General features: G+C 39.2%; 2 protein-coding genes across 12 annotated transcripts; both read right to left on the bottom strand.

The window, feature by feature from the left end:
* Nucleotides 1–11,165: 11,165 nt before the first annotated feature.
* Nucleotides 11,166–180,173, bottom strand: SNX24 (sorting nexin 24). 10 transcript variants are annotated; one of them, XR_005057802.2, is made up of 9 exons: nucleotides 179,640–180,153; nucleotides 93,100–93,183; nucleotides 77,152–77,256; nucleotides 19,707–19,801; nucleotides 18,307–18,339; nucleotides 17,727–17,791; nucleotides 17,485–17,516; nucleotides 12,625–12,688; nucleotides 11,166–12,216 (listed from the first exon to the last, which is right to left on the bottom strand). XR_005057802.2 is itself a non-coding variant. In XM_037005241.2 (9 exons), the coding sequence occupies exons 2-9, from the start codon at nucleotides 106,996–106,998 to the stop codon at nucleotides 12,186–12,188; spliced, it is 507 nt and encodes a 168-aa protein (XP_036861136.1). In that variant the 5' UTR covers nucleotides 106,999–107,127; nucleotides 179,640–179,779; the 3' UTR covers nucleotides 11,166–12,185. The 10 variants fall into 10 exon arrangements, 9 of the variants coding, with proteins under 9 accessions (XP_036861136.1, XP_036861133.1, XP_073077175.1 ...); XM_037005241.2 differs by lacking the exon at nucleotides 17,485–17,516 and adding an exon at nucleotides 106,969–107,127 and having other exon boundaries at nucleotides 179,640–179,779; XM_037005238.2 differs by lacking the exon at nucleotides 17,485–17,516 and adding an exon at nucleotides 92,021–92,087 and having other exon boundaries at nucleotides 179,640–179,684.
* A 14,457-nt stretch (nucleotides 180,174–194,630) lies between these two features.
* On the bottom strand, nucleotides 194,631–242,534 carry SNX2 (sorting nexin 2). 2 transcript variants are annotated; one of them, XM_017658179.3, is made up of 15 exons: nucleotides 242,376–242,534; nucleotides 225,391–225,508; nucleotides 220,825–220,988; nucleotides 219,380–219,440; nucleotides 219,006–219,049; nucleotides 217,812–217,953; nucleotides 214,138–214,216; nucleotides 205,840–205,915; nucleotides 204,732–204,845; nucleotides 204,382–204,475; nucleotides 202,862–203,067; nucleotides 197,473–197,616; nucleotides 196,177–196,257; nucleotides 195,985–196,056; nucleotides 194,631–194,794 (listed from the first exon to the last, which is right to left on the bottom strand). In XM_017658179.3, exons 1-15 carry the CDS (start codon nucleotides 242,481–242,483, stop codon nucleotides 194,744–194,746), a joined length of 1,554 nt encoding a protein of 517 aa, XP_017513668.1. In that variant the 5' UTR covers nucleotides 242,484–242,534; the 3' UTR covers nucleotides 194,631–194,743. The 2 variants fall into 2 exon arrangements, with proteins under 2 accessions (XP_017513668.1, XP_036861118.1); XM_037005223.2 differs by lacking the exon at nucleotides 197,473–197,616.
* Between the last annotated feature and the right edge of the window lie 45,824 nt (nucleotides 242,535–288,358).

Here is a 288,358-nt window from a genome sequence, read left to right on the forward strand (position 1 = left end):
CAAACAAAAGGGTGTGAGTCGGGGGAGAAGGCAAGGCCATGTTTGCGGGAGAGTGTGGGAGGAAGTGCTGCCCAAGTGGCCAAGAAGGGCCACCTGAGGGGACGTTCCAGCTGAGGTCCGAGGAAGAAAGAGTAGGTGGCGCTCAAGCAAGACCTGCTAAACTGGCCTTCCAGGCAGAGACGGAAGAGAAGGTACAAGGGTCCTGAGCCCAGCATGAGCGGATTCAAGGCAGGAGAGAGCCTGAGAGGTCAGGAAGGAAGGCTGGCCCAGGGCCATTTCGGGTGGGGCGGGCAGGGGGAGGGGGCTTGGTGCCAGGGTCGGGGGGCCCTTCTCCTTCCACAGTGCCATAGGCAGCTATCAGTTTTAAGCTGGGGAGGGCATGATGTGGTCCATGTTTAAGGAAGATTATTTGGTCTGCTATGAAAAGAATGTTTATGGGGAAGATAACATACGTACTTAAGAACTCAGAACACTCATACCCTGTGCAGTCCCACTGCTGGATGACTGTTTTAGAAAGTGATCTGAAGTTGTAAGGGGTGACACTGTTTTGGCCAGGGCAGCATGTAGGCCCCTGTATGCTGGGAACAGCTGCCCATTTGGGGGAACCACACCATTCCCTCACGTGTTTCTGGTCCTTAGGGTAGGCTGACCCTACAGATGGGAACATATCCGGGCTCATAAACTCATCTGGTGAATACTGAGTGCCTGATAGAGCTGCAAACAGTGTCAGCCCTTGTGGGTCCCATGGAAGGAGACAAGTAATTCAAACATGAATATGCAACAGGACATCAGGTAGTCATGAGTTTCTGAAGAGAAACAGAGCAGGGAGAGAGGGGAGAGAGTGAGGAATGGTCAGGGAAGTCCCTGAGTGTGAACCGAGGGAAGAGGGGGGCCACAGGGATGTCAGGGGGAGAATGTAAGGCAGAGGGGAAAGGAGCAGTGCTCCTGGGTGAAGAGAAGGCTGGTGGGTTCAAGAGACAGCAAAGTTCAGGTGTGCAGAGCAAGGGTGGTTGGGGAGCGAGGTGGGAGAGGGAGCGGGAATGTCCTGTTTGCTTTCCAGACAGACATCCTGTCCTGGCGCAATGACTAGCTTCGGGATAGGTGTTTGACCCCAGTAGTGAGCCCCAGTCGTGGGACTTGTGCTGATAATATTGGAAAAGGATGTCAGGGAGCAGGCCTGAGAATGAAACTGGCAGAGAGAAGTTGTGACAGGAGGTAGAGAGATTTTTCTGAAAATACCATGTAGCCCTTGAGTCCAGCCATGCCTGAAGCCATATCCATCCCCAGCTTCTTAGCTATGCAAGCTAATGTATTTCCTTTTTGCTTTAGCCAGGGTGAACTGACTTCTTTTGACTTGCCATCTAAAGTCTTTCTCTAATACAGCAATACTGAAAAAGTTCTACATATAAAAGATGTGAATTGCAGAATTATTTACAATAGCAAAATATCAGAAGCAACTCAAATGTCCCAAAATGGTTATAAAACATACATCACTCCGTAGAAGAGTATATATTCATTAAGACTCATGCCACAGAACTTAGAGTAACATGGAAGAAATGGTCGTTTTCAAGAAAAAAGTAGACATTTTGCATGTGGCATGATTTCAATTATGTAAATACATTCTCATAAACCAAATGCAACAAAATGTAAATAGACATAAAGCAAAAGCAAATGGAATTTCTTAAAGATTCTTCCATTTATATCTTTTACTTTTTTCAATCTTCCATTTTTTTTCTCTAGAGTGCCTTTCTTTTTAATAATTAGAAAAAGAAAATATTAAAAAATTGTTTTAAAGAGGTAACAGGGGACGAAATTGAAGACAGATGACCTCTTAGAGAGGTCACCTCTTCTTACCTTAGACATATAAAGTGCCTTTGGTCTCAAATGTCAGACAGCACATAAGAGACGCCACTGTTGTCCCCACATAAGGACACATGCTTTCTACTGTATTTGCTATTTAGTTTTTTCACTAGTACAAGCATAATGACATCTCTCTAGTGACAGGGCAAAAAGCTGCATGTTCTCCAAGTGCTGAAATTCTGAGACCACGAAGGCATGGGTAGCCAGTTGTCAGTTCACCTATTAGATCCAGTGACCAGTAAGCTAACGACGCCCCCTGCTAAAAGCAGTGTATTTCTCATACACTCCCAGGCCTTATGCTGAAAACATCAGCAAACTGATGATGATAAACTATTGTGTTACAAAAAGTCTCTGCTTTCTGCAAAAGCTTTTAAAATAAAAGTTCACTCTTTTGCCAGTTGGCTGCTAAAAGGACACATACGTAGCAAAGGGTGCATGCGGAATCAGAGGGAAATCACAATGGCCACCAGTACTATTCCCAAATCATTGCAATTTAGTCATAAATCACTTTAATAAACAACTTAAAACATTTTGGTGTCCTTAGCCATAAATTGTTTTATTCTAAGTGCTCATTAGCAATTTTCTGGGTCATTAGGCTATTAGGTAAGGATTCAGTAACACGTACTCTTGGGTCAGATTAATGCAAATGACACTTTCAACATTATTCACTTTGTTGCTCATGAATTTTTAGGTTTGGAACAGAACTCACCAACCTCATTTTTCAGTGCAGCCGTTTTGAGTTACATAAAGACAAAAACATGGCAAGGATTTTATAGCAGGCAAAGGATTTGTTTTTGTTTTTCAACATTCCTATTATTCAGACAGCTGAAGAAATCTTTGATCTGAAAGGTTTGGAAATTCAAAGCCCCCTCAAGGCACTTAATTAAGAAAGAGTAAAAACAGTATTTGTAATGGAAAATTCTGATGCTGTTAAGCACGTAACAGCTTTTACTTAAGTCTGTAATTCAGCTTGTGGACCTAAGATATTGGCCAAGCCTAAATTCTAGGTGTGTCAGAACATCACCTCCTCGTAGACTTGCTGGTGTCACTGATACTCTTGAGAGATGAGAAAACAACTGGTGCCCATGTGGAAGTGGAGTGACGGGTCACACGAGTCCCGTCTGCAGCAGACAAGACAGGTCCATCTGACAACTGTTAAGAGTTGAAAAAAACTGCACAACAAAATCCGTAAGTGGAATTTCAATCTCATCACCAGTTCCATCAGAATGCTCGGGAGGCACCAATCTGGAGGATTTCGAGAGGACTCAACACACCAATACCCCTTCCACTGCCCACTCCTGAGGTTTTGTTAGGAGCCATGTAAGCTTCCACATCCATTAATTCCTCAGAGGGTGTGAAGAAATTTCTCCCTGAAGCACACACTGGCTTGTTCAAGTCCTATTAAAAACTACAGTCACCTTCTGCCCTGGGTGGTAAGTATTAGGTCCTGTCATTTGGATAGATACTGCAATTAGAGAACTTGGACCTTTTTCTTCCATCCCAGACACAAAAGACAGGTCTGCTTTCCATGTGTCTCCTGGACACCAGTACCTACACTGTGACAGAAGGTCCCGAGGAAAGGAATGAGAACCAGAGCATAGAAATTCATGCCTTTGTTTATCCCTGTTGTCCTGGAAGTAGAGTTCTCCCAGGAAGTCCTCGTAAGTTTGGAATTGCCTCCAAGCCCTGCGAGCTTCCCCCCCACTCTGCTTCCTGCCACCCTTCAGGAGTCAGTACGTGGGCTCCCTCAGCCAGCCCTCCCTGGAAGCTTCCTTGCCCTGTGTTCTCACTCACTTCCCATCTCCCCCTTGGACTGGAAGCTTCTCTGGGGCAAGGATGAGACCTTAGCCCTAACCTGCACCCCAGACAGGGTTTCCTGCATCACTGATGCTCAGTATGTTCAGGATCAGGAAACAAAAAGAATATGCCTATATACTATGAGACACTTAAAATCTCAGGACCATAAAGATTGTTAAACATTGGTATTCATCTTTCAGTTGTTACTACTGTTTCTCAAAGACCATTACCTTAAAAAAACAAGTTTTCCTCTGTGCTTTCTGAGTTGGGGTTGGAGGGGCACGATAGAAGTAGATTGGCAAAAAAGAGATGGGTGTCAAAAAGGGTAAGAGGAAAGGCCTGGCTGTGGTGAGTCCTAAGTGGCAGTGGCTGTGGTGGCTGGTAGCTGGCTTTGGGGTCAGGCATTGGTCGTGAGTGTGTGGCTGGCAGGGAGGAGGCCCAGCCCCAAGTACAACAGTCTGGGTCTCCCTGGGAGGCGATGAGACACCACTCTCTCTAGTTGTAAATGCTGTGGAAGTCATGGCATCCACTTTGGAAAGCTGTACATTTGAATCCCCATTTGTTGGGCAATTATGTAGCTTTCCTGGGGCTCAGTGAGGAACTTGCCCACAGTCACCCCACTCACCACCTGTAAACTCAGGTAGGTGGTGCCAGGATGCCCTCTGTGGTCAAAGCCACGGTTTGCTCTCTGTGCTTTGCTTGTTCGCGGCTATAGAGCATGTCTCTGACCCTGTGAACTGGACAAGGACTTAAGAGATAATCCAGCACAAATCCATCACCACAAAGGGAAAAATCTAGGTGGGTTCCTTCTGCTGGCGGGTCAGTGTTGCACCTGGTTTTCTTGTACAAAGCTGCAGAACTGGAGGAGAGACCAAGGCCCAGGAAAGGACTTAACCCCGCAACCTGGAGCTTACCAGGGACGGCGTCCTGTCTGAGCTCAGGCTGCCAAAACAAAATGTCATAGACTGGTGGCTTATAAACAGCAAAAATCCACTTTTCACTATTTTGGAGGCAGACATTAGCAGATCTGGGGTCTGGTGAGGGTTCCCTGGCTCACAGATTGCCATCTTTTTACTGCACCTTTGCATGGTGGAAGGGGCACAGAATTCTTTGCCCTCATGACCTGATCGCCTCCTAAAGGCCCACCTCCAAACACCACCACAGTGGAGGTTGGATTTCAACATAGGAATTTCAAGGCAAGTCGGGGGGACATAGAGCAGGTCCTAAGCCACTCCTACTCCAGTAAACGAACAGTGCCACCACTCAAACAGGTGTTCAAGCCAAAACCCCATCCTTGAACTCTCTCTCCCTTCCTTTCACCTCCTGCATCCAAGTCCATACTCAAGCTCATTGGTAGGTCTGCAATGCATCTGGAATATCGTCTCCACGGCTACCACCCTCAAGGGTCATCTGTCACTCAAGAGTATTTGAATGGCCTCCTAGCAGTCTCTCTGCTTCATATCCTGTTCAGTCCACCCTCCACAAGCAGCCAGAGAGATCTTTCAGAAACAGATCAAGCGTGATACATGAGATGCATTATCCTAGGTTGCATATTGACCGCTCACACTTCTGAGCTGTTGGGAGGATGTTTTTCTTAACTCATGTTTGAAATTCATAATGAAGAAAAATAAATGAATGTAAAAACATAAAATAATTATTTAATTAAACCTCAGTAGAGCCAAATAAAATGAAGTGGAACAAGTCATGTCCCTCCTGAGTAAAACCCATCAATGCCTTCCCCCTGCACATAGGCTATCGTCCAAACACTTGAGTGCCACCTCCTGAGGCAGGCCCTGTGGGATGTGGGCCCCAGCCTGTCATTAGCTTCCACAGTCACCTGCTCCCTTGGGCACCTTGACCGCAGCTCTCTCCTGATTTGGGGCTTGGGAACTGGCTGCTGTCTCTGCTCCCCTCTCCCCCCACATTCTTTGCCAGGCTGATTCTTTCAACATCCTTTCAGTCTCAGCTTGAATGTTCACTCCCTCAGAGAAGGTTCTGACTTGCCTCAATCTAAATAAGCAGTCTCCTCTGCACATAAACAAACCTTATTTTTCCTTTATAGCACTTAAAACACTTTATTATGACAAATTTGGGGGGTCTTTACCTATCCAATATCACACGACTAATTTGGGGGCCGTTTAAGGATTCTCTGTTTAAGGATTCTCATTTATTCAGATTCAAATTTAGAAAGATACCAAGGATTTAGAAAGACACCTTGTTGCCTTCCGTGATAAGAAAAATGACCACTATCAGCAGATATTTAAAGTTCATATAAAAGAAGTTTCTTCTTACCTTCTGCTACATTTGAAGTACCTTACTGGTTTTGTTGAGTTGCTGATGGGTTGACCTGTTGTTGTCTTAAAGGTATCACCAGCTTTTTGCAGTAGCCATACTGGCTGTGCTTGGTTCTGTGCACACTCCCCCTAGAAGTATTGAGGAATTTTTTTTTTTATTAAAAAAAGCTTAAACCTTTTAGAAATGTGCAACATGGAAATTATTTGTGATGTCCTGTGGCTGTGGTTCCCAAACTTTATCAAGCATCAGGGTCACCTAGAGGGCGTGCCAGATTTCTGGGGCTCAGTCCAAGCATCCCCATCAGGGACAGGGACTTTGAATTTTGTGTCTGACAAGTTCTTGAGTGACACTGCTGAGGCTGGCCCAGGGCCCAAACTTTGAAACCCACTGCCTAGAATGTCACAGAACTGCTCAGGAGGTGGCACTCAAGTGTTTGCCTAGAGTGCTTGGGTGCTCAAACCTATCATCATGTTGTTATTCATTCATTAAGAACAACAGAGATTTAAGAAATGACATAATAACGATGTCGTTAGCCAATCTGTTACCACTCTATGTATCAAACTGGTGCACAAACTGGAGAAAATCACTTGTCTTCAGAACCATCAGGACATAATGAATGAATCGTGGGAATCTGGGAAGATGTTAGGAAATCCTGATTTCAAGGTCCTTTCCTCCACACGCATATAGGAAGCCCCTGCTGTGAAGCTGTAGCCAGCATGGAGCTGGGTGTCGGGCACGGGCTGCTGGACGTCTACTCCTTCAATAGTGATTCCCGAGACCTCCTGGCCCTTCACTGGAGAAAAAGGGTGAACAAGTCAGACGCTGCCCTGCTCTCCTGCAGCTCATATTCTCTGGGCAAAGGAAGACAGCAAATAAACAGGAGAGTTTCAGATGGCAGCAATGGCTATGGTGGAATTAACAGTTTGCTAGGGCAGAATAATGGCGTGGACTGGAAGCTGGGTGCTCAATTAGCTGGGGTGACCGAGGAGGACCTCTTTGAGGAGGTGACACTTAAGCTGAGACCTAACAGGTGACAATGAGCATGTTCTGAAGAGAAGCGGAGAGGGTGTTTCAGGCAGAGACCAGCAGGTACAAAGGGCTTGAGGGGCACCAAGGTTGGCAAGTCCAGGGAACTGAAAGGCCATGTCTCCAGGAAGATGAGTACCGGCAAAGGAACTTGGACACGGTGTCAGGAGCTCTCAGGAGCTGGTTTTAAGTGCGAATGGAAGCTACTGGAGGATTTCCAGCAAGAGGGTGACATGATCTGATGGGACATTTTAAAAAGATGGCTCAGGCTCCTGTGTGGAGAATGGACTACAGTCTAAACGGAAGCAGAAGACATGGGAGGACACTGCAACCAAGAGCACGGAGCTTGGCTTAAACCAGTGAGATGGGAAGCAGTCTGGAATTTAGAGTGTGGAAATACTAGCAACTGCTACAATACCCATTCTTTCAGAGTTGAGCATTTATGTGGGGTTCAAACACACAGAGATACAAATGGTTGTAATGTGAGCTGATGGGGAGTGGATTAGCCTGAGTTTTGTGAGTAAAAAGTTCAAATCCGGATTCCCTTTATTAACTAGTGGCCTTGGTCAAGCCATTTGCCTTTTTAGACTTCATTTTTCTCACCATAAAGTGGAATATGGAGCATACATGCTTTGGAGAGGTGTGTGGTGGGGCTTCAATGGAATAATCTGTAGACAGAATTTAGCTCACTACCTCTTGGCCCCCAAATTAGTGCTCAATCACATAGGCTACTTATTATTAATCTTCAGTTTATTTTTCAATGAAAGTTTGTAAAAACTTTGTAAAGTTGTAATGGGATCAAGTGTGAAAAACCCAAGTCTACCAATGTGTGGGCCTCAGTAGGCGCCCAGCATGGAGGAATATCCACATGAATGGAAGTGCAAAGCTGGAGACACTGCTGATGTCACACGGATGGATGGCACAGAAATGAAGACGGAAAATGTTTCATGTTTTATACATCAGACTTACAATTATACTCCGGGAGATACAACAAAACTTCCTTCCAGTAAATTTTGTACCAGAATTACATGTACTCCAATGGCTTAACAATTTATCAGTTCCCTCCTCTCCCTCTCACACCAAAAGAAACTCTTCCCCCTCATGACTCCTGACTGTCATTATGTATCTGCATGGACAGGAAACACAAATGTTGCAGAAATTTCAGGTGGGGGGTTCGTGTCTGCTACTTACCTGGATTTCTGCGGCTGCATCTGAAACCCAGAATTATCATCAAAGATGAAAGCCAGGGCAAGCCCAGATGCCGAACATTGCTTCCAAGCTGAGTAGAGACTGGAGAGTGAGCCTTAATCCCTGAACTTTATATCCCTTTCCATTAAATGCAAAGCCACTCTCTAGTAAATGGCCAAAAATTCCAGAAAACAAGGATTGTGTCTCTATTCTGTGGACAAGGAACACATGCCTTAATCCAGTGAAGGAACTCAAATGCATTTCACTGAACGAGTGGATGAATAAATGAATACATAGTCATATAGGGTGTTGGATTGAGACCACTGCTCAAACTCATCTGTCATCCTTGCTGCTGCTTCAAGAGGCCTGCTATAGATGGAGCATTTGTGTCCGCTTCAAACTCGTATGTTGAAACCTAATGGCCAATGTGATGGTTTTGGAGGTGGGGGCCTTTGGGACGTGATTAGGGATTAGTGCTCTTGGAGAAGAGGCCAAGAGAGATGGCTCGCTCCTTTTCCACCATGGGAGGACACAGTGAAAAGAGCCCTCACCAGACCCAGAATATGCCAGTGCCCTGATCTTGAACTTCCCAGCCTCCAGAACTGTAATAAATGTTTGTTGTTTAGAAGTCACCCAGCCTATGGTATTTGTTAGAGCAGCGGGAACCAACTAAAGAAGGCCCTTCGTGTGGCCACCTGAGCACCCTGACTTCAGGGTGTTCTTGATAGTGGGCTCTGCAGGAGGCACAAACATCAGTAATCTTTAAAGAAAGGTAGTTCATGAACCATCTTGAGTCTTCACACCCCTCAAACAGTGGTTCCGAACATCGCTATCAGAATCAATAGGCAGTTTTTCTAAGTACCCAAGGACAGGTCCCAGCCCAGATTGACTGATTCAGAGGCTTAGGTGATCTGGTGCATATTTCTGGTTTAGAACAATTGTTTTAGAATCTCAGAGGTCGCCAGGGGTATGAGAATATAGCACCTGCTACATGTACCAAAATTCCTACCCCTGTGGCAAATATCTCTAATTGGTTACTATACCCTTACTAGTTGAGTCTATACTCACTCAAAACCTTTTTTAAAGTATTTTTGATGGTAAAATATACTTGACATGAAATTTCCCATTTTAGCCATTTTTTTTAACAAGGATTTATTTATTTATTTATTTATTTATTTATTTATTTGAGAGGGCATCTCTCATATTTATTGATCAAATGGTTGTTAACAACAATAAAATTCAGTATAGGGGGGTCAATGCTCAATGTACAATCATTAATCCATCTCAAGCCTAATTCTCGTCAGTCTCCAATCTTCTGAAGCATAACGAACAAGTTCTTACATGGTGAACGAATTCTTACATAGTGAATAAATTCTTACATGGTGAACAGTACAAGGGCAGCCATCACAGAAACTTTCGGTTTTGATCACGCATTATGACCTATAAACAATCAGGTCAAATATGAATATTCGTTTGATTTTTGTACTTGATTTATATGTTGATCCCACATTTCTCCCTCTATTATTATTATTATTATTATTAATAAAATGCCATTTTAGCCATTTCTTAAGTGTACAGTTCAGTGGCATTAAATAAATCCACACTGTTGCGTAACCACCCCCATCATCTCCAGAACTTCATCTTCCCCAATTCAGCACTGATTCCCTTTTTCCCCCTCTCCAGCCCCTGGTAACCACCATTCCACTTTTGTTTCTACAGTTTGACGACTAGAGGTACCTCTTCAAAGTGGCATCCTTCGGTAGTTGGCCTTTTGTGACCAGCTTGTATCACTTAGCATAATGACCTCGAGGTTTATGCACATCTTAGCATTTCCTTCCATTTTAAGTCTGAACACTATCCATTGTTTGCATAGAGCACATCTTGTTTATCCATTCACCCATCGATGGACACTAGGGCTGCTTCTACATTTTACCTATTGTAAATAATGCTGCCAAGAAATTGGGTGTACAAATACCTGTTTGAGTCTCTGCCTTCACTTCTTTTGATATGTATCCAGAAGTGGAACTGCCAGGTCATATGGCATTGTTTAATTTTTTTAACAACTGTCGTTCCATTGTCCATGGAAATAGCACCACTGTACATTCCCATCAGCAGTGAGCAGGGATTTCAATGTCTGCACATCCTCACCAACACCTGTAATTTCCTGCTTTTCTGGATGGTACCCACCATAATGGGTGTGTCAGATCCTTAAGAGAGCACTTTAGGCAGCCATATTGTTTGGTCAACATTGACGAACAAGAATAAAGCCACTTGTTATTTATAAATTGTGATCATGTCATTTCCTAACTGTTCATGGGGAAATGATGGGAGGATTCCCAGGTAGTGACAGTTGGTGTTATTGGGGTTGTATAGGGGGTTATGGTGGTGACAGTTACTTCCTCATCCTACCTGCTCATCTCTGGGTCGCAGTGACCTCAATAGCCCCAAGTAGCCAATTTCTGACTCCTTGAATTCCTGCTTAAGGCAGAGGTGGTACCTCTGCTGGCAGGTGGGTGCTGGAAGGTGCTGGAGCATTTCTGGAAGTTGTTCCTGGATACCCACCAGGAGTTCACTCCCCTTATCCTTCCGAAAGTTTCTGTGTGCATTCAGTTTCCTATTAGTCCGTTCTGCTTAAAATACTTAATGTATTTTAAGTATTGCTAATTCCTGCAGTGGAGTTGAAATGGAATATGAAATTACATATTAAAAATTTAAATAAAATAAAAAATGAAATACGTCATTCAGGAAAAATTTAATTCTCAAAGAAGATTTCTTGAGTAGTATACCACCAAAGATGCCTGGTCTTCATTTAAAACAATTTTTAACTATCGTGGTAAATCATCAACTATTTAATGAGCAACTATTGGCTTGATGGTGAGATAATTTAACACTTATTTTGTCAAATTAGAAATGTCTATGTGAATATGTGAGAATTTGTATATGTGTGCATATAAAGAGATAAGACACAATTTGTGTTTCCAATAAAATCCTGAAAGAAAAATGCAAATATTGCTTGTTCTTTATTTTAACTCAAAATAGCTAATAACAAAAACATTTAAAAAATATCTCCAGCACTTGACCATTCAGTTATTTTGACAATTGATTATTTAGTTCTTACTTTGTTTGCAACACGTAGTAACCTACCCATCACAAATGTATCTCTAAAAGTTTACAGCAGGTTCTAAACCTCTATCTTTTAGATCCTAATCAAAACCATAATTTAATTATCCATTTTGAATCTAAAGAATTTTTTCCCAAATAGAAGCTTATATAAAAACCATAAATAGACTATTAGTTTTTAATGAAATTCCCCAATACAGCACATACACACTTTACATCTATGTTTTTTATCCTTTACTATTCACAATTTGAATGTTAGATGTACATGGAGTTACAGCATCAACACTTTTAACTTACATTAATTCAATATATGAGGTCCCTGGAAAGAAACCATAAGGGAAATAACAGTAAGTCCTCTGGCAGCACAACCTATTCAATGAATGGATGCCTTCAAGCAAACCACGATGAGGGTTGTCAATCTGGTGTCCTGTCAGCCATTGTCAGCTCACATCTGTCTCTTAGAGGGCAAGCATCTGGCCGGGCTAAGTGTGATTCTAGTGTTCACAGGTACATGCTGTTTATAAAAATAGCCCTAAACAAACACCAACAACCTCAACTGGTCTTCTGCCCTTAAAGAAATGGTCATTTCTTCCAACACTGGATGAAAAAGAGGCTCTGGTGGATAGACAGATTTCCAGTAGCATGCCTCTCTAAAGGGCTCTCAAGAAGAATCTCGATACCCCATTTTATCTTAGACCTGACATCAGAAGCGAACCCATAGGTCTGATGCAACTCCACTGTTGCATAAATAAAAATGCTATCATTTAAAGAATGCTCTGATATTGTCAGTATGATTTATTTTCCAGGTTTGCTCCTTCCTCCCATTTTGCAGTGTGTTTCTGTGACACTCTCCTGGAGCCAGCACTTGAGAATGTACCTACCACCAGCTGAGAACAATCTCATGAGGAAAAGAGTAGCGTGCCATAACATCTGGAAAGAACAACAAAAAAAGCTACCAAAGTTGATCAGTCTCAGTATGATTCAGGATAAGATTTTCAATTAGCAAATGTGCAACTAAAGCAGAGAGTAACCGTTTTGTCACCCTCGGTGCTCCCAGGATCTTGTACAGCCTTCTCCTCATGGGTTCGTAAATTGGCAGCTGCATTCCATTTTTTAAACACTTGGCCTTAACCTTAGCACTGCTCAGGTTCAGTTTCTATTTTTAAAAGCACCATTCTAATGGAAACATCCTTGCCCTGAATTAAGCTGGGACAGAGAATTTTACCACTCACTAGAGTTGTTATGTCATAGACTTTAGGTTGATTTGGTAGATATCGATTTCCTTGACTACGACTTCGAAACCCACTTCAGCTTCTCCGAGCCACGTAGGATTTCTACCTGGGCTGTAGATGAGGGTAAAATATCCCATGGAGAACTCCTTCAATGACCACGTTTGGAAAATCTGGAAAACAAAGGAAAACTGCTTTTCTCAGGCCCGTCAGTAAAATATAATTGCGCTTTGTAGAATCTACCAAGGGAAGGCATCTGGTAAGTGCGGAATCCACATCACCGTGCAGTTTGCCCTTGTTCCGGGCGTGCTATCAGTCATGCTGCTCCAGCCGGAGCCCCTGCAGTGTACCACCGGGCGCTGCTGGAATGCGCAGCTAGATTTGTAGCTTATTGATTTAAGGGATGTTCTAATGGTTAATGCTGCTAGGCCCCAGCTCTTTATCTGAATGTTTTCTCACAAGGAAGATGGATTACACTGGCAATTCAATTTCTAACAAAATCTCAATATACTTGAAGGAATTCCAAGATTTCTACTGGGAATACTTCGCTGCAGTTTTTCCATTGTGGTTTACAGCAGTGTTCGGTCCAAGTTGTCTTGAGTATATGCTTGCTCTATTATACGTGCTTCCAGTGAGCAGTTCGACAGGGGTCCGTCTTTCTAACTTAAAAGGGCAAATTTCCAACAAAGCCATCCTGTCAAGTTTGAAAAATCTGCTCCATTTTTACAAGAAATACAAGAGAAGCCCAGAGGTGTACGGTATGCTGTACCATATTCCAGTTACCAGGGCAGGCAAAATACGAATGGATATTTAAACAGGGGAACCGATCTATCACGTGGCTCAGATGTTTAATTTCTAAACTTCAATCCGTACATAATTATATCCAGGAATTATGCTAACGTCAACGACTTTAAATAAATAGTTATTATATAAGGAAATTAAGTGGTCCAATACTTGAAGACAAAACACCAGTGTGTTCACTTATTAATCCAGCCTCTATAGAGTACCTATTATATAAAGCCACTTACAAGGGGAGGACCTCACCGGGAGGGTAGGAAAGCTGGCGGAGGGGAGGACTGGCCAGGGGCAAGTCTGCAGCAGGAAGGAGCCTGGCAGCTTCTGAGACCCCAGTGGGGGCTGGGGCGGCAAAGGGGAGCTGAGGTAGGGGGACTCAGGGCAGAGGGCCAATTCCAATCTTGTAAAAATGGGCAGGGGTTGTGGCTTTATTTGAAGAGTGGTGAGAAGCTATTGAAGGATTCTAAGCTGAATGAGACAGAACTGAATTGTGTTTCGAAAAGATGATTCTGGCTGCTGTTCAGAGAGTGGGCTGGAGCAAGTTTGAAGCGATGAAGGATTTGATAGGACTCTTGAGGGATTTCATATAGTATCTACCTAACAGGTCGTTGTAAAAACTGACACGTGGAACAAAGTATTTGGGCCTGAGCTTGGCACATGGTAGGTACCAGCTATTATTACATACCAAGAACAGTCTAATTCTTGGGGATATAAGTAATAACAGTCCCCAGCCATGCCACTGAATTTACATGTGAATCAGCGAGACAAACAAATAAATAAACAGAGTATGTTTTAAAATTATCTCCAATACCTGAGTATTCAGTTACTTTTGGTTGATGACACTAGATTTGTTAGTGTTTGCTTTTACCAACATGAACTACAATTTTTCATAAAATGTATCTTTAAGTTTGCAATAGGACTTAAACTTATATAGATCCCAATCAAAAGCAATAAATTAGCAGAGTTAATTTTAATTCTATATGTCTGCCACACAGTACACTGAAACCAACAGCCACTGAGATGCTTATTTACTAACCCAACCTTTATAGAGTACCTACTATGTGAAAACACTTGCAGGGAGCTGTTAATTTCAATAAAAGACCCCAATGGGACATTTTACATGCATTAGCATATATGCATTTATCTTTTGCCACCCAAAATATAAAAATCTATTTGAAGGCTAGTGAAATTACAACATAAGCATATTTAGCTTAACAGAGTTAAATAAATATGTTCAGCAGAAAAGGACAAATAGGAAAATAACATTAAATACTTTGGCTAATTCTACAGTCTCGTAATACGTCAAGTAGCAGCTTGAAGTCGAGGAAAAAATGGAAGGAAGGCATAGGGCTAGAGTGACAGGGGTCAGAGAGTGAGGGAGGCCTCTGTGGGAAGGTACCACGTGAATGAAGAGGTGCAACAGGCAGCTGAGGTATGTCTGTGGGAAGAGCATTTCCAGCAGAGGGAACAGCGCACGCCAGGGCCCTGCATCTACTGTCCAGCAAGTGCAGAGTATATGCTAGATGCTGAAGGGAGAATGCGACAGAAAGAGGAGGAAGGGAAGGAAGTCTGTGATCACTGCTATGAAGGAAGCAAACAGGGTGCTCTGATAAAACCGAATGGGACCGAGGTGTTTTAGCACAAGGCCCACCAACCAGTAACCAATGATGAGGCCATTTTTTTTCCTTCTCATCTGGTCTACTTGAACCTTGGATTCTGGCTTCATCATACATATAATTAAAAGCAATGTCCGCTATTGCATGAATTACTCAACAACCACCTTTACCTTTGTTTCCCACTGCAAGTTGATGAGCAGGAACATGATTTAGGATAGGTTTTGTCGTTATTTTTGCTGGTCTTCGTTTATTTTATAAACACTTATTGTGAACCTTAGAAAAGATGAATGGGGGCTACTTGAGATGAGAGTCAGCGAAAGCTCTCAGAAGTTATACTTGCAAGATGACAGCACCAACGAGGTGTGGGAACAAGAGGTTGCAGGAGGAAGAAACAGCAAATGCCCCAAGAAGGAAAGGAGTTCAGCACCTCTGAAGTTCTGGAAGAATTCCTGGGAGGCTGGATCAGATGTGGGGGGTCCCAGCAGAAGCACGAGCCAGGGCTGGGCCGCAGAGGGTCCTGGGAACACTGGGACATGGGAGTGTGGAGTCTACCAGGAGGGCTGGGGTGGAAATACCTCATTGGGTCTCAGCTGTACAGGTGCGGTAAGACCACACGCAGGGTGGAGATGATCCAAAAACCAGTCTAATGAGAATAGGGGGCAGCCTTCCAGTGAGCTTCCAGAGACAGGAAGATGCGTAGGAAAGGGGGAAAGCCAAGAGGAGATGGTGCTGGGAAGAGTAGAAAGCTGGTGGTCAACAGGGGCTAAAGCTAGTGGACAGGAAGACTGGAAAATGTCCAGAGTGTAGCCACACTGCAGGGGCTGGGCGCCCGGGCAGGAGTTGTTTTGAACTGTCCACAAAAATCAAAAGCCAAAAAGCACATAGTAAGAGAATCATGTTTGAGCATTAGCCTTTTATGACAGGACAGTGTTTGGCTGTCAGAACTTTAGAAAGACACTCCTTTGATTCTGTGAATGTCAGCGTGTCTGCGAAGGCATTTCCATATTCAGTCACCTCAACATTATGTGAAGAGGCCTAATAGCACAACAATATGCTGCAAGTAAAGTTGATTTTTAACTTAGGTACTAAAGATGTGCAAGAACATATCATTAGTGTAATACTTCTAAGACAATAGGAATCTGATTTATGAAATTGAGTTGGCCAAAATCCCCCTAGAAGAGGTCCAGTAAGTGGCTCTCCCATACCTGTCCATCAAACCCATGATTTTCATTTACCCTCAAACAAGAATCCCGTTTTTGTGCACCTCATTCATCCACACCAAGATTGTACCAAGGATATAAACTTTCTAGCTCCAGACATTTGCCCTGATGTTCTTTCCCAGAAAGTTCCTCCCATTCTCTGCTGTCAAGCCAGGTGCACAGCACATGCTGTTTAATTAGCTGGATGACTCAGAGTTCCAGATCTCAAAATATCTTTACTCTTTCATAAAGCATCCTGGCTATTCTTGTCCACAGGGACCACTCTGCTCTCTCTAGGAATTTCAGTCTAACGCATAAAGTATCTGAGCATAAACACTAACCTGGAAAAAGTATTTTTAAAAGATAATGAGAATGCTTTATAAAACATTGCCCACTTAACCTAGATTAGGTTACATTATGAGTATTTGTTAAATATAGCATTTTGTTTAACCTAATATCAATGAATATAACATGCACATTTGTTAAACGTGGGAAGCAGATGGTAAAGAAAGGCAATTATTCCTCACTGGAAGGCTTTTATAGGAGAAACACTACAAGACTATATTCTCATATAGCAAAGGCAGTTGCCTCTGATCAGGGTGCTAGGAATCGTCTCTCAGCAGAGCGGGGCTGCATCCTGGCCGGCCTTCTTCCAACTGACAGCTAAGTGGGTGATTTGTGTGCACACATTCCTGCTAGAGTGGACAGCCCTGTCTCTCCTGGTGATAAAGTTTTATTTATTTATTTGGAATGCAGGAATGGTTTCAATAGATAATTTATCTATTCTATTTAGTCGTTACACCGTTTAGTTACTTTCAGATACAAAGGCTGAACTTCACTATATGCTAAGAGCAGTGACGGAGAAATGAGGCAGCAGGGGCCCAGCCATCAGCCACAGGAGACTGGCCAAGTCAGGGACCTCCCAGAGCCCCAATTATCTCATTTGCCAATGATGATACCCAGCCTGCCTATTTCATGAGGTTGCTGAGGAAACTGAATGAGATAATGTCTGAGAATGTACTCATGAGGAGCTGCATAATGGAACACTCTGAGAGGGACTCTGAGTAATTTAAATTTCTTGGCACAAAGGACAGACTCAGGCTAAAATACTGAGTCCATTTATACTTAAATTAGTTCATTATATTTAAATATACAACTTGTAAAAATATATATCCGACCCTCAAAGAAGCTATAATCTAACTGGAAATGGAGATATGCGTGCAAGGTATATACACAGCTTTGGGAAAGAGCCCTTTAAAATGGGACCAGAGCCTCACGTTGAAACACTAGCATCTGGATAGAAACAAGCAGAAGCCAAAATATCACCATCAAAAAAAAAAAATTAAAGACAATAAATACCTTTCCCCTTTATTACTCTAATTCAAAGTAGCCTGGAAGAGAGAAAGAAAAATTAAATTTCCTCCTGAAAGGCCTGCCCCAATTAAAATTCTGAATGTCTCGTATACCAAGAGCCCTGGTTTATTGGCAGATTATTAAGCCCAGGACCAATGTCACTCTGTTAGACCTATATTAAAAATGTGGTTTATGTGGTACGGGGTCAGATCAGTAAAGAGCTGTTAGCAGATGACAGGTTTGATTACCGCTGGCTGCAGGCAAGACGTATGGATCCCTGAGGAACAGCAGCACGGGCTGGTGGGATAGTTTGCTGCAAAGGTCAAAAACAGGCATGTCAGCATCAGGGGACGACGGTAAACAGAAAACACTACAAACTAGCTTTGAGGGGATCAAACTGCTGAGCAGGGGCATCTCTAGGCTGGTGTATCTCCCGGTGTGGGCGAGGAACGGCAAGCAGAGGCAGAGGGAGCGAACCACCACTCAGGCCCTCTGCCACCCACTTCTTGGCAGAATTTGAAGCAGATCTGCAATCTGTACAATAAATCATTGCTGAAAAGTGTGGGTTTTTTTTTTAATCTTGTAGTAACAATTATTGATAAAATAGGTTCTTTTTCTTTACCTCCCAGATGGAACTGGTTACTTCAGTAACTTCCTATCAAATATTTATAATCTTAAAATCAACTTCCTAAGGAAGATTTCAAGAAAATCATAACTTGAAACAACACTTGTGCCATGGGAATTAAACATTTAATATTAAACATTTAACAAAACTTCATTGCTCTTCTTGGTTTGTGTAACTCCTGACTGGCTCCGATTGGTTCTTACCTTGATCCCTCAGATTCTGTCTCTTCAAAAGATCTAAAAATTTTTTAAAAGAGAAGAAAAAGACCATATAAGTTGGACCAACGTTTGTGCATGCTAATTATAATGCCTCACAATCTCCTCCTCCCCACCACCAACCCGCCCTCCCCCACCCCTCCCCTTTGGTAACCGCTAGTCCCTTTTTGGATTCTGTGTTTTGTTCCTTCAGTTTTTCTTTGTTCTTATACTCTACAAATAATGAGTGAAATCATTTAGTACTTGTCTTTCTCCACCTGGCTTATTTCACTGAGCGTAATACCCTCTAGCTCCATCCATCCAACATCTTTTCTTAAAAATACACTACACATGAAACCCAACTTCCCAGTAAATGCACACAAGCTGCAACAGGACACATTAACAGTGCGCATTATTTCGTGAGCGGGGTGTAGAACTCTTGCTCTGGAGTGAGTGGAAAGTGGCCCTGAGTAAACTCTGCAGGTGAGGAAGCTGTGGAAGGTGTTTACAGCCTTCTGTCCAGCAGACGGCTGGGGTTTAACACACACCTCCGGGTGTGGTTAGCTTGCACGTCTTGTAGTTGCGATGGGTCCTTTGGGCAGGTGTGGAGATGACAACAAGATAGTTAAAACCCTCTCCCTGCTTGAATTTGCAGAGAGTTTATGGTGTGTTTCTTTGCAAATGGATGGAACATGTCAGGGATACTGCTGACTGCTTTCTGCTCAGCACAGCAGGTGCCCAGAGCTGGGCAAGTGGTTGCTTTGCAGTTAATTCTTCAGAACTCTTCCCAGTGACAGATGGTATCAAATACCTAGTGCCTTGGTGGAGAGAGACCGGGATCTGCAGCCCTGCATTTAGAGGTTCCTACGGGAGAGGCGCGGGGCAGGGGGAAGAGATTACATGGGACGGCTGTGCTCTGCTGGGCCCAAGTTCAGAGATCCTGGGAAAGGCACTAAATTCCTGTGTCTCGTTTGTTCAACTCTACAGTGAAGGCAGTGGGGTAAAACCATCTCTAAGATCATTTATAGCTTTAAGATTTTTGAATATATGCGCCAAGGGAATACAGATTTTCTCAAACATTCACAATAAACATATTAGTTCCTGAACAGGCTATCTAGCTTCACATTTCCCATCATGTAACATCACTCCATGTAACAGCTTAATTTAAGAAGTAAATTCCTTAAATCTATACCTGAGTTACTGGATGTTGGTCATTTGGCAGCAATACGGGGTTGAGGACTCGGGAGAAATTCTTTTGACTATGTGCAGGCGGTGAGGGAGTGCTGTCCCAGGCAAAGGAACGCGAGTGGCCAGGCTGGCCCTGCTGGCCCCACTTGGGTTATTCATTAGGCCAATGAGTGATTGAACAGTACCTTAAGATACATGTGCAATGTGTGAACAGTTCTTACCCACAGCTCTCCGCCTTTGGTAAAGAGGGCAAGTGCCGTACATTTAGGAAGTCAAGGAACAGTTTGGGAAGTTCTTCATTTTCTAAAATGACAGCCTGTGAGAGTAGAAAACAGAATAAGAAACTGAAGTCAGCTGGGCAATCAATTAAATGCACAAATCAAAGAATTCCTAGCCATCCATCAAGATTCTGAACAGCATCGTTCCTCACAGTCCATGTGAGGTGTGGTCCCCACTTTGCCCACTAAGAATGTGGGCCAACACATGCTCTTCATTGTCAGCAAATGCCCCGTTTATCTACTCTTTCAGCCAACCAGCACTTAAGGAGCACCCACTATACTTCAGCTGCTGACGAGGGAGCAAGACCGTGGGTCACTAGGCAGACACAGTTCCTGCCTTTGTGGAGATTCTAATGCAGAAGGAGTGTTTCAAAATCCTGGGAACACCAATAACATTGCTAAGATATGTACACTAAATTTTCCTGAGTGATAAAGTAGTCTGACATGTGTGTGCATGCACGTGTGTATCTATAAGAGACCACTACTGTTTAGGAAATATTATACATGGCTTTTTTAACTGGAAGATTTACTCAAGATCCCTCAGGTATCCCCAGTTTTGGCATTAGGAGCAACTGACATTTATTGCTGTTTAGACAGCTCCACTTAAAGGGTCAGTAACAACTTTACCACTAAGTGTTAATCAGCATATACACTGGAAAAAATCTATAGAGTTCTTCCATTTAGGGAGCTCTGCTAAAGAGCTGGCATAATGGCATAACCATGTTAGTTCTCAAATATCCAAATGATGCAATTTCAAGGAGAAATCTAATGGAGAACTATAGAGTGCATTTTCATACATAGCTGTTTTGTAACAGCATCTGCCAGAGTGTGTGAGCTGATTGCACAGTTGCCCCTCCCTCCCTTCTATTATAAAGTCCATGGAAATAGCATTGAAGATTGTATAATAATCTCTGAAATTAATATAGCTTTTCTCAAGGGTCATTCTTATAATTTACCAAGCACCTCCACCCCCACCCAATAAGTACATGTTGTATAAAGAACTATGAAAACTGATGGTGAAATGCCGTTCACACAGATGATCAGGGACAGAAAAGTACTTGGCATTGTACTTTATTCGCATTGTACTTTATTCATCAAACCAATATTTACTGAGCATCTATGATGTCAGGCACTGGGATATGCAGTGAATACTATGGGTCCAGTAGAGTGTGGGCAGGTGGAGAAAATTAGCCATCACCCAGTAAACAAACACACACAAAACTTAAACTTGCCCTAGAATATACTGACATGGAACTGAAAAATCTATCACTTCCTAAATGTTTTCCCAGTCACCTTCTCATCCATCTATCTATCCATCTAAGATGTTTACTCTTTTCTTGATTACCCAAGTAGAAAAATGAAAAAAATTCATAAAACAGAGAAACTCCTATCCAGAGGCATAATTTCATTAGTACTGTAGTTTATTGCCTTCAAATCATTTGGCTTTCATCTAAATTTTTATCTACCCAAAGCAACTTTTGGGGTACCCAGAAGATCATTATTTAATGCACAGAACTCAAAGGTTCTTGGAATCATCATACATATGAAGCTTCAAGGAATTTTTGCCCTAACATTAGTAGCAATGGTTATCTACCATTCTAGATATCTAAGAGGATGATATAATACTTACTTGAATATTAAAGCTTCATATTATAACAAATACAGAGCTGTTCACCCAGGCAATAGTTTTAATTATGTGTACAAGTGGTAGTTTTCAGATTAAAAAAAATGGGGGGGGGGTAACATTCTTATCTCCACCCCCACCTTTTAAAATAAATTAAATCAATAACAAGTGTGGGACACTTTTAATGACCTGAACTACTTAATTTCCAGGATCTTTAGACATGTCATCCATCACTGCAGTGTGGAGGAAGACATCTCTTGAGTGTTCAGGGGGTTACTTTGGTTTTATTAATGCAAGATTTAGGGAATTTTAACAAGGTGAATTGTTTATTTGCCTTGACAGATTGGCTTACAATGCACTGGCTACATCTATAGCATGATCATTAATGACAAAAGACAGGCAAAAAGCTGTTTACACTGCAACACCAGGACAGGAATTAATCCTGCTCAGCCTCCCCAAGCACAGTACTCCTAATAGATGATCGTGTTGTTTTAGGAAAGAGATACTGGCAAAACAAGGGAATCTAGAAAGCGGGTATTCAATGAGTGTTTTTATTAAATGCCCACTGGATATTCTCAAATAGTGTATTCCACAGAACAATGACCAATATGGATTTCAGGATTTAGTTACAAAGAAAGCAGCATTGGGAAGGGGTTAATTAAGCACTCAGTTACCTGTGGGAGTACTTCCTAAACTCTGCTAAAAAGGCTCATAAGAAAATAATTAATACACAAGCCCAAACAGGGATAGAGTGTAATTTACTTAATTTAATATGTACAAGTGAAATAACTGTCATTAATTAGTACAGAGATCAAAAGAGCAATTAAATTAGTTTAACCAAATCTTTTGATTCCTAACCATGTGCTCTCCTTCCAGGAGGGACCCACTGGTGAAATGGGACCTCATGACAGTTCCACTTACATCTTCTTCAGTGTCTTGAAAAGCTTTTGCTCAAGAAAAACCATTCCTTGAAGTTCTACCCTGGGTCATCCCACATGCTTGGGACTCCCATCTGGTCTAAATCACCCAACCTTATTCAATAGGTAAGCTCTCGATTTACAAAAAGTATAAAACTTACATTTTTGAATATCAAATCATATTTCCCCACTGTTTCAGCTTGCATATCTTTACTTTTGATTGCTCTTCCCTGGTTAGTCATTTGCATTCTTTAGCGAGGTGGTATGGTGTTGTTTGAAGTGTGTGGCTTGATAGCAACACCTGGGTTTGAACAACTCCTATCTCCCTTGTGGGGCCTTGGGGGGATGAGATCTCCCCAAGGGTCTCTGGCACACAGCTGGCATCCCATAAATGCCCACTGTTTCCTTTGGATCTCTTTGTTATATCAATTCTCAACAACCTAATGCATCAGTTTTGGAAGTCTGGATTATTGTCCAGTTAACAAACAGAGCTTCTTAGACCCCTCAGTCATGATCTCTTTGCAGGTTGGATGAAAGCTGAGAATCTTGCATGCTGAAAAATACACATACATTTTTAATTGTGCTGACAGTGGCAGGGGGTTCACAGGCCCCTGGCAGCCAGCCGAGGATGCCTGCTTTCAGCTCTGATGTGGTAGTTTCACTACGCGGCACACTTTTCATCTGGCCTGGCGCCTGAAGCACTGGCGGGCCCGTGCCGTATGCCAGCTTCCCGAAGGAGGCACTGGCTTTCCTGTTTCGGTTTTCTAGTTCTTTGTCAATTAGAAGCCCTGTGGAGCTGCCTCGCTATTGCAATTCATTACTGCTTTCAGGTCTGGGCAACAGCTGAAAATATCTGTTTGGCGGTGAGGCTACCCTGGTGAAGGAGTCTTTCTGACAGACCAAAATCTGCTGCTGCATCGAATTTAGAAAGAAGTTCACGTTCTGTGTCCTTTATGTGACTCCAGAATTCAACAATCTGTGGTGCTGAGGGTTCCCAAAGCCAGCAAACCTGAGTATGATTTACACTCTAATACTCCTAGGTCAGAGGACAGCTGACGAGGCACCAGTCCTCTACACCTGTTACACGAGGGGCATTTTGAGCTGCAGGGCAGTGAAGGGTTCCAGGCCCAGTGCCGTCTGACTGATCAATAATTCTGATGGTAAAGTTTGGACAGTGGATGCAAGTTAGAACGCATGGCTGGGCAACTGATTTATGCAGCAAAACATCAGAATTCACGATGAATGTCACTAGCTGGAGAACAAGTTGGAAATACATTCCATTAAGTTAAATCTTACAGGGTAGAAGTACTGAGTCAAGTAAGAGGCAGAGTGAATTACCCAGACACAAGATGCAGAGGAACTGTTCGTGTACAAATGCTGCTGGTCTCAAGTGGCAGGTCAGCAAGAAGTGCAGACTCCACAAGGTGTGAGAGGAACACAGCAATCCTCTCACTCTGCTTGAGGCAGTATTATCCAGCCCCCACAGAGAGCAACAAAAGAATAAACTTAGGAAGAGCTAGAGGCAAGCAATGAAAATGATTGATTAAAAGATTCCAAACAGTTTCCCTAAGAAGAGGGCACCTGCTAGTGGGGGCCAGGTGTGGAATGAGGCTGTGGAGGGCCAAGGAGATGACACGCTCTTAGAGTAGACTACAATTCTGTTAGGAGGGGTGGCGATTTTCAAAGCTGCTGGAACAAGAAAGGACTGTGCAAACCAGCAGAGAAGGCATCTGCCTCTAACTGAAGCCTGTGTAACGAAACCAGCAGAAGTGGCCCAAGTGTGGGAAGAGTCCGCATGATATGAGCTTCTGAATATCCCAGGCCCGGAATGTCTTTTAGCTGCTCTTTCATACACATGCTGACTGGGGATGCTACAGAGTGAACTGAAGAATGCACTTAAGGAAATTTCCATCCTATTTCTCACTTAGGAGGTCAGTAGACTAAAAATCAGGTTCTGATTTAAGATGCACACAGGAAATAGGGTTGAACAACAGAACGGTGTCAAGTGGATATCCTATGAAACAGACTTTGTTCTTACTATATCCCACTCTGATAAACATTAAAATCAGGGACTTGAGTGTACCTTTTAAGAAGCAAAAACATAATTACTATTTTTTATACCATGTTCTTTACTTGGAGAAGAATAAATGACTTTCCTTAACATAGACCATATGCTCCTTCAAAATTACTGCTCTAAAAGAATGGGGGGAAAAAATCTTATGCTCTGTGAAAACATTTACCAAAACACTGCTTGCATGAGGCAGAAAAACAACAGCATTGCTATCAGCGTCCCCTGCAAGCTCAATGTTTACTCCACGAGAAATGTCTTTTTCGTTGAAAAGAGGCAATTATCATCATGTACCACAAATCACAAAATCCCAATTTTTCTACCTTATCAGCTTTACAAAAACATGTTCCCAAAGGATACCATTGATTAGTTGTACGTGTTCCTTCTCTGACACCCCAAATACTTAATTGTCAGTTATCTTTTCTTCTTCAGGAAGTAAAATGTAGCCACAAAATTAGAGGGCCCTGTTCTGCCTGAACCTTCACTAGATGCCATCATGCAGTAGAAAACACTGGTAAAATATCACAGGATAACACCGTCCGACAAGGGAGACATATAAACATTGTAATGATTTCCCACGAGTTTCCATTTTAGAAAATTGTCACTAAGGCGAGTGTAAATGGTGACACATCCCCACTGAGGACACGGTGAAATCGAACACTGGCATTCTAGTTAGGTCCAAACCTACCCAGCAGCCAATTATAACAGGAACGGAACATCTTGTTGGAAACCTGGACAAGACCACTTTGCTAACCTTCCCAGACTGCTGCACAAGCCGCACTATTTTCACGGATTTGATCCTTTTATTCTCTTTTCAAAACATTAAAAAAGAAAAACCAAACCACGTTTCTTCCCATTTTCTATCAAGGTTTGTTATCAACGTTGCAGAGAGCCCCTCTATCACAAGACCCAGGGTACTGAACTAATAATAAGCCCAGAGGTTTCTAAGGATCTTTAAAGCCCTTTTCCTGGCCCATCTCATTTGGTTTGAAGTGACCGACTGTTGCGGTGACCAAGTTCAAGAGTTTTTCCTCTCCTCCGGAGGAAAGATACTTCAGACCGTACCTACTTCAGAGGTGCAGCTAAGAACAGGCAGGGTGAAAACCAATACCTGCTCACGGCAGTAAGCGGGCTGCAGTGTCACCCTCCTCTGGGACTGAAACCTACCAGCTCACAGAGGCTTTGCAGTCCTCGGCCTCCCACTAAGCTCCTCCCCAGCACTTGCTCACCATTTCACAAAAAAGAGCCACACTAAGGTCATCAAAGGAACGCTATGAAAAAGTCAGCCAGTAAACAGATCTTAAGAAGGCTCGTGACCACTTAAAAAAAAATCAGATATGCTCTGAAGAACGCACTGTACCATGCATCCTTTTCGTGCATGACACCACTCCCAGGACATGTCTGCTCTGTGCCTGGAAAAAATTGCACTATTCATAGAATGCAAGCAGACATCTGCTATGTCTTCACAGGGCTTTAGAGATGTCTTGCAAGGAGTCTGAGGACCTGCACTAAAAGCTGAATGCTGACAAGAGCCTATTTAAAATGGTAAAAAATCTGTGAAGAGAAATCATGTCATTTAGCTTAAGAAAGATTTGAAAGAAGAAATACCATTTCTGACAATATGGCTAAAAAGACAAAACCAACCATGAAACAATAGAAACTAGAAAGCCAACCAATCTTCTGAGCTGTTTTAATATCAAAATATATGTTCTATGTATTCTGTGAATATTTATTCACACATAAATATTCATTTAACACCTACTAAGTACAACCATTGGCACAATGGTTAGCCAACCATACATGGTCCTGCCCTCCCAGGATGTTATATAGATTCACAGGGAGGTGAATGGTGTTCAAAGAGTCACAGTAATGAATATGATGAAACAAGGAGACAGGAGAGGCGTTGCTGGCTGTTTAGGTGTTAGTAACCAGGAGCCCTTACTAGCCTGTTGGGTGGAGGAAAGTGTCCCTGGGAAGGTGATCCTAAGGCTGGGAGCTGAGTGAGCTAATAGGTTAAAGGGAGGTAATTAGCCTATTAGGTCAGCCTCATAGGTGAAGAGGAGCAGGATATTTCACGTGCAGAAGGTAGAAGCACAGCATTAAGAAAATGAAAAGGCAGCCAGTGTGGCTGGGCTGAGGAAACAATGAAGCTGAGCAACAGAGTAGGGAACTCTCAGCTGGAGAGGCTGGGCGGGGTTCCTGGATCAACTGAAGGATTTTGCTCTTTCTCCTCGGTGGATTTGAGGGCCATTGAGCTGTGCTCCCTGGCTGGGTGGTAGGTGGACGCAGGTGCACATGACATACCTGGTTTATATCTTGACTACCTCTGTAACAGCAGTAGTGTTCCTCAGACCCAATGATCACGCATTAAATCCTCTCTTTGGCTCTCTCTAAACTGCTCCTTAATCAAGTCATTGGGCTAATATTAATGACTATATTTTCCTTTCATATTTGGTTGTTTTTTAAATCTGCTTGGTCTCTTTTTCTTAGATTCTTGACCTTCCCTATGCTTCCAATTATTTTGGGCATTAAAATTTTTGGTTTCCATTAAACTGTCCTTTTATTCGAAGTTCTTGGGATTTAATCTGGCTGTTTTGTGTCTGTTGATTCTCACTCATAACTGTTTTACTTTCTTCTGTTTCATAATTTTTGTTCATGAGCTCATCTTCAACAGGGCTTTATCTATAGGAAAGACTCAGGCCAGGTTCAAGGTATGCCCTCCCTGAGTGGCTTTGCATCTGCTCCTAAGAAGCTCATTCCTGACCCAGCATCCTAGTAATCCGTGTGGAGCTGATGATTAAGTTAACTTCTTACAACTGGGGGTTATGAGACCATGCAGAAACTGAAAATATAAACCCTAAACTCACATAAAACATGCCTTGGAGACTTTAAGAAAACTTGTCCATGTTCAGTGTATTTTTTTTATAGGCTAATCACCTCCAAAGGAGGTTATAGACATGTGGGGAGTTAAGCAAGACCATTAACTGTGATTCAGAAAAACAAATACTAGAATTTCTATCTATCTTAAATTAAAAAATCAGGAAATCCACCTTTTCTAATTTTTCAGGTATGGAATAATAGAACACGTATATAACTTGTTATTAAATATGCACCTATTGTAGTGTTATGCTCAAACATTTTTTAAAAATAAGGATAGACAGTCCTAGGCCAGTAGACTGTGCCTCTGACTATAGTGGAATAAAGAAGTGGTAAAGCCAGTAAGACCCAGTCTATCCAAACACCACCACTGACAGGTCTCCCCAAGCCTCACTGACCTGTTCACAAGGGGGGTAACTCTATCACTGCGAACACCCTCCCCAACTCTTTTCAGTTGGCCAACTCCTATGTACCCTTCAAGTCTTAGCTCAAGTGTTACCTCCCTTAGGAACCTTCCGCAAACCCCCAGGTTGGACTAAATTATCTTTTTTGGGGAAATAAAATCAATTCATGCAACATGATGATTAATACTGGATTGAGTTCAATTAACTTTCAACAATTTCAACCTATCAAACATGATGATTTTCAGGTGGTTTATAATAACAACAACACTTATGTGATGCCTACTCTGTGTTAGGTTCTTCAACATTTAATTTTCACAATGCTGCGAGACCCTATCATCTACATTCTATACACGAGGAATTTGAGGTTCAAACATCACCTACCTGTGCGAGGTTTCTCAAGGGGTAAGGGACAGTTGTGATCAGAACCCATGTCTCTCTGACCCCAAAGCTACTGTCAACCAATGCTTTGATTCCCTGAGACACTCCCTTATTCATTCCACAAACATTTATTGACATTTACTGCATGCATAATGGCACTCTGCTACATAGTTTAGCTCTTTTCTCAGTGAATTTTATTGGAATCCTTTATTTTTCCCAATATATATTTTTCCACTATATTTTCAACTTTAATTTATCCCATAGATAAATTTAAGGGAACCACTGAAGTTGGCTCCCTTAAAATACATTTCTGATTTTCCTTGGATTTTAAATTTAACATCTCAACTAATTCTTACAAGAATATAAAGACTCCCAGAAGAAGAAAGGCAATAAATTCCATTCATCTCTGTCCTATATTTAAAAAACTGAAAACAAAACAAAAGCAAAATCCAAAAGGATCTGTCTGGCCTCATATGTTTTTAAGACCTATTTGACAATCTCTGACCAACTCAATTCTTTTTTTTGACTGGGTAAAAATACTTTAAAGCCACATTTTATAGACTCTGGAGCCATTTAAATGACCTAACTGTAGGTTGAATAACAATGTGACTCAATCACACATTTAGAGATAACATCAGAATTTATGAGTCATTTTCTTGATGATCCAGTAGAAAAAAAAAAGAAAAAAAAAACCACATTCCAAAAGCAGTTACACACTGGCTTATAAGTCAAAACGATGATCAGGAGACTCAGACATGTGAATAAAACTTTGTATTACAAACAAACCAAAACTGACTTAGTAATTTAAATAATGGAATAAGACACTAATTTAAATACAAATTATAGAATATGCTTATGGACATGCTATCTTATTACTTTAAAGAAGAAATAGTAATCAGAACTGGGCTTGTAAGATGTTGCCTGGAGAGAGCCTCAGGAGACTGGTTTTTAATGAAAGATTTACAATTAGCAAAGCCTATACATGTTGATGAATTGATGTTTTTTAAGTGTTTAAAGTGCCTGAAAACAATTTGCATTCTCCAGTGCCCTCAACATTCCCTGTGTGGTTTACTCCTCTGATCTATTTAGCATTCTCCTTCTTCACCTACTGTACACTCTGACCCAGCTCCAGCAGAGGTGGGTCTGATGTGGCACAGTTCGGATGGACTAGACCTTCCTCGGTATGCACTCGCACAGCCCTGCCGTTGAGACACAGTATACTGGGTGAGTATCTTTTCTGTTTAAATGAAGGCCTCCAACACCTTGTATCTTGTCTTGTTAAACACACTGTATCGAGGCTCCTATTTAAATGCTACACTTACACAATTAATGCTCTACATGAATTTAAGAACCTTGGATGAGCAACGCTCACAGTGGATGGCATCAGTGGGAACGCTGAGTAGGAAATGGTGAAACAGTGAGACAAAGACTGTTTCAAGATGCAGTAGCAAGTCCTCAGAGAAATGAAACAAAAACTGAGAAGTGGCCTTGTGGAGACCGTTCACAGGTTTAAAGTTGAAGCAAATCTATGTAGGAAATGATAAAGAAAGTGAGGAAGAGGCCCATGACTTCTTGGCTGTGACAAAAAACATAGTTGATGAAATTATTCACATAAAATACACAGGTGGACTGATAGCAGCCCCAGTGGACCACACTGAGGGGTACAGGAAACAACACAGGACAGGTGACAGAGGTGGCCTCTGTGCCCACAGCTGCTAGTCACGGACAGCAGTGTTCTCGGAGTCCACAGAAAGAAGCATATACTCTAGCCCTTCTGTCAAATCTAATGCCAAAATAAATCCACATCTTGGAGTTAAGTTATAGATGTTTATTCGGGGGCTTCCACTCCACAAAGAACATGGATCCCTTCCTGGACGTCTTCCAGATGGTATCAACCTTTTTCTGATGGACTCACAGCCTTCCCCCGGAAATAGTAACAGAAGGACATCACAGAAAGGTATTCTACACATAAGCAAAGTGCCTGAATTCTCTGCCTGCCTTCTGCCACTGGAGGCTGTGGTACATACCATTGGTTGCCTACCAAAACCCATTCCCCCTTCTTCCTCATTAATGGAACATTGATTCTGTCAGAGGGTACAGCAAGCTGCCACACTAAAAAATGCAAACAACGATAACAAAGAGCAGTGATAGTAACACCCACCCCCACTGCATATCCCAAATTCCCTTGCCATGGACACAGATGCAGCCACTAAGATGTCAGTGCAAGTCACTGGGTGTGAACGACTCAAAAAGCTTCTTCTTACAAGTGATGGTTAGGCCCTCATCTTTTTGTCCATCTTTCTAGCACTTTATTCCCTCTTTTTGCCTGGAACATGAGTGTGATTTCTGAGCTCAGCTGCCATCTTATCAACAGGAGGGAGAGGCCAAACGAATCAAAGAGATCCAATGCCTGGTATTCTTGAGTCACTGGGCCAAAACGCACCATCACCTGCCACCATCTCAGGTCCACACCAGAAAGAACAGCTTATGAACAATGAAATGAACAATCAGGTTCACACATGCATTGCGTTGTCTATAAAAAGTAAGAAGAGGACCAATGAATACATGAAAGATGTGTCTGTCTCACACAGCAAGTGCCAAAAGCACATACTGTAGAACAGTAAAGAGATCAAGCATATAGGTAATGAGATGAGACTAAGCAAAGAAAACTGTAAGCTGATTATCTAGAAAAATATCCTACTAAATTGGGTCTATTAAACAAATCATAGACAGTATCCCTATGGAAATGGAGAGTGTTTCATTAAACTTGTTTTTCAAAGGATTGTCCAAATCATTGTAGAATGAGCCATAGGGAATAATTTGGCATTGGCCGATAGACAAAAATACAATTCTCCTTAAATAGGTCCTTTTAATCACAAATTTTATGATCTTTTAACAACTTTCTATTAAGAGCAATTAAAGGGAGAGAGCAAAGTTTCCATTGATACTCTAGCATGTTAAAAGGACTAACTTCATCTTCAAGCAGAAGTTTTCTATCTTAAAGATCTTGGCTAACTTTGAGGGGGAAACACTAATTTACTTAAGAAGAAAAAAGAAGAAGCTGGAAGATGTGCCTCTGGTGTTCAAAGATAACATTTTCAGATTCATATCTGACACCTGCCAAATACAACAGAGTGACCAGCGCATGACAACCCAGACGCCTTGTCAGGCCCACAGGCTATAAGCACACCAGTCGCCCAGACCAGCCATCGGGGCCGTGGTCTGCTCAGCCGCCCTCATGCTCAGTCTGTCCCAACTGTGCCTTGGAGAAAGAGCCACAGAGGTACCAGGGAGCAGCTGATAGGCACGTTCCTATTTTTCTGGAAACAAATCTTTTTCACGTCATGTTCAGCTGGACATGATCACTGGAGGGTGGGTGGGAGGGCAGCCAATAATCAAGTGAAAACTACACCTATTATTTTATAGTTACTGAGAAGTGATAGGCAGTTTCAGTTTATAAGAATTGTGTGCACATCTGAACACTCATTTACTTAAATTGTTTAATCTTAGGCCTAAGTTTCTTAGGTCCTCTGTGCTTCACTAGGGCAATAATAGTATTGACCCTGGAGGTTGTAGTCATGATGAGATTAAGACTCATGCTGATAAAGAGATGGCTACAGTGCCTGGTATAGTGTAAGCACCTAATAAATGTTATTTTTATTATTATTCTCAGTAGCAGTATAGTACGAGAAAAAATAATCAATTACAGACACTGAATAATTTAAATATCTGATTAAAGGTAGTAAACACCTTTCTTATATGATTGTACTTGTGTCATTATCTTTAAGAAAGCTCATGCCTTGTATGTAAGCAAACTATGCCATAATTTCCTGGCCTCTTCATGTATGTACTAATGCATACACACTGGCCGAAGTATGGGTTCTATGGAATTTCTACACAGAATGCATTCAGTCAAGTCTTCAAAGCACCATCTCTGTGGGCCAGCAAGCTCAGACGTGACCCAGCTCTGCTGTACAGAGCCCTTTCCTAAGGCACGGCCCCTCGCTATCAGTGAGGCCGCCAATCCATTGGTCTGGATTTCTCACTTCCCTTCCATCAGCCCCCTCTGACTTTTCTGCTCTACTTGTCCAGCTAAAGATTCCATGATCTTCCATCATAATCGGTTTCCCTGAAAAGCCTCCAGCCCCATCACACCCTCCCATTGTTCTTAGGACACCCTAGTCCCAGTTGAATTCTACTGCCTCTTACCCATGCTCAACCCAAGCGAACACTGAGAAAACCACACCATACAGACCACCTGGTTTCACTTTAAATTCAAGCTCTTCTACACAAGACACTGTCTTGCTACTTTTCTCTAGAACAGTGGTTCTCAAACTTTAGCCAGCATCACAATCATCCAGAGGGTGTGTTAAAATCAGATTGCTGGGTCCCATCTCCAGAGTTGTGATCCAGTAGGTCTGGGGCTGGTCCTCAGCAGCTGCATTTCAAAGAAATTCCCAGGTTCCCAGGTGAGAAGCCGCTGCTGCTGGTCCGGGAACCACACGCTGAGAGCCAGGGCTCCAGAGGGACCACCTTCACCCACTCCACCCCTCCCATCCTTCTCTCTTCGCATGTCCCTTACCCTTTCTCCACCCTCGCGTTCAGCTGACAGCCACTCTTCACAGTTCAGTGAATATGGGAGCCACTGGACTTGCTGTCCCCCGTATTCACTCCACCTGCTCGGCCTGCATGACCCCTCCTTCAACCTCTCCCCCGTCCTCGGCCACCATGGAGGAAGTGGCCTCCTTCCATCAGAGGCCGCCTCCTCCAGGTCTGCTCTGGCTCTCAGCCCACCTCTTGATGCCACCCTCAAATATTTATTTCCTTAGTTACCGTCCTTCTCTCCTCTGCCTGCTCATTGATTCCATCCGCCCACCATCCATTCATCTTTCTATGCTCTCTGCTGAATCGTTCTCATCAGCATATACACGTGCTCCAGTATCTCATTTTAAAACAGCAGAGCAAAATCAACGAACCAAAACTGCCCCTCAGAGGATACAGCTTATTTCTCTGCTTCTTTCCGTGGCAAAGGCTCTTTGCAGTGTTCTCCAGCTGCCGACTCCCATTCTTATCTCCAGGCCATGCCCTACGCCACCCTCCACAAACTGGCCTGGGCTTCCACCCTTCTCAGCCTGGCAAGATCGCACATCTCCTGCGTGTTGCTAAATTCATGACTACTTTTGTCCTCACCTCACTCGGCTTCGGAGCCGCCAGCACTCAAGACGACCCCTTGCATTTAACATCTCCATTTGAATTTCCCATAGACACTGTCAATTCAAACTGTTCAAAGTGGAACTTGGGTGTTTCCTTATAAAACAAACAACCCCCGCGTCCTATGAAAAAAACCTGCCCCCCTTCCTCCATCCCCTTATCTGGGCACTCTCTCACTCCCTGATCACCTTTTCTCACTCACTTGTTTCCTTGAAAGCACTTGGAATGATTTCATTTATACGTTTACTTGGGTTTTGTCCACGCGAATCCAGCCCCAGGGCCTGTCTCCTTTACCTCTTCACAGACAGGACTGTGAAGGCACGCAGTGCTGTCCCAGCAGGAACTGGGGCCAGCAAAGGTAAAAACCGAGAAGGCAAATTCTGGCTTAATGTAAGGAGAAACTTTATAACTGGAGTGTCCCATGGACTGTTATACTTTAGGAGGTAACAGTACCTCCAGCAGGTGTTTTACCAAAAGCAGCTGAGGGCCCAGTGGCTCCAGAATGTTGTAGCAAGGATTTACAGACAAGCAGGAAATTATACAAGGCATGTGCTGAGGAAAACGTATCATGTTTAATACGTACACAGTATTTTATGGCTTGCTGAGAAGCTTCACATATACTGGGCCACTTCATCCTCATAACCACCCCTGAGGTAGGTAAGATCAAGAGTATTCTGTGGATGAGAAAACGGACTCTGAGATGTCAGATGACTTTCTCCCTTCTTAGTAACAGCAAGCCCAGATCCTCCCTGGTGGACTGTCTACCCCTTCACCTTGGTGGTGACGCTGGTGAACTGAGGGCCCAGTCTTGGACTATTTCCCAGCTACACTCTGTCCCTGAAGGCGTCCTGCGGCTCCTTCTGGTCCCTCAAGGGTCAGCTGCTTCCCCTTTACCCTCTGGCTAGAAGTGGACTCCCAGCCCCTCCCACAGGTTCTGGAGCACAGCCCAGGTGTGGCTGAATACAGGGGCAGCCTCAGCCAAGGAGGCGGCGGTGGTGGTGGTGGCGGGGGACAAGAGGGCCACAGAACTGGACGATGTGGCTCACACACTGCCAACAGAATAGGCGACCGCTCATCTAAGTCTTGGGAAAAATGAACTACACAGCACAATGGTGCTACCATTTCGTGTCAGACTTATCCCGCCCCTCCAATGAGACCCTTGCAACCCCTTTATGACAGCTCATTATAAGCGAAAATCAATAAGGATAAAAAGGGAAATTGGAAACAGCCCTGTTCAGTACATTTTTTAGTGAAAAAAAAGTAGGTTGAAATTAACAAGCCTAATTTGTTTTCATGTTTTAGATCTAGCATGAGTGCTAAAAACTGTTGTTAAATTTCAAATGTCTTCTATTTTTTTTTTTTTACACAGCCCACCACATCTTCATTTTGAGAAGAGGAAAACAGCTACTTGCTAGATCAATCTTGATTTTAGCACCACTTTGCAACCAGACAATAACTGAGCTAGAGAGCAAATAGGACTCTTTTAGAACATGCCTCCGAATAGCGAATAACACAGTGAGAAGAAGCTTCCCAACTGTGGTAACTTTTCTTGTTTCGTCTCACTGATATTTTCTTAGGAGGGTTTTTGGGTCAGAGTAAACTCCTGAGGACTGATGTGACATTCCTTCTGAAACTAATTACATTACCCAGCAGGTGCCCACTTCAGTCTGAGCAGCAGAATGCAAGATGTTTGGGGAATTGAGTGCACTGTGGGTTAATGCACTCGTTTTTTAGGAGCTTCTTTAAGCCTCGATATCCTCAGCTCCACTAACCTTGTCATTTGTGTAGAGACAAGAGAAGGATCAGCCTGATATGCCAAAATAAAAAAAGTGACAAAAATGCAATTTTTGTAGTGTGCCTTTATGCTTTTGTTGCTCTTACAATAGACTCTGAAATGTTTAAAATGCTTAGAACAAATTGGCTTCTTCTATTTCTACAGGAAAAACTACCTTTCAAGTTAAGACTTTTCAACAGATTGCCATGATGGTCATACACGTGTAAGGCGGGAACGAGTCACAGAGAGGAGGGTGAATGGATCTGTACCTGTGTTTGAAATCTCAACCAGGAAACCCAGTGTTGATAGAAAAGGCATTTCTTCACTACTTAATGCAAAGTGGGTTACTCTGGAAGGAACAAGTGATGCTGACACTAAATCAAACAATGGGGGCTCAGTGATTTTCCAGTGGCTTTCTATTAATTTAATGAACAATTAATATGTATATGTAGCAAACCCAACAGTGTCTTTTCAAATATACCAATTCACTCTAAATAAAATAGAAGCAATTACAATCGTCATTTTGCTGCTTGTATTTGAAGGACACTGGTGAAGGTGGAGTAACACTGTAGGTATAAGCTAACTCCTGGGCTTGGCCTAAAAGTCTGGCCTGATCAGTGACTCTGATGGATCTGACTTTGAGATGAACCGACTCTAAGGAAAATGGTTTAAGTTTTTTGTGTATGTGGATGGTAGAGCCAAACATTCAACAATGCTTAAAAAAAATCACCCGATCTAACTGCATTAAGGCAGGCAAAGAACAAAAGAGAAGAGAAACTATAAGATGTCCTTCCTTATGTAAAAGTCACCAAGACATGCAAAATTTGAATAGTATTCCATTTAGAAGAAAAAAAGGGCATGGAAATGAAAGAAAAATCAAAATACAACCTAAATTATTACCCCTGCAAACAATAATGTCAGGAAAGCTCACTTGCTCCCCTTATTAAGAAGAGATATGAATTTCATTTACTTCTGAGTTTGGAACTAATTTACTAATTATTCTTTCAACTATTGAGAAAGAAATAATTACTCTTTGCAAATCGACCCTCCATTTTAGTCTGATTTCCTCAATTTCTAGATGAAGCTGACAGGCAGGTTTTGGAATTGAGTATTGAAAAGTTTTATTTAGAGAAATAGATCATTACCTAATGACACCATAACCATGTATTATTATTATCACTAACACTATTATTATTATCGATACAGCTTTTTCAAAAAAGTTAAAGGCTTTCCAAGTTTAAAGATCTAATAAGTAGGCAAATATATTACTTAATGTATTAAATAACATTAATAATTTAATAATGCATTATTCACTGTAGATAACATAAGAAAATCTCCTGTGGATGGACTTAACCTCTGTTACTCTTACTTTTAAATTTAATGCCAGTTCTTATTCTACTAAAACGCTTTGTTGGAAGTTAAATAACTTCTCTGAATCATGCACATAACAAACCAAACTGATCTTCCTTTAGTGTTCGTGTATCACTGCACACATTTCTTCCACACACACACATTACACTGTAGTTATTTGCTTAGGTATCTGAATGGCCAAACCAAACTCCTCAAGGCAAAGATTATGGTTTAGTAATCAGCTCTGCGGTAGGGAGTGCTCACCGAAATGCTCAATAAATATGTATTCAACGCTGGCATCCTCTCCCCAGCTGTTGACAGTATGCTACATATTCTGACAACTATGAAATTTATTCTATGAAAAATGCTTTTGTTATAAATTACCCTTTTAGAGGACCCATAGGTCTTTGACTCCAGTCACACAAATAATAATTAGTTGCCTATAAACCTAAAGTTTTGTAATACATAAAGCAATTAATCTGGGGCAAAATTCTACATTTTACATGCTAAATACAATAGGATCAAACGTGAGCTAAAATAATTGCTTAAAACAAAGAGACTGCAATCTCCACCAGGCGACAGAGAGCCCTGGAATATGACCCACTCGTTCCTTTGGCTCAATCCCACTGCAAGTAGGAGGTAATAGGTCCTCCAAACACAGCAGGTGCTCAGCAAACCTGTCTCCCTTCTTCTTCCCGCCAGCATTCTCTACTGTTGGGGAAGTCAGGGTGAAATTCACATGGAAAAGGTTCCTGTTACCTACCAGCCATTCCTCCCTGGAAAATACATGTATGTGACAAAGGCACAAATAAAATGAGTTAAATTACTTTCTTCCCATCTCTCTGTCTCCAGCTGTCCTCAGTCCCCCTGTCCCTGACTTCTACCTCTTTCTCTTGGTTGTCTGGTGGTGCATGTTCCAAAAGCCACATTTTAAGATACAGCTATAGCCTTTCAAGGCTGTCTACACTGCAGGGACAATCACCTTCCAAACCTGAAGCAGACCAGGGAGGAGAGCATCAAAGATTAATGAGCAAGAAAAGGGGGGTGTGGCCAACTGTTAGTGTGTATTTCATTTTTCAAGGTTAGGATAAAAGTTGCTAGAACTGTCCAGGCAAAAAAGTAGATTCTGTGGGCATGAGAGAAATTTGGGCAATGAGGGAAATCTAAAACTGAATTGTGCTGAAGCTCACACAACTGTATACATTTACTAAAAAATGACTGCACACTTGTAACATGGATTTCCTGGTAAGTTACCTCAGTAAAGCTACAAAAAAAAAGTGCATCCTTCTCTCTTTTCACTCTCCTGTAACTAACATTTAAGAGCCTAATTGTTAGTTGATTTGGCTAGATAAATCCTGTAAGATACTGAGCAAGTTTTTATTGGGTCAGCAAAATGTTTGTTAAGCACGGCTGATACTTGGCGTCAGATGTTGCCAAGATAAAGAGGAGGAATTTTTTTTTCCTAATAAAAGTCTAATTAAACATACCACTTTTTGTATACATAGTTGTACATCAGGTAGAAATAGTACTTATCTGCTAAAAACATACTAAATTGGCCCAAATTACTGAAATTAGGACACATCCCAAATGAGGAATTCAAAATAGGTTTCAATAACTTTACATCTGTCTATCTGAGCCAATCAATCCTGACCATGGTTTAATTTTTTCACAATCAACACATTGGCATGCAAACTGAGTGCTGGTAGCTTGGCTTGGAAGCCTTCTACTCTCTCCTATGATACCATCTGCATCTTCAGCCCGCTGGACCTTGAGCCTACTGGACCTTCAGCTTGCTGATGACCTTTCACCTCACTGACCAGCTCTTGTTTGTTAGAGACAAGGAATGAGCCTGGTCCACCCCTCCTTTTCAGGTTGTCCTGCTCACCTGTCCACAGTGTGCAGGGAAGGAAAGGGCTTCTCTCTTCTCAACCCTCTTTTGAGTTCGGCAAACCTGATGCCAGCTAGTCTTAGTCTTGTCTCCCTACCTTGGAAATGAGAGTGTGCAAATCATAGGAAAAGCCATGATTAGGTATCCCTGCATCCTGCTGCCTGAAGGAAGGGAGGGGGAGAATGCAGAATGTGGGGATGCCCAGTGAGGGTCCGCCATCTGCCCTATACACCTGCATTTCAAGCACACCTCTTTCACTGTAAACCCATTATACTTCCAAGCTTGTCTCTTGTGTGAAAGGCTGGAAAAATGAGTTGGGTTTTCTGGTACTAGAAGAAGAGAAGAAAAGGAAATGCGAAAAGCAACTGCTTTTGTTACAGAAGTAAATTAATACCTCACTTCTTAAAATCTTTATTGCAAGGGTAGGGGTAGAGGAAAGGAAGAGACAGAGCTTAACATTTATTCACAACCCACTTGGGACCCAGCGAACTTGCCCCCACCCAGCCCCGAACAAGCAAAACAGCCTATAATAAACTGTTTCCTTTATAAGGAATAACAGATTTGGGAATGCTTTTAGATCATTTGTAATAACAGCATATTTATGAGACGGACCCGGTCAAGTAGGTCTGCAAAGTTCTGCTATTATAAGCAAGCAGCTTCATCATAAAGGTTTGTTAAAAGAAAATTTTACTTATATTTAAAATTGTAAGTTGCAAAAAAAATTACGCTATTTGGCTGAGCTGACTAATATGTATATACTAAATAATAAATCCATGTTTTCATATGTAAATATATTTACTGTTTGTTCATATGGTTTTTGTTAAGTGGTTTTCAGTATTTAAGCAGTCCAGACAGGGGGAAAAAACCTCACAACTGGTAGGTTGGTTTGTCCTTCGTTTCCGAGACATAAAGTCCAGGACACAGCTTCAAGGAAAATATTTATAAATTCAACATCTGTAACTACCTATTATGGAAAGGCATTTCAAAACCAAATGTAATTGCTGACCAAGGCTCTGGGTGGACTGCTGCATAAATGCAGATGACCGACTGGTAACTAAGAAGTGGGCCATCAGCACAGCTTACATGTCCATGTATGCTTAAGGCCGGAAGGATTAGCTGTGGACATTACCTGATACATCTCAAAATGACCGAATTGTATGCCAAAGGCAGGAGGAAAGATTTCATTTGTTTCTTCAAATACAGCATGCTAAAAATTAGTATTCTGTGATTCTTACTCTATTTGCTATTCCCTGGAAACATCAGCATAAGAGATGACCACAAATGTTCCTTATTTAAAAGCACAGCACACATCTGATTTCATTAATCCAAGTCTCCATTTAAATAAATGATCATGGTTTCCAAGTAAGAGTTCTTTTTTCCTTAGGGTTAAGAAGGTTTAGTCAGTCCTTCCTGGCTTCCATCCTGGTCCCCAAATCTACACCCCTTTTGACAATGCAGTGGGCATGCAGAGCTGCAGGCTGCTCCTTAACTATGGAAGCAAATCAATAGCAGCTGAATGCCATCTGCTTCGGGCCGCAGAACAGAACCAAAGTGTAAGCCATGCATCTTCCCTTATTGAAAGGTTATTTTATGCAAGTAAACAATTCATCGTCTTCTTGCACGCTTGATGCTCATTTACCACTTTGATCAATAAAATATGCAAAACAACAAAAAAATTGAATCCTAAGAGTAGTTCTGATGCCAGTGTGATAGTTAATCAATACCTGGCCTCTGTTCACTAGGGCAAGTGGTGGGGGTACTGTGATTGTGACCTGTGAAATCCAGAGTGCTAGACGTGGCTCTTTCAGAAAAGACTTTCAGAACAGAGATACATTACATTTACCCTGTGCGTTGAACGGGAGAACTCATTTCAGTGAATTAAATCAAAACACTAACATCAACAGGCTTGAATGTTACTGATTCAAGCCAGTCCCTCTCAAAGCTCAAGAAAAAGTAATTTTGGTTTATATGCCTTTCAGAATCCCAAAGACAAATATTGGATGAGATCGCTGACACGGACCTTTGGCAGCAGCCTTTCGGCTCTTTCTATGCTCTGTCTTATTAAGTCTCAGTTTCCAATGTATTCATGTTTCAGGTGAACTCCGTTTTTCTTCTAAAAACAAACTGCTGTGGGAATTTCCTGTGCACGGCATTTCTTTTCATCATACCACAAGCTGCCTTATTATAGTACATCTCTTGACAATTGATTCAGGCAGAATACTTTTCTCCCAACAAAGAGAAGTGCATCATCTCACAATACTACCATGCAAAAAGCCCTCCAATTCAAATCTGTTTCCTAGCAAAATCCAAAGCATGAAAAAAACGGGAATTTGTTTCAGTTTTAACCAGATCTCTGTAGCTGAACTGTGAATTTTAGTGTAGAACAAGAATAGGAAAATAAGATAAGGTAGATATCCTTCTAGAAAATCTACAAAGCAGTTTAATAGAAAGAAAAACACTGCCATGTGGGATAAGAAATACTCAAGAAGATGGCTTTCTTCTAGCATGTCTGAAGATTTTCTGTACACTATAAGAGTGACAAGAATTACATATTCATCAAATACTCTCTAGTTTTTTCAGGTAACTATTACAGCACAGTTTAACACTTAACCATTTTATACTTGACCCTGATCTGAATTCATCTCACACACCTTTCTGATCATTAGATAATTTGTGCTACCCTATACACACATATTTTGTCCTATTTCTTCACATGTATACCTAAGTGCACTTGAAGTATCTTAATGATAAATGGGGAAGTTGAGTAATGCTATTTAATATGTAGAAGGAAGGAGAATAAGTATTAAAAGTCTTAGTGGACTATTTCAAAAAAAGAAAAAGAAAAATCTCACCAAATTTCTGTAAGTACATTTATAGTCATTTCACATCAAAGACTATTATGAACACATTTCTGCACAAAGTATTTAGCTGAGACTAAAATTTCCCCAAAGTGCTGTTATGAAACAAGCTGAATTATATAGCACTGGTGTGGGAAGTAATTTCTTGGTGATATTCCTAGCTTCATACAAGAGAACTTATTTCTAGCTATTAGTTAAAAACCATTATTCTAGAACTGTATCTAATTCATCTGCTCAGATTTCAAAATAAAAAACCACTACATATACATAACAATTTAAATATTTATTTAAGTCACATAACTGTGATGAAATTAATAACAAGAGCTTGACTACAGAAGTGCAGAAGCTTTGAGTCAACAACCCAACCAGCGGCAAGGGGATAATTTAAAGGCAGAAATTTCCAGTGCACGCACTGTTAGCCACAGTGAACCTGTTACTGCTCTAAAGGGAATTGTTTGCCTCTTATTAGATTTTCTACAGCACAGCCATAAGTGATAAATGTACTGCTCTACTCACTGTCAAGTTAATCAATGCTGCCAAAGTTTTGTTGACCTAACAGTAATCCATAAAGTGAGCAGCATTTTCTCTGTCCCTGTGACATCTCGGTCCACAGAAGGGCTACGCATCCAAAAGTAGCTTCGCATGAGGAAGAGTTGCGGTTGGGGGCAGGAGTGAGAAGGGCAGATAGGAGAGACAGATTGGGTGATTTTCAAAATTATCAGGTGTTATGGGCCCCCCCTGTCCTGATTAAAAAAAAAGAAAAAAGCATTATGGTTAGAGCTGCAAAAAAAGCAATTCTGACGTTTAAAATCCTAAGCAATGAATAACTCTTCCTGATGAAAGATGAGTCTTTCCACAACCCCCTGCTCCGACCTTAAAGCAAAACGAGTAAACAAATAAATAAGAAAACACCTAAACCTTTCAGAATCTCCAAGCAAAAGAGCCATTTCTACTGCACGGTCTACACTTGCCTAGAGTTTGAGGCACTGATCAAATCCAGGGCAGAGCACCAGTAATGAGAATGCTAATGTAGAAAGGACAGAAGCCCCAAATTTTGCTTCACTGCTAATCAGAAAGGCACGACCATTAGACACGAGGAAAGAAAGGAGACAACAGGAGAGGAGAAGATGCCCTCCGAACAAACCACTGGCATGCTTTCACAAGCAATTACAGACATATGAAATATGAATCGCAATTGATTTTTCTTCCTGGGGTCACCAGGCTCTGTGTTTTATGCACTCGAGGCATTTATTTGGGCAGTAGACTGACGAGTTTTGTAGAATGACCTGCGCTGTGTCACCTTCGCTCAGTCCCTGGTATTTCACTGCGGCTTCTCATCCCTAACACTTGTCCCTCCCAAAAACTCGCTGGCAAGGGATTCTTTGATAAAGATGTGGAACAATGCAATTACCGGTGTAAAGGGAGGGCAGACCCTGACCAGGGGAAGCTTAGCAACCTTTTGTGTGCCAGGAAAAAATAAATAGCATCAATCTGGAAGAGTGATTTCTACAGCAAATCTTCTCATTTAGCCAGTGATAAGACAGCAGGATTACTAAACTCCTGGGATTTGTCTTGACAACCATAAGGGGAACAAAAGAAAGTTGTGATTATGAGAATAGATAATAACGGTTTCTTATCCTTAAATAAGGCTTTTGAAAACTTCAACCATAAAAGGATAAGATCTTCTATTTGTTTTCTACAACTCTGACTATGAGATTTTTCTGTTTTGGTATTCACAGAGTTTTAAATTGTGATTGTTACTGATCATAAGACAACAAGGCATTATTTAAAATTACTTTTGTCTTGAGAACTGCCCTTATATCTTTCTGTATCGGTTTATAGGTGTTGGATATCTTTCCCTATCAGTATATAGGGAATTACAGCAATTTTTTTTAACTGCTATGGAGTATTTTGTACAGCTTTCCATTGTATGGATATTCCAATATATTGTTAACCAGATCCCCCTGTATTAGGCAGTTTTTAATTATATTGCAATGACATAAATGCCTTACATATAGCATAGCCCAGTTATGCAAGCATAATTGTAGGATAAAACCATAGAAAGGAATGCCAAATTGCTTTTCCAAAAGGTTGCCACCATTGGCAGGTAAGTGGCAATGCTCATTCCTTGTCAACAATGAGTACATATGTTTTGTCTTAATCTTTGTAGGCTACAAATACGTTATCTCATTTTAACTTACTATTTTCTGCTTAACAAAGAAGTTTGCTTTCTCTGACCATTTATAGCTTTTTTGATGGATGAATTCTGCCCCTTCTCCTATTGGATTGTCCTTCTCCTAGTGGTTTGGATAAGCCCTTTGTACATCATGGGAATTAGACCATCACATGTATTGTGTGTATTTTTTCAGTCTATGTGTCCTTGTGATTTGAATTTGTGGTGACTTTTCTACTGTATGGAATTTAACATTTTTATGCAGCCAAATTTTAATGTTGCACATACCAAATAATACAGAAATATGACTGTCAACTTAGAATGATGCAATGAAGTAAAATATTGCACAATGAAAGTAGACAATGCCTACATTTCAAGCTAAGACTATGTCCCTAACTTCCAAAGAAAAATTAAAATAACAACAAAAAAAGGTTAGAATAATGCAGAATATCATTAAAACCAAACTATCCATCTGGCAGTCTTGGAAATGCAGTCAGGTGGCTAAGCTAGAGTTAGGAGATGCTGCAGGGAGCCCAGATGGGTGGCTTGCTGCATGGGCAACCTAGTGTGGAGAAGCAGAATCAGGAACTAAGAGCTGTAACAGAAGGTAAAATGTGATAGGGTAACGGTCGGCTAAGGTGCACTAGGGTTTAAATCTATCATACCTGGGTGTGGCGAATCAAAAAAGGTCCCATGAAAGAGAGGGTACTGGAAATGAACCTTTCAGGACACAGAGGTAAACAGAGGGGAGATAAGGGTATGTAACCAGGAACAGGGCATGATTAAACAGGGGCCAAACTGAGGGGACAGGTGGTAAGCTAGTGTGGCTTCATGTAAGACACACAGCTGGGATTCTGAACACCTGGCCTTGGGTTACCACAGTTTGGTAGTTGACAAGGAGCCATGAAGTAATGTTTGGTAGGTGGGTATCATGAGCAGAGGTGAAGGTAAGAGGGATTACCCACCCCAGAATAACTAGAGCAGCTGGTTAATGAGGCCCCTACCATGAAATGGACCAAAGTACAAAACACTGATAATGGCAGCGGGGATGACAAAGAAAGTCCTCTTTTGATGAGTCATGAATAGCTTCCAAGGCATAGTCATTATGGGACTACTGTTAGTGAAGACAGTGATTTTATAGAGGAATCTAGGACTGGCCCAGAATGCCCGAGATTTTTCCACAATAGCACAAAGGCGGTTGTGTGGAGAGAGTCTCCAACATGGCAGTGGACTACGTGAAGATTAGTACTACTGGAAATGAGCCCAAGGTGCACAGTGGGCATGAGTGTGCACAGTTTAGTGTGTGTGGAATATGGAGAGGGTCTCGGCAGGCATGAGGCATCCAGGGTTAGTCTCCTGTCAGGAGTGGTTTAAAACAGTAGCAGACAGATGCTCAGAGTTCCTACATCATATCCTCTGCTCCGATGTCATTGTTCTACCCTCTTGCGCAGGTGATGGAGAGAGAACCAGAGAAAAATCCATTTATTTGTATATCTGCTACATGAAAGGCATTCTGAGACAAGAGACAATAGCAAGCCACCTTGCATCACTGAGGGTCAGGGAACAAAGATGACAAGATAAAAGCAACAAGTCCCACCAAGGAAGCAAAGATTCTCTGTGGAAAAATAAACATATTTTAAGAACCAATACCCATTCTGTAATGGGGATAAGGAAAAGTAGGGAAGGCAAAGGGGAAGTTTTTACAAGTACAGATGACCCTCGAACAATACAGGAGTCGGAACACAGTTCCCCGCAGTCGAAAATCCATGCACAACTCTTGACTCCCCCCAGATCTTAACTACCAATAGCCTACGGTTGACCAGAAGCCTTACGGAGAACAGAAACAGTTGATTGACACATATTTCATATGTTATGCACATTACATACTGTAGTCTTACAATACAGTATGCAAGAGAATGAATATGTGTTTTTTTTCAAATTGTCACAAATCTCCAAAAAGTCTTCCAATATATTTACTGAAAAATCCGCATATAAGTTCATTACAAGCAAGATGGGCACTTGCCAGACACTGAATTGGGAAAGGCATATGAAAATCAAAATGTTTGGAAACAGAGTAAGGGCCACAGAAAGACTATATATATGCTTTTTAAAGTTCTAAACACACTGTAACTATGCTATTTGACTCACTAAAACTCTTCGGCATGAATGGGACGGGGCACTCCACACAGACAGAGCAGAGTCTCCAAACAATTTCATTATTCACCTCTCAAAGGAAAAAGAGCTGAGCCCTCACCCTAATACATACATATTTATTTAATTAGGTGTGATATAAAGGTTTTGCTGTAATAATTACGTACTATGTAAGACATACACAAAAGGAAATTTTAAATATAAAGATGAAATAAGATTTAAAACAAACTTTATTTTATTGCATTTATCAATGATACAAAGAACTCTTCTGAGCTTGTTAAAAATTAATAATAATAATACTTTAACAGGAGAGCAATGTGACTGGATATGGTCTTAGCTTGGAACGCAGTGATTTTCTTCATTATGCCCATGAGTGACTGAAAACTTCATTTCCTGAAGATGGGTTTTCATGACTGCCTCTTTTGAAAACAGTATCTCACAAAGGCAGGTTGATCCAACATCTGCACTCACTAACTTATAATACTAACTTTTCCAACTCCATCCTTTACTAACACAAACACTCTTGAATGAGTTTGACCAGGAAATTCCCTTCTTTCTTGACATCATACAGGTGTTCTTATAGAACTGGAAAATGTCATGTTTAGAAAAACACAAGACCAAGAATTTTCCTGAAACTCTTCTTGTGAAAGGTTTTTGAGCAGACTGGGAAATTCTGTTGTCAAATTTTAAGGGAGGCAGAGAGAATTTTAGGTTACACACATCTGGCAACAAAATCCCATAATGACAGAAAGTTTTTTGAACATCCAATTTCAAAATGTCCCCTCCCAGGCTGGGATTCTCTCAAAAGCCTCTGACTTTCCCCCGTGGCGCTCCAAGGGCCCTTAGCATGAGGGGCCAGGTTAAGCAAGGGCAGGCTCAGCGCAGCATCTGTGCACGCGGCCATCTCCCTGCTGGGCACTGGGCGGGTCCCATCTTCCATCGGTGGTTCCTCTGCGGGGCTCCTATTAAGCCCCGTGTGCCTTCTATGAGGTTCACCTGAAAGCAAGTACTAGAGCTGGCTCAGGAACATACAAGCAGGGCCATCAGCGTCAGCTCCTGGTGGTGAACCCCAGGCTGTCTGACACTGGGACTCATGAAAGGGCCTGTAGCGGTCTGGAAAGCATTATTAGTCAAGCTTAATTCACTTCTTTATCAGGCCAAAAATAAGCTGCAAGTTTCCTGATCGCTTCCTGCATACTAGTGCATGCCCCTTGAGAATTTCTCATAGGAGGGCTGCATGGACAAGATTCCTGCACACACACCCTTCAGATCACCTCCCCTTGATCAGTAGGTTCTTAAAAAAGTTCAAACTGGTTTGCCTGCTGGTTGTACTATTTCGTCTACTGAGGAAAACAGAGGTACTTTCTAGACAGGCTCACGTGTGCCGTCTTACACAAAATGGGCCTGTTCAGGCGGACTGACTTCTAATCCCCGTTGACGCTGTAGAGCCAGGATGTTGGTGAGGACTATGAAATGCTAAGTGCAAAGCAGCACAGAGTCACCTGGCTCAGAGTAGGTTCCTAGAAGAGGTTTGTTTTATGAATCAATGAATACCTGGGTGGATGCATACAAGGCTGGTTTCCACCAGAACTTCCCAGTGCCAACATTCTGCATCGTCTCACAGATTTCTGCCTTGAATGGTTCCCCAACAGCATTTTATATTAGTCATGGTTTTAGCTGAACTGGTGGGATGGCTCCTGAAAGAATATTTTCTAATTCCCAGGGCTAAATAATTAATTTACGCATTAACCTCTGTGGCTCCTTGGAGTTGTAGGGATACTTGGGACTTGGGGAAAATGAGGACAAAACAGACATGCGAAATATGGCCCAGATCAGAGGAAAAATGGATGATGCTTCCTGTCTATTAGTTCACACAGTCCTCACTGGCAACTCTATGAGCCTTATCTTTCTTTCCTCTTTAGAAAAGAGGAGGTTAAGTAACTACCCGAGTGTAGACAGCAGCCAGTCGAGGCTTAGGCCTCCAAACCTACATTTGCTGATGCCCAGCCATGCTCTTCCACCCCAGGCCCCTGCTGTGGCCCACCCACCCAAATCAGCCACCAGCCTCTAAATCCAGGGGTCAACTAACAGCCCCAGGGCCAAATCTGGCCTGTCCTTTTCTACACACACAGTTTTCTTAGACCACAGCCCCTCTCCTTTGTTGCGTATCTTCTATGGTAGCTTTCACCCTACAGTGGCAGAGGCTGAATACCTGTGGCAGAGACCATGTAGTCCACAGAGCTTAAAATACAGAAAAATTTTGTCAACTCCTGCCTAGTGTAGACACGCTTGTGTTTACAGCTCTAACCCTTCCTGTCAGAGAGACAAAACACATTTCTATTTTAAATCATTCACTTTCCCCTTTCCAAATTCAAGGGTCCATTTTGATTTAGAACCTTTAGAAAGTCCTTCCCTTATAACCTGAGATTTGGGAACGCAAATGGTTTTGGTACTAACATTTGATCCATTTCCTCTTTCCACTGACCAGAAGGTACAAGTGACACAGTTAACATACCAAAAATAACCCCAAATCAGTAATAATGTTGGTTCGCATTACCTATTTTAAGGAATCTGGAACTAATTGCTCTCAATTACTCTGCTCTACTCTTTGATCGCTTATTTATCAGATTGGGAAAGATAGATTTAATAGTGCTTGCCTGAAACAGGTTCTTTAATTGGAAACACCACAGCACTTAGTTCAGTTGGTACTCCAGCAATTAAGAACAATTTGGAAAAGTGTCGTTGATTTTTTTTTTTAGACTTTTGTCTCCTTGATCAGATTTCCAAAGATCCAGACAAAACAAATGACAACAGTAGCTAGCACTATTGGCCCAAATAAAAGCCCAACAGCCAGATTACTTACTATGAGAAATGTGAGCCATCCTCATCCATTTCGTCAGTGTCTTACATTTATTTCCCTGTATCCTTGTCTCTTGTGTAGCTAAGTGGCAATACCTCTTACAAAAGGCATCATTTTGTACCTACCTTTACATAATTATCTTTTCCCCAAATAAGCCAAATCAACAGAAGAAATTATTTTTCTTGATTAAGCACCCACATTTCTCTTGGGAGGGAACACAACAAACAATTAATCTTTCCTTATTTGTTCTCAGAAGCCCTTTCCTCCTCAAGGCAGGCTCTGCGGGTGCCTGTGGAAGCCAGTCGGCAGCAATTAGGCCTGAGGAGAAAATGAATGGACCCCAGGCTGAGGGCGTAATCTGCTGAGGGCCTGTGTGAGGGGGCAAGGTTCACCGGGAAAACTCCCCTGTTGTCCGAACACCGTTCAGAATTACTAGACGACTTCAGCATAATTAACCAGGCTTGGGAATTTATATGAACTAAGTAATTGGAAAGAATTAACAAGAGATATGTACATTAATCTTTACCAGTTACACGGTGCTTAATGAAATTAAGGGCCTTGTGCTCATTCTTGCCTGGCTGAGTTTGCACACTTTCTACTTCACCTGTAGCACAAGGAGAATATGTCTGCAAAGATTAACAAAACAAAAAGCAAAAACTCTGGAGGTAAAACTAGCAACAATCCAAACACTCAACAGCCAGCTCCTAGTTAAATAAATTATAATGCATCCATAGGATAGATTATTAAAATTGTTTTTAAGAAGAATCTTTACCTACTCCAATCAAAAAGTAAAAAATAATCAGGATGTTTTTCACTGTCCATTGCTTTGTGTTTTAATAAACAATTTACAGTGACAAAAAAATTTTTTTTCATTTATAAAAAGGACCTTCATCTGTCAGAGATACAAATGAAATATTTATAGATGAAAACAGATCCCAGGGGGTTTTGTTCATAATACTATGGGAGAGTGGGGTATGTGTGGGAACACAGGTAAAACTGCCCCTGAGTAAGTCTTGAAGATGATGATTGCTATCTGGGATTTCTTTATATCATTCTGTCTAATTTTTACAGGCTCAAAATTCCCATAATAAAAAAGTTAAGACATTTTTAAAAACCTTATCTTAGAGGAATACTTAATACATGGTAAATGTTCGTGATTTGTTTTAAATTAAAAGGAGAATTTATAAAGCATTATAGATGACATAACAAATACATTAAAACACATGATCAAAAATATACCTTGGAAAAAGACAAAGGAAACACACCACAATTTGGAGATGGTTAAATTCGGATTTCTCAACCCTGCCACTGTTAACATTTTGGGCTAAATGATTGCTTGTTGGGGGCTGTCTTGTGCATTGCAAATATTTAGCAGTAACCCTGACCTCTACCCACTGGATGCTAGTAGCATCCCCATCCTCAACTGTGATACACAAAAATGTCTCTATGTATCTCCTCATGGCCCCTGGGAGATGGAAGTATTCCCAGTTCAGAACCTGTGGTCTAAGTAGAAGAACTACAGAAAACAATTTTTATTCTTTATGTTCCTCAAAGTCATTGAATATGCATACGTGTATGAAGCAGAACAATAACAATAGGTCCTGTTACACAAAAAATGTATTAACCTGGAAGGAGAGAACTCTTGATGTCTGTGAAGAAACAGATTTACTTACATGAGAAACTAAATGACTGTGGAACAGATATGCAATGATATTCCTTTGATCAAACTGGCATCATCAAGCTACAAGTGAACCTCACTGCAAAAGCCAATTATTTTAAAACTCCTGAGTCCATCATGCACAAATCTGACAAAATACAAACCAAAAGTATCTCCAGAATAATCTTGGGCTCTCCAAACCTTCTCTGAATGGGAAATGGCAGTATTGAAGGGAGAATCATGCCCACTCTAGCCATCTTAAAGGAGTTGATATTCACAGAAATATAATGCTAGTTTTGTTTTTTTTTTTCCAGGCAGAAGCATCTACTTTTTAAGGTAAGTTTGAATGTGAAGAAAAAGTACTACATGGTCTTTCTCTCCATATGCCTGAAGTGGCTTCACTGACTAGTTGCTTCTAGAAGAGGCTCTGACCTAGCTTTCCAGAAATGAGTCCAGGTATGTGTGTTGTCACCATGTATCCCACCGGTACCTTTTCCAGAAAGAGCATTCAACTGTGAGCCCTGCCAGCAAGCAGAGCCAGCTCCAGGAGAATTTAACCCAAAGCATTCATCTTATTAACCTAGGGCTCTACTTTAGGACACTGAATCTTACTCCATGCCTACTGGGAGTATTTTTTTTTAAATCAGTACAGATTGCCAAACCAACGGTCAATATTTGGTAATTTATGTATTTAAAATTCCCAAAGTTTTCAGTATTAAGCCAACTCAAAGCTTTGGGGCCAGAGTGCACTAGAGAGCACGTTTCCACTCCATTCCCTGCTTTCATACACACTTCTCTTCGTGAAATCATAGCCATTTTTGACGTTCCTAGAGCTTTTCAAATTGCCAATACCGATATCATTCCCACTAACTTATATTACCTCTGATGTCATTATCCACAACTCTGTAGGTCAGGCTTCAACCAGGCTCAACCACCCAAGATAAGCAAGAATGCATTATCAAAACTGTAAAACTACTGGTTTAATTTATTTCTTTGAAAGGACAGTGTATTGTTTTCTTTACAGAACTGACATATATGGCTGATTTCAGAAGTTTAAAAAGTTGTTCTGTAGCCAAAGCAATCCTGAGAAGGATGAATAAAGCAGGGGGGATCTAGCTATCCAACTTCAAGCTCTACTACAAAGCCACAGTAATCAAGACAATTTGGTACTGGCACAAGAACAGACCCATAGACCAGTGAAACAGAATAGAGAGTCCAGATACTAACCAAAACATATATGGTCAATTAATATATGATAAAGGAGCCATGGACATAGAATGGAGAAATGACAGCCTCTTCAGCAGCTGGTGTTGGCAAAACTGGACAGCTACATGTAAGAGAATGAAACTGGATCACTGTCTAACTCCATACACAAAAGTAAACTCGAAATGGATCAAAGTCCTGAATGTAAGTCATAAAACCATAAACTCTTAGAAGAAAAAATAGGCAACACTCTCTTAAATATAAACATGAGCAACTTTTTCATGAGCATATCTCCCCAGTCAAGGGAAACAAGCAAAAATGAACAAGTGGGACTATCTCAAACTAAAAAGCTTCTGTACAGCAAGGGCACCATCAGTAGAAAAAAAAGACATCCTACAGTATGGGAGAATATATTCATAAATGACAGATCTGATAAAGGGTCGACATCCAAATTATATAAAGAGCTCACACACCTCAACAAACAAAAAGCAAATAAGCCAATTAAAAAATGGGCAAAGGAACTGAACCAACACTTCTCCAAAGAAGAAATTCAGATGGCCAACAGGCACATGAAAAGATGCTCCACATCACTAATCATCAGAGAAATGAAAATTAAAGCCACAAAAAGATATCACTTCACACCAGTTAGCATGGCCACCTTCCAAAAGACAAACAACAACAAATGTTGGTGAGGATGTGGAGAAAGGGGAACCCTCCTACACTGCTGGTGGGAATGTAAACTAGTTCAACCATTCTGGAAAGCAGTATGGAGGTTCCTCAGAAAACTCACAATAGAAATACCATCTGACCCAGGAATTCCACTCCTAAGAATTTACCCTAAGAATGCAGGAGCCCGGTTTGAAAAAGACATATGCATGTTTATCACAGCACTATTTACAATAGCCAAGAAATGGAAGCAACCTAAGTGTCCATCAGTAGATGAATGAATAAAGAAGATGTGGTACATATACACAATGGAATACTGTTCAGCCATAAGAAGAAAACAAATCCTACCATTTGCAACAACATGGATGGAGCTAGAGGGTATTATGTTCAGTGAAATAAGCCAGGCGGAGAAACACAAGTAACAAATGATTTCAATCATCTGTGGAGTATAAAAATAAAGCAAAAACTGAAGGAACAAAACAGCAGCAGACTCACAGAACCCAAGAATGGACTAACAGTTACCAAAGGGAAAGGGACTAGGGAGTGTGAGTGGGAAGGGAGAGATAAAGGGGGAAATGGGGCATTATGATTAGCACACATAATTTGGGGGGGGCACGGGGAGGGCTGCACAACGAGAAGACAAGTAGTGATTCTATAGCATCTTACTACGTTGAGGGACAGTGACTGTAATGGGGTATGTCGGGGGGACTTTATGATGGGGGGAGTCTAATAACCAAAATGTTGCTCATGTAATTGTAGATTAATGATACCAAAATTAAAAAAATGTTCTGTACTAAGAATTATTTTCAATAAAATTTATGCCATTTTGAGACCAATAGGAAGTATACAAGTCACTGAGAGAAATAAATGCATGTGAAAGTAAGCAGCACAAATCTCTACACTTAAAATACAAACTTATGACAAGAAACACTGTGCTAAGTAATTATTTGCAGTCTTCATAAAATATTTTCAGCCTAGCAAAAAAAAGTCTTAAAGACCTATTATAAAGCCTTGGAATTTACAGGTCACTGCCTACAAATACTGAATTCAGGAAACAGAAAACTTCTAAACTTTTTTTCTTCATATTTTGCCAATTATTTCACCAATTATGACAACAAACTTGCCTGGCAAATTCCGACATGTAATTAGGGTTTTCTATTGAAAAAACAGCCACTGAAACAAGGTTATAGGATTTCTAACCAGGCACAACATGTATGCACAACAGAATCTGAAAACACTTGCTAGCAATGATGGATTTAAGTTATTAACAGATCAAAAAGAGATGGATGGTGGTCTGCTTTTCTTAATCTACATCATCATCTAGATCTATTTGAGATATGTGGTGCACTAACAAACTTGGTTAAGGTTTTGATAAAATCAGTAAAAATAATCTGCCCCCCTTACATTGAGTCTGTATCGATCAATAAAATCACTTGTACAAGGAAAGTACTGTTAAGTACTGACAATCCCAGCCATTAATATTATTTAACACACTGTTCACAATCTTTAACGAGAACAAAGAACACTTTGTCTCATGTTAAAAGCAGGACCTTCATAGATTCTGTTACTTGTATAGGCTTCTACCGGGATTCTATGAAGTTCAGACTTCACATCCCTCCTTCAACCATGCATCCGCATCCCCAACACTTAAGGTCTTGTTCTTTACTTCTGCTGAGGTTTAAAGTACATACTTTGTATGGAGAGAAACTGACAATACATCACTTCCTAACCCGTGAATGAAACCCAAAATTCTAGGGACCTGAGCTGTAAGGAACAGGGCAGCCATTGGGATTGCATGGTGGAGGGGGGTCCTCTGCTACATTCTGAGTATGCCCAGAGTCATCATGCCTTTATCATGTCAGGGTGTAGGAAATGAGAAATCGTTGAGCACTCCTCAGCCAGAGTTGGACGACTAGGAACAGAGAGAGAGGGGGGCGGGGGTGGTGTGGTGTGGTGTGTGTGAGTGTGTGTGTGTGTGTGTGTGTGTGTGTGTGTGTGTCACTAAAACCACAAAAATAGAAAACAGGGTAAAAATATACAAAAGAATTTTTTTCCCTTTACAAGTATAACAATGATGAGAAAACTCATTTAAATAAAACTAACTTAGAATAATTCTAAGATCTTAAATAGAATCCTGTTCTAAAGTTACCCTTTGCAGTTTGACTATGCACAATTCCAGCAGTTTATGATATGCAGAGGTTTGCAATTTTGGTGATATAAGCAAGAGGGAGCCCCTTCTCTGGTAAGTGAGCCTTGAAAATACTGAAGATGTGAATCACAGTTCAGTTCAGTCTGTTGATCTCAGCTTAATTATGTCTACCCTACAATTCTCAGGGAATGGTAAGAAAAAAAAACAAAAGAAAACACTCTGAGGTCTGCACAGAACTTGGGGAAAAGACCCTCAAAAGAATATTAACTGCTAGGACTCTTTAAATAAGTAAATAAAAGATGAAAATACATATCTACAAAATGGCTCTTGGTCATCAAATAGACATTTTAGGTAATTACGACTAAAATGTCTGGGAGTTGGGGGAGAAAAGATGGCAGAGTAAGAAGGCAAGATGGAACCCTCCCCAACACACACAGACACACACACACAGGAAGCAACTGCAACAAAGGTACCTAAGCCTGAAACTGACCTGCAGACGCAGAACAGACCGCCTGCACTTGGTGGAGAAAAGAAGGCAAAGTGGCAGAGCTAAGATGGAGTGGGACAAAAGCCCTTCCCCCAGCCCAGCCCACAGGCAGGAGGAAGGCGAACACAGCAGGAGGGAATAGGTGCCCAGGGACTCTGCACACCTGGCCCTGGAGATCCGCTCTGGGGGGTCCACAGTGCATTGGGTTCTGGTGATTAGCAGGGCTGGATACCAGAGAGGGTTGAAGCACTCTGGGAAGCCTAGACTCCTGCTGCTTCCTCAGCCCAACAAACAGGTCAGGGACTCTTGGGCTGCAAATGCTCCATTCCCCCTTGCTGGCAGCTAAGCCCTGAAGTGTTTCCCTGTGCACCTCCAGCAAACCCACCTGCTAGAGCCAACAGCATCAGACTTTGCTGCCTGGGAGGCAGAGGGAAGCATTCCCAGCTTTCTCCGTGCTGTCTCATCCGATTAGAGAAGCACCTGCAGGAGCCAGCTCCCAGAACTTCCTTCCTAATTGCAGGCAGCCTGGCCGGGTGCCTTGGGCCTGCTGCCACTGTGCACCCCACTGCTGCTGCCTGCCCCAGAGCTCCATGACAGCCCCATTCATCTGGTTAGACCAGCAGCCCTGCCATTGCTGCAGGGCAGGCAGAGGGTGGCCCCACCTACAATGGTCCCAGCAGAGGCTCTGCTGCTTGGCTCACAAAGGGCCAGATGAGGCAAACTGCCTTTTGCAGCAGACTGAGACAGACCACTGCTGGCAGACAGAAAGATAGCCCCATCCATAGCCCTCCAACAGCAACTGGGGATCCACTGAAAAGGGAAACCAGACACCGGAAAGGAAAGAGTCTTGAGCTTCTGGGCACCACTGGACATCTTCTTCATAAAGCCCTTATTCTCTAGACAAGTAAGCACAGCAGATCCATCCAATACAAAGGAAGAAACACAGAAACCCTGACAAAAAGAGGAGGCAGAGGAATATATTCCAAACACAACTACAGGATAAGACACCAAAAAGAGGGCTAATGAAACAGAGATCACCAAATAAACCTGATTAAAAAGTGGGCACAGGACCTGAACAGACATTTCTCCAAAGAAGAAAGAGATGGCCCAGGAAATACAACAGGCAGAGGAAAAGATGCTCTATGATGCTAATAATCATCAGGTAAATAAAAAAGCCACAATGAGCTATCACTTCATACCAGTTAGGATGGCCAATATCCAAAAGACAAGAAATAAGTTTGGTGAGGATGTGGAGAAATGGGAACCCTCCTACACTGTTGGTGGGAATGTAAATTGGTACAGCCACTGTGGAGAGCAATATGGAGGTTCCTCAAAAAACTAAAATTAGAAATACCATATGACTTAGTAATTACACTTTGAGAAATTTACCTGAAGAAAACAAAATCCCTGACTTGAACAGATATATGCACCCCTAGGTTTATAGCCAAATTATTTACAACAGCCAAGTTATGGAAGTGACCAACATATCCAGCAGTGATGGATAAAGAAGATGTGGCATATAAAGAGAATGGAATATTATTCAGCCATTAAAAGAAAGGAAACCAGTCATTTGCAGCAACATGGATGGACCTAGAGGGTATTACACTCAGTGAAATAAGCCAGGCAGAGAAAGATGAATAACATATAATTTCACTTACCTGTGGAATATAAAAACAGAATAAAAAATTAACAAAACAGCAGGACATGCATAGACTATAAGAAGTGACTGGAGGTTGCCAGTGGGGGATGGATTGGGGTGGGTGAGTGGGAAGGGTGAGGGGGATAGAAGGGCACAAAAATTCTCAATCATACTATAAGTTGCTTGGTCACAGGGATGGTAGTATGCATGGAGAAAATAGTCAATGATTCTGCAACATCTTCCTGTGTTGACAGTAACTGCACTAGTGGGGGTGAGAATTTAATAATATGGGTAACTGTTGAGCCACTGTGATGTATATTTGAAACTAATATAAGATTATATGGCAATAATACTTGAATAAAAAAGGCTAAAATGTCCAATTTATAAGTGGTTTACAGTCATTAAAAGTAAGTCCATAGATACACACAAGTGTGGAAGAAAACAGGGTTCACAAAATGGTCCAAGGGCATGCTACAGCTACTAAAGAAGCTGCTTATCAAGTGAAAGACAATATGGAGATAAAGCCATGGTGTCACCAGGCACTTAATAGCCACAGAATTAGGGAGGAAACTGGAACCTTGTTGGAACATTTTGTCTGCAGCAACAGGTGACAAGGCAGCAGAGCCACTGCTCTCCCAACATTTTCAAAATATAACAGCATTCCAGCATTGTAGAGGCAGTTCCCCTGACATAATGGGGACGGGGACCAAGTTGCTGTAGAATTCTGGGTGAGTAAAAAACTCCTGGAAGAAAAAGAGAACAGGCTGGACAATAAGCCTAGTGGAAGCAGGAAGGCAGCCTACTTTGGAAGAAAATGTCTTCTTAAGCATGGGGATTTGGTGAAAAGGGTCAAAGGCAGACACAGAGACTCTATCATTCTGTGAACCCCGTAACATTCAGTCTATGTGCAGGCTGTATAATTTAAAAAGACATGTTTAGGTCATGAGACAACCTCCTTGAGGATCACCTTGTGGAAATCTGAAGGTCAATTTTACACCAGCTGTGTTTCATGAAGGTGCGTTCCAGCCAGCCTGGGCTGGGCTGCAGTCTGTGTGTGACCAGTCACTTGGGGCTGTGCGTGGGCCCTCCCAGGGATTCCTGCATCACCACATTCCCACCCCTGAATCAATAGGTTATGAAATCCATTTTGATCTGGGAAGCAAACATTGTCAAATAACGCCTTAGAGTCATTAAAATAATTAAACTTGTCTTCCAAACCTCTCCACATTTAAAGAACGCATTATAGGAAAGTGTATGTGCCGTTGGGCAGAGCCTCCAGTGTAAATCCTGGTGACAGCTGGCTAACCGTGAAGAGTGATTCAGTACTTGAACACTCACTAGGGCTCTGATTTTCCTGGAAAGGAATCCTTAGGATCCTAAAAATGCTATCTATAAATCTATCAATCTTTGTTTTATCTGTGTCTATATTTGTTTTTAAAAGTTATATATACATAGATCTCTATATAGCTCTAGCATCTCTAAGGTGATTAGAAGGAATCTGTGGCAGGCTTAAACTGAATATAAACAGAGATCCTGATAAGACAAACAAGTACCATAGCAGGCTCTGTCCTGTGGGCAAGGTGTGAACCCTAGCACTTCATGCATCTACTTGAGGGTCACACAGGCAGAGGAAACGAAGACAGTCTAAGGTTTGCTCAAGGTAGGTGAGCACGGGGGTCCTCAAGGCCAGCTCCAAACAAAGCCAATGAAGGATACATCACCAGGGGAAGAGAAACTGAGAAATAAACCCCTTCACAGGTGCATAACCTCAATTAATACCTATTGTGTGCTCCATAAAAACCATCAAGCTAAGAAGTCCCTCCCAACTGATAATGTTCCTGGGTGACTGGCAAAAACAAATAAAAAATTCTGTGTGTATATTCAGTTCAATCTTGGCCATAAAAAAAAAAAGCCAAAAGATAAAGTACAAGGAAATGGACTACCCAGCCAAAAATACCAAAAAATGCCAAAAAAGGTCAAATAAACAAAACACACACATACACTATGAAGAAACAAAGCTCCATGAGCAAGAACCAGCAGAAAGAATATAGTCAATTTAGACTTATGAAAACATCATGATTACAAGTATTAGCCTCAGAATAAAAGACAGAATAGAAAATGGGAGAGGCAACATTCAAAGATACCGTACCTGAGCATTTTCCAGTGATGTTGACAGGTGCCTACATTCAGATTCACGGAGCATACATGCGCAGTGCATGCACGTGTGCGCGCGCACACACACACACACACACACACTGCTCAAAAATGTAAATTAAAAGAAATCTACACCTAGATACAGAATATAGTAATAAAGTTCTAGTAAAACAGAAGAACACCAAAGATAAAACGATCCTGAAATCATCAGAAAAAAAGTTACTTTCAAAAGGTAGAAATTAAGCATTTCTAACTATTTGTATGAATTGATATTTTATTCTTTCTTACACATCTTCCAAAAGCAAAGAGAAAATCTGTCCTTTAAAAGAAAATCAAATTTCTTCTATCTATTGAGACAGGGACCATGGGCTTAGACAGAGTAGGGTGAGGGCCTCCAGGAAAAAACAAAGCAAGATAAATCCATTGCAGGATTTTCTTTGACCTACTGAGGGGCCCAGCTTGTTTTTATGACTTTACCCAGGTGCTGCTTTTCCTCCTCCAGCCCTAAACTAATGATTTGCAACCTGGGCAATGTAGCAGGCAAGCCCAAAACAATGTAGTAAAAACAGGAAGGATTCCATCTTGAAAATAAGATTGCATTTTAAAACCCAATTAGTTAAAATCTTCTTAACATTACTCTTTAACAAACAGACAATAACTCAGCCCACCTTGGGAGCAAAGCAGGCAGTCTTGAGTGATATGCTCCCAGACCAAGAAGCTGCCATCCTGGGAGGATATCAGAGCAATACATTTCTTGTAAATAAACAGAAAGACTAATAAGAACCTTAATAAATGTCTCTTCAAATTCAAACATTTTGGGACCACTTAGGAGGTGTACATCCCTAGTCCTTTGTCTCTCAACTGCCTATAAATCTCCTAGACAACACGCCACCCTGGGGCTCCCTTGTCCCCTCCTGGCCTGAGCCAGGAGCTCTGTCCTCTCGCTTTATCTCTAAATAAAAGCCTCTGCCTTGCTCTCCTGCCTTAACTGTTTGCAAAGTTCATTCTTCGGCTCCATGAACAAGAACCCCGGCATCATTATCACTACCATGTAGCAGCACTGGATTCTTTTTTAATACATAATATAGGATCTTACTGATCTTAATCTCCTTTACCTTGTGATATTTTGCTACTTCACAATCCTGTTTCATTCATTAGTCATCAATTATTCCAACTATGCCAAGAAAATATTAAAATAAAGCCAAAGAATGATGGAATCATCTAGAAGGATAATGAAATCAATAATAATTATTATATCACCCTTTAGTTGCATTGTACTGTTTTTAAGAGGTAAGTCTTTTAAGATTGTTTTGCCTGGTCATTAACATCAGGCTGCCTGTATTCTGTACAGTGTGAGTTGGCTAGGCACGGGTCCGTGTACACACCCTGGAGGACCCACTTGCTTTCAGTTTCACCCCTCACCTTGGCTTCCACCTCCACTGCCAACTCTAAGCCCACAAGCTCTTCAACACAACCACAGGCAGGCTGCCTCCTGACCCCCTGCAGGCTGTCAGGGCTGAGTTCGTGCTGTTGCATCCATTCATACACTCCCAGAACATTCCATCTTCCAGAAAACTGTTAAACAGTTTTTCTTCCTTTGATGATTGCCTCTTTCCCTATCTACCCACTACTCAACTGCTGGGGTTTATTCCTTCTTAAGTTCTGATACTTTTATTTCAGTGGGGTCTTGGAAAGGATGGGAAGTCATCTCACACCAGGAGATAAAACTACTATAGAAATCATGTTTGATGGTCAAATCAACATATGGGAAACCCCCATTCCTTTATCCTTAAGATTTATCCTCCTATACAGATGACTGAACAAGGAAAACATACACTCAGTTTTCACAGAATTCTAAATGTTCAGTTACAGATTTAAAAAAACAATTCGGGGGTGGAGCCAAGATGGCCGCGTGAGTAGAGCAGGAGAAATCTCCTCTCAAAACCACAATTATCTATGAAAATATAACAAAGACAACTCTTCCTAAAATAGAGACCAGAGGACACAGGACAACATCCAGACCACATCCACACCTGAGAGAACCCAGCGCCTCATGAAGGGGGTAAGATACAAGCCGCAGCCCTGCGGGTCCTGAGCGCCCCTCCCCCCAGCTCCCAGCTGGAAGAGATAGATCTGAGCAGGAGGGAGAAGGAGCCCAGGACTGCTGAACACCCAGCCCCAGCCATCCAGACCAGAGCCCAGACACAGTGCATGCGTGGGGTCCTGGATACTAGGGAAACAGGGCAGCAGGACCGGTGAGTGGGTGCCTGAGGCCGACGCCGGAGAACAAAGAAACAGGAGAGGCCTTTTTTAATTTTTTTGGTGAGTGCTTTTTGGAAGTCTAAAAGGGACAGGGACCCTAATACTAGGGAAACAGGGAAGCAAGACGGGTGAGCGCGTGCCTGAGACCGGTGCCTGAGGACAAAGAAAATCTTGAGTTTTTCTTTTTCTTTTTAAATTAATTAATTAATTATTTATTTTTCTTTTGCTGTTGCTGTTGTTGTTTTGGTTTGGAGAGTGCTTTTTCGAAGTCTTAAAAGGGCAGGACAGGACACTTAGTCCAGAGGCAGGGAATCTGGGGATCTCTGGGCACTCTAACCCCCTGGGCAGCAGGGAGCACAGAGGCCCCTTACGGAGATAAATAGCCTCCCGGCTGCTCCCCCTCCAACCGGGCTCCACCATTTTGGAGGAGCAGCCCCAGCCAGGCCACGCCCACAGCAACAGCGGAGATAAACCCCAAAGCAACTGGGCAGGAAGCAGAAGCCCTGTCTGCACACAGCTGCCCAGCACAAGCCACTAGAGGTCGCTATTCTCCCAGGAGAGGAAGGCCACAAACCAACAAGAAGGAAAGCTCTTCCAGCTGTCACTCATACCAGCTCTGCAAACTATCTCTATCACCAAGAAAAGGCAAAACTACAGGCAGACAAAGATCACAGAGACAACATCTGAGAAGGAGACAGACCTAACCAGTCCTCCTGAAAAAGAATTCAAAATAAAAATCATGAACATGCAGACAGAAATGCAGAGAAAAATGCAAAAGCAATGGGATGAGATGCAGAGAAAAATGCAAGAGCAATGGGATGAAGTCCGGAGGGAGATTACAGATGTCAGGAAGGAGATCGCAGAAGTGAAACAATCCCTGGAAGGATTTATAAGCAGAATGGATAAGATGCAAGAGGCCATTGAAGGAATAGAAACTAGAGAACAGGAACGTATAGAAGCTGACATAGAGAGAGATAAAAGGATCTCCAGGAATGAAACAACACTAAGAGAACTATGTAACCAATCCAAAAGGAATAATATTCGTAATATAGGGATACCAGAAGAAGAAGAAAGAGGAAAAGGGATAGAAAGTCTCTTTGAAGAAATAATTGCTGAAAACATCCCCAAATTGGGGGAGGACATAATCGAACAGACCACAGAAATACACAGAACCCCCAACAGAAAGGATCCAAGGAAGACAACACCAAGACACATAATAATCAAAATGGCAAGGCTCAAGGACAAGGAAAGAGTTTTAAAGGCAGCTAGAGAGAAAAAGTTCACCTATAAAGGAAAGTCCATCAGGCTAACATCAGACTTCTTGACAGAAACCCTACAGGCCAGAAGAGAATGGCATGATATATTTAATGCAATGAAACAGAAGGGCCTTGAACCAAGGATACTGTATCCAGCACGACTATCATTTAAATATGATGGCGGGATTAAACAATTCCCAGACAAGCAAAAGCTGAGGGAATTTGCTTGCCACAAACCACCTCTACAGGGCATCTTACAGGGACTGCTCTAGATGGGAGCACCCCTAAAAAGAGCACAGAACAAAACACACAACATATGAAGAATGGAGGAGGAGGAATAAGAAGGGAGAGAAGAAAAGAATCTCCAGACAGTGTATATAACAGCTCAATAAGCGAGCTAAGTTAGGCAGTAAGATACGAAAGAGGCTAACCCTGAACCTCTGGTAACCACAAATCTAAAGCCTGCAATGGAAATAAGTACATATCTCTCAATAGTCACCCTAAACGTAAATGGACTTAATGAACCAATCAAAAGACACAGAGTAATAGAATGGATAAAAAAGCAAGACCCATCTATATGCTGCTTACAAGAAACTCACCTCAAACCCAAAGACAGGCACAGACTAAAAGTCAAGGGATGGAAAAACATATTTCAGGCAAACAACAGTGAGAAGAAAGCAGGGGTTGCAGTACTAATATCAGACAAAATAGACTTCAAAACAAAGAAAGTAACAAGAGAGAAAGAAGGACACTACATAATGATAAAGGGCTCAGTCCAACAAGAGGATATAACCATTCTAAATATATATGCACCCAACACAGGAGCACCAGCATATGTGAAACAAATACTAACAGAACTAAAGAGGGAAATAGACTGCAATGCATTCATTTTAGGAGACTTCAACACACCACTCACCCCAAAGGATAGATCCACCGGGCAGAAAATAAGTAAGGACACACAGGCACTGAACAACACACTAGAACAGATGGACCTAATAGACATCTACAGAACTCTACATCCAAAAGCAACAGGATACACATTCTTCTCAAGTGCACATGGAACATTCTCCAGAATAGACCACATACAAGGCCACAAAAAGAGCCTCAGTAAATTCAAAAAGATGGAAATCCTACCAACCAACTTTTCAGATCACAAAGGCATAAAACTAGAAATAAATAGTACAAAGAAAGCAAAAAGGCTCACAAACACATGGAGGCTTAACAACACGCTCCTAAATAATCAATGGATCAATGACAAAATCAAAATTGAGATCCAGCAATATATGGAAACAAATGACGACAACAACGCTAAGCCCCAACTACTGTGGGACACAGCAAAAGCAGTCTTAAGAGGAAAGTATATAGCAATCCAGGCATATTTAAAAAAGGAAGAACAATCCCAAATAAATGGTCTAACATCACAATTATCAAAACTGGAAAAAGAACGAATGAGACCTAAGGTCAGCAGAAGGAGGGACATAATAAAGATCAGAGATGAAATAAATAAAATTGAGAAGAATAAAACAATAGCAAAAATCAATGAAACCAAGAGCTGGTTCTTCGAGAAAATAAACAAAATAGATAAGCCTCTAGCCAGACTTATTAAGAGGAAAAGAGAGTCAACACAAATCAACAGTATCAGAAACGAGAAAGAAAAAATCATGACGGACCCCACAGAAATACAAAGAATTATTAGTGAGTACTATGAAAACCTATATGCTAACAAGCTTGGAAACCTAGGAGAAATGGACAACTTCCTAGAAAAATACAACCTTCCAAGACTGACCCAGAAAGAAACAGAAAATCTAAACAGACCAATTACCAGCAATGAAATTGAAGCGGTAATCAAAAAACTGCCAAAGAACAAAACCCCCAGACCAGATGGATTTACCGCAGAATTTTATCAGACATACAGGAAAGACATAATACCCATTCTCCTTAAAGTTTTCCAAAAAATAGAAGAGGAAGGGATACTCCCAAACTCATTCTATGAAGCTAACATCACCCTAATACCAAAACCAGGCAAAGACCCCACCAAAAAAGAAAACTACAGACCAATATCCCTGATGAACGTAGATGCAAAAATACTCAACAAAATATTAGCAAACCGAATTCAAAAATACATCAAAAGGATCGTACACCATGACCAAGCAGGATTCATCCCAGGGATGCAAGGATGGTACAACATTCGAAAGTCCATCAACATCATCCACCACATCAACAAAAAAAAGACAAAAATCACATGATCATCTCCATAGATGCTGAAAAAGCATTTGACAAAGTTCAACATCCATTCATGATAAAAACACTCAGCAAAATGGGAAAAGAGGGCAAGTACCTCAACATAATAAAGGCCATCTATGACAAACCCACAGCCAACATTATATTGAACAGCAAGAAGCTGAAAGCTGTTCCTCTGAGATCGGGAACTAGACAGGGATGCCCACTCTGCCCTCTGTTATTTAACATAGTACTGGAGGTCCTAGCCATGGCAATTAGACAAAACAAAGAAATACAAGGAATTCAGATTGGTAAAGAAGAAGTTAAACTGTCACTATTTGCAGATGACATGATACTATACATAAAAAACCCTAAAGACTCCACCCCAAAACTACTAGAACTGATATCAGAATACAGCAAAGTTGCAGGATACAAAATCAACACACAGAAATCTGTGGCTTTCCTATACACTAACAATGAACCAACAGAGAAATCAGGAAAACAACTCCATTCACAATTGCATCAAAAAAAATAAAATACCTAGGAATAAACCTAACCAAAGAAGTGAAAGACTTACACTCTGAAAACTACAAGTCACTCTTACGAGAAATTAAAGGGGACACTAACAGATGGAAACTCATCCCATGCTCATGGCTAGGAAGAATTAATATCGTCAAAATGGCCATCCTGCCCAAAGCAATATACAGATTTCATGCAATCCCTATGAAACTACCAGCAACATTCTTCAATGAACTGGAACAAATAATTCAAAAATTCATATGGAAACACCAAAGACCCCGAATAGCCAAAGCAATCCAGACAAAGAAGAAGAAAGTAGGGGGGATCTCACTCCCCAACTTCAAGCTCTACTATAAAGCCATAGTAAGCAAGACAATTTGGTACTGGCCCAAGAACAGAGCCACAGACCAATGGAACAGACTAGAGAATCCAGACATTAACCCAGACATATATGGTCAATTAATATTTGATAAAAGAGCCATGGACATACAATGGCAAAATGACAGTCTCTTCAACAGATGGTACTGGCAAAACTGGACAGCTACATGTAGGAGAATGAAACTGGACCACTGTCTAACCCCATATACAAAAGTAAACTCAAAATGGATCAAAGACCTGAATGTAAGTCATGAAACCATTACACTCTTGGAAAAAAACATGGGCAAAAACCTCTTAGACATAAACATGAGTGACCTCTTCTTGAACATATCTCCCTGGGCAAGGAAAACAACAGCAAAAATGAACAAGTGGGACTATATGAAGGTGAAAAGCTTCTGTACAGCAAAAGACACCATCAACAGAACAAAAAGGAACCCTACAGTATGGGAGAATATATTTGAAAATGACAGATCTGATAAAGGCTTGACGTCCAGAATATATAAAGAGCTCACATGCCTCAACAAACAAAAAAGAAATAACCCAATTAAAAAATGGGCAGAGGAACTGAACAGACAGTTTTCTAAAAAAGAAATACAGATGGCCAACAGACACATGAAAAGATGCTCCACATGGCTAATTATCAGAGAAATGCAAATTAAAACTACAATGAGGTATCACCTCACACCAGTAAGGATGGCTGCCATCCAAAAGACAACAACAAATGTTGGCGAGGCTGTGGAGAAAGGGGAACCCTCCTACACTGCTGGTGGGAATGTAAACTAGTTCAACCATTGTGGAAAGCAGTATGGAGGTACATCAAAATGCTAAAACAGACTTACCATTTGACCCAGGAATTCCACTCCTAGGAATTTACCCTAAGAATGTAGCAATCAAGTTTGAGAAAGACAGATGCACCCCTATGTTTATCACTGCACTATTTACAATAGCCAAGAATTGGAAGCAACCTAAATGTCCATCGATAGATGAATGGATAAAGAAGATGTGGTACATATACACAATGGAATACTACTCAGCCATAAGAAAAGGGAAAATCCTACTGTTTGCAGCAACATGGATGGAGCTGGAGGGTATTATGCTCAGCAAAATAAGCCAAGCAGAGAAAGAGAAATACCAAATGATTTCACTCATCTGTTGAGTATAAGAACAAAGGAAAAACTGAAGGAACAAAACAGCAGCAGAATCACAGAACTCAAGAATGGTCTAACAGGTACCAAAGGGAAAGGGACTTGGGAGGATGGGTGGTAGGGAGGGATAAGGGGGGGCAAGAAGAAGGGGGTTTTAAGATTAGCATGCATGGGGGGTGGGAGAAAGGGGAGGGCTGTACAACACAGAGAAGACAAGTAGTGACTCTACAACACTTTGCTATGCTGATGGACAGTGACTGTAAACGGGTCTATAGGGGGGACCTGGTATAGGGGAGAGCCTAGTTACATAATATTCATCATTTAAGTGTAGATTAATGATAACAAAAAAAAAAAGCAGTTCCTGTGTGGTGACGTCCAATGTGTTCTACACAATGGTATAAAGGGCATATAAAAGTGTAGGCAAAGGGTTTGTTTGTGCTTATACAGAGGATCAAAGCCTAATTTGGCTACCCCGAAAATGAACTAAGATACGATATGAAAAAGAACTTCCAACATCAGCAGTCTCTGGAAGACTCATGCCAGAAGATAATGATCAAAAAACCCCAACAAAGATCCACATGCTGCTACAGGTGTAGATGCACTCATCCCACCGGTTCCTGGACTTGCCATGGGAATGAAGAAGGAGATATCTAAGCTGGCCTGTGCATACAGTAAAACAACAAATTTGACTGGATCTACACTGTTGGAACTCAACCAAGAATTAGGATAAGGGCAAACTGTAGCGCTCCAAAATCTTACAACTACAGACTATTTACTGTTAAAAGCACATATGGGATGTGAACAGTCCACAGGAATGGGTTGTTTTAATTTGTCTGATTTCTCTCAGACTGTTCAAGTTCAGTTGGACAATATCCACCATATCATAGATAAGTTTTCACAAATGCCTAAGGTGCCTAACTGGTTTTCTTGGTTTCACTGGAGATGGCTGGTAATTATAAGTATGCTTTGGTTATGTAACTGTATTCCTATTATGTTAATGTGTGTGCGCAATTTAATTAGTAGTTTAAAACCTATACATGCTTATGTTACTCTACAAGAAGATATATCAAAGAAATAATCAATCTTCCCATGTTTTCTTCTGCCTGCTACTTCTATAGCTTTTCTTCTTCCTTCCTAATTACAACCCATAAATAGAATTCGTGCCTCATATCAAATTGACCATGTATCACAATTCTTCCAAGTGGTAAAGATACCTCAAGACAAATGCTGGGCATAGAAGCCACAGGGCATAAATCTGCAAAGAAGTAAAAAACTAACCTTTTCAAACAATAAGACTTCTCTCTCACTTACCAACTTTACATTTCCCTGTATGGCCCCGGAAGATGACTGGTTAGCCAGAGACGGGTAAGATTCCTCAAGGGAGGAACAACCTAAGACAGGCACAGTCGCAGGGGGGCCATCAGGTGAGGAATTGGGGATCAACAGAGGTGAGGCTTAGAACCCACCCCCCCACCGCCATTCTGAGAGAAATCTGCTGCATCCGTGGATGTTTTATTGCCCTTGTCTAGCTTGAATGAACACATAGTCTACAGGCACACACCTGATCATCTACATTTGCTCTCTTACAACACTAAACTATGTTTTTCTACCTTTATCTTGCATCTACCTACCACTTCAGCATTTTATTAAAAATAATAATAATAAAGAGAGAAATGTGGTATCCACATATAAATCAAGTATAAAAATCAAACGAATATTCATATTTGAACTGTTTATAGTTCATAATGCATGATCAAAAACAAAAGTTTCTGTGATGACTGCTCTTGTACTATTCACCATGTAACTTATTCACTATGTAAGAATTTGTTCTCCATGTAAGAACTTGTTCGTTATGCTTCAGAAGATTGGAGACTGATGAAAATTAGGCTTGGGGTGGATTAATGATTGTACATTGAGCATTGAGTCCCCTATACAGAATTTTATTGTTGTTAACAACCATTTGATCAAAAAAATAGAAGAGATGCCCTCACAAAAAAATTAATTAATTAATTAATTAATTAATTAATTAAAATAAAGTACACACTTCCAATTGTAAAACAAGTAAGTAACCGGGATGTAATGTATAGCATAAGGAATATAGTCAAAATATTGTGACAACTTGGTATGGTGATAGCTGGTACCTAGAATTATCATGTATATAAATGTTCAATCACTGTGTTGTACACCTGAAACTAATGTATGTCAACTACCCTTCAGTAAAAAATGATTATCTAAAAAAAAAAAACAATTCATCTATTGATCTATCAAAGGAATTTGGGGGTAGTTAATTAAAAATGTGATAGTTCATGATCATAAGGTCTTTTGCTTTGCTGTGATTATTACATCCTTAAGTAAAACTGTATGTGAAGACCGAAAAATTTCTCCCGATTTAGAGAATTGGTAATGCATCATGCAAAGAGCCCATACCGGGCAATGAGAAACTAAAATTCCAGTCCCATGCCTTTAACTAACATACTCCAGGAAGTGAGGCACATTTCTCACCCCACTGAAAACCCCACAAAAGAAACCCCAAGGTTTTTCTCCATCTCTAGGATAAAAGAGCAGTGTGGGCCACCTTAGGATACAGTGTACAGAAGGTACCAGCTTCTCCTTCAACAAGAGGAAGAGCTATTTTCTTAGGGCTAATCTATCCGTTTCAAGAGCTAATCTGCCTATTTAATGGATGGGAAACTGAAGCCAAAGGGATGATCACAAACTGAAGGGAGGAGGCAAGCAGGACTAGGTGACATCTAAGTTTCCTGGGAGCTTAAGATGCTGTGGGTGTTAACCTTTCCTCAGGTTTCTGGCCAGAACAAGGCCGTCCCACCCAGCTCAGACCAAGGGATGATGGGTCAGCGGCAGGATGGTGCCTGCTGATCAGTGCTGCTGGCACTTAACGCTGGGTTCAGATGACTCACGGTGAGTTCCATTCTAACTGCGGTTACATAGCTTCAAGGCCAAAAGCTACCAAGAAATGACCCCTCCGCTGGACTTTCATTCCACTTGAGACTGATAAAGCATCCCTCTCATCTTTGTAATGCTCCACTCAGCTCCCCGTGCCTGCAATTAGAATCAGGTGGAAAAGGGAGAAGAGAAGCTCCCTTGAACTCTTTAGGGAATTAGAACTGACAACAAATTGGATGTTAAATGCACAGCAGGAGGCAAGCCCTCCCAGTCCTTCAGCCACATCTTTCAAACCCTATTTGTGAGAGCAGAAAATTCTAAGCTCAATTTGAGAGTCACTGTAAACCCCTCTCTGTGCCAGATGATTTTATCTGTATATTTATATCCAAAGTACAAACAACTTAAAATGTTTACACTGAGTAGTAATGGAAGTCATGTGTCCAACACAATGGGAGGAAAAACAGTCAAGCTTTCTTCAGAATGAAACATCGAAGACATACAATATCTGTGGAAAATCTGGCTTACAAATACAAATGCATTGTTTACTTATTCCATGTAACTATAAAGATGCACTTTTACCCTTTGCATACAGAGACTTAAGTCTTTTTGTTTTTGTTTGGTTTCAGGGTTGCTTGAATATCTGGAAGTCCCATGGCTCCATACAGAGTCCCAAGGAGCACAGCCACACACTTTGCTATAGTTTGTGGTCTGCAAGTCTCTTAATCTCCCACTTGGAGGGAGAGGCAGTGAAGGATCTGTCCACCATGCCCCAAAGCAGATCAAAACAGTACAGAGAGCCCTCCCCAGATGTGCCTGGGGCCTCCGGCATGTCAGCCTTTCTATGTGAGCTCTGCAAAGACTAGGAAAACTACCGGGGCCGGCCATGGGCTCTTGGCATCTTTCTACTGGGAAAGAGCCCTCTGAATTTATCATCAACTCTGAGCCCGTGGCAACAGCTTCCCCTCAACTTCTGGTCACCAGCAATCTATACATGCGTCTGTCACCAAATTTGGAAAACTTTGGCCATTATTTCTTCAGATATTTTCTGCATGAATCTCTTCTGCGACACCTGTGGCTTGGCATGAATTTTAGAACTTTTGGTCCCCCACAGGCCTTGGAGATACTCTGTACATTCCTTTTTACAATTTTTTCTCTTCTTCAGATTGAACTTCTCCCTCCTTACCTTCAGATTCAGTGTGTCTTTCCTTTGCAGTCACAGTGCTCCTGTTTGGCCCAATGAATGATTTTTAAAAGTCTAATTAGTTGAAATTCAAGTCTAAAATTTGATTTTCCTTCTTCTTATTGTTTGTACATCTCTCTGCACTCTCATTTTCCCACTGGTTTCAAAAGTGTCTTCCCTCAGAAACTACAGTTGGTATAGCTGCGTAAAAGCCATTTTCTGATAATTTCAACATCTACATCATCACGAGCATCTGTTGGTCATCTGTTCCCTTGAAAGTTGATCACATTTTCTGAGTCTTCAATTATTGGATAATTTAGAATTGTATCTGATTCATTTTCAATATTATAAGTTTATGAGTACTGTTTAAGTTCAGAATGCAAATTCTGTATCATTCTATGTGGGTGACGGTTTCAAAGTCAGTTAAGTTTTCAAGGCCTTGGTTACCCTTCTTTAGAGCCATCCTGCACATTTGCTATGCAGGGGTTAGTCAGGGACTTGGTCCAAAATGAATACTCAAAATATTTTTTCATTCATTTTCAGTTTTTAGTACAGCTTGTTTCAAGCTGAATTGGAAATAATGGATTTTGAAGGTCAGTGACACATATGAAAGAGTTTCCCAGCAAACTTTATTAAATGGGCAAAGAAAACAACATTTCTTACATGCTACCAATTCCATTTTTTTGCATTTACCATTCTCACTTTCTATATGGTAGTTCATCTAATATCTTTACAGGTTACATTAATTTGATCTTTTCCATTTGCCTATAAAAGTACATGTCTACATCCTTTTGTGATTCAAAATCCTCCCCATGTTTGACTCTATTTTCCTCCTCAGTTCCAGCATATCTAATATTAAGTACAGTATAAAACAAAATTTTAAAAAACTAATCCTCTCTGCAGAGGCTACCACAGAGTGGTTTAAGTATGAAAAATTATCTATTTAGTGCACCAAGTACAGCTCTTCAGTTTTCAACATGTTGAAAATTAAGTCCCATTATAAAAATTTCCATATTGTAGTGTTGTACCTTCTGAAATTTATATTTTTATGTTTTATAACTTCTCCTGATTTGTGGCATAAAATTTTTAAAATATGTTTGCCATTACAGATAGAATGGCTTAGAATAGTTTGCCACCTTTTTTTGATTTTTAGAACTAATCGACACTACAAAGAAATGAGTTTTCAAACCATAAAAAGACACGGAGAAACCTTAAATGCATATTACTAAGTGAAAGTAGCCAATCTGGAAAGGCTACATACTGCCTGATTCCAACTATCTGACATTCTGGAAAAGGAAATCTAGAGACAATAAAAAGAATAGTGGTTCACCCGAGGGAGGGAGAGGAAAAAGAGATGAATAGAGCACAGAGGATTTTTAGGGCAGTGGAAATACTCTGTATGGTATTTTAACATCAGATATATGAAACCCATAGAATGTATGGGTTCATACAACAGTAAGAAGTAAGGTAAATTATGTGTTAATGTAGGTTCATCAGTCGTAGCAAATGTAGTATGGGATGTTGATAATGGGGAGACTATGCATGTATGGGGGTAGAGGAGATCTGGGACATCTCTACCTTTCTCTCAGTTCTTCTGTTAACCCTAAACTGCTCTAAAAAACTAAAGTCTTTATTACAATTCCTTCTTGATGCCCTGCCCTATAGGCATATAATGTAATGGGCTTGGCTTTTATTCTTGGAAATGTATTCTGTTGTATATACCAACCATATGTTGCTTATCCATTCTTTTTGAGTTAGGAATTAAAATACCAACTCCCTGCTACTATAAATAATGCTATGAATATCTCCCTTGTAAAGATCCCATTATGGAATGAGATTATAGACTCATTGGTTATATGCTTATTTAATTTCATAAAATGTTGGCTAGTTGTTCTCCAATACAGCAACATAGGTCCATACTTCATTTTGCATCATGAAGGTTCCTTTTTTAACCCATATCCTTACAATCATTTGTATAGATTGATCTAAGTTTTACCAACTCGGTATGTGTAAAATAGTATCTAATTTTTGGTTTGGGTTTTTCCAATAGCTGACAAGGCTGAGACTATCTTGGGAAATGTGCCTACCATTTAGTGGCTGCCAAGAGGCTGAGCCCATGTGGGGGGAACAGCATAAGGCAGGACCTACTGGAGGTAAAGAAGGCTGAAGCTGGCTGGATCATGGCCTGGCTCTAGAGCAGCAAATACATATTGTCCCTCAGGGAGGAGACAGTCAGTGGGAAGGTGGGAGCAGAATGGAGCTAACTAGAGTTCAAAACCTGTACAGAGCCCTTTTCTTTCCAGGAGACTGGGGCCTAGAACAGAACCCGGGGAATGAAGCCTTCATGCTTGACAAGCACAGGATTCATGATGAGGGCCATGGGATGTAAAGCCAGGGGCTTCCTCTCCCTGAAGGCTCTGGGGAAGTGACAGGGAAAGGAGTTTCAAAAGAGACAATGAGTTGTTAAAACACATGAGCCTGTTCCCTATAGTGGGGAAAATTCAACAAATGTTGGAGCTACGTGTAATCACAAGGTGTTCTCAAACCTACTATACACAAGCACCTCACATAACTTGCATGTGTACATGTTATATGGTACTGCTTAGATATGACAGTTAGGTTGCCATGTTGTGTGGGGCACGAAGGTTCTAAGCCTGGTTCAGGTAACGCCTTATCCTCACCCTTGGGGAGATTTAGTAATGTGGTTACCCTAGATACATAAAGTAATTTACTTTTGTTTAATCCACATCATTGTTTCTCAAGTTTTGATATGAAGTGCAAGATAAAAATTCAAGTTGATGATAGAGTTTATGTTGGGTGAAAGGGTTCCCCCCTGGCAGTGGTTTGCTCTGTTGGAACCCTGTGTGACTTACATCCCAACTGCCATACTGGTGTACTTAAGCACTGGCCAGGCCAGTGAGTGAGTGAGGAGAGAGCCTCTCCAGTCACTTGTTGTTCTTCAATATACATACTTTATTCCAGTCACTTGTTGTTCTTCAATACACATACTTTATTCTTGGCTGTCATCACTTTAACCTCTGGCAGCAGAGTTCCAGGGAGAAGGAAACACCCTGAAAGCACAGATACCCCCAAATCTGCCAAGATCTCAGGAGGTATGCATCAACTATATTCTCTGAACTTTGGGAATCTAGAAATTGTCCTCTAAAGAAAAAAGGTGAGAGGACTCCTACTTATGGAAGAGAAAGGGACAGAAGGCAGAAGGGAGGGAGGAAAAGGTGTGCATGCGCCAGTCTTTCTAAGGGATCAGATCATCTGAGGGCTGAGAGAAGGTTCCTGTAACTACGTCCTTGTCTCTGTGGCTCAGGACCTGTGTTCCCCACATCATGCTGCTCTGGGTTATTGTTATCACAGACGTAGTGACGGATTACTATAATTTTCTCATAATCTGGGTTCCCTGAATTCATTCCATAGTATGAGAAAACATGCTCATTGTTTATTTAATGGATGGGTAAATGCACAAACACCCAGCATGGACCACATCTATCATTTTTACTTAATTTTTCCACAAAACAAGCTCAACAGCATGGACACGAGGCAGTGGGCCTAGCCAAGGCAAGAAGACAGGGGAAGCTGCTGCTGCGTCGCAGTGCGTCTGCTGTGTCCCTTGTAAGGACGATCTTCCTGGCGCTGGTGAGAAGGGACTATTGAATGGGATGTGAAGGACAGTGGGGATGAGGGCAGAGCCCAGAGGTGAGCTGAGAGATTCTGCTCATCAGTCAGCACAAGGCTGCCCAGTACAGAAAGAAACTCAAGATGCTTCTCCATCTTCATTAATATAATCCAGCAAGGAAGTAGTGAATTCCAATGGAAAAATACTTAGAAGTCTCCCTGAGCTTGCTGCAGCCCAAGTAGAGAGCAGTGAGTTATTTGAGGAAATGGTGCAAGAGGGCCTAAGGGGATGAGTTGTATCAGAGAAACATGAAGAACATGTCGGCGTGAACTGGGCAAGGACAGGTTGTCCCCATGTGAACACTAGGACTGCTGTGAGTGAGGCAGTGGGCTGTGCTGATAACAGTGTGGGAATTCAATTACCACCTCTTCCCTCAGATCAGCACCAACTCTCTCTCTCTCTCTCTCACACACACACACACCCTATATTCCTTCATACCAGATACAGCCCCATTATTCCTTCCATTCACTTTTTCTCTCATACACACATGCCTTCATTCCACATGTATCTTTCGCATTCTCTACAAGCGTTACACAGATATACACTTCCACCTTCGCTCCTCACACAATCATTCTCAGACTCTGCTGTCTACACACTAACCCATAAATAAGTACAACCTTTCACACAGATAACTTATTTTAGCTCCCTCATTAGAGCCAGCCTAAGTGCTCAAAAACTCATATGCACTGAAGGGAATGCACTTTCATATACAGTCTTTCTATCCCACATACCACTTCACCCACAACACATTCAGCCCAAAGCCTTCAGCCCCTCAGAGAGCTGCACTTCTGGGAAGCACAAGCACACTTCCTCCAACACGCTCTGTCTGACTTCTCACTCTGTTCACGTGTATTCTCACACCACACAACACACATGTACACTGTCATTCACCATCCCCTCTTCCCAATGTCAGAAACACTCACCAGGTATGTCCCAGAACATACATGGACCTCCACACCTAAATTCCACATAATCCCACCACACACATACCTCAGATAAAATGTACCACACAGCATTCTGTGATTTCACATACATATGTACCTGCAGGCCATGTGCCCACATAGGAATATTCTCATGACCATCTCAACTCCCACAGACTTCACACACTTATTCTAGTTTTCTTATGTTTGAAATTTCTTTTCCCAGGAATCACCCAGTTGCCTCAAGATGTTCTTCATGTTGGGGCCCTTGAGGTGACTCGGCCCCCGGTCTGGGAGGAGCAGGAAGCTTCCTCCTCCTTTCCCTCCTCCTCTCCATTCCATGTGGGTCAGCAGAGTGAGTCCTCTCTGTTCCCACAACACACGGGCATGGCAACCATCAAGGAAATTTATTACAGGCGTGTCTGGCTGAAAAGAGATGTGACTGTCTCATGGGGTGGGGTGGAAGTGTTGGAGCCCGCCTCAAAAAAGACCAAAATAGTATAGTGTGTTTTTTCTCAAGCGGCCCAAAAAACATCTCAAGGCTTTTTAATATAAAAAAGCCAGAATACGGTTTTTCTGAGGAGATCCTCTTATGTGTCTCCACCGAAACGCCTGACTGACATGGAGTGCAGCTCGGATACCAAGGCCCCACAGGGGAGAGAGCAGGCTGGCAGTGCAGGGGAGCCTCCAGCCCAGGAGGGGGAGCATCCTGGCAGTACAGGGGAGCCTCCAGCCCAGGAGGGGGAGCAGCCTGGCAGTGAGGGGGAGCCTCCAGCCCAGGAGAGGGAGCAGCCTGGCAGTGCGGGGGAGCCTCCAGCCCAGGAGGGGGAGCAGCCTGGCAGTACAGTGGAGCCTCCAGCCCAGGAGGGGTGCTCCAGGGCCAAGACGCCTGAAGGGCTGGTGGGCCTGGACAGCAGCTTCAGGTGCGTGGGCTGCTGCCGGGTTTTCTGCAGCTTGGAGGTCCTGCAGGCGCATGTGGAAAATGCGGCCCGTGAGGGCTTCAGCTGCCAGGTTTTCAACCATGCCTTTTCTCGGATACATGGCAAGTACAAGAAAAGAGCACAAGAACTGGCAGGAGGAAAATCAGGACGATTCCTGGGTGTGAGTGGGATCTCAAAGTAGACCTACATGACAATCTGTATTGGGCCAACCTGTGCCAACGGCTTATCCTTTGTCTGCCACTCAAATTAAGGCCTATGAGCCACTACTACTGGACCTCTTTCAGCTCCTCTTTTTTGAAGGACTTTTCTGTTTTAGCTATTACTTTAACTGATTAAGCATCCTAACTAGCCCTTCAATAAATTGTTTTGCCTCAATTAGCCTGAGTCATTTACTGTTGTTTGTAATCTAATGTATCTTAATGGATGCAAATTAGCTTTAACATGATAATTTCTTCCTTTTTAATCACTGAAATGGTATAGGCTAGAAAGGAGTAGCACACTATAGTCCTCTGAGTTTGTACTGAAACAGTAAGGGGTATGTACTTATACTCGGTATGTATACTATGTTCTTGATTAGTTAGGAAGCTGTGTTGAAAAGGTTTACATATGTATACAAAATAATTGGACTTTAGTAGAGTAAACCCGGGCTTAAATTTTTTATCAACTCTTAGCAGCTTTGCACACTTTGGGTCAATGCTCTTGTCCTCAAACAGGAGAGCATGTTACCTAAAACAATAGGAACTGTGAAGGTAACAGACAGACTCAGGCACCCTGGCGAACACAAGGCTTGCTGCTTCTGAGCACCAGCCCTGGGCAGTGCTCTCTGGATTCGTGACTGTACTGAATATTCACCTGAGGCCTCCAGCCCTTTTTGTTTTTAAACTCAGAGAAGCTGACACTGCTCCATCCTTTCCTTGGTGTTTCCCATCACTTGGCAGAGAAAGCACTTTTGTTTTACCTTACGTAGGTCTTTCAGCTTGTTCCTCTCAGCTGCAGGAAAGAGCATCCTGAAGCATTCTCTTAAAAACATACATTCAATTTTCAAAGCTGTTGGCACTTCATCACAGGCAGTTTTTACACACTCATTCTCAATTCAATTCCATAGATGTAGAATCCAGTCTCTCGCTAACTCCTTGACACCCAAACCTGAAGGCTGGGAATGCCAAGAGAAAGCAACACATCTTGGAGCAGAAAACAAAATACAAAACCAAAGTAATCTGTAGAGCAGAATAAAAAAATGGACGGACCCTTTCTACATCCATTGTTACCTTTAAATTTTCACTTTCCTGATCCACAAACCATTTGTAAACAGAATCTAAAAGAACCAACCAACAGCATATTTATAATTTTAAATTTCACTTAATCTAGAATGCTTGGTTGCTTGGTATATGTTGCAACCCACCCATAAGTTCTGAGACAAAATACTGAGATACTGTTGTTACTTAATAATTAAGCTACCTTATACTGATCGAGGCACATCTTACCTGTAAATATGTTTCCAAACCTTGTCGTCGTTGTTCCAAGACTTTTGGGACCCAGTTCCTAACATGTTTAGAAGGGATTTCTGGAGTTTTTATACATTTCTTAAGCTATAAAGAAAGAAACAGGAAATATCACTTAATTATAAAGACATTATTTCGGAGAAAAAGCTAATAAAAGAAAGTGAACCACTGCTATCTTCAGTATAAAGATAGAGAAAAACATAATTAAAATGAAATTCTGCCAAAAAATTCTTTATTGTAAACTGTCCTAAATGTTCAGGTCTCAGGATAAGAGTTTCGTGTTTTTGGTAGTTATTGTTATTACTGCACATCATCTGTTATCTCAGATTGGAATTTTTTTTCCTGAAAAACTGAAGTTCAATATATGAATTATAAAGGGAGTAAATAAGTTTAGACTTCCCCAAATCAATGAATACAATGACATTTTGCTTGGAGGAAGTACTTTTCCACTGAAAAGTTTTTCTACAGGCATAAAAAAAACAAAATAAGATGTGATTGTTTATAATGATTACCCTGATAATACCTTCAAGAACTTGACCACATCATTTGGAGAGTTTCTTGAAGGTTCTATAATAGAATGAACTTCAGTTTTTTAAAACAGAGAGACTGATCCTTCCAATGTTTCTAAGAATTGGATCCCAATTCTGTTCATAGAAAATGATAAGCCTTCCTGGGCAGCAGTTTTAAGCAACTACATAAATAAAAAAAATTTCTACTGAAAATGGAGTTGGAGCTACCTGTGGTAGGCACACCCCACCACATCCACACCCTAAACCTGGGAATGTCACCTTACATGGCAAGGTACTTTGTATATGGTATTAAATAAGGGATCTTAAAATGGAGAGATTAGCCCAGATTATCCAGGGGAGCTCAATGTGATCACAAAGATCCTTGTAAAAAGGAAGCAGCAGGTCAGACAGAGACAGACTGGAAGATGGATGTGACTGGCTTTGCTGAGAAAGGAAGGGTCACGAGCCCAGCTGACCTCTAGGAGCTGGAAAAGGGGACAGAATAGATTCTCTCCTACAGCCTGCAACACCTTGAATTTAGCCCATGGAAACTAATTTTGGACTTCTGACCTCAAAAAGCATAAGATAATAAATGTGTGTTATTTTAAGACACTAAGTTGGTGTTAATTTGTTACAGCAGCAATACAAAACTAATACACTGCCTGTAAAATGTAATGGATTTAATTTTCTAATTAAAAACTTAGAAAACCTATTGAGGCAGTGTGTTGGGGAGCTGGAGCCAGTGTACTTAATGAAGAACATGCAGATTATGACCTGCTGACTGAGGAGGCATGAGCCACCCACACGGGTCGGTAAGTGGCTCCCGCAGCAACCGAGCTCCCTCTTTGGGGAAGGGAAACCCAGGAGGTCATTTTGATTGAATGTATAGTTTCAATAAACCCATACAAAGGAAGCAGAGTCACACAATTTATTATTTACAGATCCCAGAAGTTGGGAGGGGAGGCAGTCCTCTGTCCCTGTCATGAGTGGGCAGGAAGGAGACGGACAGCCAGGGCAGCAAGCACCTGTTACTCACATGGTGGCTGGGGTGCAGGTCAGTAACTTGTCGTGGGCTTAATTCTAAGTGGTTATTTTATCTTATTTATTTGTTCTATATAATTTTTTTATTATAGTTGACATACACTATTATATTGCTTTAAGTATATAACATAGTTATTCAACAGTTAGCTACATTATTAAATGCTCACCCCAACTAGTGTAGTTACTGTCAACATTAAAAAGATGTTACAGAACCACTGTCTAAGTGGTTATTTTAAAAGATGCCCATGTTGAAAAAAACCTGTGGCTAGTATGTTAACTCAAGTCCCTGTCTAAATATCGAGACTGGGTGTGAGTGCTGTATAACGCCTTGGCAGCAACTCGGAAAAACAAAGTTGTTTTTCAAAAGTTTCAAAACCTCAGAAAAATGAAAGGTGCCTTTCTCATTACAGATTATCTGTTTACCATGCATGCAAAGAAAGAGCATAACAATCCCTAAGAAAATGCACACAGTTCAACCACAGGAGCTAACACTGAGTAAAAAATTCTTTTCACCCATAAGAATACATTTGCCATTAACCATTCTAGGCTGAAATTTGTCCTACATCATGAAAAAGGGCTCTTGTACATTCTAAAGATTAGCACTTCCAGCTCAAGATAGTCGGCTCAGCCTGTGTGTGCCTCCTCACTCAGTGGTAAATAATAAATTATGTGACTCTACTTCCTTTGTATGTGTTTATTGAAACTATACCTTCAATCAAAAGTAACAGTGTGAAAGTACTGGCTGCAAACCCCAAATCTATTCTCATTTTCCTTACCAATAGAGTTCTTAGGTTATTGGAAATAACAATGTACTTAGCTAAATTCAGCAAAAAAGTGAAATTTCCCAAAGCCCCTTCAGAAAGTGGAAGCCAGTGGTAATCAGAAGTCACTGAGAAGGGCTTTCCATAAAAGTTATTTTAAAGTGGAACAGATTCAGCTGGCTTATACCTTCTATCCTATCCCCTTTCACCTTCTTCCTGCCAAGAATGTGATCCTGATGGCTGGAGCTGCTGCAGCCATTTGCTGCTATGAGGCAACCTTGAAGATGTTGGACAGTTGTTACAGATGACTGAGCAGAAAGAAAAAAGGAGCCATGTGCCTAACAGCCTCCTGGAGCTTCTACAACAGCCTGGGACTGCCCACCTGCAGACTTGTTAGAGGGAAAAACAACTCCTTTTTTTTTTTTTTAAAGGTTACTGGTATTTGGACTTTCTGTTTTATGTACCTGTTTCACCATGATAGGTATTTTTTTTTTAGCAGAATTTCAAAGGGAACAGGACACAGAAGAATGAAAAGAACAGGGAAGGGATATAAAGAGTCTCAATAAATTAAAAAAGATTGAAATTGTATCACGCAACTTCTCAGACCAAAATGGTATGAAACTACAAATAAATTACACAAAGAAAACAGAAAAGCTCACAAACACATGGAGGTAAACAACATGCTTCTAAATAATAAATGGATCAATGAACAAATTAAAACAGGAATCAAGCAATTCATGGAAATAAATGAAAACAAACTTACAACAGTCCAACATTTGTGGGACAACACAAAAGTAGCAATACAGACCTACTTCAAGAAACATGAACAATCCACAATGAACAGTCTAAACTCACAATTAAAGGAACTAGAAAATGAAGAACAAATGAAACACAAAGTTAGTAGAAGGAGGGATGTAACAAAAATCAGAGCAATAAAATAGAAGGATAAAACAATAGAAAAAAATCAATGAAACTAAGAGCTGGTTCTTTGAGAAAACTAACAAAATAGACAAACCCCCAGCTGATTTATCAAGAAAAAGAGAGGACACAAATAAAATTAAAAGGAATAGTCAACAATGGCTATCACAGAAATACAAAGAATTATTAGAGAATTCTATGAAAAATTATATATCAGTAAGTTGGACAAACTAGAAGAAATGGAAAAATTCCCAGAAAAATACAACATTCCAAGACTGACCCAGGAAGAAGCAGAAAATATGAACAAACCAATTACCAGCAATAAAATTTATCCGGTCATCAAAAAACTCCCAGCAAACAAAAGTCCAAGACCAGATGGCTGATTTCTACACAAACATTTAAAGAAGAGCTAATACCCATCATCTTAAAGTATTCCAAAAGGCAGAAGAGGAGGGAATACTTCCAAACACATTCTATGAGGCCAGCATCACTCTAATATCAAAACCAGACACCACATAAAAAGAAAATTTTAGACCATTATCTCTGATGAATATAGATGCAAAAATCCTCTCAACAAAATATTAGCAAACCAAATTCAAAAATATGATCGTCCATCACAACCAAGTAGAATTTATTCCAGGGATGCAATGATGGTATAATGGTATAATATTTGTCAATCAATCAACATCGTACTCCACATTAACAAAATAAAAGATAAAAACCACATGATACTCTCAGTAGATACTGAAAAATCATCTGACAAAATTCAACAACTATTTACAATAAAAATTCTCAACAAAATGGGTATAGAGAGTACATACCTCAACAAATAAAGGCCATATATAACAAACCCACAGCTAACACCATACATAATGGCAAAGAGCTGAAAGCTTTTCCTCTAAGATCAGGAACAACACAAGGATATCCACTCTCACCACCTTTATTCAACACAGTACTAGAGGTCCTAGTCACGGCAGTGAGACAAAACAGAGATAAAAAGCATCCAAATTGGTAAGGAAGAAGTTAAACTGTCACTATTTGCAGATGACATGATGTTATACATAGAAAACCCTGAAGACTCCATCAAAAAACTATTGGAATTAATAATTGAATTCAGCAAAGTTGCAGGATGCAAATTAGTATACAGAAATCTGTTGCATTTCTATAGACTAATAATGAACTAGCAGAAAGAGATATCAGGAAAACAATTCCATTTACAATTGCATCAAAAAGAATAAAATACCTAGGAATAAACCGAACCAAGAAAATGAAAGACCTATACTCTGAAATTTATAAGACTCTCATGAGAGAAATTAAAGAAGACACAAATAAATGGAAATCTATCCTGTGCTCACAGATAGGAAGAATTAATATTGTCAAAATAGCCATTCTGCCCAAGTAATATATATCAAAATACGAATAGCATTTTTCAATGAACTAGAGCAAATAATCCTAAAATTCATACGGATCTCCAAGATGCTGAACAGCCAAAGGAATCCTGAGAAAGAAGAACAAAGTGGGGGGGATTATGCTCCCTGACTTCTTGTTCTACTACAAAGCCACAGTAATCAAAACACTTTGGTACTGGTATAAGAACAGACCCATAGATCAATGGAACAGAATAGACAGCCCAGATATAAACCAATGCATATATGGTCAATTAATAAATGTTAAAGGAGCCATGAATATACAGTGGGTGGGGAAAAGGCAGTTTGTTCAATAAATGGTGTTGGGAAAACTGAACAGCTACACGTAAGGGAATGAAACTGGATTACTGTCTAACTCCATACACAAAAGTAAACTCAAATGGATCAAAGACCCAAATATAAGATATGAAACCATAAAACTCATAGAAGAAAACAGGCAAAATCTCTTGAATATAAACATGAGCAACTTTTTCTTGAACACACCTCCTCGGGCAAGGGAAACAAAAACAAAAATGAACAAGTGGGACTATATCAAACTAAAAAGCTATATAGCAAAGGACACCATAAACAGAACAAAAAGACATCCTACATTGTGGGAGAATATATTTGTAAACAACTTATCCAATAAGGGTTTAACATCCAAAATATATAAAGAACTCAGATGCCTCAACACCTAAAAAGCAAATGACCCAATTAAAAAATGGGCAGAGGAGCTGAACAGACAGTTCTCCAAAGAAGAAATTCAGATGGCCAACAGGCACATGAAAAGATGCTCCACATCACTAATTATCTAATTATCAGGGAAATGCAAATTAAAACCACAATGAGATATCACTTCACACCAGTTAGGATGGCCAACATCCAAAAGACAAGAAACAACAAATGCTGGTGAGGATGTGGAGAAAGGGGAACCCTCCTACACTGCTGGTGGGAATGTAAATTAGTTCAACCATTGTGGAAAGCAATATGGAGGTTCCTCAAAAAACTTAAAATAGAAAAGAAATACCATTCAACTCAGAAATTCCACTCCTAGGAATTTACCCAAAGAAAACAAGATCCTGATTCAAAAAGACTTATGTACCCATATGTTTATCACAGCACTATTTACAATAGCCAAGAGATGGAAGTAAACAAAGTGTCCATCAGTAGATAAATGGATAAAGAAGATGTACATACACCCAGTGGAATATTATTCATCCATAAAAAGAAAAGAATACTCCCATTTGCAACAACATGGATGGTCTAGAGGGAATAACAGTCAGTGAAATAAGCCAGGCAGAGAAAGACAAATGCCAAATGATCTCACGCATTTGTGGAGCATAAAACAAAAGAAAAACTGAAGAAACAAAATAGAAGTAGACTCACAAACACTGAGAAGGGACTAGTGGTTACCAAAGGGGAGGGTGTGGGAAAGATGGTTTGGGAGGAAAAAGGAGATTAACAGGCACTATAATTTGCAATCACAATATAGGTAGGTCACAGGGATGGCAGCACAGCATGGAGAAGACAACTAATGACTCTACAGCACCTTACTACATTGATAGACAGTGATGGCAATGGAGGGGCTGTGGACTTGATAATATGGGTGAATGTTGAAACCACCGTGCTATTTAGGTGAAACCATCATAAGATTGCATATCAATGATACTTTAATAAAAAAAAAAAGAAATCCTGCCATTTGCAACAATATGGATGGACCTAGAGGGTATTATGCTCAGTGAAATAAACCAGGCAGAGAAAGAGAAATGCTGTATGATTTCACTTATTTGTGGAATATAAAAACAAAACAAAACAAAATGAACAAAACAGCAGTAGACTCATAGATGCTGAGGAGTGACTGGTGGTTACCATGGGGGAGGGGCTGAGGAGGGGCTGGGGTGGGTGGGTGGGAGTGTGAGGGGGATAAAAGGGCACAAAAATTCTCAATCCTAGTATAAGGTGGTCACAGGGATGGTAGTACAGGATGGAGAATATAGCCAGTGGTTCTGTGACATCTTCCTATGTTAACAGATAGTAACTATACTAGTGCGGGTGACAATTTAATAATATGGGTAACTGTTGACCCACTCTGTTGTATACTTGAGACCAATATAAGATTGCAAAGCAATGAAACTCTAATAAAAAAAAAAGAGAGAGAGAGAACAGGGCAGGGAGGAAGGAGTAATCACCAAGTGAGGGATTAACAACTTCCTAAAAGCCAGAAAGCAGGAGCACCCCAGTGAAGCAAGCAGAGCAGAGCAGCCCCCAGCAAACTGCCTGCCTCAGGAAAGGGACTGCAGAGCGGGAAGCCCAGTCCTTTCAGCAGACCCAAGAGCGTTACGCTCAGGACTGGCACAAAGGGAGGGGGGACAAGAAGGATTAGACTCTGCCACGGCTTGTGACAGTGGACACTCCAGCCCTCCGCCATCATCTGAGTGTCTGGCAGCCTGGTTTTACCCCAGCACTCACACCCCCTCCCATAAAAAAGGGCCAATGTCCTAAAGAGAATGCATGAAGCATCTGGGCTGCACAAGGCTGCCTGTCATTCTAGTCCTTCTGGGTTTGGTGGGGGCCGCAGCCTGTCAGCTGGCTCTCTCTCGTCACTCCCTACAAGGACGCCCTCCACTCAACACACCCTCAGAGGGACCAGACCTACATACCCAAGGCAGAGGAACCCACGACCCATGCCCAGAATAATTAACCTAGCTGGATGGGTAACAGATGATTGCTTTCACAGGTAAGCCAGCACTGTGAGAGAGAAATGACAGGAAAAACAAATGAAACCGCTAATCCCAAAGGAAAACATGTAACAGAAGAGACCTTTAAAAATTCCATTTTGTATCTGCAGAGAGATTTGAGAAGACAATGCCTTTATTAAACAAGAAGAGGTTGCTATGAAAAGGAGAAGGAAAAGATTTTAGACATTAAAAAACATGACAGAAATAATTTAAAAGGTAGAATATAAAACCATGACAGTCTCTCAAAGTTTGAACAAAGTGAGAGAAAAGGCAGATAAAAAGATAAACCATCAGAAGTGTTAATCCAGGAGGTTTCATATAAAAGAAGCATTCCATAACGAATAAGAGAAGTTCTCAAAGAAATAGCACAATTTTATATAACCTAATATGTATCTTCAGATCCGGAACCCACTGAGTGCCAATATGCCATATTTAAACAGCTGCACCCTTACTGACTTCTATCTGCTGAGATTTCAGGAGATCCAGGACAAAGGACAGAGGGAAAACAGGCAGTGGAGAGCTAAGGGTGCGGGTAAGGAGCTGGGCAAGGGCTGTCACGGCAGAGACAGAGCAACGGAAAGGCAGGGAAGTCGGTGCTTAAACACCAGCTAGGAGATGGGTTCAGAGGCGGCATGGCATCCACCACTGCAGGGCCTGGGAGGCTAAGCTGGGAATCTGCATATCCTGGTAAGTGGGAAGCACAGCACATGTTTTGGGCAAGGAAATAGCCTGGTATGTTTTTTTCCTTTGATGAGATCATGCTAGATCCCTCAAGTATGGATGGACTCCCTCTAAGGGACCAGGGTCAAGGCCAAGCACCCAGTCAGAAGCCCCTGCAGGAGTCCAGGCAGGAGATGATGGTGATGTGCACTACGGCCCTGGTCACGAAGTGGGGAGTGGACAAAAGCTGTGGGGGGATGTGCAGAGCAGAGGGGATCAGAAGGGCTCCAAGACCTTCACTGTTAGTTTCTGACCTCACCTGACAGCCATACTTTCTACAACTTGCCTGCTGCTTACTAAAGGTGGTAGAGTGCCAGGTTTAGGGTAAGTGGCAGAGAACACTAGCTATCTCCCCAAACCCACTGTCCGTCTTCCACAAAACAGAACTCCTGATTTTCAGTGGAGTTCATGACCACCCAGAATAAAGAACGCACTTCCCAAACATTCTCAAAGCCGTGTGTGTGGACCAAGGACTCAATTCTGGTCAGAGGCAGGTAACCAGACATGTATGCACACCTGTCAGGAAGTGCTCTTAAAGGGAAGGCCTGCTTCCTTCTTCCCGTTTCTCTTTCCTGCTGGCTGAGTTGACATGTAATGGCTGGACACAGTTAGAACACAGAGGTAGAAGCACAAAGTTTGGGCCGCTGTTGATCATGAAACTGTCCCCCAGCCCTACACATTGATGTGAGAGAGAAATAAAGGTGTATCTGCTAACGTCTCCACTACTTTGGTTCTAGAGGCACCTGCAGCCAAATCTCATCCTGCATAAGCAGGGATAAGGCAGCTGTCGCTACCTGCCTACCAATGTTCACTCCCTCCTCCTTCTGGCAAAAAGACCCCAGTGCCATTCAGAGCGCTGACATGCTGGGCAGAACATCTCGATTTCCACATTCCCTTGTCATCAGGATGGCCGTGTCTCAGAGTCGTTAATGAAATGTAGAGTAAATCTACTGGGTAGGGCCCCTGATTCCCTAAAAAAAAAAAAAGGAGAAGAGAAAAGAAACAGGTTTTTATTCCTGCCAGAAATGTAGAAGCAATGTTTGGAGGGACAGCAGCTATGTTGTAACTAGAAGGGTTAAAGTCACACGATAAGGTGAAGATAGTGAAGCAGAAAGACAAAAGGGGCTGGGATCACGGATATGGGGGAGCTGCTCCATCTACTTGGACTGCCTGCCTTTAGTTTTCTTGCAATGTGGGAATTTAAAAACCTAGTCAAGTTTCTACTATGTACAACCAAAGATAATCCTCATATAAAGAAATCCATTGTTCATTTTGGTGGTTTTAAGTCAGAGATGCCCAAGTGGAGATATTGTGCAGGCAGCTGGATATGAGTTTGTAGATCTGGGAGACAGAATGCAGAGGTGGTATTTGGAGCCATGGCACTAGATGACATGATGTTGGGAGTGGGGCACAGATGGAGAAAAACTGCTGTGATGAGCAGAATCCTAAGAAAGCTCCCAAGACCCCTGCTTCTTTGTACTTGTCTGAAAAACCCCTTCCCATGAGACTGGATGAGAATGTGGTGGGGTAGACCCTCCCTTGATTGGGTTATGTTCTGTGACAGGTGGTGGACGGGCCTTCCCTTGATTAAGTTATGGTTTATAAGATCAGTCCTAGCAGACTGCTGGCTTTGAGCACAAGCTGCCGTGTTCTGATAGGGACACACTGGCCGTGAGGGTGGCTTCCAGGAGCTGAGAGCTATCCCTGGCCGACAGTCAGCAAGAACAAAGGACTTCAGGCCTATGGCATCAAGGAACCGAATCCCACCTATGACAGCTTGGAAGATGATCCCCAGCCTCAGATGAGATCACAGCCTTGGCACACCCAGCCTGGTGGAACCTGAGCAGAGGACCCAGTAAATCCTGACTGGAGAACACCTGTGTGTTACTCTGAGCTGCTAAGTTTGTGGTCATTTGTTAGGCTACAGTGCAAACCTAAGACAAGGGCCAAGGTTTGAGACATCCAACACTGAGAGGCAGGGAAGACACGCAGGCATCAGTGAGGAGGCGGCGAACCAGGGCATTCGGTCAGGAAGGAGTTTCAGGAAGCGGCATGATCAGACCATGCGACCAGTGACGGGGAGTCAGAAACGCTGGGAGAGAGAGAGCGCTAAGTGGGGACGAAATCACACTAGGAGAGGAGAGGGCTGGGTGACCGTGGGAAGGGAGAGTGGGGTCAAAGGTGGATTTTATTGTTAAATGGGAAGTAGTATAATGTTCATTTACTGATGAAATTGGTCCAGTATAGGGGAGGAGGGTAGAAGGATGGTTGTAAGGGAGTAATTATATATCTCATCTCTGTGTGAGGTATTTCTCAAACAAGAACAAGCCCCAAATGCTAAATTATCCTGTGGTAATAAGCTTATCAAGTTTCAGTGTGAACATAAAGAAACTTCATGTAGAACAAAAGAATCACATTTCTGATATCGCAGAATAGAAAATCAACCCCATTATCTGTATCTCTCCTTCTTTTTTTAAAATTTTGAAGATACAGAACGGAAAACATTTTTCCTGTGTATTTATGACAGGGGTCCTGAGGAAGGCGATCATCATGCTGCTGGGGTCGGTGACAGCCCTTGTTCGTGAGTAATGAATTGCCTTAGATGAGGAGAGACAAACCCAGGACAATTTCCAGTGGGGCTCAGCTGCTCACAAGATAAATGCTCCTCTGCCATTCCCCCTGATGATTAACTGTTCTGGCCGTGCTGCGTCCAGCAAATGGCCTTTCTGATGCCTGCAGATAGCCATCAGGTTCCACCAGCCCACAGACACAAGCCCCTTTGCCTGGCACGGCCACTCCCTTCCTTTTTATACTGTTACAAAAGTTTACCCAGCACATAGTCTGCGTAGACCTGCATCGGATACACTGGTTATGGTAAGCATTTTCCACAGAAGCGGGTAGAAATACCTTTTCCCAAGCAGGTGAAGAAAAAGATGAAAAAATTAAATAAAAAGCTAAGGAAAGAAGTGAGGGACATTTGGGGTAAAATCCCATCTTTTACTCCACGTGTCCTCCCTGCATTATCCCGGTTCCTCATAGAGACACTACAGGCAGTTTAAACTCAATTGGCGGTTTTTGGTTCAGAAAAGTATACCGTATTAAATACAAGAATGCAGTGTCTTACTCAAGCCAGTAGGAGGCAACGACAGGCATGAGGACAGTCCATTCAGAAATGAACCAGCACCGTATTTTACTGAAACCTTTGTGAATAAGAGGGCGGGTGGCAACACACAGGAAAGAGCTGGGAGGATATGCGAAATAAAGTCAGCAGTTTGTGATGCAAAGGTTTTCTCTGCACAGCTGTGATATTGGGGCCTAAGGAGGTGAAGGTGTTCTCCAGGATCACCGTCTGAAGTAGTGAGTTGTGAGGCTGGAGTGGGGCGTGAGCAGGAGCCACAGGGGTCCTGGCGAAAGTCTTACAAAATCAAGGCTCTTCTGGGCTGTAGGGAGGGCCCCACTAAATGTTTTTCAAGCAGAACACTAAACTACTAAGAGTGACTGAGGAAGAATCTGGTGGGGGTAGTGCTCCCATCTAGGACTAGCAGGGCTCAAGGGAGGGCACATGCAACATGGGATTGACCTTACAGCAGACTAAACTCCCACAATAGAAGCTCTTCTTTTCAACCCAAACATGCCTCCAATAATGCCTAAATATGCATGGTGTTCCCCAATTATCCCACTTGCCAAATATGTCATACCTTACATAAGCCAATACTAATAGGCAGTGAAGAAGAGACGAAAGATAAGACACAGTCCCCACTTTTAAAAAAATGTTTTTTCTAGTTAGACGAAATTTAGGGATAACTAAATTTGAATGTTTTCTCAGATGCCTTTCATATAAGCAGAAATCACTACTCTAAATGGAAGAGAAGTTCCAAGAACCAAGAGATTAGGGAAGAAAAGAAACTCATGCGGACGAAGGGGAACGTAACCCATTTGGGCTGGAATAGATCAGAACACAGAGGAAAGGCCATTCAGCCTGGCAAAGACAGAGATGTACCAATGCTCATAAGCTGGAGTGAACGAGGAGACTGGTTTGGCCGCCACTGATGTTTCCTTAAAAGAAGCAGTGATAAATAAGTTGGCAAGGAAAGGGGTTTGTGGCAGACAAAATAACAGTTCCTCCACCGAGGTCCATGTTGTAATCCTCGGACCCTGAGAACAGAAGGGAATCTTACGTGGCAAGGGTGCTTTGCTGGTGTGACTAAATCGAGCATCTGGAGATGGAGAGATGAACTTGCATTATCGAGGATCTCAATGCAATCCAGCCTCAGGATGCTGGACAAGACAAGGGAACTGATTCTCAACTAGAGCCCCCGCAAAGGAACACAGCCCTGCAGATGGGGTAAGATAATAAGTGGGTGCTGTTTCAAGCCACTAGTTTATGGTGATTAATTATGCCAGTAATAGGAAACTAATACAGGGTTTAGGACTATTGGTTTTGAGGGATGGTGTCTGTGATATGGTGGAATGAAGATGAAAACAGTGTTTTAGGGAAAGTGGTCTGTGCAGAGAATGGATCAGAAGACATAGATTAGAAACCGTTCAAGCAACAAGACTCTGGATTTGGGGTAGGAACAGAAAATGAAAAATTAAATGGTGCATAGTATGGAAATTTGGAAGAATGAATCAACAGGACTTATTGATACTCTGAATGTGGGAAGGAGAGAAAGGCAGGAGGATCTCTGAGGTCTCACTGTAGAAGAAATGACTCTTATTGCCTAAAATCTGAAAGAGTGAAAAGTTATGTGCCAGACAATGTAAAAATGTAAAACTTTTGTAAATTAAAATAAAAGTCATAGCCAATATAAAAGGTCCTTGGTGAAAAATGCTTTCAGCAAATGACACTAACAGCTTACTAACAGGCCACATAAACTAATGGGCAAAAACAAATGAGACATCAGCAGATAGAGAATCCCAAAATAGAGGGATGCCCACTTCTAAACAAACCCAAGAAATACCAATTCGAACAACAATGAGGCAACATATATTGCTCACTAATTAAACACACATCATTTGAGGCAGTAAATCTGCAACACTGATGAGATGCTGCCATCCATTCACACTTGCTGGGTGTGTTGTAACCATTTTGGAAAGTAAATTGGCATTACATATCAGACGCTGTAGAAATGTCCCTACCCTTTGACAGAGAATGCTTCCTTCTGTAATCTAGCTTAAGGAAACTGTCTTGAACATAGGGGAAAAATTAATTATAGGTAATGAAGGCTGGCAATTACTGAAGTTGACTGACCCTGTGCTGCATACGATCTCATTAGTTCATAAAACCATCCTATGACGTTAGTACTCTTAACTATTCTCACACTACAGATGGAAAGCCTGGTACAGAGAGATCATGTAACATGCTCCAAGGATTTCAGCTGGGAAGAGGGAGAGAACATTCTGCTTCCAAAGCCGGCATACTTAAATTCCACACCTTAGTTTCCACCAGTGGGGAACACAGTGGGCACGGCAGTGTTTGTCTCATTAAAAAAAATGCAGGAAAACAGGAATTGTAAGAGGGTCACAGAAATATGGGTGGGTAACAGTGGATTATTTCCCCTGCCCCCCAACTTGCTGCAATATTTAGCTTTATAATCTAAAAGTTACTGGCAAGGAGGAAAATAATGCACATACAAATAAAGCTCTTGAATATTTCTAAAAATTAGGCAGAAATCCTAAGAAAGGGTAAACCATCAGGGTAACTGTTTTCATATTTTAATATTAACAATTATAAAAGTTTGGGAGAAGTAATATTAAGAACTTTCTTCAGCCAACCAGAAAGGAATGGAAACAGGGGCCCCAAAATTATAACAAAAGGGTAGCGTTGCACAACACAGCAGCATTAGTCAATAAAAAGCTTGTGCATCCTGACTACATTTTTTACTTCAATCCTTAACACATTTTTACAGTCAAGATTACAGATGTGCCTTTATTTTTGCACCCCTACCCCATCATTGTTTGTACTTGACTGTTACCTTTAGGCCAAGTCACACGGTCACAATGGGGCAAGTAAAGGAGACTGCTGGCCCTGCCTTCTGCTCCACAATACAGTGAATACATACCTAGACCCTGGACTCACAAAGCTGTTTGTGTCCCTGCGAGGATGTTTTAACAAGGCTGCTCAAAACGTGCAAAACTGAGAGATTTGAGAATTGCTACTCTGCGAATTCTGACAGCTTGATGTTGTTAAGAATAACTAAAATTATAGACAGAACCAGGGAAACGGAGGGAAAAGAAAGGTCCCAGAAATTGTAAGACTCGCTCTGTGAGGATCTACGAACCGCCTATACTCCCTAGGGAGAGGGTTCTCTCCTGTAGAAGCAAACAAATCCTATTAGAGGAAAGAGCAGGGGGTGGACCTTCACTCTAAGAAGCATGGGCAGTGACCTGCACAGGGTGGGCCTAATTGGCTGTCCCCCAGCTGTGCCTTGAGTGGAGCTGGTCCTGAGTATCTGGTGGGGCAGCTGGGCTGTGTCGGGGTCATGGAGAGCAGGGCACTCACCTGGGAGGGTAGGAAGGGGGCTTGTGTGTGACAGGCTGCCTCCTCCCGACTGGCCCTCAGAGGCTGGGCAGTGGGTGGAGCTCTGGGTTTAGTGTCACGGTAAGGAGTGATTTCATGAGAAAGCTCATTTCAGCAGAAATTGCTCTAGAGCCTGTTTCCTCGCAAACAAGCAAACAAAAGCAGAGCCCCTTGAGAAGGATGGGAGACTCCAGGTTTGCTCTTGTACTGAGAACCTCCAGCCTACATCTGCACCCACCTGCCTTGGTGCTTCTGGAAGCAAATCTGGATTTAACAAAACTTTAATTGGAGAACTGCAGGTCGACCTAACATAAACATGTACAGAGAGAAACAGTCTCAGTAACTTCTCAATAAGATCCTGTTAAAGTGTTAAGCCCTCCAACACTCTAATTTCTTGGCTAAAAACAAACAAAAAAACCCAGTGAGAAAATTCATTTAAGAAAAATGCTAAAGAACTTTTAATACAGAGTAAGCACACTCTGTTACGCACTGACATTTCTCAGAAAATTAAGAAATGAAATTAAAAGAATTGACTATCTTTCTGAGTTCATATATATGAATTCTCTATATACAGGAAGGAAAAAAATGGTAAAATTGTACTAACTCATATATCGTGATTTTCTGGGCAATTTCATGAGGTATTTCTAGTTATTAAAGAAATTTCAACACCTCAGTAATGTACAACCTGCAAAACATCAAATTTGGGTAGAAAATTAAAAAGCATTCACTCTTCTATTATTTACTGACCATTTCTTCCACAACTATCAGCTATCCTTTCTGCATTCTCATTTCTTTTATCTAAGACTTTAAGTGAAATGGATCTGAGAACTAAAACACCAGGCTTGCAAAGTGGCCTTTACGATTCAAAGGAAGAGTTACACGTGTTCTCCGTTTACATGTCCCCCAAACTGTCCTCAAATACCTGTGACGTGTATATTGTTTTTTCCAGCTAAATTTAAGTTGATTTTAATAACTTTCTTCCTGTAAAATAATCATTTGCTTATTTTTCTCCTATTTGTAAAACACTGAAGTACATTTCTTGGATGAAATAAGATCTGTCTTCTTTCTAAACCCACACACCCAGTTCAGTGCATTGCAAGCAGCCTCCCATCTATGTATGTAAAAGATCCTAACAGAAAACCCACCTACTGGGAAAGCATACCTCTAAGGGACAGAATAATTTATTTTAAAAGGAACTTGGCATCATGATAAAAGAAATTGTAAGGTTCTGTGAACTATTAATGTTCTTAGGAACCACAGAAAACAGTCTTAACATTTTGCCACATGCTGTATAGAGAAAAGAAGAAAAGAAGTTACCTTTTTGTGTAAGGCATGAAATTCGCTGTACCTTTTTTCAACAAAATGTTTTCTTCCATTCATTAGCACTTCTATCTTAAACACCTAAAGAAAAAATTTTAAAGATTAATTCCACCAGTTCAAAACCCTCAAGTGTCTGATGTGGTAAGTTTGTGACCATGATATATTTCATCCCTTTAATTACAGTAGCTGATCCCCCAAAACCCAAAAGGCTCAGGAGACTCACCCAACAGCACTGATTAATGAGCACTCTAGCCAAACGCCCACTAGCCAACTGCAGGATCCCTGCAAATGTGTCTCAACACAGAAACTTAAATGTATTAAAATGCTCCTTAACGTCTTAATCACAGAATACTTCCCCTGCAAAAATTATTTCACCAAATGGTGATGGAACTGAAGTAAAAGTGTGACACGATCAATGGTGACCGACTGGTAAAAATCCAGGCCTGCCACCTTCCATGATGGGCACTGTGATGAAGGCCACACTGTGTCACCTAGAAGACGATCATGCAAACAGGAGTGCGTTTTGGGTTAATTTCTCCCTGACCTGCATATTCATCTCTAGCCTCAGCTGGGCTTATTCTGCTGTTTGCAAAAGAGGGAAAATGTAGGAAAGGTTCATTTTTCCCTGCGTGATACTAGTGACAGCTTGTGCTCCCAACTCCAGGTTGAAAGGCCAGATGAAAAGGCTCTCTGGGTACACTAATTAGTAGGCATGAACATGACATGTTTTTGATTCTTAGGTCACTGGGTCAAGACTGGGAACAAGGGTTGAGAGACTGTGGAACGTTCATGAAGACACGACATTCAGGTGGGCGAGGCAAGCAACTGAAGAGAAGGTGCTCTTTTATTTTCAAGAGTTCGTCTATGATTCCTGCTTTACTGAGCAAGAGTTTGTCAAAACCAAGATGAAAGAAAAGTGTTCAGTCACTGAGTAAGCCTCATTTCCTGTTTCAATTTTGCTCTTCTGGGAAAAAAAACAAAACAAAACCTAAAGTGGAGATCCCATGACACTAAGGAGTATTAAATGCATGCTTACTTTAATCCTAAAAGAACTATTTTTACAAGGTCACACCGTCATTATGCCAATAGATCCCTATGCCTCCGTATTTCTGCCTTACAAGTAAATATGACACTTCTAGAAAGTCAAAAATTATGTCATCAAACATAAAATGTGTCTGCATTTTGGTGTTTTTTTATTTACAAACAAAATCTTCTGTTGCATGACTTAGTTTAGGCAGCCTGCTTTTATTGAATAAGTGATCAATTTTACCAATTTGATCAATTTATACCAACATATAGTTTTTCAAGAAATTCCCCTAAAAAACACACTTCCTTGGTGAATCACATTGGTTTTTGTTATAAAATAACATGTGCTTATCGAAAAGAATTTTTCAAAAAGTTCAAAGGATATAAACTGAGAAGCGTAAGCTTCTTAATTCAGAGATTTGTGTAAGTCCTTGTGAACTCAAGAAATCTCTTAAATATCCTTTCGGAAACTATCTATATAAATATAAGCTCTGTATGTACACATGCATATAGAAGTTATTTTTTTTCTTACACAACTGGAGCCATACTACATAGTTCTACTACTTTATCTCCTCTCCTATTTTTTACTTTATTTAATACATATTGAACATCTTTATTTATCAGCACATTTTGACATACTTCATTCTTCAATGGCTATGTAAATACCCTCACATATTACTGTTACCATATTTTATTTATTAGGACCCCAAGATGGATATTAAGTTATGACATTAATTTGTGCCATATATACATGTTTATATATATTTATAGTGATTTATCTATATACATAGATGCATATATCATCCTTGTTCCTGCACAGACACATACATACATACATACATAGGATAAATTACCAAAAAATCTTGCCAAACTTTCCCCCCCTAAATGTACTGTTACACCACCACTTATAGGATATGGAATGTCTGGTCCAGCCTCATTAGCAGTGGCATTGTCATTCTGGTGACAATGAGATGAGTGAAATGAGAATTAAGTGGGTATATTGAGGCCAGTGTGTACAGTGGCATAAGTGTCTGTTCCAACTAGCTCATGTAAAATCACATAGAGGCCTGACCCACCTGTCCAGCTCTCTACTCTTGGAGACATCCCTTCTAATTTACATTTGCTTTCAAAACACAAATTATATTTATGTGATTAAACTCTAGCCACAGTCCTAGAAACATTACTAAATCTTTAGAACTCAAATTGAAAAATAAATATTACTTTAAGAGGGAGATTTTATTTATTTCATAAATGTGGTTTAATTACATGTTAGTCTATTTTTTTCCTTTGTGATAACATCTCTGGAATTAAATTGGAAGCCAATGATAAAACATCTCAAAATCTGGGTTTACACCCAATTTTCCAGGAATGGATCTGAAATAAAGTAAATTCAAGCTAAAGAATCCGAATTCCAGGTTGAATGGTCCCTGTGTCCAGAAGATCATATCTTACAAAGTTATTTACTTCCAAACAAAGCAAATTAAAAAAAATAAGTTTTTCCTATAACAGGCTATCAGTATCTAATAAATAACTTAAGCACCTCCCAAATATAGAACAGGTGTCCATAAACAAATAAAACTTTTAAGTCCTGTGTTATAAATTGTTTGGGTCAGAACAGTTATACTGAGAATCTGAGACACACATGAATGACAGTGGTCAGCTTTGAATAATAGGATTTTCTTATAAATATATTTTCATACTTGTTCGATTAGAGCAAGATGCATCAAATATTAACTCGGGACTTGAAATCAATATTTTCTCCTTCTTGAGTAGAAATAAGCAAGAAAGAGAAAATAAAATGTTAAAGGTATTATTCTACTATAAAAAGTTCTATCTCTAAAAGAGCAATTTATTGCTTGCCTGTTGGGGGCTAGGCTCACAACAGGTATGAATTCCCATTATGCAGGGTTTCTTATGAGGGAAAGATGGTTAGAAAACCTTATTATAAATTATTATATTTGATGAATAAGTAAATTTACACTTCCAACACCACTAGTGTAAAAATTTACTTTGTTCTTATTCTGAGCCTTTAATCATATTTCCTCTAATCAAAGAAACCACAGTGATAAAGTGAGAGAGATAATTAATGTAATTACACCATTGGTTGGGGAGAAGCTGCTAACAACTTTTCTCATATCTTTGAAAACATCTAAACTTCACAGATTTTTTGATGTTTTTCAGAAAAAGATGTTACTTCAAATAAACCAGAGCTTAAGGAAAGAGAATAATTCTCTCAATAATTGCCACTATAGAATAGCTGTGTAAGAGTTGGGCATGATTGTGTGTGTGTGTGTGTGTGTGTGTGTGTGTATTTTTTAATTTGCAGAGAAATTTCATACCAAAAAGGACCCCCCAAAATAAGAAAAATCTCTAAAGAATAAAAAATAAAAACAAAAACAAAATTAGAGCAAGAGTGAAAAGCAAAGACAAAAGAAATCTAAGTTTCCTAAACTGTAAAGAACAAAAGGGTTTACCATATCCCAGGGAAAAATAAGACACCTACCTAGTCTGGATTTTTATTTTTTTAATTACAATAGTGAGAAAAAGCACTGCCAATATACAGATGGAGACAAGCAAGAACAAAGATCAGGACAACTGCAAACGTTTTCTCTGCCACACTAAATGCCTCCCCCCAAAAGAGTAGAAAACTGCAGAGTTTTATGAGAGTATCATTTGTAGTCATCCAATTATTCACATGCACAGGCAAAAAAAAAAAAGGCAATCTCAATTGTGGGCAAACTCAGAAAATGACCCACACATTCTTTTTCAAAGATATGACTAAAAATGTTGAACAGCCAATGGAAAAATGAATCACAATTAAGAACTCAAAAATATAGTAATATAAAAGGGTAGCCATTGTTTTGTTCTCATCAAAGACTGTAATTCAGGGAAGTAGGAAGTGAATACAAACCCTGAAAATGTCATAAAATAGCTGCTATCAGAAAGGGGTAAGGAAGTCTCCAGCAGGAAGCACGCTGGTTTCATGGCCATTTGGAGACACCTTCCACACGGGCTGCTGTTGTTCCCCTCTACAAGGAAAGGGTTTCTGGTTGAAGTACTTGGTATATAAAGAAACAAACCAATCTACAGAAATCCACAGAAAACCTGGTTTGAAATTTTTGCTTCATAGGCCTTCCAAGTTTGATGGAAGTTTGAACCTAGAATTTCATATCTGGGCAAAATTTTCCACAAAGAAGGGAAAATGCTCTTTGCAGACATTTAAAAGCACCAAAATTTTCTGTATTATGTACACATTCAGGAAATTTTCTTTGACAACTCTTCTTTAAAGGAATTCAAAAAAGAACCCAAGAAACTGTAGACCTAACCTAGAAATAAAATCGGGAAAGAAAAGTCCTAAAATGGCAGCTTTTCAGCCTAAAAAAGCATTCAAATTAGAATAAGTCAGACAGCTCCAAGAATGCTTTCCAGAAGAAAATAGGTACAATTAATATGACTTATACTTAATAAGGCTTTAGTGATAGTGGTACAGCATTGACCTTCCTCAGTCAAGAAAAAAAAAGAGTCCTTAAAAATTCTAAGACAATGAACCAAACTTGTATAACATGTGAAGGTCCAAATATAAAGCAAAATAAAGGTAACATAACTCAGTACAGTTTAGAAAACAATGTCCATTTCAAAAGATTATTGAAGCATTCTCCACTGAACAGTACAGATTTGTAATTTATAAGGCTACATTCCCTCTTCTACAGCTCCAAACACTTGATTACAGTGAAAATACAGATAAATATATGTACATACACATATATAATGGTATTATTGGGAACATTAATTATTGTATGCAGTTTTCAGAATCAATCCATACAACACAGGAGAGAATTATTTTTACAGAATAAACTGTTTTTTTCATCAGTGTAAAAACTAATGGTGTAACTATGAGAAAAATGGACATGAGTGGAGAAAGAACTGGGTGAACGGAAGGGGTCCCAAGTTTTTCATCTCACATAATTGGTGTCAAAAGACACTGCTAAAAATTGGCAGATGAAGAAAGTGGTTCAAGTTGTAAAGTAACACATAAAGCTGTCATGGTAATTCCTTAATGATGAAATGAAAATCATATACAGAGTGAAAACTGAGTATGAAGGAGAGGGACATACAAGGGTGGTGTGGACTCAATTCAAATTTCAAAGTAGAGGGATGATGGAGATTTTGTTCTTTTTTTATCATTTAAAAAAGAATGAATTTTGGAAAAAAGCATTTACCACATACAGTTTCTTATGGCTGTTTTTCTTTACTTTCTTTTTTTTTATTAAGGTATCACTGATATACAATCTTATGAAGGTCTCACATGAGCAGCATTATGGTTTCAACATTTACCCATATTATCAAGTCTCCCCAAACCCCATTGCAGTCACTGTCCATCAGGGTAATAATACGCTGTAGAGTCACTACCTGTCTTCTCTGGAACAAATACTAACAGAATTAAAGGGGGAAATAGAATGCAATGCATTCATTTTAGGAGACTTCAACACACAACTCACTCCAAAGGATGGATCAACCAGACAGAAAATTAGTAAGGACACAGAGGCACTGAACAACACACTAGAACAGATGGACCTAACAGACATCTATAGAACTCTATATCCAAAAGCAACAGGATACACATCCTTCTCAAGTGCACATGGAACATTCTCCAGAATAGACCACATAATAGGCCAAAAAAAGAGCCTTACCAAATTCAAAAAGATTGAAATTGTACCAACCAACCTCTCAGGTAACAAAGGTATAAAATCAGAAATAAACTGTATAAAGAAACAAAAAGGCTCACATACACATGGAGGCTTAACAACATGCTCCTAAATAATCAATGGATCAATGACCAAATTAAACCAGAGATAAGCAATATATGGAGACAAATTAAAACAACAGCACAAAGCCCCAACTTCTGTGGGACACAGCGAAGGCTGTGCTAAAAGGGAAGTATATTGCAATCCAGGCCTATTTAAAGAATGAAGAACAATCCCAGATGAATAGTCTAAATTTACAATTACTGAAACTGGAAAAAGAACAACAAATGAAGCCCAAAGTCAGCAAAAGGAAGGACATAATAAAAATCAGAGAAGAAATAAATAAAATTGAGAAGACTAAAACAATAGAAAAAATTAATTAAACCAAGAGCTGGTTCTTTGAGAAAATAAAACAGATCATTCCCTAGCCAGACTTATCAAAAAGAAAAGAGAATCTATACACATAAAAAGAATCAGAAATGAGAACGGAAAAATCACTATGGACACCACTGAAATACAAATAATTATTAGATAATACTATGAAAAATTATATGCTAACAAACTGGATAACCTAGAAGAAATGGACAACTTTCTAGAAAACTACGACCTTCCAAGACTGACCCAGGAAGAAACCAAAAATCTGAACAGACCAAAAACCAGCAATGAGATTGAATCAGTAATAAAAAAACTACCTAAGAACAAAACAGCCATAGCAGATGGCTTCACCACTGAATTTTACCAGACATTTAGACAAGACATAATATCCATTCACCTTAAAGTCCCCCAAAAAATAGAAGAGGAGGGAATACTTCCAAACTCATTCTATGAAGCCAGCATCACTCTAATACCAAATCCAGGCAATGACACCACACACACACAAAAAACTACAGACCAATATCCCTGATGAACATAGATGCAAAAATACTCAACAAAATATTAGCAAACTGAATTCAAAAATACATCAAGATGATCATACATCACGATCAAGTGGGATTCATCCCAGGGATGTAAGGGTGGTACAACATTCAAAAATCATTAACATCATCCACTATATCAATAAAAAGGACAAAAACCACATGATCATCTCCACAGATGCTAAAAAAGCATTTGACAAAACTCAACACCCATTCATGATAAAAACTCTCAACAAAATGGGTATAGAGGGCAGGCACCTCAACATAATCAAGGGCATATATGACAAACCCACAGCCAACATCATACTGAACAGTGAAAAGCTGAAAGCTTTTTCTCTAAGATCAGGAATAAACACTCTCCCCACTTTTATTCAACATAGTTCTGGAGGTTCTAGCCATGGCAATCAGACAACACAAAGAAATAAAAGGCATCCAGATTGGTAAAGAAGAAGCCAAACTGTCACTGTCTGCAGATGATATATTGTACATCAAAAAAAAAACCTAAAGAATCTACTCTTAAAACTACTAGAACTAATATCTGAATGCAGCAAAGTTGCAGGATACAAAATTAATACACAGAAATCTGTTGCACTCCTATACACTAATGATGACTGAGCAGAAAGAGAAATCAGGAAAACAATTCCATTCACAATTGCATCAAAAAGAATAAAATACCTAGGAATAAACCTAACCAAGGAAGTGAAAGACCTATACCCTGAAAACTGCAGGACACTCTTAAGAGAAATTAAAGAAGACACTAACAAATGGAAACTCATCCCATGCTCCTGGCTAGGAAGAATTAATATTGTCAAAATGGCCATCCTGCCTAAAGCAATATACAGATTCAATGCAATCCCTATCAAAATACCAACAGCATTCTTCAACGAACTGGAACAAATAACACTAAAATTCATATGGAACCGCAAAAGACCCCGAATAGCCAAAGCAATTTTGAGAAGGAAGAATAAAGCAGGGGGATTACCCTCCCCAACTACAAGCTCTACTATGATTACTATGGCTCTACAAAGGAGCCATAGTAATCAAGACAATTTGGTACTGGCACAAGAACAGACCCATAGATCAATGGAACAGAATAGACAGTCCAGATATTAACTGAAGCATATATGGTCAATTAATATATGATAAAGGAGCCATGGACATACAATAGGGAAATGACAGCCTCTTCAACTGGTGTTGGCAAAACTGGACAGCTACATGTAAGAGAATGAAACTGGATTATTGTCTAACTCCACACACAAAAATGAACTTGAAATGGATCAAAGACCTGAATGTAAGTCATGAAACCATAAAACTCTTAGAAGAAAATATAGGCAACACTCTCTTGAATATAAAATGAGCAACTTTTTTATGAGCATATCTCCTAGGCAAGGGAAACAAAAGCAAAAATGAACAAGTGGGGCTATATCAAACTAAAAAGCTTCTGCACAGCAAAGAACACCATCAGCCGGACAAAAAGGCTCCCTACAGTATGGGAGAATATATTTGTAAACAACTTATCTAATAAGGGGTTGACATACAAAATATATAAAGAGCTAACATACCTCAGCAACCAAAAAGCAAATAATCCAAATAAAAAAATGGGCAGAGGATCTGAACAGAGACTTCTCCAAAGAAAAAATTCAGATGGCCAACAGACACATGAAAAGATGCTCCACATCGCTAATCATCAGAGAAATGCAAATTAAAACCACAATGAGATATCACCTCACACCAGTAAGGATGGCCACCATCCAAAAGACAAACAACAACAAATGTTGGCAAGGATGTGGAGAAAGGGGAACCCTCCTACACTGCTGGTGGGAATGTAAATTAATTCAACCATTGTGGAAAGCAGTATGGAGCTTCCTCAAAAACCAGGAATTCCACTCCTAGGAATTTACCCTAATAATGCAGGGTCCCAGATTCAAAAATACATATACACCCCTATGTTTATCACAGCACTATTTACAATAGCCAAGAAATGGAAGCAACCTAAGTGTCCATCAGTAGACAAATGGATAAAGAAGCTGTGGTACATATACACAATGGAATATTATTCAGCCATAAGAAGAAAACAAATCCTACAATTTGCAACAACATAGATGGAGTTAGAGGGTATTATGCCAGTGAAATAAGCCAGGCAGAGAAAGACAAGTACCAAATGATTTCACTCATCTGTGGAGCATAAGAACAAAGCAAAAACTGAAGAAACAAAATGGTAGCAGACTCACAGAACCCAAGAATGGACTAACAGTTACCAAAGGGAAAGAGACTGGGGAGGATGGGTGGGAAGGGAGGGATAGGGGGATTAAGGAGCATTATGATTAGCACACATAATGTAGGAGGCAGGGCACGGGGAAGGCAGTATAGCACAGAAAAGATAAGTATTGAGTGTACAGCATATTACTACGCTGATAGACAATGACTGTAATGGGGTATGTGGTAGGGACTTGATAATGGGGGGAATCTAGTAAACACAATGTTTCTCATGTAATTGTGCTTTAAAGATACCATAGTAAAAAATAAAGAATAAAAAAAAAATTGAGTTAACCTTCTTAAAAATGCACTTAATTATGACTGCTTAGAAACAAAGTTTATGTAATGAAAAATTTAGAACTGAATTTCTGTATTTAACCAATTAGCACCTTCTTTAAATCTATGGAACACACAGTAGTGCCGAAGAGAAGTCTGGAGGCTAAGGAGGCCAGGCCTCGGCATGTATCACTGTCACTCTTCACACAAAATCAGCATTTCTAAGCCCATATATAAGGAGCTGCTAAAGAGGAAAAAAAAAAAGGACATTCCAAGAGATTCTTGTATTGATTTCTTTTACCCCAAACAAAGAGATTCTTGCAGTTACCTGATATATCATAATTACTTGATTTGTCCGATTCCTTTAAAGAAAAAACAATGAATTCAAGAAAAGGTGTTGACTTGCAAAAAACAGAACCATTTTGCAAGTTTTTTGTGGTTTGTACAGGTCATTTTTCCTTGGTAATACAACATACGTGGCCTCTATAGAGAAACCAAAACTATGTAACTCATAATTCAGGTCATTCCCTAGAGCCTGAGCTAAACCTAAAGCAGCCACCATCGGAAAACTTACACTGCTTCTGAGGGTAGAAAGGATAACACTTCCCTCTGAGCCTGACCTCTAGGTTTAATGTGTTAGACATTCACAATTAAATCACCTGCATCACCTGGATATGATTTTTTTTTCCTTCCCTCCTTATTTTTGCCCAGACTTGGGAGAGCTGCCTCCTGCCTCACAGGCACTTCCTCCTAATACAGGCACACAGATTTAAAGGAAAGTTTCTGATGAAACCCTTTCCTGGACAAAAAATAGTCCATCACATAGGGAACCAATACCTCCAACCACGATCAGTTCTTTCCTGTCCCACACATTCCCTCTCCGAGCGTCCAAGCCCACGACGTCACATCATGGTGTTGCCAACCCTATCCTTCCACGAACTGTGGAACTTGCAGTATCAGTCTGATGTGGGCACATGGGCACATGTCCAGACCGTGAGCTGCCTGGTCCTCAGGAGTAAACAGTACACCCACATTAAATAGAGTTGAGAGTACTACAAAAGAGTCATGTTCGTTTTATAATTTTATAACAGCTTTTCATGGGATAGATCACAAAAAGAAATTAATCTGAAAAGCTATGTATGAAGAATGGAAGTGGAACAAAAAATATATAAGGGTGATTTTTTTGTCAATTACTACATGGACCTATACTGATATGAATTATTTATTCAACACAGTGGTGCCAAATCCAAATTGAAATATAAGTGAAAAGTATGTTTATAATTCTGGAAAAATTGCAAACAACCAAATATTTAGAATGATTAATTATAGCATATTCACATCATAGCTCGATGATTTAGTAATATGAAATGAGATTGTTAATCTGGCTAAATTTTGAGGTTACATAGAGAGTATATACTGTTAAGTGTTTAATATATAACCACAATAGTGTATGTATGAATGTACAAAAAAAAAAACTGGGAGAGAAAAAACAAAAACCAAAATATTTTGAAAGGGTGGAAAATTTTTAGTAAAAAGTGAAATTAATGTATTATATCATTTTTTAAAGTTTGGAGTGAAAAATGTTCTATAATGAGAAAACAATAAACTGTAAATCAGATATCTTAGGTTCTAGGTCCCTATTTGACATGGATTAGCCACACAGATGGGAAAATCACTTCTCGACTCTACGCCTGTTAATACCTATAAACATGAGGGGTTGAGCAGATGCTTTTAACACCTTAACATTTACTCATGTATAACAACCTGTCTTGCTTGTCGCATGTACTTCTCTCCAGGTCCGCTCTGGGACACAGCCTATGCCATATGCTCATGGTCGGTGCCATGCTTTACAAATGTTAACTCACTCACAACTAACGCTGCACGTTCACCTTGCCGTGCAAAGCCACTGTGTCCAGGGTCAGATTCTGTTCAGTTAGGTGGCTTATACCCTCCCTTACCAAAGAGCAAATTCATTTCTCAGGGCAGCCACCCTGCTCTCTACCCTACTTACCTCCCGCCCTCCTTCACCTGGGTGCAGTTTCTGGCTCTCTCACACTTGCTCCAGGTTAATCTGGCCACACAGAGGTTTTCAAAAAGACTGGACCACATGCCTGCCCTCTGCCCACTTCTCATGCCTTCTCATCACTTGCTTCTGTGTCTTTTCCAAAACTCTCACCCCTCTCTCTTCCTTAGTCTCAAATGCAGTAGAGACTGTGACTATTTACCTAGGTTCCCTGGTTTCTAGGCATTTCCTCTTGCCCTGGAGGGACATGCACAACATCCCACTGCAAGAGGTGGTGAGCAAGCACTTACACTCATGCTCACAAAGGGATGGGTGTGGTCAACAGTTCACTACTAGAAAGATTTAGCTAAGCTATCTATGATAATGTGACACTTAAAATCAGGGCCTTTTAAGGACATTTTTCTGAAGTTGCTACAAACTTATGTCTTCATGGTGTGAGTAAGGTTCACTGGATCCTGGTACCTGTGAACTGTGTAGCCCGAGTCTGGGGCCAGGAGGGGAGCTGGGGCACCAGTGAGCTACCTGCCCACTCCTGACTACTGTGCAAAAACACTGTCCATCGGATGATAGAGAAGAGGTCTCAGTTTGCTTTCTTTTGCCTTTTTAGTTAACATTATTATTTTTCAGCTTTAGTTATCTTCCAAGACCCAAACAACCTGGAGTTAACAGACCGTTGGGATCTCTTGAACATGCTTTCTGAAATACAGTAAAACTACAATCACTAATTTTTTTGGTCATGAAGTCAAAACACGACACAAAACACCAAAGAAGCAACTCAAACAAAGCCCTTGTACCATTTTTCCATTCGGATTTCTCTCTGATTTTAAGATATGACCCCCCCAGATGAGTTCTGTGCCTATTCTAATTCAAAGCTATTCCCACTTCATTAACACAATTCATTTTTTTACTTCTTTCTTAGTCCCAAGGAGAAATTCCAGGCTTTAAAAGATTCAAACGACTTGTATCTAAATGAGACCTGGACTCTCTCTTCTCAACATGCCGATTTACATGAAATCTCTTAGAGTTTCTCTGCTTCCACGAAATGTGGATGCCACTGCCCATCAGGCACAGGTTTGCCTCTTTGCACAAACAGTCCAAAACAGTTTTCCTGATCTGTTTCAACTTGAAGTGTTGTCAATATATGGATTGTCTTGCTTTCTAATTCAGTGAAAAATCTAGTTTTCCATTAGTCTCTGCCTTTCTAATTTTCGATACAGCTTTACTAAATGTAATTATTAAAGGCAGATTCAAGAAAGCAATTACTGAGCTACTGGGTTGGATCTCTGAAGTCTTAATAAGTGGCAAAAAGTTGTAATTGCACAAAGGGTATAAAACAAATTTTTCTACATATTAGACATACACACCCATGAATTTGTTATGTGGAAGAGACAAACAGTATATAAAGCATCCTCTCTTAAAACACAAGTTTTAACCATCATTTAAACTTTATTCGAAAGCAGGGCTGTGCGTCATAAAGAGAAGAACAGAACATTTCAGAGAGGCTGTACTCTGTTTTTTTCAGCGCTCTGTGACTTTAGTAAACTGCTCCACTCCCTGCATCTCCTTGTTCCCTCTATCTGTCAGTATGTGAGAATGTTAAACCAGATGGCCATCAAGCACTCTAGCTCTACAGGTCTATGAAGCATGTTTTAAATTCTTCATCTCTGCTAGTCTCAGTACTACATGCAGGGCAGAGCTTCCAAAGCTTAAAATTTAGTAAAGAAGAAAAATATAATTAATATTAATATCAGTAATATAGAGCAATATATGAGTGCTTATCCCAATGACATAAACCAAAATGCCCTCAGCTGTACACAGAAACAGGGGATACAACTTCCTGGCAAATTATACAATTTGGCTTTATATCTATAGGCAAATAGTAAAGCATTCATTATGTGGTCACTGAATGCTGGTCTTGGACAAACAATAAATTCTGCGAATGGAGCCGCTATCCCCTAACCAAAATGCCACTGAAACAATTAACAGCCATGTCGCAATCCTTTCATCATCCTTACCTCAGCATTGTGACATTACTCAATAATCTGTGAGAGGAATGAAGAGCAGGTTGCTGTTATTATTTCACACATGAGAAGACCAGAGATTAGAAAAGTAAATGACTTCTCTAAAGCCTCATAACTAATCAGCGGTCTGTCCTCCAGAATTCGTCATAGGCAGCCTTTCTGTAAAATTACCAAGGCCATAGGGGCCTTTGTCCCTGTAATTTTTTCACTCTCCAGAGAGCCCCTCCCTGCTCTTACCGATGCCCCTTGGTCTGTTAGCACCACTCAACTCAGTGCCTGTTATTCACCCCAAACACCCTCAACCTCCAGCAACCACTCTAATTCTGTCCCATATTAATTAATTGGTATGTGAAGAACTTACCTTCATGATTTCTAGAATCTGTGCTCATGGATTTGGGACACAGGTCTTCCACCAAGGCCCGAGTGTGTGTGCTGAGCGTCTTATCACAACCACCGTTATTTTAAGGTACATCTGCAAACTTAGAGCCACACCTCAGTGCTTTGTTCAGACCCCCCTTCATGAAAGTCTGACAACCACATCTGAAGGCAAGGGGAAAATTTTTTTAAAAGGAACAAGTAAGCAAGCAAGCAAACCACATGCTTACCCCTTTGATTCTCGAGTTGATGATCCACATCGAATCACCCTGCCCAAGGTGCACTACGCTCAGTCTGGATGACACATGTTAAGAGTGTCACTGTCACACAAGACGGAGTCTTCTGCATGGAGAAGCCACAGCCAGACCAGAGGTCTTTCCCTATGGCATCTGAGAAGCGAGAAGAGATGTTTACCCCCAGGGGAGTGGTCTTTAAGTATTTACAGAGCAAATGAGTAAAGAGATCACAGTGAAGTTTTGTCGATCTCAGTAACAAAATTAAGGCCAGCTGGTAAATTTCCTGTACAGTCCAGGGCTGAGAAAAAGGATCATGACTTCAAGTTTGCCACGTAAGTAAGCGTAAGAGCCCACATCCCAAATCACCCAGCAGATAAGGCTGAACTGATGGCTTCCAGGCAGCTCATGTGAGGAAGGATTACTATCCAGCCCAGTTTCTGGTCAGAGATTGTATTTTGGGAAAGCACTACATGCCACTGTTAAATAAACAGCCTCTTTCTTTAAAGTGAGTCAGTAAGGGCAGGGGTGTCATTAAGCCATAGAAATAGCTAACACAGAATTTGAGATGCAGAATGTTAAAGATAAAGGTTCCAGATCTATGATTCAGAGAAAAAGCATTTTACAAGGGAGCACCAAGTATGACATGTGGAATAAAAGCTTCTAAAATACAAGAGTGTGATTACAAACACAAAACTGAAATGGTCACTGTGAAGAATTAAGAAAAGTAGGTAAACATGGAACTTCTGCCTTTGAAACATGAAGAAAATGAGACAGGGCTCAAGAGATAAACTTTGAGGAGGGCAAAGGGGATGCACCAAAAGAACCCACTCCACCGAGGACCTGGAAACAGAAAGCAGAGATCCAGGTCTCCCTGGAAACAAAGTCAGGAGCACATTTTCCTCATGCAATCCGAGTGAACAGGGCACATGTGTGGATACAGACGACGAATAGAGAAAGAAAAGCCAGATACAGTGGGGAGTGCTGTGCAGGTTTGTCTTAATTCTGATATTAAGAAGCCAGGCTCTCCTGGATAAATCATTTACTCTTTCTTCTGGCTCCAGTTACTTTATTTACTATTTGGTAAAAATGTATGGATCACTTCTATGTATAAACATGTACTAGATGCTAGGGACACTGTGAACTGACAGCACAATGCCTAGTCCTAAATGCTCAGACGGACAGGACAGACCAGAGACCAGAGAGAGAGCGTGAGGGGCAGCCTGGTCAGGGCTCTGTCCCGAAGAAGGTGATGAACACACTGAGGTCGGAGGCCTACAGGGGATTGAGGCCCAGAGGGAAGGTTAGTTTAACAAGAGCAGCAGATTCACTCGAGGAACTGAGGACAGGAGCCTGGAGCTCAGGGGAAGGATCAAGAATAGCCATTCGTTGTAAAATAATAAGTCATAGGGATGAAAAGGACAGCATAGGAAATACAGCCAATAATACTGTAATGACTTTGTGTGGTGGCAGACGGTAACTACCTTATGGTGAGCATTTCAGAATATATAAAGATTGAATTACTATGTTGTAAAATAAACCTCAAACTATTCTAATGTAGTACGTCAACTATACTTCAACTAAAAAAATAAATAAATAAATAAATATGAAAGTAAAGAATAGCCCTTAGGCAGGCAGGGGCCAGGCCCCGAGGGACCTCGTAAGCCACATGAGGGATTGACTAGCCTTTACCACATGAGCAATGAGAAGCCATTCAATGATTATAAGTAGGAGTTGACTTGATCAGATGTGAAGAAAACTCCTTCTGGCTGCAAAAAAGCAGATTCTAAAGAGTTTGGAGTAGATGGAGAAGACTGACTAGCAAGCTATTAAAGTCTTCTGCAACGTTCTGCTCCCCTTCAGAAATGTCATGTTTTTTATGTTTTCCTGTAAGTATTTTATAATTACCCCATATCAATTTAAAAATTAACTCAGTCATATAACAATAAAAAGCTGGACCTTTACAAGTTTAAAAAGAAACTGGCTAGTTAGCATTTTAAGAATGAAGTGACTAGGATCTTTTAAGAATCTTCTCGTCAAAGGCTATACTCCCTCCTCCACACAGGACCGTGGCAAAGCTGCTCTGCTGGTTAAGGTGAGGAGGAAACCACCGAAGGTCTATGGGCACTGGTCTGAGAAGGGAAGAGGGGCTGGGGGTCTCTGGCTCTCCCACATGTGTGGAGCCCCCTCCAGGCAATGAGGGCAGTGCAACTCAGCAGCCAGCGGGTGTTCCCCGACAACACAAATCGAGAAAAAATGGGGGCAGGGAGGGAACCAGTTGTCAGGAGTGCCACAAATACTACAAAGGCTGGCCTCAGGGGAGAGGCAAAGACAGAAGGCATCCATGGGGTGCCATCGGCGCAGCCCAAGGGTGAAATCAGCAGCCCACCCAAATGGAAATGGGAACAAAGCAAACCCCTATAGCAATACCAGGATCACCGTTGAGATGGTATCACTGAGAGAATGGAATTCTGAAAGATAGGACTATTTGTGTTGTCCTATAGAGGTCCCCAGATGAAACGTACATGTGAGTGTCTGCTGAAAGGGATTCACATACAGGTGTGCAATGATCTACAATCTCCAGGTGAGTGTTCATCAGGATGAAAACAGGTATTTTTGATTTATGACTGAGTTCATATGTTAGGAAGATCTCAATCAAAACTATGTAATGAGTAGGCTGGTGACATGATTCTGAAGTGGAAGAAGGAAGTACCGACCAAGAGCCTGGTCCCCACCCACACACGACTGGGAGGAGGCGACCAGGGTGTGTAGCAGCCTAAGTATCTGTAGCCTATTCGTGTACTGTGGGAAGGGCCTTGAACACAGAAGAGACACCTTAAGACAGTCTTAGGAAAGGGGATGGGTGGGGAACAGCCTAAAAATATCCAAAGCAATCTCCTTTAGCAGCATTCTGCCCCACCTCCACCTCAATCTGATTAAAGGAGGGGATGTCAGTAACCACCCACCACCAAGTCTCCATCATCAATAGAACCACCACCTCCCTAAATTCCTTCTCCCTACGTCTCTCCACTTGCTCATCAAAGCCTATCTCCCCTCAGGCTGGGCCTTGGTAGAAAAGTGGGGATGGCTCTCATTTTGAACCCCCCTCCCTACTCTTAAACCTTGAAATGAAGAGGAGAAAACTTAAAAGGTAAAGTGGAAAGAAAAGAGAATAGAGATGGATTCATATGAACAGAGCAGCAGCCTGGGCTGCAGCCCAGGGGATTAGCCTAGAAGAGGGGACCTCCAGACATAATAGCTAAGAGTACCTCAAATCCTGATCACCACAATGGGAGGACTAATGTTCTAATACAACTGTGCTCTACTTTTTTCAATGACATTTCCCAGTGTCAAAATATCTGGTGATTGTCTTAAACTCCTAGTCTTCTCCCTTTATGGCTGTTAATCCTAAGAGCAAAATGATGGTTCACTATTTATAGAATAAACTGGTATCTTTCTGCCTTGAAGCTACATGCTCTCAAGGCACTCTGGCCTCCATGCTGCATTCCTCATTAGTGAAAAGCATGCACTAGAAAGAATTATTCCATTAGGTACTTAGCAAGAGAAACCACACAGCTGTAATGTAATCTTGTCTTTATTGCTGGGTCTGCCTCTCAAAACAGGCCATTCCTTCAGCAAGTAGTGAGTGAAGGGCTTTCATGGGCCAGGCTCTAAGCTGGAGTACAGTGGGCAGCAAAAGACACGGGGTGTCTCCCCCGTGGAACCCAGAGAACAGATGGAGACGAACCAATTGTAAGCAATGATTCTGACTGTAACAGCTGCTGGAAGGAAACGTAGAGGGTGCCAAAGTCCTCTTAACTGGGAGAAGCCTGGCTGAGTCTGGGCGATGAAAGACACCCCAGAAATTTAATTCTGCACTCTAACGTGGTGATATGGACAGGCTAAGGCAACTGTCCTCACAATATACACATACACATCCCTGGTGGTTTACAGCTCTCTCCACTCTGAAATCCAGAGCCTGGACTTTGGAGACCAAACAGCTGGATTCAAACTCCAGCTTTACATCTTCCTGGCTGTGTGTCTTACAGTAAGTAACTTAAACTCACAGGCATCCCTTTTTCATCTGTCATAGAGAGATAATAGTAATGTCTCTGTGAGGATTTAAATAAATTTTTTAAAGTAAGCCCTCAAAACAAGTGATAGGTGTTATTATTTCCATGACCAAAATGTCCATGAATTTTAGTCAATCATATTAAAATCATTTAAACTAGTACTTAAGCCCCCACCCCCACCCCACTTTAATAGACCTGAATGCCTTTTTTTAGCTTTGGCAATGATGATTCTAACCAGAATGCTCTTGGAGTATGTGTCCAATATGTGTCATATTGTTAATATGAGAACCACTGTATTTCTTTGAGTATTTCAGACAATTTCATATGTGAACTACATAAGTGTGTTTTTATAATTAAATATTTTGAATAGGTGATACATTCAAGTGTGGTTTAGAAAGTTTTTTTTTTTTTAAATGATAGAAAACAGGGAAAAAAGCCTCTCTGGAAACCAGGACCCCTATGGCCAGGCCACACCCCACCTCCCGCTGTGGGCTCTTAACAGATCCTTTGGCTTAACTGTGTGCACTTTGGAATGTCTTACATCCTTTCCTTCTACACTAAAGGAAGCGCATCACACACTGTCCTACCTCCTGTGTTTCAGCAGTGGGCTTCGGTCATCTTCCCACAGGAGGGCATAAAGACAGCCTTCTTCCTCCTTGTATGGGCTACAGACGATTTGATTGTATGGATACAGCGTGTTAAAATAAATGCATTTTCGACTACATCTCCTGGACTGACACAAACTTCCCTAATTACGGTTTTGGCAGTGGCTGATGGAGAAAATGGGTAGAAATACTCTATTTTCATTTGCCTTAATTGTTCTCTGTCAAAACTGAATGGGCAACTAATTATTTTTGGTATATTTTATATGAACAATCTACACAATCACTATGTATGTGTGTAGTTTACATAATATTTTTCCTTAAATTATTTGAAAACATCTGTTCTGTATTTTACACATACCAGGATCATTTTCCTGTGTATTTATGTGGGAAAAGTGCCAGCTACTACAGTATCTGATCCATTACCCGGGGATGTCGGCTGTCAACCACAGCTCTGGCAGTGATTTCTCCTCCTCTCTCCCTTCCCACTCTGGGTGAGCTGTCAAGTTTCTAGTTTCTGACGTGCATTTACATCACTCGATGACATCTGACAGCAGTGAAAGGCCACAGAAAACTGCTTATTGATCAGAGCAAAACTAGTTGACGGAACAGATGAGGTTGTATCACAGAAACGCAGCCACATTCAGGTGATGACATTTTGCCCCCCGTACACAAGAGCTTAATGGAATACAACTTCATTATATCATGCCACTTGTGCTTAGAGCACCAAACCCATCTCCTGATTGTTTTGTCTATGTGGCGATGAGGACAATCTATTTGGGCTGGTATCAATGCACTACTAACCTGATTTGTTCATGAACTCTTGCAAACTACTTGTGAATCTGTCCTAACAAATGTGCCAAGAGACACTGAAATCTCAATCTTACTAAAATCTAATAGTGCTGCCCTTGAAAAAAAGAAAAAGGGAATTACCACTTGGTGAGCCATAACTCCTCAGTTTAAAACTTTTACCGCACTGGCTAAAGAACTTTAAACGGACACTTTTTTGACTCTTGTGACTCTGTCAGGGGGAAAAACACATGTAACTTGAGAGATACTCAAAATTTACTTATAAATGGGGCAGTTCAGTTATTTCTAAGAAGGAAAATGCTGGATGAAGGCCCTCTGTATACACATGATCCTTTCAGTTGTAAAGATAATGATTTTAATCATTTCCCATGCCCTGTGCCAATGCAGAGATGACTGTAAAGTGAGAAATCAGCAAGTCTCTGGGACAGAGATCATTAAGCCAGACAGATTCCTAATATTTTGCCACAAACATAAGAAAAAGACAAGACAGCAAATGGGACAGAATTACCAGCCCTCCCTGACTCCTAGGAGAAAAAACACTAAGACTTAACCCCGAGGGTTGTCTGGCTTTTATCTTCTCTCTTTAAGTCCTCCCTGGAGGTGGGGGTATTCTCCCCCCTTCCATATTCCCATACCCTCTTCACAACATGGCCACATCTGCATCCCATAGGGACTTAGTACTTTCATTAAGTAGCCTTTTTACTTCAATAAAACATATGGAAAACTTGAAAGTGAGGATAAAACGAAATACTCATTTTTATAAGACATTTCTTGCTGGAGTTTCTGAGCCTAAACCCTGCTCTCTTCTTTTAGAGAGATTGGCAAAGTAAAGCCAAGTTGAAGCTTTTGGGGAATTTTTTATAGGGGTGGGGTAAATGGCACAGGACTGAAAGGTAAGTGAAAAGGAGTAACTTTCTCTCTTGTGAATTAATATTGTTAAGGGTGCAGGCACCACAGAAATCATCCCCTGTATCCACTGAATGAGCAGGAGCTGGAGGCTAAGGACCGGGGCTTGAATCCTGCACCTCCCACTTGCTGTGTGACCCCCACAAAGTTACTGAAGCTCTGGGCATTTCACGGTCCTCTCATCTGTATAAGGAGATATTCAGCACATGCAGCTGAGAGAACTGCTCTGAGGAAGTGAGATCACACATGCAAGGTGCTTAGCATAGTATCTGACACTAAGAAAACAGTTAAAAAATGCCATCATAAATATTAATTTCTTCCCATCTCTTCACACAGACCTTCAGTTTAAAAAACAATTTTTAAAGGATAGAGGACATAAGAAACCCAAGGTGGAGGGTACATGAGGATAAGAAAGAAATGGAGAGAAGGAAAACCCACAGATTAACATGGAAACACTGGAGTCTGGGCAACAGGAGGGTTTCCAGACGCACTGCAGCGGCCCCCACGCTGGCAGAGCTTTCCTACCCACCTCACCCTGCTTCTGTTTCTTTCTTTCAAGCAAAGACCATGGCTCTCCTCTGGGCTCCAGTGACCTGCTCATGTGTGGGCCTCTTGCTAAGCCCTCAGGCTCCTGGAGACAGAGGCCCAGCTCCCCTCGGGGTCCCCGGAGCCCAGAACGGTGCCCGGCGGTACCCCTGCATGGAGGGGGCTCGAAGTGGGCTCAGTGATGGGCCCTGAACATCCTCCCTCCCAAAGGCCAGGCCAGCACAGGCCAGGCCTTGTGGGGCAAGTCATGTATGTCTGAACAAGGGATATGCTGCCATAACTTCTGACTTTTTACTTAGAGTACCAGTTTCCATAATGAAAAAAGTACAGAAAAGCAGAAAAGTGTCAAGTGAGCTTATTTCAAACAGGTTAGATTTTTCAACAAATACTCTTTTAAGTTTTGCCACTTCACAAATCACACCATTTCAGCTTCATTTTTTTGTATTTTGAGATCACTAGGATATAATATTTTTCAATCACCCAGACCAAAATGTCTGCCTTAGGCCAGTTGTAAACTCAGTGCTTCTGAGGTACAGGCCACATGGTGTTTTCCAAATACTTTTGCTTCGCACACTTTGTGGCCTATGCCTAAATGGAAACAAAAAACTGACACAATGAGACCCATGTGCTGCACTCACAATCAGTAAGGTACAGGACAACTGATAAATATAATCCTGTAAGGTGCATAATGACACAAAATAGACACAGCAGCAGGGTGGAACCCAAGGTGAGCCGAGCAGGGAATCAGGCGGGGAGAATGGCCTGGTAGCCCTGCAGTCCTCAGAGAGCCCAGGTGTACCACTGTTACCCAGCACATGATCAAGGCTACGGCCCTTCTCTTCCAAATATGTCAGTTTGGATGATACATGTCACACTAAGAATGAAGAGGAACACCCCACCCCCTGCAGGTTCTGTGGTCTCAGGCTATGTGTTCATCAGATGTGTTTGTGGTTCACTGTTTTGTGTGTATTTGCTCTTATATATATCCACTCCACCTGACTCTGGGTTATATTCTATTTCCGTCTCTGGTGCCCAACTGATTCCTTGCCACAGAGCAGGCACTTAATCATGGTGGAATGATAAATCCTGAGACATTTCCATGGACTAGAATATAACTGACGGGACTGAGTTTAACACGGAATGCAGTGAATGGTCTGGTGAATTCACTGAAACTTGAATTCCTAAGTGATGTCTTTAAATCTGAAAAACCTAACTGCAAACATTGTCTCACAGACAGTAATATCTGAGTGGGAAGTGAGAAGGACATTAAACTAGTGTTCAGAAAATGTGGGCATATCTTCAAACAGGTGCTCCCAGAGGCAAACTGTGATGCTGTCTTATGAGGCTTGCTGGAGGCAGTTACCCAGTGGGAGCATGTGGATTTACCAAGCCTTCTGAATGAGTGGCTGGGCACCCGTCATCAGCAAAGTGAGATCTGAAATCACAGCCTTCTCGTAGGTGAGGAAGCCTCTTACGAGCACTTGTAGAATGAACCCCACTGTCAGGAACTGACCCTCAGCACACCCACCTCCCGCTCCCACCTCCCTCCACGCCCCAGTCCTTGCTGATAACCTCAGGATGGACTTAGGATCCTTAGCTATCAAAAAGACCACACATCGAATATGCCTACTTTAGTCCTGAATGGGGGCTGCAGATACACAGTGTGTCCTAACATACCTCACTGAGGACACCGAAGACTTGGAAGAACCGAACTGCAACATCGATGTTCTAGCACACCTGGTTAAAATGACTCCTGGGAGTGAAGGCCTCAGAAACTGAGCACGTGACCGGCAGCCCAGGAGCAGGGAGACGCCCGACGGCGCGAGCAGCTAAGCCATTTAAGCCATTTTCTTCAACACGGGAGCACAACCAATGGCAGTGACATTTTTTCCCAGTTAAACTCCATGGAGTTTAAGCCACAGTCGAAAGAAAAACTAATCTAAGATTTATCATCAACGAAAAAACATTCAACTTTCTTAGTTGAGCCCCATCAGTCACACAGTCCATTTTAAACGGCATGTTGAACAGGATTAAACCCATAGAGGCGAATTATCTGCTGCCTACGTAAATTACTAATAATTTAAGAGTCTATAAAATACTGACAAAAGCTTTAGTAACTATAATTTTTTAACCCTAGCAGTATGTAATTTTAGACTTGTTAAAAAAGGCACTTAAACATTTAATGACCTTAACATAATTCAGATAAAAATATTATAATTTTTTTTAAAAAACTAGGCATTCCATTGGGTGACTGCTTTATTTCAGCAACCTATCATTCTCAACCTTCCCTTGCTCTGGTTCTTAAAACTATGTTAAACTTAGCCCCTGAACTCTTTGCAAGGGCTGGAAAAGTCGTCACAAGATTCCCTGTCCCCACTGTGCCATTTAGAGCTAGGACAAACTAGACACAACATTAAAAAATTCATGTTCTTAATTATAATATGCATTAAATTTATATATCTTTTAATGTAGCTATTGGAATATATTGTATACCTGGAAAAAGAAGAGAACCAGAACATACCTGCATAGCAAATGGAGAATTTAACTAGAATCAAGAGACCACGAAGTAGGGTAATATCACAAATGGAGCAAAGCAGGAGGTTATCAAAAGTATAAAAATTTAGAAACACACTTCTCCTCAAACAGATTCACAGAGTACTTATGTTTTAAGTTACAGGAGCATGGGGCAGATTAGCTCTACAAGAAACTAAAATTTAAGGATAATGAAGAAAGAAAACTCAACATTGCACACCTGACCAACAACTTCCCAGGTTTGAAAATCACTCAACATGGCACCTCTTTCATCCCACAAAGATGAACTGTGTAGGTGCCCTGTATTCCTGGGAGATAGTTGGTTCTTTGAAGCACAATCTGCAGGTCAGAGGTCATGGGCCAGTGGAGGGCAAGGCATGCTCAGTGATTATTACAACACAGGGCATACGCTGGTATGAGAGAGACAAATGGGACATGGGGCGGTTAGCAATGACTCACCGAGGAGCAAGTCTGAGTCGGAACCTGGGTTCTCTGTTTATAGGGCAGACGCGGACCCAGCGTGGTGGCAGATGCTCCAAGACTGGGAACAGGTACAAAGACCCAGCACGGCTCTCACACCTCTGAGCAACATTAACAAACTGGGCTGAGTTAAAACTTGGCTGAATCTCCAGAGAAGTGAGATAGGAGGAGGGGAATCAACTGGCTGATAGGAAGTTAGAGATACACTGGGACATGATGGGGAAGAAGCTTTACTGAATCATCCCTACAAGTCTGAAGTTTGGACTGCACACAGCCAAGAGGGGGCAGAAATATTCAGAAATATTCAAACTTTACTGTAAGTGGAGGGACCTAGCAAAGGAGTGCCTCCTACAGAAGAGTAAGTGATACACAGGGCAGGTCGGGAGCCTGGGCACAGGGCCACAGACATTTCTGGCAAATAGCTAAGTGCCCAAATGAGGGACAGACCATGGTTAGCCTTATGTTTTATGCTGGGTCCCCGGGAAGGTGGTGAATGCCAGAAATTAAAGATACAGAGGGCAAATGATTACTGTTTGTTTTGGGAGAGGGGAAAAAAAGCATGGAGATAATGAGATCAGCTTTTGACCTCTTGAATGGAGGTTCCTGCAGGATATCCAGAGGCAGAAACCCAGCAGGAAGCGAGACGGGGCAGAGGGATTCCACCACCAAGGAGCATCCTGGGATCAGGCATCAACTGGGCACCGTCTTTACCTCCAGGGGCCCAGGTCAGTGAGCACAGGAACAAGTGTGCAAGACACTCCAGGGGAGGGGATGGAGGGTGAAGTTCCTGGAAGAAAAATCTGTGAAGTCCAAAGGACACCGAAAAGAGACAGTCGAACAGTCAGAGGCCAGGTAAACCCTGCACTGGAGTAAGGAGTGTGAAGCAAGGACAGCCGAGGAGCGATGGAGGTCCGTAGCCTGGGCAGTAATGGAGCCGCAGTGCCTAAATACCTACTATGCACCAGCCCCTCTGGACCAGGCTGATCTTCCTAAAGTCCTAAGCTGCTGACTCTCTTTGCATTTTGTTCATAACTAAATGCTAAATTTCATTCTTTTAACTGCAGTGTCTTCAAACAACCTATAAGTTCCTACAGGAAAGACACTTCATCTTATCTACCCTACATTTTCCTTCGTGTCACACACACTAAGGAAAGACATAAGAAATGCTAATTAAATGAAAACAAGCTATTTTTCAAGAAATCCAAAACTTAGTATGAAACAGTTTCTCATAACAAATACTAGCAATAACCTTTTAAAAATATCTCGATCATTTTCTCCTTAAAAAGGGAGCAATACTTTTATTAGTAAAGGAACAAAATTATGGCTCTCAGGTCTTTAATAGGACAGATGTTACCCTTCTCCCATTATCCTTTCTGATACCATTCCCATATGGCCACACAGAGCTGCAATTTCAACATGTTTTTTAATGCAGAGACTTGCATATTCTCTGCTTTTAATTTCTTAGGATTTTATATTTCCCATTTTAAAAATTGCTTCTACTAAGGTCCTTGATTATTCCACTTGTGAGTTAATCATTCTTAATAAGGAAACCTCCCCTCATGAGAACTGTCTCATAAGAGTATATGCTGCCCTTGAAGATCAAGGTCTCACTGAATTCCTCCTTCATTGCAGGAAGCACCTAGCAAAGAAGTGATGCTCAAGTCAGTGTTGAAGAAGCTTTATATTCTTTAACACAAGCACTACCAATAGGCTGTATGTCAAACAGTTGCTGTATGTCAAACAGTTGTTTTCTGGTGCAAATGAAAAATTTCCATTGACTTGATTATAGCTGAAGAAATAAGTGCAGTCAAGCTATTATTGCTATAGCCAGCACCAAACCCTCTGCTTAGAACATCTGTTGCCAGAATCCTCCAACAGCAAGGGATTTATGGCTCTTGCTCCAAGTCACTTGGTTCAAGCAGGTTGGAGCCAAAGAGACTGGGTTGCTTCAGGCAGAGACATGGTGAAGGCTGGTGGGAGGGGGTAATAGTTATTCCAGCAGGAACAGCACAGAGCAGAGTTTTCAAATCAAGGGAAATGGCATCAAGAGAGAGCAGCTCTGAAACAGGCCAGGCCAGGCCAGCACGAGCAATGCACACACACTGTATGCCTCTAGCCGCTGAAGGTTGCATACACACCCACCAAAGGATGGGAAACATGTGCAAGGTTTTCTGAGTGCGGTGTTTGGACTCTGCCTTGGGAACTGACCCACTGACCACATCAGGCCCAACTGCTTAGTAATAAGAAGCCCCACAGACCGACGGTTCTCTACCCTGGCTTCACGTTAGCTTCCTCCACAGCAGTTTGAAAATATCAATGTCCAGGCCTCCAACCAGACCAATTAAATCAGAGACTCTGAGCAGAAAACAGTATAAACAGACACATGTACCCATCATCAAGATCTAACATACGTTTCTATTTTCCCATATTTACCTTGATTTTACTTTTTCTTTTAAGAACTAATATGCTGCAAAAATGAACAAGTGGGACCATATCAAGCTGAAAAGCTTCTGTACAGCAAAGGACACCATCAATAAAACCAAAAGGTACCCTACAGTATTGGAGAATATATTCATAAATGACAGATCCAATAAAGGGTTGACATCCAAAATATATAAAAGAGCTCACGCACCTCAACAAACAAAAAGCAAATAAACCAACTAAAAAATGGGCAGAGGAGCTGAACAGACAGTTCTCCAAAGAAGAAATTCAGATGGCGAAGAGATACATGAAAAGATGCTCCACATTGCTTGTCATCAGAGAAATGCAAATTAAAACCACAATGAGATACCACCTCACACCAGTAAGGATCTCCACCATCCAAAAGAAAAACAACAACAAATGTTGGCAAGGTTGCAGAAAAAGGGGAACCCTCCTACACTGCTGGTGGGAATGTAAATTAGTTCAACCATTGTGGAAAGCAGTATGGAGGTTCCTCAAAAAGCTCAAAATAGCAATACCATCTGACCCAGGAATTCCACTTCTAGGAATTTACCCTAAGAATGTAGCACTCCAGTTTGAAAAAGACAGATGCACCCCTATGTTTATTGCTGCACTGTTTACAATAGCCAAGATATGGAAGCAACCTAAATGTCCATCAGTAGATGAATGGGTAAAGAAGATGTGGTACATATACACAATGGAATATTACGCAGCCATAAGAAAAAAACAGATCCTACCGTTCACAACAACATGGATGGAGCTAGAGGGTATTATGCTCAGTGAAATAAGCCAAGCGGAGAAGGACAAGTACCAAATGATTTCACTCATATGTGGAGTATAAGAACAAAGGAAAACTGAAGGAACGAAACAGCAGCAGAATCACAGAACCCAAGAATGGACTAATAGTTACCAAAGGGAAGGGGAATGGGGACGATGGGTGGGAAGGAAGGGATAAAGGCAGGGAAAAAGAAAGAGTGCATTACGATTAGCATGTATAGTGCGTGGGGGTCACGGGGAGGGCTGAGCAACACAGAGAAGACAAGTAGTGATTTTACAGCATCTTACTACGCTGATGGACAGTGACTGTGAAGGGGTATGTAGGGGGGACTTGGTGAAGGGGGGAACCTAGTAAACATAAGGTTCTTTCTGTAATTGTGTATTAATGATACCAAAATTTTAAAAAATTTAAAAAAAAGAATACAGCAGCCCAGTTTGAAAAAGACAGATGCACCCCTATGTTTATCACAGCACTATTTACAATAGCCAAGAAATGGAAGCAACCTAAGTGTCTATCAATAGATGAATGGATAAAGAAGATGTGGTACATATACACAATGGAATATTATTCAACCATAAGAAGAAAACAGATCCTACTATTTGCAACAACATGGATGGAGCTAGAGGGTATTATGCTCAGTGAAATAAGCCAGGCGGAGAAAGACAAGTACCAAATGATTTCACTCATATGTGGAGTATAAGAACAAAGAAAAACTGAAGGAACAAAACAGCAGCAGAATCACAGAACCCAAGAATGGACTAACGGTTACCAAAGGGAAAGGGACTGGGCAGGAGGGGTGGGAAGGGAGGGATAAGGGCGGGGAAAAAGAAAGGGGGCCTTACAATTAGCATGTATAACGTGGGGAGGGGGGCACAGGGAGGGCTGTGCAACACAGAGAAAACAAGTAGCGAGTCTACAGCATCTTACTACGCTGATGGACAGTGACTGTAATGGGGTTTGTCGGGGGGACTTGGTGAAGGGGGGAGCCTAGTAACCATAATATTTTTCATGAAATTGTAGATTAATGATAATAAAAAAAAAGAGAATGTGGGTGAAAAAATATAAACTACCTGATTTCATGGATTTCAAAATATAAGAGTTTTACTTTAAAAAAAGGAACTAATATGCTATTGACTCAGCTAAACCCATACTTAACCGTCACAACAACACTTGTCCCCCTTTTCCCAGGCCAGGGAACTAAAAATCTGAACTCTTCCCATAAATACACAGGAGGAGTACTGGTGGGTCAGCTAGAGCCCCAGACCTCTGGTCCCAGGCAGGTGGTTCACTGCGCGGTACACACTGCCGGCAGGGACTCCCGTTTCAGTTATTAACTTAAAAGGTTATAAACAGAAAGGAATTTTGAGTAGGCCCCACTGTGTCTCAACTGCATATGGATGACGTCTTGCAGCTAATTTTCCCCTTGCCATCAGAGGGAAGCAAGGTCCAAGGGAAAATGAGGTCCAAGATAATTTACCAGTAACTCTGCACTGATAACCTAATGCTTCACACAGGGACACTCAGTCCCCGTGAACCTTCCTCTCCATTGCTCCACATGAAAGTAACATCAACTTTCTTCTGAACAGGAAAATCACAAGTATTTCCAACAACACATCACTATACACACACACACTGGTGCGCACACACACAGCTCCCAGGGCATTTGCACAGTCTCGGTTTGTCTTACAAGCCTGAGGAAAGCATGCGCTGACACTGCTGGTCTTTTTCCCCAAAAAAGAAGACAGAAAGACAACAAATACTTTCAGTTTTTGAAAGAGTAAGCAGCAAAGGGAGAGAGTTTTGGCTATTTAAACAAGGTCCATTAATATTATAGGAAACCTGGTCAGTGAACAGTTTTTCTGGTTACAGAAAAATTCAGAAATGTGAAGAGTCTAATAAAGACAGACTATTGAAAAATACTTACTTGAAAATTTTCAGATGGCAAACACATATGGGCTTGCACACACACAGATTTACTCACGATGTCTTGTTTGGAGATTTAAAAGACATCCTTGTATTGTCACAACTAAGTATTTGAAGGGAGGCACTCCCCTCCTCACCTCTACACCAGGAGAGTGACACACACCCATGCAGAACCACCCCCTCTTTCAGTGTAATCTGTTGGGCTATCTGCTGTCTTCTGATTCTTAGGACTTCTCGCAGAACAGATATTTGACATGTACTTAAGGCAGCAAGAGAGCGGGATGGAGGTAAGGAAGAATGCTGTTGTGTTTCCTAAAATAGCCTGAGAATGTAATTTTGAAAAATAAGAATAGGAAGGGAGTAAAAATACCCTTGCTTACTGCTGGGGCCTCTCTCTTTGAAAAAATTGTCATGGCACTTAATTTTGGAAATGTACATAATGACATCTTTGATTTCCAGTTAATGTACACAGTGACACCTACTGGCACACTGATGAGGCAATGAAGATGAGACCCGAAAATTCATACAAAGGCAGAGGCTTTCGAGATACATATGTTGTTCATGTAACTCATGTTAAATAGCACTTGAATTAAGTGCAAAATTCTACAGTGCTGTATTGATCTGATACTAGAAATAAGCTAGGGAGACAGCCCACATTTCTGGCTTTCAGTTTTACATTACTGAGCACTGTGAGACTGACTCACACAAGGTTTTGGAGGCTTTCCTTAAACATTCAGTTCACATTTTCCGAAAACCTTAGGCATTTATTTTTCGTGGTCTGAGTGAAACTCAGACTTCACTAACATCAGTATGTTTGGCTGAGGGCAGTCACATAACATGATAATTTTTAACATTCATGTACACCAAGAAAATAGCAGTTGGGAGAAACTGGGTGCTTTATAAACGAAGTGTGGCCTATTATAAATAAGCTGTACCCTATTATAAATAGCTGTGAAACGAGGTAAGACTTAAAAGACCTTTTTTTTCTGACTGCATATACTATTATTGAATTTTGGCCATCAAGAAAAATAAATCTCAAGATGAAGCAGATAGAAAAATATGGGCAAGTACATAGAGCATCCATCAGAAATCTGATAAACTATAGTGGTCTAACTTTAAAATAGACATAAGGGTTTGAGGCAGGACAGGAGGTTTCCGAGATGATAAGAATGGCAGCTGGAATGGAGGACCCCAAGAATGAGAGCAGACCCAACCTTAGCCAGCAGCAACCAAACTGGCCTCAGTCAGGCAGAACCAGAAGGAATTTGGTGCGTAGCAGTTCTGCCCGTGAGGTCCACCTGCTGACCGGAGTGTAATTACCTTAAGAATTGGATATGCATCTCCCAGGCCAAATCTGACTGACTAGGACAGCTACACTGTACTGTGAAGGTTTCCAAGGCTGAATCAACAGAAGAGAGTGCTGGGATCAATTAGCAATGTCTGCCGCGGGTGTGGAGGAGGGAAATTACATCACGCATGCCAAAGGTCTGCAACTTCATTATCCTAAGATTAGAACACAAACAACTCTTCTTCCTAACCTTCCTTGTTTCTATCCTGCTGTTTTTTGTTTGTATATTTGGTCTTTCCCTTTGTTTCTCAGTGAAATTGATGTAGAAACAGTCCTTTCTTGGCTGAAATAAGGAGATGGGAAGATTTTCTTCGGTTAGCTGGAAAGGCAGGTGAGTGTGGCGCAGATGATCTGGAAGCAGGGCACACAGACCCACGGAAAGGGAGTGACTGGTGGCACTCATGGAACACACCTCGCAGAAATCTCCCCTGACAGGAGTGACAGTTGATCCCTCAGTTGAGGGACTTAAATCACAAAGAACACAGCTCAGGTGAGGCTGTGTGTCAAGGCACCAGGACCCAAAGGTGCCCACACTGTTGGCCTAAGATTTGGGATATGAGATGGTGTGAATTATCTCAGGGGTGCTGACCCTAAATCCAAATGACAGTGAATTCTCCACCACTAAATTACTTGACCTTTAAACCTAGCTGCCATGTATTCCATTAGTTAGAGAAGACAGCATGTTGTAATTAACAAGTTTTACCTAAAAATCAATGAAAATGGAATAAATTCATCAAGAATAAATTAATAGCTAAACCTACTCTCAAGTTCATTTTCTCCTCTATACTTTTCTGTCCTGTAACTTTTCCATTACAAATACATATTACAAAATTTGTTTATTAATTTGTGTACATAGTAACCCATTCAAAGTATAGATAAGTCATTATAAGCTCAAGCAACAGTTCCCTGCTCCAGCCCAGAGAGCCCCTTTTAAATGTCTCTACTTCTAGGCCTTTTGGGAGTTACCTCCAGAAGTGGATTAACATGCATACACTACTTCTTCACTGGTCAACCTTAAAAAATATCTAATTATCCCATATGCAAGATGAGGGTTAGCTCATTATATTACTCTCCCCGTTGCTTGCCCTGCCCCAATATTTGAGGTGTTTTATTTTTAATGATTACTTTTACAACTTCAAATAACTCTCTATATGAACCCCATTGGTACTTCTCAACTTCAAAACTTGAACGTTTTCTTACCTCCTTCTACCACCATCCACACTCTTACTTCTATACTGTCCAAAATTCCTACCACTTACATAGTGACACCCCTACTGCGTTTTCACGCATCCATGCACTGATTCTAAAAGCTGAAAACCAAAACACAAGATTTACATTATTTTGAAATGGTACGTGTAAAAGGCAAAGTAGCATGCTAGAGTTATACACAATTGCATGAGCCATTAAAGATTAAGTACCATAAAGGCAAGATACTAATATGAAAAGAATTATGAGGAAGCAATTAGGGGAAAAAAAACACTACTACATGATGAAACAAAAGATCATCATTTCTTGCATAATTATTAAAAATTATATAATATCTAAGTTTTCATAGTTTTTTTGTTGTTGTTTGGGCCTCATTAAAATGTAAGCTATCCTCGAAACAAGTTAACAAGATTTACAAAACTGTCTTTTTCAGAGACAGGGAGTATTTATTGGAAACTTTATCTGAGAGTATCCATAGGTTTTGGGGGGTTGAACACTACAGAATGAATGTTAAGGTGGGAATAGGCAATGGGCAGGTTAAACCTACACAATGAGGCAGGACAACTCAGAAAGACACCAAGTACTGCTCAAAGTCAGCTGGAACACTGTAACCAGGCAGTCCAAGGGCTCAATTTATAAATTCCCTGAGCCAAGACACTGCAGTTCAGGTATAAACACAAACCGAAAACCAAACTGGTAATCATCATGAAAGGACAGCACACGGCACATAACTTGCAATGACTGTAGCAGTGCTAGCACATTCAGAATAGGCTTCTACATATGCCTTTAATAATCTGTAATACATGCAATAAATGCATGGAACTAAAAAGGGATTTTGAAGTTCTATGCATTAAACATGTGATTCTAAAAGTTTTCAAAATCAAACAAATTCTCTGAAAACCAAGGCAACCAGTCCCACAAAACCATGAAGGGGTTGTGCAGCCATCATTGTCTTTACTTTGTAGGGATAAAAATATGAAGTTAAAAAAACAAGAGATAAAGTAAGTAAAACACACTTATTAATTTCACCAAATAATACCAGTAAGAGGAAAAATGAAACCTAGCACTTGTAGCTCAATAAATGTACTAAGCACTCATTTATCGAAGAATATTTACCTTAAAAGTTCTTTTTATTTTTACTTGGCAGCTAGACTACAGCATAACATATACTCCTGTACATTTGTCTGATCCTGTCTGTATGAGAATATGCAGGAGATACTCAAAATTACTGAGTACATCTAGATTACATTAAACTACTAGGTAACAGGCCTCTTGTCTCCCTAGCAAACCTCCGAAACCTTCCCTCCACTGTAAGCATTTCAAGGGCAGAAAAATATACTGTATGCTTCACTTTATCAACACATAGTACTAAGATAATGCCTTATCCATAACAGTTGCTCATTAAAAATTTACTGCAAAAGCATTTTATTTGTAAGGGCAAAATACTGAAAACAACCCAAATTCCCAGCCATAGCAGACTAGTTGGATAAACTATGGCACCACCACCCAATGAAGTACCACGTAGCCATTACAAATGATGACATTTCCTATTAACTCTTATGAAGGGTTTTCTAGGATCTACAGACTGAAAACAAAAATGAAGCAAGAAAGATTATAAGGTAGTATGACATTACTGGTTATGAAAGAAAAAATAAGGAATGGAGATATAAAAAGAGAAGATGACACATTTAGAATAATTGAGTGTGTGTGTGTGTGTGTGGTGTGTGTGTGTGTGTGTGTGTGTATAAAAGAGAACCACAAGAAGTGTAAACCAGACCTAATAAAAAAAAGTTATTCCTAGATATGTGCACAGAATAAAAGGGGAGCAAGACCTTAAAAAAGTTTTTTGTAGTTTTGAACCAAATACATTGTTCTATATATTCAGAAATTTAAATTATAGAAAAATAGAAAAAAACAAACTCACAAATTGAATATAAACAGAGAAAAGAACCTAAATGTATATTAAATCCCTTACATCACAATACAGAGTAAATAGTTAAGTCAAGTAAGCTGAACACAGTACTCTGACTACACAAACACAATGAGATAGTCTAAGACAAGAAGGACCACATAAAAGTCTTAAATTTTATTTAGTATGCTTACTGTTAGAATAATTTGGGTCTTGAAATAATTTGGGTTATGAAGGGAGGAAAAAGTTACAAGCAATGTAGTCATAATTCAAAATGTGTATATATTTAGACTTTTAAATGCATATATCTATATACATAATAGCTATATAGTCTATATGCATGTAACTCTATTCCTTAGTTCTACCTACCTACTGACAGGCCTTAGCAGCAGTGATGCACCATAGCACACTTAGCATTCAGATCTTGGTTTCTAGACACCATCCCCACTGAAAGGAAGAAGGGGTCCTTGGAAAAGTCTGGAAATTGGGAAAGTAGGTGAACCTGCAAATTTTGCACAGAAAGCAAGACATGACGATGATCAATGACAAAGGGGGCATGTCGAAAGGACACAAGAGTCAACTTAAAGGGAATCCCACGGGACAAATTTGGGACAATTGGGCCATTAATGAGAATAATGGCAACAATAGAAAGAACTTTTTTTGTGAGAGGGTATCTCTCATATTTACTGATCAAATGGTTGTTAACAATAATAAAATTCTGTATAGGGGAGTCAATGCTCAATGCACAATCATTAATCCATCTCAAGCCTAATTCTCGTCAGTCTCCAATATTCTGAAGCATAACGAACAAGTTCTTACATGGTGAACGAATTCTTACATAGTGAATAAGTTCTTACATGGTGAACAGTACAAGGGCAGTCATCACAGAAACTTTCGGTTTTGATCATGCATTATGAACTATAAACAATCAGGTCGAATATGAATATTCGTTTGATTTTTATACTTGATTTATATGTGGATCCCATATTTCTCCCTTTATTATTATTTTTATTTTTAATAAAATGCTGAAGTGGTAGGTAGATGCAAGATAAAGGTGGAAGAAGAAATGCTATAGAGGTAGCAGATGGAAGAAAACATGGGAGGATTGATTATTTCTTTGACATATCTTCTTGTAGAGTAACTTAAGCATGTATAGGTTTTAAACTACTAACTAAATTGTGCACACATATTAACATAATAGGAATACAGTTACATAAACAAAGCAGATCTATAATTACCAGCCATCTCCAGTGAGGCCAAGAAAACCAGTTAGGTACCCTAGGCATTTGTGAAAATTTGTCTATGATATGATGGATATTGTCCAACTGTACCTGAACAGTCTGAGAGAAATCAGACAAATTAAAGCAACCCATTTCTGGGAACTGTTCACATCCCATATGTTCTTTTAACCATAGATAGTCTGTAGTTGTAAGATTTTGGAGCGCTACAACTTGCACTTCTCCTAATTCTTGGTTGAGTTCCAACAATATAGATCCAGTCAAATTTGTTGTTTTACTGTATGCACAGGCCAGCTCAGATATCTCCTTCTTCATTCCAATGGCAAGTCCAGGAAACGGTGGGATGGATGCAGCTACAGCTGCAGCATCGCCTGGATCTTTGTGGAGGTTTTTTGATGATCATCTTCTGGTATGAGTCTTCCAGAGAGTGCTGATGTTGGAAGTTCTTTTTCATATCGTATCTTAGTTCATTTTCTGGGTAGCCAAATTAGGCATTGATCTTCTGTATAAAAACAAACAGACCCTTTGCCCACACTTTGATATGCCCTTTATACCACTGTGTAGAACTCATTGGAGGTCACCACACAGGAACTGCTTTTTTTTTTTTTATTAAGAGAAAGGAATATTATCAGAAAAGTGTACCTCCATAGCCGATCATCTGACACCCTTTAAGTGATCAAAATTAAGGATATTTAAAGCATGCGTTAATCTTTGATTTACCATTAGTTTTATCCTATCAAGCAGTAATCCCGCTTTTCTTTCTTTCTTTCTTTCTTTTTTTTTAAATCTTTAATCTACACTTACCTGAAGAATACTATGTTTACTAGGCTCTCCCCTATACCAGGACCCCCTATAAACCACATTACAGTCACTGTCCATAAGCATAGCAAAATGTTGTAGACTCACTACTTGTCCTCCCTGTGTTGTACAGCCCTCCCCTTTCTCCCTCCCCCCACTATGCATGCTAATCTTAATACCCCCTTTCTTCTTCCCCCCCCCTTATCCCTCCCTGCCCATCCATCCTCCCAAGTCCCTTTCCCTTTGGTATCTGTTAGTCCATTTTTGGGTTCTGTAATTCTGGTGCTGTTTTGTTCCTTCAGTTTTTCTTTTGTTCTTATACTCCTCAGATGAGTGAAATCATTTGGTATTTCTCTTTCTCCACTTGGCTTATTTCACTGAGCGTAATACTCTCCAGCTCCATCCATGTTGCTGCAAATGGTAGGATTTTCCCTCTTCTTATGGTTGAGTAGTATTCCATTGTGTATATGCACCACATCTTCTTTATCCATTCATCTATCGATGGACATTTAGGTTGCTTCCAATTCTTAGCTATTGTAAATAGTGCTGCGATAAACATAGGGGTGCATCTGTCTTTCTCAAACTTGATTGCTGCGTTCTTAGGGTAAATTCCTAGCAGTGGAATTCCTGGGTCAAATGGAAGGTCTGTTTTGAGCATTTTGATGAGCCTCCATACTGCTTTCCACAATGGCTGAACTAATTTACATTCCCACCAGCAGTGTAGGAGGGTTCCCCTTTCTCCACTTGTTGCCAACATTTGTTGTTGTTTGTCTTTTGGATGGCAGCCATCCTTATTGGTGTGAGGTGATACCTCATTGTAATTTTAATTTGCATTTCTCTGATAATTAGCGATGTGGAGCATCTTTTCATGTGCCTGTTGGCCATCTGTATTTCTTTTTTAGAGAACTGTCTATGCAGTTCCCTGCCCATTTTTTAATTGGGTTATTTGTTTTTTGTTGGTTGAGGCATGTGAGCTCTTTATATATTCTGGACGTCAAGCCTTTATCGGATCTGTCATTTTCAAATATATTCTCCCATACTGTAGGGTTCCTTTTTGTTCTATTGATAGTGTCTTTTGCTGTAAAGAAGCTTTTCACCTTCATATAGTCCCACTTGTTCATTTTTGCTGTTGTTTTCCTTGCCCGGGGAGATTATGTTCAAGAAGAGGTCACTCATGTTTATGTCTAAGAGGTTTTTGCCTATGTTTTTTTCTAAGAGTTTAATGGTTTCATGACTTACATTCAGGTCTTTGATCCATTTTGAGTTTACTTTTGTATTTGGGGTTAGACAATGATCCAGTTTCATTCTCCTACATGTAGCTGTCCAGTTTTGCCAGCACCATCTGTTGAAGAGACTGTCATTTTGCCATTGTATCTCCATGGCTCCTTTATCAAATATTAATTAACCATATATGTTTGGGTTAATTTCTGGAGTCTCTAATATGTTCCACTGGTCTGTGGCTCTGTTCTTGTGCCAGTACCAAATCGTCTTGATTACTATGGCTTTGTAGTAGAGCTTGAAGTTGGGGAGTGAGATCCCCCCTACTTTATTCTTCTTTTTCAGGATTGCTTTGGCTATTCGGGGTCTTTGGTGTTTCCATATGAATTTTTGAATTATTTGTTCCAATTCATTAAGAATGTTGCTGGTAGTTTCAGAGGGATTCCATCAAATCTGTATATTGCTTTGGGCAGGATGGCCATTTTGACGATATTAATTCTTCCTAGCCATGAGCATGGGATGAGTTTCCATTTATTAGTGTCCCCTTTAATTTCTCTTAAGAGTGACTTGTAGTTTTCAGAGTATAAGTCTTTCACTTCCTTGGTTAGGTTTATTCCTAGGTATTTTATTCTTTTTGATGCAATGGTGAATGGAATTGTTTTCCTGATTTCTCTTTCTATTGATTCGTTGTTAGTGTATAGGAAAGCTACAGATTTCTGTGTGTTGATTTTGTATCCTGCAACTTTGCTGTATTCCGATATCAGTTCTAGTAGTTTTGGAGTGGAGTCTTTAGGGTTTTTTATGTACAGTATCATATCATCTGCAAATACTGACAGTTTAACTTCTTCTTTACCAATCTGGATTCCTTGTATTTCTTTGTTTTGTCTGATTGCCGTGGCTAGGACCTCCAGTACTATGTTAAATAACAGTGGGGAGAGTGGGCATCCCTGTCTTGTTCCCGATCTCAGAGGAAATGCTTTCAGCTTCTCGCTGTTCAGTATAATGCTGGCTGTGGGTTTATCATATATGGCCTTTATTATGTTGAGGTATTTGCCCTCTATTCCCATTTTGCTGAGAGTTTTTATCATGAATGGATGTTGAATTTTGTCAAATGCTTTTTCAGCATCTATGGAGATGATCATGTGGTTTTTGTCTTTCTTTTTGTTGATGTGGTGGATGAATTTGATGGACTTTCGAATGTTGTACCATCCTTGCATCCCTGGGATGAATCCCACTTGGTCATGATGTATGATCCTTTTGATATACTGTTGAATTCTGTTTGCTAATATTTTATTGAGTATTTTTGCATCTACATTCATCAGGGATATTGATCTGTAATTTTCTTTTTTGGTGGGGTCTTTGCCTGGTTTTGGTATTAGGGTGATATTGGCTTCATAGAAAGAGTTTGGGAGTATTCCCTCTTCTTCTATTTTTTGGAACACTTTAAGGAGAATGGGTATTATGTCTTCTCTGTGTGTCTGATAAAATTCCGAGGTAAATCCGTCCGGCCCCGGGGTTTTGTTCTTGGGTAGTTTTTTGATTACTGTTTCAATTTCTTTGCTCGTAATTGGTTTGTTTAACTTTTGTGTTTCTTCCTTGGTCAGTCTTGGGAGGTTGTATTTTTCTAGGAAGTTGTCCATTTCTTCTAGGTTTTCCAGCTTGTTGGCATATAGGTTTTCATAGTAGTCTTTAATAATTCTTTGTATTTCTGTGGAGTCTGTCGTGATTTTTCCATTCTCATTTCTGATTATGTTGATTTGTGTTGATTCTCTTTTTCTCTTAATAAGTTTGGCTAGAGGCTTATCTATTTTGTTTTTCTCAAAGAACCAGCTCTTGGTTTCATTGATTTTTGCTATTGTTTTATTCTTCTCAGTTTTATTTCTTCTCTGATCTTTATTATGTCCCTCCTTCTGCTGACCTTAGGCCTCATTCGTTCTTCTTTTTCCAATTTTGATAATTGTGATGTTAGACTATTCATTTGGGATTGTTCTTCCTTCTACAAGTGTGCCTGGATCGCTGTATACTTTCCTCATAAGATTGCTTTTGCTGCGTCCCACAGAAGTTGGGGCTTTGTGTTGTTGTTGTCATTTGTTTCTATATATATTCCTTGATCTCTATTTTGATTTGTTCATTGATCCACTGATTATTTAGAAGCATGTTGTTAAGCCTCCATGTGTTTGTGAGCCTTTTTGTTTTCTTTGTAGAATTTATTTCTACTTTTATACCTTTGTGGTCTGAAAAATTGGTTGGTAGAATTTCAATATTTTGGAATTTACTGAGGCTCTTTTTGTGAGATAGTATGTGGTCTATTCTGGAGAATGTTCCATGTGCACTTGAGAAGAATGTGTATCCTGTTGCTTTTGGATGTAGAGTTCTGTAGATGTCTATTAGGTCCATCTGTTCTAGTGTGTTGTTCAGTGCCTGTGTGTCCTTACTTATTTTCTGCCCGGTGGATCTATCCTTTAGGGTGAGTGGTGTGTTGAAGTCTCCTAAAATGAATGCATTGCAGTCTATTTCCCTCTTTAGTTCTGTTAGTATTTGTTTCACATATGCTGGTGCTCCTGTGTTGGGTGCATATATATTTAGAATGGTTATATCCTCTTGTTGGACTGAGCCCTTTATCATTATGTAGTGTCCTTCTTTCTCTCTTGTTACTTTCTTTGTTTTGAAGTCTATTTTGCCTGATATTAGTACTGCAACCCCTGCTTTCTTCTCACTGTTGTTTGCCTGAAATATGTTTTTCCATTCCTTGACTTTTAGTCTGTGCATGTCTTTGGGTTTGAGGTGAGTTTCTTGTAAGCAGCATATAGATGGGTCTTGCTTTTTTATCCATTCTGTTACTCTGTGTCTTTTGATTGGTGCATTAAGTCTATTTACATTTAGGGTGACTATTGAGAGATATGTACTTATTGCCATTGCAGGATTTAGATTCGTGGTTACCAAAGGTTCAAGGTTAGCCTCTTTAGTATCTTACTGCCTAACTTAGCTCGCTTATTGAGCTGTTATATACACTGTCTGGAGATTCTTTTCTTCTCTCCCTTCTTATTCCTCCTCCTCCATTCTTCATATGTTGTGTGTTTTGTTCTGTGCTCTTTTTAGGAGTGCTCCCATCTAGAGCAGTTCCTGTAAGATGCCCTATAGAGGTGGTTTGTGGGAAGCAAATTCCCTCAGCTTTTGTTTGTCTGGGAATTGTTTAATCCCACCATCACATTTAAATGATAGTTGTGCTGGATACAGTACCCTTGGTTCAAGTCCCTTCTGTTTCATTGCATTAAATGTATCATGCCATTCTCTTCTGGCCTGTAGGGTTTCTGTCAAGAAGTCTGATGTTAGCCTGATGGGCTTTCCTTCATAGGTGACCTTTTTCTCTCTAGCTGCCTTTAAAACTCTTTCCTTGTCCTTGATCCTTTTTAATTATTATGTGTCTTGGTGTTGTCCTCCTTGGATCCTTTCTGTTGGGGGTTCTGTGTATTTCCGTGGTCTGTTCAGTTATTTCCTCCCCCAGTTTGGGGAAGTTTTCAGCAATTATTTCTTCAAAGAGACTTTCTATCCCTTTTCCTCTCTCTTCTTCTTCTGGTACCCCTATAATACGGATATTGTTCCTTTTGTATTGGTCACCTAGTTCTCTTAGTATTGTTTCGTTCCTGGAGATCCTTTTATCTCTCTCTATGTCAGCTTCTATACATTCCTGTTCTCTGGTTTCTATTCCTTCAATGGCCTCTTGCATCTTATTCATTCTGCTTATAAATCCTTCCAGGGTTTGTTTCACTTCTGTGATCTCCTTCCTGACATCTGTGATCTACCTCTGGACTTCATCCCATTGCTCTTGCATGTTTCTCTGCATCTCCATCAGCGTGTTCATGATTTTTATTTTGAATTCTTTTTCAGGAAGACTGGTTAGGTCTGTCTCCTTGTCAGGTGTTGACTCTGTGATCTTTGTCTGCCTGTAGTTTTGCCTTTTCATGGTGATAGAGATAGTTTGCAGAGCTGGTACAAGTGACAGCTGGAAGAGCTTCCCTTCTTGTTCGTTTGTGGCCTTCCTCTCCTGGGAGAATAGCGTCCTCTAGTGGCTTGTGCTTGGCAGCTGTGCACAGACAGGGCTTCTGTTTCCTGCCTGGTTGCTATGGAGTTTATCTCTGCTGTTGCTGTGGGCGTAGCCTGGCTCCGGCTGCTCCTCCAAAATGGTGGAGCCCCATTGGAGGGGGAGCGGTCGGGAGACTATTTATCTCCATAAGGGGCCTCTGTGCTCCCTCCTGCCCAGGGGGTTAGAGTGCCCAGAGATCCCCAGATTCCCTGCCTCTGGGCTAAGTGTCCTGTCCTGCCCCTTTAAGACTTCCAAAAAGCACTCTCCAAACCAAAAGAACAACAGCAACAACAAAAAAAAAAAACAGAAAAAAAAGAAAAATTAAATAATTTAAAAAAAAAGGAAAAACACGCAATTTTCTTTGTCCTCAGGCGCCGGTCTCAGGCACCCGCTCACCGTTCTTGCTGCCCTGTTTCCGTAGTATTGGGGTCCCTGTCCCTTTAAGGCTTCCAAAAAGCACTCACAAAAAAAAAAAAAAAGCCACTCCCGTTTCTTTGTTCTCCAGTGTCAGCCTCAGGCACCCGCTCACCACCGGTCCTGCCACCCTGTTGCCCTAGTATCCAGGACCCCACGCATGAACTGTGTCTGTGCTCTGGTCCGGAATCCTGGGGCTGGGTGTTCAGCAGTCCTGGGCTCCCTCCCTGCTGACTCGTCTCTTTCCACTGTGGGCTGGGGGGAAGGGCGCTCGGGTCCCGCCGGGCCATGGCTTGTATCTTACCCCCTTCGCGAGGCGCTGGGTTCTCGCACGTGTGGATGTGGTCTGGATGTTGTCCTGTGTCCTCTGGTCTCTATTTTAGGAAGAGTTGTCTTTTTTATATTTTCATAGATAAATGTGGTTTTGGGAGGAGATTTCTGCTGCTCTACTCACGCCGCCATCTTGGCAGTGCCTCCATGTAAGAACTTTAAATTAAAAAAAAATACATGAGTCTATAGAGATGGGGGAGCAGGAAGAGAAGCTCCTCTTCACAGAAGGATGCCAGTTAATAAATATGGAAGAAATGGTACAATTAGGAAATCACCATTTTGCAGCTGTAAATATCATAGTTTCTTCAGACAAAGATTATTATTCTAGTTAACCACGGGGTCAAAGCAGTGGAATGTGATTTAGGGGTGAAATAAGTGTGCAACTTATTTTCAAAGGGTCATCCAAGAAAACTAACGGAAGTGTGTCTGTGTGTGTGTGTGTGTGTGTATGTGTGTGTGGCGTGTGACAAGAAATACACACTAACATAAAGCTAAACTGGCCAAATGTAACAACTGACGAATCCAAGTGAAAAGTGAAAAATATGTTTTTAGTGTTCCTGTATGATTAACCTTCTTTCAAAATTAATCATTGGTGGGAAAAAAAACAGAAAGAAATAAGTCTGCTACAAGGAATACCCCACTTGCAGGTGCCAACTTCATTATAGACTTCAGCCTTTGACCTCGCAACACTCATGTTCTTACACTTATAGTTTCTATTTCAATGACAGAAACACTATTTTGGTCTCCTAATTACACACATACTTTGTTCTTATATGATTGTTCATAAGTTGATATCTGACACTCAGAACACATTTCTTCACAAAAACATTCATTTTCCTTGCCAGCCCAAAAAGTCTGTTCGAAGAATCATATAGTTGAACGTAACAACAAGAGACTGGGAAAAAAAAGTCTTATACATAAATAAATCAGACCAAATTCAATTTCATTTTTAATAAAATTTGAAGATCTAGTAATATTTTACCAGAATGATGAGCAGCCTTTCTTGGGAGGATGGGCTATTGCTGGAATACCAATAATATGGGAGGAGACAATGGAAAATGTGAGGTAACAACGCAAAACTTATACTTTAAAAAAAGGCTGTGTTTTTTAAAAATATGTATGTATTATCACTGTAAAAAATGCAAACAAACAGTTAAAATTCCTTCATTTTCCCTCCCCAACTCGAGGTAACTATAATTATCAACTTGGTGTGTATGTATCTGCATAAAATTGATAGAGTATTTTCCCCACAAATGGTCTCATGCTGTACATAGCATTTAGTAACTTGTTTTTTTTCATTGAAATAAAATTGATATGTAATATTATATTGGTTTCAAGTATACAACCTAGACATGTGACAATTTTTTTATTAAGGTATTATTGATATACACTCTTATGAAGGTTTCACATGAAAAACAATGTGGTTACTACATTCACCCATATTATCAAGTCCCCACCTATATCCCATTGCGGTCACTAGAGATGTGACAATTTATCTATATTATTAAATGTTCACCCCAACTAATGGAGGTAACTTACTTTTTTAATCAAACACTTTACCTTATAGAGTTCTTGTAGTTACCTACCAATCCCTATTTTAAAAAATAGAATATTAATATTAGAAAAAATAAGCAAGTTCAAGTCAACATTCTTGAACAATTCCAACCTGGGAAAAATATCATTAGCTAAAGTAAATGGGTAAAGTTTTATAAGGTCAAAATACTTGATACATAAATCCTCATTTTGCAAAGGTACTTTGCAGAATGATAATTCCATTACGATCCCACTTCTGTCTGGAAGGGCATATACCAAACTCATGCCCCCAAGAGGTGAAGGAAAGGGAAGAAAAGATGCTTTCCATTTCTATTTCACTTTTGTATTACTAATATTTTCTTTTATAATTCTTGCAGAAAGTTATTGAAGGGATAAAAGTTTTAACCAATAATGAATTATGGTTAAACTAAGATTCATTTCCTTAAAAACAATCAATTATAGTCAAAGGTTAACATTGAGAACGTCATGGTGAAGACAGGGCTGTAAGCTCATTCTTTAAAAAAATACCCTCTAAATTGAAATCTCTTCCTTACAGAGAAGGAATGAATGATGATGGAGTTGGAAAATCTCCACTTTGCTAATATCATAGTAAAAACTTATTCAGGAAAGAATTGTCTATGGATGCTGAATCAGGGAGGAAACATTTGATGAGTAAGAAAGTATGTACATAATGTTAAACTGTCTCCAAATGTTATTTATTAATTACAAAAAGAGAACTAGCAAATACACAATAAAACTTAACCAAGAGATTACCAATTATGGGTGAGCAGAGATCATGTCCCTCTGGATGTGACACCCTAAGAACACAGTAACTCTAATAGGGTTTTCCAGTCCCAAATCCATGACCTGAATCTACCCATTAGGAACCATCAAAGCCAAACTGACGGACAGTCTATAACCTAAACTGACTTGTCTTTTACATAAATGACAATGTCATAGAAGACAGAGATGCCTGAGAGACAGTGCCAGACTAAAGGGGACTAAAAGGACATGACAACTATAGTCAATGATTCTGTAACATCTGCCTATGTTGGCAGACAGTACCTGTACTAGTGGAGGGGAGGATTTACTAATATGGGTATCTGGTGAACCAATGTGTTATATACTTGAAATTAATGCAAGATTATGTATCAGCTAGACTACTAGACTATGATTTTAAAAAATGAATGTATACACATAAATAGAATCAGAAGTGAAGAAGGAATAATCAGAGTAAATACCACAGAAATAAAAAGAATTATTAGAGAATACTATGAAAGATTATATACCAATAAATTGGACAATTTAGAAGAAATGGGCAATTTCCTAGAAAACTACAACATTCCAAGACTGACCCAGGAAGAAACAGAAAATCTGAACCAATTACCAGCAATGAAATCAAACTGGTAATCAAAAACTCCCACAAAACAAAACTCCAGGTCCAGATGGCTTCACAGCCATCTATCAAACATTTAAAGAAGAGCTAGTAACCCATCCTTCTTAAAGCATTTCAAAACATAGAAGAGGAGGAAATACTTCTAAACTCATCTGTGAGACCAGCATCACTCTAATACCAAAAAAAGACAAAGACACCACATAAAAAGAAAATTTTAGACCAATATCCCTGATGAAAATAAATGCAAGAATACTCAACAAAATATTAGCGAACTGGATCCAAAAATACATCAAAAAGATCATCCATTATGATCAAGTAGTGTTTATTCCAGGGATGCAAGAATAGTATAATATTCATAAATCAATCAGTATTATTCACCACATTAACAGAAAGGATAAAAACCACATGATCACCTCAATAGATGCTGCAAAAGCATCTGATAAAATTCAGCATCCATTCATGATAAAAACTCTCAACAAAATGGTTATAGAGGATACGTACGTCAACATAATAAAGGCCATATACAGCAAGCCCATAGCCAACATCATACTCAATAGTGAAAAGCTAAAAAAGCTTTTCCTCTATGATTGGGAACAAGACAAAGAAGCCCACTCTCCCCACTTTTATTCAACATGGTATTGGGGGTCCTAGCCACAGCAATCAGACAACACAAACAGATAAAAAGCATCCAGATTGGTAAGGAAAAAGTTAAACTGTTACTATTTGCAGATGACATGATATTATACATAGAAAACCCTAAAGAATCTGCAAAGACCAGCTCCATGAACCAGGTGAACCTGAGTGGAGTGGATGAGGAAAATACAGAAAAAGATACAAAAAAGGCACAGTGGGATCAGGTGGTTCACTGCCTACAGATGGTGGACAAGTGACACAGTTTATTTTCTGAGTACCACTTGTATACACAAGCTCATAATGATGTCAGTTCCATTTCCAGTGATCTCACTTCTGGTGATATCACTCCCTGGTGCCCAGATCTGGTGATGTCACTTCCAGAGTGACATCATATCTGGCCCTCCACATCTCCCCCTTTTTACTATATTAAAAATGAAGGTAATAAAGGTAATACATAGATATAATAGAGATTATAGAAAGTCTTCCCTTAAATATCCCATTTTTAATATAGCCCTCCCTTAAGTTCCCATAGTGAAAGATTTCTTTAATTTCCTATAGCAAATAGAATAGTGGGATTATGACCACAGCCTGGGAGAAGGAGACTTTGCTCGGAGACGGTGGGTGGGGTGAGGATCTACGCCTCACCTCTGCTGGCCTCCAAGTTCTCTCCTGATGGCCCCCCTGCGACTGTGCCTGTCTTAGGTTGTTCCTCCCGTGAGGAATCTTACCCGGCTCTGGCTATCCAGCCATCTTCCAGAGCCAACCAGGGCTATCGATGTGAGGTATGAGAGTGAGAGAGAGGCAGCATCAGTTTCTGTCTCCTTGGCTGTCTATCTATGCCTGCACGGCCTCCATGCCCAGTGCCTGCTTTAAGGATCCCCTGCCAGCCAACAAAGCCCTAGTTCAGGCAATATGTTTTAGGGAACTCAGGCCATCTTTTATAATATAAGATATTTCTTCTGGAACAACAGGGTAGTGAGGTTTTAGAAAAAGTTTGGTTTGAGAAGGAAGGAGGAGGATCACAGAACAAGCAAACAGGAAGAAGGGTGAAAAGACTGGAAAACCTCTAAAAGATTGGAAAAACCTCAAGGGGCTGGGAGCTCTCTCCTTTCTTTCCTTAACTGGAGTCACAGGTGACATTGGGTGTTGACGGAGGAGGACTCCTGGGGGGGTCCTCTTCATCATTTGGGAGCTGACTGCTGTATGATGATGTCTGACCAGCCAGCCGTTTGGGGAGCCAGCGAGGGCCTGTAGCAGACATGACCTCTCCTCCAGATAAGCACTGCTGCTGGAATCTAGGTCTTTATCAGTTTAGGAATAATAGACTATAAATCACAAAAGACTTACAATTTACAATGGTTAAAGATCTGAGGAGAACTTACTATAAGACAGCTGACATAAGGATATTTGGATATATCTGTAATATAAAACATTTAATAAAGTTTAGCATTATTCCTTGTCAGTGCTTACCAGGTAATTGTATATTAAATAAGCTGAATTAGCCAAATATTTTCCCTAATGAGGAGAAATAATTCCTCTGACATATTCCAGCGGCCCTCTGGAAAATATGAGAGTTGACTAGAACTAAAAGCACCTTTTGAATTTGGTGTTGGGAAGTTGTCAAAAGAAAGTGTTTAAGGGACTTGCCTAAATAGAATTATAGGTTATTATTAAATAATACTTATTATTTAACCAGAATGACAATAAAAAGGTTTAAAGGCAAACACAGCAGGTTACCCAGTTGTAAACAACACTTAGCTTACAGTCCTTTTAATATTAAGATCTTATATTCTTAAGCACTCAATAAACAGCTGTACTTAAGAACAAAGTTACCTTCTGTTACTCTCAATACAATGCCTTTCCATTCCTTCTATCTTCTCTTATCAAAATACACATCCTTTAGCATACAGAAATGTTTTCCTTATTATATTAAGTAGTTTTAATTACAACTTGAAACCATTAGGTTGGACACCACAGAAATACAAAGAATTATTTGAGAATACCATGAAAATCTATATGCTAACAAACTGAATAACCTAGAAGAAATGGACAACTTCCTAGAAAAATACAACCTTACAAGAATGACCCAGGAAGAAACAGAAAATCTGAACAGACCAACTACTAGCAATGATATTGAAGTGGTAATGAAAAAACTACCCAAGAACAAAACCCCCGGGCCAGATGGATTCACTGCTGAATTTTATTAGACATTTAGAGAAGACATAATACCCATTCTCCTTAAAGTTTCCCAAAAAATAGAAGAGAGGGAATACTTCCAAACTCATTCTATGAAGTCAGCATCACTCTAATACCAAAACCAGACAAAGACACCACACACACACAAAAAACTACAGACCAATATTTCCCTGATGAACACAGATGCAAAAATACTCAACAAAATATTAGCAATCCATAGAACTCAAAAATACATCAAGAGGATCATACACCATGATCAAGTGGGATTCATCCCAGGGATACATGGATGGTACAACATTAGAAAATCCATCAACATCATCCACCAGATCAACAAAAAGGAGGACAAAAACCACATGACCATCTCCATAGATACTGAAAAAGCATTTGACAAAATTCACCATCCACTCATGATAAAAACTCTCAACAAAATGGGTATAGAGGGCAAGTACCTAAACATAATAAAGGCCATACATATATGACAAACCGACAGCCAACATCATATTAACAGTGAAAAGCTGAAAGCTTTTCCTCTAAGATTGGGAATAAGACAAGGATGCCCACTCTCCCCACTTTTGTACAGCATGGTTCTGGAGGTCCTAGCCACGGCAATCAGACAACACAAAGAAATAAAAGGCATCCAGATTGGTAAGGAAGAAGTCAAACTGTCACTGTTTGCAGATGACATGATATTGTACATAAAAAACCCTAAAGAATCCACTCCAAAACTACTAGAACTAATATCTGAATGCAGCAAAGTTGCAGGATACAAAATTAATGCACAGAAATCTGTTGCATTCCTATACACCAATGATGAACTAGCAAAGAGAAATCAGGAAAACAATTCCATTCACAATTGCATCAAAAAAATAAAACACTTAGGAATAAACCTAAACAAGGAAGTGAAAGACCTATACCCTGAAAACTATAAGACATTCTTAAGAGAAATTAAAGAGGACACTAATAAATGGAAATTCATCCCATGCTCTTGGGTAAGAATTAATATTGTCAAAATGGCCATCCTGCCTAAAACAATATACAAATGCAATGCAATCCCTATCAAAATAACAATAGCATTCTTCAACAAACTGGAACAAATGGTTCTAAAATTCATATGGAACCACAAAAGACCCCGAATAGCCAAAGCAATCCTGAGAAGGAAGAACAAAGCAGGGGGGATCTCGCTTCCCAACTTCAAGCTCTACTACAAAGCCACAGTAATAAAGATAATTTGGTACTGGCACAAAAACAGACCCACAGACCAGTGAAACAGAACAGAGAGTCCAGGTATTAACCAAAACATATATGGTCAATTAATATATGATAAAGGAGTCATGGATATACAATGGGGAAATGACGGCCTCTTCAACAGCTGGTGTTGGCAAAACTGGACAGCTACATGTAAGAGAATGAAACTGGATTAGTGTCTAACTCCACACACAAAAGTAAACTTAAAATGGATCAAAGGCCTGAATGTAAGTCATGAAACCATAAAACATTTAGAAGAAAACATAGGCAAAACTCTCTTGAATATAAACATGAACAACTTCTTCATGAACTTATCTCTACAGGGAAGCGAAACAAAAGCAAAAATGAACAACTGGGACTATATCAAACTAAAAAGCTTCTGTACAGCAAAGGACACCATCAGTAGAACAAAAATATTTCCTACAGTATGGGAGAATATATTCATAAATGACAGATCCGGTAAAGGGTTGACATCCAAATTATATAAAGAGTTCACACACCTCAACAAACAAAAAGCAAATAAGCCAATTAAAAAATGGGCAGAGGAGCTGAACAGACACTTCTCCAAAGAAGAAATTCAGATGGCCAACAGGTACATGAAAAGATACTCCACATCGCTAATCATCAGAGAAATGCAAATTAAAACCACAATGAGATATCATCTCACACCAGTTAGGATGGCCAACATCCAAAAGACAAACAACAACAAATGTTGGCGAGGATGTGGAGAAAAGGGAACCCTCCTACACTGCTGGTGGGAATGTAAATTAGTTCAACCATTGTGGAAAGCAGTATGGAGGTTCCTCAAAAAACTCAAAATAGAAATACCATTTGACCCAGGAATTCCACTCCTAGGAATTTACCCTAAGAATGCAGTAGCCCAGTTTGAAAAAGACAGATGCACCCCTATGTTTATCGCAGCACTATTTACAATAGCCAAGAAATGGAAGCTATCTAAGTGTCCATCAGTAGATGAATGGACAAAGAAGATGTGGTACATTTGTACACAATGGAATATTATTCAACCATAACAAGAAAACAAATCTTACCATTTGCAACAACATGGATGGAGCTAGAGGGTATTATGCTCAGTGAAATAAGCCAGGCAGAGAAAGACAAGCATCAAATGATTTCACTCATTTGTGGAATGTAAGAACAAAGCCAAAACTGTAGGAACAAAACAGCAGCAGACTCACAGAACCCAAGAATGGACTACCATTTACCAAAAGCAAAGGGACTGGGGAGGATGGATGGGAAGGGAGGGATGAGGGGAAAAGGGAGCATTATGATTAGCAGAAATAATGTAGCGGGGGAGCACAGGGAAGGCAGTATAGCACAGAAAAGACAATGATTCCATAGCATCTTACTACGCTGATGGACAGTGACTGTAATGGGGTTTGTGGTGGGGACTTGATAATGGGGGAAATATAGTAACCACAACATTGCTCATGTAAGTGTATATTAATGAGACCAAAAAAAAAAACCTCATTAGGTACCTTAACCTTCAGTGAATACTGAAAAATAGGCCATTATAAACTGTAACACCAGCATTCCTCAGATTGATACATTTATGAACATATTCTTTTTATTTTGGTATCATTAATCTACAATTACAGAAAGAACATTATGTTTACTAGTTCCCCCCTTCACCAAGTCCCCCCTCACATACCCCTTCACAGTCACTGTCCATCTGTGTAGTAAAATGCTGTATATGAACATATTTTATCAGTTCTGGAAATGTGCCTTACAGCACAATTTCTCACTGAGCATAAAATATGTCTATATAACTTAGCAAAACTCTGAGAATTTTGGTTACCACAAAAATTCTTAGGCTGTTTGCAGATATACACACTGTTACACATTTAACACACTATTATTATTAAGATGTTCATTTGCTACACTTGTTTACTCATTGTTACCAAGCATGCTAGATTACTTATAAAACTTTTACCAAACATTAGACAAAGTCAAGCCTTTCTTTAAGCATCTTTCTGAAAGATGTATCAGATAACATCAACTTTAATGACTTTAAGTAAACTTAGGCAGCTGATAACTATAAGGACATGTCCATTTCAGTTAAATCAGCATTAATGCTTAATAACTTTTATTAGAATTTGTGGAAGTTTTAAAATGTTCAATTTTTGCAAGTGTTTGTGTGTAAATTAGTGTTTATTAATACCATCCGGAGGTAGAAAAATATTTTCATTTACACATTTAGACATACAAACATGTAGATTGAGACGTAATGACTACAGTCAACATAAAAGAATACGTACACAGACAAAAACTGATAGAAGGATTTTGTAGTTACTAATATTCAATTGCAAAGTGATTATGGGCTGAGCTATTGTCTGCTGAAAAGTAAGTTATAGATGGAATTCATTCTGCCTTCTACAATATAGTTTACAGCTGGGCTTGCATGCTCACTTAATTGCCCAGTTTGCCAATGACCAGAGAGAATGAGGTAAAGTTGCAAAGGGAGGGAGTGGGAGATAAGGAGAGGTTATTTTAGACTTCCCAAGGTCAGCTAGCTCTGACTTGGAGTCCCTAGGCACGTCATCATCCTCCCCCTCCTATGACCCAGATTCTTTCTAAAAGTATTGTTGTTTCTTCAGGATTAGTTTCTGCTCATATTCAGGAGGCAAAGATTCATCACTCCCTGAGGCTATAGACTTTACAAGCGTCTCATAGCCAGTCACCACCTGTTTAAGTTGTTCAGCCACAACATTCTCTTCAAGAGGTTCATCTGGCAAACAGGAGGCTGCAAGGGAGGAGTCCAAACTTTCTTTCACTAAACTCCACAGGGCAAATGTTTCCATGGGAAAGTCCCCAGGCCCATGAAAGGTGAAGTGCCGTTTCAGCTGCAGCCCCACTACTTGCCAAGTCTGCTTAAAAGCAAGAAAAGATTTTAACTGCCAGCTGCGCACATTACTGCTGTGGGTGTGAAGCACAGCTTTAAGCGTAAGTACAAAGAGTGACTGGTCTTTTGATCCAGACTGACCCATAGCTATAGCTTTAAACGTACGAACAAAAATTTGAGGGTCCGCAGTCCTTGAACCCTTGCTATCCCAAGTTTTACTCCTGATGCTGCTACTCCCGTACTACCTCTAGGACTTCACCAAGTCCGTACCTTATAGAAGCACGTCTGTTCACCAACGGGAGCCGCTCCTCACTGAAAGTGCTGGCCATGCCCTGGAGACCTGACTCTTCTCAGGTTCCCTTCACTCCAGACTCAGGTCCTTATTCAGGTGCTGCCTGTGGAGACCAGCTCCACAAACCAGCTGAACCTGAGTGGAGTGGATGAGGAGCTTGAGGAAAATACAGAAAAAGACACAGAAACCAAAGCTGGGATCAGGAGGTTCACTGCCCATGGATGGTGGACAAATGACGCAGTTTATTTTCTGAGTATCACTTATATACACAAGCTCATAATGATGTCACTTCCATTTCTGGTGATCTTACTTCTGGTGATATCACTCCCTGGTGCCCAGATCTGGTGATGTCACTTTCGGGGTGATATCACATCTGGCCCTCCACAAAAATCCACCAAAAAACTACTAGAACTAATAACTGAATTCAGCAAAGTTGCAGGATACAAAATCAATAGGCAGAAATCTGTTGCATTCCTATATACCAACTATAAACTAGCAGAAAGAGAAATCAGGAAAACAACTCCATTTACAATTGCATCAAAAAGAATAAAATACCTAGGAATAAACCTAACCAAAGAAGTGAAAGACCTATACTCTGAAAACTACAAGACACTCATGAGAGAAATTAAGGAAGACACCAATAATGGAAATTTATCCTGTGTTCATGGATAAGAAAAATTAATACAGTCAGAATGGCCATCCTGCCCAAAGCAATTTACAGATTCAATGCAATCCCTATCAAAATATCAACAGCATTTTTCAATGAACTGGAACAAACAGTTCTACAATTCATATGTAACCACAAAAGACTCCAAATAGCAAAAGCAAATCTGAGAAAGAACAAAGCTGGAGGATTATGGTCCCTGACTTCAAGCTCTACTACAAAGCTACAGTAACCAAAATAATTTGGTACCGGCACAAGAACAGACCCATAGATCAATGGAAAAGAAAAGAGAACCCAGGTATAAAACTACACATCTTGGTCAATCAATATACAATGGGTAGAAAACAGCCTCTTCAACAACTGGTGTTGACAAAACTAGACAGCTACATATAAGAGAATGAAACTGGATTATTGTCTAACTCCATACACAAAAGTAAACTCAAAATGGATCAAAGATTTGAATGTAAGTCATGAAACTGTAAAACTTTTAGAAGAAAAGATAGGCAAAAATCTCTTGCATATAAGCATGAGCAACTTTTTCCTGAACACATCTCAGGCAAGGGAAACAAAATAAAAAATGAACAAGTGGGACTACACCAAACTAAAAAGTTTCTATACAGAAAAGAACACCATCAGCAGAGCAAAAAGGCACCTTACAGTATGGGAGAATATATTCATGAATGACTCATCTGATAAGGGGTTAACATCCAAAATATATAAAGAAGTCATATATATCAACACCCTAACAACAAATAACCTGATGGCATTATGCTCAGTGAAATAAGCCAGGTAGAAAAAGACAAATACAAAATGATTTCACTTATTTGTGGTATATAAAAACAAAGCAAAACAGAAGGAACAAAACAACATTAGACTCATAGACACTGAGAAGTGACTAGTGGTTACCAAGAGGGAGGGTAGTGGGCGGGGGCAGGGGTGGGTGACTGTTGAACCACTGTGATGTACATTTGATGAAATTAAATGTTTAAAAAAAGGACATGACAACCAACTATAATGCATATCTGAATCTTGCACTAGGAGGAAAAAAATATGCTATAAAGGACATTATGGGACAATTGACAAATTTGGAACACAGACTACAAAATATTGTGTCCATGTTAAATTTCCTAATTTGACAATTTTACTGTAGCTATATTAAGAGAATATTCTTGTCTTAGGACATATACATTGGAATACTGAGGGATAAAGAGGTATAATGGATGCAAATTAATCTCAAATGGTCCAGGGAAAAGAAATTGCAATATGTAAGAGAGAGTAAGGGCAGGAAAAAGAATGATAAAGCAGAAGTGGTAAAATCTTAAAAATTCATGAATGTGGTTATAGAGGAATTCTTCATATTACTCTTGTAGTTTTACATACATTTGAAATTATTTCAAAATAAAATAAAAAATATACCCACTTTGGTCCCATTACATCTATAACCTGCTGACTTCCGGAACCAAAAGTAGGCATAGGAATATGGTAGTTCATTTTCTACAGTCTAACAAGGATCTACAATAGGGTTGGGGAATCAGAATTACACAGTACTTGATACTTCAGATTGTGACTGCCACACAGAGCTACAGCTTAAATACAGCTGCAATCCAAGGCAGCAGGAAGTAACTGAAGCAGTCAAGCAACAAGGTATTGGGCAAAAGTCCCATTGGTTTTGTCTGGATGTGCAATAGTCCCAATATATTGGAACATTTATTGAGTGCTTACTATGTGCCAGACACTCCTCTGAGCACTAACTCACTGACTCATCAAAACAACAGATTGAGGTAGATACTACCACTATCCTCATTTGAAAGATGAGGAACTGAGGCACAGAACTGTTAAATTAAGTCAAAGATAATAAACACAAGTAATCAATAGTATCAGGATGTGAACTCAGGCAGTCAGAATCCAGACAAGCGAAGCAATACTGTGTCTCTGTGCCATACTATGTCTGTCACTAAGTGACAGCAGCCTGGACTTAACTGAAAACCAGGAAGACAGGGGAGGGCAGAGGGGATAGGAGTCCTCCAGAGCACTAGATATGGATGGTACAGAGGCAAAGAGAGGGCAGTTTCTCTCAAAGTAAGTCTGTAAAGCAAAACTCTAAAACACATGAGAACAACCAACAAACAAAGATGGAGGGGAAAATGCAAATAACAAAACAGTTTGAAAAAGTTAAAGAACACTTAATATGCTCAAAGAAAGAAAGGAAAGAAGGAAGAAATAACATCCATTAAAAATGATAAAAACTATAAAACAAAAGTAAAATGAAACATATATAGGTAGACATGCAAACAAACCAATTATAAATTCTATATATGAAAAAATAGTCATTGACATTAAGAATTCAGTGCTTCAGTTAAACACCAGATTAGACAAAGTTGAAGAGAGAACTGGTGAAATGGAAGAGAAATCTTGGGAAATTACCCAGAACACAGCCAGAAAGATAAGAACATAAAAGTATGACAGAGCAACAACAGGGCATGAAGGACAGATTGAGATGCCTCTGCATACATCTAAAAGTAGGTCCAAGTGCAAATACTTTTCCAGAATTCAATAAAGACATGTGACCTCAGAATGAAAAAAGCACAAAGTGATAAGAATAAATAAAAAAATTTTCTCAGGCATACTGTAGTGAAAAGGTTGAACAACAAAGATGACAAGAAAAGTCTTAGAAGCTACTACAGAGAATATCAGATTATTTACAGCTAAGTAACATTTAGGCTGTATTCAGACTTCTTATCAGAAACTACAGATGACAGAAGATAATGAAGTAATACATTAAAAGTGCTGATAAAATATGACTGCCAACTCAGACTTGTAAATGGAGCTCAACTATCCACCAAGAGTATGGGCAAAATTAAGATCTTTCATTTTTATTAACTTTTTAATTTTATTAATGCTGGGTTTGTAGGGCTGGTTGGTGGACATCAGTAACCAGAGATCCTTGCTTAAAATTAAGAACAATAACCCAGCAAATAAAATGTAAGCTCAGAGGCAACCACTGGGATGCAGTAAAGATAATGAATACAGATATTGATAAAATATTTCTTAAAATGATTTTGTTTAAAAAACTGAACAAAAATTCTAGATCCCCTGTGGCCCCATCCCCCATGTAAAGGAAAATGGGCTGGGGGGTACAGTATTTAGGTATGCTAAGGTTCTTGCCTTGCTCAGGAGAAAAAGATAAAGGTAACGAATAAATTTAAGTGTTAAACACAAATTAAGATGGAAATGTATTAGCAGTCAAAGTAAATGGACAACTTCATTCAAACTCACCTTGATTTTTTTCATACAAATTAAAGTATTGCATGGGCATTTACAAATTAATTACTAAAAATTAATGCTTTCCCAATCTTAATAATTATCTATCTTTAATCTTCTGCCATAAATCAAGTCTGAGCCATCAGAATGTACCAGTGTCTCCTTGCACTCTTGCTCACCTATGACCATGCTCTTGACATTTATGAGATCTAACACCTGCTCTGAGCACACACTATTCTTTCTGTTCTTATTTTTCCCAAACCCAGAATCTTCTGAACCTCTGTCCTTATCTAAAATCCATTGATTCCTTAAGTGCCTGCACATCCATGAAAGTAAGGGCCCAAAACTAAGGGAGGGTGGGTCGGCCCGGGGTTAAGCTGGTGGGCTGAGTATAGGCTGTAAGTTCCCCTTCGTGACCTCAATTCCTAGAAATGACATGAGACATATAAATTTTAAAATAACAAATCTATGTCCATATTAGAAAACAAGAATAGGTGCTCTCAGTAGACCAAAAGCTATCACAGATAATAAGGCATTATAAAGCAGCATAGGGGAAAATTCTCAGAACACGCAGAGAAGAGGATGACACAAAGGTGGAAGAGGCTGCAAGGGTTTCCAAGCCCAGGACTGGAAGAGCCTGGACCAAGGGGGGCCCAGGGCAGTGGACATTGGGGAGTGAGCTGCAAGTGTCTGTGCCAGCTGGAACACAGAGGAAAGGCTTGAGAAGAGGAGGCAGGGAGACCAGCAGGGAAGAAACACACCACCCAAGAAAAATGGGCAGCCCCAAACACAGGGTGCTGGTTACGGATGTACCACCACCCAGCCCTACAAAACCCAGTGCCCTTTCTTCCTCTGCTTCTCACAGAGCAAGGGAGCCCCTCCCTCTATTGAAGGCCAGCTCTTCACTTGCGCTTTTTACAAACTGAACTGTTTGACCTGTTTTCTTCCTGTCTCATTTCAAGTATGTCATTTCCCACAAAAACATGACTCTGAAATGGCAATGGGTACATAAGAATATGTGCGGCAACTGGTACTACTGTCAGAAGGAGCAGTGTTGGCACACAAGTATTTTGCTTTCTGCAGGGGATGCATTTTTCTGAGAAGCTGGGTATAAATCATCAGCTATCCATTCAGAGAGGCTACCTGCGTTCCAGAACAGCCTCTCAGCAGGGAGATGCTCAGCCCTCCTGGTGAGCACATAGCTCCCTGCTCCTTGATGCCTGTTACCAACCTCACAACCCCCACCCTGCAGTTGGAACCTTCCTCTTACTCATCCCTTGACATACTTCACAGTCTCTATTGCTAATTCTCTATTATTAAATTTAAAGGTGAACCAACAGCAGTTGGGGCTGAAATCTTTGAGTACAGACTTTAATGAGAGAAATGGATTGTCTGACACGTGTTTTGTCAGACAAAGAAACAACTGACGGTAATTCAAGATAGTAATCATATGCAGGGAGAAGATTTACTATTCATACCAGACCAACTTATTCCTTTAGCAACTTATAAAAAGTATTTCATATCTGAGACTTCCAAGTTCTCATTTCATGTTAAAATGGACATTTACCTATACAGTTGAGTAAATCAAAGAGTGTATGTTAATACTCTGACACTAAATCTGCTACCAATGAAATTACCACAGAAAATATTTATCAGTCCATCCAAGCAAAGTTCCAACATAAGAATCAATGATGTGACAATCTTGAGTAATATATTCTGACAGTCGTAAAAACTTATCAGATGCATTAACACTTTAATGTAATGCACACACGTTAATAGATGTGCACAGAGTTATGGCAGAAGCTGAGCATCAGTAAAGCAACCAATTAATCAAGTCAGTTTAAAATTTGAAAAGGAAAAAAAAGGGAATATGCAGGAAGATATGCCATTTGTTCAAGAAACATCAAGAGATTTAACTAGACACTGACCGTATATGAACAAATACAGAAAGCTACTATTACAGTAATAACAGCGCTAAACAAAACAGGACATCCTTGAATATATAGAAAAACAACTCAGAGCAGTTTCACCTTTGGCAAGAAGAGGATTTGGAGTTGGATTTGGAATAAGTGATTCCCAACCTTTCTTGAGGTCACTGATTTGAAAATCTGGAGACCTCTGTGGAAACATACATACATCCACACACAAGATTTTACATGCAATTTCCAGATCAGGAACCTGTGTTGAAGAACAGTGATTTTCCTTTTGAAATACTGATGAGCTAGTTAACTGATACTGATCAAACCTCTGTAGCTCAGTTGATGTCTTTTCATGGTCTCTACACCCCCTTGCTCTGTTCTCCGTTTCTCCTTCCCTATGTTCCCCATCCCATCCCTCTGTCTCTCTGCCCAGCTTTCCCCAATGCCTCACCCACTCTCATTTGTCTCTATTTCCTGAGGTGGTCCAGATAGGGAAATAAGTTGTATTTTTGAGTGACATAATTAACTGATGTTGTATGTTATTATTCACAATCTTAAAAGCCAAGTGAGCATTTAGTATTGTATGTAATTGTCAAATCACTATGCTGTACACCTGAAACCAGTTAAAAGAAAAAAAGCCAGTGAGCTGAAAACTTTATATTTACAAAGACTGAGAGATTAACTTATGAGGAAAACAAGAGGAAGGGAGGGGAAAATAGGGTTTTCTAAGAACAAAAAGTTGTTTCTATCTTGTTCACTTTGGCCTCTGTATCTGTTCCCATAGGCCCACCCTAGGAAGAAGGCCTGCATCCCTCCCTACCTGTGATGATCTCAGAGTTTCAGGAACAGAGAGAGAAATGAGCACCCTCAGTGGGCCTGGGACGCAGGGCACAGGGACCAGGGCAGGAGCTTCTTCCATGCCGGGCCAGGGCCACGAGGCCAGGAGGGCTCTGGAACCAAAAGCTGTGGGTGCCGAGATGGGGATGAGCCCCGGCGCCATGAATCTGGCATGCATCCTGGGGAGCCAGCACTGTCCACAGCTCCACCACGTTCTGAGGCATGATGGAACACGCCGAGGGACAAGGGTGAATGAGATAGGTGGTGAGGGGCATCCAGTTAGCCACAGCCAGCTAGCTTGTCTATAAAATTCATAATCCCTACATTGTGGCAATTATCCAAGGTAAATTAGACAAATTAGACAAACTTTCATGCTGTTAAGACAAAGACCATGGAGGGACCCCTATGTATCTTTCATCTATTGAATGCTTTCTCTGTGGCAGGCCCTGTATAAACAGAGGTATAGATAGAGATACTTATATCTCTATCTATGCATTCATGACTTAATTTAATCCTCAAAATAACCATGTGATATGGTTATATAATCCCCACTTTATAGACATGAGAAATCCGATGCTTAGTACTATTGACTGAACTTCCTAAAGTCAAATACACAGACTCAGAAAGATGGAATCTGAACACAGATCTCTGATTACGAAGCCTGCGTTCTAAGGCTGCAGTTCTCAGCGTCTCAAACTTACCTGCACAAGGCCGTGCCCGGAGGATCTTGTATGAACTCAGACTCCAATTCCAGGAGGTCTGGGCTGCGACCTGAGAAGCTACATCTCTAACAAGCTCCATGGACCATGGAGCTGATCCACGGACCACATTTTGAGTAGCAAGGGACTAAATGCATGCAACTGATTCCACATGCACAGCTGTGACTTCCAAAAGCTGAGACGGCTGCTGCCAGCAATACATTTCTACACAGGTCACTAAAGATGAAAACCTGCAACTTGCTTTATAGCTGTTACACTATGTAGGGATATATACATATTTTGATACACAACACACAACCTGTAACCAATTTTTAATGAAATAAAATAAACCTCTAATTTTTCTCCACACACTCCTGCTGTCGTCAACCAGCAGAGTCTCTCCCATGTCCTATGCCTAAACCAGATGCATTCTGCATTTCTACAAGGAAACCATCAGAATCTATTAAAATTACTGTACGCTGATAGCAGCAGGGACATGACAAATCGCAGGCCAAGAGTCAGATCCACAGAGTGGGTTTCAGGGCTTTGGGGGCAGGCCCATTTGCAACCAAATGATATTGTGTGAGGCTGGCATGCTCAGTGCATGACAAACTGATGCAATTTCCGTGCTGTCTGCGGGCCAGGGGAGATTTCTCTGATGCTGGTTGTGGGTAGTTTACAGAATTGCACCGAGTTCCCAGATTTGAATCACTTGGGGCTTGAAAGGGCTTCACTTGACAAGTTACAAATAATTACACTCCACTCTTTCCATTGTACTCTATTATTTTGCCCCCCTTATCTCCAGGATCTGAGCTTTTATGAACAAGCAAGGTCGGCTTCTATTCTGACCACAACACAACAAAACACTGTTCTTTTCTGATATGATAAATAAAACGAGGCCCTGCAGACTAAATATTTTTATCAGGCCTATTTTCCACTTTTATAGGCAAAAGTCAACTTTTAGACGGGTTGAGTTGGACGTAAGCAGGCAGGCAGGTTTCTGCACCCTGCTTAGGGGTGAACTCCTGCCATCTGGTTATTGTACATACTCATTTAAGAAATGAGACATTGACGGACAGATAAAGGGCACATGGGCAGCTTTTACAAGGTTTCTACTTCTGTTGTCCCCCTCGTCCCCCACTCCATCCTAACAGCCTCTTCATTCAGATGTTCTTAATGAAGAAGTTTTTTCAACCTGGGATGCAATGAGAACCAAGCTGCCTTATGTCAGTGGCACACTTCTTAGAAACAACCAAGTCTCCAAATTCAAGTCTGCTGTTTTGCTTTTGAAAGATTTCAAAGAGTGTATCACCCACCCAAAGGTGACTCCTAAAAATATTACATTGACTATTGTGCCATATATTCTCATTTAGTAAATGTGAAACTTTATCTATGTTTTTACATTTTTCCAAAGAAAAACATGAGATGGAAGGAACCAGTGTTTTGGTTTTAAAGTCCACCCTCAAGTAACATTTCATAAAGTTCTAGTTCCTAGAAAGTTTTTTTTTAAATCCACAATGATGATTAACAGGGACTCCAATAAAATGATCTAAACATCTTTTAAAATGTATTTGTTAAGCCTTCACTTATGGGTCGGTATGGGTCACCCCCCTACCCAACCCCTGCTGCAACAAATCTATGACACAAGCATAGAATTTCATGAGACAAAATTTGTTTTACTATCCCCACTTTAGAGATTGGGAAACCGAGGCAGAGAAAGGTCATGATGTAACTTGCTTCATAACTCACAGCTGTTCAGTAGTAGAGCTGGGAACTGAGCCCACAGAGTGACTCAAGCCCCCTCCTACACTGCGTCATGGGTCCATGGCTCCATCTGCTCACGTACAGATCGACCACAAGCGCTACATACCTCATCTGGGCAGAAACCAATAGCCTGGAGAGTGCTCAAGTGAAAGTGCAGACAAGTAATAGTGAGACTACATTCTCATCTTTTGCTGGAGAAGCTGAAGCGTGAGATCTCAGCTTCCCAAAGTGGACAGCTTTACTCCTGCCTCGCTCCCTCTCTGGCTATGAACTGGACCCCTCCTCGTCCCTTGTCCAATACAGAAGCACTAGCCACATGCCGCCAGCTGGCATTGGAAAAGTGGCTCCTCCAAATGGAGGTGTCCTGTCAGTGCAAGAAACACACCAGGTTTACAGAATTACTACAAAAACAATAGTAACTAGTTCATGAATAATTTTTACATGGAAGACATGTTGAAGTAAATACTTCGGAGTTAGTCAGCTAAATAGCACATATTACCATAATTCATTTCACGTGTTTCTTTTAACTTTTTAAAATAAGGCTACTAGAACATTTTAAACCCCTGTGTGGCTCACATTACATTTCCCTTGGACAATGCTGCTCTAAACTCATCCCTCAATCCCAAAGGCGTGTGGTTCAGTGGTCGGCACACACTGTGACCGGGCAGGGAAAGCAGCACCTGCGATGAGTTTTCCCTTCCTGAATCAGTTCTCTTACTTCCGCCTAGCAGCCAGTGGTGAGATTTTCACTTGGGCCTGTAAGTTACTGGAACCTTCAGAGAGAAATCAGATTTTGGAAATTGCCAGTTGCAGTTTCCAAAGCCCGCTGGCATTCTTTCCAGACTCTCTCAAGCCCATCACTGTCCCAGTCCAGACCTTCGTCCTGGTTGCTTCCCATCCCTGCTGGCTGGCCGGGGCCACAGCAACAGTCCCACAGCTGACTCCGGTCAGCCCCTTGGGAACCATTCTGTATGCCAAGCTAGGGTAAACCAACATGCTTCTTTCATTTGTGTGTCACTTTGCTGTTCAGAAACTTGCTATGCAGCCCTGTTTATTTCTGCACAAAGTTATCAGACCTCAGAGTTCCTGATCCCACCTGAACCTGATGCCAGTGATGGGCATCCTCTCCTCCACCCTCTCCCCATAAAGCAACTCAGACATTCCACCTACTGGAACGTGCCCTCCTCTCTCTACTCCCCAAAGTGGAATGGACCCTGACACCCTCAGCACACGTCACTGTCCTCCCTTTGGGAGCACCTGCCCCTGCCCCAGGTCCCCAAAAGACTTCCATTCTCTACCCACCACCAGTTCCTCCACACAGGACATGCTCTCTTCACATTTCCCGACACAGGATGTTCATTTCATTTCCATCTTGCCACCTTTGCTGGGGGGGATTCCTTCACAAAAGCCCACTCCTTTCCACCGGCTTAACCTAAATCCTCCTGAGCCTTCAACATGCAGCTTAAGCATGATTTCTTGCAAGAAATCTTCTAGGTGTTTACTCCTCACTGATCTCATTCTCCCAATCTGCATTCAGTACAATCTGCAGCTTCATTATGTACGACCACACAGCGAACATTAGTGCTCCATGAGAACTGTGTTGTTTGGTACGGAGGTAACCTGCGAACTTGTTGAGGGCGTGTGTCATGCCTCGTACACAGCTGGCTGGCACCAAGCAGGCATTGCAGTACTCGATTTACTGAGTCACACCGATTAATTATACTACTTTATAACAGAGAAATGCTGTGCTTCCCACTGTATGTTCACACAAAGAGCACAGCAGTTAAATGGCATGGAGCTTTCATAATTCTCATCTATCTTTTATAAAACTAGTTCCTAAAATGAACTAGCTTAAAATGTTACAAATATATTAATTAAGCAGTTGATCAGTTCAAAATATGTTAAGGTGCTTTCAAAGACTAGTATTTCATTTTTATAAGCAGAATGTCATTATACATGGCCAATGAAAATGAGTATGTCTCTAACATAATGCAAATCTTGCTTAAAAAAAAAATCTAAAAAACTGTAAAATAAATATACACTTTCAAAATGACAGGACTGAGGCCAATTACCCAGTGCCTACTCGCATTCATTTACGAGCAGCCTGTACATCACCTATAGGAAACCAACAGAGCTGTTTATAAAGGCTTAACTACAAGATGGTGCGCAAGGAAGTTTAGAGACGAGGTCACAGCGCAATGTGGCCCATCATATGAGGCAGTGCTTTTGCAGAGGCCCAGGGCCGCCAAAAGAAGCAAAAACTGAACAAATCAAACAGAAGTGATAAAGTCCACCTTTCATATAATCTAACATTCAAACACAGACACACACAAGATTTTAAATCATTTTTTGCCCCTAATACTTAATACACCTGTGCCTGGTGCTTCTGGTACTATGTCCATTTTTTACGTGAAAACGTTTCCTTTATTTTAACTCTATACACTACTGGACATTTAAGCTTACAAACACTACCTCAAATTACCAAAACTCAGTGTATGGTGGACCATCCTCAGTACTAGGTTTCTGTTTTAAGTTCCTCTCTAGCGTTAATGACAACACTGGAAAACTCTCTTTGATTGCCTAAGTCCACACCCAATGAATTAGTGCATTCTGTGGTCCAGGCGTGACCTGCAGATCTGTTCCTTGCACACACAGGAACGTCCACATGAGGCACCAGTGTTACCTCCCCAACCACAAGGGCCCACAGGCAGCAGCAAGGCCAGGGCCCTGGAGACCCAACTGGTCCAGGTGAGAGCCTGGTCACTGGGGCTGCTGGCACTTTGGTCTAGTCAAAAATACTCCACAGAATAACTTCTCACACCCTGCTTGCAATAAAGAGCACCCTCCATTCTCCTGTGTTTTGGATCCAGAACAGTAACAGCAATGGTTTCTTAGTACACACCTTGCATTGAGACCAGGTGCTTTTCACCTCTTACCTGAATTATGTTCTTATCTTCACAGTTCTCAGTGCTCACACTGCCCCCATCTCACAGGTGGGGAAACCGAGGCACGAGGAGGCACATGGAGGTGAAAACTCAGGGCAGACTTTCCTGCAAGACCGACACTTGCTGCTCTGCTGCACTCCCCTAGACTGCAGAAACCTCAAGCACATGATGGCAAAATATTAAAAGACTTCTTTAGGGGTGCACGTCCGCATGGGCCTTCCATAAGGCTTATGTACTTTCCCCCATAAAAAATAAAGCCTTAAGAGGTGAGCTCTCTGGAGTTCTGGGGGAATCTCTTTTCAGGGCACTGTGTTTTTCATTTGTTAAAACTGTATCACTAACTGGTTTTCATAGAGTATCTGCTGGACACAAGAAACTATTCTAAATGGACAAAACACAGGTCACCCACTGATTGAATTTCATGAACCCCAAATCCCCTCGCCATACTAGAATTTCTATCAAATGTTTACTAGAAAGACCTTACTTTTGTTGTTTTCATTTTGCTTTGGTGGAAAGTGAAGGAGGAGGAGAGGAATTTATGGTATCGAATTGGACTCAGATCAGAAATCCCACACAAGCCTAATAGCTCAGGGAGCCCTCTACAGAAACCCAACATGAAAATTTAAATTTTTAGAAACAAATACCAACTCTTACTATTGTAGAACCATCTGTGTATTAAGGAGCTTTACACCTATTATTTCATTTGATTAAACAATCCCTATTCGTTATGAAGCAGCTACTATTATCCCCATTTAAGAAGCCAAGGTGCAGAGCATTCAAGCAACTTGTGACCATTAAAGTGCTTAGGAAGTGGTTGGGTGTCATCACTGCAAAGTCCACTCTTGAACCACACTGTACTTCCCTTCTAGAACATTCTCCCTAAGAGGTCAAGTGGACAAAATAAACATAACTTCAGCTTCTGCCTGATTCACAAGAGCTGGCTCTAATGCGGTATGGTCCAGTGTGAGAACAAGTAAAACAGGCTGACACACTAGTCAGCACACCCAAGGGTAGACGTGCATTTTCCTATCTGCTTAAACAATCCCTCCTATTTAACGCTGCTCCTGGTTCCCCGATGTGTTGGCCAACAAGGAAGTCCACTGAGAGGTCCCCTCCCAGCTGCCTTGCTGTCCCTCCCATGTGTTTCTTGACTGTGGTTTGGTCCCTGGCTCACAGGCAGGCCTGAGAGAGGCCCAGGAATAGCAGAGATACTCACTGAGCTCACTGCTGTCTGGGGCAGACCCCTTGGCGGGCATTTCACATGCACTCTTTCATTTAATCTTGGCAATGACCCTATGGGTTAGGTACTTGGCAGTGACCTTACGGATTAGGTACTGTGATTGACTCATTTTAAAGATAAGGATGCTGAGGTTAACAGTTTGTGCATATTTCAGCTTGTTAACATTACTGTATTTATATGTTCAGCTCTCCATGGAGCAATATAGGATTAGTTGATGCAACTACAACTCTAGTGTAGTGTGTTCACAAATAGGACAAATCCCTTTGAGAGAGTTTTACAATGTCTGGAGGGTCATAGAGAGAAAACTGTTGGAAATGATGACATCCCCAGTGCCCCGTACAATGCCTGGTATACTGCAGGCCTTCTAGAACCAGGGCTTGAATCAATGAGTGTAAGTAATACCGGGGCTGATAAAACTGTGCCTCACCCTCCACAACTCTGCCTTCACCCAGCCCTCACCCACTGCCATCCACACAGCTCCCGCCTGGTGTCTGTGCCTGCCTTTCCCTGCCAGCACCTTCTCCAGGCCACACACAGCACCCAGTAAGCGACCACGCTCACACACATCACATAAACACCAAACCAAACTTCCAGCTGAACACGCTGTCAGGCTCCCCAGCCGGGCATTTAGAATTCTCTGGGACACCGAGGGATGAGCTCTGCGGAATGTTCCTAACCCCAGAACTCACTGAAGGAGCGAGTCCTGCTGCAGAAAGCACACTTCAAAAAAAAAACTCTAGGTTAAAACTAGCCTCAACTGAACCTGGCAAAGCTGAACACTGATGAGTCAGAAGTCAAATGTTCTGCTCAGAGCAAAGCACACAAGAATGGGGCTGGGTGGAGACTGGCCCCATTCCACCGTCCGTGGGGCAGTAGACTGAGACATTGGTAAGTGTAGGTAGGTTTGGTTGTCTGGCCTCTGCTACAAAGACCTTCTACCTAGAGAAAGTAGGAAACCAAGGTTTTACCTGAGAACCCCATTGGGAGTCTAAAGTGAAGGAAAAAAGCTGGATTTCACCTGTGCACTTGACAGTAAGTATCAGTTGTCAACAACTGGTTGTTTAACCACATAATCAACGTTCTTCATTTGTTCTCACACAGGAGGTGACTGGGACATTTCTCATTCTCTAATTTGAAAGCACTGGGAGAACTTTTGATACTGCTTTTTAAAAACAATTCATATGAAGCAGTAGGTTAAATAGGGAATTATTCAAAGATGGAAAGAAAAACATACTAGATGAAAGAAAGGTAAAATATATGATGACATTAACTTGTGTTGGCAAAAATTTAATTCGAAGTATTAGAAGTAACAAGAGCTGCCCACACAGCGAGTTCTTGCTTTGTGTCCCATACTTACACAGGATCCTTGAGAGAAACCTGAGGTAGGCATTTTAGGGAAGGAAGGTTGAGGGAGGCAGGCTAAGTAACCACACTGTGGCTGGAACTAAAGTGACATCCGGGACCACAGCCGTTCGTGGAAACAGGCTGACTCGACGTCCTTTCTGGCTCGGCAGGGTAGCTCTGTTTACAGGGCGACACGCACAGGTCACCCCACTGTAAGTAGCGAAGCCAGTATGTGGCACCAAGTCCATCTGGCTCCAAAGCTGAGTACTGACACTCCTTAGTTCTTCAAACCCGCTGAGTTCACAGAAGTTTTTCTTAAGTTCATTTGGTTTACACATCCAAGCACTTAGGAATGGTTTAGGCACCCAGACCTCATGCACTTCTGCTGAATGAGAACGTGAAACAAAGCTGACATTTGTCCATGCTAACTATGCACTCCATAGGACAACTTTTTCAAACAGGGTAAGCCACCTACTCTATAGTTGACAGGCTTAGCTACAAATTAAAATCACAGCTTTTAAACCATTCCCAAGCCTGAGCCCCAATTACATGAGAATGAATCTCTGGGGATAAAGCCTAAAATCAGTATTTTAATTCACCACCAAGAACTACTGACTTACCCTCTTAAGATGTGTTGAGGCAAGCAACCCACCTTGATGCTCTCCATAAGCATGGGGGGGACATTTTTTGTGCAGTGCTGTACTTCTCCTGCTCATTAGACTTAATCACCCAGGGACCTTTAAAAATTCCCATGCTAATCCGTGACCGCAGAACCATCAGACGCCCGAGGGCGGGCCCAGGCCCCAGCAGTGGAGAAGCCCTCCAGGGGATTGCCAGTGCACAGGCTGAGCACCTCAGCTCCAGCCTCTAGCTCTTTGCACTAGAAGCGCAACCCTCACTTGGGTGGTTCTAATGGGTCATCCACCAGTACACTGCCACCTCCGCCAGGAGCCTTCTTCTCAAACTCCCTGCCTTCTCCCTGAGCACCAGGCTGACACCCCAGCATCTTTCCATGTGTCATTCATTTCTTAAGGGCATGCCCACTTAAGAGAAATGCTGCACGACTCTCCCCACTGTCCTGCAGAATCAGTCCTACTCCTAAATGACTCACCTCGTATGTGTAGGAAGCATTTGTCATCCTCTTACCACTTTCAATTGTATCATCTCCACTTCCTTTTCCCTCTAATAGCGTTTTCAACACTGTCACTGCTTTTGCTCTTGTGGACAATTTAGGGTTAATGCTGTTCTGGGCACGGGAAACCCAGGGACAATGCTCACAGGCTAAGGAACTACAGTGTGGCTGGAACTAAACTGACATCCCAGGGCCACTGTCATTCGCCGGAGGCAGGCTGACTTGATGTCCTTTCTGGCTTGGCAGGGTAGCTCTGTTTACAGGTAGAAAGTTCCTATGGAAAAGTTTTCAAGTAGAGGAGCTTTGTGCTGCCGCCTGATCATGTGCAGCTTCTCCAGAAGCAGAGCTTAGGAGGTTATCCTGAATTTCCAGAGCACACTTTTTGATTAACTACAAAGGTCTTCATGGTTGAGAAGAATAAAGACCTTTGCATATTTCATTCTAAACTTTTAAATTATGTAAATCTTCTTACATGGGGCATGAGAAAAATTCTATACTGAAAGCAAAATGTTTTTATCTAATGACCTTTGTATGCAAGAGCAGCAGATTCATTGTGAAGATAATTTCTCAAAGAGCGAGTCAGGTGTTGATGTTGATTAAAGCTTCCCTAAAACATACTACTTTGGACTATTAATGAATGGCTGACAAAATTCATTCACATCTTCAACCTGCACACTAACCTCCTTTCCGTACACAATACATCAACAAAAAAGTTCATTCCACTAAGAATATGCATTTGCTTATATTTCTGTATTAGATAAGACTTGGCTCATAACTTTGCAAAATTTTTTCAGGGCTATCGCAGATTACTTCTGCTAAACTATCAATGGAACACCCACAATGAATTTAGAGTCTGTGATGGAAAAAGCAGATCTGATTTCCCTACAAATTATAAGACGAAATGTAGCCATGACTTACTCCAGTAATTTTTATGGAAAAGACCAAGATTACTGACTTTCAAAAGAAGATCTCCACTAATCTCCTAAATTAATTTCAATCCTGCTCCTAATCATTGGTACTCAAGAAGGAATTTTAGGATAATATTTAAAGTTAATTAAAAACCAACTAAGCATTCATGACAGTCAAGCATGACCTCTGCTCCACAACACATTTAAATGCATGTCACCTCGACCTGTAACCCGGCAATGTAAAAAATTTTGGTCAATATAAATCAAATGTACACTAATTTATTCAGCAGGTTTCCTAGTATGTGAATCAACATTAGAAATCTAACTAGTATTTGTTATTCTGTTATTGACAAAAGTGAAGCATATTTAAATGATAACAAGTACTCAGGGGTGTCATTTGGAAGTTAAATTGTTCCCCAGGGACAGCCTCTGTAAACATCTACATTTAAAGGTCATTTACCACCAAATTATGAACAACTGTTGCATTTATTAGCACAGGCTCAATAGTTTGGAAGGTGCAGCCATCCATTTTTACTGACAATGAGATCTAATTGTTCTCTAATAATAAACAAGGAAAACAGACCTTTTCTATATAACTTTTATTCCCTGCCCTATGATTATTTTTTAAAATTGAGATGCAAACTTTGGGTATGCATAAAAAGGAAAAAAATCTCCCAACTGCAAGGACTAAACATTTATTAAAGTATCATCAGATCATAAAACCTAAAGCTTATTTTCTCATGTTCTGTTCATGTGAACTTCTAAAGCAAAAAGGAGAAAACCACTACAATGTTTGTTTATGAATCAAGTGTGTAGTTCAGGTTTAGAAGGAAGAGTGGTGGTTAATTCCCCATGGGGTGCATGTCACCAGATTACACCAGATCTGGGTGTTTCTGTGAGGGTGTGCTTAGATGAGTTAATGTTTAAACCTATAGACTGAGTAAAGCAGATAGCCCTCCGTAAGGTGGTGGGCCTCTGTGGACTCCAGAGACAACATTTCCAGCGCATTACTCCAGCCCCTTTGGGTCCATCCAGTGACCCGAAAAGCCACTCATTTGGAGTGGGGCCCAGACTGAGAGAAGGCTCTGCATCAGGTCCAGACTGCTGTGCAAGCTGCTCTGCCACTCGGGCCCGATGATTCCGCAGACCCAATGGTACATGCAGTGGTAGCAGCAGATAGGGACGCTGTCTGGAGCCCCCAGCAGGTCTCCTTAGGTGAACCAGTGCAGGTCCTTCAGATTTTGGAGCAAAGCCCTGCCATCCTCTGCGGACAGCTACAGAGCAGCCGTCCTTTTGAGAAAGCAGGCTTGGCCTGCTCGGGGCCTCAGCAGAAAGCTTGACCATGGGCCCCAAGTTACCCGGTGACCTCAGCTGCCCACCATGAACTGGGTGCTGCTGGATCCACCACGCTATAAACGTGTGCGTGCATAGCAACACTCCATCCTCAGGTGGCACGGTGTACACGTGACAGGCCACAACCAGCCCCTGAAGCACAAGAAAGTTACGTGAAGAAGGGGCCCAAACACTCAAGGGTGCCCACTCCTCTGCACTGCTTTCCCTCCCAGCCAGCACCGAGGGCCTCAAGGTGGCCCTACAATTAGTAGGCAGAGAAGAGTCAGACAGGTTTGCACAATGTGATTCTGCATGATACGGAGCACCGCCTGAAAGCTGACAGCTGCAGCATGACAGCCCCTCTCAGGGACGGCCTGCTGGACAGCAGTGGAAGGCCGTCCTCCCTACAGGCAGAACTGAGCAGTACACCTGGCTGTTCACCCTGCTTGGAAGGACAAACAGCCAGACTGGAGATTACACATGATTCACGGGCTGAGGCCAGTGGTTTCCCTGGATGGTCAGTAATTAGAAAGAACATGACTGGAAAACTGCGGACAAGGAAATCTGAGGAAGAGTCACATACACAGGCAAAAAAAACCCCAAAAGTGCAGATATTTGTGTCTCCTGTGAATGTCCATCAAAGGGTGATCTCAGAGAAGTTTAATAATCAAGTGGACAGAATGACCTGGCCTACGGATACTGATCAGCCTCTTTCCCCAGCCACCCATCATTGCTCAACAGGCTCATGACACAGTCCTGGCAGCAGGGATGAGGCCTGTGCATGGGCTCAGCAACATGGACTCTCACTCGCCAGGGCCAACCAGCCACGCCCACAGGTGAGGGCCAAAGTAGCAGCAGCAGAGACCTGTTCCAGAGCCTGGATACGGGACCACTTCCTGAGGTGGTCAGCCGGCCCCTCGTAGCAGGCTGACTGCATCGGATCACTTCCATCGTGGAAGGGCAGGGTTCTGTGTTCACTGGAACTGACACTTACTCTGGATGTGGACCTGCCTTCGCTACTGCAATACTTTTGCCCAGCCACCACCAGCAGTGCTGATGCCACAGTAGTGCACACAGCCCTGCTCCCAAGACAGTCACCGCACTGCACAGTGTGTGAAGCGCAGCAGCGGACAAGGGGCCCTGGAGCTCACTGTGTCACCACGGTCCCCACCCTCCGGAAGCAACTTGCTTCATAAAATGCTGGAAGGTCCTTTTGTAGCCTTAGTGGTGGTGCCAGTGAGGGGGCAACAGCTTTCAGGGCTGGGACAAAGTTCCCTAGGAGACTGTATATGCTCTGAATTGGTGTCCGATGTATCACTGGGGCACAGTGTCCCCCACAGCCAGGATTCATGGATCCGGCCTCAAGGGGTGGAAACGGGAATGAAACCACTCTCAACTACCCCTGGTGACCCACCGCAAAACATTTGTGCTTCCCTTCCTGGCGGCCTTATGCTCTGCTGGCCTCAAGATCTTAGTTCCAAAGGGAGAGATGTTTCCATCAGGAGACATAAATGTGATTCCACTGGACTGACAATTTAGGCCGCCACCTGGCCACTTCAAACTCATGGTGTTTCTGGGTCGACAAGCAAGGAAGGGAGTTATTGTATGGGCTGGGGTGACTGATCCTGACTACCACAGGGAAATGGGGCCAGTCCACAACGGAGGCAATGAAGAGTATGTCTGGAATACAGGAGATCCCTTCGGGTGTCTCAGGATGAAGATGCCCTGTGAAGAAGGTCAATAGCAAATTACAACAACCATGAAGGACTACTAATGGCTCAGAACCTTCAGGAAAGATCTGGGTCACACCACCAGGGAAAGAACCAGGACCAACTGAGGTGCTTGCTGAAGGCAAAGGGCAGACAGAAGTGGAAGCAGGTGGTTACAAGTACTAGCTACAACCACATGGCCAGCAACAGAAACCAGGACTATTGCTGTCTTAAGTGCTTCCTCCTAGTTTTGTTATTAATATGTTTGTATGCAGGCCTCTATATAAATATAGAGCAGATACATTTTTCTTCCTTCTCTTTCCCCTTATCATGTAACATAAGACTTCCTGACTTTGTATTGTAGCATTTAAGTTATAGGATATCATGGAGAAGAGTAAAAAGGCCTTAGGACTTTATCTCCTGAGTAAGGGGTTAGTGTGTTTTTGGTTGTATGCAGATAGCTGTATCATGACAGGCCGAATTACAACCCTGTTATTGTCTGTATTTGGAGATTAAGTATGGTTTAAGGAGATGGATATGGGTGTCACTGCTCATAAGAGGCAGATTTGTGATGGTTAATTTTATGTGTCAACTTGATTGGGGCACAGGGCATCCAGATATTTGGTCAAACATTTCAAATGAAGCATGTCCAAAATAGGACTTCTGACCTTTTCCCCAAAATCTGCTATACCTAAATTCTTCCACAGTTCAGTAAATAGTGCCACATTCTCCCATGTGCTCAGGCTAAAAGCCTTAGAGTCATCCAGTTCCTCATTTTTTCTCACACTCCAAATTCAGTGCATTAGTGAATCCTCGGTGGCTCCATCGGAATCTATCCAGAATCCAACCGCCTTCCACCACTTCCACCTACAGACCATTCTGAGCCATCTCAGTCTTTCCCTGGGAAACTACAATAGCTCCCTCCCTGAGCTTCCTGTTTACACCCAGTCCTCCTAGTTCTGTTCTCCACACCAGTGAGACTGGCCCTTTCAAAACGTACTCATGTAACCCATACAGAAGGGCAGGGAATTCTATTTCTTCACTACTATGTTCTCAGCATCTAAAAGAGTGCCTGGCACAAGGTTGGTGATCAATAAATACTTACTGAATCACATCACTTCTCTGCTTCCCATCTCTCAGAGTAAAAGCCTTTTCATTCCGTACCAGGCCTACGGGCCAAGTCCTCCCTACCACATCCCTCCACCTCCCATTATCCCCCTACCTTATTACCTATGACCTCACCTTCTGCTACCCTGACTCCAGTCCAATCCTCTTGGACTCCTCTATTCCTACAACTCATTGGACACATTCCCATTTGCACATGCTCTTTTGCACATGCTGTTCCTACCACCTAGAACACTCTGCCCCTACAAAACCTCATGATTCACCCCCTCACTCATGTCTCAGTTCTAATGTCACCTTCCCAGTGAGGGCTTCTCTGATGATCCCCCAGCCCTCTTTATTTCCCTTCCCTTGTTTATTTTACTCAGTAGCACTTTTCTGAGATACAATATGTAATTTATTTATCACATTTATTTCTGCCCCTCCCCACCCATCCAACTAGAATGTACACTCCTGGAGGGTTTGGACTTATGACAGTTTTGTTCACTGCTGTATCCCCAACATTCAGATTAGTACCTGTCACTTACTTGATTGCCAAAAACATTTGTTAATTAAGTGAATGATTTCTTTCCATTTTCCACTGACATTAAGTATACACAATGCTACTATGACTAACGTGTATTTCTCTGTTTATCTGTGGATATAGACCAAAAAAATGGGAAGATTGGGTCAAGGGATCTATAAACGTTTTAAGTAATAAATATTGCCAAATTGACCTCTCAAATAAATCTTCCAAGTTACAGTCACACTAGCAATGTGTTAGAGACCCTGCCCTCCTCCTCCGCATTCCCATCAGCACTGGTTTGTACCAGCCTATTTCATTTTGCCTACTCAGTTTAAGAAGGCCTCCTTTCATTTTGCCTTTCTTCAATTACTGGTGAAATTGACTATCTTTTCTTAAGCTTTGGTCATCCTCCTTCTGATATCTCTCTCCTCTTAAAAACAAACAACCGAAAAACCATGTTTATTACTCGTTAGCTGTTTTCTGAAGGAAAATTTTTGTGAATCTTTATAGTCCTACTAAGCCACTCAGACTCCACTCAAACTTCAATCCCATCCCCGCCGCTTACCAGCTCTCCATACTGCTTACCCTTCCCCATGTCCTGCCTTGAACCTGAAATAATCTTCTCCCCTTTTTCAGACTGGCAAGTTTCCACCCATCCTTCCAAAAGCTTTCATGCCAGCTATGCTGTAGCCACCATACCCGTGTGCTGCCTGGGAGAGGGAAGCATGCCACACATAATCACATGAATGAATTTTTGCTCTACCTGCCTTATGTAATCTGGACAAGAGGAAGAATTTCCACTAGAAAGGTGGAGAGAAGGGTGAGGGTGTAGAGAAAGAAAAGCTTGTAATTTCTAAAACAACTTCTAAATTCCTAAGTTCATCTAAATTTAAAGAACGAGGTAAAGGCAGCTGTTGAGACTCAACTTACATGTTGGTTCTTAGGATAAGAATTACAAATTGAAAATCTGAGTCATCTGCCTTTTTAATAAAAATCAACAAATCAACAATTGCTTATTTTGAAACCTACCCACCTCCTTCAAAAAAAGAAAAGAAAATCACCTAGAAGAAGACACCAGCATGGTCCAAATATGCCCAATCTAGTCATCAGAATTTAGCCATGTACATGGGATCTACTCTGTGATACCCCTGCTCACCTATGAGACTGGCAAAAACCCAAAAGCCAGACAACACACTCAGCTGGCGAGTTGGTGAGCAAACACACACCCGCATAAACTGCTCTGGGAAAGTAAAATAGCATGATCCCTAAGCAGGGAATGTGACAATAACTGGTAAAATTAAATATGCATTTACCTTTCTCTCCAGTAACTCAATGGTAGGAATCTATTCTAAAGAAACACTGGCAAAATTCAAAAGTGCCCCAGGCTAGTGATGGCAGCCAAGGATGGGGAACAATAGAGCCTTAGAAAAGGAATGCAGTATCTTCACATACGCTATGTGTAGAGACTGTGAGGATATGTCCTTAAGTGGAAAAAAAAAAAAAAGCAGGTAGAAGAAAATGTTTTAATACACCACTATTTAACCTAAGAAAAGGACTGAGAGCACAAATGTATCTGTACTTATGTGTATACACACACACACACACACACACATATATCTAATGGAGGGATAAATTAACTCTTTTTAATGGTCATCAAGGGAGAGGAAGGAAACAGGGCAAAGAGGACATAAACAGAAGCTAAATTTCAACAGAAAATCCTGATGTGGTGTATACTTTATACAAGTATAAAACAAAATTAGTTTTTTGAAAAATTCCTATGAATATAAAATAAATGAAAGTACGTAACTAATTGGTGTTATAAACTGAGAAAAACCAATCCAAGTGACTGTGAAGTAGTCATCTGATTGTACACTCCTAGTGGGATAGGTCAAAGAACAAGAGAACTCGTCTTTTCAATGTTTTAGGTTGTATTAGTAGTCATGTTATTGATGGTAGTACTAGTATTACAATTAAGACAATGATGTGTACAATGTAAGAAAAAGTGAATGAATTGGAACAAATAATTCAAAAATTCATATGGAAACACCAAAGACCCCGAATAGCCAAAGCAATCCTGAAAAAGAAGAATAAAGTAGGGGGGATCTCACTCCCCAACTTCAAGCTCTACTACAAAGCCATAGTAATCAAGACAATTTGGTACTGGCACAAGAACAGAGCCACAGACCAGTGGAACAGATTAGAGACCCCAGAAATTAACCCAAACATATATGGTCAATTAATATTTGATAAAGGAGCCATGGACATACAATGGCAAAATGACAGTCTCTTCAACAGATGGTGCTGGCAAAACTGGACAGCTACATGTAGGAGAATGAAACTGGACCATTGTCTAACCCCATATACAAAGGTAAACTCAAAATGGATCAAAGACCTGAATGTAAGTCACGAAACCATTAAACTCTTGGAAAAAAACATAGGCAAAAACCTCTTAGACATAAACATGAGTGATCTCTTCTTGAACATATCTCCCCGGGCAAGGAAAACAACAGCAAAAATGAGCAAGTGGGACTACATTAAGCTGAAAAGCTTCTGTACAGCGAAAGACACCACCAATAGAACAAAAAGGAACCCTACAGTATGGGAGAATATATTTGAAAATGACAGATCTGATAAAGGCTTGACGTCCAGAATATATAAAGAGCTCACACGCCTCAACAAACAAAAAACAAATAACCCAATTAAAAAATGGGCAGAGGAACTGAACAGACAGTTCTCCAAAAAAGAAATACAGATGGCCAAGAGACACATGAAAAGATGCTCCACATCGCTAATTATCAGAGAAATGCAAATTAAAACTACAATGAGGTATCACCTCACACCAGTAAGGATAGCTGCCATCCAAAAGACAAACAACAACAAATGTTGGCGAGGCTGTGGAGAAAGGGGAACCCTCCTACACTGCTGGTGGGAATGTAAATTAGTTCAACCATTGTGGAAAGCAGTATGGAGGTGCATCAAAATGCTCAAAACAGACCTACCATTTGACCCAGGAATTCCACTCCTAGGAATTTACCCTAAGAACGCAGCAATCAAGTTTGAGAAAGACAGATGCACTCCTATGTTTATCGCAGCACTATTTACAATAGCCAAGAATTGGAAGCAACCTAAATGTCCATCTGTAGATGAATGGATAAAGAAGATGTGGTACATATACACAATGGAATACTACTCAGCCATAAGAAGTGGAAAAATCCAACCATTTGCAGCAACATGGATGGAGCTGGAGAGTATTATGCTCAGTGAAATAAGCCAAGCGGAGAAAGAGAAATACCAAATGATTTCACTCATCTGAGGAGTATAGGAACAAAGGAAAAACTGAAGGAACAAAACAGCAGCAGAATTACAGAACCCAAAAATGGACTAACAGGTACCAAAGGGAAAGGAACTGGGGAGGAGGGGTGGGCAGGGAGGGATAAGGGGGGGGAAGAAGAAGGGGGGTATTAAGATTAGCATGCATGGGGGGGAGGGAGAAAGGGGAGGGTGGGCTGCACAACACAGAGAGGACAAGTAGTGACTCTACAACATTTTGCTAAGCTGATGGACAGTAACCGTAATGTGGTTGTTAGGGGGGACCTGATATAGGGGAGAGCATAGTAAACATAGTATTCTTCAGGTAAGTGTAGATTAAAAATTTAAAAAAAAAAAAAAAGAAAGAAAGAAAGAAAAGGGGGATTACTCCTTAACAGGATAAAACTATTGGTAAATCAAAGATCAACGCATGCTTTAAATATCCTTAATGTTGATCACTTAAAGGGTGTCAGATGATCAGCTATGGAGGTACTCTTTTCTGATAATATTCCTTTCTCTTAATTAAAAAAAAAAAAAAAAAGCAGTTACTGTGTGCTGACCTCCAATGAGTTCTGCACAGTGGTATAGAGGGCATGTCAAAGTGTGGGCAAAGGGTCTGTTTGTTTCTACGCAGAAGATCAAGGCCTAGCTTGGATACCCAGAAAATGAACTAAGATACGATATGAGGAGGAGCTTCCGGCATCAGCACTCTCTGGAGGACTCGTGCCGGGGGATGATCATCAAAAAGCCTCCACAGGGATCCGGACGATGCTGCGGTTGTGGCTGCATCCAGCCCACCATCTCCTGGACTTGCCATGAGAAGGAGGAGGGAGATGTCTAGGCTGGCATGTGCATACAGTGAGACAACGAATTTGACCGGATCTGTCTGTTGGAACTCAACCAGGAGTTGGGAGGGGTGCAAGTTGTAGCACCCCAAAATCTCATGACTATAGACTATCTATGGTTAAAAGAACATATGGGATGTGAACAGATCCCAGAAATGGGCTGCTTTAATTTGTCTGATGGTTCAAGTACAGTTGGAAAATATCCATCATATCATAGATAAATTTTCACAAATGCCTAGGGTGCCTAAATGGTTTTCTTGGCTTCACTGGAGATGGCTGGTAATTATAGATTTGCTTTGTTTATGTCACCGTATTCCTATTATGTCAATATGTGTGTGCAAATTAGTTAGTAGTTTAAAACCTATACATACTTAAGGTACTATACAAGAAGATATGTCAAAGAAATAATCAATCCTCCCAAGTTTCCTTCATATGCTACATCTATAGCTTTTCTTCTTCCTTCCTAATTACAAACTTTAAATAGAATTCGTGCCTCATATCGAATTTACCGAGTATCATAATTCCTCCAGGTGGTAAAGATACCTCGAGACAAGTGCTGGGCATAGAAGCCACAGGGCATAAATCTGCAAAGAAGTAAAAAGCTAACCTTTGCAAACAATATGGCTTCTCTCTCACTTACCAACTTTACATTTCCCTGTATGGCCCCGGAAGATGACTGGTTAGCCAGAGACGGGTAAGATTCCTCAAGGGAGGAACAACCTAAGACAGGCACAGTCGCAGGGGGGCCATCAGGTGAGAATTTGGGGATCAACAGAGGTGAGGCTCAGAACCTCACCCCCCCTGTTTTGAGAGAAATCTTCTGCATCCGTGGATGTTTTGCTGCCCTTGTCTAGCCTGGATTAATACTTAGTCCATAGGCACACACCTGATCATCTGATCATCTACATTTGCCTTCTTACAGCACTAAACTATGTTTTCTACCTTTATCTTGCATCTACCTACCACTTCAGCATTTTATTAAAAATAAAAATAATAATAATAATAGGAGAAATGTGGGATCAACATGTAAATCAAGTACAAAAATCAAATGAATATTCATATTTGACCTGATGGTTTATAGGTCATATTGCATGATCAAAACCGAAAGTTTCTGTGATGACTGCCCTTGTACTGTTCACCATGTAAGAATTTATTCACTCTGTAAGAATTCGTTCACCATGTAAGAACTTGTTCGTTATGCTTCAGAAGATTGGAGACTGATGAGAATTAGGCTTGAGATGGATTAATGATTGTACATTGAGCATTGACCCCCCTATACTGAATTTTATTGTTGTTAACAACCATTTGATCAATAAATATGAGAGATGCCCTCTCAAAAAAAAAAAAAAAAAAAAAAGAAAAAGTGAATTGCTAATCATGATATTCTAATTCTATCCATCTCAGCACCTAAAGTACTGAGATTTTTCAGTGTGAGAGAAAGAAGACACAACGGAAGACAGAAGAGACTAAGAAAAAAATCCCGTTATCCTGAATTTACCATGTATTTTATCTTAAGAAAAAAATTCCTAGCTTTGGCCACTGAAGAGACCTAGAAACCTTCATAAATTCAGTGTCAATGTATATAACTCATGCCCATATGGTGGTCTGTAAATATCATTTCTCACTATAAGTAACCAGAGATCTTTAGAGAAAACACCCATTGCAGATCTGGGGTGGGAAAGGTAAAAGATATCCCAGGAAAAACTTGTTATACTAGAAAGCAAAGAAGTTATCAAAGATTACGATGGTTGTATCAAGAACACAGCACTCAACTTGGAAAAGCCAAACTTGAAAATGGCCAAAGGTTGGACAAAAAGTAAGAATGATAAAAGCAATGGACTGAACTCTATCAAATATGCTAATATTCACAAACTCATAACAATATTAATTTTTTAAAGAAAACTTCTGTGATAACCTTTAGTTTGTGATCTTTCAAGGCAACCAGCATATTATTTTGAAAAGTAAAAGAGTCAATCATTTATCCTGCCTTTTCTATAAAAACTATACTTCAGAGTAACTATTTTATAAGATAGTTTCTCTTTCTACATATATTGAAGCCAAAAAAGGGAGAATGATAAAAATAGAATATCAATACTTAGCAACCGCTAACGAATTAATAGATCCAGGCAATGTTCTTCAATGGCTGCTAGCATCACAAATCAAATCTGAAAATGATCAAGCCTCTACCTTTTTACAAGGTGAGGAACAGAAGAATGCATTTGTAATGACACAAGGATGTAATCAGCAAAATCCAGTGTGGGAAGCTCTTCAGGACAAAGGTCACAGTTTATACTACCAAATTATTGTAAAAGAAAAAAAAAAAAGAGAGAGGTAGAAATTATATGAACCTTGTTTCAATCCCAATGCAAACAAAATACACTTAAAAACAAAAGTACACACATGGGAAAATTAAGGAAATGTAAAAATGGATATTTTAGACATTGGTGAATTACTGTTTATTTTTAAGTGTCTGATAATGATATTGTGATTATATTTCAAAAGAGTCCTCATTTTTTTAGACATACAAACTGAAAATATTCACAGATCCATCTCAGATTTGCTTCAAAATGAATCGGGGAGGATGTGCGAGGAATAACGGGAAAGAAAAGGAAAGAAAATTGGTTGTGACTTCATCATTTTTAATGCTGAGTAAACAGGTCATTATTCTCTCCACCACTGTATATGTTGAAATTTTCCATAACAGTTACCTTTAAATGGGGGGGTGGGGGAGCAAGACAATAAAAAATTAAAACAGAAAAGACACATGCAAAGCAAAATAACAGACAAGTCCATTACAGTGCTGACTGAGTACTTGGACAATCAGCACAGGATGCAAGATAGGAGCCACAAAGCTCCTTTGTTTTGGAGGGATGCTGGGAGGGATGGAGAGAATGGAGAAGGTGGGAAATATGTATCTCTATGCCCTGGATAATACATCCTACTTGTTTACATAAATATATTAGCCTTTATGATCTTGAACAACAGAAAAACCTGATGCAGCAACAAAAAAAAACAACATGCAGTAAATAAGGCTGGGAAACTAAACCTGAATTGAACACTCATTTTGAAAGTTGTAATAAGAATACCAGTAGGTTGTATTTAATTGCTGCTTCTGAGGTACTCCAAAGTATTTACCAGGAGTTACTTGTATATAGCATAAATATTTCTCCTTGACTTCTGTTTACATTATTAAATCACATTAAAGAACTTACAAAAAAAAGTAAACCTCAAAGCAGTCCCTACTCAAAATAATAAGAATTAAATCACAAACATAGCTACAGACACCACCACCACTACTTGCATTTCGCAAAGATTATCTCATTTAATCCTCAAATCACCCTGTAAGGTAGGTATTAGTATTCTCCTGTTCTACAGATGAGGAAAATAAGACACAGGGAGATAAGGTCCTCGCCCCAAGTCAGACTTTGCACTAAAGGCTGGAGGCAAGAATTGAATGCAGACTCAAGAGCCCATTGTTTACGCCTTTCACCATCAGAGTGTGTCAAATTCTGTCATAAACTGGCAGGATATTATAAATAAATAGGCTTTTGCCAAATGGCACAAATATCCAAGAAGCATATGAAATCACCCAAATGACAGGTTCATTTCTAATAACATGTCTGCCTCATTTTTCAGACAGTGTAATACAATTTGGACTATTAACTTAGTATTACTTTAAAGGAGATGAAACAAAAGGCAATGTGATATCCTGGAATGGATCCTGGAACAGGAAAAAGCACATTAGTGGAAAAACTAGTTAAATCCAAAAGTCTGGAACTTCCTTAATTGTCATGTACCAATGCTAGTTTCCTTGTTTTGACATTACCATGGTAATGTATGATGTTAACCATGGGGGAAGCTAGCTGAAGTACTAAACTTTGCAGCTTTTCTGCAAATCTAAATTTATTTCAAAATTAAGAGTTTATTAAAAAATAATAAATTGCAAAATAAAAACTACAAAAAAAGATTAAAATATATTTCTAGATCAATGAAAACAAACTTACATCTGACCCTAAATTTCTAAGCACCATATTTGCAAACTTCAATCCTCTTGTACCTATGTTGATTTATTAAATGAAGGTAGCATTCTGGTTGTTAATGCTCAGGAATATTTCCAAACTATATTTCTTATCCTTACAAGTAAGGAACGTATATCTTACATGTGCCTGATTGAATCACTCCACACATATTTAATGAACGCTGTCTTATGCTGTGAGTTTACCATGAATGAAGCATTGTGCCAGCTATGTGCTTGCCGCACAAAGGCCTCTTTTATCATAGATGCTTATAATGGGTGACTGAAAGACATTGTTGTGGACATTGTCCTCTCACTGTGCTCTAACCTTCTCCCACTGTGGCATCTACAGGAGTAGGTGTCAGGAATGGACTGACATTCCCAGCTCCAGAGATGCTCCCTATTTCAACTCTATCCCGGTTCACCACCCTTGCCGCAGTGATTGCTCAGGTAGCCCGGGCCACAGCCAATCAGCACGCAGAATTTCCCTGGCAACAGGATTGGCTGCAAAACCAATGGGGATAGTGAGATATAAAGGGAGATACATTTGTTCAGAGCATCTGGGGAAAAAGTACCCTTACTCGAAAGAAACACCTTCTCTTCCTCTGGATGTTGTAATATACAAAAAATAATGTCTTTAATCTGCACCTGGTTACCATTTTGTCATGGGGTGGAAGCTAGGAGGGACTGGCAGGTGGTCAGGCCCCCTCACTCAACCTCTCAGTCTCGTTCTCACAAATATAAAATGGCAATGAATCTTCCTGCAGGTCACTGTTAATTCCAAGGCATTATGTGCACTGTGGTTATGTTAAAAACAACAAAGCCCACTGAGAATTGGGATGATACTTAAGAATTGCTAATTCTGTGGTAATATTTACATTTCCCATTGTGTTGTCTAAAAAGTTAGATATTCACAGTGAAATATTTACAGGTGAAATTATATATTGGATTTGCTTTAAAACATTCCACAATTTTTTTTTAATGGAAGAATGAGGAGTGGTCAAAAAAGAATTTAAAATACTGAAGGTGAGCAATGGGTAAATGGTGTTTCATTATATTGTTCTATTTTTGTATTTTAATCCATAAAATACTAAAAAATCCTTGCATATATCTCAATATTATGATAGTGTATATATGAAGCAGTCTTAGGTAGTGAAGAGTATGATACAGCCAGTAAATCTGTGAAAGAGTCCTGATCCTAAGAAAAAGATAGATTTACAGAAGCACAACAGAGTCAAACATATAGTGCAAATGGGCTTGAAAAACCATCTAATTCAATGCTTTGATATTTAAAACTATGAAAAAAAGAAATCTAAAACAGTCAAAGTTTTGTGTTATTTAAGGAGTAATTTTAGTTTTGTTAAATACTAGCCTATACTGGTGTGCAGAACCCGCTTACCCTCGCATCCAGTGCGCTTTCACCCCCAGCTTACAAGACCACGCAGCTGAGTCTAGCGCTTCCCTTCTTGCGGAGAATTCTTGGCTCTGGCAAGTTCTAGGATTTCACCGTCAGTGCTCCCTCTTTCCTGCCTCCACATGCTTTTCCTGGGAATCAACTTTTATGCATTTTCATCTTTTGTACTGAGTGACCTAGAGCCATATTTCTAGCCGAAAACGCTACATACTTGAACTCCAAACTCAAACAGCCTTACACTCCAGGGAAAACTCAACAGGTCCCCATGTAAAATCCTCTCCTGTTTCAGTCCTTTTCTGGTCACTGGCATGCACATCCACAGGAGTCACTCATCACCAGGCCCGGGAGTTGCTGGTAGCCATCCCCTTGCCTGTCCAATCTGCCTTAGCTAGAGCCCTCAAGAGCTCTCTTCCTTCTGGTCATTTTGCAAGCATTCTTAAATGATTAAATGCCCCAGGGTCAGCTTTCTAAATACAAAGCTAATCATGTTACTTCCTTCCTTAGAACTCTGCCAGGACTTCCCACTGTCTGGGTTTGAAGTCCATACTTCTTTATGGCTCCAGGTTAGGGAGCTGGTCTCTCCCCAACTCTGTCAGGAGTCAGCCTGCACAATACAGTCCCTGCTACTAATTCTAAACTCCAGCCTGCACCTGACCCCAGGCCAGCCCATTCAGCGCTTCCCGCCTCAGGAGCACTGCTTTTCTTCTCCCATTAGAAACTCAGTCATTCATTATTCACTGTACTGAATTCTTACTATTTGACAGGCCCTGTAACCAGGGCACAAGAGAGGAGACTGACACTGGCCAAGTCTCAAGGAATTTAGAGCCTAGCAGGGGGATGGATAGTAAGCAAATAAGCTCTGGGGGCAGGGGGAGCCCAGCGGGTGGAGCATAACTTCCTGAAGAAGTAATATTTGAGCTCATCTGCATTTTGTTACAGTTTCCTCTCCTGCTTCTTTATAAACTAAATGATTTCGAAATGCACTCTTCCCTCTTTTCTTCTTGTTTTTTTTTTTTTTTTTTTTTTTGGTGAATCTGGGAGTTAAAAATGCCTTTCCCCTGCGATGAGATTTTGCTCTGCACTTCCTCTTTCTAGAATTCACAATCCCAGCAAAAACCTAATCAGATGCCAAGTCAGCATTCCTAAGCGCGCCAGCACACCACCCTAAGCAAAGCAGAACTGCCGCCTCCCTCCTCATGCCTGAGGCTGATATCAGGGCACCCTGACTCTCCCCTGCCTTCCTCCTCCGGGACGGGCTCAGACGGGCTCAGACTCCTTCCGGACAGGGACAACATCCTTCTACCGCTCAATTCGCCACCTGATGCAGCGCAGGCCCACAGTCAATGTTTGAACGTTAAAAGGGCAAACATTCACTCTTTACAGGTAAGTAACTCTGCACACTGAGCATAGCTTTGTATAAAATCTTTAGAATAACAAGTGAACAGTATCTGTGAACACATTAAAAGGCACAGAAGTACCACTTCTAGTTAGGTCTGCAGAAGTCTTAGTAGGCATCAAAAAAGTATCTACGGGGATGTCTTATTTCAACATTTGACATAGTTGCTAAAAATTTGAAGCAAATGTCCATAGCCATCAACAAAGATCCTAGTAAGCAAATTAGGGTGAGTTCCATCTGCTGTAGGTCCCTTTTTCTAGTAGTTAGAAGGAGGAGACAGATCTATTCACACTGACACAGAAAGAGATATATAAGTTGTAGGATGACAGTTACAGTAAAATCTTAACCATTCCTCTATAAAAGAAAAATGTATTTTCCAGGCATAGGGGGAAAAGTCTGTAAGAAAGCCCCCCCTACATTTTATCTGAGAGCATGGGACTAGAACCAAGGAGAAAATGCCATCCTTTTCTGCGTGAATCAATCTGTCACTGAATTTATTAGAATGTGAGATACTTCTTAAGACACAAACATAATCCTTAAGTGAAAAGTTACTTTTATACTAAAATTTGCATTATTTTATCAGTTTCTTGTTGAGAGCACTGTTTTTTTTAAGATTTTTAAATTCTGGGTTTTTTTTAAAGATGAAATATTATTCACTGCTCTATTTTCAGCACCTAGAATAAAGACATATAGCAGACAGTTAATATCTGCTGAATAAATATAAGTTGTGCTGGGAGGGAAAAAAGTATCTAACAGCTGCTTCACAAACTCACAAAGGAAAAATGTCACTTGCAAAAGGTATCTTAACGGTATGGTTACCAAACTACAGGAGTAAGGCTTTTTATAAAAAGTAAAATATTTTAAAAAGCACACAAACTCTCATCACATGAGACATCTTCAAACTACTAAGTTTTCCAAGAAAAGAGCACCTTCCAAATCAATTAAATTCACAATCTTCAGTCTGGCATGTGCCTGGTCAGAGTACAAGTAATAAAAAATATGCGAAAGCTTTGGAGGAAAACACCAATCCTCTAATAAAGGCAAACAATGCCCAATGAACCTTAATTCTGATCTATTTAAAAAGTGCTCCTTTGGGAGGTAATTAACTTTTAGCTTGGACTACGGAGATTACCTTCATCTAAAACCAAAGCCCCTAACAAGCAGCCTCTTTAGCTTCAGATCCCCAAAGATGGGAGGCCCTCCATGACTGTTGATGCTCTGGGAGAGGTGGGATACCTGTGAGACAGACAGACCTAACCAAGGTTTCAGGACTAAGGAAAATGTCTTGACTCAGTTCCAATTTAAGGCCAATCACCGTACCCTTTTTTAAAGAAAGATAGTGAATATTTGAATGTTAATTCATTGGAAAAGATTATTTATATAAACAATGGCCACTATGGAGCTCAGCTCCCGCCCAGTTGCAGTTTCCTCCCCAAAGGAAGGCACTTTGACTGTTTTGGGGGAGAGGGGGTACACTCGAACCAGCAACCTACTTAATTCAAAATACTCCTTAGATCTTTTTTTCAACCACTACTCTTACCTTGAAAAATTCCATTGAGAGGATGATTTAATCCTCCTTACGAAAACACAAAGTTCCAAATAGGCTGTCACCAAAAACCAGTAATAGAGGTGCGGTTAAAATTCATCTCTGCCTAGTTAATGTAACTGGTGTTTAGCAAGTGAGTGAATCACAAGTGAATAAAATACCAGCTCATTCACACTGCCTCTGCCATTTCTCCAAAGCCTACGTGTTCTTTAAACACTGGAAATAAAGGCTTCCAATGTCTGCCCAGCTTGAGATATTTCTCCCTCTGCCTTTGACTGCCTGGATAAAGCTGCTTTAAGTTCACTGGGGCATAAGCCACCCAGGCGCTCCAGTTTACTTACTAAACCTGTTACCCAAAGGTTCCAGGCTCCGGCCTCCGCACCCCTGCCCACTCCTCCACTCTGACAGCCCGTCCTCGTTTCTCGTTTCTGGGGATCAAAGTCCTAGATATGGAACAGGTGCGCAGTTAAGTACCTGATTTTGCCATTTCACGGCACTGCAGAACTAGAAGAAAAAAACAAAAAACTTTGCAAACCACCTAAAAACAATGCCTGTTTTCACTCTGGCTAATAAACAACTACACATGACGGCTTTTAAATTAGCATACTTTCCTTCGAACGAATCCTACGGAACTTGGAAGCCACACCAAGCCGCCGCGAAGCCAGCCTGCCGGGGCGCAGGGGGCGGCTGCGCGCAGAGTGGCCGGGGCCGCGGCCGAGGTTGGCCTGCCCGCGCCCCTGCCCAGGGCCTGGGGGGAGGGGAGAGGGGAGAGGGGAGAGGGGCCGCACCCGGGCCGGGGAGGGGCGCCGTTTGCCTGGCAACCGCACCGGCTTACTGCCTCGGGGCCGGGGGAGGGGAGGGCAGCGCGGGGACTCCCGCGCGCGGGCGGCCACGGCCGGGGAAGCGCCTCCCGGGCTCGGCGGCCGCGGGCCCGGCTGGCGGGGCCCTGCCCGGCCGCGGCGCGCGCCTACCGTGTATCCGCGCTCCAGGTCACTCTCCTCGTAGCGAAAGGACGGAATGTAGACCTCCATGGCCGCGCTAGCCGGCCGGCGGGGGGCGGGGCAGGGCGGGGCGAGCTCTCGGCCGCCGCCCCGCCTCCCTCCGCTCCCGCCGGTCCCGAGGCCGCGCCGCCCGCGCCGGAGCCGCAGCCTCCCCCGCCGCGCGCCGCGCTCCGGAGTCGCCGTGGGCCGGGGGCCGGGGCGGAGGGCGCAGGCGCGGAGCCCCGCTCGGCCGGCTGGGCGGTGGCGATCAGCTGGGCCCGGGAGTCCGCGGAAAGGGGTGTGCGCGCCTCCGCGCCGGGCCACCCCCGGTCGCCCCTGCCCCGCGGCTCGGCCGGCGCCGCGTTTGCAGTTTGCTGAACGCCACGCTCCACCGACCGCAAGGCCGCGAGGAATCGGAGAGCACGGAGCGTCTTGATTTTCTTCTGATGCTGGAATGTACGTTTCTGTTCTGCACTGGCATTCACAGCAGTGAACCCCCCAGCTTCTTCCAAGACTCCTGTCCGCCTTCGATTCCAGGGTCAGCGCCTGGTTCTGAGTCAGCCGGCGAACCTGGCCGTGATATCAGGATCCGGAGCCCAAAGTCGGGTCACTGAGACAGACGCACCAATTTTAAGATGCTGCCTCTAAGTAACTGCATAGGGCTTTTAACTATTTTAGGAAACAGAAGACAAAAAAAAAAGGTGGGGTGAAGGGGACAAGGAATGTAGGAAGGTAGGATGCTGAGGGCAGAATTTGCCCTGTGGGCCAGGACCTAAAAGCCTGAAAGTAGCTAAAATATGAAGTGTTTCAGTTAAGGAAATTGATTATTAGGTTACCTTTGTAAACTCTTGAGTTTCTTCCTGAGGTCAGAGCACAGGCAGAGTAAAAACTTAGAGGTGACATGTGGGTCACGGAGAAAGGACCTCAGCCATTAGCTTTTTAGGCTGCGAACAACTGCTCCTGATGCGCTTTGCCTTTGAGACCAGGAGGCATTTCAGCTGGACAAACTGAAGTTTATGATGAGACGCTGTAGTGGAAAAGGGGACTCGATCGGGCCCTTTGCATTAAGAACTTGCCTCATGTAGGACCCGCAAAGCCTTAGCTGAAGACACCCCCACCCCCAACCAACACACTTAGAACTCCAAGATGTGTCTGGCTCTCAGAACTCCAAGCTTCAGCATCAGAACTCCAAGCCTTGGCATAACTTGTGCCCTATGACCACACTGCTTTTCTCTTTTCTCCTTTTGATGTAACCATAGAGCAGTATGAACTCTATGCTGTATGAATTCAGGGCCCAGCTTGTATATTCCCTTAAGCCACTGGTGACTCTCAGACTGCACTGTATGGTTTATTTATCTGCCTCAACCACTGGGTTTTTAGGGCAAGTCAGTACCTTAAAAAAATTTTTTTTTTGTCCCATGCTTGGCATAGTTAGTGCCTGGCATATTTTTCTTGAGCTTTGTGTGAGCATTATACTCATCTTTCCAAAACCAGGTAGTATGCCAGATGCAATTACAAGCCATGTCTCATTACAAGCTTTATAACGACCCCATAAGGAAGTGTTTTGTGCAATAGGATTTTCAAGGTCTAAGAAGTAGTGTTTCTGGTTTTTATTTTAAAAATAATAATGGCTTCTTATGACAGAAGAGTCCCCGGAACAATTTCAAAATTGGTTGAAACAAGTTATTAAAAGTCCTGGTGGGTGATGTGAGCCAGAATTATGTAGTCACAAAATTGTGCTACAGATTGCTGATCAGGTTTTTAATATGTTTTCTATACTGCCCTTCCCCAATAGCCTGCTAGTAGCCTGGCATGTCTGTTTTTGTCTGGCATGGCTCACCTATCTATCCACTGGACTTAAGTGGCAGAAATGTGCAGGTCCATGAAGATCTAACAGATGGTCCAGATGAAACCTATTTGCTGTATTCTACTAATAGCTGGGTATAATTTAATTTGGCCTTGCTTAAAATATATTCAGATTTTCAATATGTGGGTATGTTCTCGAGGGTCTTTCAGCTCAGCCATAAGTGGTTGTATTATAATTTCAATTACTACAGATGGCATAGTTGAGACTCAGAGAGGATCAATAACTGAAATTTATAATAGTGTAGTTAATAATCAGAATCAGAACAGCTAACTTCCTAACCAAATTCTGTGGATAACACCAAGTAGGAAAGAAAAGAATAGCACTAAGGTAAGGGAACGTGTATATCTATTATCCTGCTGTTACTACATATGTTTTAGTCTGACTACAGTTTGTGACAGGCCAGCTAGATACCATCTCAGGACATTAATAAAAATACATGGCAAATACATATACAAGATATTAAACAGTATCTGTAAATAAAAGCAAAAAATTTAAAAAGCAAAATAATAAAATTCTGCTGAAATCTGGGTATAAATTCCTTACTCTCAAAATACCACATTTACCTAGCACTGGGTAGAAATATATTTTGGCAAGTTTAATGATAAATTGCTTTAAATATCAACTTATATTAGAAGTTTTGACCAAAATCTATCTACAATGCATTACACATTCAACGTTCAATTATAAGACTAACACAAAATGACCAAATAAGACTTATCCCAGGAACATAAAGATGGCAAACATTAAGAAATCTGTTGTATTCACATTGTCAGATTAGAAAAGAAAATAATTGAGTATCCCAATATAATCTTAAAAAACATTAATCAGTACACCTCTTCCTAATAATACTTAATAGTCTAAAAATAGAAAACATCTTTAATTTGATAAAGGTTACTATAACCTCATAGCAAATATTAGATGAGGAGGCATCATAATAGCGTCAATAACTTTATCACAAATATTTTTTACATTTTGCTGGGGTGGTAAGCCGAAGCAGTAAGACAAGTAAAACAAGAGATACAGATATTGGATAGGAAGATGGAAAACTGAAAGGTCCATGTAGATGAAATGATCTACGTAGAACAGAATCAACCAAAAAATTTAATTTGGCCTTGCTTAAAATATATTCAGATTTTCAATATGTGGGTGTGTGTTCTCGAGGGTCTTTCACCTCAGCCATGAACTAATGAAAGAGTTTCATAAGGTGCCAGATATTAAACCAACATATACAAATCAATAGGTTTCTTACACAGTAGCTTTCATACACACCAACAGTAACCAATTAGAAAATAACAGAAAAAACCAATGAATTTTATTAATAGCAGCATTAAAAACTTACAATGTCTAAGGATAAACTTAACAGTAAATGTGCAAGACTTACATGAGAAAACTAAAAAACATTATTAAAGGACATAAAAAGATATGAAAGTAGTTATACACATTCCCCAATGGGAAGAATCATATTCTCAATGGGAAGAATCAATATTTTAAGGATGTAAGTTTTCACCAAAAAGAGTTGTAAAGGCAATCGAAGCCCCAATGAAGAGAAATTATAAAATTCATTTGGAAAATGAATATCCAGGGTAAATTTGAACAAGAAGGAAAACGAATGTGGGGATAAGTTAATCTGCAGGACATCAAAACATACCATAAAGCTATTTAAGTCAGAATGATCCTGGAGCAAATGATCAAAGGAACCAATAGCCCAGAAAGAGACTCCTGAATATATGGCAACATAGATAGTATGAAACAACAATAGTATTTCAAACCCTTGGGGGTAAAAAAAATAACTGTTCAATAAATGGTGTTTAAATAATTTGAGTGTTTAAATGGTGAAGTTTTAATAAAAGTTAAAAGTAGTTTAAGTAAATGGTATAACAAATAGTTTTTGGATAGCTAGGCATCCATTTGGGAGAAAAGTAAAATAGGTTTTCAAAATGAATTCCAATGTTGACTATACTTCAATTAAGAAAAAAAGTTAAGAATTAATAAAATACAATAAAATGAACTGCATATGCAGTAAAAAAGGTCTATGAAAACACAAAGCTATAAAACCTTAAGGTAGACAAAGTCTTCTTATTACAGTATACAAATGTCAGAAGACATTAAAGAGTGTATTTTAGACTAATGATTTAAAATTAATGTAAGCCAAAGACCACAAAGTTTAAAAAACACTCAACAGAGAAAAATGTTTGCAACATATATAACCAAGGGTTAATATATATTTTATATGTGAAAACACTAATTTTTTTTAATGGCACAAAAGAAAGTGGATATAGTGTGAGCAGGCAATAATTCCCAGAAGAATGCAAATGGACCAAAAAAAAAGAAAAGGAAAACCTGTATTAGTTATTTATTACCCGCAAATTCAACTACTTAAAGCAGTAACTCCATATTATCTCCCACAGTTCCTGTGGGTCTGGAATCTGGAAGCAGGTGAGGCATCATAGGTTGTAGTCATAAAGGTTCACCAAGGCTACAGTCATCTCAAGACTACTGGGCTGCAGGAACCACTCACAAGGTGGTTTACTCACAGGCTTGGGAAGTGAATGTTGGTAGGAGGCCTCCATTCCTGGCCTCCTGATCTTCTCCACAGCATGGCCTGCATGTCTTGAAGATATTGAGGCTAGCTTTCCCCCAAAGAAAGAAATCCAAAGAGCAGCTTAGGACAAAGGCCACAATGACTTTTTGTCACCTCCCCTCAGAAATCATACTCTTCATTTCTGCAGTATCTTAGTAAGTACACGGTAGCCCTCTTTAGTGGCTTAAGTCTCAGGAGGTAAGAATTGATGGGGGCCATCACGGAAGCTAAATACCACATAACCATGAGCGGAGATACTCAAATCCAGTAGTAACCAAGGGAATACAAAGTAAAATAATGAGATATCATTTTTCAACTTTTAGATTGGCAAAAATTTCAAAGGTTATACCAGTGTTGGCAAGGATGTGGGGGAATGAGTACTATTGGTAAGACAGAAAACCAAGACAGCCTTTTTGAATGATAAATTGGCAGTAGCTATTACAGTTTTAAAGGCACCATATTTAATCCAAGAAGTAGCTTCCCTATGGCAGGAAAGTTTTGCGCAAGAATACTGCATTGTTTATAATGGCAAAAATTTAGAAACAAATTCTATCGTAGATAAAATAAGTTGTTGCAGTTTTTAGATACAGAGATTTCTGGGTTAAGATAGCAAGTTGAACATAACACAACTAATTTCACATCTTCTTCCAGCCCTTGTAAAACTACAACAAGGACTCTTCCTTTTTTTTTTTAACCCACAAAGATAGGAAGAACAGGGGAAAAGAGAGCAGCAACAAGATTTCTGTCAGCTAGAAAGCAGATGGATGAGAAGTAACTGGTTTAGCTAACAAGAAAATGGCAAATTTAAGCCAGCTGTGGGAAAGCTGAAAAATCAACCTGATTTACACAGCACAAGATCCGAAAGGCTCAGCAACAGGCAAGAGCAGGTACCTCTAGAATGGCAGGTTGCTGGCTAACGTAAGGATTGAGTGAAAGCTGAGAAGCAGGAAGTTTCCTTAGTCCCCTCTTCCAACTCTACAATTCTGGAGGATATTTCCTTGAGAGAGGGTAAAAGAGAGTCTTGCATTGGAAATTTCCTGGCCCAGCTGAGTAGAAACTTTTACCAAAAAAACAAGTGGAATCTGGGGTAAATGACCATATACATATTGGGTGATGGATGCTGAACCCTTATAGAGGCTGGCAACTACACATTTCCTTTCTATACCAGAAACAGGGAAAGTATTCCTTGGGAAATCTGACCAGCCCAAGGGGAAAAATATGGAAACAATATTGGAATTTCCCTACAAACAGCACAATGACATCACTCTTCAGTGACTCTCAAATTTGGCAGGCCCATGAGTTCACTCAGAGCTTCCAATCAGCTTTCATTTCCCACTGCTAAACTTGATGAGACATCCTGGCACTAACAGACATCTGAGGAAAGCATCTAACAGGGCAGAGAGACCAAAATAGAAAAATAATTTTGAGGAAACAGAAACAGGGAAGAAAAAAATATTATAAACTCTCAGGAATATCCTCAGAGAGATATAAGAAAACATTGCATCTGTGAAATAAGAAGCTACTTAAAAATAGGATCAATCAGAAAACAAAAAAGCACATCAGAGAGTAGAACAAAATGACAGAGATGGAAAATAGGAAAGAAAAATAATAGCTTCAGTCCTGGACATCCAATATCCAAATAATGGGTCTTCCAGAAAGAGAAGACGGAGAATATAGGAGGGAGAAAATTACATGAAATAATGCAAGAAAACTTCCAAAACTGAATGTCACATTTCCAGATGGAAAGCAACGCACATAGCTTGAAAACATATGTATACTATAGCGGTTCTTTGTGAGATTTGAGAACACTGGGAATACAGGAAGATCCTATAGTCTCCAGAGAGGGTGAGGGGTAGAGTGGGATACATATCATATACAAAAGATCAGAAAACAGAATGGCTTCGAAATTCCCAACATCAACACTGGAAGCTGGAAGACTGGAGCAATGTCTTCAAAATTCTAGAGAAAATTATTTCCAACATATACACAGATACACTGTCAAGGATTAAGGTAAAATAAAGTTTCAAAAGTTTAGTTTGTATCCCCCCATTTTCAGGAATCTAATGTGTGTATCCATCAAAATGAGGGGACAAATCAAGAAAGAGATAAAAAGGACAGGAGACATGACCCAGAGGAGGGGTAAGGGCATCTTCAGGACCAGCACAGCACACTCGGCAGAGAATAATAACCAGTCCACACTAGAGCAACCTAACTGAAGAGGCAGACATCCCTAGGGCTGGTCCACGGTGCTTTCTGCCATATCTTTTTAACCTAAGAAATGATTGGTGAATAGACAACACCAACACAAGGGACTAAACCAAGAAAGAAGAGGCATGAGACCAAGATAGAGGGAGTAAATCCAAGCGGAAGGTAAAGGCAACTCCAAAGCTGACAGCAAGGGAAATCCCAGGACAAGACTTCAACAGGCTGGAAGAGTACCAGTCCAGAGAAAATGGAAGTCCCCAGGAGAGAGGACCGTAAGGAAAACAGCCGGAATGGTTATCTTACCTGACATGTGCAGTCTTGTGGGAAAGTGCACTAAGAGACTACGGGGAGGTATGGGAAAAAGTAGCAATAGATCACACACACACAAAAATAATCAAGGCATGTTTTAATTCAGGAAAAAAAAATAGGGAAAATGAGGGAAGCCTAAGAAACTTTCACAACCAAGAGGAGCAGAAGGAGACATGACGACCACATGTAATGTGCTGTTCTGGATGGGATCTTACAACAGGAAAAGGACAGTAGGCAAAAACTGAGGAAATCTGAGTAAGGTCTGGGCTCTAGTTAATATGGTGTCAGTATTGCTTCATGCACTGTAACAATTGTACTATACTAACGTAAGATGTTAAGGAAAACCAGGGGAAGAATATATGGAAACTCAATGTATGTACTATCTGTGCAATTTTTCTAATAATCTAATAATGTTCCAAAAATAGCTTATTTTTTTTTAATGGAAGAAAGTGAACACTAAATATACAACTTCTAGTGGTGAACAGTATGGGCAAAATAATGCAAGTTCTGGATACCAGTTTACCCAAAAATTTTAACACAGCTACACAGGAAGTGGGGGACACAAGTGTGTGAAGCACACAAATGGCAGAGTAAGAGAATTTACTCTCATTACCACAAAAAAATGGTTAAGTAGATGATGTCTAAAACTGATTATTCAAAAAGTAGCAGTATATTCATTTTATTTATAAATTTGAAGGCATAGAAATGGCAGACAAAACAGCTAAGAGTACAAAGAGGTTTTCTTGAAAGAAAATTGGGGACATGTGGGGATTGAATCACTGGATTTTGTTATTTAGCCTTTCTGATGCTAGTTTATTTTCAAACTCTGCTTGTATTAATTTGATGAAATAAACTATGTGAAAAATCAGAAGATTAAAGTCGATTTTTATCTACTGACTTGCAAAAGCTTTCGATACTCAGGCAAATCAAAAAATATATTCGAGCAATAATCCTCCTAATCACACTACTCAAGAGCCCGAGGCAATTATTTGCTTTATTGGAGCTATTTTTATTTGTGTCAATACACTAAAAATTAATGTCATTTCTGAAACTTAGGTTTCCTCCTTTCACTACTTTCTCTCCTAGTCCCTTATTTCCAGAAAACCTATTCTTTCACCTTTTCACATCTACATCCCCCAATTTGTGCCTGTCACCTCTCTAGCTTTATTTTATCTCTACTCCTTAAAATTTTTATTTCAAGTCCTTTTCCTCTTGACTTTCTCTCACATCCACCAACAATCCCTGATCCTGAGAGTCCAACAATGTTTTAGGTCCTGAACAAATAGAAGCTTTCCGTGGATGGCTTCATTGTAAATTCATGATTTCCAAACTCACTTGAAAGCTACTAGTCATCAATACTCCTCTTACTCATCATCTCTGTTGTTTTCTAAAGACGGTGTAACTGGGAGAGGAAATCCCAGAGCAAAATACGTAACTGAAACCGAAATCAGTCAAAGGGAGAAACAAAGTTTAACACCCGTTTATTGCTTACAAACTGTGGTCCAGGGGCCATCTCTCCTGCTCCGGCACAAGCAAGCCAAACCTCCCAACCTCTCAGTTTCAGATAAACCCTAGTTCGCCCAGGAAATTACCCACTGCTATGGAGATGGACTACTGCTCTCCACCCCTTAGTAACGCCTGTTTATATGTAGATGCACTAAAGCCAGGCGAGAGATTCTGGAATATTACAGTTTTACACACAGATGGACATTCTTCTTTGGCCTTGTCTTCTCTGGCTTTCTTGCTGACCTCACTCTCTGATGATGGCTTAATTTCCTGTTTCACCAGCAAAATAAAAATGTTCCTGCTTTATTTCCAAGTATACCCCTCCCCCCTTCCTTTTTGTTTAGAGGAAGAAACAACCCTTCTTCTTTCTGTGAGGCTCTTTCCTTCTGCCTGACTTAGTCACTTCCATTCATCCCTTACATACTAGTTTTACCCACTGATTTTGTCCACAACAGGCTCATCTCGTTCTCTTTGTTCTCTGAGAATGACTTCATTAATACTCATGGTTTTAAGGCATGGAGCATTTTTGCATTTCTGAGTTGATGATGCAGTAATCTCATTCTGGGTTCTGTTTTCATACATTTTCATGTTGGTTGTCCAAAGGTACTTTAAAAACAACAGGCCCCTATGCATTTCACCTTCCTTCCTGCCTATACCTCCTATGTCAATCAAAGCAACAGTATTCTGTCAACAAAGCCAGAAACCTGGGCATCACCCCCAACAACTGCCTTGTCCTTTTCTGACACCTAAACCATTGCTTCCGTGCCTGACATGTAGTAGAGACTGCGCAGCAGCTTACTCAATGAATGAATGAATGAAAGTTGCCTGTTTATTTCCATTTTCCTAAGCTATCTCCTTTTCTACTTCCACTGCAGTAGCCAGACCCTTACCATCACTGGGCTGGATGACTGCTGCTCCATTGTCATCACGAACTTTTTTTTCTGCATTACTACTTCCCTTAGCACACATTTAGGGTTATGTGTTTGAGTGTGGAAATAAACTTCTCTTTTCTAAGCAATTGCCACATTACCCTATCACCCTTCTTTTCCACTGTTCCCAGGCTTCTTTATAGGTCTGTAGCTCATTTCCTGACAAGACTCATTTAACTGGAGTATCTTTGTAGTGGGAGTAGTTCTAAACTTCTGTCACTGATTTTGACTACACTCATTTTCCCCCTTCACCTCTGATCCTCAGCTCCAGGACTCCAAGAGGTTTCAGGAGCAGACTGTTCTGCAAAGGGAACCTTCCCAGTAAGCCCATTCAGACCCTTTTCAAGCATACACCCATTATTTTGAAGAAGCCCTAAACACTAGTGACACAATCAAAATGCCGGTACTTTTAGACTGACTGAGGTATAATTCAGGAAACAATGATGCTTAGTTGCTAATATTTATTAGGCACTTGCTGAGAAATTCATATAAATTAACTTAATCCCCTTAAGAAGACCTAATTAGGTACTATGATTACTTTCCAGTTTACAGATAAGGAAACTACATTTTAGAGAAAAATAAGTGGGCTCAAAGTCAATGGTGTAGATTGAGCCAGAGTTCAAACCGGCAGGCTACATGCATTACCATGTTCCCAGTCACTCCTTCATTCTCTTGGCGGTGCCACAGCAGGCTCTACAAGAAATAACAAGGGCAGTCATTCCTCAAGATGCAAAAAACCTGGGCAAAGCAGTAGGACCAGACAATTATAATGCAAAGTAGATATTACAGTTGAAAGGTGCAAAGTGTTACTAGAGTCCTCCTGAGAGATGAGAGCTTCCTTCCTTAGGAGACTAAGGATATATGGAAGATGTGAACTTTCGGCTTTCAAGTTTAATAAATGGATACTATTCAAATAATCACTAATAACGGGGAAAAAGGAACTCAAAGGAACCTCAACAATCCCAATGACCAGAAGAGAGACAGCATGCTCACAAGACAGGGACATCATGTGATTAGAGCAAAAGCTGGGTGAAGGTAAGGGGTGAGATCAAGGCAGGAAAAGTAGTTTGAGACCAGATTCTGGATAATTTGGACATTATCTGTAGTCCGTAGGTAGTCTACCAATAATTTCTGTGCATAGAACTGTGATGAGTTCTTTTCTCGTTTTAGCAGCCAGTTGTAGGCTGGCAGAGACTGGAAGAATGTGTATCCCACAGGAAACTTAAAGACAGTTCTGGTCCATGATCACAGGATCTTGACCCTAGGAGAGAAACAACAGAAATGAGAGAACATATTTAAGATACAGAAATCAACTTAAGTTGGTCTTGGCAACACAATACCTAAACAGTGTAACTGTAAACATAAGCATTTTGCATTGTATCTGTTATAAGAGGCTGGGAAACATTTTTAACTGAAATTTAGAAAGCAAGTTTGGTTGAAGAGCCTACTGTCATGCATGGACACACACATTTATGTACACTTAGAACTCCACACACACATTTCCACATATATAGTGAAAACACCTGAAATAAAGATCTAGGAAATAAAATATAGGTTAAAATCAAGATAACTCAAGACTTGACTATGGAAGCAGTAAGAAGTCAATTTATTGTTTAGTTTTGTTAAATTTTGTCTGATTTAAGTATTTATTAAAGTTACATATGTATAAACTTAAAATAGAACTTTTTCCCCCTTAAAGTACTCCCCTAAAGCGATTTATCCCAAAACTGACCTTAATTTAAAAAGTTTGCTGTGTGTTAACAGGTGGGCAGCTTCATCTTGAATTGGATTTAATTACAGCTTCCACTGACCCAGTTAAGTACTTAAAATTGTCTTTAGAAAATTGAAAAGTATGTGATGAGCATTAATTTCATTGCATTAAAATATCTGACAGCAAGCCACAACTTTCCTGTTTTGTACAATCTTCTATTCTTAGTCACCTCTGAAGTAAGTTTGAAGAAATAAATTTCTTATCCCAAAGGACTTCCTAGAATTCTGTTAATGAGTAGAACAGGAATCTTGAAAACTATTATGTATTTTCATGGAGGAATGTTCACACATGGTTAACACACAGATAGAAATCTGGATGTGCTTATCTGTCAAGTGAGAAAGTAGTACTAAACAGTCTCTAAGTTTTCTTCTCGCAATACAAATTACCATTTATTCATAGTAGATACCCAGTACCCATTTCTCACAAAGCACTATTACTACAGTCTTACATCTGAATTGTACCTGTTCTTTGAGAACACCTACTAGTCCCTTTGATGTAGCTTTGGATTCTTCACTGAATTTAAGATGATAAATGACCAACTAGCTGTTGAACTTACGCTCCATCTCCATAGGCATTGTCTAAACCTGTGCTGTCCAATATGGCCACTAGCCACATGTGACAAATGATCACTTGGAACGTGGCTAAGTCTGAATGGAAATGTGATGAGAGAGTTAAATACACAATGGATATCAAAGACTTGAAAACAGAATATAAAGCACGTACGTAACTTTTAATATGTTGGGTTACACATTAAAATAGTATTTTGGAGCTACTTGGTTAAATATTAATTTTACCCATTTTATTCTTCAGAATCTGGCTATAGAAAATTAAAAATCATGTGTGACTCACATTTTCTATTGGTTTCAACTCTAAGGACTTCGTCCACAGATTACCTGTCTTCATGGCTCGGATTACAAAGATTACTTACATCTCTTAGAATTCCCCTCTTCTTGCTATTTCTGTCTGGCCAACCATCTCCCTTCATTACTTGATACTATATCCTTCACTGAGGATTAGAAATGGTATTTGATTATGGATTTTGGATAAGGAAGGGGATGGTGATTCTATTTCAATACTTCAAAACAATACTATGTCACTCACAGAGATACCGTAACATAAACATTTCCTGACTTGTGAATATAAGGAAATGCCTCCAAAGTGCCCAGCCAGTGACTGGACTTCCTTTTACAGATGTTACCTTCCCTCCTCACTACCAGCATTCCCCATTTGTTTAAAACAGGATGGCTTTTCCTCAGCCTACCTGTACTTACTGTCTCCCTGACTCCTCAGTCACATGACTACCCATGTAGGGAGCCACAAGAAAAGTAGCCATATAACTAGTTATGTTTTATTAAGGTAGAAAAATGTAAATCTTCATAATTACCTTTGACATCAAAGAAGCATTTTTTAAAGGTATATAATTATCCTTCTCATCTGATGTCCTCCCTTTAAAGACACCTGATTTTAAGGGGTCTATTTTGTATTTAAAAACCACTTATCAAAATAATTTGTACAAAGAATGTGTAAAACTTTACTAGGTCTGGACAATAAAAGTTTAAATAACAACAAAGAAGGAGTATTTTGAAGTTAGTATAAATATATGTATGTATAAAACAAGGTGAATAGTTGAAAACAGCCCAGATAAGGTGAATAGTTGAAAACAGCCCATCAAATAAAACCTAGCCTTTAATGTTTTAGAAAATCATGTTTTTACATACATTTTTCTCTAGCCTCATTTTACTTTACTAATGGAAGGTGGTTTTGATTAGAATTTGATTTTCTAATAGAATAATATTGATATTGAAGTTTGATGTTTTCAAACAAAGTATTTTATAGAGGTACTTCAGATATCAGTTTTATATCCTTGTTTTAGAGATGAGATTTAAGTGACACGCCCAACGTCACATAGGCACCATAGCAGACTGAACAGACGGATGTTCACCAAGTTCAGCTTGTTCCACTGTGCTATGCTGCCTTTATCCTTCAACTTTTATCTGGTTTAAGATTTAAATGTGGACTTAATGACTGAAAGATTATGTTATCAGCACTCTCAGTGCTCCTGTTTTCCTATTTATTTGGAATGAAAGTGTTTTAGTAATATGGATGGGAAATGTGAAGATCGATGGGCAGTGTTGAAGATATAAAGTCTTGTTACAATGCTGGTAGGCATCAGAGGCTCATACAATTTACTTGCAATTTCCAGCGGACTCCTTATCTTCTAGTAAAGGCTGTTAAGGGAATGAAGTCTGGGCTGTTTCTCTCCTCAGCTTGATCAAGACTGGAAATATCTTACTTTAAAAAACTGAATGAACATAATGTAGAATGGAAGATTTTGGCTTGAATAGTTAAGTCATTATCCTCTGTGTAAACTGTATCTTTGGAAGTAGTGTAACTGGATATACTAGGAGAATGTCACTGTAGTGTAACCATTCCTAGCAAGCCTATTATTCAGCTCAGTATTAATGTGACAAAGATAGCAACTGATATATTTTACTATGACTTACTCATTTACCAAAAGTATCTAAGCTATCTCCCACTGAAGCAACAACAGAAGTTTGTACTATTTCTACTGTCTTCTTAAGAAATGTTGTTTTGTATCTTCCAGGATCTTTTTCCAGTTTAATTCATCAAATCTTTATTATTAACCTATTATGTATCAGGGCCTCTTCTAGGTTCTAGAAGTGTAAATATGATTAATACCTACAGTAACCTTTTAACACTTCAACTACGGTAAGTGGAAGTCAACGTATCAGGGATACTCAGACATTAAGGGTATCCAGCAGGTAGCTAGACTCAGCCACACACACCCCATCTGACTCCTCCCACAGGGAGATGCAGTTGTTAGGCTGAAGAAGACCAGCACCTTTAAGAATGTATTTATGAGAAGAACTCTGATGCCAGTCACAACTTAAACTTTCATCAGCATTGAGGATTAAATAATAGTCATCTAAACAGGATACAGAATAGGTAAGAATGTTGCCAGAGTCAAATTCCATTTTACTTCAAATTTGCTTTGTGCTATCCCTGGTGATTCATTAAATCATGGGGTGTTTCAGCATGGCATCATTCTTTGTCAATTATGACTACAGGTGATCTTCTTTAAGTTTAAACAAAAATAAGAAAAGCCAAGGAATAAATTCAATATATACAAAGCCTTGGATTTTGAAAATAATAGAAGATGATCAAAATGCACAGAACTTCTAATAGAGGCACATAAATACATTTTTTCTTAATTCTTAAACTGGGCCCTAAGGATGGATAAAAACAATTAATTATTTTCTCCTTTACTCATGACAAGAACATTCCCCAGAGTTGAATCAAGAGATAAATGTTCTTTGGTTTATGATTTCATAAAAAACTTGAGCTTCATTTAGTTTTTCTGTCAATTAAAAAAAATTACTAATCATAGCATCATCAACTCTGTGTATCTAGAGGAAAACGTTTTTGCTATTAAAAATGTTTGCAGAAGATTCTTAAAATGTTTACATACCCAAATAATTTGTTACTAATATTTCATAAGGAATATCATTTTATTACTGTAATCACAAAATCATAATTTCTGTACAGGAATGTGTAAGTGAACATTAATCAATGCATTGATAAGTCACCTCATAAAGAGGATGAACACACTACAGAACATATTGTAAAGAAAAAAATATTGTAAAATTTTCCAGCCTTGCAATGCACTTTTTAGTGCAAGTATTTAAGACACAATAGTGTTCAATTCAGCAAAGTACTGCAGAATGTCATGCCACAGTCCACTTAATTCAAAGAGTGTCAGGACATGCAGCTTGTAATAAAATATAACCACATGTAATTCATAAAATATATAGTCGTTTATTTAGATGGTTTTAAATGATTTCACTGTGGAATTCAGCATAACTGGAACAAACATCCAAGATCTTCTTAACAGGAATCACCTTCGTGCTAGGCAATGGCTTTGGCTTCAGGTAGGAATGCCTCCCAGTATTTTATCAGCTGTGGGTGACAATAAAAGTAAAAGGTATTCTCATTACCTTTGTATCATCTATAGGCATATATTCTGTAAAACATTTTTTAAAATGTATAGAAATAGCTAACAATGCTTAACATTTACTAAAGTCTGGTTCCTAAAGGGATCTTTTTAATTCCCTTACCTAAAGTCTGTCAAGATAATTCATGTATCAATTATTTAAAATATTAATTATTCCTGGCTAATTTCAGTTTTTGATGTAAACAATTTTAAGAATGCCTAAAAATTAAAAAATTTTTTTGCAAAATTATATAAAAATAGATTATTAGTGTAAATTAAATAAGATTGCCTTAATAAAAAACTGCAATGAACTTCTCTATATGAAGTTATATTACAGTATCTAATTCAGAAGATATTCACATTTTGTTATTTTTAGTCAAAAAGAAAGAAAAAGGGAGGAAGAAAAGGAAATATTGGGCAAGAAAGGAAAAAGAAACTGGAGAGAATTAGCTACTGGTCTTTCTTAGTCCAGAGAATGAGATTTAAGTATATAGTTATATTTAAAACAATTCCTTTAAAAACAAGCTCATCTAACTTATTTTCATATTTTAAAACTGACTTTATCAACTATTTAAAAACTAAATATAATTTGAAGATACAGTATCACCACCTAATTGAAAATTATAATTTATCGTGATATATAGGCAAGTTTCTAACCCACAAATTTTAAAACTGGAGGAAGACATCTTTCAAGACATTTAATAATTTGATGTACTACCCACATAAAACAAAAATTAAAATAATACAACCCGCCCCCAAAACCTTTAAAATGTAGTTTTCAGTTTAAGTACTACTATTATAGATGAGAAGAACTTATAGGAATGTCCTCTAAAGGGTATGATCAATCGGGAAACAAAACTAGGAATAGGAAGACAGGGAGGAAAACGTGCAGCATGTTTCTTCAGCCTAAAATGGGAAAAAGTGTATCTTGCCTAGTGCTCAGGAGTAGAGGCAAAAAGGCCCTGAGTGTCCTTTTTCCCCAAATTCTTTAGCATTTTTTCCTTTGCTGGCATTGCTTTCTTCTATTGCATTTCTCATGCCTCCTTAAGTTTAAAAGCTCTTATCAATGATTATCATTTTCAAAATGAAAAAGTATACCAAAGATAAATTACAGCATCTGTAGGTTATAAGTAAGTTACGGAAAAAATTAGCTTACCTGTTGCTGTGTTTGTACTAATGATTCTAAGTACTTGATAATAACAGTTTTAAAATCTTTCACTCGTTCTTTCTGTTTAGTACAAATACATGAAAAAAAAGTCCATTAGTAAAAAATTAAATTTGTTTTCCCACAAAATTGCAACAAAATGTGACCATGTTGGTAAGAAAAGTGTAAAATTATTATACGTGCCTCAAATCTTCCCACTTCTTTTCGAATTGTTTTAGAGATCTGTTCAAAATCTCTTTCTCCTTGTTGCACTTTTGCCTCCCACTAAAATAAAAAAATTTGAACAAATTTTTAATTCTTGTCTGGGAAAAAAATCACAGAACTAGCTATCATGACCACTCAATTTTATGGCATGCCCTGAATGAAAACTCTGAGAAAGGTCAACATTGGCAAAGCCCAATTTAACACCATTCAAACTTGTATCTAACTTTCCAGTAGTATAAATGCCTATCAGCTTAATTTTCACTAATATTTCACTGTCAGATTCACTCAAGATTAGGATATTCTGGTACTTAATGAACTATAATCTCCATAGCTTAATTAAATATAACTAAGAGGAAAAGATTTTCAGCAAAAAAATTACTATCAAATAATGTAGCAGTTAAGAGTGTAATTTTCTCATTTCTTTTATCATTTATTTTCAACTATATGAACAATGTTCTGCTAATTTCATGTATACATGTTCATCACAATTTATATGCCTACAGAAATACTTTAAATGAGGACATTTATGACAAACACTTAAAAAACATTTTTGTAGTGGTAAAATGTCCAGCTTTAAAAAAAAAAAACACGTGGAATTACCACTTACTGGAGACCTATCAGTAAATATTAAATTCAGTACAGAAACAGCAAAACGTTGTGATTAGTGGCCAATGGAACAAGCTAAAATAAAGTAACTGAAGACTTGAGCAATGAAATGATATTTTCCCACTATATAACCAAAGCACTGGTACATACTCTTCAAAGAGCAGGTACATTTACTTTTAGTAATATAAAGGTTGTCCTACCTCTTCAATTTCCTTATTGAAGCATGGCAAAAAAAGTGTATAAATTATAATAAACTTATACAAATTTACTAAATACCATATATAATACATATATATGGGGGATAATGTAGCCTAGATAGCTAAATGTGGGATAAGAATATCTCTAAAACTGTTTTTAGACACAAAATAAGTATCTGAGATCAAATTAACCACCTCAAAAGAAATGTATAATTATTAATTAAAGGTTAATTTAAATCTTTCCTTTGTATGCTTCTTTATCCATTTCATGTTCATGTGGAATTAACAAATGGCTCTGGAGACTTGAATAATAATCAAAATGTTAAAGCAATTCTAACACAGTTCATAAAATTATGGAAAAATAGCTAAGTGTTGAATGGTCTGGAAAAAAATTGATGAAAAATTATGCATACATGAATGACTCATGGAAAATTTGATTAAATAGATAAATAAAGCATTTTGAATTAATCACCTCTCTGATTTCATTTTTAGCTTGCTGTATTTTATCTGGTTTGTTAGCAACCATCATTTTTGCCTCAATTTCACGTTTTTTGAGCAAAGTAATTTGAGCATCTTCCCATTTTTGCCAGCACTTCATTCGATGGTCAAACACACCCTATAAGTGAATGACATAATGCTATTAAGTGAGAGTTTACACTGAAACACTTTCATAATACTAGAAGTGCTGTAATACCAAAAACAGTAAAACCAAATATTTAAATTATATTCTAATATGCTGAGATACTGAAAATAAACATGCCAATATCAAAGAAAATAAATTTCCATATTCACTTGCTTAAAAACAGAAAAACTGTGTGACTAGATGAAATACAAGAGTTCTGAATAATAATAATTAACAAAATGTATACAATATGCATTTTGTTAGCCTTTGAGGTTTTAAATGTGGATAATACTAAGATTTTAACAGAGTTTTATATTTGAAGAAATATTTAGTAAGAAAATGCTGGTGTCATATCTACACTGGAAATTTTTCTATTAAACAGTATCAGAAGCAGATTTAAGTTTTGGTAGTATATAGAAATTGAAAAAGAAAAATGAGAAAAATCCATTACAGGAAGTAAAGTTAAGTAAAAATGTGGTAAAAGACAATAACAAAGGCAAAGAAGTTAAAAATAAAGGTATAACAAAACACAACAGGAAAAGATAGTCCTATACAAGATGAAAAAGGCAAGGGAATACATGCATCTGGTATACAGAAATGAAGAAATAAGACAAAAAAAACCGTAACAGAAAAGTCAACCAAGTCCACTGATTCTTTCAAGGGGTCTGGCAGAGCAAATGGAGGAGTGAAATGAAGTGGGAACATAGGAGAATAATTATAAATCTCATGAAAAAACTGATGGATAGGATGGGAGAATACAATAATAATAACCCCTTTTCTAGCTTGATGTTGGGGACATGTGCATTTTATTTTAGTATTTACCAACTGAACAAATGAAGCAAGCATTAATAAACTGGGTGAACCTGAAAGCAATAAACCAGAGTTATTTTCACTTATTTCAAGCAAACAGCTTTTTGGAATAACAGTAAATAAATACATGTTCTTACAGGGACCTGCTGAAAAGCAAAGTACATAGCTAGTGTATTTTTAAAATGTAGGCTTTGGAAGAAATTGAATTTGGATTCAAATACAGTTGACCCTTCAACAAATTGGGTTTGAACTGTGCAGGCCCACATATGTGGACTTTTTTCAATAAGTATATTGGAAAATTTTTTTCAAATTTGTGACAATTCGAAAAAACATTCTCTTTTCTCTGGCTTATTTTAAGAATACAGTATGTAATACATGTAACATACAAAATGTGTTAATCACCTGTTTATTATTAGTAAGTCAAGTTATAGGTGGATTTTTCAACTGTGCAAGATGTGGGTTGGGTGCCCCTAATCTCTGTGTTGTTCAAGAGTCAACTGTACCAGCTTTGTCAGTGTATGATCTTAGGCAAATTCATTAAATTTTCTATAAGCCATAGCTCTCCCAAATACAAGAGAGGGAAAATGAGATTTATATTTGTGGCCTAGAAATAAAAGTATGTAGCACAGAGACTTACTTAACCTTGTGGATATTTAATAATTAGTATGCACTCTTATGGATTAATTCTAAAATACATATAAATGTGTTAACTCTAAATTTCTACAAGTGTAAATAACTTAGTAATATTAAAAAAAAGCCATGATTGAACTGCATTTATATCATATATCATATTTCAAAAAGGTGGGCAGTAACATTGAAAACTCCAGAAAAACAGATTCTGGGTAGATTAGTAATTCAAACACCCTATCTCTAAGTACCTAAATCCACTTTGTAGATTTGTTATCTAATTTCTCTTCTAACATTAGGAAGTGAATCTTACTGTCCCCTTTGTCTGTTTTTCTTGTATTTAAAAGACATTTTCCTTAAAACATTTCTTAGTAAAAATTTCCTTTAGCCAAATTAATTTCAGCAAAAATCACAAAAGTAATGCATATAACACAAAGAGATTCAGAAAAAGTTACTATCATTTAAAACAAACAATCCTGGCTGCTTACCTCGTACGTATTCACAAAACCAAAAAGTAATTTAAGATTTTAGGCCTACTCTGTCTTTAGGGAAATAGAACCATATCTGCTCTTCATTTATAAATTTAGCTGTTCAATAGCAATTTACTTACTTAAAATGTGTATCAATATAGGGCAAAAGCTAACCAAAACTTCTTTTAATTTCAATACTTGCTTAAGCTCTTAATATATATCAACTGGTTTTTTTCAGTGATATACTAATTTAAGCTAATTCACAAATGTCCACCTATAGATCAATGGATAAAAATGATGTGGTACATATACACAATGGAGTATCACACAGTCATAAAAATGGATGAAATCTTGCCATTTGTAACAACACAGATGGACTTAGAGGGTATTATACTAAGTGTTATATTACACATCAAGACATAACAGATAAATACCGTATGCTTTCACTTATATATGGAACCTAAAAAAACAAACAAGAACAAACAAACTGAAACAGACTCATAAACAGAGAGAGCAGACTAGTGGTTGCCATTGGTGAGGGGAGGAAAATGGGTGAAGGAGGGAAAATTAGTGAGAATGTTTGGTATCTTGATCTAGGTGAGGGTTACATGAATGTATATACATGTCAAAATGCATCGAACTGTACACTAAGATTGGTGCATTTTTTTATATATACCTTAATATGAAAAATTTGGTCCTTGCCTAATTTATTATCTCATAATGTTCCAGATCCACTGACTGTTTATTGTAGTACAGATGTAGGAGCTATGCTAAAAGTAAGGCTACTAAAGTCTGGTTATTCCAGAAAAAAAATTTATCTGAATTCTCTAAGAACCAACTTCCTCTTCATTTGTTTTCTATCTGTTGTGAATAGAAAATAAAAGAAAAAAACAATCAGAAATTTACTTGATCTAAAAATGTTATCTTAAAAATAATCAAATCATGACTTAACGTGTGCCTTTAAATGTTAAAATGCTAGCCCATTCAAGTGGCATGAACCTCTCTCCAAGAAAGATTTACATTGACATTCACATTGGTCCTGCAACCCCCTACTAATATTAATTTATGGTACACATTTGTATACAAGCTAGTCTGGGTTAGACAAGACTGCCATTGTGAAATGGTCTTCCTGGCCTACCAGGAAATCTGACACTGTAATTTTACTTTAATTAATACTATATTCTAATTTAGTGAATCTAAAAGTATGTCCCTTCCCACCCACCACTTTCTTAAGTCCTGAAAGAATGCTTATTAGTTACAGCCAAACAATGAAACTTTCAAACTCCTTGGAGAACCCATCTACTGATTTTTTGTTTTTTTAAAAATTATTTCATTTTATAAATTAGATTCCCTGTAAGCATTCTTTATGAAGAGCTTTAAGCACTAAAAACACTGAGAACTATTGCCTTTGACTGATTCCTGACGCTGCTCTAGTGGTTCACAGAAAGGCCAGTACATGAGGAAACATGCAATACAGTTGCCACTTAATATGTTAGCTGCAGTATTAGCCAACGTGTGGAGTCCTGGATGCCAGAAACCATGCACTGTACAAAAGAGAAAAGCAGAAGGTTCCTGGATACAAGGCTAGGCCTAGGCAATATGAAATGGGTGAAATTTCTTTCTTTCTTTAGGGCTCTAATTTCTGATGTTCTTAGCTCCCCACTTTGGCTCTACACTCTAATTTCCAAAGTACTCCTAGTTTCAAAATCATTAACAGGAAAGTATTCTCAATATGGTTAAAACAAAGGGCTAAGTAGTATTAAATACATGTTAGAAATAAAGAGGCTAGAAAGCTGGGCAAAGAATAGTTCACAGAAAAAAAGGAAATACAAACGGCTTATCATCTGTAAAGATAGTTAAATTTACACTAAAAAATTAAAACTCATAAAAACATAACTAGGTAGAAGAGCATATATGTTGATGGAAGTACAAAGTATAACCTCTTTAGACAGTAATATGGCAATATTTATTGAAATTTAAAATTCATATACCCTTTGGCCAAACAATTCTACCTTTAGGAATTTTACACCCAAAGAGTTATTATAAAAAAACTTAATATTTATGATTGCACTGGTTAAATAATTCAACCTACATCTATATACTATATGCTGAAATATTACACAGCCATTAAAAGGGATGTTAACATATCTATATATGCTAATATAGAGACTTCTCCAAAATGAACTTGGCTGAAAAAGACAGGCAAAGAACAATTCATACAGTGTGCTCCTTTTTGAAGGTGGAAGAAAGAGATGGAGGGAGGAAGGGAAAAGAGTTGAAAGGAGGCAGTGGGGAGGGGAAGCAGATGACAGTGCAGGAAAGAGAGGGAGAAGGAGACAGTGAGAGACAGAAAGGGAGAGTTTAGCTTCGCACACATGCATAGCTAATTCTATGAAGACACATAAGAATTTAACCAAGGAAAAGAGACTAGAGGTTTTAGGCAGAAGAGAAAATTTACTTTTTGGGGCTGTTAGAATTATTATGAGCATGTATTACTTTCTCATATACAAACAAGTTAGCTTAAAACAAAAAAACAAACCAAAAATAAAGACCACAAAAATTGCCTGGCACCCTATTACATAATTTCTCAACTCCTTTGTGAGGTTGAGTTCCAGTACACCCACCCAATGATAACTAATGTTCATAATACTTCAAATATACCAAAGACCTTAAAGTACCTTCTGAAATGTATGACAAATAAAATAACATTCAGTTCAGCTTAACTGAACATTTGAGATATCTGTAGGATACTAATTTCCCTTAGTTAACTGGACTACTTTACCAAATATTCATCCTTAAACATTACCACTAGATAACACAATTAATTATCTAATCTAGTCCTATCTCACCTATAAATACAAGGTGACTACACATTTCGTTACATACACAGAATGTCAGGTTACAGCTGAAATTCATGCTAAAGCCACTATCAAACATATTGATGCAATAATCAGCTCTAGTTTTGTCTGCTTCTTAATATAGCCTATTATTACAGTAACAGTCCACTAGGTAGTTTCCATTCATGCTAGAATGAGCAAACAAAGGCTGTCAGTTAGTTGCAAACTTGTATATGTAATATAAAGTAAATATGTATTGGTTTTCTTATTTATATTCCTTAGACCTCTTAAAGACATCAATTCTGTGCATTGCACTGTTCAAATCACAGAGGAAGAAAACATTAAGCTATGAATAATCATGTTGAAGCCATTTCTTATGTGGTAGTACAGTATGGAATTTGCAAACTTAAACACATGCCTAAGGGGTAACCAAATTCTTATATGCAAACTACTTTAGTGCAAAGAATGTGAGGAAGACTACACAATGAGGCTTACTTTCACTGCAGCAATGAGACGAATGTAGTCACTAAGTAGTTCTGAAAACATATAAAAGTCAGCAAAAGCTTGTTCTTGATGTAACTGGTCTATCTTCTCCTCAACCTCGGCAAGCTGAGACAGAGCTCTAGATAAAGCAGTATGATCCTCAGAATTACCTAACATGGCAGCACTTTTAGCAAAGGCAGCTGTGTTGGCTGAAAGTTCTGAAATAATAAACATTCAATTTAGTATTCACGAGAACGTTTTGAAATATTGCACTGACTTACTACTTTCTCACTAAATTTTACCTATTAACAAAATCCTCAAATAATATTTTTAAATAATTAACAGAAAGCAACCAACCAGTCGTTAAAATACCTTGGACATAAATGCCAACTGCTCAGAGCTCTACTGAAAATTAAGAAGAAACACTGTCTATATTCCCAGGGGATGATCTATGTCAAATAATTTAATGTAATAATCTGCCTCTTCTGTCTATGCTGAAAAAGACAAGACATATTTTTAATATGGAAGGCATTTGGAACACTTAAAATTGATTTATATTCCATTCTTTACATTTATTTGACATTGAATATAATGTCTATAATTTTTAATGAGAGTATTATTTAGCTAGAAGGAAAATAAGGTAAAACTGTACAAATAATTCACATCTTATTGTGTGTGCAAAAATGCTTAGAAATATTCTATATTTCTAAAAAATGATTTTTGAACATGATCTTTTTAGATACTTCAAACAAAGAAACATAGACATTTACAGGCTGGACACTGCCAAGAACTAACATACATTGCCTGGAAACTGCTTTGTTGCTTTCCATTATAGAAACTTTTCTAAAAGAACCATAAAGCCCATGTATAAGAGAAAATACAAAAGGCAAAAGATGTTATAAACTACTTTCAATAATAAACATGTAAATAGACTGCTGTAATTATTTTATTGAAATGTACTGCTGGTAATGGCACACAGTACTTAAAAAGTATTTTATAAAGTTGATGAAAAGCCCTATATTCTTTAAAAATGAAACAAAACCAAAATACCTCACCATGGAATTAAAAAACTACAACTCAAATTTTTTATGATTTTTTAACAAAATATACTCCCAGATTTTTCAATATGATAGTTCAAAAATGAAGGAAATATTTTAGAGTTTTTGAGGAAATACAAGCACAAATGAAGTATCTTAAAGAAAAATTCCAAATATTAATTTTTGAATCTCATTTGTATTATAATCAGTTACTAAGACATTTTCATTCATTAAATTAGAAATATATTTAACAGTTTGTCAAGTGAACAAGTTTCAATCTAAAATTCAAAACATAAGCTCAGAATTTTCCTACTTCTAAACTAGAAGTTGGATTAAACTAGAATTTTAAAAAATTTAATAACAAATTGAAATAGAGAACATTCTCTTAAACTGTTTTCTCTCTTCTATAACCAGAATATACATTTTAATAAAAGTTAAACAAAATATTTGAATTAACTTTTGCTGTTACACACATAAATTATAAGGTAAACAAACCTTTTCTATGACAGACCAAGGCTTCAACACTGGCATGAAGTTTCCTAAGTTGCTGATCCAGATTTTCAAATTGCTGCTGCTTTTCTTCAAACCACTAAGAAAAAATGAAAAATGGAGCTAATTTAGCCAGAACAAACCACTGTAAATTAGGTTACCAATAGCAAGCTACTTTCCTTGCTTTAAAGCAACAAATTAACCATGTATAACCAACCATGGTGGTCAACTGATGTGGCTGAGAACTAAACTCAATAAGCAAATTAATATCCTATTTTCTACTTGTACAGCTTTAAAATGCAATTGTTGGGCTCATTAATTCATCTCATTATTCAAGTCGAAAAATCAGCTCTTACTGCATCCGATTCATTCATCTTGATTGTCATTTTGTTGACAGCGTCGGCAGCCTTGTTCACCATCCTCAATATTCCTGCTCCACTCAGAGCCTGTGTATTAACTGCTCTAGGCAGCTGGAATTGAATGACAAATAAGGGCAAACAAACTGGTTAAAAGCCTGGAGGTTTAACTGGCACAAAAGAGACTGCCCTCCCCACTCAAAAAAAAGAAAGAAAAAAGAAAAGAGAAAAAGGAGGTTGTTATTTTCTTCACTCTCATGCATTTCGATAGTGAGATCTAATTTCTCAAATACACTACTTGTACAATCTCAAAGGAAAACTTTAAAAAATAGAGTTTCTATTTGCTTTTCTTCTGCAAGTTTACATTTAGATAGAACAACACTCTGTTTGTCAAAATATATTAAGAAATTGCCAACCACTTTAACACTGGACACCTGTTTGCTAGTAAAAATAAGCTCGTTTATAAGACTCAAGAAAGTCTTGAGAAAAATCTCCTTATTTTTTTAGTTAGGACTGTGTGATTTTCAATTTTTTTAAATTCTGGGATTCAAGTAAATTTTTTAAAAATCTCAAATGGTACCAATAAGAACTCCGCGTTGTTAAGAGCCAAAATATGTCAAACATCTCAAATACAACGAGCAACACGGTTATAATTTAAACTCTTTCAAGTTACAAATTTGCATTTCACAAGCTTAATAAGAATTTGCATTTCACAAGCTTAATAAGAATATTAGAATGAAGACATACAAACCCATTCAACTATCTCTAAAATGAGATCTTTAAAATGAATTTACTTCAACATGATGCCTAAGCAACAAATGAGGGCATTCAGAATTAGGCTATTTATAAAACATGTTTTAAACTGATGGCAAATTTTCAAGAAAGGGACTGATCATCCTACAGTTACCAATGCAAAAAAGATATTTTGTCAGTAATTCAGTTTAGTAATTAAAGCTAATTAAAGCACTAGGCAAAAAATGGTTATTGCTTTATGCCATCTATTAATCCAATTTTTACTGAACATCTATTCTTATATAAATTATTAGACTGACAAACATAAATAATGAGAACATGTATGCGATGCAAAAATTTAAAGTAGAAACAATACCTCTGAACTTTCCAAGAACTGCCTTAAGTCAGGATCCTGTAGTAAAGTTGGATGCTTTACTGTTCTTTGAAGATACCTAGATTTAAGAATAATTGCTCTTTATCAGTAGCATCTTATTTTAAATCTTATTTCAACAAAATAATAATAATAATAATAATAATAATAATAATAATAATAATATCAATAATAATTTAAAAACCTAGGTAAAAAGAAGTACTTAGTCTGACTCCTATCATGTAAGTCTGCCTTCACTCTAATTACTTAGAATCTTCAATGGTTTCAAAATAACAGCAATTTAATGATGAAAAAGCCTTTCATTCATCTTCGGAAAAGTTCACAATTATGTAAAAAGAGACATGGCAGGGAATGGGTGTGGCTGTGGGGAGGGGTTACATAAGTCACCAAATTTCTCACTTCAAAGTGTTAGGGCTGTAAAAGTATGTACGAGTTTGTCAAATAATTTTATCTGTGGAAGAGTCAGTATTTTCCCAGTACTTACTCCAGAACCGTAAGAAACATCACTATTTACTCCAATATCTTTTTTATTGCTTTTATCACCAAAATGGAGAAGAATCTATCATTCTTTTTTCTTTATCAGATTTAAATTATCAAATCAGTTTTGGTTCTTATTTGACAAGGACTAAATTTTCTTCACTATTTGGATTTTTGAAGTTTTGCTGTCTTTAATGTCTTCCTATGTGGCACCCACAAAATACAAATAAGAAGTAAAGAGAAACACCATTATTAGATCACTATTAGTCCAACTGTAGTCATTTTCTCCCACTAAAAAAGCTCACATTTCTGCATCCATAATAAATTACCAATCATTCTTTCACAAAAAGAAAAAAATTACTTTTGATTACTTAACTAATCCAATTTTAAATCACTTCCCCAGATTAATGATCACATGTAATAATATTTTAATTATAGTATTTCACCTCATAGTTAACACATCTTTATTCTATTTCTGCAGAATAATTTCTGCAGTAGTCAATTTCTTCTACCTCTCTACAAGACTATAAAATTTATAAAAAATGTGATCACCTTCTCTTAAGTCAAATTTTACATAAGGTTAAAATGACTATTTTACTTCTGCTTAAGTGTCAACTTCTGTTTTTGTGTATTTAAATAAAACATACTATATTAAATTTCATCTTAAGTCATTAGCCTACATAAGTCATTATAACAGAAACAAAGCACTTAATAGATATGTGGAATACAATCTACACTGTGGTTTAAAAATATATTTGCTATCTACATTATCAAGCTAAAAAAAAGATACAGCAGGAACACTAATCCTGTAAGATTAAGAAATGTTGGTATTTTCCCACTGCAATTTTACTTATTATTCTAACACTGAAGTTCTCCAGTACTATTAAGTAAGTTATTTAGCTGTTTAGATTGCAGCCTGCCTGAAGAAGCAGTTTGCATAAGTTGTTCATCTGAGTGCACACAACAGCTGGTAAATAGCAAGCACCAAGATATTTGTAAAATGGACAAGCAGGAAGACAAACATCTAGTGGGCAACCTTTAAGACATAGTCCAGTGTTTCAAACCTAGTTCTATTATACCTAATACTAATAGTTAATTCCAAAGTGAGTTCTGCAGAACATTAGTCTCATGTAGTTTTCCATGAAAAAGATTGGATCACAATCAAGAAAGTATGAAATGTAAAAATTCCTCAATCTTCACATTCATAATGAACAGCAGCATATTAAGTGTTGTGAGAAGTCCTGCAGGAAATGAACCTCGTTTAACTTTGTTAAACCCTATGTTAACAAAACTCAATTGACTTTTTTCCTTTTATCACCCTATCACATACTAGCATTTTGAGTAATCAATTTTGGAAAATGGTATTCCAGAAAAAAACAGTAAAACTTTAATTCTTCTTAAGGTTACATGGATATATCTTAAGGTTACATGGATATAAAGGGCAACTAACCATTAGAAAAAAAGTACTAAGCTTACAAAATGTTAAAATTAAGAATAGAAATATACAATGGATTTGAAATTACTATTTATAAATACCAATTCAGAATTAAAGTCAGAGAGGGCTGTAGGAAGGATAGGATAAAAAACAAAAAGAGGTAAAAGAATGTAGGAAAAAGACTTGAAAAGAGGTATGAGGAGAAACAGAAACACTGAAGGCAGACAGAAATGGAAGACACAATGGAACTGGATGAACATGAAGTATCAGACTGAACAAGAGGCAGTCAGCAGTTGTTCTTCAGATCTGCTCTAAGGAAATGTTACTGATAAACTTAAGAATAGTAACTATGGCTTTCAAGTTCCTACTGACTTACCAAAACAAAAAAAATTAACACAGGATATCATAATGCTTAAGAGGAACAAAGTTAGACATTTTCTCCTGCTTGAAACTCAAACACATGTGCTAACAGTGATGGAATAGAAACGCAGGAAGAGTCTGAGTCTTTGCTGACACTCATTTATTCATTCAATAAATATTTATTGAATATTCACTACATGTCAGTTACTGTTCTGAGTACTCAAAATTCATCAGTGAACAAAAGAGAACAAGATCCCTTCCCTAGTGGAACTTGTGATTTAGTAAGAGCAGATAGACAGTAAACATAAACATATAAATTATGTAGTATGTGACAAGGTGGTAAGTGCTGTGGAAAAAAGAAGGGAGAACTATAGAGTTAATGGGCTCAAGTAAAGCGTGACTGGTGGCAATTTGAATAGGTCACAACACTGGCAATGATCAGAAAAGGCTTCACTGGAAAGGTGGTACTTGAACGTTTGAACTTGGAAGAGGTAAGGGAATTAGCCATACAGATATCTGAGAGCAAAAGTTTTCTAGGCAGTGGGAGGCCACTGAGAAATTCCTAAGATGGGAAAATGCCTGGAATCTTTGAAGAGCAGCAAAAAAAAACGAGTGTTGCTAGAGCAAAGTGATCAAGGGCATACAAGATCAAACAAGTAATAGAGTGAGCAGTACAGGCATGGAAGGTTTTGCAGGCCATTATAAGGACACTGGCTTTTACAGAGTAAAACTGGGAGCAGGGGAAAATATGATCTGATTTATGTTTTCAAAGGATGACTCTGGCTGCTATATCAGAAAACAGTACAGGTGATAGGACGGTAAACAGGGAGATCAATTAGAAGCTCACTGCCATTAAATCAGGCATTTGGACTAGTAGACGCCCAGTGATAAAATGGTTGTATTCCAGATACCAGAAGGAAGCAGCGGGATCTCCCAAATGAATCAGATAATCCTCAGCATCTGCCTACCTACAGACTTCCTGATTTGAAAGAGCGCATTAATTTACACTAATGGCTTAAGCTTTGCCAGTTGGGTTTTTAGGTGCCTGAAATGAACACAATCCTAACTGGTAAGACTTAAATTTTAGAGCTAGAGAACAATGCATTTAAATTAAATAACTTGCCTCAGGTCACACAGGTAGTGTGTAGTAGAACACAGGTTTCAAGAAAAAGGATTCTAAATCCTATATACTATATTGTGCTACTCTGTATTTCTCCATTTGTATTTGTAGTTAAGTGTATCCTTAGCTATGAAATAAACTCAACACGCTGTTAAGGTAAGATGGTGAAGCACTCACAACATCAAGTCAGTGGTCTCAGGGACACTCTTAACAGAAGTAGTTTCTGCTTGCTTTACGGAGTATGGCACAGGGTACCTGGGTTCTGAACCACTTCCTCTCTCTTCCTGTATTTTAATACTGGATGCTTATTCTTTTGTTCAAGAAGTCATCTGGACTAAGTTTAAGAAACAAATATGTAAATGAGTATCACAGCATATTCAGAGAAATACTTCCTTGACCCATCAGATCCAACTAGGTTGGTTACCCCACAAATACACCTGTAATACTGTTCAAATTTTAAGAACTGCCACAAAAAAATCACTTTAGAAAAAGCAGGCCAGTTCCTTTACTTCTAGAGCTTTACACCTATATTTTCTTTAGTAACCTTTTCTAATACAAAATGAACTTTTCCCTCATACTCCATTTTCTTTTTTTCACTACTGTAAATTCCACTAAGGTAGCTCTTAAGTAACATTTATCAGTAAAGAAACATATATACACGAGGCCAGGTTTCAATATCTCCTTAAAACTCTCAATGCTCCATAATGCAAGATGGTATGGCAAGTACTAGGCAGTGCATTCAAGTTACAAGAAAGGTGAATGCATAATCAAATGATATGTCCTTGGCACAATAAATCTTCATTAAGCTCCTTATCAAGCATGCCATCTGAAATGTTTCAAGTTTACTCATAGAAAAATAAGACCTGAAAGCTCTCTCAAAGGGTCATGGTTACACTTCCAGGAAGAACTAACTGAAATCAAGGCAGAGCATTATCTACCTTTGTTCTTATACATACTCAGTCTATGACCTCTTTCACAACAGAATCAATTCTAATACCTAACCTAAACTTCTCGTGATGCAATTTAAGTCCTTTTCCAAAGTAACTGCAGATTCTCACAGACATAATCTCATCTTTCAAGTCTTCTCTAATACAAAATTTAAAACTGCACATTACTTTGCAAGCTGTTCAAACCTGACTTTACTATGGCATTTTCTTAAAATTTAAACACTTTATTACTAAAACCCAGAAATAAGTCACCTTAAATATAGTTTAAAAAAGTAATCTGTACCCTGGAGATATACACTATTCTCTAAAATCTGTCCTACCCTGATTTTAAGCCAGAAGAGAAAACAAAACAAATATGCAAATTTAATTATAATAAAATAATCTTCAATTAACAAATTAACATTTCTTAAGATAACAACAACAAAAAAACCCCTCTAAGGCCAATATTACTCTAATACCAAAACCAGGCAAAGACACCACAAAAAAAGAAAATTACAGACCAATATCCCTGATGAACATAGATGTAAAAGTACTCAACAAAATATTAGCAAACCAAATTCAAAAATACATCATGATCAAGTGGGATTCATCCCAGGGATGCAAGGAAAAATTTATCATCATCCACCACATCAACAAAAAGAAGGACAAAAACCACATGACCATCTCCATAGATGCGGAAAAAGCATTAGACAAAATTCAACATCCATTCATCATAAAAACTCTCAACAGAATGGGTATAGAGGGCAAGTACCTCAATATAATAAAGGCCATACATATATTACAAACCCACAGCCAACATGATACTTAACAGCGAGAAGCTGAAAGCTTATCCTTTAAGATCGGGAACAAGACAAGGATGCCCACTCTCCCTACTGTTATTCAACATAGTTCTGGAGGTCCTAGCCACGGCAGTAAAACAACACAAAGAAATAAAAGGCATCCAGATTGGTGAGGAAGAACTCAAACTGTCACTGTTTGCAGATCACATGATATTGTATATAAAAAACCCTAAAGAATCCACTCCAAAACTACTCGATCTAATATCTGAATTCAGCAAAGTTGTGGGATACAAAATTAATGGACAGAAATCTGTTGCATTCCTATACACCAACAATGAACTAGCAGAAAGAGAAATCAGGAAAACAATTCCATTCACACCTGCATCAAAAAGAGTAAAATATCTAGGAATAAACCTAACCAAGGAAGTGAAAGACCTATATTCTGAAAACTACAAGACTCATGAGAGAAATTAAAGAAGATACCAATAAATGGAAATACATCCTGTGCTCATGGATAGGAAGATTTAATACTGTCAAAATGGCCATCTTACCTAAAGCAATCTACAGATTCAGTGCAATCCCTATCAAAATATCAAAAGCATTCTTCATTGAACTAGTGTAAATAGTTCTACAGTTCATATAGAACCACAAAAGACCCCGAATAGCCAAAGCAATCCTGAGAAGGAAGAATAAAGCTGGGGGGATTATACTCTCTGACTTCAAGTTCTACTACAAAGCCACAGTAATCAAGACAATTTGGTACTGGCACAAGAACTGACCCACAGACCAATGGAACAGAATATAGACCCCAGATATAAACCCAAAAATGTATGGTCAATTAATATATGATAAAGGAGCCATGGCTATACAATGGAGAAATGACAGCCTCTTCAACAGCTGGTGTTGGCAAAACTGGACAGCTACATGTAAGAGAATGAAACAGGATTGGCTAACCCTATACACAAAAGTAAACTCAAAATGGATCAAAGACCTGAATGTAAGTCATGAAACCATAAAACTCTTAGAAAAAAACAGAGGCAAAAATCTCTTGGACATAAACATGAGCAACTTCTTCATGAACATATCTCCCCGGGCAAGGGAAACAAAAGCAAAATGAACAAGTGGGACTGTATCAAACTAAAAACCTTCTGTACAGCAAAGGACACCATCAGTAGAACAAAAAGACATCCTACAGTATGGAAGAATATATTCATAAATGACATATCCGATAAAGGGTTGACATCCAAATTATATAAAGAGCTCATGCACCTCAACAAACAAAAAACAAATAAGCCAATTAAAAAATGAGCAGAGGAGCTGAACAGACACTTCTACAAAGAAGAAATTCAGATGGCCAACAGACACATGAAAAGATGCTCCACATCACTAATCATCAGAGAAATGCAAATTAAAACCACAATAAGATACCACCTCACACCGTTAGGATGGCCAACATCCAAAAGACAAACAACAACAAATGTTGGCAAGGATGTGGAGAAAGGGGAACCCTCCAACACTGCTGGTGGGACTGCAAATTAGTTCAACCATTGTGGAAAGCAGTATGGAGGTTCCTCAAAACACTCAAAACAGAAATACCATTTGACCCAGGGTTTCCACTCCTAGGAATTTACTCTAAGAATGCAGGAGCCCAGTTTGAAAAAGACACATGCACCCCTATGTTTATCACAGCACTATTTACAATAGCCAAGAAATAGAAACAACCTAAGTGTCCACCAATAGATGAATGAATAAATGAGGTGGTACATATTCACAATGGAGTATTATTCAGCCATAAGAAGAAAACAAATCCTACTATTTGCAATTACATGGATGGAGCTAGAGGGTATTATGATCAGTGAAATAAGCCAGGCAGAGAAAGACAAGCATCGAATGATTTCAGTCATCTGTGGAGTATAAGAACAAAGAAAAAACTGAAGGAACAAAAAGCAGCAGAATCAGAGAACCCACAAACGGACTAACAAGTTACCAAAGGGAAAGGGATTAAGGAGGATGGGTGGGAAGGGAGGGATAAGGGGGGAAAAGGGGCAATACAATTAACACGTATAATGTGGGTGGGGGGACACAGGGAAGACAGTATAATACAGAGAAGACAAGTAGTGATTCTACAGCATGTTACTCCACTGATGGACAGTGACTGTAATGGGCTATGTGGTGGGGACTTGATAATAGGGAGAATCTAGTAACCATTATGTTGTCCATGTAATTGTACATTAATGATTGCAAAAAAATAAATAAATAAAACCCTGTTTAGTCAGAAAATGTTTTAAGTCTAAGTAATTGCTAACTTATTTTCTAAAAGTTGAGCTCTGAGTTTCAGATTTGTTTTCTCACATTTTCAGCACAGCAGGGAAGGAACAGATTCTGGGAGTGAGGTTTCTCCTATCCATTCCCCTTTTAGTCTGCCACAATGAAGACAAGTCTTCAAAACTATAGGAAATGTGTTGAGTCAAGTGCTCTAAAGGAAGCAGAGCATATGTATCAGCCTTTAAGTATACAGTCAACTAAAGCAATGTCTAATACTTTTTCGAACACTCAGAAGTGTAAAAAATTATATAAGAGTAAAGGTAGAGAAGACAAACCTATTCACTGTATTTAATTAAGTTCTTACTTAACACTGTTCAAGTAATAATTCAAAGTGAAGTTTAATTTAGATGAACTATAATTAACCAAATTATCCAACATAGCACACGAATGTGGATATAACTTCCTAAAAACCTAAATAATACATAGGAGGTATTATTTTTATCCAAATATTTCTACTAACTCTTTCCCCCATTCACAAGTTTCATGTTTTCTTTTTTAAGCTTGGCAGTTTCCTAATTCTCTTGCTGATCACAGCTATAATTCTATACCCAACTAATTCCTAACTATATTCCATCTTGAAACATGATACAAAAATAGGTGTTATGTTGTTAGACTATTAATGAGGATTAATAAAAACAGAGTAAATATGTGGTGTTGAAATAACAATTCTGTATGCTGTTGAAAGAAGCATTTTCTTTAAGTCTGGAAGCAATCAATGAGAGTCACAAGTGGTACTTTGAAAAAATTTATTGAAATACAGTTGTGCCATTAATGGTATTAGGCTCACATTACGGAAGTAAAAACATGACAGCATTATAAAGCACAGCTGTCTAGTGTTACCTTTCAAGGGCTGCTCTCCGTTTTTCTACGAACTCAGTGGATGATGAATCTTCTTTACCCACTTTCACTTTGGTCATGCCTTTGAAAAAATTAAATGAGATTCATGATGATTTGACATTATTATAGAACAGTCCTTTCTAATTATTTTGGCATAATTTGAAATACTTTAAATTTGAACTTGACAAAAAAGCTCCTAAACTTATAACTAGAATTATACTTTTGAGAAATTAAAACTCATGATATATTAATATCTCTACTTGATAAAAACTTAGAAGAACAAATAAAGCAGAGGCTGAGCACTGACTTGGATCCTTATCTGTTACATAATACACTCCTGATAAATTAAAATGTATTTGCATTTCAATATGCATAATGGTATTCAAATTAGTCAATTTAAGTGCAATATTTTCATTTCTTATGACCAACAATTAAGGTTCTTTACTTTGAGGACTAGAAAAATAAAAGTAAGTGTAATCCGTAAGTTTGCTACCTATTTTACTTATTGCTATTTCTAAAAACATGTTCTTACTTATTTATAATAGGTGGTTTTATAACAGTTGAAATAACAAGCTCTTTCACAGAGACATTTAGAACTCTTCAAATTTAAAAAATAAAAATCACGTTAATCATTTCTGTATTGGCAATTTCAATCTTAACACTAATACATCACATGAAGATTTTTCTTTCTGTCCATGCTCTTTTTCTTTTCAAAAATCAATTCTGTAGAAGATCCATACTACAAAATAGAAGAACCTTGAAAATAGTATGTTAAGTCAAAGAAGCTTGTCATAAAGGATCATAAATTATATGATTCCCTTATAAGACTGTCCAGAACAGGCAAATCTACAGAGAAAGGAAAGTAAGTTAGTGATTGCCTAGAGCTGGGGGGTTGGGGAAATTTAAGAGGATGGTTGAGGGGTAATAAAATATTTCATTTTGTGATGATGTACGCACAATTCTGAATACATTAAAAGTCACTGAATTACACATTTTAAATGGATGAATTATGTGGCATGTGAATTATATCTCAATAAAGTCATTAAAAATGGATTACATAAAAGCAAGTCATTCTTATTCACGTTGGTACAACTTGTGAATAAGTAAGTATTACCTATGAATGTTTTGTTTAACAGAACTCCTTTGAAATACATTAGTTTGAAAAGAAAAAAAAAACCCTAGAACTACCTACCCTGAATGGAGTACTAGATGTGGAATACTGATTATTTCACATACTCTGTTTCCCTGAAATATCTTACTACCCTGTAAGCTTTTTTTTCTGTCAAGAATATTCTACTTATGCTACTTCTTAGAAGTAACAGCTATGGACCATTATGGTAAATTAAAACCTTACTCTTAAACTGCATTACATGTTGTTGCCTCAAATCCTTTCTGGAATAAATTGTAGTATACAAATAAATAATTTTAAAACAATTTAATCCACCTTAAATGTGTATTAGACAATTCTACAATAATATAGCTTTGTATTATTTTTATGAAGTGAAGTTATTTTTTTTGGTAGAAAGTAAAAGAAGCCATAATTGTTTGAAAAAAATCATACCAAAATTAGAAGCAGAATAGGATAATGGTTAAGAGTACAAGCTCTGGAGTAGGATGACTGCACTCAAAGCTCAGCTCTGCCTCTCAATAGCTGTATGACATGGGTCATGTTACAGAACCTTGATGAACCTTACCTTCCTTACCTATTAAATAAGGACAATGATAAGTTAACCTCAAAGTTGTGAGGATTAACTGAGAGAATGCACATAAATTATTTAGCACAGTGCCTTAGCACACTAAGCACTCAATAAATGTTACTTATTCCTGTAACTTAATTGATAGTCTTAGAATATAATAGGCTATCCTGGACATATATACAGATAATTTGAACATAACTATATCACTGGCCCCTACTATCCTTCAAAGGCCGTGAGAATAAATATCAGAAAAGGATGCTCTTAGGATTTAGTTTCCTATTTCTATTTTGAAGGTAAATGTGCTATTATTGTATTGCAACAATTTGTAGAAGGTTGAAGGTTTCTAAGGCAAAACATTAGTTTGAAACATAGTGAACTTGGATATGAAAATTTAGTTTTTAAATCTGTCTTTGGGTCAATATTTAAGGACTAGAAGCATATCTAGCTATCAAAATGAGAAAAATGATTTGTTTTTCCTCTTTGGGTATATAAAAACAACTGCACAACTTAAAGTTAAAAGAAAAAAGGATATTAATAATAAATAATTTATGATAAATGAAACTCAAGTACAATGTCAAAAGTTAACAGAGCAATAGATTACAGAAGAGAGAAATAAGATTATTAACTAGATCAGCAGTTCTCAAAGTATGGTCAGAATACCTGGAAGGTTTCCGAGACTCCTTTACGGGGTTAGGAGAAGGTGTGTGTAAAAAACAGTTAATAATACTAAGCTATATTTTTCTTTTTTACTATCATTCTTTTATCAGAGCTTAGTGGCTTTACAAAGCTTATTTGATGTGTTGTATCACAACAGATGAGCGCAGGAGGAGAATGAAAGTACAGCTAGCTATCTTCTTTAAGCCAGAAATTAAGAGACTTACAAAAATGTAAAAAATAAAACAAAAAACCACAAACTACTCTTATTATTGAATTCTTTTTGTCTAATAAAGTTATTTTGCACAAAAATTTTATTTAACAGGTATGAGGTTATTGCTATTTTTAAATGAATTGTAAATACAATTTAAAAAAATTCTCACACAATAAATATCAATAGCTACAGCCCAACAAAAGCAGAAGTTCTTTAAGGTTCTTAATAAATTTGAATCATGAATCATGTGAAGGGTCTTGAGTCCATGAAGTTGAAGAACCACACAATCTGATTTCTGAATTAAAAAAGGAAGTCTATACCAAATCCATTTAAATATATCAGGTTTCAAAATCATTAAAAAAAAAATCAATGAAATTACTTTCCAACAAAATGTTTAAAAAAGCGAAACCAGTAACTTAAAGATCAGCAAAATTCACTTTAAATATTTTTCAGGATAATAATATTATGCATAAAGGAAAATAAAAGTAAATAAAAACCTATGATTAAAAGGACTGAAATTAAGTGCTACTAAATATTAAGAGATGAGAGAGGTCTTTAAATGTTGGAACAGTGGCGATTCTTCTCTTTTATAGCTTTTTTGCACACTCTCAACTCAGCCTTTACTACTTGCAAAAGTAGAAATGTTTTTACATGTTAAATCAAGGTATGAAATAAACTAAGAGTGCTTATATTGCTACAGTAAGACCAAGGCTATATCAATCTTCTTTTTGGACAATGAATAGCTGAAAGCCAAACACTTCCATCCCTTAGAAAAATGTTAATATGCTAATATTAAATGTCCTTTGAGTGTTACTCTAATGGTACTCTAAATGGAACCTAAAATGTTGGAGTTTTCAACTGCTTGCAACTTCACAAACTGTGACCCAATATTTAACATCATCATTTTACATAAATCAAAATCCACAGGTGTTAGAAAATAAAACTATTAGTTTATACATTCTTGAGTTGATGAATGATTGTCATAACTGGAATATTTAAGTTCAGTATCTCTGGACATTATGAGATGTCATAATAGAGAATGACCAAGGAATCCTTAATTTCTATTGTTAGAACTGAACAGCTAACAAAAATTCTTTATGATTCATACTTACCTACTATACTCTTTTCTGGAGCTGGTGGCACAATATAACCGACATGTAAATACTTGCTTGCTAACTTGCTATGCAAACCAAGAAAGTCACTGAATCTTCTTTTAACTGAAAATTCACTCTTACTGAACATGGGAAGAGAAGTCTACAAGTGAAGAAGAGGTGTATTTCAAACTTTGAGTATTAAGAAATTATTGTTTAATTACTTAAATAATTAAAAGGGCAAGGGACACCTCCACTTACATCTCACTGCCACATCAAATTTGTATTTTCCCCTGCTAGAACATAAGGTCCATGAGAGAAGGGCACTTGTCTGTACCGTTTACTACTATACCCCAATGCTTGGAATGGAGCCTGACTCCATGGTTAGTGTTTAAGAAACCTGTTCAGTGAATTAACAAATCTTACCATGTCCACACTGTGTTCCTCCCCTTGTGCTGCCTTTTCTCTGGGATCACTCTGACAACCAGTGTTACTCTAGTCAGTATGTTAGGCACCCCTTCTTCCTTACATCCAAGCCCTACTGATTCTACCTCCTACACAACTCAAGAAACCACTTATTTTGCTCCACACTAGAATAATTTCTTTAGTACAAAGTATACTTCTCACAGTTAGGACTGCTGCAGACCCACTCTCTCTCTTTTAAGAACGGAAGTTCTACAATTCTTTAAGAATTGCAATGACCTTTTAATTAGAAATCCTGACCTCTATTTTAACCCTTCCAATTCATACTGAATCAGAAAGATCTACTTTCTAAAATAAAAATCTAATTGTGCCACACTCTTGTTTGAACGTCTTCAATAGTTCTCCACTATATTCAGGAGGAAGCCTGGACTCTAATACAGGGAGGTTTACTGCTGAACAATTCAATCAGGTTTCACTTATTGCAGATCCTGAGAGGCACAATGCTTTCTTGACTTCTTGTTTTAACACAAATCCCTTTGACTGGATCAAGCATTCTTCTCTTTCTCCACCCCCCATCACTTCTCCTACCCTTGTCTTGAGTAGTCCCTTCCTGCATATTCTCACAGAACAGTACCTAGCAAACCACTCACAACTCACTGCAACTACTTACTTCAATCTTTGGTGGATGGTAACCTCTATAAAGACAGGGATCACTTACACCTTAACCACTATCATATCCTCATCTTAAACATACTGAGGACTTAGTATTTTTTAAAGGCGCAAAATGCTTACCTTTGTTGTTACTCTATATGCCATGTAAGCATTCATGCCATCACCTATGAGAAAAGTCAAACCATACTATTAAAAACAGCAACCTTAACCACACACACAAAGGTAACTAACTATGTGAGGTGATATGTTGATCGACTTGATTGTGGCAATCATACATATGTTACATCATCACATTGTATATCCTAAATATATACAGTTTTTGTCTGTCAATTATATATGAATAGAGCTAGGAAAAAATAAAGCCCAAAACCCCTACAAGCTTAAAAATAAAAGTGCCATTTTAATACTGTAATAATGCATTTTGCAAAGATAAACAGCACATTAACCACCAGGCTAGTTGGCAAAAAGAAGTATAAAATAAAATATTGACTCACCAACTTTCTCTGGATCTGATACACCAATTTCAAAAACATCTCCATTTGCTTCTTCTTCAATCTAGAAAAGATATTTATCAAAGATTCCAATTTATACAATTGTAAGACTAATAACTGTAATTTTTGCCATCTATCTTTCATTAGGGTCACTGTCACATCAAACAATTTAAAAAGCCATTCAGCACTCCATTTCTGAAAAACAATAAAAAGCTTTAATATTTCCTTGTCCTTGGAACAGCTCCCACTGAGGGAAAAAAAAAGCTTTCATATTTCCTATGTAAAAAAAACACACATACAAAGAAGAGGAAAAGAATCAAGAATCATTTGGAGAAGTAACAGAAAATCTTTGTCTTTATAATTCCTCAGATGTAACAAGTTTGTCTTCTGTTAGAATTCTGTAGAATTTTTTGTCCTATATACTGAACCTACAGATTCAGATTATTAAACTCATTAACTAACCTTAATTAATTTTAGCATCTTTCAAAGTTTTATCTATACTCTTAACAAGTAGGAAGTAGCCATTACTTTTGCCGATAATATCCTACATACCTGCAGAAATTATTACAAGCAACTTTGGCATCATGATCTGTCTAGTTACCTAGTAAACACAAGTTCTTGAAGCCAATGAAAGCACTATGAAGCTCACTGAAAAAAGCAGTAAGTAGAAAAGATGATAATCCTGTGAAACTACAGAGGAGTACTTTGTAAATGCCTATAAATAAGCAATTCTATTAGCTCTGCAGGTAAGTTTTATTATTCTCAAGAAAAAAGCACAGAAATTGTTACATCTTACAAATTTTTTAAAGCAATATTAATAGTCTAAGACTACCCAAAGTGAGTTTTTCTAACCATAATCTTTTTCCAAGGTTGCTCTCTTGTACAGATTTTTAAAAGGTGAACCTTATTTTACTGAAACATACATAAGTCTACAAATCCTAACTAACTCCCACAAAGTGAACATATCCTTGCAACCAGATCCTAGGTCAAGAAAAATACCATCATTAGAGCCCAGGAGACCCTCTTATTTATGCTTTCCCTTCACTCACAACTCATCCTTAACCCTACCAACATACCTACTAACATTTACTGTATGCTTTTGTCATATAAAACTACTCAAAATACCACTTTCTTGTAGTTTTCAAAGCACTTTCATACAGTATCATATTTGACCAATACAGAAACGCTGAGAGGCACACATTACCATCTTAAGATCACAAATGACAAACACCTTGACTTAAGAAGGAAAGTGATATGCCCAAGTTACTAGACTAAAAAGTCCTGGGGAATATTAGAAGCCAAACCACCCAACTTCTTTAGTCCAGTGTTCTTTACCCAAAATATTTAAAAGGCTTTGATTAGAAATGACTAACAGGAGAGTGATGGTGGGTGGCAACAAAAAACTTACTTTTTACATATTAATTTAAAATACAAACATTTTTCCATACCTCCTCCCCGGATCTATCAAAGATCACAGGAGCAGACATACTCTTTGATTCAATTCTGGGTGCAATGAGTGTAGTAGGCGTCACAGGCGTGACTGCAGGAGACGGTTCTGAGGAGAGGATAGGTTCCCTTTCGGGACTGTCCAGAGAAACTTCTTCTGTGGCTTCTAATACAAATTAGGCAAGTTAGTTAATGCCACTTGTAACAAGCCTCCAACAGTCTATACAGTAGTTAATAAATTATGAAAAGTATTTTTATACTACCCAAAAACACATGTAAAAATGTTATATAAAAATTGTTAGAATTTTATGAATCCTTCCTTAGTTGTTTATTAAAGCTTTAAAACCAACAGTGACATTGTTGATTTTAGGAAGAATTCCAGTAAGTCAGCTTAATATCCAGACTAGTGGTAGGAGAAAGCTAGTAGGAAAGCAATGATGTGGGCAATTCCACATGCATTTGTGTATGGATTTGTAATATATCTTACACTAGTGGTAACTTACCTTCCAAAATCTTTCATTCAAGCTAACTTCAAGGTTATTTTGTACATACAAAGGAATTTTACAGCAGAATGCTGCCCAGAACTATCCCAATTGGGATTAAAAATTGATTATGGAAATTACAAATAGTAATCCAAAGCAATTAACTGCTAAAAATTACCAGATATTAGTTGAATACACAAATATGAACAAAGCAAACAGGTGTTTTGGTTTTAATTTAAAATGCCCATTCACTTGAAAAATCTAAATTTAAACATATTTAAAACCAAATCAAATCAAGAAACTGAGTGTCTACAAACTATGTAACACTGTGCTAAATGCAATGGAGAAACAGAAAGAAATGTAAAATGTCATACCTTCCCTCAGAGAGCTTATAATCTATTTGGGAAAACAAGACATAAGCATGTGGAATGTTAAATAATAATAAAAGATAAAAAATAACCAAGAGAACAATAAAAGGAATGTTACAAAACATTTAATTGCAATAAGAATTACAGAACAAACATTACAATGTAAGTTGAGATAGGAAATACACTTTAGGCTGGGAAAAATCAGAAATAGTTCACAAAACTGATCTGAGAATACTTGGGTAGGAAGAGAAAAAACAGGGGAAGAATTCCTTGAAAATAAGTAATAGCACAGGCAAAAAGAAAGCCAGAAAAATGAAAATTATAACCAGATGTCATAGTGAAAATCACACTTCTGATGGTTTATAGAATTGATACCAGGAAAAGGCAAGCAGGACTATAAGGGAAACAAGATCAGGCCAGTGGTCTCTACTCTGAGATTCTCAGATTCCTAAACATTTGGGAAGGTAGTAATTATTATTCAGTGAGCCATTTTAATATGAATACCTCAAAAGCAGAGCAGTTGTAACATATTTATGTGATAAGGCCATTTATATTAAATACATTTACATTTACATGTAAACAGGTCAACATTTTATCAAGCTACTCTTACTGGTTATCTATGTCATGCTGATGACATTCTTACTCAGTACAGCTCCCTATGATTTTTATATTAAAAATAAAAATGATTAATAACCCAGACCTGTCAAACTATGGTAACCAGAGGAAGAAAAACAGACTACAGAGTTTGAGTAGACTACAGATGATCCTAATATAACAAACTAAAAGCTTCATGTAATTTCAGGCTGTTAAGATTGCTAATAGTTACTGATCTTTTAAAGAAATGAAACCAACAAGAAATATAGAAGAAAGAAAGCAGTATAGTATATCAAAGCTAGGAGGTGTGAGATCTTTATAAACAAGCAAAACAATGAGCAGCAAGGACAGAAACCTAAGATTCTCTGGAAGAGGTATTGCTATTGGCAGCAGACCAACAAGCAAAAACTGTGAAAGACACAGTAACTTTAGTGAGATACCAGTACAAAAAGTCATTTTTACTTTTCACATTTTACTTCACTAATAATAGGTTTTGTGTTCTTTGCATGGACTCTGACAGGCTGCTTCTTAAATATAAGAGACTTCAAAATAAGAAAAGCTAATATAGGCTCTTCGAAGCTAATATGGAGGGCAAAAATGAACATTAATGGATATTTAGGTTCAGCACACTAATACAGCATGCCTTTAATTCTTCTCACAACATCTTTTAGCGAAAGCAAACTAATATACTACAAACTCACAAAGTTTAATTTAAACCAAACCTAAGGGTTCTGGAAAATGTCCTATAGGGCATCTTAACATCTTCCTGGGGGACATACTTTGAGGACAAGTATAAATTGATTATGTCAATATCAACTATATAATATTTCACTTGTATGACAAACACCCAAGAATTTTTGAACAAAAGAATACTCAATAACTTAAATTTGGTATCATTTGCTGAAAAGTACTGGTAAGTACCTCGACAGAAACAAGTTCTAAAAGTTTAGGACAATTTCAACATTGGCAACTTGCTAAAACCCTTACTCATTCCTCTTGGACAGCTTCTTAAAAGTATGCTCAGTGAAGCTTAGCACAGGACCAAACAAAAATGGTGAAGAGGGGCTCTAGAAAACCGTACCTGGTGAGAGCACTAGGTAGTAACAAAACTATGTCACATTTGACCTTTTTCTGGTATCACTTCTGACATAATAGTACTTGAAACGTTACCCAAAACACATTAACCTATAGACCAATACAATCTAATCTCCTATGGTTTTCAGATTAAAATGGCTAGAACACTAGAGCAATTTCTATAGTCTCTTCTCTGACACATGAGGAATAAATTAAGAATATGTTCTTATTACAGGACTACAGTTTTCCCCATCCTGGTAATATATGCTACTCTCTATTATGGATCTACCTAGGACCATACTCCATAGGAGGAAGAGTAAAATACCTGCTTAAAGGCATTATAAATAAGATACCAGTTTAGCATTATTTCCTTCACAAAAAGATGATCAGATTAGGTCTTAGAGTACCTAACGATGTCATAAGAAAGGCATCTGAGTTCATGATAAAAGATAAAGCATAAAAAGTATTTATGTTTGTAGGTAACAAAACAAATGACTGTTTATTGTTTAATCCCCATTTCTCCAATTTTGGTTTTTAAAAAAGAAAATAAACACTGACATCGACCACATTTGAATTACAGTATTCAGTACAGACTGCTCAGTAGACTAAAATATGAAGATTTTTCTAATCAATCTAAGTGGACAAATATCACTGTATAGTCCTCACTTGGCAAATATGAAGATTTTTCTAATCAATCTAAGTAGGCAAATATCACTGTATAGTCCTCACTTGGCAAGTTGTTTGATCCTATGTGCACACTATGAAAAAAAACACTCTATGCATACATACTCTCACAGTACTGTCATTAATGTACTCATAGAATTCTGACATGTCAAAGTGAAAGAGTCTTTAATAAAATGGATAATCTGTAACATCTTTGTATGACCCTAAACTATTAGAGGAATACACAAAAGTTTAATCACTACCTACTTAGTAGAGAAGAGATGGACTTGTGTCATCTTTTAGACTAAAACATAAATGCCATGAAAAGACTTTTAAGGACTTCCTGGAAGAAAAGTCTACAGAAGGAAATAAAAAGGAGTATTACAACTTTTGCTAGTTGTGATTTTACTCTAAATTGTTAGGTAGCTACCAAAAAAAGGGGGGTGCTGAATATGACTGATATTTAGTATCAATTTTCTGACATGATAACATACATGAATTTAACCTACAGACCAATACAATCTAATCTGTTTCTGTAATCTAATGAATTCATCTGCAGTGAAAACTTTTCATGAAACTAATCAAGCAGGAAATTATATGGACCTTTGTGATTAAAGAGTGTATCATCAAAGACACTTGTATAAAAATACAGAATGGTTTGAATATTCAAGCACTATAAACACATCATTACATTTTAACTCAATGAAACCCAAATGAGGTAAGTTAAGCTGTTAAACACAGATATTTACTATTTTGATTCTTTGTATCATTAATTCCACAGAAGAGTTTGCTTTTTAGTATCCAAACATTTGATTTTTCCTAAATTTTATCTTAAAGCAGATAACGTTTTGAAGAGGGTCCAGTATTTTTAAAAGTAGGATGACTATACCAAATCCTGCTTCCATATCAAAAATAAATTTTTCAAGCATCAGTTTACTCACCTAAAAGTGAACCAAAATGGGAAATACTGGAGCATTTTATTAAAACAGATTTCAAATATATATAATTATAAATTAAGTGATTTTTAAATCCAGAGTTTCATTTTGCTTTGTGACAATTTATAATAAAGAATATAATCAGTGCTATTTTGCAAGGTATAAATGTCATAACCATTAATTAGTTGAGTCTAAGTACTAATCAAACAATCAAATTATTAGTATGTGGCTTATTTTCAAAAGCTTAACACTGTAAAGGATCACATATTTGCACCTCTCAACAGTCTATATTTTTCATAAAGCAATCTAATTGGAAATTTCCTATCCTAAGTTGTTAACAAAAGCTACCATACCTTACACAAAATTTCAGTTATGCTTTAGAGAATATTTTGTAATAGTATATATACTACAACTGGCTATTATTTTTTAAAAAATAAAGATTTTTAAATTACCTGCAAAAAGATCTTCTCTGTCATCATCTAGCACAGCTTCGGCCGGTTTGGGACCATTGGAGTCTGCACTAAAGTCTTCTGTAGGAAGACTAGCTGGCTCAGGAGATGATGGACTTGACTGTTAAAAAAGGAGAATGGATTGGTGGGCTTCTGTTATACTCTGTCTCTATACACTACAGAAATAGCACATTCACTTGATAAGAAAGGAAGAAAGAACAAGAGCATCTATTTATAGTTTCTCCTCTGAGGTTAAAAATGAACCAAAAACACACTTCTACTCATCTTCCTTAACAAAAAGTCATTTAAGATTTAAAAAAAAGGTCACCTTTTTAGAGATAGTAATTCATTATGCTGACTTACAATTAACAAAAACAAATTTTAATGCTTTACATAGTCATATGTAATATTATTTTGTAATAGGCAAAATGAGATCTTGAAAACATGTTGCATGTATAAATAAGTTCAAATTACTGCTTTACTATAAGAAGATCTAATACTAGCTATATAGAATATGATTACTCTAAAATTTCTATAGCTTCAAACTAAAAATATTCCCTTTTCCCAAAGATTTACATTGCAACTAAGCTTAGGGACTATTTTTGAACTTCTTAACCTTAAAATATTGATGACCGACATATGGAATCTAGAATGTGAAGCTTTTAGCTTTATTATAGTTTGCTCATAATAGAATGAATACTCTCTTTTTAAAAAAAATAATATAAAAAGTAAATTGTACAGGTAGGTCAAATGCTGTAATTACACAGCTGGATATTTTCACAGAACCCAACATACCTGTGTGACCAGCACCCATATCAAGAAAGAGGACACTATCATCAACACCAGAAGCTCCACCCATGTTCCCTTCCCTTCTTTATCCTCTCTCCACCCAGGCTTCTACCAGCACGGATTATTTTTCGTGTTTTTGTTCTTCATAAAACTGGAATCATACAGAATATACTCTTTTGGGTTGGGTTTTGTTCTTAATGGTGTCTACATGAGATTCTTCTATACTGTTGTATTATTAATAAGATTATTCATTCCTGATGCTGTAAAATACTCCCTTGAGTGAAGAATGTACCACAACTGATCACTCTACTGTTCATGGGCATTTGGGTGGTTACCAGTTTTCACCACTACCAATAATGCTGCATGAACTTTCTAATAATATATATGTATCTTTTTGGAAACTTGTGAACAAATTTCTATTTGTTACGTACTTAGGCATGGACTACCAGGATCACAGGATATGTGAATGTTCTGCTTTAGAAGAAAATACTAAACAATCTCATAAAGTGGCTGTATGATTCCCATTTCCACCAACCATGTGTGAGAATTTTAGCTGTTCCACATCCTTGTCAACACTTTGATATAGTCTATCTTTTTCATTTTAGCTATTATGGCAGGTGTGGAGTATATTTTATTGTTGTTTGAATTTGTATTTCCCTGATGAATAATGATGCTGAGCCATTTTTCATATGTTTAACAACTATTTGAATATCCTCTTTTGCGAAAGGTCCCTTCAAGTATTTCGCCCATTTTTCTATTATTCTTACTGATTTGTGTAGGTTCCTTATGTATTCTGAATACAACTTCCTTGACAGATACATTTTCTCCAAGTCTGTGGCTTGCCTTTCCACTTTAATTGTAGATTTTGATGAACAGAAGGTCTTAATTTTAATAAGGGTAAATAATCAGTAAACTTTTCTTAAGATCAATAATCTTTTGAGGCCACTAATTAACAAAATTTTTTGATCAGTTATAACTAAATTATTATCTATGGCAAGAGGACATTTCTTCAGAGCTTTCAAAAACTGTTTCAGTTCCTTACGGGTAAATTTAAAGGAGAGCTTTTATTTTCTCTCAGGAGCTCATTTTTACAGACCCAAACTCTCACAAAGGCAGGCCTCCATTTACCCTAACTATTTTGCTTGAAGGAATTTAAAAACAAACTTGCTTCTTCTGGGAGATGTTCCTGACAACCTCAACCTCCCCTTTAGCCAAGCCTGGATAGATGACTGGCCTATATTCTATCCCATAGAATAGCTACTACTTCCCTCATAATTTCTCTTACCACAGCATAATTATTACCTATTTATAAACTAAAACCTGTAAAAGGAAATTAGAGTATCTTCTCTTGTTTACTGCTTTTCACTCAGTTCCTGGCAGCAAACACGCAATGATTATCTGCTAAATGAATTCTAAGAAGATCATCATGAATATGCTTATGAACTGGCCATGGATTTGTCAATCAGATTGTCTGTAATACTGAAGAGTTTGAAACAACCTAAAGCATGTCTACATTATGCTTTAACCACTCATGATAAACACTCACCAAACTAAGAATGCAGAGGAGCTTCCTGAACTTGAGAAAGGGTATCTATTAAAAAAACTACAGCTAACCAAACTTAATGGTGAGAAACTTGAAGCTTTCAAGAAGAAGGGAAGGATATTCCCTTTCACCACTGCTTTTAAACACTGTACTGGAAGTCCTGGCTAGTATAATAAGACAAGAAAAGGAAATATAAGGTATATATATTGGGAAGGAAGAACTACAACTGCCTTTGTTCACAGACAACCTGATCATCTAAGCAGAAATCCCAAAGAACTGACCAAAAAACTCCCAGAATAAGTAATTATAACAAAGTTGCAGCAAACAAGTTTTAAAACACAAAAGTTAATCACTTTCCTATATACTATTAATGAATAGAACTTGAAATTAAAAACACCACCATTTACATTAGCATCCCCCAAAATGACATATATAGATATAAACCTAACAAAATATGTGCAAGATTTATATGAGGAAAACTACAAAACTCGGATGAATAAATCAAGAGCTAAATAAGTGGAGATATATTCCATGTTCATGAATAGGAAGGCTAAATATTATCAAGATAGCAGTTCTTCCCACCTTGATCTACAGATTCAATGCAATCACAATCAAAATCACAGCAAGTTATTTTGTGAATATTGATTAAATGATCCTGAAGTTTATATGGAGAGGCAAAAGACCCAGAAGAGCCAACACAATGGTGAAGAAGAACAAAGAGGACTGAAGCTACCTGACTTCAAAACTTACTGTAAAGCTACAGTAATCAACACAGTGTGGTATTGGTGAAAGAATAACAGATTAATGGAATGGAAGAGAAAGCCCCAAAATGATGCACATAATTTAGACAACTGATCTTTGATAAAGGAGCAAAGGCAATACTATGGGGGAAAAAGTCTTTTCAACAAACAGTGCTGGAACAACTGGATATCCACGTGCAAAACATGAATCTAGACAGACTATACACTCTTCACAAAAATCCACTCAAAATGTATCATAGGCGTAAAGCCCAGATACACAAAATTCCTACAGGATAACATAGGAGAAAATCTAGATGACCTTGGGTTTGCCGATCAGTTTTTAGATGCAGCAACAAAGACACAATTCATGAAAGAACTGATAACACAGACTTCATTAAAATCAAAACTTTCTGCTCTGTGAAAGATACCGTCTAGACAGTGGAAAAACAAGCCATAGTCTGGGGAAAAAAATATTTGCAAAAGACACTTCTGATAAAGAACTGCTACCCAAAATGCACAAAGAACTTTTAAAATTCAATAGTAAGAAAATGAATAAGCCAATTAAAAAACTGGCCAAAAACCTTAAGAGACACCTCCCAGAGACACATATGGCAAATAAGCACATGAAAGGATACCCCACATCATACGTCATCAGGGAAATGCAAATTAAAACAATGAGATACCATTAAACCCCATAATGGTACATTTCTATACATCTATTAGAATGCTCAAAATATAGAACACTGACAGCACCAAATGCTGGGAAGGACGTGGAGCAATAGGAACACTCATTCTCTCAACTTTCAATGCATGGGAATGCAAAATAGTACAGCTCCTTCAAAAGACAATTTGGCAGTTTATTATAACCTAAATATACTCTTATATGGTCCAGCAATCACACTCTTTAGTATTAATCTAGAGGAGTTGAAAACTTATGTCCATACAAAAACCTGCACATGATGTTTACAGCAGCTTTCTTCTTTATAATTGTCAAAACTTGGAAGCAACTAAGATGTCCTTCAGTGGGTCAACAGGTAAATAAGTTGTGGTACATTCCAAACAATGGAATACTATTCAGCACTAAAAGGAAATGAGTTATTTAGCCATAAAGAGACACACAGGAAACGTCAATGAATATTACTAAGTGACAGAAGCCAGTCTGAAAAGTCTGACATTCTGGAACCATATAACATTCTGGAAAAGACAAAACTATGAAGACAGTAAAAAGATTCATGGGTTTGGGAGGGAGAGATGAACAGGCAGAACACCGAGGATTTTTTGGAAGTGAAACAACTCTGTAAATACTATAAGGGTGGATATATGTTATTACACATTTGTTTCAAGCCCACAAAATTTACACCACCAAAACTGAACCCTAATGTAAATTGTGGCCTTTGGGTGATTATAAACGTGTTAACAAGTTTCATCAGTTGTAACAAAGGTACCACTCTGGTGTAGAATGTTGATAATAAGGGATAGGTAACGCGTGTAGAGGGGCAGTATATGGGAAATCTCTGTACCTTCCATTGAATTTTGCTGGGAACTTAAAACTGCCCTAAAAAACAGAGTCTGCTACATTTAAAAAATGTAGCAGAATGGCATTTACTGACTCAGAAAGATGCTAGTAATATGCCATTATATGAGAAAAGTAAATACTTATAGATACGACCCAGTTTCCTAACATTTATTAAAAATAAATGTTCTTTGCTCTTTATCTCTGCTGAGAAAATAAGATATACTTGTACTGAGTAAGACAGTAAGGTCTTACATATAACATGAACACTCAAGTTTGCTTTAAACAAAGGTTTCTACCCTTAAAATTTCAAAATATTCTTGGAATCAGGAGCTCTGGATTGTCATACCACCTGCACACTAACTTTTCTATGGTTACATAATGGATTTCCTTGGATTTTTGGTCTATATAATGAGATATAAACATAACATGAAATGTAACTATATAATAACATTAGATAATTGCTATTTTAACCTATTATTTCATAAATTTTAAATCGTCACCTGAGTTCCTGTTGCATTTCTCAACCTTGCTTGATAGAAAAAAAATTAATCTATCTTAATTTTAGAAAACTAAGAAAAAAGAAGTTAATCTATTTTAAAAGAGATAAAAATGAAAATTTTAAAAATTAAATGCAATTTTAAACTAAATATTAATTTGTTGCCCTGATTTAATGCTTACATAAATGAAACTTATGACCAAATCTCAAGGGAAAAGACAATGAACAGATGCCAACCTCAAGAAAACTCACATGTTGAAGGTTGTAAGTCAAATAACTTTTAAAGGCCTTTCTGACTGCTCCATGAGGTAAAGGTAAATATATTTGAAATGAAATTACAAAAAAAAAAAAATGAAAATTTCAGAACTGAAAAAATTATCTGAAATTATCACAGGACTTAATATCAGAATGAAGCTGTGTTAACAGACAGAAGATATTGTTAATGAACTTGAAAATAAATCCATACAAGTATCCAACATGAATTAACAATGAAAAAAGAAAACAGGTAGAAAGAAAAATGAACAAAGTCCCAGGGACCTGTAGGACAATATCAAAAAGTCTAACTAACACTCAAGTCATTAGAGTCTCAAGGAGAGATGAAACTGCTGCAAAAAGAGGGGAATAGTGGGTGAAAATTTTTGAATTCGGTGAAGGGCATAAATTAGTAATTCAAGAAGCTCAGCAAACCCCAGAGGATAAAAACAAAACTATACCTATCCATATCATCATCAAAGTGCTAAAAATAAAAGATATAGGGGAAAAAAGAGAAGGTAGCTAGAGACAAAACAACCCATTTTTTACAGGAGGACACTAATTCAAATGACTGTGGATTTCTCTTCAGAAATCATGAAGGCTTAAAGAACAGTGGAAGAACACTTTGAAAGTGGTGAAAGAAAGAACTATTGACCCAGGACTCCACAAACAGCAAAATATCCTTCAGAAATGGAGGCAAAATAGTTTTCAGATGAAGTACAAATAAGAGAATTCATCAACAGACCTGCTCTTAAAAAATGCTGAAGAAAATGATCTATGTCGAAGAAAAATTATACAAGAGGGAATACTTAAAAAAGGAAAAGTAACAGAAACGGTAAATACCAAATAACTAGAAGAATTTTTTCCCTCTTAAATTCTTTAAAATATATAGCTATTCAAAGTAGTACCACAAAAAGCTATAATATTTAGAGACTATTTACAATCTATAATATATTCTTACCCTAATTCATAGCTTGTATTACACTATTATCTTGGGTATTCATAGTTCTATGATACAGAAACTAGAGAAAGAAAAATCAACATGCTTATATAACAAAAAGGACCCTTTTGTCTCATAGTTCAAAGCCCAAGAATGAAGGGCAGGATGGAAATGGTGTGGAGGGTGGGCAACTCCAGTACTGGCTGTGGTGGAAGCAGTCACCCCATTGTGGGGAGACTGTGAAGCATTCCTGTGGGTGCCCATCCACCCAGTTTGGAGTACCCTGCCACACACTGTTCAGGGACAGCCACACAGTAGTCACTAGAGGCTGTCAGGAATCATTTCTGCCCTGCCTCTCCATGCCATTTCAGTTTCCTAGCGAGTGCAACAGCTGAACCCACTGGATGGAAAGAGTATAGAATGGCTGCTAAGCAAGAAGTGACAGAAGGGAATATGGATGGCACATAAGGATAGCTTCTTTGCTTGGAGCACAGGTTCTAGATAATCAGGACTATAGCTATCCAAGATATGCAATTGGGAAGACATTAGTATTTTTAATAAATGTACATTTTTTTCTTCCCCTACAGATGACCCAGTGGTGTACTAGATTATTTTTATAACATCTTCCACAGTTGTTGCTAATATCGCTTTAATTAAAAAGCAGTGCTTTAAATTCCAACCAAGATTAAAGAAGCCTACTAGAGTTTCCCTCTCCCCCGCTGATTAACACTACAAGTTCTGGATAGAATACAAAAAAAAACAATGATCTAAATGTAAATAATAGTGAGCAGAGTAGGGAGTCAAAAATAGGAAAAATGATCCTTACAAGAGCAAACTTTATGATTTTTCCTTATATCTCTCAGCTTTTCCTCAAGATGGCACCAACTGCAGAACTACAATAGAAGTGTATGCAGCAGTGACTGAGAAAAATCTGGCTATAAAATATATGGCTCCTGCAACCTAAAGAATGTAGGTGGAAAAGACTTTCTCCTTTTGCCTACCCTCCTGCCCTACAATGATCTCTCCTGGTCCTGCCCTGGGACCAGACCTGGCGGTTTAGCTGCATGACACCATAGTGGTGAGAGCACTGACATCTAAAAACCCAAGAAAGTATGGGAACCCATAGTTTGAAAAGGAGGGGATAAAAATCCTCATTAGTGTTTTCTTTCTTTTCTTTCACTGCTTTTCTGCAAGGATAGCCCAGACTGAGCAAAACTGTGTGACAGTACAGGCAGCCAAAACTGAGAGAAGCCTATGTTTCTGGAGAACAGCCTCAGAAGAAAAAGATAAATGTCTTTTTCAAGCAAAGAACAGGTCTTTTACTGTCCAAAATCATAAAAATGACATCTCTGAAATAAACAACAGGCAGACTTAGAGCCTATTATAAGTGACTTGGGTTCCCTAAGCTTGGGTTCCTCAGCTATAACACAAACCAAAGGCAGGTGCAACACTGATCTGGACCCACCGCCCCCCCATCTCAGCACAGTGGCAAGAGAAGGGCAAGGAAAACTGACACAAACATGATACTCATACTGCTTACTATACACCAAGTAATGAAGTTCTTTTCTGTGTCTTCTTCCAGCAACGATAAAGTTAGTTAGCTTACAAGGAGGGTGAAATTCCAGACCCTTTACAATTCTTGAGAGAAAAAGTCTGTGAGCTTGAAGATAAGTTGGTATAAAACATCCAATCTGAATCACAGAGAGGGGGAAAAAAAAAGTACAGACCCTCAGGGCCCTGTGAGTCAACACAAAAGGCTTAACATTCATGTCGTTAGACTTCTAGAAAGAAAGCAGTGCAGAAAAAATATTCAAGAAATGATGGCTTAAAAAATTCCCAAATTAGGTGAAAGACGTAAATTGACAGATTCAGGAACAAGGAAACTCCAAATAGATTAGCCAGAGAAAACCACCGCAGCCACATCATAAAAAATGACTGAAAACCAATTAAACATAAAAAATATCCAAGCAGCTAAAGAAAAACAAAACAAAACAAAAATACATTTAATTAAAAAATTGCTGAGAAAGCAAAGATTATAACACTGGTAAAGTTTTCAATGTATGGAGATGTAATACATATGATGTATTACCATAAGTAATAACGTAAAGGAAGGAAGGTAAATGGTCCTATATGGTTGTAAGGCTCTGAATTTTATTTGTAGAATTACACTATCAACTCTAATCAGATTATAAATGGTTAGGGGTATATATGTGTGTGTGTGTGTGTGTGTGTGTGTGTGTGTGTGTGTGTACATATACACAGCAACACCTAGAAGGAAAATAAATAAAAAATCCAACAGATAAATTAAAATGGAACACACACAAACATTAAAAAGAATACAGGGAAAAACAGATGATAAAGCAGTGAAGATATAAAATGGTAGATCTAGCGTAACCACACTAATAATTACATTAAATGTAAATAGTCTAAATACACCAATAAGAGGACACCAATTAGGTGGCCAGATTGGATATAAAAATAGTAACACATAATATGCTGCCTACAAAAACCCTATTTTTAAAGCTATAGATTAAAAAAATGGGAAAAAATGTCATGCAGACAATCAAAAGAACTTCAGTGCTACAATAACATCAGATAAAATAAACTTAAGAACAAGGAGTACTTTCAGCAATAATGATGCATATCCTATGATAAAAGGATCAATTTACCAAGAAAAAATAACAATACTAAATGTCTATGTGTGTAATTAAAAGAGCATCAAAATACATGAAGGAAAAACTGAAGTAAAAGGAGCAATAAAAAATTAAAAATCTACAATTATCTTGGAGACTTCAACACTCTTGGTAATTGATAAAACAAATAGATAACAAGGAACTCAGAGAGAAGACTTGGAAAATACTATCAATCCACTTGACTTAACATCTGTAGAACCTCCAACAATAATGTCAGTCTAATACACTGAAGTGCACACAGATTATTCACCACAATCAACATATTTTGGGCTATCAGACAATCCCTAACAAATTTAACAGAATTTTAACCACAAATCATTCTCTGACTGCAACTAAATTAAACCAGAAATCAGTAACAGAAAGCTACCTAGAAAACGTCCAAATTCTGGAAATTAACATACTTCTCTAAATAACCTATTGGTCAAACAGTAAGTCACACAAGGTAAACTAGAAAACAGTTTAAACTGAATGAAAACAAAAACACATTATTGAAATTTGTTGGGTGCAACTAAAGTGGTGTTTATAGAAGAATATAGAGCTAAAAGAATAATACTCAAAAAAAGCTTTCAAATGATCCAAAGTTGTGTTCTAAGAAACTGGAAGAGCAAATTAAACATAAAGTAAACAGAGTAAGGGAAATAAAGAGCAGAAATCAATGAAATTCAAAAACAAAAACAAGCCAAAAGAAAAAAATCAAGAAAACAAAATCTGGTTCTTGGAAAACATTCCCCCAAAATGGCAAAGCTCTAGCAAGATGAAAATAAATGAATAAATAAGCATACAAATAACAGACACAAATTACCAACATCATTATCAGGAATGAAAAAGGAGGGTTTTCACCAACAGATACCACAGACACAGTAAAAAACAGACAATCCCAATTAGAACCTCAGCAGGACTTTTTTGTAGAAATCAATAAACAGATCCCAAAATTATATGGAAAAGAAAAGCCAAAGCACTAGAATAGCCAAAACAGTTTTGAAAAGAATATCAGTGGATTTACACTACTCAATTTCAAGACTCAGTTACGCTAATCAAGACAGCAAACAACTGGCAAAAGGAGAGTCAGCAGATGAGTAAAACAGAGTAGAGTACAGAAATAGACCAACATATACATGCTCAAAAGATTTTGACAAAGATGAAAAGAGAACCCAGTGGAGAAGCTTTTTCAGTCAGGCTTCTTTAACTTAGCATAAAGCATCTAAGATTCACTGATGCTGTGTGTACTGAAAAACACAATCAACCAACTTGACTTATTAACATTTATAGAACACTCCACCGCAAATCAGACTATACACATTCAAGTGCACCCATAGTATTTACCATGACAGACCATATTTTGAGCCATAAAACAAAACTTAACATGATTATCCTTCAATAATCTCAAACTCAAGTTGAATCTGAGGCCCAAATTTAAAAGCTAAAACTATAAAATTTCTAGAAGAAAACATAAGCAAATCGTTAGTCACCTAGGGTTAACATTAGCAAAAGTTTTCATAAGTGACATCTAAAGTACTGTCAATGAAAACAGAACGGATAACTTGAACTTCACTAAAATAATAAACTTCTGCTCTGTGAGATACAGCTAACAACATTAAGAGGCAAACTACAGACTAGAAAAACTACCGGCAAAACACATATCTGGAAAAGATGTGAACTTAGAATACGTGAAGAATTCTCGAAATGCAGTAAGGAAACTCAGGTTTTAAAATGGGCAAAAGATGTGAAAGGACACCACCAAAGAGGGTAATTTTCAGATAGATGATGAATATATACATGAAAAGATTCTCAGCAACATTATTCATCCGGAAATACATATTAAAACCACAATCAGATAACACTACACACGTGTTCAAAGGGCTAAAAATCAATTACGTGCTGGTAAATGTTTAGCAACGAGGTCTTTGGGAAAGAAGACCCTGGTTTTTAGCTTTTGCTATTTCTGCTGCATAAGCATGCCTGTTGTGACTGATTACCCCTCAGTAAATGTGGAACTGGGAATATTCCATCACACAGATTCAATAGACATAGGACCTCAAGAACACAGGAAATGGTAAAACATAGTAAAGGAATTAGGAAGTGAAGTTTTAATATTAAATTGTAAAATATTACCTTTATTTTTAATGTTATCAAAATAAACTTTATTAAATATTACCTTTATTTTTAATGCTACTTAATTATAAGTTCACATAATTTAATTTTTAACAATGGCTATGTTTACTAACCAGCTTACAAAATTCCTGAAAATTTAACAGTTTCTTGAGTCAGTATAAGCCAGTTCCAAGCTCACCAAACAAGTGTGGAAAAAGATGTGAAACAACTGTAATTCTCATTCTTTGCTGATAGTAATGCAAAATGATATAGCCACTTTGGAAAAGAGCTTGACAGTGTCTTTCATTCCTACATTCCCTCCTTCCTTCCTTCAAATCTTATAATTTTATTAGATTTCACAGATGCTGTGAATGGAAACCTGACCAGAGACCAAGTTCCTTGGGGATAGCTTTAAGATTCAAACATTCAATAAAAAAATACAAAGCATGACTCTCTGAATATGGAAAAAAGTTGATATTAAAGGGACTTTTATGGCAAGAAATATATTGGCATGCTGCCTTTAAATATCTGGTCACAAAGTTTTTTCTCTGAAATATAGGCAATTAATAATGAATTTTTTTTTAATGTAATAAATTTGATGTTGGAGGCCTACTTACAGATTAGGAAACAAAATCAACGAAACAAGTTGTATCTTGTTACCTGTTGTTTTGGACAATAGGTATTACACTTTAGTTCCTCTTTATTAAGAATCCTGTTTTATTCTACTCACTCTCTCTTGATAATGTCACCAACTTTCAGAGATCATCTCTATATAATTAAGTTCTTATAAAATTCTTCTATACTATTTCTGTACTGGATGTATTGCAATTACACATGTATCCCCTGGCGTTGCAGGTATCTGCTCACACAGCTGTGGTTATTACACTGACTCCTGTTTGGTACATGCCTTCTGTAAGAACAGGGGTCTCAGTGTCATCATTCAGTAAATTTATGGCAGACTCCCAAATCTACGTTTCTAGTCCATCCAGCATTTCTAGGTGCCTGATGTTATCTTCACTGGTGTATCATATATCCAACTGAAATAAACTTGTAATTCTTTCTAACAATCACCTGAAGACAGGTAGGCATTATGTCTTAAAATGTTTTTCTTTTTAATGTTATTGCATCAATTTCCCTCTCTTCTTTTGTTACTTGCATTTTCCTTCTTGGGGCCTTAAACTTCAGACTTAAAATTCTAACTCATCAACCTACCAATGATACCTCCTGCTCAAAGCTACCCCTCTAGCATGTTAACCTTTCTAGGTAATCTTGTTACGGGCATGCAAATATACCATAACTCTCACCACTTACATAACCATTTCAAAGCACTTCATAATCTCACTACATAGTAGACCTTTTAACATCGTGTATTCAGCCACTTGAATTACTTATGGTTCCCTAGAATATGGACTGATCTTTAAGTGACTCTTGCCATTCTCCCACTTTGAAATTTCACTCAATTCCTTCAAGGTCTCTCTTAATTATTACCTCCTGAACAAGCTTCTACCAGACAACAGAAACACTTCGTTTCATTTACTGTGTGTCAAGAACATTGATAGGAATTAGAATCTCCCCAATTTCACTGGTATTTTCAATGAAAACTGGTGTTTTCAGATTGTATAAACACAGTCTGAGTTCTCTGTACATGCCTTTTTGTCTCCCCTGGAGATTTTCTGTTCACAAAGACTTGTATTTTGCTGATATTTGCACTCTCGTTATCATCTAAACAGTGTGACAGAGTAAATGCTGAAGTATTTACTGAAGTCAACCAATACAGTATCTTTTAAGCACTTACATACAGCATGAGGTTACATGGTAGGAAAGGAATTTGAAGACCTGTGAGCCTTCCATCTGGAAATTTCATTTGAAATGCTCTATAAACTCTATCATGTGACAGTGCTAGGGAAACTGTGTCTTCATCTTAGCTTCAAGTTTGTAGTTAGACCTGAAGTCAGTACAATAACTAGGTGTAAACATCTATGTTCAAGTGGTTTTCCACAAAGGTGCCAAGACCATTCAATGGGGAAAGAATAGTCTTTTCTTCCAATGGTGCTTGTGACAACTGGACTGCCACATGCAAAAGAATGAAGATGAATCCTTATCTCACACCACATACAATACAAGAATTAATTCAAAACAGGTCAAAGATCTAAATGTAAGAGCCAAAAACGATTAGACTTTTAGAAGAAAACACAGATATAAATCTTTATAACATTGGATTTGGCAGGGCATTCTAAGATAGGACATTGAAAGGAGGAGCAACAAAACAATAGATAAAATGAATTTCATAAAAATTTTTAAAAATTTGATTCAAAGAACACCATCAAGAACATGAAAAGACAACCCACAGAATGGGTGAAAATATTTGCAGATCATGTATCTGATAAGGAACTTATTATCTAGAACACATAAAGAATTTTTATAACTCAGTAATAAAAAGCCAAGCCAATTTAAAAATGAGGTAAGATCTGAATAGACATCTCTCAAAAGAACATACTCAAATGGCTAATAAGCACATGAAAAGATGTGCGACATCATTAGTCATCAGGAAAATGCAATGAAAACCATACTGGGATACCACTTCACATCGATTAGGATAATCAAAAAGTTAGATAATAACAAGTTTTGCTGCAGATGTAGAGAAACTGGTACCCTCACACACAGGAATGTAAAATACTTTCTGTGGGAAACCATTCTGACAATTCTTAAAATGATTAAATGCAGAATTACCATATTACCCAGCAATTCTATTTGTACATGAATGTTTACTGCAGCAATATTCATAATAGCTAAACGTGAAAACAACACATACATCCATCAACTGATGAATGGATAAACAAAATGTGGTACAGCCATACAATGGAATATTATTCAGGTATAAAAAAATTATTAAGTACAGACTTCGAAATCATTATGCTAAGTGAAAAAAGTCAGTTACAAAAGACCACATATTACATGATTTCATTCATATAAAGTCCAGAATAGGGAAGCCTAGTGAGACAGAAAGTAAATTAGTGGATGCTCCAGGTTAGAGGTAGGTAGGTTTGGGGAGTGGAGGTGAGGATGGGATGATAGTGAAAGGGTAGAGGTTTCTTTTTTGAGGTGATAAAAATGTTCTAAAACTGGTGAAGGCTGCACATATTTGCAAATATACTAAAAACCACTAAATTATACACATTAAATGGGTGACTTGTACAGTATGTGAATTATATATAAATAAAGCTATTTTTAAAAAGGACATATAACTTTCCTGGTTTTATTTTTGTTTACATACTATTCCATGTTGCTTTAGGGTTAAGTACTTCCTGAGCTTAGGATTGTATCATTTAAGGTAAAAGCAGTATTCCTAAACAAGCCTTGCCTCTCAGGTACCAAAAAATAAGCTTTTGCCAGATTTTTTTCCCTTATCATTCTTTTCCCTGCTCCCAGACAAGCCTCCTACCACTGTTTCATAGTCACAACAGAAACATGGAATAGAGTTTTAAATATCTTTTCAGAATATAGCTTTATGTGACAGCTTTTAATTTTGAAAGGAAAGTTATTTATATTGCATTAAAAATACACAAATGCACTAAGATGTATGTATAGTCATCACAAGCTTAACAATTATGACTGTGAAGCTGTCTATAATCTGATTTTCACTTACAGATTTCAGTGGATTTTTTTTCCCTCCAAATGCCCTCAAAGTAAAAGTTTCTACATGAGTAAAATAATTTTTAAAACTCTTAAAAAAAAAACAAACTAAAGACAATAATTTGTATGTCTTACTTTAATTTACAGAGTAGGTAATAACTACTCAAAGCAGATGATATGCATCAGAATTATCTGGGGCTTTGCAACTCATTGTTGTCTATGGACCAGGAAAGTCAGGAGGAGAGTTTGTTAAAACTGAGTAATAGCGGGCTTATCCCAGCGCCAGAGAATTAGATTTTGCACTTTAACAAGATCCCTGGTTAACTTATGTATAAAATTTGAAAAGCAATGATTTAGAAAGCTAATTAAACATGCAGAGTCCATGGAGGCAAAGGCATCTGCATTCTAAACAAGAATTCTGTGGTGTCTCCTCCATTCTCAAGTTTTGAGAAGTTCTATTTAAAACAAAAGTTCCAGAGCACTGGAAGAACATTTCTTTAGTTTTTGGTGTACTAAGAAATACTGCCACATACCCTTCCCCAAATTGTTTGAAAAGAAAAGAAAAAAAAAATTCTGAATTTACAAATCTCACGGTTAAACTACAATAAAATAACCTGAATGAGTGAGTTTATGAAATACAGTTTAGATGAACAATCAAAACCAACATTTACAACTTCCACAGTGCACTAACCAAGATACATGTATTCAAAACTTCTATAGACTTTTACTGAAGAAGGAAAAAAACACCTCAAATACCTTATTACAAAGTCTATTCCAAATGGAAAACAGACTATAGTTCCTTTTATTCAAATCTAAAATTAAGAGAATGCTTAATGCTCACAGCATTCTAGTTTGCACTAAGTAAATCAAATTAGTTCTGATCCTTGCTGGCATAAAATATACAGCCGTCAAAGGGAATATAGGTTTTAGGATAATGAATAGACACTACTTTCAATGCATCTTAAGGTAGTTGTATAGTATGTACAAAAGGCTAAAACCATATTAACCCCAAAAGGTAATCTGTTATGAAGACAATTTTTACTAATTCTTAGGAAGATGGTTTTAATCCAGCAGTAGTTACTAAATCTAGATGTTCAAGATTTTGTAAGGAACACAATGATGATCAATTTATTTTTCCTAGCCCCAATAAGCACATAATCTGAGGGGAGATGGGGTTTGAGCAGGTACCTGCACACACAATTAGTAGAATGTGGTCAGTACTTAACAACGGTTCCCGAAGCTCCCAGGTTCAGGTAACTGAATTTCAGATAATGGGTATTTTTCAGTAATTTCCAACTTACTTGGTGCAAAGTTGGACAAGCCAAGAAAGCTTACTAAAAAGCACTTTTCAAGTACAGCTAGAGATAAACGATCCTCTGGGAAATTTGCTTATACTTTCGCACATTTAAAATTGGACTATGAAGTGTGTGTACCCCCATCAAACACAAAGCAATTCAAACATACACTGGATATAGAAGGCCCAGTACAGTTAAGTTCATAAAAGAGTGTTTCCTTTGACAAAAAACAAGAACACTCAACTTCAGAGATCGCTGATCATGCGAGAAGACAGGAAAGGGGTGCGAGGATCTGTTATTTCTCCCCTGGTAACGTTAAAAAAAAAATTCCCAGCAGTTTCCTGGATTACTCCCTCCTTCAACTTTGTGTTGTATAAACACTCCGATCCTTAAAAAGAATAGTAACTAAAGAAGACAAACAAACCCATCAAATGCAGTTACCAACAGTTCAAAACAGAAGTACTTCCCTCCAGGGGAACTAACAGTGCTCGAAGGGCTGTGGCTGGAGAAGGTGCACCCACGCGCTCCCTACAGAGCCTCGGCCACTCAGCGCTCACTTCCCTGCAACCCCCCGACAGGGGCACCCCCTCCGTGGGAAGGGAACTGCAAGCCCCTCTCCAAAGGGGCTGCGGAGGTCTCCGCGGAGGGCGGCGAGGTGTACTGGAAGCCGGCGCCAGAGCTCCTCTGTCTGCCAGAAGAGGTGCGAGTGGCACCGCGCAGGGCCAGCTGAGCGGGTAAAGGGCTACGATGCTCCGTTCGGTCCCAGCTTCTCTGAAGTCCCAGGCCGGCCGGCTGCTCTCCTGAGGAGGCCCGGCCGCCCAGCTCAAGCTGCAGCCCAAGGGCAGGTGCGCGAGCTGGGGCCCGCGCGTCACAGGTGTCGCCCTGACCAGGTCCTTGCAAACCCGAGGGGTGGGGAGGACAAGTCGGGACGGGGAAAAGCACCTAAAGGTGAGACGCTTGGCAGCAGCGGAGCGCAGCGCGCACGGCGACGCGGTCTCACCTCTAGGGTGGAGACAGTGCTGGTGAACAAGTCTTCTCCTTCCTCCAGCTCCTCAAAGTCGGTGGGCTTCCCGTCCCCCAGCGGAGGAGGTTCCCTCTCGGCCGCCATCTTCGCTCGCCCGGACGACTGCGCGAGCGGGGCCGGACGGCCCTGTCACGTGAGCACGCACGGCGGGGCCGGTGCGCCGGCCGCCCGGCTCCCCGCCCCCCGCGGCCCCGCCCCTCTGCCGCCGCGTTCGCCTCCGTGTCTGGGTCGCTGGCTTCTTCTCACCGCCCGCTTGCTGTGCTGACCTTTGTGCAAGAACTTGGACTTCTGTTATCACACCTTAGCAAGAGACTGGGTCAGACGATTTCCGTTGGCATTACCATTTAAAAATCTTTGGAAAGTGGAAGAACGTGGGGACCAGTCTTTGGTCTTGGATTATATACAGGCTGAGGGCAAGACTGAGAACTGGCGGAAGGGAGACATCGCTCTTAAATCTCTAGGCTGTCCAACTCGACTTCCTGGCATGATGGAAATATTCTGTATCACTGTAGCGACGGGCCACGTCTGGCCACTGAGCACTTGAAAGGTGACTAGTGTGACTGAGAAACTGAGGATATTAATGAATTTAAGTCTGTTACCCACATAGGCTAGAGGCTACCAATTGGACAATGCAGCTCTAGAAACCAAAAAAAAAAGCCCTGAATAATACGTTGTCTGAAGTTTACTGCAATTTCATTATGAGCCACACAATATTGTCCTCAATGAAGAGTCTGAAAAAAAAAATGACAATTAGGTAAATAAGTGGGTTTTGGTAAGAGTGCCATATTCAAGTCCCTCTATCAATTACTAGCTCTTTATCATGGGCAGTTTTCTTGAAAACTTCCAGCTTTAATTTCCTTAACAGTAAAATGGGAATGTTATTAACCCTTCACTTACTTCTCTGTGCAGGATTATTGTCAGGATCAAATGAGAAAATGTGTGAAAGTATTCTGAAAGCTATAGAGTGCTGTGCTAATGCAAAGTATGTTTGTGGAGAAATAAAAGGGGATATTGCAAATAGCAACCTGAGGTTATAATTTTGCTGGAGGAAAAAAAAAAGCTTAACAGGGATTCTTTACAAATTAACTACACACTCAGCCCTCACTGGCCTGGGAGTTACAAGACCTGGATTCTAACGGCTACATGGAAAATTTAGCATCCCACGTTTTTTTGTGTTTTTTTTTAATAAACATGCAATGCATGGGAACAAGGTTGTTCTAGTCCCTAGGATTTCTCCAATCCCCTAAATTTCTAATTTCCTATGATTATTATGAAGAAGCATCAACCCAAAACATGATGAATTTAAGTTATATACCAAGGTCCAAATGTTGAATGGGTGAATTTGATGCATGGACCAATTGTCATTACTGACAAATGAAAAACTTCATCGAGACAGAGATCTCTGAAATAAAAGGTTTGATTGACCCTTTACAGTCAGGAAAAGGAGTAGAACAGGATCCCCAGCAGCAAGGCCAGTTAACAAAAACAACTTATCACCAGACTTAAGAAATAGGGGTCATTTACAAGACGTTCTCAAGGAAAGTAAATTGTTTAAATTTACATTGGCTACAGATAAAGGAGGTTGGCTAACATGAAGGGTTGGGGGGAGTTCAGGGATAGGAGTTTAGTCCATTGAGAAGGCTTGTGGATTGGTTGTTGATGATGGTCAAGAACTATTCTGGGGACTTCTAGATAATTGTTGAAAAAACTTCATCCAGGTACATGGAGATTCTGGTTAGCTATTGACCAATTATCTTCCCTTGTCTCTTTCCCCATTCTCTAGACCTCCGTCACTTAACTTTAGGACATTTCATAAATTTTCCTTTTTACTACATGCTACCATCACCATTTCTTTCTAGAGTCACTGCTGTCTGCCTGTCTGGAAGAATCTGCTGTTGAGACACATTCCCTGGCCTTCACATCTCTACTTATGGAGAGTCTGGAGTTTGTCACTGATCAGAAACTTTAACCTTTTTTGAAAGCACATAGCCTGGCCTGAGACGATTCTTCTCAAATAAGGACATCTTCAATTGTTACCCGTGCATCTGTTTGTTGCTTACTACTTTCTCTCTTACTAAGGTCACTGCATTCCTAGCTTATCTTCTTTACTGGACATCTTTACTGAAATATATAGGTCCACCCTCTTATAACAGACAGAGAACCACATTAAGAGTAACTTTAAAAGAACGTAGTTTAATTATTCCTCATGTAGGATCGTGAAGGCTCTATGTGATCTTCCAGGGATTACAGGTTCCTTCTGTTCTACGCTCCTTAGGATGTAATCTCTTCCTCATGGTCCAAGTCGGCTCGCCAAAACAACCACCTTCTACCTTGCAGAAAAGGAGTCAAAGGGAAATGGAGTGCTGTCCCCTTCCCTCTAAGGGCACACACCATGGAGTGCATGACTTAGGCTTGAGTCAAACAGAGCACTGACTCCCTTAGCCCTGCTGACTGGTGGGAAGTCAGAACAGGCTGCATTTCCCCCAAACTCTGAGCAGCTTTGACTGTCTTTCCCTATGCAACCTAACGTCCATGATTGAGAACTGTAAGGACTGTCTTGCTATTTTTCCTCAGCAATTGTTCTTTCTTGCTCCTTTGCTTCTGTTTCATCTCTGAAATCTCAGATTCACCCATCAGCTTCTCTAATCTTATGTCCATTTTGCTGAGAGCACTTTAAAAAATAAATCCCAAACTCAACTGAAGATCCTGTAGGATCTTCAACACAAACTCCACACTGCCTAGATAGTGTTACTTGTTTAACAAATCCTTCAACTATTCTTTCTGGTAGCGGCTTCTAAAAATTCATTTTCTCTTCAGGTATCCTATCAAATTTTCTCCTATTTGTCATCAAATGACTTAGGCTCCTTATACAATTACAAAATCAAAATCTGCTGAGTAAATCCTTCAACCTTCAAGTACAATTGAAATTCTCTTCTCCCCATGCTCCCATCACTCACTGTGTCTGTTTCTGTAACACTATCACTTTGTACTATGATCATGGCTACTTTTCTATCACCACTAATAGTCTAGAGGATCATTAAATTCAGGGGCTATTACTTATTTGACTTTGGATCCTGGGTAGTCCTGTATTAGTTATCTGCTGCTAATCATATCAAACTCAGAAGCTTAAAAACAAGTATTTCTCATGATATCTGTGTATCAGAAATCCAGGTGCAACTTAGCTAAGTGCCTCTAACTCTGGGTCCCCTTACATGGTTGCAATAAAGATATCTACCAGAGCTGCAGTCAGTTCAGGACCCACCTAGGAGAGGATCTGCTTCCAAGCTCACACACGTGGCCAGTGACTGGCTCTAAGTTCTTGCTGGCTGTTGACTGGAGATGTGAGTTCATTGCCCCACAACCTCTCCATAAGGGTTCTTACACAACATGTCAGCTTGCTTCCCCCAAAGCAAGGACTCTGAGAAGAGAGACAGCACCAAGAAAGGACAGGAGAGGGTGACCAAGACAGAAGCCAGAGTCTATTTGTAACATAAACTCAGAAGTGGCATCTTATCCTTTTTTGCTGTTTTCTTTTCACGTGCATGGGTAAAACAAGGGTGTGAATAATAGGAGGCAGAAATCTTGGGGGCTGTTTCAGAGGTTCCCACAACCCCCCGCAGTGTTTAGTACTCAGTGAAATAGATACCCTATTAATACCTTCAATCAATAAATGAATGAACATATGATACTCAGGAGAGACAGCTAAGTGGGAGATCTAGATTTGGCAGTTAAAGCCACTAGTGCATGAGAGGACCCGGGAGGTCTGGGAAGCACAACACTAAAGGTCATCAAGAAACAGGCATGGAACAGGCACTATAAAGAAAACTAAAATGCAGTCATCAAAGAAATAGGAAGCAATCTAGGAGAGAGGGCTATGAAGGAAGCAAAAGAATAAAGAAGATGAGAGTATTTGGCAGTATCAAATACTGTGGGTATATCAATAAGATGATAACTGAAAAGGATGAATAATTATGAGCACAAAAAATGCACACAGCAAGTTGTGCTGGTTAATTTTATGTTGACTTGGTTGGACCACAGTGCCCCAATATTTGGTCAAGCATTATTCTGGAGGGTTCCATGAAAGTGTTTTTGAGGCTGAGAGTAACATTTAAATCAGTGGACTTTTAGTCAAGTAGATTATTCTCTGTAATGTGGGTGTGCCTCCTCCAACCAGCTGAAGGCTTTCAAAGAACAAAGACCCCCCCCTCCCCTCCCACCCAGAGAAAGAAGGAATTTTGCAGCACACTGCCTTTGGACTTGAACTGCAACTCTTTGAGGTTTTAACCTGGTGGCCTACACCATCAGATTTTGGACTCACCAAGCCTCCACAATTGCATGAGCCAATTCCTTAAATCTTTCTGTGTGTGTATGTATATGTTATATACATACACACATCCTGTTGGTTCTGTTTTCTGGAGAACCCAAACATGCATATAAGGCTTCATATGTATTCATGAAATATATAATGTGGAGGAAGGACAGAATAGGTCAGTAACTTGCTGAAGATTCAGGTTTTTGTTTTTTTGTGTGTGCTAGTTTTAATTAGAGACATACATACACATGTTTATTATATATAGAAAGAGAGATGAAATAGAGCAAGAGGTTGAAAATACAGTATGGAGAAACTTAAAATACAATATGGAGCTGTAGGGCACCAAGGGCAGGCCACCCCAGGATGTTCCACTGTGACATGCAGATTATTTTGAGCTGAAAATTATCCAGGTCCAGAAGACTCAAAAAGAAACTTTGACCTCCCACCCCACAACTACATAAAAAGAATTTAGATGGAGGAACTACTCCAGGAGGAGAGCTAGCACCATAGATAGCTATATTATAATTAAACTAGGTGTGATAGACAGGGAGGGATGTGCTAAGTCTGTTAAAATTCCTTTGTGCCACCTCATTGTTACTGTGTGGCCCAGCATATATTTGCTAACTAAACATCTACTCTCTCCATATTCCTGTGAATTATTTCCCTTTTCCTTTGAAGTCTCAGACTCCTATCCCCTTGTCCTTTGGTTCAGGATGACATATATACCTCATTCTCCTTATTTTTGGAATTATGGCCTCCCCCTATGTATGTACATATATATATATTTTTCTCCTGTTAATCTGTTTCAGGTCAATTTGGTTCTTAGACCAGCTAGAAGAACCTCAAGGAAATTTCTTCCTCTCCAACAGAGTAATGAAATCTGAAAGCATATAAGCAGGAATGGAATAAAGAGCAAGAGAGGAATTTGCCTTAAAATTAAGAGAAGGTATACTTCTTCCTCTGAGAATGGAGAGAGGGAGGTTGTTGTTTGTATCAGCTATTATACATAACAAACCATCCCAAAATCTATTATTGAAAACAAAAACCATTGGTTAGTTCTCATGAGTTTGCAGGTGAGCAAGGCAGTCCTGGGCCAGATTTGGCAAATCTTGTCTTCCTACAGCTTGTTCGTCTATCTCCAGTTAGCGGAAGTGTTGACTGAGTGCTGGCTAGATCAGGCTCATCTTGGCTAGGGCAATTCAGCTCTGTTCCATGTGCTCCCATGCTTCTAGACTGGGCTTCTTTTCAAGGCTATGGCAAGGTTCCCAAAAAAGGAGGAGACACACAAGTACTTTTTCAAGCCTTTATAAAAGAAAGTCCCATAGCCAAGACCAGGGTCAGAATGAGAAGGGACTACAAAATTGCAGGTCAAAGGGTATGGAAAAGGGGAGGCCATTTATTTGGGCCATTAATGCAATTAATTTTCCACAGGGTGGATGAATTGATACACTTACTCGTAAATACAGGAACAGGAAAATGGAAACAGTCCACACCCAAAAGCAGTATTTTTTTTCCTGTGGGTAAGAAAGGTTAATTTTGAAAGAGGTCAGTCTCAGCACAGATGGCCTGAGGAAATTGAAGAGTATTTTCAGTGGATCATGTGAACATTTGGAGACAGTATTCAATCCGGGACATGTAAGGAACTGGCAAACAGTTCTAGAAGCCTAAGTAAGCTGGAGACCGTATGTTTCTAGTGGCAACAACCCCAACATTTGTGTGATTTTTCTTCTACAGTCTAGCATTGGAGGTGTAGGAGTGGAGGTGGATGGTTGGATTCACTCAAGGCTAGACATTTTTAGGGTAAGCTTGGTGGAGGGATAAGACAGCTAGGAATTTTGAGGCCCCTCAAGAGGGAGGGGTGACCAAAAATAGGTGGTTTCCAATGACAACGAGGAATAGGAGGAGCCATTAATCTCAAAGGAGGGATTTTTTTCAAGGGTACTGAGATGTTGATGCTGGGGTTCTTCTTGTTCACGGAGTCAAAGAATGAACTTCCCAAACACTCAAGATAGGAGAGCAAGAGAGGCTTTTATTTAGAAATAAAGGGAAAGGACAGAGCTCGTGGCTCACGCCAGGAAGAGACAAGAGAGCCCCACAAGGGGTTGTGCGTTGTCTAGGGGATTTATAGGCTGTTGAGAGACAAAGGGCTAGGCATGTACACCTGCTAAGTGGTCCCAAAATGTTTATCTTTGAAGAGACATTAAGTTTCTTGTTAGTCTTCTGGGTTATTTACAAGAAATTTACTGCTCTGATTTCCTCCCAGGATAGCAACTTCCTGGTCTGGGAGCGTATCAGTCAAAAGACTGCCTGCTTTGCTCCCAAGGTGGGCTGAGTTATTGTCTGTTTGTTAAGAAACTTACTTTTTAACTAATTGGGTTTTAAGATACAATCTTATTTTCAAGATGGAATCCTTCCTGTTTCTACTATTTGTTTGGGGCTTGCTTGCTACATTGCCCAGGTGGCAAATCACTTGACTAGGGCTGGAGGAAGAAAAGCAGCACCTGGGTAAAGTTAGAAAAACAAGCTGGGCCTCCCAGCAGGCCAAAGCAAATCCCACAACGAATTATCTTGCTTTGTTTTTTCCGGAGGCCCTCGCCCTACTCTGTCTAAGCCCATGGTCCCTGTCTCAGTGTGATAGTATGAAAGTGATATTTAGAACCCTGTATGAGCTATATTTTTGGTGAAAAGTGATATTACTCAAGGCAAGGAGGTTGAAGTTAAATGAGTGATGTAAACACATTTGTTTGCACGGGAATTGTGGCTTTAGGAATGAGAAGAGCAAGAGTGGAAGTGGGCTAAACGGCAGGGTGTATAGGAGGTGAGAGGAACAAACAGATCAAGAAGACCCTGGAGAGATCTTATCCTTAAAAATCTTGTCCTTCTGGTGAGGGAAGTGACATACAGGGTAGCAGCTATAAACAAGTAAGATTCATTACGATCTTTGCAATTATATTGGGAAAAATAATCATTTTGTTGCTTCACTTTAACAATAGTTAAACGAAAAATGTTAAGTTTCTAGTAGAAAGATAATGAAGGACTTCACATTTGTTGAAGGAAGGAAGTCAGTCAGTCAAGCATAATACTCTATTTCTCACAGGTCATAAATGCAAACAAACTACCATTCTCAGTTAAAAAGAAAAACACAGTCCCAATCTGGGGTGACGAGCTACTGCCCAACTTACTTGCCATTTCAGCCTCTCCCAGGAGTGGAATTTCAAACCAATCAGTCTGGAACTTCTAGTGACATAGCCTTTAGACTGAAACATCCTTTCATAATAACTGTTTCTTCACTTTTATTTTTTGAACACCATAAAGGCAGGCATGTAGATCATAACACTTAAGACAAACAAGCAAACATCCTTTCTCTTCCCGTTTTGCCTGCTTCCCACCTGCCGCTCACCACACTGTCCACAATCATCCACAGGTTCACTGTTGTAGCCCCGGGTGACGTCATGGCCAGGACCTGAGCCGTCACAGCACCTGCACTCAGAGAGGACCCATGCTTCGTTTAATGTTTCACTGTCTTGAAACTCTGTGACAGCTTTGAACAAGGGGCAATGCGTTTTCATTTTGCACTGGGCCCTGCAAATTCTCAGCTAGTCTGCACTCCATCCTGCCAGTTCTGACAGCGTGGAGGACAGCAGGGGGACTGGGTGTCTCACAGCCCCCAGGGCAGAAGACGACCTTGTGCTCCACCCTCAATACTTTTGCCAGGAGAAATGACTGACTGGCTGGCTATGGTGGCTTTTCCTGTGGCTCTCTCCCCTTTACTTCTGGGAGGAGCAGTAGTGAATGTTGTAGACACCTATATCTTAATAATCATTTTTGTGCCATCACACATCTTTTGAAGGACAGTTAAAAATCAAAACTCATTCAGAAATCTTCTGCATCCGTGGATGTCTTGCTGCCCTTGTCTAGCCTGGATTAATACTTAGTCCATAGGCACACACCTGATCATCTGATCATCTACATTTGCCTTCTTACAGCACTAAACTATGTTTTCTACCTTTATCTTGCATCTACTTACCACTTCAGCATTTTATTAAAAATAAAAATAATAATAATAATAGGAGAAATGTGGGATCAACATATAAATCAAGTACAAAAATCAAACGAATATTCATATTTGACCTGATTGTTTATAGGTCATATTGCATGATCAAAACCGAAAGTTTCTGTGATGACTGCCCTTGTACTGTTCACCATGTAAGAATTTATTCACTATGTAAGAATTCGTTCACCATGTAAGAACTTGTTCGTTATGCTTCAGAAGATTGGAGACTGACGAGAATTAGGCTTGAGATGGATTAATGATTGTACATTGAGCGTTGACCCCCCTATACTGAATTTTATTGTTGTTAACAACCATTTGATCAATAAATATGAGAGATGCCCTCTCAAAAAAAAAAAAATCATGGTAAAATAATGTAACAAAATTAAAAAAAAAAAAATCAAAACTCATTCAAGTAAATTTGAAGATCTTAGACCCTCCCGCTAAGAGAAAGTGACCTTCCTGAAACAATCCCTTTCCTTTTGCTTGAAACTTCCCTCCACTCTCCTGTCTATAAAAACCTTCCATTTTTTACAATTCCTCTGAGGATATCTCTACTCCCTAGAGGGGATGCTGCCTGATACGTGAATCACTTAATAAAGCCAATTAGATGTTCACGTTTACTTGGCTGAGTTTTGTTTTTTAACAGGATGATTTAAGTGTAATATAAAAGTAAGATATGAGATTGCCTCATTAGTCTTAACTTTTAATATATCATTAAAATGCTGGCTTGAAGTAACAACGTATTGAGCTGTTGCATGGTCTGATGAAAACTTTTTCACTATTTCTCCCAACCCTTTTTAATACTTCTTGATGTTGGAAGAGCAGAGTAAGCAGAAAATGAACTGTGCCTCTCAAACTCCATGTTCCTTGCCACCTCCAGGCCACCATTCTGTCTCATCTGCCTGGAACTTTTCTGTTTGGCTTTGTGCATTATTTTATCTATCTTTCTGAGAAGCCATTAAGGAGGTTACTGTTTGTATTACTTTCCTCTTATAAGTGAGGAAATTGAAGCATAGGGATATTCAGAAATTGCAAAGCCTGCATACTTTACTACCACACAATATTATTAGAGATTGAAAAGCCTGGACCAATTTGTATTCATGGAATGTACACCTACTACTCTCAAACTGTGGGACCTATTGCATACATCCTTCTTCCTGAAGACTATGATGTTCTGTAATCTTTACCTTTTAATAATAGTAGTCATCAAGAAGAAAAATTCTGCTCATCAGAGATGATTTGTAGTTATATTACTTAGGATTAGGCTTGGCTATATGTGACAGAAATTCCTAAACAATGGTGGCTTAAACCATTTCTCTTAAAAAAAGAGAGAAGCTTATTTTTCTCTGATGCAAAAGCCTAGAGGTAGGCATCCCTGGGCTGATACACAGATTCTCAGAGCCAGGGACTTAGGCCACCTCTACTTTATTGCTATACAAGACCCATGTTTACTTTATGGTCCAATATGACTGTTGGAGCACCAGCAATTACATTTGAATTCCAGCCTGCAAAAGGAGAAAATGGGGGAAGGGCATGTCTCCTCCTTTTAAAGACATTTCCCGAAGTTGCATATAAAACTCTGTTTACATGAAAAATAGGATGGTCAGAACTTATATGGCTGCCTCAGGCTATAAGGAAAGAGGAAAACTTCTCTCTATTCTGAGTTGCCATGACACCTGCTGAATCCTGATGCTTATTATTAAGGAAGAATGAGGTAGGGATAGATTTGGGGGATCTGTGCATGGTAGGGGGGATGCATTCCTATTGGGAGGACAACAGGGTGAACTGGGGACCATAGAGTCCTGAAGAGCATTTGCCCATAGACGTCTGGGCTATGTAGCCAGATTTTTTAATATTTTAAAGAGAAGCCAGACATCGGGATTTTTATGTGAAATTTCCTGATTTTTAAATATTTCAGGTTGATTAAAATATAAAAAAAGTGTGGGACAAATAAAACCCATATGTTTAAAAACCTGCAGGCTCACAGTTTGCTTCCTTTGATCTGAAAGAATTGCCTGTTTCTTTTTTAGATTTATTTTTAATTAAGCAGCAAATATTGATTGATGAGTACAATGTGTAGGATACCATGTCAAGGGCAATGAAGGACAAAATGATTTAATCTTTCATTGGAACAAGAAAGTCTACTGATGTTGGAGATGCTTCCAGGAATTGTACAAAATGGCAGGTTTTGTAGATAGGAGGGTGGGAGAAACGTTATTAGCGAAAGAAAGGGCTTGTGTCAGGCAGGGTCACTTTCTCTTAGAAGGAAGAATGGGAGGTCTTAAAATGCCTAACTTCTTTTCAGGAGGATGGAGAGGGTGCTTGTGACAGATGATCTTATCACTGAGGTGACCAGAAAATTCCTGACTGACTACATTTCTGGGGGAGGTTGAAACTGTAATTAGGTCTAAGTATGAAGCCCTGGTTTGGGGACTAGGCCTAGCAGAAGTGACACTAGATCAGGCTTTAATCTTTCTTTTTAAAAATCTCTCGAAGCAGTGAATCTGATGACATTCAAATGAGAATTGAATTTTCTTTCAAAGCACCGTTATTAGACAAGTCAATCCTCAAGAGCCCTGAGTTTACCAAGAAACTTATTTCCTGTTAGTGGAGAGGGGTCCTAGTCAGCATAGTTCTCATGGTGGAAGAACGCTGCACACATAGAACATAGACATGCTTTCTCTTAAAAGAACAATTTCCATATATTTGCATAACTTTTTTATTTGGAAACCAATGTGCCAGCAAACTAGAAATTGGAAACAATTCCATCCATTTGGTAGTTTTTCATAAAATTAAAATTTTTTTCCTGAAGCCAATATCTAACCCTTTCCTAAAATTAATATCCAGTGAAGCCTAAAACTTAAAAAATGTCTTTAGCTTAATAAATATAGGGCTTACAAGAAAGAAAGAAGATGGTGCCATTTTAAGGAAGTAATTAAAATGTTTTTGACAAATAGAGCATAAATGGAAAATATTTGCATAGATGTAAGAAGAATATTATACAGTCAATATGTTATTTACATACTCAGATTGTGACATTTTTGTTCATTACTCATGGTGTCCATAGTGAGAACATTTTATTTTTCAGTGTTTTTATATTAAAGTCATTTTACCAAAGAAGTGGCCTTTACATAGCATTCCCTTGTTGTCCTCCACATTTAAAGGAATATTCTAATTAAATAAAAAACCTGAGTTTTCTTTATGTTTAGTTTATGATAGGATGTTTCATGAATAAATTACTCAAAATGGCCCTAAAAGTGCTCTGAAAAACCATATTTAATCAGTAGAGATTATATAATCACTTTTTTCCAACAGTTTTTTAAACTCTATAAAGTTTTTATTATGGGGATATTTTTTATTATAGTTGTCAGTTTGTTCATGTGAGAATTTCCTAGGATAATCACTTTGGATGGGGCCAACGTCCTCCAGGTAAATACCAGTTATAATGAGGCTTTTTACCTTTGATGCCATATTCTCAAAGTATTTGAAGGCTTTAGATATAAAACAGGCTGATGGAACTTGATTAAGTACAGCCCTTGCAGTTTGGCTACTAATGTTCTGTTTAAAATATTAGTGTGTTTTTGACCCCCTTATCTGCGGTTTCACTTTCCTGGTTTCAGTTACCTGCAGTCCATCGTGGTCTCGAAGCAGATGATCCTTCTTCTAATATATCAGAAGGTTAATAGTAGTCTAACTATGTCACATTCCTATGTCATTCATCTCCCTTCATCTCATCATGTGGGCACATTATCATCTCACATCATCATCATAAGAAGGGTAAGTACAGTCCAATAAGATGCTTTGAGAGAGAGAGACCACATTCACCCATGACAGTATATTATTATAATTGTTCTTTTTTATTATGTTATTGTTAATCTCTTACTGTGCCTAATTTATAAACGTTCTCATAGGAAAAAGCTATCTGTATTGGGTTCAGGAGGTATCTGTACAATCTACCTTCATCTGCACACATCCTTTCTTCCTGTTTAAGTGGAAGATATGTTCCTGTTCCTACCTAAAGCCAATCCTTGTCTTTTTTCTTTTTTAAAAAAATTAAAGTATCATTAATATACAATCCTATGTTGGTTTCAAATGTACATCACAGTGGTTCAACAGTCCCTGTGATCAATTTATATTGTGATTGTGAATTATTGTGCCCTATTATCCCCCTCCCCAACACATCCACCCACACCTGCCCTAACCCCTCCCCTTGGTAACCACTAGTCACTTCTCAGTATCTATAAATCTACTGCTATTTTGTTGCTTCATTTCACTGTTTTTATATTCCACAAATAAGGTTTGTGGAGGTTCCTCAAAAAACTAAAAATAGAAACACAAAACCATTGAAATCATATGGTTTTTGTCTTTGTCTGCTTGGCTTATTTCACTGAGCACTGTACCCTCCAGATCCAGCCATGTTGTTGCGAATGGCAGGATTTCTTTTCTTATTATGGCTGAATAATATTCCATTGTGTATAGGTACCATCTCTTATTTATTCATTCATCTATTGGTGGACAGTTAGGTTGCTTTCATATCTTGGCTCTTGCAAACAGTGCAGTGATAAACAGGGGTGCACATATCTTTTTGAATCAGGGATCTTATTCTCTTTGGGTATATTCCTAGGAGTGGAATGACTGGGTCAAATGGTATTTCTATTTTGAGTTCTTTGAGGAACCTCCATACTGCTTTCCTCAGTGATTGCACCAATTTGCAGTCCCACCGGAAGTGTAGGAGGGTTCCCATTTCTCTGCATCTTCACCAACATTTGTTGTTTCTTTCCATGTGCCTGTTGGCTATCTGTATTTCTTTTTTGGAAAAGTGTCTGTTCAGGCCCTCTACCCATTTTTTAATCAGGTTATTTATTTTTTGAGTGTTGAGGCATATGAGTTCTTTATATATTTTGGATGTTAACTCCTTAACAGGTGAGTCATTACTAAATATATTATCCTATACTATAGGATGCCTTTTTGTTCTGCTGATGGAGTCCTTTGCTGTACAGAATCTTTTTAGTTTGATGTGGTCCCACTTGTTCATTTTTTATTTTGTTTCCCTTGCCTGAGAAGATATGTCCAGGAAAAAGTTGCTCATGCTTATATTCAAGAGATATTTGCCTATGCTTTCCTCTAAGAGTTTTATTGTTTCATGACTTACATTCAGGTCTTTGATCCATTTCGAGTTTACTTTTGTGTATGGAATTAGACAGTAATACAGTTTCATTCTCTTACATATAGCTGTCCAGTTTTGTCAACATTAGTTGTTGAAGAGTCTATCTTTTCCTCATTGTATATTCATTGCTCCTTTATTGTATATTAATTGACCATAGATGTCTGGGTTTATATCTGGGCTCTCTATTCTGTTCCATTGATCTATGGGTCTGTTCTTGTATCAGTACCAAATTATTTTGATTACAGTAGCTTTGTAGTAGAGCTTGAAGTCAGAGAGCATAATCCCCCTAGCTCTGTTCTTCTTTCTCAGGTTTGCTTTGGCTATTTGGGGTCTTTTGTGGTTCCATATGAATTGTAGAACTATTTGTTCTAGATCATTGAAGAATGCTATTGGTATTTTGATAGGGATTGTAATGAATCTATAAATTGCTTTGGACAGGATGGCCATTTTGACAATATTAATTCTTCTTATCCATGAGCACAGGACAGATTTCCATTTATTGCTGTCTAATTTCTCTCATGAGTTTCTTATAGTTTTCCAGGTATAGATCTTTTACCTCCTTGGTTGGGTTCATTCCTAGGTATTTTATTCTCTTTGATGCAATTGTAAATGGGGTTGTTATCCTGATTTCTCTTTCTGCTAGTTCATTGTTAGTATATAGGAATGTAACAGATTTCTGCCTATTAATTTTGTATCCTGCAACTTTGCTGAATTCAGATATTAGTTCTAATAGTTTTTTGGTGGATTCTTGAGGGTTTTCTATGTACAATATCATGTCATCTGCAAATAATGAGAGTAGCCAATCTTTTTCCTGTGTGCTCTGTTCTATCCCCTTCCTCCTGCTCAGATTTTAAGTAATTATGGTGGAATTTTAGGGTGGAAAACTCAACAAGTAATAAATTTTCATTGGAGAAAACTACTGACATTGGAAAAAGTTAACAGTATATTCCTAAATGCAAGAGAGCCTGTAAATCAGGCTATACAATATTATGCATAGTAGACTACAATGAGAAACTGCATATGTTAGTAGTGATTTCCTAACTGGTTGAGCTGAAGTTGGGGTCCTGTGTTTTCTAATTTGTATGCAGACAGCTGAATCGTGTTTATAAATGATGTTTATTATTTTTAGATTAGTTTAAAGGAAACTAGTACAAAGAGAAAGTAAGTAGTATGCCATGAGATCCAACACATTTTCTGGAGGAGGCCTCTAATTAATCTCTGAGCTTTCTAGAAGCCATCATACAGGACACTCAGTTATTGATGCATAAGATCCATAAGATAAAAACAGCTCAATTTAATAGTATATTACTAGTCCCATTTTTCAAGTGCAGAAACAGAGACATTAGTTGCTCAAAGTTCTATGGCTAATGTGCAGCAAAAATAAGAATAATGCCCTGGTATTGCATGTTGAAACATATTCATTTCTTTACTCTACGTGGCTGTCCAAAAGAAGATGTAGTAAGAATAGAAAACATGGAGGAGGTGTCATTTGAGTTTGACTAGAAGAAAGTGCAGAATTTCAGCTATGAGGGAAAGGAATAAATAAGGCATTTCAAGCAGGAACAAAAATGTAGCAGCAGAAAAGCAAGATAAGGGAACAATGAGCCATTTGTTCTGGGTTACTGAGTTAGGTTCTGGGTACTGAATTTATGTGAAATATAAACTTGTTTTACCCTTTGATTTAGTACAGTAAACATTTTCATTTAAATCTGGTTCTAAATATGATTCAACATCACCAGCAACATTTTTAATAGAGATAATAGTAGTACCTACTTCATAAGATTTTTGTGAAGCTAAAGTGATATGACATTTAAAACAATTACCAGTTACTTGGCATGAGTAAGCATTCAATGTAAATTAGTTTGTATTAGCATTTTAATTGTTATTAGGCCAACATAGTTCCTTCCAGGCATTCTCTAAATGCATCATTTTTCAAAACTTCTTTCTGAATTTTTATTTCCTTTCCCCTTTCCATCCTTCCTTCTTTCCTTTTCATCTTTTCTTTCTTCCCTTCTTTTTAACTTTATCCTTCTGGAGACAATGCTCTGGCTTCCATTATTTAAACTAGAAAGTGGCTGTAGAAATTTCAGTTCACAATAGCTAGGCAGGCAACCAAGCAGAATATTACTCAGCCATAAAAAAGAACAAACTACATTTTTTTGACAACCTGGATGGACCTAGAGGGTATTATGCTAAGTGAAATAAGACAGAAAGACAAAAGATTTCACTTTAATATCTAAAAAACAAAACAAATGAAGAAATAAACATAGAAAAGCCTAGAAACAGACTCATAAATACAGAGAGCAAACTGGTGGTTGCTAAAGGGAAGGAGGTTGTGGGAGAGAGATAGGCAAAATAGGTGAAGGGGATTAGGAGGTATGAACTTCCAGTTATAAAATAAATAAGTTTTGGGTATGAAAGGTGTCATTTGAGTTTGACTAGAAGAGAGGGCAGAATTTCAGCTGTGAGGGAAAGGAATAAAAAAAGGAAGAATATAGTCAATGACATTATAATGATTTAGTATGGTCACAAATGGTAACTACACAAATTGTGGTGAAAACTTTGTAAGGTACAGAAATGTCAAATCAGTATGTTGAACACCTGAAACTATTATAATATCATATCAACTATACTTCAATTAAAAAAAAAGAACTAACTTTCTAGTTCCAGAAGCAGAACCAAGATGGGCTTTTATCCTTTATATCAGTAGTTCTTAAAATGTGATCCTCCAACCAATAGCATAAGCATTATCGAGATTTTTTAGAAAAGCAATTTCTTGGTCCCACCTCAGATCACTTGAATCAGAAGTGCTGTGGGTGGAGCCCAGAAATCTGTGTTTGGTCAGGCCTTCCATGAGGTTCTGGTACACACTAAAGTCTAAGAATCAACGTTCTGCATAAGTCAACTTACACACAAAGACACAGCCCCACAGAGTCTGCAAAAAGTATGAACAAATTGATTATCATCTGCCCATGCTCTCATGACCAAATAGTGGAGAAAGGAAAGGATCTAGCCAAAATGTAGGGTTAATTTCTCCAGTCACTCTAGGCAAGTGGAGGAGAGGGTTGGGTGGAGCCATTCATATAGCCAACAAGTCTTCAGGGAAACTGAGTTTGACCTTGCTCCAAAAAACAAGGTCAACATGAATTAGTAGAGGCTGTGACACTGGCAGCATGAGTTGGGTGTGTGCTATATAATGCATTATGCTGTCCCAGAGAGACCGTCGCTGGGCCCTCCCATTAGGCTGGCTGGCTATTACCAAAAAGACAAAAAATAACAAGGATTGGCTATGATTTAGAGAAAAGGGAACCCTCCTACTCTGGGAATGTAAATTGTTGCAGCCACTGTGGAAAACAGTATGAAGGCTCCTCAAAAAATTAAAAATAGAATCCAGCAATTCCACTTCTGGGTATTACCTGAAGAAAATGAAAATATCAATTCAAAGAGAGATATACACCCCTATGTTCATTTCAGCATTATTTACAATGGCCAAGATACAGAAGCAACTTATGTGTCCATCCTTAGATGAATAGCCAAAGAAAATGGTACACATATAAACAATGAGATACTACTAAGCCATAAAAAGTAATGAAATCTTGCTCTTTGTGACAATGTGGGTGGACTACAGGATATTACACTGAGTGAAATGTCAGGCAGAGAAAGTCAAGTACTGTATGATTTGGCATATATGTGGAATCTAAAGAACAAAATAAATAAGCAAAACAAAATAGAAACAGATTCATAGATAATAGGAAACAAATTATTGCTTACCAGAGGGTGGAGGGAATAGGGAAACTGGCAAAAGAAGTGAAGGGGATTAAGAGGTACAAACTTCCAGTGATGAAATAAAAAAGCCATGAGGATGTAAACAAAAGCATAGGGAATATAGTCAATAATATTGTAATAACTTTATATGGTTACAGGAACTAGACTTTAATTATTAACATAATTAAAATTAAATATACTTAAAAATACAATTAAAAATTATCCTGGGGATCAGTTTGTGATGTATAAAAATATAGAATCGCTATGATAAACAACTGAAACAATTATTGTATGTCAATTATACAATTAAAAAATGCTCTATCCTTCTGTACTGCAAAGGACACCATCAGCAGAACAAAAAGGCATCCTACAGTATGGGAGAATATATTTGTAAATGACATATCCGACAAGGGGTTAACATCCAAAATATAAAAAGAACTCACATGCCTCAACACCCAAAAAGCAAATTACCCTATTAAAAAATGGGCAGAGTATATGAACAGACACTTCTCCAAAGAAGAAATTCAGATGGCCAACAGGCACATGAAAAGATGCTCCACATCACTAATTATCAGGAATATGCAAATTAAAACCACAATGAGATATCACCACATACCAGTTAGGATGGCCAACATAGAAAAGACTAGGAACAACAAATGCCGGCAAGGATGCAGAGAAAGGGGAACTGTCCTACACTGCTGGTGGGAATGTAAACTAGTTCAACCATTGTGAAAAGCAGTATGGAGGTTCCTCAAAATGCTCAAAATAGAAATACCATTTGACCCAGGAATTACACTCCTAGGAATTTACCCGAAGAATGCAGCAGCCCAGTTTGAAAAACATATGCACCCCTATGTTTATCGAAGCACTATTTACAATAGTCAAGAAATAGAAGCAACCTAAGTGCCCATCAGTAGATGACTGGATTAAGAAGATATGGTACATATACACAGTGAAGTATTGTTCAGCCATAGGAAGAAAACAAATCCTACCATTTGCAACAACATGGATGGAGCTAGAGGGTATTATGCTCAGTGAAATAAGCCAGGCAGAGAAAGACAAGTACCAAATGATTACACTCATCTGTGGAGCATAAGAACAAAGCAAAAACTGAAGGAACAAAACAGCAGCAGACTCACAGAACCCAAGAATGGATTAACAGTTACCAAAGGAAAAGGGACTGGGGAGGTTGGGTGGGAAGGGAGGGAGAAGGGGGTTAAGGGGCATTACGATTAGCACACATAACATGGGGGGGGCACACGGAAGGCAGTATAGCACAGAGAAGACAAGTAGTGATTCTTTAGCATCTTACTACGCTGATGGACAGTGTCTGTTATGGGGTATGTGGTGGGGACTCGAAAATGGGGGATATCTAGTAACCACAGTGTTGCTCATGTGACTGTATATTAATAACAAAATAAAAAAGAAACTGGAAAGAAAATGCTCCATCATTTTAATGAATTCATGTTAAAGTATTACTGAGTAGATTAGCATGCTGTGCATATTCACTTAGGTAAGCACTTGTTTGAGAATTACCAGTTCTCTGTCCTACTAGTAAGTCCATCCTAGTTGTTTGCTTCAAGTACCCCATCAGTTGCAGATTGCTTTGTCCCACTCCGGTAAACAAGGATAAGTAGGCATTAGATTTCTCCTTGCTAATAAGGAATTTATTCAGTTCAATTTTGAAGCCCTGAGCCCTTTGGCTGTGCTGTTCTTGGCTGCTTGCTATGCTGTCAGGCCCCATCTGGGAGATGGCAGGAGGATTCCTTAGTTTCCTTATGCCGGGATCTCTAGGGCCATGTTCACCCTTTACCTTCCCCCCAAAGTGAAGCTCACCTTGAACCCCTGCTAGCCAGCATTCTCTGTCATTCTGGCCAGCCATTTCCTGGGGCCTGGGCCCTTACCTACCCCTTCTACATTGTATATTTTCCTGACGCTGTCTTTCCAGAATCTCCACTGAAAACCCCTGAAGGTGTCCCTCTTATCTAATCCTAGATCATACCCTCTGCTTTCAACCCTACTGTAGTGTCCTCATTACCTCCCTTCCTTGAGTTCTCTCCAGTGATTCCTAAACTACTCCAGGACATGTTGCTAAATGGATTATGAGACTGTGCCTAAATTGCCTGCCAAAGACCCATTAGGAAATAATCCCTGGACATAAATTTAGGAACCCAAAAACAAAGAAGAGCAGAACACATCAGATCAGTTAAGTTCACAGAACAATCAGAAACCACCAGGTTACTAGAGTTAGTTTTTGACCAGGGAATCGATTTAGAAGTATTGAGTGCAGTGGCATATAAGCAACATTCTTGTGTTGCTCAGAGATTAAGATTAAAATGTTTACATTTATGCCAAATTCAGTCTCTTCAAGTCAATGTTTAAATGACAAAGGAAAATTTCCAGCTGAGTGAGGAAAGTCTTCAACAATAAAATGTACTCACCTTCTATTTCTATAATATCCTCTGTTCTAGGTGAATTCTTTCTTTAGAGAACATGTACATTGTTTGCTTATTTCATTTTACAGTTACTGGTTCTCAAGCGTAAACATGCAGGATAAGCAGTCACATGGTTCAAAGGCCTGAACAATGTAATTTTCTAAAGCCATTAAGTTTGTCAAATGTTACAATAAAAAATAAAAATCAACCAGCCTCTGTTGATGCAACATAGAACCAGTTTCTGTTTATAAATGTCAACCCTTAACTGAGCTTGCTTATTCCTTAACCAGAGGTTTATTTTTGACATGTAGAAGGGTGAAAAGTATCATGATAAATCATTATGTTTACATATAATTAATTAAAAATGATAAAGATGTGATCTATAATTGTGATAAAAAATTAAATATAAAAGGTACTATGTATACTAGTTACTGGGGGATAAGGCAATAAGTAAAATGTAGTTCTCGACTCTAAGCAATTTACAATGGGTAAAGATTTAAACTGAAGTATGAACATAGTAGAAGTACTGGGAAGTTAGCTTAATGAGATAAGGGCTTTTCCAGGGAGGTTTTGGTAAAAGAAATGTGGGTAGAAGGTGGGAAGGAGCAGTCAGCAAAAGCCCTAAGGGTGACAGAAAGAGGAACGGTGGACACAAACCTAAAAGCAGTGAAAGATACTAGATAAACAGGCAAAAGCATGTTAATGTGTATTCATCTAAGAGTCACAAGCCTCAGGGGTTTATATCCAAGCCAGAATCGGAATTCTGAAAGAGCTCAAGGGTGCAAGATGGAAGAAGAACAGCTTTTCTGTGTCCCTTCTCTGGTATCCAGAATTATGTTACGTTTCTAATAATGTCACAAATTCATTAAGTTCTGTAAAAAACTAGATGTTAGAAGTACAGCTATGACTGATAAAATCATTCAATCAGAATTTTATGATGATTATGTGGATGGTATAATTTTGGAGTTAAAAAAAAGGAAGTGCTAAATTTATGTTGTAGCTTATTGCCCCTCACCATCTTTCGCAGGAAAAAGGAATTTACAAAAGGCTAATGGACACCCCAGTCATCAACATACATGCTGTGTGTTTATGGGTGGCCCTCTTATGGGGCATGAATGCAGAAAGGACAGCACATTCTTCCGAGATGGTCTCAGGTAAGGGATAATTGCTACCTCCCACTCATTGCTTATTGTGTGCCCTTCGAAAAGGAAGCTGGGAATTTGACCCTAACTCCTGCTCTTCCTGTTCCTCAAGATTGAGGACAGGAAGTTGGAGCCATGCACCCTGATTTGCTATCTAAATACAAGGCAACTTTTTCTGTCTCTTTTCTTGTTCTTTCATTTAGGTTCAGAGTCAGGGAGAAATATTTCATATGTGAACAGCCTGTGGTTTTTCACACTCCAGATCCTTACCCTTGTCTTAAATTGGCAAGGTCAGTATGATAATAAGGGGAAGGCATCCCAGGGGCCTTGACATCCTTCATTACCTTTGGTCACATTGCATAGGTCAGAAGTAGTCACATGGCCCCACCTTCGATCAAGGAGGCTGGGAAATGAAGTCTTTGGTGAAATGAACTTCCTGGACTCCCTCCTCTCCCACTCTGGGTGCATCCTGTCTAATTTCTCAAAATGCCTTTAGGTTGTGGGTTGAATTGGGCCTCACACAAATTTTATGTGGCCCATGTGGTGTTGGCCAGGACAATATTGAAATCTTTTCAATTAGTTGTTAATATTTAAAAATAGAGAGATTTTTATATTTAAAAATCTACATTTTGGGTTTCTTTCAAACAAGTATCTGGCAGTGCTGGGCCTGTATTTCTGCAAGGTAACAACTGGCGAGAACTGGACATTGTTGTTGCCTTTCCAGTTTGCCTCAATCCTCTTTAACAATCCCAGTTAGTCAATGGATTCACTGTGGTGGATTACCTGCTTCGGTGCGCGGTCATTTCAGTTAGTGATTCTGAAGCAGAAACCCAGATTATGGCTTATTTTTGCTGGAGGTTGAGGAGAACTTCTTCTTTTACTATATGTATTAGTTTGTTAGCCACGCTGTAACAAAGTATCATAGCCTATGTGACTTCAACAGAAATTTACTGTCTTAGTTTTGCAGGCTAGAAGTCTCAAATCAAGGTGTCAGTGGCGGGGTTTGCTCTTTCTGAGGGCCGTGAAGGACACATCTGTTTGGGGCCTCTCCTCCTTGCTTGTGGATGACCACCGTCTTCATGTTCACTGTGCATGCTTTCTATATGTGCATCTCTGTGTCCAAATTTCCCATTTTTCTGAGGATGCTAGTTACATTGAATCAGGTTGTAGCTTCAGGATGGAGGGTGTTCCCAGTGAGCGGCAAGTTCACTCTGGATTCAGTGGGACTGAATAACAACAACAGAACATTGTTGGGGGGGTAGGTAAAAGGGTTTATAACCAGCTTTATTCTCATGACGTCAGGTTGAGCACTAGAATCACGTCCGCCTCCGGCAAGTTTTCAGGCAACAAGTCCATCTCTGCCTCTGCCTCCATTCCAGGTTCCGCTCTGAGCCGCGGGTGGAGCTCTTTATATAACAACACAGGCAATAATGGCTTATTGCCAATACGTGTGCAAGCCTGCACCTGCTCAGTAAGCTAAGTATCACATCTTTGCCTATGTCCTACGTTAATGAACTTGCTTTAACTTAACTACCTCTGTAAAAACCCTATCTCCAAATAAGGTCACATTCTGAGGAACTGGGAGTTAGGACTTCAACATGTGAATTTTAAGGGCAGGCAATTCAACTTGTAACGCCATATTCACTTAGTGGTCTCACATGCATTTCACCATTATATAAAAATAGGGAGAAAAAAACCCTTGCAGTGTTCTTAGGTAGAAAACAAGTCATCTTTTTGTGTTGAAAAAATCTGGGTATATTTTATAGGAGAGTTGAGCTGCAATATTGAAATGAATCTTTGCAAGGAATACCATGTTCTTGGTTTTAGCTGCAGTTGACATGGTCTAGACTGAGGCCCAGAAGAATTTCTCCATTCCATGGGGACGGGCTTTCTTGTATGAGAAGGGGCAATACAGAAGATGCTGGGTTTCTTGACAAAAGAAAGAAGCAAACTTATTACTATAGTTTTGTTCCATCTTGCAGGAATTTTTCTTCTCTCCCAAGCAGAAAAATGTGTTCCCTTTCATGTAATTGTCTATTCACGTCTCCTGTCCTCCCGCAGTTGTGAAGCTATACACATATTCAGCAGGCTGTCAAGTCTGTCGGTAACTGGAATTCCCCCACAGAGCAAGCTACAAAATGTTGCCACAGTTTAAATTGTGGTAAATGCTACTGTTTGCAGAGGTTAAGTGGAAGAGTTTCCAACTGCCATTCACATTTTTTCAACTTCTCTCACCAAAAGGTTCCCTGACTTCTCTGAGTTGGCATGGGGGCTTTTCTGCGTAGGGACAGCCAGTGCAGGCCACAGAAGTTTGAACAAAAGAGCTCCCAGCAGCGAGGGTGCAGTGATATGAAACATGGCACACCCTTCCTCTTTTGCATCACGCTACTAATAAAATGCCTAGACAAAGGGGAAAATAAAGGGAAGTAACAGTAACACTCAAATACAAACACTAAAAGCAATACTAACACTCAGAACTGTTGATGTGCACTTGGGAGCTCCAAGAGCCAAGCCCAGATGGCCTGAATTAAATGAAAGGACCAAGGATTGTTATTCAAAGTGGGAAATGAGGCCCAGCATTTCAGTCTTCATGATGGCAAGTAACCAGTTTGACTTTCTTTTTTGCTATCAGCCAGTGTTTTGATTAACTTTATACCAAACAACCTCAGTTGTGAGGGACATACAAGCAGAGTCCCACATAAAGCACTTTAAAAAAATCTTTAAATAAAGCCAAATCAGAGGGTTATGAAGATGAAAAAACAACCCTGATGAAAAAAATGAGCAAAAGAATTCTTCTTGCTTAGAAAAGCCAAGATTCAGATTTCTTGGAGTTGTTGTGACAATTCAAGAGCGTTGGTGCCAGAGCAGATGATTCATTTCCTCCCTCATGATAGGAGAGGCTGACAGCTTCTCTCAGTAACATGGGTTGAATGGAGGATCTGGGAAGCCTTCTCTCGCTGCTGAGGTGCTGGGTAGCTGAATGTAGCTGTGTAGAATTCTGTAACTCAGCACAAACAGATAGACCAGACTTGGTCTTCTTAGGAACAATGATAGGAAATAACCCATTATCTCTTCTAAGTAGGGTTTTCCTTAAAAAGCATGTGGTTCTAAGCTCTTTCAACCCTGGCCTCCATTGCAGTGGGGCTATCTGAGCGTTCTGGGGTCACCCTTTCCTTTAATACCCAAGTAACACGGCTCAAGCCCGCATCCCACACACTGTAGTCCGGAGCCCCCCTAAGAAGCCCACACGGCAGAGGAGCGCACTGACTGCATCTGCGGCTGCTAGCACTGCCGTCCGCTTTTACAGAGCCTCCTACGTGGCTCTTGGTTATCCCACTCGGCCTACTTGCTTCAACCATAAGACCATCAGGTTTCTGCTGAAGGCTGGGAGATAACAAAGGATGTAATTACAGAACAGTGTATTCCCATGCTAAAACCCCTCAGCTGCCTTCACCATGTAAATCTCTCATACAGCATTCTGTCCGTCCTCTGCCTACCAGCATATTGCACGGGCACCTCTCTCATCTAGCTTACCCTCACATCGCCTCTTTCAGCTGTCACTAAGGCATCAGCAGCCAATTCTGTTAATACAGTGTCTATAAAAGTGGGCCTAGCTTATCACTCATGGGTATGAGAAAAGTTGTTCTGGGCATCTCTGGTTTTAGATCTCAGACCTGGGTCAAAATCTCTTGTTGATATGCAACTTCATCTAGCTGAAAAAAATGTTTTCCACACTTGCTCTATAAAGGAAACTCCAAACTATGTTTGTACGACAATTGTTCTTCAGTGGGTAGGTGTATTTTTATCTCTGGGAAGATTTGGTATTAAATACAGAAATAATGAAGCTGATAATCTATATCATTATGTCTTTTTTGTTCAGGAATAATCTATATTTGCATATTTAAAATGTTTTAGATAATTTGGCCTGTTAGAAGGACCCCATGAATCCAATTTTAAAGTGAATAATCAAATAACTTTCATATTTGTGGCTTTAAGTTAAAATCTTACTATTTTTATAAAGAGGACAATTAGAACAATTAAGAGAATTTAAGATTCATCTTTTCTATAAAATTAATCTATTTGATTTGTAAGAATCGCTTGATTAAAGAGTGTGGGGTTTCTCTATGGGGTGGTGCAAATTTATAAAATTGATTGTGATGGTTCTACAACTGTAAATATACTAAAGCCATTAGATTATAAACTTGAAACTGTCTACTTTAAGTGGGTAAATTAGATGGCATGTAAATGACATCTCAATAAAACTGTTTAAAAAAAGAATCATTGAGTTCCCTTGGGAAGGTTTGTGTGTGAGTCAGCAGTAATACTGAAAGATAGATAAAGCACACTTAAAAATTCAGGGTAAGAATATTTAAAAGCATTAAATAAATTATAAAAGCTCCCTTAAGAATTACTGTGAAAATTTGCTAAATAGAATAGGATTTATAAATTATAATTAAAGATAAGGCAAAGGTAGGTTTTAAAATTTTAAGTTTAAGAAATTGAATAATGATAAAAAATTAGAGTATCTCATGCATGCTTAAAATTTTCTTATGGAATGAAGAAGATGGGATTTATATGGTACATGTCATTACAAGAAATTAGCAATACTGGAATCATTATACAATGGATTAACAAAAATTCTAGCAAAATTGAGGTTGAAAATCTAGTAGTTTTGAAATTAGAGTCAACACCTTTAACCAGTTCCACCTCTGGCCAGTTATAGTATACAGGATGTAAGCTGGCAAAATGCCAGTGCTATCTGTTTTCTTCACTGTAAAAGAGATTGCTGTGAAGGTTAAATAAGATAGTGCATGTAAATGCTAATTATTGGCACAGAGAAAGTGCTGAATTAATGTTATTTACTATTATTAGCTGGTCAGTGACAGAAAACATCCTGATTAAAAGTACACAGTAGACATCTGAGGTGGTGGTTGTTTGGGCCTGTGAGTGTCCATTCTGGCTTTTCTAAGTCTTGATTTCCTTTTTGAGAAGTCACCTGTCTCCCAACGTGCTATAACCCTGGTGGAACTATTAGGGTCTTGTCTTCAAGGCAGGCAAGTAATCCAAGCTAGACTGACAGGATCCCCAACCTCTACCTTTGGGGAATTTGATTCTTGAGGGGGGTGGTGCAAGAAGGGAAAATATTTTCTATTTTCTCATACAAGATATGGGCTGTGTTTGTCCACAGACAAACATCACATGGTGAACCTGGGGCCAAAGTTCATCAGCGGGTCCGACAGTCGGGCGACAAACAGGATGCAGCCTGGATGACAGTGAGGACAAGGCAGGCCCCTCTGCCTCTGCCCCTTGCTGTATCTGAGACCCTCCCAAGAGGTTCTTCTTTGCTCAGCTCTAACTTGGAACGATACACAGAAGGGGATTCTGAGAAAGAGAGCTCACAAATAAATCAAGTTAACAGCCACACATTCCAGCACAGTTTTTAAGAAAATAAATGGAGATGATATACATGAACACGTCAGCACAGAATCTGGCCCATAGTTAGTGTTTACTAAAAGCTCATTTATTTATCATAGAGTCCGTAAATCAAGTGACCTGTGCTAATAGTATTTAGACTTGCAGCCATTGTTTATGACCATTTTAAACACGTGGATTGCTGACACATTTTTCTAGAGTGTATAACATTGTTGGGCCACTGTATCTCTTCCTAGGAACATACTTGGAAACAGTTTATATGGATGAGATAATTGTTAATATGATTAAATATCAAAAACAATAAATACACGTACGTTTCTTGTATTTAGATTTATTTTCACTAGCTTCGCATCTTTAGTTTTAAAAATGAGAATGATTATCTTTTTCTCATTTTCCTATCAAACTTTTTATTTGTATTTGTTAGCTCAACACTTTTTCTTATGATATGCTTTTTCACCCTAATTTCTTTCCTGAGGCTTTCTAGCATAGACTTCATTGTTTATTAAACCATCCCAATGTACTACCTGTGTTCTTTCCTGCTTGTACTTTCCTTACAAAAGAGGTACCTTATTAGCTCTTAAGTATGAATCTCAGGTGTAATTGTATCAGAAGGGAGTGGACTGATGTTATTCAGTAATACCCCTGAGCATACACGATGGTCTTTTACCTAACAGACCAATATAGATCGCGTGAGTAAGGGATCGCATGTGTTTTACGTAACAGTGAATACCCAATTTGTCTTTTCATGATCTCTTGAGCTGAGTAAAAACTACAAGTAAGCTAAAAAAACCAAACACCTTTTTTCTATTAGAACAGTTTTAACCTTCATCCCATAAAACCATTATTAGTACACCAGTAACCAATTAGCAAGGAACATAATTCATTGTCCTTTACCTCCAGTTCTTAAAGAGTTTACTTCAGCAGAGAAAGGAAGAAAAAAAAAGTGATGGATAGGTTTTCCCTACAATTGATTAATATGATGAAAAATTTAAAGTTATATTTTTAAATAATTTTTAGACAAAGCAATTCTGTTTCATTTATTTATTAAGCCAATTTTTTTTTTGCAACAGCTTTTAGGTTTTGTTCATTTTGTCTTTATTTTTAAATTTTACTTTATTATTATTTGGGCACAGCTTTTGGGTTTGAGCTAATGTACTAGATATGTGGGGGATGAAGAAAAGTAGACACGCTTCTTGACTGGAGTTGTGTGTAGTTTTGTGAGAGAACTAGCTGGCAGCGGCCCATAAATGACCAGTAAATGCAATAAATGTTAGGCATCCGGGACTTCCAAACTCGCCTTCCCTGGCACTGGATGGGCGTCTGAATCATCTTACATGTTCCCACCCCAGCTACCATCAGATTGCAGGAGCATGAGAAATTCTAAGCAAGATCGACAGAAGAATTGCCTAATTGAGCCCAGTCAAACCAACGAGTCATGGTTAAACTGTTAAATTTCGAAAGGGTTCGTTAGAGAGGGATGGGCAATGGAACATCCGGGTACCAGAGCAGCTGTCCCAGGCGCTCAGGGCCCTGCACTTGAGCCCCTCCAGGCCGAGCCCGGCAGTACAACTGAATGAGGGTCTCCAACCACTCACCCTTGTGGTTCCTCTCATAGCTAATGCCTCCCCTTTAATTTTGTACTCTTTGCCTCTGGAGTTGGTGTGATTGAGCCCCACACCCACTCTTCAGAGAAGTCCTCTTTAGCACATATTTCTGGAAGGCCATATTTCAAATTTTATACTGTCTTCTCTCTTTCTTAGAGGGAATTGTAAATATTCCACGACTAGCAATTCATTTTGTTTTCCAGCTTTCTTGCAGATATATTATTCCCTGTATATTTAATTCTGTTCTTTTTCAAGATATTCTTTCAGAGAAGGAGGTTCTTGCAGTTCATCTGCCTTCTTGATATAGTTCTGTTTATCCTTTTATATTTCCCCCGAAGTTTTGTGATCTAATTCATTGATTTTCTGCCATATTCAACTTGCTTTAAACTGCCTATATTTGTAGACAGAATAGCATCAGTGGTTGAAACACCAGATTCTGAGACAGACAGCTTTGGAGTCAGGGTGAATCACTTAGTAGTGTGTATCTTGGCCAAGATATTTAACTTCCTTTAAACCCATTTTACAGCCTGAGAAGAAAATGGAGAAAATAGCAAGGCCTAACCTATTGGGATGTTGAAACGGGTAAGTGAGAAGATACAAAGTGTTCAGTGCTGGCGCAAGGGAAACACTTGATAAATGTTTATGTTATTATAGTGAGACTTTAAAATCACCATTTGATGATTTTAATTTCTCTCTTCTTATTTATCAAGTTGGTGTATGTTCAAAAACGAAAACCTGAAAAGTAGAGGGGGGAAAAACACCTCACTCTAAAGCATACCACCCAGAGAAAATTACTGCTAACATTTTGGTGTGTCATTCAAGTGTAACAGAATGTTACAGTTTCCATAATGCTGTGTGGACCACTTTTCCATTGAGTGTTTATTGTGAACATTTTTACAAATAGATAAATAATATTCCACACAATTATGTTTAGTGGCTATGCAATATTCTAAATAATAACCAGCATAATTATTTTTAATGATTTGCTATATAGGCACACAAGAATTCTCTTCAGGTCTCTGATTTTGGACATTTAGGCTGTATCTGATTTTCCTTTTTTATAAACTTCTCTGAGCATCGACTTAATGAACACGTTTGCATCCACATTTGACTCTTTTTTCAGGATAAATTTTGAGAAACTGGGTCGTTCTGTTGGACTATCAAAAAGGAGTGTGACATATTTTGAGCTGTTACCTAATGCTAAAATGCCTGTCATATGAGGCATGTGCTACTAGTTAGTGATAGCATGTAAGCTCCATGAGGACAGGAATTTGAGTCTGTATTGTTGACAATTGTGTCCTTGATGGGTAGAGTAGTTTAAATGGAAATAAAATTGCTTTTCAGTGAAGGAAACAAAAAGCAGTGGGAGTACATATCTGTATGACCTGCTAGGATTGGTGAGCTGATTTGAAACACCTCTGCTAACAATATGGAAATGTAAGAAAAATGACATTTATTTATTTTTATGGAAACTACAACATCTCAATTATTTCAGAAAGGACGCATGAACAAAGTGAGGAGGCATTTTATAAAAATGGAGGAAGGGTATGGCTGCTGCGTAAGCGGTCCCCAGTGTCTGCTCCACGAGTGGAAACAGAGCTTTCTAGATCTTGAATTTGATGAACATGTTACTTACAATTAAATTTGTAGCAGTATTCTTAATTGCTCTGGTAGCATGTAGGAGAACAACTGTTTCTGACCTAGGTACAATGTTGTAGTTTCCTTAAAACACACACATCATCATGGCCAGTGAAACTTGAGGAGAAGCTTGCTATGTGTGTAAAGGGTGAATGAATTCTAGGGAACTTTTCCTTGATTTTTCAAAGATACTCAGGGATGAAAAAGACCTGTTCTTTTTTTTTTTCCTCCAATCTTTGAACATTGTATTCATTTCTAGAATTATCCATGGGGGGAGGGGGGAGTTAGTCTTAGAATAAGCCTGATGAACTAAGGAGGCAAAACAGAAGGATGGAAAGAAACAGGGTCCTTGGGAATATCATTGAACACCAACTTTACCAGTCCTGAACCCACCCTATCTCATGACTTCTTATCACCTGAGAACCAGTTTTCCTAATATTTTGGATGATTAAGATAAGCCTTTCTGTTCCCAGAAGCTGAAAATGTTTTAATTAAAAAAAAATACCGCAGACATCATTTCAAATAGTTTGGAGCTAGCCATGTGTGTAGTACATGGAAAAATCACTTGATAATTCTTAGAGCACAGATTTTAATGACCATAGAGGCATATAGCTACATTTTTAGCATATACAGTACAGAGTTGTTTAAAACATTTAAAAACCACATAAACTTTGCCAGGCTTTAGCTTCAGCTTTGGGAGCCCAAAGGTAAATAAAACAGAGCCTTCCCCTCTGAGACAAAAACATGATTGTTTTGTAATAATTTTTATTTTTATCATGTTTCTAGGAATGAAAAAGTGAGCTTTATTTAATGTTTATTTGGTTTCTTTCTTTCCTTAAAATCTTTAAAAGAAATTAAGCTATTTTAAAACCCTAGAAAGAAAACTAAGAATATGTGTGGAAGGCTGAAGAATAAATTCTAATTTATGAAAACCACTATATTTATATGTATCTTCTGCTGTTCTGTACAGGAATGCTACTTCTGAAAAGGCCAAAGGAAGCATATTGTTTTGGATTCCTAGCACATCCCACCGGAGAGGTAAATTTGTATATTAATGCCCTAATAAATTTTTTAGCACATATTTTATGAGAAAGGTGAAATATTATAATATTTCTGATGGCCAATCAATAAGGTAGGCATTTAGTTTTACTACTTTCTGGGTTATTAGGCTGTTGAGTGAAAGCAACATAGCTAGTTAAAGGAGGTATCCATTTAATAAAAGGCATGTAGCATGCTAATTGGTCTTTAAGATATATGCCAAGTTCCTAGTTGGCCCCTCTGTTTCCTTAGCTTGACATTTAAAAAATTAAGTTCCAAAGTTCTCAGGCACCTTTCCCCTTTCTTTATTGATCTTCCTTTAAACCTGTCACTGACCGACATTTAAACACAACACATAAATCATACATAGAAAGTTAAAAAGGCTGAAAGAGTAATATAACAAGTAATAAGCTAAACCTGTGAGACCGTGGTTAAAGCCCCCTTTATAGTATGGAGGGGCTTGTTTTCCAGTGACCGGTGCTGTCCTGTGAGGCCCAGGCCATGAATTCAGGCCCCAGTAGCATTTGACCACAGGCGTACAATTGTAGGAGTTGAGTGTTTTATTGCTCTTAGAGTTCGGGACACCATTCCCATGCCTCCCACCCAGGGGGCTGTGTTGGCACCTCCAGGTCAGCATACTAGTTAAACATAAATCCTGATCATGTCACAGATGACTCTTAGGGGATGCTCCTTGCCTTTCAGGCTGGTTCCTGTCCCTCAGAGAAAATCTCAGGACTCACTTCAGTCATTCCTTGCACAGATGTGACTGAGATCTCCCTCACATTCTGCCTAGCTGTTTCCAGTAGGTTAGAAGCCTTGCCAGAATACGTTATGTATATGAAATGTACATACCAAGTAATTTGTGGAAGGTGCTTGGGGGGATGAAAAAGAAGTGAGAGACCCAGCCCATCTCACTGGGAGTGCTGGAAGGCTCCCGTGTACTCGCCAGGCTCACTCCACACTCTTCTCCAACCTACTGTCTGCCCCAGGGAGCTGACCAGTAGGGAGTCCATCAGAGTTCCTGTGACTCCTGGCTTCTGGTTGGGCTCAGCCAGTGGTTGTCTTGACAAGAAATTACAGGAGGGAAGGAAAATGAGGTCAGGGTGTTTATGAGCCTGGTGAATTCCCTGTGAAGTCACCTCTGAAGTTGGCTGTTAGAGAAACACTCAACCCCTCCAAAGGAGGCCCACTGTCCACAACTCTCTCTCCTTCTGGTACCCACTTCTTCCCTTTGCACCAAAGATGGTGACCGCACCCCTTAGCTAGCCCAGATTCCTAGACTGCTCATACCCATGGATTGAGTTACCTCAATGTGTGTGTGCCATTGATCTAGTGTTGGGACCCTGACTATTGTAGTAGGTTTGTGTGTCATATGCACAGAGATTCATAAAGAGATGAATTGTGTTTCAGGTGACCACTACAATGGGATTCCATAAAAAGGAGCAATTCATGCTACCATTGGGTGATGGAGGAGTTTTCGTTGAGGGACTTGAACAGGGTACAGGGCAAAATGAAGCCCTGCTCTCTATTTCCCATGATCATGTTTGAGCACAGGTGTCCGCCTGCTGTGCCCATTTTGAAAAAAGAGTGGAAGATAAGACAAAATGTTAAAGATGGTTATCAGTTGTAGGCAAGTATATTTATCAAGTGCCTAATATAATAGGAGAAATCTGATGATAAGCATTCTTTTTTTACATCAACAAACTCTTACCTTCACTATTCCACGTATTACCTGAGAGATGCTACACAACATCTTTTTGCTCCTTCGCTGTCGTCCATAAATTTGTTCCCTGTTCCTAAGGGGTAGGGATTGGCAAGGGAATGACAATAAGCCATAGCCCCTTAGTTCTTGAGCTGTCTCACTATTTCACAGGTTGTGTGATCGTTACCTTACCTCCAATTCTCTTTTGCTTCAGTTAGGAAATCTGTATGTGACTGTCGTAGAGACAGATAGTCACAACTAAAGATCTGTTAAATATGTTCATCAGAATGCTTACATAGCTCATTTATTCAATAAATATATACAGAGGGCCCACTATGTGCCAGATTTTCTTCTGGACCGTAGGCATAGAACAGTGGACAAACAAAATCCCTGCCTTCATGAAGCTCACATTGAAGTGGGGCAAACCTGACAGCAAACAAAACAAGTAAGGAAAGCACAACAAATGTTAGCGCCATAGAGAAAAGCAGTGCAAGGGAAAAGGCCAGTGCGTGCTGGAGGCAGGCTGTCCGTGTCAGACTCAATGATCACAGAAGGGTGGGGGCTTGGCAATGTGTAACTCGACTAGGCTGAATTATATTTCTCTTCCCTATATGTTTCTTGTGTAATATTTGGAGGCAAGAAGTGACACAGCCACCATTTTGTGTTTTATACTTGGAAGGTCAGGATGGATGTCACTGTGGCTCCTGTACATTGCAGCTTATCTGCCTGCTCACTTCGTGCACATGGGGCAGTGGCCAGGCCTAAAGCTGCCCTGCCCGCCCCTGCATTCTGCGTCTGCTTCTTTGGCTCCTGGGCCCCGGGGCGTGACTGAGGGCGCCAGTTTCTCGAGCCATGAGGACACCCACACCAAGTGGGAGGCAGTGAGAACTGATAGGGTTCCAATGTGCTCTGCTGGATTCCAGCTTGTCCTTGTTCTCCCCGAGTGTAAGTCCATCTTTCTGTCCGACTCTCTGCTCTGTGGACTTCAAACTCCAGCATCAGATATAAAGAAAATAGTCTTACAGAGACACCTTAACAAGCTCTCACAACTGAGTAAGGTCAGTCTCTGCAACAAATCTCTCTCTCTCTATTATATTTTTATCTACATATATATATATATTTACATATTTATCATATCTATAGATCTATACATATCTATAGCTAGTCATATACATATACATATGAAATCTATTATCTATTATCTGTCTATCTCCATATGATTCTGCTTCTTTGATTGAACCCTGTCTGAAACAGAAGACCTAACTTAAAAGGTGATATCTGAGCAAAGCTCTAGGGTGGTGAGGGAGCAAGCTATGCAACTAGCTAGCAGGCCAAGGAGCATTTCAGGCAGAGGGAACAGCAAAGCCCTAAGCACGGCTGGTGTGACTGAGAACCAGCAAGGGAGCCAGTGAGGTGGCGGAGGGAGCCACAGATGCATTCGGAGAGGTGAAGGTGAGAGCAGGGGAGGCAGCGCTAGGCTGTGTAGGGCCTTGTAGGTCATTGGCTACATTGGCATTTACTCTCAGATGGGAGCTGTTGGAGGCTTTTGGAGCAGGGGAATGACATATTTGGCTAAAACTGTAGCAGGATGTCTTCTGCAGCTGTGCAGAGAATCCACTGTAAGGGAGAAAGCGTTGGGGCAGGAGGACCAGGGAAGAGGCTGTTGCAGAATCCAGGCAAGATGTAACGATGGTCTGGAGCAGTGTGTGCATCGGTGGTAATGAGATGTGTTGGATTTTGGACATTACCTGAAGGTGGAATCACGAGGATGCGCTGGTGAATTTTATGACGAACGTAAGGTAAAGAGAATTAAGGATGATTCTAGTGTTTGGCCTGAGCAGCTCGGTGAAAAGTAAGATGGTGGAATGGTTATGAAGGGGGATTTGTGGAAGAACATTGAGAATTCAGTTTTAGATATAATTTTGAAACATTTATTTTACATTCAAGTGGACGGTTTGGAGACTAGATGTGGAAAGATCCAGGTTGGAGAAATACACCTGTGAGATGGTTAAAATGGAAGGTAAACCAGTGGGCACACTAGGACTACCTGGGGAGCTGGGAGCCTGACAAGGGTGTTAGTGGAGTTGAGGGGATCAAAGCTTACCTGGTATGTATTCAAGAGAAAACGGGAGGGGAAGGATAGAAGATAGCAAACCAAAACCTCTCTCTTGAGTCTTCCTGTCATCACTATTGATTTATAGCCACAGTCAAAATATACTTAAAACCCCACCCATCATTTGTAACTTATAGACTCTTTGATTAGAGAATCAATGATGACATTTTATTTAATTTGGGTTCATGTGTGTGCCTTTCCCAGTAGCCAACCAGCTCCCAAGAGAAGAATCTGTTTGTTTTTATCTTTATGTTTTTGCCAGTTACAAGGAATGAAATAGATGTTTATTGAATAATAATCATTGCTCACTAATTGTTTGAGTTAAATGCTTTATGTGTCTCTACACTTTTCCTGGGAATATTTAGGAGTTCAAGTGGGCACTTTCCTATGATCACCACAATTAAAGAACACATTGGCATCAAGGGATTAGGTGAAAAGCCTGCACATTTTTAAAATAAATATTGCCTGTTACAGATGGAAAGTAATAGCTCTTTTTAAAGGATTATATGCTTTTTTTAGATCAGAATCAGGGAAAGAAGAATAGGCAGAGAAGAATCCAGAAAGTGAAAGAGGGCTGCTAGTTTGTATAAACTTTTTGAAAGTAAATTTTTAGAATTTCTGTACTTATATATTTAATCTATTTTTATCTTGATACAGTATGGAAAAATGTATAATAGTATTACTTGCATTTCTGACAGCTTATTTACTTAATCCAAGGTTTAAAGGTTCAGGAAGCATAAAAATAGCTCACTAGTGTTATTAAAACTCTGAGGAACCTAGAAAAACTGTTAATAATTATTAGAGGAGAGATTCCAATAAGATTATCTAAATCAGATGGCCAGAGAACTCTAAGGAAACAAAAATTGGGACAAGGGCAACCTTAAGACATTATAGGGCTGAACAAATAGAAGTAGTATTGCTATAATCGATGTTGATGTATCTAACATGGAAAATACTTCTTATATAACCACGAGGACTGTAATGCTGTGTACTGGGGATGCTATGGACTGAACTGTGCCCCCCCCAGAACTCATATACTGAAGCCCTAAACCCTAATGTGACTGTATTTGGAGACAGGGAACTTTAAGGGGCAATTAAGGTTAATGAGGTCAAAAGGCTAAGTCCCTTATCTGATGGGATTGATGTTCTCAAAAAAGGATAGGAGACACCAGAGAGCTCTCTCTCCACCATGTGAGGACACAGTGAGATGCCAACTGTCTGCAGGCCTGGAACAGTTCTCACCAGAAAGCAAATCACGCTGAAACCTTGTTCTTAGACTTTCAAGTCTCTGAAACTGTAAGAAAATAAATTTCTGTTGTTTAAGCCACCCAGTCTGTGGATTTTGTTACGGCAGCCCAAGCCAACTAAGACAGGGTACAACAGTTAAAAATTGAAAAAATACAGCAGTACTATTTTTATTAATACATGAAAAACCCTAGACACCTTAAATGGAATATGTACATTATGCCAGGTACATTTGGTTTTACTTAATCCCTTTGAGGTTTTATTAATCTGCAAAGAAAAATTCTTTGAGATAGAGAACATGATCCCTATTTAGTGAGGCTCAGAGAGTAAATTAAGTAGTTTATTCAGTACCACACAGCTAGTAAGTGGAGGAGTTGGGCTTCAACCTTGCCTTCATTTGACATCAAAGACCACGTTCTTAGCCATCCATTTTATTCATTTGTCAAACAGTACTTGAGTTCCTACTATGTGTGGCAGGAATTTAAATGGATGTAGCATGGTATCCACCTGTTCCCTGCCCTTAAGGGGCTTGTAACTTGAGGTGCTTGGGACCGGGCCAGGCTGCTATATCTGATATCCTGACATCCTGGGCCAGATATAGGGAGGAGATGTCTGAGACAAAGATGGAAGCATCTAGTCGTAAGATTTGAAGTGAAAGGTAAGCATAAAAATCTGAAGCCTTCTTACATGTTCTAGAGCAGTACTCAAAATACATTGCATACAAATCACCCCAGAATTCTGTTAAAATATAGTTTCTGGTGTAGTAGGTATGGGGTGGGGCCTGAAAGTCTGCACATCTCAGTTGGTGTGGAAGGTGCTGGAAAATGTCTAGAAACTAGAGAGTAGATGCAATACATGTTTTATGGGGTGCCTCCATGCTTCAGCCCAGAGAGAACCCACATAAAGACGTGCATATTCATGCTCACTAATGGGTTTTAAATTGGGCCCCTTTGGTAAGAAAACATGTTCTCCTACCGAATTAGTCCCTATTGAACATCATGTTTTAATTAAATGGTTTTACGGTTCTGCGTAACCCCAAGTGACCATTTTGATGGAACAACTAATGTGTTCTTTTTTTTCATAGAGCTCCAAGTTTGGGCTCATTTATTTGAAATCACTGTGATATCCCTATTTAGAGGGTATAGAAAGAAATTAAATGGATTCCCTAAACAAGAGCAAGTGTTTTTATATGTTCTGAACAGTCAGTCATGTATCAACTTTACTTCCTTTGTGGACAATGAACCTTACTACCTCTCCCACCCCCAACTTTACTGAGATATAATTGACTACCATTCCTCTTTTTTAACCATCACATCCAATGACAGATCCCATCTCATGCTGACCAACAAGCTTTCTTTTTCTGAGCCATGAATAGCTAGGTAACTCCATTCTGTTCGGGGAAAAATACAACCTTTTAGAAGCAAGGTTTTGACAAAACCATTTTTTTGATGATTTGAGCCTGAAACTTTCTACTCTCCTGCAAAATGCTTTATTCTCCCTCATGAATTCAGAGTTATTTTATTGCTAATGTTTCCATCCAGGAAAGAGAAGATATACAGATGTTAAACAATCTTCTAAAATTGGCTCTAACTGAGCTATTTCATTCAAGTTAAATTCAAATACTTCTTAAATGTGAGGATTAAAAAATAGTTGTAAGCAATTAAAGTCTTCCTTAGTCTTCTGTTGTGACACCTGATTTATCTTCATGATAATTATCCTTGATATTTACATAGTGGCTTTCTCTAATTTTCTTAATATGGATCACACACTTGAAAATCTTGTCACAATATTCCTATGAGAAAGATAGATTGAAAGAAAGACTAAAAACAATCATTATCTTCTTTCCCTGAAAACACCCTTGAAAATCAATCTTAAACTGTAAACAAAACAAAAACTTTTATAGAGGTTAGGGAAATTTGAGTTGAAACGATGAAAGATTTACTTAATGGCAAAATAAAAGTGTTACCCCAGGGAGGGAAATTACACAGGAAATAGTGGCAATTGGACAGGAGGCAACTGCAGATTATCATAGGAGGTGGCCACCTATCAGTGTAAGATTTTTCTTTCCTTTTTGGTGTTATTCTCACTTCCACAGAATAAATCACTATTAGCATTAAGTGCAGGTATTTGTGTTGACTCCAGATTGACATCCCTGCCTCTCCAACCCTTCTTCCCTTGCATCCCAGTCCACCTGCTCTCCTACCACAGACTCCAGGGTCATAGAAGTGAGAACCATAACTGCAGCTCTACTCCCAGCTTGGCTGAACATCCTGCAATACCTCTTTGCCTATGTGGAGGAAATGCCAGCTGCTGTAACTAACCCCAAACTTTCAGGGGCTTAAAACTTGTGGAGATTTTTCAGACATAATTCAGAATGAACTCTCATAACCCCCATCAAGCCAGCAACAACAGGTTTCAACTTTTTTGCAAATTTTGTTTCCTCTGTCCCCGACCTTTTTGTTACTTTTGTTGGATTTTTTTTAAAACAAATTCCGGACACTATAGCATTTAAAATCCTTCAGCATGTAACTAGAAGCCACATCCCACAATGCCATTATCCTACTGTACATGCCTAACAACAATTCTTTAATACCACCTAACACCTGGTTCTTGAAATTTTCACAGCTTCTACAGTTTGAAGATAATATTTGAATCTTTATCACTTGGTGTTACCTCTCTTAAATCTCTTTTAATCTGTAACTATGCCCCCATACCACTTACCAGCTGAAGACATCAGATCTTGCTTTTTCCATTGTCCCACATTCTGGAATTGACTGGTATTTTTCTGTTACGTTGTTTTATTTGTGTCTCTATTCCTTCTTCACCACCACCCCATTCCTCCTTACTTACTATAAATTGTTAGCAAGACCTGGATCTTTTATTAGATTTGGAACTGTTTTATGGAAGAGGGGGCAAGGTTATTTCACAGGATTGCTTCCCATTTGTGGTAGCCAACCTCCAAGATAGCCCACAGTGACCACCACTTTCTCATATTCATGCCCTTATGCATTCCCCTCCCACACTGAATAGAAGGACTGGCTTGTGAACCAACAGGACATGGTAGAAATGATAATACGTGACCAGTGAAGCTAAGTCATAAAAGCCATTGTAGCTTCTTCCTCTGTCTCTCTCTTGGATCCCTCAGCCTTGGATTCCCCACATCAGGGCAGGTGCAAACTCAAGTGGTCCTTTGGAGAAGGTCATGTGGTGAAGAACTGAGGCCTCCTGCCAACAGCCATGTGAGTGTGCCATCACAGAAGTGGATCCTCCAGTCCCAGTAAGCCCTCAGATGACTGTAACCTTATCTCACATCTGATTGCAACCTCAAGATTCCTTAAGCTAGAATTGCCCAGATAGATGACTCCTGAATTCCTGATCAGAGAAACTGAGATAGTAAATGTTTACTGTTGTTTTAAGCCATGAAGTTTTGGAGTAATATGTTATGCAGCAATAGAAAAAAGTCTTACCAGTATATCACATACTATTTACTCAACATCTAATGTTGCTATGACTGATTAGTGAGCTCAGGGGTTATGTGTCTGACTTTCCCATTATAAAATTCTCCATGAACATTTCACCTCCTGTTATTAACAGCCACTGATGTTCACTACTAGATTTATTATTTTCTGGGGGATTGCATATAGTTCCTTTTGCATTTATTAATTGGGATTCTTCTATAAAAAACAACATTCCCTTATCAACTACATAGATACACTGAAATACCATTTGCATAGGAAAAGCATGATAAATACCCTACTTAGAAGTTTCTTAATGATGAATATAGAAAAATCACTAAAGAACTATTTGATAGTTAAAAGTGTTCAGAAACTTGTTTTATGTAGGCTCAGTTAAGAGACACTTTAAAATTTTAAATTTTCATGTTGTTTTTATAACCCCTTCACTGAGTGGCCTAAATTAATTAAAAATAAGTGTCTTCAAATTAGAATATTTTAAGTTAAAATAACATGGGGGTGAGGTGAGGAATCATTTATGACATGATGCTAAATAACTAGTCTGTTTTTCAAGAATGTAAACAGCTGCTTTGATGACATGTGGAATGTGAGGTGAGATTCAGAGAAAATGGTGCTAGATTTTGGTTGCCAGTGAATGCTGACTTCTACTGGAGGAACAGGTCTAATATAACTACCAGAAAGTTTCTGTTCCATTCAGCTTTAAAGAGTCTCCTGAGCAAAGTGTTTTGCAAAGCAGCAAACATTACTGCCTATGTAGTTCTTATTATAATAACTTTAACACAATTTTATGTAATCACTTCTGGGCTATAAAATGGTGCAATTCCCAATGCTATAAGGTCATCTAAAATTATGGCTAAAAATATATACAGTAATTGCCCACAATTTCAGAGATTATTCCCCAGCCAGATCTGGTTGCGAGGATGCGTTTTTTTCCGCCATCTCTTCAAACACATCACCTACTACTATTATATTTTCTAAATAAGTGTATCTGTTAAAATATTTTATTTTCTTGAGTTGGGAATAGTTAAAGGCCAGTATTTTGCTTTAAATGGTTTCAGCCATTTCCTCAGGGAAAGTTTTTATATACATTAAGATTTTTATTTCACATTTTGTGGAAACACCCTGTTTGGGGAAAGGAAATTCTGAGTTCTCACATTTTAAATGTTCATGTTATAAGTGTGTGTCCTTAACTCATAATTAGCTTTGACCAGTTACCTCTTGTCACGAACTTACTTCTAGGTTTTGCCTTCCATTCAATTAAGTTCCATTTTCCAAACATTTATTGAATGGTTGAGCTTATAAAATATGCGCTATTAAGGTTACAGAAGTCAAAGAGTGAGGATATAGTGCCCAGTATTTATTCAGAATGGCCAATAAGTTTCATTTTATAAGCAATTCTGATTGATTATTAGGGACTTGCGGGAGTGCTGTATGGAGAAGAAATCTAGGGCCACATTCAAGGTCATCAGGCAATACTGTCACCACCAAAGTTATATCTCCCATGGTCTAGAGAGTGGGAATGGTGGTACAACTGCACATTATAGTCTAAAAATTATGAGAAAACTTAGGCAAAAGGATCATTATTTCTCAATTGCTTCACAGAACAAGTAGCTATGAATTGGGCGATGGAAAAGGAGAATTTAGGTATCAAAGAACAGAAAGGGGAAGGGAACAAAGAGATTCCAGGCAATTGGAATCTGGAAGATCAAGGTGTAAGTCCTAAGTGGTAAGCAACCCAGAAGAGCCGATTGGTGAGGCTGGAGCAGAGTTTGCAGGGACATATGTCGTAGAAACAAGGTTGGAAAGAACATCATCTTTGTCTTAAAGAGGAACAAAGTCATTGTCTCATTAGGTGTGAAAGTGGCTGGGATCAATTTTTTTAAATTAGTAGGTCAGATCATAAGTGCTTGTGAGACTGAATGACTATTTGGTATTTAAAAATATATAAGCAACATTCATTATGTCTTTTACTAATATATTGTAACAATGTTCTCATGGTGGACTCTTACTATTACCCAACATATATCCCCATTCTTTCTAGCATCTTAAATTTCCTTTGGGAAGCCACTCTCCTTTGCTCAGCAATATCTGCATTGGGATGACTGTTTCCCTGTTTTAGGGGAGAACAAATTAGCATATCCGTTCCTCTGGCTAAATAGTGGTGTCAATGATGGGCATCTAACCCAACCATAGCCAAGGAGAAATGAGGAGACTTTAACTAGGCTTCTGAGAAAGAAGAGTATACACACCCTCACAGAATCTGGTGATGTCAAGAGGCAAGGCTTGACACTGCTGCAGCCATCTTAGTACTGGAATGGGAGATAGTCTTTGGATGAAGCCAAAACACAGAGGAAGACAGAGTTGAGATCTGCAAATGAACTGAGCTCATATCATATTGCATAAACCTCTGGATCAAATTTTCCCTGAAGCTAGGATAATCCCTGAGTTTGCAGATACGTGAACTAACAAATTCCTTTTATTAATTCAGCAAGTTTGAGTTTTGAATTTTCATCATTTGCAACAAAGTCCTAACTTATAGAATGATTTTAAATCATCAGTTTTAAATTCTTTTGAAGTCCAACAAAAGTTCTTCCTGTGATTCAAATGTGCCCTTGCTAAATTTATCCTGAAAGGATTTTGATGGGCAGACTCTATGGAAAGACTCAAGGGAAACAGACTGGTTACTTTGCTGCTTAGTGACTTTTACATCTTTGTATATTGATAGGTTTCCCCAAGTGTTCTTGGAATGCTGTTTTTACTTTTTACTTTCTTAATGAAGTCTAGTTTCAGATTTTCTTTTTATTTGATTTTTCAATGGACAAATCCCATTTTGTTTTGATTTCAGTGTGTCAATTCTCATTTAGTAGAATTACAGTTGGTGTGTAAAAGTTTCAACTAAGACTTAATTTAGAGAAATTCATGTTTGTTCCATATTTGAACAGTATTTGCAAACATTCAAAAACTATGTCTTTTTCACAAATAGCACCATGTGACATACTGTATTTCACCTGCTTTTTCTTCTCGTAGCCAGACTTCCTGAGAATATCACAGGGCTTTGAAGGTATGAGTCAAAGGCTACCTGGCTCATTGTATCCAAAAGCTGATTGTGGTTTTCCTGATTCTGTATTTGGGTTGGTGGGCCAGAGGAAGTTTCTTTGGGATCTGAAACTGGTCTCACTGGCTTCACTCAGGAGAAATGAATTTTCTTTAAATTACACAAATACCATGGGTCTTTAAAAACATTAAGAGATGGTCTCAACAAATGATGAGAAATGAACAGAAATTATCTTATTTTTCAATCAATTGTCACTTTAGTTTGGATGTTTTTTGGGAAGACTTACTATGAACATTTCTTTTGAAGAACCTCAGTGGTCTCATCCTTGTCTGCCATGTCCTGTGATGACTGGTGAAGAGCTATTATTTAAGCTGATTAAAACAGCTTTATTGTAAAATGTAATCCATAAATATAATTATCTCCAGAATAACTATTTTCACTACTGCTAACTTAAAAGGGCATTTATGGCCTTACTGAACCAAGATACTTAAACATAGAAAATTAAATCTATAAAGTGTCTTCAAATAGCTTAAAAAATGGTTTAGGCATTCATACATTCAGTAGTCTACTAAAAAGCTGTTAGATTTTCTCTAATGTGCTTATTAACTTTTAACACCACCATCATTTTTAAGAACTAATATGCTTGGACTTAGATGTGTTGACCTTGATGTAATGGTGTGTGTATAAACCTCTTCTTGGAGAAAAAGAGAAGTGGTGGTCATTGGTGTCACTGCTGAGAATGAGGACAGAGAAAAGGCCACCGTGGGTCTGGCACAAGAGCATTTGAGGGCCCTGGGAGGACAAATTCAGAGAGCGGCAAGGAGAGAAATGATGTCCAGAAAGTCTGGAGGAGGAAATGGCTGGTGAAATTACAGCAGTGGAGGTGTTTGAGAAACTTCACAGTGAAAAATATAATATCAGAGCCAGCTAAGTGAACTTTTTGGGTCACTTGGAGAGATTATTTAATTTCCTAAACCTTAATTTTCTTGTTCCAGTTATTTATCACTGAGTAACAAACCAACCCAATGAATAGGGCTTTAAAACAATAATTTATTCTTCTCACAAATAATGCAGTCTGGGGAAGGCTGTGTATTTGTTTTCTATTGTGGCTGTAACAAATTACCACAAATTTGTGGCCTAAAACAACACAATGTATTATCTTACAGTTCTGTAGTTTCAATCCCAACACAGTCGTCACTGGGCTGACATCAAGGTGCTGACAGACTGTGTTCCCTTCTGGAAACTGGAGGAGAGGATTTGTTTCCTTGCCTTTTCTGCTTTGAGAGGCTGCCTGCATTCCTCATCTGTGGCCTCTTCCTCCGTCTTCAAAGCCAGCTGCCGCAGGTTAAGTCATTTTCCTGTTGAATCACTAACCTTCTCTGCTGTCTCTCTCCCATTGTTAAGGATCCCTGTGATTATACGGGATCTGCCAGAGTAATTCAGGATAAATCTCCCTAGTTTAAGGTCAGATGATTAGCCATCTTAATTCCATCTGCAACCTTAATTCCCCTTTACTATGTAATGTAACACAGTCATAAATTCTGGGGATTGGATGTCGATATCTTCTCATTATTCTGCTGATCACAAACTCAGCAAGGATGATGGATCATCTCAACTCCACATGGCATTCACTGGGGCAGTTGGACTGGGTCTGGAGGATCTGCTTCCATGACAGCTCAGTTCCTCTCTGTATGGAGGCCTCCATGGTTCTGCTTCCGTATCCTTATAATATGATACTAACCTGTATGAGTTATTATTCCAAAGGACAGATAGACAGTGGAAGCCACCCATCAATTAAGGCCTGGAAATTGGCACAGTGTCATTTCCATTGTTCACAGTGCCCCTCTAGATTCAAGAGGAAGAGGCTTAGACCCCCAACTCTCTATGGGAGTAGTGTCAAAGAATTTGTGGACACCTTTAATTCTCTGTATTCTTCATTAGTAAAACAGGGATAATCTTTACTTGCAGTACTGCTGTAAAAAATAGAAGTGATGCATGTAAGGTGGCTAATAATATTTCTACTATGTACAGAATAATAAATGGAGAAACACAACAAAATGTTGAATATTTGGATATGCATGAATACATGAATGCTTTGGTTCTTAGTATTTGTGGGTGTGGACTTGTATCAAGATTACTTTGCAAGCCTGATGAAGGTTATTGTCCCTCTCCTCAGAAAAAGATATACACACACTTAGGCACATGTTGGAAAACCATCCGGGGGCATTTCCAGGCTACGTTTGCATCCTTAGCATTAAGATATAAAGTAACAGTGGATGAAAATACCACAGGGCAATTGTGCATATCCTATGGGGCTTAATGTGGATTTATTTTCTTTTTAGATCTGGGGCCAGGGAGAGTTTTCATATCTGCTTCCAAGATAGCCTTCTTTACTTTTCTTGTTAAGTCGGAGATGTGGGGAAAAGATGCTCCACAGAAAGTATTAAAAGTGCCTTTATCTGTTGTTTTATTTTTCCTGCTCATATAAAGGAAATGCTAAGAGATATCAATCACCTTTAAGAAAGGAAGGGGCTGAATATTTCCATTATTCTTGTCAAAGCTCTTAAATCTTTTACTGAACTTTTTTTTTTCATTTCCACTCTAGTGTTGCATATACGTGACTAATTGTACTTTTATGTGATTAATCATTAATTGTTTCAATAGTATTTTTTATTTTAAAAAAAGTGCTTTGGCATTTTCCTTCAGATACTCCCAAGAATTTAAACAATACAGCAACAAAATAAAAGGGGAAAGGTCTTTACAATGTGGAAGGATAAGCATGGTTAATGGTCTGGAAGCTGTCCTTACAGACTTATTACTGTGTTGATATATGCGTAAAACACAAATGGGACCATAATAGAAATACTATGAGCTGTTGTTTAGTTCCCTATTATCAGGCATATCTTTCTATGCTAATACTTGTTGATCTAGCTCACTCTTTTTAATGATTAGCTAATACTCTATTATGTGCATGTATCAGAATATATTTTACCAAAAAGTAAGACTTAATTAGAAGATTAAGGTAGGAGGAGGCTGTAACAGTTGACTGAATACATTTTATGTCTTTCCTTCCTTCCCCCTTCCTCAATTCACCCTCACACTAGTTTGGATAACCTCTTGTCAGGGATTCGTTTTTATACCACTACAGTCTGCAGGGGTGGGCTTGTTGCTGTGGAAAGAGCTTTGAGAGTCTAGAGACCTGGGATCAAATCTAAATCCACCATGAAATGTATAACTCTGGCAATTTCTTGGTTTCCTGGTTTCCTCATCTGCAAAACAGCTAAGTGGAGAAGCTGGTCTTTGTGGCTCTTGCCTGTTTCTATGGGGATTTCCTGACACTATTGCGTGCTCCGCGTTGTACCAAGGGCTTTTTCCGAGTTGCTCTTCTACCAGTTCATAAGGTAGATAAAATAATTCCCATTTTTCACACAGAGAGAGAGGCAGGGGAGGTGGAGTCTAAGAGCTCAGAAAGCAAGAAGGGAGCCTGGCATTATTAGAATGACACTGAGCAAGAAAAAGAGTAGAAGTGGCTTCACCCAAACTGACAGCCTGAAGTTCACCACAACTTGACAGTTTATGGGACAATTTCACATATGTTCTTTCCATAGTTTTTCCAAATCCTATGTGTACATAAAATGATTTTTTTGTTCTCATTTAAAACTGATAAAACAGAGCATTTAAGAGGCTTGTATAAGGTCACATAGACAGGAAGTGGTATTAGAATTAATTTCTTGCAAACAACAAAACCAGGTCTTCTGACCTAATTATGGTGAACATTTTCAT

This window comes from Manis javanica, chromosome 14 (genome assembly GCF_040802235.1).
Source record: "Manis javanica isolate MJ-LG chromosome 14, MJ_LKY, whole genome shotgun sequence".
NCBI lineage: Eukaryota > Metazoa > Chordata > Mammalia > Pholidota > Manidae > Manis > Manis javanica.

Coding starts and splice junctions, on each gene's coding strand:
- SNX24 (XM_037005237.2), bottom strand. CDS start 179,699: ATGGAGGTCTACATTCCGTCCTTTCGCTACGAGGAGAGTGACCTGGAG. Junction 12,689..17,726: donor CGTCTTGCCTGCAGCCAGCG/GTAATCAAACCT, acceptor TTTGTTTTCCAG/ATTTTCCAAACGTGGTCATT. Junction 12,217..12,624: donor TACCCTCATCTACAGCCCAG/GTAGAAATCCTA, acceptor TGTTCTTTCCAG/ATGTTATGGCACGCTACTCT.
- SNX2 (XM_017658179.3), bottom strand. CDS start 242,483: ATGGCGGCCGAGAGGGAACCTCCTCCGCTGGGGGACGGGAAGCCCACC. Junction 219,441..220,824: donor TTGATAGATCCGGGGAGGAG/GTATGGAAAAAT, acceptor TATCTTTTCTAG/ATTGAAGAAGAAGCAAATGG. Junction 219,050..219,379: donor ATCAGATCCAGAGAAAGTTG/GTGAGTCAATAT, acceptor CTTTTCTCATAG/GTGATGGCATGAATGCTTAC.